At 41.6% G+C, this 271,785-nt stretch overlaps 2 protein-coding genes and 1 non-coding gene across 9 annotated transcripts; 2 read left to right on the forward strand and 1 right to left on the reverse strand.

The window, feature by feature from the left end:
• Nucleotides 1–21,734: 21,734 nt before the first annotated feature.
• Nucleotides 21,735–21,807, forward strand: TRNAG-CCC (transfer RNA glycine (anticodon CCC)). Its single transcript has one exon. It is a non-coding gene; the product is annotated as a tRNA-Gly (tRNA).
• Nucleotides 21,808–39,346: 17,539 nt separating this feature from the next.
• On the reverse strand, nt 39,347–149,675 carry EPSTI1 (epithelial stromal interaction 1). 7 transcript variants are annotated; one of them, XM_055541992.1, is made up of 12 exons: nt 149,569–149,675; nt 144,615–144,665; nt 121,551–121,609; nt 119,666–119,749; nt 115,688–115,761; nt 114,793–114,876; nt 99,291–99,364; nt 82,883–82,976; nt 70,940–71,023; nt 51,698–51,771; nt 45,023–45,122; nt 39,347–39,888 (listed from the first exon to the last, which is right to left on the reverse strand). In XM_055541992.1, exons 1-12 carry the CDS (start codon nt 149,658–149,660, stop codon nt 39,880–39,882), a joined length of 879 nt encoding a protein of 292 aa, XP_055397967.1. In that variant the 5' UTR covers nt 149,661–149,675; the 3' UTR covers nt 39,347–39,879. The 7 variants fall into 7 exon arrangements, with proteins under 7 accessions (XP_055397967.1, XP_055397965.1, XP_055397970.1 ...); XM_055541990.1 differs by lacking the exons at nt 144,615–144,665; nt 149,569–149,675 and adding an exon at nt 141,008–141,350; XM_055541995.1 differs by lacking the exons at nt 144,615–144,665; nt 149,569–149,675 and adding an exon at nt 141,008–141,139 and having other exon boundaries at nt 121,551–121,604.
• Nucleotides 149,676–167,030: 17,355 nt separating this feature from the next.
• On the forward strand, nt 167,031–243,084 carry DNAJC15 (DnaJ heat shock protein family (Hsp40) member C15). Its single transcript, XM_055541997.1, has 6 exons — nt 167,031–167,228; nt 200,566–200,617; nt 203,776–203,849; nt 211,278–211,354; nt 217,609–217,679; nt 242,856–243,084. The coding sequence occupies exons 1-6, from the start codon at nt 167,124–167,126 to the stop codon at nt 242,924–242,926; spliced, it is 450 nt and encodes a 149-aa protein (XP_055397972.1). The 5' UTR covers nt 167,031–167,123; the 3' UTR covers nt 242,927–243,084.
• Nucleotides 243,085–271,785: the final 28,701 nt, after the last annotated feature.

Consider the following 271,785-nt stretch of genomic DNA (forward strand, 5'->3'; position numbering starts at 1 on the left):
TACAAACAACCTGGGCTTCCCTGGTGGCTCAGCAGTAAAGAATCCGCCTGCTGAGGCAAGAGACACGGGTTCAGTCCCTGGGTCAGGAAGATCGTTTGGAGAAGGAAATGGCAATCTACCCCAGTACTCTTGCCTGGAAAATCCCATGGACAGAGGAGCCTGGAGGGCTGCAGTTCATGGGATCGCAAAAAAACAATATAAATAATCCACAGTTAACCACACTCATGGAACAGAGTCAGGTCAGGCCAGGGAGCCTCACAGGTAGAGGAGTCACTGCAGAGGACATCAGAGAGGGTGAGCATGCCTGGGATCACATCCAACCTAGAACAGTATCTACAAAACGTTGGTCACAAAAAAATTAAAGAGAAAGTCTGTTAAAACACAGATTGCAGGGCCCCACTCCCCAGAGGTCCTGGCTCAGTCAACTCAGATATTTCACAAACTTCCCTCCCAAGGTCATCTTGACAGAAGTGGTCTTCAAACCACTCTTGGATAAACGACATGCCAGGAGTGTCTGTCAAGGCCGCACGGTCTGCATTGCAAACTTAGAGGTACCACTGTGAACACGATCACCAAGACTGTACCCAGAAGGGATAGAACTCTGTGTAAGGAAGAGAGTAAAGTGAAGCAGAGAGCACGGAATGCTGTAGCCAGGCACAGAGCCAGAAAACAGGAAGCCAAGAGAAGCAGAGAGAAGACTGGAGTGAGGGGCAAGGCCACAGATGGAGCATTGCAGGTTACAGCTTTTACATGGTGCTCCCAGCTCAACGTCAGACGGCCTCATGTTGGGCTGGATGGTGGCAGATAACTATACACTCCACTGGCAATATGCGTATAAAACTGCACAGAATAAGAATAGAGGTGAGGAGACAGTTAAAAGCCTATTGCAATATCCTTTAACCATTGATACAGCTCATGGACTCTTTCTCCACTAATACAAAGTAGAGGTGATTTTACAAGGGAAGAAAAGGAACATCAAAAATCAGCATCCTGCCGTAGTAACTTAGATGACCACTGAACCAAAGTGAAACTCAGCCTTTGTTTATGCCGAAACTCCATTTATGATCCAGAACTGTACTATACATACTACTGTATAGAAAATGGATAACCGATAAGGACCTTCTGTGTAGCAAGAGGAACTACACTCTATATTTTATAATAACCTATAAGGGAAAATAATTTGGAAAAATAGATACAAATGTATGCAACTGAAATGCTTTGCTATACACCTGAAACTAACACAACACTGTAAATCAGCTAGACTTCAATTAAATAAGTAAATCTTTTTTAAAAAAAGATCTAGAACTGCAGATTCAGATCATTTAGGAGGTATTTCACTTTTAAAATACACATATTTCATTTGAAACAGATTTTTCAGCTTATTTTATCAAAGACGTTAGTCACTAGAACTACAAAACCAGGATTCTGAAGCTAGCTTCAAAGTGATTCTCACCATATGTTCAAGCTCTTATCAAAAGCTTTGCATCACCATAAAGGGGTTATAATTTAGACAAAGGGACATAGCACTGGGTCTACAAAGCTTCTGCTGTAACCTAAAAAATGATTACCTTGAAATTTCATAGAATCCATTAACAAAATCAGATTGTTTACATTTATAGATTCTTCAATTCCCCCAATCCCCCGCCAGGGCTTCCCTGATGGCTCAGATGGTAAAGAATCTGCCTGCAGTGCAGGAGATGTGGGTTTGATCCCTGGGTCAGGAAGATCCCCTGGAGAAGGAAATGGCAACCCATTCCAGTATGCTTGCCTGGAGAATTCCACAGACAGAGGAGCCTGGTGGGCTACAGTCCATGGGGTCATAAAGAGTTGGACACAACTGAGTGACTAACACTTTTAACCCCCCAAAATAGTTGCAGTTGTCTTCCTGGCCCTTAATCACACAGTTTCTATACTTTTAGACAATTAGTGGTCAAATTTTCATTCAATCAAATCATTACTTGCCTTTAAATCCTAAACTTATTACGAAAATTAGCTTCAGTGACCTTGAGAAAAATTCTCAAGAAATCCTTTCCAAGTGAATATTTAACAATAAAACAGAAGACTTTAAACAGAGAGAAATTCTACTTTGATCTCTTTTGTGGATCACTGAAATGGACCTGGGCTCAGGTCTTCTCATTGTCAGGCTCTACTTACCAAGAAAACTGACCAAACTACCATCCATTTCTATTCCAAAGTATAGTCTTATGAAACTTTCATTTCATCATGAGGGAAATACCATGACTAATCAAAAAATGACTCTGTGATGAAATGATGCTTATACTGTAGCAAACTTTTATCACTTTCTGATGAGTAAATTTCATCAAAGACACAAGAACAAAGCAAAAAGTTGTTTACTTTCAAAACTCTAATCAATTCTTTTTTAAAGACAATAAAAGCTCTGACCTCAGCATTCTTTACTGGTTTTTCCTGAAGTCTTTTTCTTCCTTTGATCTTCTTTGTTACTTTCAGCACCACCACAGATGCTAAAAATCTCTCCTGAAAACAAGATCTGTATGTCTGTTAGTTGCTCAGTCATGTCCGACTCTTTATGACCCCATGAACTGTAGACTGACAGGCTTCTCTGTCCATGGAATTCTCCAGGCCAGAATACTGGAGTGGATTGCCATTCCCTTCTCCAGAGGATCTTCCCAACCCAGGGATCGAACCCTGGTCTCCTGCATTGCAGGCAGATTCTTTACCGTTTGAGCTACAGGGAAGCAGGGAAAACAAGATGGAAGTGTGAAAAGATAATGGACTTGGACTCCAGTTCCAAAAGATCTTGGTTCAAATATAATCTTTGCCACACACAGCAAAATTTGAGGGACTGCAGTTAGATTTCTATAACAGCTTTATTCAGAGCTGCCAAAACTTGAAAGTAACCAAGATATTCTTCAGTAGGTAAATTGGTAAATAAACTATGGTATATACAGACAGTAAAACATTCTTCAGCACTAAAGAAAAATGAGCTATCAATTCATTAATAGACAATGAGGAGTCTTACATCAGGATCTTATAGTTTTCAGAGTACAGGTCTTTTGTCTCCTTAAATAGGTTTATTCCTAGGGGTTGTTTTTTTTTTTTGATGGGATGGTAAATGGAATAGCTTCTTGAATTTCTGTTTCTGATCTTTCATTGTTAGTATATAGAAATGCAACTGATTTCTGTGTATTAATTTTGTAACCTGCAACTTTACCAAATTCATTGATGAATTCTGATGATTTCATAGATGCAAAAATACTCAACAAAATATTAGCAATACATATCCAACAATACAGCATAAAGATCATACACCATGATCAAGTACAATTCACCCCAGGGATGCAAGGGTTTTTCATCATCCACAAGTCAATCGATGTGATACACCACATCAATAAAATAAAGATCATCTCAATAGATGCAGAAAAAGCTTCTGACAAAATTCAGCACCGATTTATGATAAAAACGCTCTAGAAAGTGGGCATAAAGGGTAGATATCTCAACATAATGCAGGGCATACATGACAAGCCTACACCTAGCATCATCCTCAATGGTGGAAAGCCGAAAGCATTCCCTCTAAGATGAGGAACAGGACAAGGATGTCCACTCTCACCACTTTTATTCAACATAGTTTTGGAAGTCCTAGCTACATAAGTAAAGGGAATCCAAATTGGAAAAGAAGCTAAACTGTCACTGCCTGCAGATGACACGATACTATACATAGAAGATCCTCGACATGGAGGCATCTAAATGCGTATTACTAAGTGCCCTAGAGGAGAAAACGACAACACACTCCGGTATTCTTGCCTGGAGAATCCCGTGGACAGAGGAACCTGGTAGGTCACAAAGAGTCAGGCATGGCTGAGCACGCAGGCACACAAAACTGGATGCAGCCAATCTGAAAAGGCTCTATAACATGTGATTCCAATCACACGACATTCTGACAAAGGCAAAACGATGGAGACAGTAAAAAGATCAGTCGCTGCCAGGGGCTGCAGAGAGGGCAATGTGAAGAGATGAATAAGAGATTACAAGGATGTTTAGGATGAGTAAGAGATTATACCATAATAATGGACACATATTATTAGACATTTGCCCAAACCTACAGAATGCACAAAACCAAGAGTGAACCCGACTGTAAACTATGGACTCTGAAGGATAATGATGTGTCCATGTAGGTTTATTAATTGTAACAGATACATCAGTCTGGAGGGGGAAGTTGACAATGTGCGAGGGTTGGGAATGTTGACAGTATGTGAGGGCTGGGAGGCAGGTAATCATAACACATAGGAAATCTCTGTATCTTTTTCTCAATTTTTCTGTACACTTAAAAGCAATCTAGAAAAATTAAGTGTTGTTTTTTTTTTAAGTCATAGACACTAATCAGACCATGAGACCAAATTTTTCTTACAGAAGGGAAAGCTGTCTCTCTTATCAAAATGAAGATATGTGGCAAGAAGAGTCAGTTGTACGCACTTGGATAAGCCACTTATTCTCTCTCTAATCTCTGTTTCCTACGATTTAAAATGAGGGTAATAAGTCACAAGAATTAATTATGTTCAAAATCTCTTGTATTTTTTTCTTAGTAGGAACCTAATAAAGTCAGCTGAATCCAATTAAACAAAGGCGAGGTTGGCTCCAGCATATAGAATACCAGAGTCATTCTAGCTGTCTTGTTGCTGTGTTAAGTCACTCAGTCATATCCAACTCTTTGCAATCCCATGGACTGCAGCTCACCACGTTCCTATGTCCATGGGGATTCTCCAGGCAAGAATACTGGAGTGGGTTGTCTCACCCTTCTCTGGGGGATCTTCTCAACCCAGGGGTCAAACCCAGGTCTCCCACACTTCAGGCGGATTCTGTACACTATCTGTGCTACCAGGGAAGCCCAAGAATCCTGGAGTGGCTAGCCTATCCCTTCTCCAGGGGATCGTCCAGACCCAGGAATCAAACCAGGGTCTCCTGCATTGCAGGCAGATTCTTTACCAGCTGAGCTACCAGGGAAGCCCAGCTTTCATGTTAGGTTAGTCCTACAGGTACAGGGTCATAAGGAAAGTCTCCTGTACTCTGGGAATGCTGTACACAGATGCCGCTGGCTAGATTTCCTCTATGTCAAGATCAACCACTGTCAAATGCCTCCAAATGTTCAGAAAAGCAGAATTTTTCACAGCCTTGTAGCCCAGTCAGTGAAATCTGTCCGCCCCCAGTGCAGAGTGCAAATGCTCCCTCTATACCACCACCTCTTTGGGGCCGGCTCACAACTGGAGCACCCAGACCACAGAAGGATCTAGCTTATTGCTGAACATTTCCAAGACAGAGAGTCTTAGTAACCATATACAAACAAAGGACAACAACAACAAAAGGGGAAAAACAGAATCAAAAAGAAAATACATGAGATACTGATTTGCACACACACAGAGAAATTTTTCAAGCCTTTGGGGTTTGATCACCATCTCGGCTACAAAAGCTGTTTCTAAATTGAGCACTTCCTCCAATGTTGATTAGAGGCAGATAGCATGTCTCCTCTTCTGCATATGCCAAGGGCAATGTCAGTACTCAAAACCAAGAACGAAAAATGATGATGAAAACATGAGGCTAAAATCCCATGCAACCCTTGGCCGGCTCCTGCTTTTGAAATTCTAAATTACAGGCTGAACCATATGGTTCCACATACCTGGCTAGTGGCTTCTCTCTTGGGAAATGACTCAATCATGCGTTTGTCTTTCTGGGGATGGCTGAGTTTTCTAAACACCCTCTGTCCTCATAAGCCTACACACTTTTTGTTGATGGGAAATCTTGTGAAAAGCAGAACATTCAAGAGTCATTAATAGTCATACTCAGAAGCTTTCATACTTATCCCACAAAACCCTCCGAGCAGGCCTCCCTGTGGTTACTAAATTTTTCCTCTTGCTGAGATTTCCCAGCATGCTCTGGGATTATCAAGTAAAGCCAAATATTAAGAGGGAAATCTTGAAAGTCCTTCAGTGCCTGGGGTGGAATCAAATCAGACATGCCCTCCACTCTGGCACCAGCCAGCTGAGCTACAAACACCGACCCAGCCCACGCTGAGAAGACTCATCGTGAGTGGAAACCCATAATGTTGCTAGGATACGTTGTCGTTTCTCAAAAGCGGGGGAAATGAAGTATATAAAACAGTGAGAAAGTTTGCAGAAATAACAGTTAATATTTACTTCAGGCATTCATCTGGACATGGCAACGTTGAAATGCTTTTCCTTCAGCATTTCTTTCTGCCCTCAAGGCCTTATATTGGATAAGATTCTGGATTCCTTAATCATAGCAGCTATGCACCATGTCTCAATTTGCAACTAAATGTAGTTTTTGCCAAAGTGAGTACTGGACTCAGAGAACAGTTAACATTAAAAATGGGGGAAAAAAAAAAACCAAAAAGCTGATCTGGAGACAAAAACATGGAAGCTCATATTCCTGGTCAAATGAATTTTATTATGCTGCATTTTAGTGTCTTCCTTCATGTATTCTACTTGGTTGCTCAGATTGTGAAAATTACAAAATAAAAATTAAGTGGCTGTGTAATACCTGACTTGTCAGTTTTTCCACCTAGCATTTCTTTCTCTTGCTGCATTAACTCTGTCTCAAGGAGAGGACACATGAAATATGAAAAGCCACCTGTCTCATTTAGTGAAATGGGAAGGATAGTGGGCTGGAAGCAAGAGGGCCCGATTCCTACCTAATCCACGTCTGCTGCTTTACGCTATGTGTCCTGCAGCAAATCCCTGGAACTCCCTGGGCTCTACCTGTGTTCAAGCTTTTACAGGAAATATCATTCTCCGTCAAGAAAAAAGAATCTCTTAAGATTGTTGTCTTTAAATGAAAATCTCTGGGCATGTCTGCTAAATACTCCAGTCTGAATAATCTGAATAACCAGTCTGTCTTGTCAAATTTTGAAAAACGGTGTTCATGAAAAAAAGCTGCTAGTTCAGCTCAAAAGTCAACCACAAAATGCCTTTGTTTGTTCTTCTCTATGTAATAGGAAGACTTTATTTGTACTCCCCATATCAGCACATAGGCTATAAAGACATGCACATCCAAGGATCGTGATTTAATAAAATTAATAATAGTGCTGCTTCATCAGCGTCATCCCTGAGTGAAAGTCTCTGTTTTGCTTTCTGCCAGTGCAGATGAAGAATACATGTCTACTAGTGCAGCTGGTGCTGCTGTCTTGATTTGTGCTGAGATGTCAACAGTTTATCTACCTTTATTTCTGTACTATCACTGAAAATGTCAACAGAGTGAAAAAAGCAAAACTGGGAACAGATTTGACCTCACAGACTCCCTGGAAGTGTCTCGGGATCATTAAGCAGCCAAAGACAATGCTTGGATAATCGCTGTGTTCACAGTAATATAAAGACATGATGGTAAACACGTGTGGCTACTGGAGAGAGGAGAGACACAGAGAACAAAGGAGGATTCATTTCATAAAATAACTCATCAGACATGAAATAATCAGACATCTCGTTCTATAGTATGGATAGCATGTAATTTTCCTTTGGTATTATCATCAACTCTGTTTAAAATTAGAATATGTGTTAGTTGGCCAGTCGTGTCCAACTCTCTGTAGCCCACCAGGATCCTTTGTCCATGGAATTCTTTAGGCAAGAATACTGGAGTGGTAGCCATTCCCTTCTCCAGGGGATCTTCCCAACCCAGAGATCAAACTCAGGTCTCCTGCTTTGCAGGCAGATTCTTTACCATCTGAGCCACCAGGGAAGCCCCAAAGAGAGTATACTAGCTAATAAAGGGCTTTCTGAGTGATTCAGTGGATAAAGAATCCGCATGCAATGCAGGAGATGAAGGATATGCGGGTTCGATTCCTGGGTGGGGAATATCCCCTGGAGGAGGGCATAGCAACCCATTCCAGTATTCTTGCCTGGAGAATGCCATGAACAGAGGAGTCTGGCAGGCTACAGTCCATGGGCTCGCAAGAGAGTCAGACACAGACTCAGCGACTAAAAGCAAGAGCACTTAAAATACCTAATACAACGTAAATGCCATGTAAATAGTTGTTGCCAAAGCATCACAAATTCGAGTTTTGGTGTTTGGTACTTTCTGGAATTTTTTTCTTTTTCCCAACATTTTTGATCCACTGTTGGTTCAATCTGCTGATACAGAACATACAGATATGGAGGACTGACTGTGTGCCCAGGAAACTATCATCACAATCAAGTAAATATATCCATCACCCCCCAAATTTTCCATGTGCTCCTTTCTAATAAGGCAGAGCATACTGCGATGACCATAAATCCCCCTTCTATGTGTAGAACCAACAGAAATTAACACATATGTTCAGTGAAGGCATGTATTAGAAGGCTGATAGCAACACTGTTTTAATAGCCCTGAGTTGGAAATTATCCAAACACTCTAAAACAGAAGATGGACACATGAATTGTAGGAGAGGCACCCAGCAGAACCTCGTGTGACAATTAGAACGATCTCCAATTACACATATTCATATGGCTGAATCTCATAAAAGATGAGAGAAACAAGCCAGATGCAAAAGAGTATATACTATACTATTTCATTTATACAAGTCCAAAGCCGGGTAAAAGTAATCTGTGCTTTTAAAAGAATCAGGATAATAGCTGTCCTCGGAGGTAGAAGGGGAGCTACTGAAAACAACATAAAAAGGCTTTAGGGGTGCTTATAATGAACTATTTATTTATTGATCCAAACGGTGACTATATGAATGTGTTCAATTTGTAGAAATTTATCAAGCTGTTCCTTATGTGTAATTTTCTGCAATGTACTCCCATAATTTTCTTTTTGTAAAGTTGATAAGCTTTATCAAAAGTTTTAAGAGTGTTACCAAGATCCTTCTCTTTTATGTAGATACTGAGAAGACAGCCAGTTGGCAGCGTCAGTACAGTGTGGTGAATTCACAATAAACTAGAAAGCCAGGGTTATATAGCACGGTGCATCTGGGGAACGTTGTAACCAGCCAGGAATGGTTATTGCTAGTCACAGAGCTGAAAGCTCTCAATAAATTTTGTTTCCTCCATTGCACACTGTCTGATGATTGGCAAAGAAATAAAATATAGAATCAAGAAAGCCAGAATGCCCTCTGCAAGAATAAAATGTACTGCCAGTATGGCACACAGCTGTACCTCCCACCAAAGTTGTATGGAGCTGATGAGAGGTCCAAGCTGCTTCATGACTTGGAGAGCTTGTGTGCATCCCTTTGCCAGAAGCGCAATTAGAAAAAGCAAACAGAAAGTATGTTTCTGCTGAGATCCCTGAGGGAAGGAAGGAAAATTCCTCTCCAACCAAGAGAGGAAAGGAGAAGAGAGTATCAACTTCTTGTCTTTTTAATGATGAGCTCTAGGAAGCAAAGGAGAAATTCTTTATCTACCTGAACAAGTGTTATTTTCCTTTAGTCCTCAAATAATGCCCAAGAACTACTTGGTTATCAGAGTTTATATTAAAAATTTCAACTCTTCTTGTATTGGTTTTCAATTTTACAATTTCTGTTAATGACGCAAGGACCATAGCAAGCTTCTTATACAGTTTTCTTGTATCTTCTATGTGGCTTTGTAATTGAAAGACAAAACCCGACAAAACTGGGGGAAAAGTGAATGCCAAAAATGGACAATGGTTAAACACGTCATGGCATGTCACGGAGTATCACAGAGCCATTAAAAAAGTCAATCAATTTACTTCTAGAACCAAGATGGTGGTCTCTAAATAGCATTTTCCAATAAAAGGGAACATTCTTCCTTGGAGAAATGACTCAATCCTGATTTGGTGTAGAAATATACTAAGTCTAGTATACCTTATTGTGCCAGAAAGCATGGAAAACATCATGAATTACTGGGGTTTTATTAAAAGAAAACAAAAGGAGAAAATCTGAGGGGTTCCCACTGGCCAAGGATCAAACCATTTGGACATCCAACAAAATAATAGCTGCAAGTAAAAGATACAGATACGAAAATCTATGAGTCCAAAGAGTCCAAACTGACCATCACTATGGGTTGTTAAAACACCAACTCAGTTATTTAAAAATTGACAAGCAAAATAAAGCCTTTATTCTGCCTTTCCTAATACCTTGGGGGATTACCAATGATTGACAAAGGAGAGGTCCTCACAGAAGAATCCCAGAAAATAAAAGCAGAAACATACCGATAAATTTAGAAAATCATGCTTCAACTCTGAGTGAAATAATGCATATAATGTTCACCTCTGAATGCTAAAACCATTCAGTTCAGTCACTTCGTCATGTCCGACTCTTGCAACCCCATGGATTGCAGCATTCCAGGCTTCCATGTCCATCACCAACACCCAGAAATTGCTCAACCTCATGTCCATCAAGTTGGTGATGCCATCTAACCATCTCATCCTTTGTCGTCCCCTTCTCCTCCTGCCTTCAATCATTCCCAGCATCAGGCTCTTTTCCAATGAGTCAGTTCTTTGCATCAGGTGGCCAAAGTTTGGAGTTTCAGCTTTAGCTTCAGTATCAGTCCTTCCAATGAATATTCAGGACTGATTTCTTTGAGGATGGACTGGTTAGATCTCCTTGCAGTCCACAGGACTCTCAAGAGTCTTCTCCAACACCACAGTTCAAAAGCATCCATCCTTTGGTGCTCAGCTATCTTTATAGTCCAACTCTCACACTCATACATGACCACTAGAAAAAACGTAGCTTTGACTAGATGGACATTTTTGGCAAAATAATGTCTCTGTTTTTTAATATGCTGTCTAGGTTGGTCATAGCTTTTCTTCCAAGAAGCAAGGGTCTTTTAATTTCATGGCTGCAGTCACAATCTGTTGTGATTTTGGAGCCCAAGAAAATAAAGTCTGTCACTGTTTCCACTATTTCCCCATCTATTTGCCAGGAAGTGATGGGACCAGATGCCATGATCTTAGTTTTTATTCAAACAACTAAGTTGAGTTTTAAGCCAACTTTTTCCCTCTCCTCTTTTACTTTCATCAAGAGGCTCTTTAGTTCTTCTTCACTTTCTGCCATAAGGGTGGTGTCATCTGCATATCTGAGGTTATTGATAGTTCTTTCGGCAATTGTGATTCCAGCTTGTGCTTCATCCAGCCGGCATTTCACATGATGTACTCTGCATATAAGTAAATAAGCAGGGTGACAATATAAAGCCTTGATATACTCCTTTCCCAATTTGGAACCAGTCTGTTGTTCCATGTCCAGTTCTAATTGTTGCTTCCTGACCTGCAAGAGGCAGGTCAGGTGGTCTGGTATTCCCATCTCTTGAAGAATTTTCCATAGTTTGTTGTGATCCACACAAAGGCTTTGGCATATTCAACAAAGCAGAAATAGATGTTTTCTTGGAACTCTCTTGCTTTTTCCATGATCCAACGGATGTTGGCAATTTGATCTCTGGTTCCTCTGCCTTTTCTAAAACCAGCTTGAACATCTAGAAGTTCACAGTTCACATACCGTTGAAGCCTGGCTTGGAGAATTTTGAGCATTACTTTACTAGCATGTGAGATGAGTGCAATTGTGCGGTAGTTTGAGCATTCCTTGGCTTTGCCTTTCTTTGGGATTGGAATGAAAACTGACCTTTTCCAGTCCTGTGGCCACTGCTGAGTTTTCCAAATTTGCTGACATATTAAGTGCAGTACTTTCACAGCATCATCTTTTAGGATTGGAAATAACTCAACTAGAATTCCATTACCTCCACTAGCTTTGTTCATAGTGATGCTTCCTAAGGCCCACTTGACTTCACATTCCAGGATGTCTGGCTTTAGGTGAGTGATCACACCATCATGATTAACTGGGTCATGAAGATCTTTTTTGTAGTTCTTCTGTGTATTCTTGCCACCGCTTCTTAATATCTTCTGCTTCTGTTAGGTCCATACCATTTCTGTCCTTTATTGAGCCCATCTTTGCATGAAATGTTCCCTTGGTATCTCTAATTTTCTTGAATAGATCTCCAGTCTTTCCCATTCTATTGTTTTTCTCTATTTCTTTGCACTGATCACTGAGGAAGGCTTTCTTATCTCTCCTTGCTATTCTTTGGAACTCTGCATTCAGATGGGTATATCTTTCCTTTTCTCCTTTGCCTTTCACTTCTCTTCTATTCACAGCTATTTGTAAGGCCTCCTCAGACAACCATTTTGCCTTTTTGCATTTCCTTTTCTTGGGGATGGTCTTGATCCCTGCCTCCTGTACAATGTCATGAACCTCTGTCCATAGTTCATCAGGCACTCTATCTATCAGATCTAGTCCCTTAAATCTATTTCTCACTTCCACTGTATAATCATAAGGGATTTGATTTAGGTCATACCTGAATGGTCTAGTGGTTTTCCCTACTTTCTTCAATTTAAGTCTGAATTTGGCAATAAGGAGTTCATGATCTGAGCCACAGTGAGCTTCTAGTCTTGCTTTTGCTGACTCTATAGAGCTTCTCCATCTTTGGCTGCAAACAATATAATCAATTTCATTTTGGTATTGACTGTCTGGTGATGTCCATGTGTAGAGTCTTCTCTTGTGTTGTTGGAAGAGGGTGTTTGCTATGACCAGTATGTTCTCTTGGCAAAATACTTAGCCTTTGCCCTGCTTCATTCCATATTCCAAGGCCAAATTTTCCTGTTACTCCAGGTGTTTCTTGACATTCTACTTTTGCATTCCAGTCCCCTGTAATGAAGAGGACATCTTTTTTGGGTGTTAGTTCTGGAAGGTCTTACAGGTCTTCATAGAACCGATCACCTTCAGCTTCTTCAGCATTACTGGTCGGAGCATAGATTTGGATTACTGTGATATTGAATGGTTTGCCTTGGAAACAAACAAAGATCATTCTGTTTTTGAGACTGTACCCAAGCACTGCATTTCAGACACTTTTGTTGACTATGAGGGCTACTCCATTTCTTCTAAGGGATTCTTGCCCACGGTAGTAGATATAATGATCATCTGAGTTAAATTCACCCATTCCAGTCCATTTTAGTTCACTGATTCCTAAAATGTCGATGTTCATCCTTGCCATCTCCTGTTTGACCACTTCCAATTTACCTTGATTCATGAACCTAACATTCCAGGTTCCTATGCAGTATTGTTCTTTATAGCATCGGACTTTACTTCCATCACCAGTCACATCAGCAGCTGGGCGTTATTTTTGCTTTGGCTCCATCTCTTCATTTTTTTCTTGAGTTATTTCTCCACTGATCTCCAGTAGTATACTGGGTACCTACCGACCTGGGGAGTTCATCTTTCAGTGTCCTATCTTTTTGCTTTTTCATACTGTTCATGGGGTTCTCAAGGCAAGAATACTGAAGTGGTTTGCCATTCCTTTCTCCAGTGGGCCACATTTTGTCAGAACTCTCCACCATGACCCATCTGTCCTGGGTGGCCCTACACTGTATGTCTCAGAGTTTCACTGAGTTAGACAAGGCTGTGGTGCATGTGATCAGTTTGATTACTTTTCTGTGATTGTGGTTTTCAGTCTGTCTGCCTTCTGATGCATAGGAATAAGAGGCTTATGGAAGCTTCTTGATGGGAGAGACTGATTGAGGGGGAAACTGGGTCTTGTTCTGATGGGTGGAGCCATGCTCAGTAAATTTTTAATTCAATTTTCTGTTGATGGGCGGGGCTGTGTTCCCTCCCTGTTGTTTGACCTGAGGCCAAACTATGGTGGAGGTAATGAAGCAAAAGGCGACCTCCTTCAAAAGGTTCTGTGTACGCACTGCTGCACTCAGTGGCCCTGACCCTGCAGCAGGCCTCTGCTGGAGACTCTGGTGGAGGGGGGGTGGAGTTTGTGCCAGAGGGACCCTCACCCGGTGAGTCACAGAGAGCAAGGGCCGCCAAAACCATTAGGAAAGGTTAATAAGGAAGTTTATATTGGCAAAAGGAAGCTGACCACACTTGAACCCACTGATCAATTTTGATGTCACTTAAAGAGGGCCAGCCAACATTCTGTTCTTCCTGATGCTGATGAAAGAGGAAGTGCGGTGTCACCAGCTATTAAGTATTCTTGCTAAAGAAACTAAACCTGCATCTCATCAATCCTCTATATTCAATTAAGGAAAGACATGGTAGATGAATGTAAGTGACATCACAGGATAAAATAAGCCCAATCTAGAAAACGGGAAGTTCTATGAGGAAAATAACCTGGTTTCTTCAATAACTGGGACATTAAAGGGGGAGAGAAATGGAAAACTGTCATAAATTTAAAAAATATTCATAAGACATATCAGGAAAATGCAGTGTTTGGCATTTGAATCCTCAAACAAATCAACTATTAAAGAAAGGCTTTTTTGAGGCAATCAAAGGGATTTGAACATGAACTGGATATAAGATGCTTTTAAAGCCTATTATAAATTTTAAGTGAGCATAGTATTATGGTTTTGTTTTTTTTTAAAGCATCTATGTTAGTGAAACATACAGAAGTGTTTACTGGACAAAAATAACCAAGTCTAGGTTTGTGCAAAAAGATTTGAGCAAAAAATAAATTAAAACATTTTAAAGCCAAGCAGAATAGATGAAATAAGATTGTCGAAATGCCAAGAGTTGTTGAAGCCAGCTGATAGGCAATGAGAATTCATCATGTGGTTTTCCCCATCTTTATATGTGTCTTAAATTTTCCATTTTGAATTTTAAAATAATGAAAGAATTTCCAGAGTTCTGACAGTAGTCCTGGAGCATTTTTCATGATCTTCTGTTGAAATAAAGAAGCCAGATGGCCCCACTGGGCCAAATCAAGAAAGGAAAAACTGAAGCCAGAGTTCCCATCAAACCTTGCCCTTAAACTGATCACAGAGAGTAGGAAGGATCCTTGTTCTCTCACAACAAGATTTGAAGAGCAGTTCCAATGATCTCCAGGTCACTGAGTATGGATTTCTTCAGCAAGAAATGATGCAAGTCCAGCTACTCGGTCTCTCAGGCCTGCAAGCTTCCAGTTCCCCAGGGACTCTACACTCAGGCAACATTCTTAGTGAAGATTAGGGGGAAACTCAGACAGCTACTGCAATGCTTCCAATGCAGTGATGCTGTTAGATGTGTATTCATGCTACACAAAGGTCTGAAATACAATTTGTAAACCAGTCACATAAAGGGGGATTTTAATTGTATAACAATGGTGGGAAAGCAATCTGACAATGGATGTTGAAGTCTTTAAAATGATCATACCTTTTACTTAAATAGCTCAACTTTTAGGACTCAAATCTATGTAAATAATCTGAAACAACAGAAATAAGCTTCAATCACAAAGATCTTCATCACAGCCTTATTTATAATAGTAAACACCAACAAAATCCTAAATGTCTGCAAATAGGAAAACAGTAAGGAAGTCAGAGAGAAAAATAGCCATGTAAATAATGTAATATTATGGAGCCATAATCAATTATGTTTCAAATCAGCCCAATTCAACAAACAATTATTGCTGCTTCAAATTTCTAGCACCATTCTAGCGGTTCATAGTCTAGTGGACAGACAAATACAAAAGAATACTTGAAACAGATTGTGGTTAAGTGCCACAGAAGCATGGAGAAGCCTCAACTATCTCAGGAGAGGAGAGTGAGGGCTGAAGAGGCAAAAAGGAAAATCAGGGATGCCTTAACTTGGTCATTTCGTGTGATTTGGCAGTTTATCATGGGGAAGTTTGATATGCATAGAAGAGGCTTCTAATCAACTCCTAGAAGAATGATGAAGATGAAACATAAGTGATGAGTAGGAGTTAGCAACAGAACAGGAGCAAGTAGGGGAAAATGTGTTCTAGGCAGCAGGACTGGCCTGTGCAGAGGCCCAGAGTGGGAAGAGGGAATGAGGTGTCCGGGGCAGCATAGGATTTGTGGGTGGCACAGAAGCAAAGATGACAAGAGAAGCAACCCTTTCAAGAGTTTATCTGGAAGAAGGGTGAGAGCTAAGGCAGCAACTGCAAAGACTGTGCTGTCAGTGGGATGCTTTTATTTTATTTTTACTATACGTAGGAAGAGGCTAGTATTTAATGATTGCATGCTGATTAGAGATTAAAGAGTTAAGGATAAAAATATGAGAAAGATAAAATCAGCAGGGGCTACAGAAGCTTAGACTAGAGAAAGGAGACTTTTTTGTTGGGCATTTATTCCAAAAAGGAAGAGATGGGGTGGATGTAGGACAGTTAGTGGGTTTGAAATTTGGGAGTTGGGGTATGTCTATTTTCAATTAGGGGGAGGGGTGAGGCACCTGCCAAGGGTGGAAAAGAGGTGGTGGGGAAAGAGGTTTAAAAAAAGAAAGAAAAAAGCAAGATAATGCACAAATAAGAAAATAATATGAACCCATTTTTTGTAAAACAATGATGTTTTGTAAAACATATATATATAAATATACATATACACGTATGTATGTTTACATGTGACTTTACAAGCCGAGCACTGAGAATGATTTTGAAGGGCACATGCTAGATTATACACATGGGCTAGCCAGGGGTGGAAGCTGACACAGGTCAGGAAAGGGTAGGTAAGGGCAAATAAAGAAAATATTTAGCTTAAAAAAAGGTATTATGATATGACCCAATGTATAGATTTTATGAAATGATTCAAATGCTTGTATTTCTGCATATATAAAGAAAAATGTTTTTAGTCTTAAAAATCAGCAAAAGCGGCTCACATTTCTGAAACTCGACTGTTTTCCTGCCACTGGAGTCCTGGTAGCTGCAGTAAAGCTCTGCAACGCTGCCTGTACACTGAACAGGAGCAAACAAGGACTCTTAGGAACAACATACGTGAGCTGAGGTGAGGCAAATAGAAATGGGAGTGTGGTAGGGTACTGGAGATGGGGGGCTGGCTGAAAACCAATACATCCGAAATGCACTGAACACCATGGTGTAGTCAAGGATGGCGAAGAAACAGAACAAAATGTCAGCTGAGCATGAGAATAGGTATCTTTTTCAGATCCCAGGTATCAGGCAAACTGTACACAAGCACCAGGCAGTCACGGGGCAGAGAAAAAGCGCTGATCCAGTATCAGAGGTCTGTGTACCAACCTTGGCCACCCACCAACTGTATGCACGACCTTGGAAAAGAAATATGATCTCTTGGCCTCGGTTTCTACACATGTAAAAAGGACAAGAAAAAAAATAACATCTCACTTATGATGATCAGGTGAGTAACACACATCTATTTTACCATGTGCTTTAAAAAGCACTTTATTTTTAAAATGCTGCACATATGAAAATGCCAAAAAAGATCACTGACTGCCCCACACACATACATGCACACCTTACCATTCACATATACATTCATACATGGAAATATATACCATTCACATATAGAAATGTTGTATATATGCAAGTATACAACTCTTCTCCCAAATTATAGATGAGAAAACCAAGCCTTAAAGATCTTAAAAAGCTAATCCACACTGTAATCCATTATAATTATTTTGAGATCCAGCAAAGACAGGTATTTTTAAAGTCTTATACATAGCTGATACATAGTATTTCTGATTTGGAGAGGGATTTGTAATCCCCAACCTGGAAAATTTCTAAATCCAGGTGCTGTGGCTGAATTATGTCCCACTAGAATTCATATGTTGAAGCCCTAACCTCCAATGTCATGTTATCTGGAGATAGAGCCTTTGGGAGGTAATTAGGTTTAGATGAGGTCATGAGGAGGGGGCCTTCATGATGGGATTAGTGCCCTTAAAAGAAGCAGCACTGGAGCGATTGCCCTTTTTCTCCTATGTAAGGACACAAGAAGGCGGCCGTTTACAAGCCAGAGAAGAAAGCTCTCACCAGAAATTGAACTCTGGCAAAGCTTGATCTTAGACTTTCCAGCTTTTCCAGAACTTTGAGAAAATAAATCTCTGTTGTTTAACAACCACCCGCCAACCTATGCTGTTTTGTTATGGGAGCCTAAACAGACTAAGACATCAGGTCAGGAGCTTTTATATCATATCTTCACAATATCCTAAACTCCCTATATCTTGGACTTCCTGGCAGCTCAGTGGTAAAGAATTCACCTGCCAATGCAGGAGATGCAAATTTGATCCCTGGATCAGGAAGATTCCCTGGAGAAGGAAATGGCAACCCACTCCAGTACTCTTGCCTGGGAAATCCCAGGGACAGAGAAGCCTGGCAAGCTAGTCCACAGGGTCGCAAAAGACTCCAACATGACTTAGTGACTAAACAACAACAACAAACCCTGTATCTCATCACTTTGTATTGTTAGTGCCGCTTCTGGCCATGTGACCTTGTGAGGACTTTCCCACATCTTAGTGTAATGATTAAGTGGTTTAATACATGACCTCACCTAGAATAACATCTGGCAAATAATAAACATCTAATAAGTATGACAAGCTGATTTTGTCATTCATTGTATTGTCATGGGACTACCTGGCTAAATTATAAACTCCATAAGGGCCTATGGACTTTGATTATGCCTAAGAATGAACACAGTGACACAGCATGTAAATAAATATTTGCTAAATGAACGGCCAGATGATGAGAAAGGAGAGAGTGATTAGGAGAAAGGAAACATTTTCAGGAAGTATATACCACATCTACAAATAGAAACAAGAGCTATTTTCTCAGAGATTTTAAGCAGAAATTTATAAGTTGCAATTTAGTTGATTCATCACACAGCCAAAAAGATGAGGAAAGAATAGTATAATATTCTCAGAACAACTGTCTTGCATATAATAAAATACACACTGTAGAATTTTTGGGGGTGTGCTCTATCCTAAAACCCATTAAAGTTGCTGGAACACCCATTGTGAAGGTTTTGGTTTTTCATTTAATTTTAATAAAATATTTTACTGGAGGAAAGTTTGGGGTGTGATAGCAATGAAGTGTGTCTACTGCTTTAGGTGACATTTCATTTCTGGACACCTGTGGAGATGAATACAGTAATCCCAATGCCTGGGAATTTTGGTTGCTGGTTATCCAAAAATGAAATGTCATGAATGAAAACTTATTTTTTATTGTTTAATATCCAACTGTCTGCCCAGCAAATCAGGATGACAAAAAATAATAGCTATTTCAGGATGCGGCACTACATGCATTACAGAAAATACATCTCATTTGGAACTTCAGTCCTATTCTTGATGAAGGATCTATGAAACATGAACTTTAAAATATTCCTCATTACCCCCTGAATAAGGGTGATTATGATCCTTTAATTTTGATTTGACTGAAAGTAAAAAGCAAAAGCATGGCTATACTGCACAGTTGCAGCCATACCATATGCATAAACAATCTATATCTCTAGGCAAACCTTTTATAGCCTAAATAAGTCTAGAAGACAATGAGAGCAGTAAGTTAGATTTAAACACAAGATGTTGATCTGTAGCTCAAGGAAGTCAGAACAGACAGAAATTTAGCATTACTCTGCTTCTCTAAAGACCAAATAAGTTGCATAATTGCATAATTTAATGTCCCCAAAACAAGAAGAGAAGAAAATTCTCTTTTGGTCCATTCTCCAGCATTCAAGGATAATGCCAAGATAAAGCTTCCCAGAGATTTCTAACCTGTTTGTGGTGGACAAAACCCATGAGTCCTCTCTGTCACAATACCCCACATCAATTCCTATGGAAAAGAAGGAAAGAATCAATATTCATGAAACCCTTGTGTACATTTGTTTGGGAAGATCACATCATGTTTGGAGAGAGAGTCAAGAAAATCTACTTCTACTCCTTTGGAAATCTACAGAAACCATCACTGTTCACTGTTTCTATGCACCAAACTTCCCACTGACAAGAGCAAGAGGTAAGCTAATTAAATCAAGTTTGGAACATGCTGCTTAATTTCTTCATGAAAAGGTCCTCCCTTGTTTTGTGTATGTTTGTTCAAAGGAATTACCTTGCAGCTCTGACTATATCACATTGGTAATTGCTTCAAAAGATGTATTTCCTTCTCTTATCTAATGACTCTTCACTCTTTCCCTGGGTACTAGCATCTGGTCATATGATTTTCAGTATTATTTGTATGCTGATGATGCCCAAGCTTATATCGTCATCCCTGATTTTCATTTGAGTTTCAGACTTTTATATGCAACTTCCCACTTGATGTATTCATTAGGACGAAGAATAGAAATCTCAAACATAAACCTTTTAATCATAACTCAATTCCCATCCCATACCTATTTCTCTCACAGGCATCTGCTCACTTGCTCAAACCCCAGATCTACAATTCATCCTTGATTATTTCTTTCCTTCTTCATCAGCAACTGTCAGACTGGCCTCCAAAATAAATAATGAACAAGTACAAACTTAAATTAATTAACATAGTGATAAGTGTCATGAAGACTATGAATCAGGATGATATGAGAGGACGGAGTGGGGATGTACTTTTGGTAGGGTCGTCCAGGTAGGCCTTTTTAGGAAGGTGAGAATTCTGTCATCTGGACACCCGGATGGAGACATTTCCAGGCAGAAACAACTACTCTTAAGAAAAAGAAAGAAGGCTGTTTTGAATGAGGGAGGAAGTAATGATCTCCGGCTGCAAAGGGAGATAGGGATCAACTCATATAGGACACTTTAAGCCAAAATAAAAACTTTGAAGTATTTACCCAAGCACAATAGCAAGTCATCAGCAGGTTTTAACCTGGGGATAACAAGATATATTTTATTTTTAGAAGATCACTCAAGATCAAGATCCTCGGGCAACATGAGCTGAATTCAGTTGCATCCTTTCACTACCTTCGCCGCCACACAGAGATACTATTGATCCAACTGAATACAACAGAAATGCTGCATAAAAGCACGCAGCAATAAAATAGAATACATAATCAATTCAGGAGAAGGGAAGGAGGGAGAGGAGGAAAGAAGGGAGAAAGGAAGAGAAAAACCGTAAGAAACCAAGATGAAAAAAGAACACAAACAGTGTGTGGCAATGCTGACAACTGCTGAGAGAGAAGCCCAAGGCGGCCTGGGCGTGCGTACCAGCCCCGGGTGCTACAGCAGGAGGCCGGGTCAGGGTGCGAGTGGGGCGGGAGGTGTATTCTACCTCGCAAGTGGAAAAAGGGGATACGGCCTGGGGGCAGTGTGAGGCAGGAGAAGCATCCTGCAGAGGATGAAGTTCCTGAAAGGACTTCCCTGCCTGGATAAAGAAGATTAGAAAAGCCTCATCCATCAGCTCAAGGAAGAGGAAAGGAAGGTTTGCAAATTGCTGGGAACCTGAGCAGAAGACAAAGCCTTTCATGAAACTGAAACCCTATAACAGAAACGCCATCAGAAGTTACAATGCCCAGGGAATGTAATAAACTCAAGTCAAGAAGATACAAAAGCTTCTCTACCACTAGTGAATCCCTGAAGTCCAAGCAAAAGTAAATGCAAAATTGAGCACCAGGGAGTGTCTGATTTACATGGAGAAAACAACAAGAGTTCACAAGAAAAAAGTTGCAAAACACACAAGAAATGAAACCATTTGAAGGAGAAGAGCAGCTACGACCATAAACAGATGTAATACCAATATTCTACAGTACTTGACAAAATCTGGAAGAGATTATGAAATAAGAATGGAAACTAAAATCAAAGGGCTTATGCTAAGGAAAAAGAAGACACAAGTTGAAAATAAAAACAAACCACATATTGCTTTAAACATTAAAAAACATATTTATTCCAAAACAATTTTAAGAACAAAGCTGGATGCTTCACACTTCCAAACTTCAAAACATGTTACAAACCTACAGTAATTGAAACAGTATGGTCCTGATAGGAAGACAGACATATGAACAGATGGAACAGAACAGCTCAGAAACAAACCCATGCATATATGGTCAAATGATCTTTGACAAGGGTGCCAAGACTACACAATGAGGAAAGGATAAGTCAACAAATGTGCCTGGGGACTTCCCTGGTGGTCCAGTGGCTAAGACTCTGCACTCCCAATGCATGGGGCCTAGGTTCAATCCCTGGTCAGGGAACTAGATCTCACATGCTGTAACTAAAGATCCCGTGTGCCACAACAAAGATCAAAGATCCTATACGCTGCAACTAAAATCCAGCACAACCAAATAAATAAATATTTTTAAAGGACAAAAAAAAAAAAAAAACCACCACAAATGTGCCTGGAAAACTAAACATCCATGTGCAAAAGAATAAAACTGGACCATTATTCTATACCATGCCCCAAAATAAATTCAAAATAGAATAAAGATTTAAATGCATGACCCAAAAGTATAAAACTATTAGAATAAAATATAGGGAAGGCTTCATAACATTGGTATTGGCAATGATTTCTTGGATATGGTAACAAAAGAAAAAATAGACAAGTGGAACTACATAACTAAAAAGCTTTTGTGCAGCAAGGGACTATCAACAGAGTACACAAAATAATCCACAGAATGAGAGAAAATATTTCTAAACTATATATCTGAGGAGTTAATATCCAAAAATACATAAGAAGTCCCACAAGTCAATAACAAGAAAAAAAATTTTTAATGGGCAAAGGACTTAAATACACATGTCTCCAAAGAACACATACATGTACCCATAGGTACATAAAAAGACATTCAACATCACTAATCATCAAGGAAATGCAGATTAAAACCACAATGCAATATCACCTGACACCTGCTTGTGTGGCCATCCTCAAAAAACAAAACAACAAAAAAATTCCAAGCCTTGGTGAGGATGTGGAGAGAAACTGAAATCTTGTGCCCTGTTGGAGGGAATGTAAATTGGTACAGCCACCATGTAAAACAGAATGGAAGTTCCTCAAGAAATTAAAATAGAACAGCACATGATCAAGCAATCCCACTTTAGGATATCTGTCCAAAAAAAAAACAAATGAAATTAGGATCTCAAAGAAGCATCTGCACTCCCAAGTTCACAGCAGTATTATTCACAATAGCAAGAGGGCAGGAGGAGAAGGGGACGACAGAGGATGAGATGGCTGGATGGCATCACCAACTCGATGGACGTGGGTTTGGGTGAACTGCGGTAGTTGGTGATGGACAGGGAGGCCTGGCGTGCTGCGGTTCATGGGGTTGCAAAGAGTCAGACACAACTGAGCAACTGAACTGAACTGAACTGAATAACAACCTAAGTGTCTATGAACAAATGGAGGAATAAATAAAATATGGTATATACATACAATGGAGTATTAGACTTTAAAAAGAAAGAAATCCTATCATGTGCTACAACATGGATGAACTTTGAGGACATAATGCTAAAGCCATTGGCACTTTAACATAATGTTAAAGCCATTTGGGGACATAATGAAAAAGCCAATCGACATGAAGGCAAATACTGCATAATTCCAATCATATGACGTATCTGAAGTAGTCAAACTCACGGAAGCAGAAAGAAGAATGGTGGTTGCCAGTGGTTGGGGGTGGGAAGGGGAGAAATGAGGAATTATTGTTCAGTGAGTATAGAGTTTCAGTCTGTAAGAAAGTTGATGAAAGATGAAAAACTTCTAGAGATCTAGTGTATAACATTGTACATTGTACATAAAACTAAAATACTGTGCTGTACACTTGAAAATTTGCTGAGGACAGATTTCATGCTATGTGTTTTTTAGCACAATAAAATATATGAGGGACACATCTTAATAAACAATTTTATATTCAAGAAATTATTCATTAAATTTTAAAAACTCAATGAATATAGCAGATGAGAACCAGCTCAAGACAAAATTAGTTGACTCCAAATACATTTGAGGAAATTACACAAAATGCAGCATAAATACAAAGGAATATGCAATCTGCAGGAGGGAGTAAGAAATATAAAGACTAGAAGAAAAGTTTCAACATACATCTAGTAGGATAATAATAAGAAAGAATGGTGGAAAAGCAATATTTAGGTCTGAGTCATCACAGGACTCCAATCACCTGGGCATAAAGTTTGGTCCAAGGGTGAACATATGTCCAACATGCCCAAATAGAATACCTCTTTACAACAGATATATGATGTTGGGAGAGTTAATAACTTGTCACTGGGTTGCAAGATATAATGTCAGAAGCAGTGTATTGTGCTTTGGGTGGTGGACTTAGACATGGGATGGGGCAGCATGAGCTGGAAATCTTTTACAATTCCTTAACTTTGTTCCATATCTATTTTATTCTTTCTTTACACCAGCTACATCTGGGGGGACCCTAAAAACAAAGGCACACTTCTGAGCATACACTGTGAACCCCACACTTTCCTAGGCAGTGGGAATGAGCAAGACCCAATCCATGGAGAACCAGAATGCCAGGGGCTGAAAGGGTCAGAAGGCAGCCTCCTTGCGTCACGTCCAGAGTCCCTCTGCTGTGTCTTCCTCCCTCTAGAGCACTGTGCGCCAGGCAAGATAATGACTGAGAGCCAAATAAAGGTACTTTAACCTCCTCTGGACCCTCATTTGAGTTCATAATGAAACGAAATGCACCAGCCTCCCTCACTCTTGCCAAGCGCTCTTCGGGCAGAAACATCTCATTTGAAAAAGCCTGGGCTCCCTGGGCTCTTTGCAAGGATTGGTGGGGATGAGTTTTGATGTTTTACAATTGTTATGAAAAATCCTCTGCTCACAGCCTGAGGGAGAGCAAGGCCATGCGTAGAGTGGGGACCAAATCATCGGGCTCCAGGCACGCTAGAACCTGAAACCAGATGACTCTAGATGGCAGTGGGGTCTGCTGAGTGATCAGGATGGGGAAGCGGGTATAACTAAACAGGGGCTGCTGAAAATGAAGGAAGATATTGTAAACTAAAGAAGCACTGCGGTACTACATTCTAGCCAAAATGGATTAAATAATCAATGTAAATCCTTTTCCATTTGAGCGAAAATCCCAGTGAAAATTCCAGTAAGTCAGCTCAAAAGATTTCTGGATCAGCAGCTTACCTTCAAGGTGGTTAAAGACAGTCTTCATTTGTATCTGTTGTGTCAGGGTTATCTCTTTCAGCATTGGTTCAGGATTTTTTTTTTTAACAAAGTATTATTATTATTGGGCTTACCTCCTGGCTCAGTTGGTAAAGAATCCGTCTGCAATGCGGAAGACTTGGGTTCGATCCCTGGGTTGGGAAGATCCCCTGGAGAAGGGAAACGCCCCAGTATTCTGGCCTGGAGAACTCCAGGGACTGTATAGGCCATGCAGTCGCCAAGAGATTAGTGGTAGTGGTAGTATCACTATAATTATTATTCGCATTAAAGTCAGCCAGGGCTCAGTAGGCTTGCAGTGAGGTGCTCTGATGTGTCCCTCAGAATCCCTGGGTGTGCTAAGTTATTTCAGTCGTGTCTGACTCTGTGCAACCCTATGGACTATGGCCCACCAGGCTCCTCTGTCCATGTGATTCTCCAGGTAAGAATACTGGAGTGAACTGCCATGCCCTCCTTCAGGGGATCTTCCCAACCCAGGGATCAAACCCACGTCTCCTGTGGCTCCTGAATTGCAGGCTGATTCTTTACCGCTGAATCACCAGGGAAGCCCTCTCAGAACCCTCTCAGAACTGAAAGAGTTCCCCAACTGCCAAGAGGGCTTCTGGCAGAAAGCCCCGTGAGGTGTCCTTCCCAGGGCATTTATGCCCAGTGACTGATTTATGTGAAAGTATAAATGTCTGGTCCCCTCCACTAACTTCAGAGCTCCTTATGGGGCTGGCCTCTGCTGAAGCTATCTTCCAAGCCAGCTTCTCCTTCTGCCTAATCCTCTGTCTTTTAGCCAGAGCTATGAATCCCAAGAACACTCCCTCACAAACTGCTGCACACCAATCTCCATCTTAGCAGGCCATGGCCTCTGGCAATCATCATCTGGTGCCTTCACATCCTACCATGGACTTGTCCAGTAGTGTATGAGATACAGATAGTGCATTCTCACTCCGATGAGATCAAAGGATGCCAAAATAACATATCTCAATTTGCCTGATCTTATTCAGACCCAACACCTTGTGGACAAAGTGATGCCTGGATGCCTCTTCAAAGAAGGGCTTGCTGCCCAGCTGTGGGCACTGCAGTGAGCAAGGTGGTCTCGAGCTGTCAGCTTCTTCGGGGTGTGCCTCAACTGCAGAGAGTGGCCCCAGCAAACATCATGCCCCTTCTAGGACCAGACCTGGTGACCAGGTGATCTAGTGACCAGGTGAGTTTTAGTTGCTCAGTCGTGTCTGACTCTTTGTGACCCCATGGACTGTAGCCTGCCAGGCTCCTCTGTCCATGGGATTCTCCAGGCAAGAATACTGGAGTGGGTAGCCATTCCCTTCTCCAAGGGATGTTCCCAACCCACACATCGAACCCAGGTCTCTTGCATTGCAGACGGATTCTTTACCATTGGAGCCGCCAGGGAAGCCCAACCAGGTGAGGTGTGCATATAAAAATCCAGCCCACTCAGACCCAATAGGGGGACATTCTAATGGGCCACATCTGCTCCAGAAACCCCAATCAGGTGATCCAAGGCCTTGTCAAGCCTGCATCCCAGCTGCACAGCTCCCTCTGCCCAGTCCTGCTTTCCCCTCGTCCTCTCACGGGTGCTGTTCCCAAATAAACATCTTGAGCCCCAAACTTCCTCTCAGCAGCAGCTTCTGGATAATACAACCTGCGATACAACTTAACATTTTTCTTTCCAGGACAGCATATGAGGTGTTCACTTAACAACAAAAAAAAAAAGTGTGTTAGGGAACTGGCAGATAGGAACAGCTCCTTCTCATCTGGGAAATGGAGAAATAGCTGATGTTGCTGCCTCCCCTGGCCCCGTGGGATACCAGCCAGTTGTGAGGTGACCTTTGTCTGAATTTGAGAGATGCCGGCAGTCAGCAGGCCACCATTTATGCAGTCAGTGGAAACCAAGACCAGGTGTATGTGAAACACTTATGGAAAATAAAGACTGAGTGGTCCTCTGTCACAGAGAAAACAGAAAGGACTTTATGTGCTCTTGCTATGGTGTTTTTATTAATAACATTAATGATACCCTGCATAAATCTACAACTATTATGTGTTTATTTGGTAATACTTTTAAAATTGGCAACAACTATATTGCTATTAATGGGCTCAAAAAATGAAAAGGATTGCTTAGTCAAAAATCAAATACTTCACTCATGAAAAAGTTGATGACAAACTTATAAATTTCAAAATATTTATTAAAACCGACCACCTACCATGGGGACTATATGATACCATTGATCCCACAAAAATCAGAAGACACAAATATGCTAAGGCACCAATATCAACTCCCAATGATTTTGCCTGAAGACAATGACCCAACATATACAGTTGGGTAATATATGCAGCAAAACAAGACTTTTAGATGAAATAACTGCTCCTCTACATTAACTCTCTAACATTAACTTTCTTCCATTTTTCTTGTGCACATACATAAAGTGAAGGTGGCTATTAACACACTGGCTCCAATGCAGAAAAACGTTTCCAACAATTCAATGATGCCATTTTTACATGAGTATAATCAGATGGCTTCCCAGGTGGCTCAGTGGTAAAGAATCTGCCTGCCAGTGCAGGAGACCAGGGTTCCATCCCTGGGTAGGGAAAATTCCCTGGAGAAGGAAATGGTAACCCAGTCCAGTATTCTTGCCTGGAAAATCCCATGGACAGAGGAGCCCGATAGGCTACAGTGCACGGGGTGGCAAAAGAGCAGGACACAACTTGGCAACTAAACAACAATCAAACACTATATACTGGAAAATGATTGTTTTTTCAATAACGGTTTAATTTTTCAAATGGAATTCATGGTACCAAAGTAAAACATTTGGAATTTCACCCTGTTGAGAGTAAAACATTTGACATTACTAGAGCCAGATGCCATTATAAACTTAGGTAAATGAATCATTGCTACTGTAAATTCAGTGTTTAAAAAGTTCATACTAACATTATCCTCACATGATAATATAAATACAGATTTTGATGGAAAACAATACCACGGCAAAACCATGTTCTTTCTAAAGAAATTTATGGAGTAGAAATGTGCTTGGAATTAGGTGTGGTACAACATAATTTATCCTGCACTCAAGTTGTCAAATGGTAGCAGTAGCTATAGAAATTTATAAATATTATATCATATACATAGTAAGAATAACTGAACCACACTTTTTTGTGAAAAATCTGATTTTTAAAACAAAGCAGTATGTGTTTTTCTCTTTTCTGGTGGCCATAAGTAGGATTTTAGACATATTTAAGCCTTTGAAGAAATATTTTGTAAATCAATCTAAGTGCCCGACAATGGTGTTAAATTCTTTATAAGTGAGCCTTCTAAATTTGGTCCATATTTTTTCAAAATAGTTTTGGAAAATTTATCAACATCATCAATGAATGGAAGATCAAAAAGCTTCAGTTTTTCAGACTTCCAATTATTGATAACAAGGTATAAAGACAGCAAGACACTAAAATTTGTCCCCACAAAAGAACTAAACAAATTAAATGATTTGTTCTGAACAAATCAAATGATGTGCAAGATTTAACTTTGAAATTCTATAACTGCACTTCAGAATATCTCAAATTGTAGAAACTTTTTAAATAAAGCTCCTATTTTTTCTGTTTCAGACTAGGGTAAAGTTGAGAACTGAAATTTGAAAAATACAAACTTGGCAAAATAAAGAAAACTAATTTGACAAGCATTGCCTTGTAAAAATACTCTCTGAAGAAAGGTACTCTAAATGGAAGCCAAAAGTAGCCTTGAAAATACATAAGAATTGAGAATATCATCCACTTAGAATTTGTTTTGATCCTATTAAGTATGCTAGAGACAGTATATTCTGCAACATAATATGGTCTATAGAGAAGCTCAACCGAAGGTTCATTTCAAATTTATTAGCCTTAAAATGCAACTTTAAAGAAAATTTCAAGTAATTTTCTTCAAAAATGTAACACAGCAAGACCACATGGGGGAAAAAAACATATTCTTCAGAAAAATACAATAGCATGTTATTTGAGATACACGTGTTTTAAGAAACTGATTAAAGGGGGTGAGTTAAAGGGTTGGGGGGGGAATCTTTCAGTTCTGATGGGGGTTCTGAGAGGGCTTCCCTAGTGGTTCACCAGCAAAGAATCTGCTGCAGCGCAGGAGCCTCAGGAGACCTGGGTTTGATCCCTGGGTCAGGAAGATCCCCTGGAGGAGGAAGGAATGGCAACCTACTCCAGTGTTCTTGCCTCAAGAATCCCACCGACAGAGGAGCCTGGTGGGCTACAGTCCACACAGTCGCCAAGAGTCAGACACAACTGAAGCAACCAACACACAATTACTCTGATTCTTTTTTATGTTTACTTTTCACTTTATATAAAAAGTATTTTTAAAATTAGCTTTATTATGGGTGCTTTACAATGTTGTGTTGGTTTCTGCGGTACAGAAAAGTGAATCAGCTATATGTTTACATACATCCCCCCTTTTCCTTTTTGGATTACCTTCCCATTTAGGCCACCATAGCTCATCATTGTGCTACACAGTAGGTTCTCATTAGTTATCTATTTTACACATTGCATCAATAGTGTATATATGTCAATCCCAAATCTCTCAGTTCATCTCAGCCCCCACACCCTTTCCACCTTGGTATCCATACTTTTGTTCTCCACATTTGTCTCTCTACTTCTGCTTTGCAAATAAGAGCAGCTACACCATTTTTCTAGATTTCATACATATGTGTTAATACACAGTATTTTTCTCTTTCTGACCTCACTCTGAATGACAGACTCTAGGTCCATCCACATCTCTACAGATGACCCAACTTTCTTCCCATTTATGGCTGCGGAATATTCCACTGTATATATGTACCACATCTTTATCTGTTCATCTCTTGATGGACATGTAGGTGGCTTCCACGCCCTGGCTATTATGAAGAGTGATGCAATGAGCATTGGGGGGTACATGTGTCTTTTTGAATTATGGGGTTTTTTTCTGGGTATATATACTTCCTAACAGGATTGCTGGATTATAGCAATTTTTAACCTTACCTTGAAGTCCACGGATGGATGTCCCGCCAGAACTGGCCTAGGCCACGCCAGAGGACAGAGACAACCCCAAGGCTAACCCGGCCGCTCTTTTTCGGCACGGGGCCCCTCGCCTCTCCTCCCTGCCTGTCCGCGGTGTGTGGAAGGCAAGGATGCTTGCGTGGAGCCAAATCCTCTCGTCTCCCGACCCGATCCTCCCCCGGGTTCCTCGGATACAGCGGACAGCCTCGCGAGGCCTAGTCAGCTTGCGTCTCGCGAGAAGTCCTCTGCCAAGTGGGTTTTGGGGCCAGGAGGTCGCCTTGGTGCGTGAGCACGTCCCGCCTGGCCCTGGGCGGTGACTGGGAGCGCTCTGTGTCGGTCCTGAGGGGCGTGAGGCCGAGTAGGGGCGTCGGCTCCGGTTCCCAGCAAGGAGTCCCTCAGGCCCCCATGGCCATGGTGCTTTCGGTGAGCAAGCTTTCCGAGGGGTTGAGACGGTAAGGGAGGCGCGGCTGTCATCCTGCGCCCTGCCCACGCCCGGCCACCGTGGGGCGGGGAACCGCCTCTCCGCGGTGGTCCTCACTGACGCTACAGAGGGTGGGGGGTGGCCTAAGTATCAGAGCTCCACCTGCCTAGGTGAGGTAGCTGAGGAAACTCTCGTGCACGTTTTCTCCAGAGCCTGGCACTGTCATCCTTCAGAACCAGCGACTTCCGTGCAGTTGCAAGCCTCTGCCAGGCTCCAGAAATCCTAGAAGGATGCAGTCGCTTCCCCCCAAGATCCCCGCCGCTCCCATGCTACCGTGGAAGTGAGGTGCAGGAGACAGGAGGACCAGGCAGTTCTCTGTGACAGTGGTCTCTTTAAAACACACCGAGGGGCCAGGTCAAGTGGATGGCAATAACTTGAAAGTGGGCTATTGCTCCAGACATGGTGGAAGTCCAATTGGTTGTTTTGGCAATGAGTTATGCCTGGGTGGGGGTGGGGGGTGGGGGTGGGGGGAAGACCGGTGAGTCCTGTAAGAGTCCATGGTGTCTGTAAGTCTGTAGAATGGTGATAAAGTAAGGGAGGAAGAAGACTGAAAGACTGAACCTTGAAAGCCTGTTTCTAGTTAATTCTAATTTAGCACTTGCCATTCCCTCACCTTATCCCCTTGTTTACCTTTGAAGAGCATTTAGCCCACCCAGGTTGTACAGAATGTGAGGTAGATATGGAGCTAAGAGAGTTGTCCAACATTAGCAGCTGACTCAGAGAAGGCGATGGCACCCCACTCCAGTGTTCTTGCCTGGCAAATCCCAGGGATGGGGGAGCCTGGTGGGCTGCCATCTATGGGGTCGCACAGAGTCGGACACGACTGAAGCAACTTAGCAGAGCAGCAGCAGCTAGACTGTCCGGTCTCCTGGCAGCCCAGAAGTCCTCCTTTCTTTTTCCAAATGCTTCAGCTCATGGCTAATGATCTGTATGTAGGCATTAAAAGACTGGCAGCACCAGCAACCTTGCTGAATTACAAATAGACAAAGCCAGCACTGGTTTGTGCCAGCAGCTGCCAGTGGCAGGGGCTGAACTGACTAGCTTAGTCTGATAGCCTGGTCCCAAGAATCTTTCCAAACCTTGACTGCCACACCTGGGGTTGGTCAACTTAGCTATGCTGCTGCTGCTGCTGCTAAGTCGCTTCAGTCGTGTCCGACTCTGTGTGACCCCATAGACGGCAGCCCACCAGGCTCCCCCGTCCCTGGGATTCTCCAGGCAAGAACAATGGAGTGGGCTGCCATTTACTTCTCCAGTGCATGAAAGTGAAAAGTGAAAGTGAAGTCATTCAGTCGTGTCCGACTCTTGGCGACCCCATGGACTGCAGCCCACCAGGCTCCTCCGTCCATGGGATTTTGCAGGCAAGAGTACTGGAGTGGGGTACCATTGCCTTCTCCAGTTAGCTCTGAGACATCCCAAAACATCAAAAGAAACTCTTTGAGAAGTTTTCTCCTAAAAAAAAAAAAAAAAGAAGTTTTCTTCTCTCTTCATTCTGATCTTCCCACTTCCTTTCACACTGAGCAACAACTATATGAACCCCCAAGGTAGCTCCCCTACTCTCTCTCCCTGCACCCAATCCTCCACCAACCACCATGATATTTATTTCTCTTAATCTCTGAAAATCCTACTCCTCCATCAAATGCATTCATTTACCAAATATTCTCCCTGCTATATGCTAGGCACCTTTCAAGGCACTGGGAATATAGCTCTAAACAAGACAAAGTCCCTGAGCTCACCAAGTTTAAATCTACAGTCTTTAAAACTCTTTATTGACTACATCAGGGCTCCCCATCTTCTGAAATAACCACACATTTTGTCTCTGTGGTTACATCACTATCAACACATTCACCCAGGCTAGAAATATGTTCTTGGTGGGAGGTGAGCTCCATGTCCTCTTACTCTGCCATCTTCATCTCTCTCTCCTTAACTAGAGACCCAGGCTACAAATAGAAAACTCATCTCTCACTTGTCATTCTCCTTCTACATTTGAGTCACTCACAAAGTGCTGGGTTTTTTTTAAAAAATACAGATGCCTGTCCTGTTCTCCCCAATTCTAGTCAGTGCTCTGGCTTAGGATTTTAATTATGGATCATTTGGACTGTAACTGATTGCTCTGCCTCTGGTCTTGCCTCCCTCAAATCTATCTTCCATGAGATCTCTCATAATTTATTTAAAACAAAGTCAAATCAGGTCCATTCCCTGCTCATAACCCTTCAAAAGCCCAAACTACTTGATATGGTACACAAAGCCCTCTGATATCCATCATGTCTTACACTTCTTGCCTCATTGCTTTACATAGTTGCTAACTCGTTTTTTCTAAGTTCTGTGTGTATGTATGTCTGTATCTTTGTACATTTTCTAGTTTCCATACCCAGCACAGTGCTTGGCATATAGTCGTCCCGTAATCAATTTTGAATTGGACCGGGCTTCTGCTATCATTTTGCATTTATATGTATGTCTTAAGTTTTTATGGGTCTTGCTTCTTCAACCTTACAGTGCATTTTGAGGGGTAGTCATTAGAATTATTTACAACGTTCCTGTTCTTTTCCTCCTTCTGGAATATTGCAGAATTATATTTCCCACTCCCTTAAAAGTTGGGCATAGTCATGTGATTTGTTCTCACCAATAACATATGAGCAATAATAGCATGCACCATTTTCTGAGAAAGCCTTTAATTATCCATGCAAGACACTGCTACTGTCTCTTCCCCTTACATGAGGAAATAGAAGCTTCATCAGCTTGGTTCCTTGAGGGACAAAGGTGAGCAGAGCCTCCTGCTGACCTATGCTTGAAATATAACGTAGTCAAGAAACAGATATTACCAGTCCACTAAGATGTGGGGTTTTACTATGGTCACATAACCTTGTCTGTCCTCACCACTTCATCCCCTCAGGACAGGAACAGTACCATTTATCTTTGGGTCTTCATGGTGCCATATTCAAATCAAACTAGAATATAAATATTGTATTTAAACTCTGATTTCTGATTTTTTCCTAATTCACAGTGTCCCATTTCAAAGATTCCTCTCTCATCTGTTTCTACTGTCTCATGACTAAAGCACACTTTCTGCTCCATTTTAGCACCATTCTGGCTTCTAAAATGCAAAAGTTAAAAATTCTAATCAGTTCATAATTCAGTGTTGATCATCATGCAGCATTTTGTAGAGAATAAGATGGCTGCCCTCTGATGACTGAGTGAACAGTTCTCCAGCCCCGCTGTAGCAGTGCTCTTCGGGGAAGTAACGGAGGCGGGAGCACAGGCATGCAGCTCTGAGGGATTATAGTAATCAGCTTACAAGGGGATGTGAGTGGTACAGCATAGGTCGCCCTGCATCCTCTGCCCAAGCAGATGGCACAATGACATGGTAATACATGTAATAAAATTTTTCCTCCATTTGCCTTTGTATGCCTTTAAAACCCCTCAGCTTTGAGTATATGATTCTGTGAGAAAAAAAAATCCTCTTTCTATGATCCTTTTTAAATGCCACTGTTAAACAATGGCTCTCCAAAAAGAAGAGAGTTCCAACACAGACAGTCTCTACCTGAAAGAAATGCCTAACGTTTACTTATTCTCTCTGTAATCCTTATAGTAACTTAAAAGGCATATTTTTTCTTGCTCATGTAAGTGTATTATACATTACTCCAGTCATTTCCTGGACATCTATGGAGCTGCCTACTATATGCATTAGTTCATAGGGTTAAAAGCAAAAGGCCCACAGCCTTCTTACTATTTTCTTCTATCTATTAACAGTTCTAACATAGTATCTATTACTTCCTCCAGCATCCACAGCTCCAAACATACCCTTTCATAGGAAAAGGTCCAGCTCATCACAGCCCATCTGTTGAATATTCTGGAAGTTAAAATTAAGCCTGTAGGCACTGTCTCTATGATTTATGTTTCCTAAAGTCAATTACAAACTTTCAGCCAGAGTTATCAAAACTTTGAATTTTAACTTGAAGTTTTCATTTTTACTAATGCCAAGTGCTTTATTTTAGAGGGAAATACTTCTATGTTTACTAAAACTATTAATATAATGTAATTTCCTATAAAGACAAATCTTCAGGTTTAAAAAACAGCTTAGACAATTTTATCATGTTTAACAAAATCAATCTGTGGAAGGAATCTAATTTTTTTCAAGCTAACAAAGTGTTTAGGGACCACAGGAAATATATCTTTAGTGTTAAAAATACATAAAACAAATCTGTGAGCTCACGTCTGTGCTATGAATGGAGTAAGATCTTCTGCCCCATATCACTCATAACCATACCCACGAGAAGTCCTGCATTTTCTTATGATGGGTCTTTGGGTGGGTTTCTGCCTTTAATATCTGTCAACATAACACCAAGAAAAAACCACAAAGGAAAAAGATTAATAGCTTCCCATACACAAATGTTTAAATTCCAATATTAATAATGCTAAAAGATTTATAAAAATTTAAGTATTTCCAACATAATATCTCAGCACAGATCAGATCAGTCCCTCAGTCGTGTCCGACTCTTTGTGACCCCATGAATCGCAGCACGCCAGGCCTCCTTGTCCATCACTAACTCCCGGAGTTCACTCAGACTCACGTCCATGGAGTCAGTGATGCCATCCAGCCATCTCATCCTCTGTCGTCCCCTTCTCCTCCTGCCCCCAATCCCTCCCAGCATCAGAGTCTTTTCCAATGAGTCAATTCTTCGCATGAGGTGGCCAAAGTACTGGAGTTTCAGCTTTAGCATCATTCCTTCCAAAGAAATCCCAGGGCTGATCTCCTTCAGAATGGACTGGTTGGATCTCCTTGCAGTCCAAGGGACTCTCAAGAGTCTTCTCCAACACCACAGTTCAAAAGCATCAATTCTTTGGCGCTCAGCCTTCTTCACAGTCCAACTCTCACATCCATACATGACCACAGGAAAAACCATAGCCTTGACTAGACGAACCTTTGTTGGCAAAGTAATGTCTCTGCTTTTGAATATGCTATCTAGGTTGGTCATAACTTTCCTTCCAAGGAGTAAGCGTCTTTTAATTTCATGGCTGCAGTCACCATCTGCAGTGATTTTGGAGCCCCAAAAAACGAAGTCCGACACTGTTTCCACTGTTTCCCCATCTATTTCCCCTGAAGTGGTGGGACCAGAAGCCATGATCTTCGTTTTCTGAATGTTGAGCTTTAAGCCAACTTTTTCACTCTCCATTTTCACTTTCATCAAGAGGCTTTTTAGTTCCTCTTCACTTTCTGCCATAAGGGTGGTATCACATCTGCATATCTGAGGTTATTGATATTTCTCCTGGCAATCTTGATTCCAGCTTGTGTTTCTTCCAGTCCAGCGTTTCTCATGATGTACTCTGCATAGAAGTTAAATAAGCAGGGCGACAATATACAGCCTTGACGTCCTCCTTTTTCTGTTTGGAACCAGTCTGTTGTTCCATGTCCAGTTCTAACTGTTGCTTCCTGACCCGCATACAGAGTTCTCAAGAGGCAGATCAGGTGGTCTGGTATTCCCATCTCTTGAAGAATTTTCCACAGTTTATTGTGATCCACACAGTCAAAGGCTTTGGCATAGTCAATAAAGCAGAAATAGATGTTTTTCTGGAACTCTCTTGCTTTTTCCATGATCCAGCGGATGGTGGCAATTTGATTTCTGGTTCCTCTGCCTTTTCTAAAACCAGCTTGAACATCTGGAAGTTCACGGTTCACATATTGCTGAAGCCTGGCTTGGAGAATTTTGAGCATTACTTTATTGCGTGTGAGATGAGTGCAATTGTGCGGTAGTTTGAGCATTCTTTGGCATTGCCTTTCTTTGGGATTGGAATGAAAACTGACCTTTTCCAGTCCTATGGCCACTGCTGAGTTTTCCAAATTTGCTGGCATATTGAGTGCAGCACTTTCACAGCATCATCTTTCAGGATTTGGAATAGTTCAACTGGAATTCCATCACCTCCACTAGCTTTGTTCATAGTGATACTTTCTAAGGCCCACTTGACTTCACATTCCAGGATGTCTGGCTCTAGGTCAGTGATCACACCATTGTGATTATCTGGGTCGTGAAGATCTTTTTTGTACAGTTCTTCTGTGTATTCTTGCCATCTCTTCTTAATATCTTCTGCTTCTGTTAGGTCCATACCATTTCTGTCCTTTATCGAGCTCATCTTTGCATGAAATGTTCCTTTGGTATCTCTGATTTTCTTGAAGAGATCCGTAGTCTTTCCCATTCTGTTGTTTTCCTCTATTTCTTTGCATTGATCGCTGAAGAAGGCTTTCTTGTCTCTTCTTGCTATTCTTTGGAACTCTGCATTCAGATGCTTATATCTTTCCTTTTCTCCTTTGCTTTTTGCTTCTCTTCTTTTCATAGCTATTTGTAAGGCCTCCCCAGACAGCCATTTTGCTTTTTTGCATTTCTTTTCTATGGGAATGGTCTTGATCCCTGTCCCCTGTAGAATGTCACGAACCTCATTCCATAGTTCATCAGGCACTCTATCTATCAGATCTAGGCCCTTAAATCTGTTTCTCACTTCCACTGTATAATCATAAGGGATTTGATTTAGGTCATACCTGAATGGTCTAGTGGTTTTCCCTACTTTCTTCAATTTAAGTCTGAATTTGGCAATAAGGAGCTCATGGTCTGAGCCACAGTCAGCTCCTGGTCTTGTTTTTGCTGACTGTATAGAGCTTCTCCATCTTTGGCTGCAAAGAATATAATCAATCTGATTTCGGTGTTGACCATCTGGTGATGTCCATGTATAGAGTCTTCTCTTGTGTTGTTGGAAGAGGGTGTTTGTTATGACCAGTGCATTTTCTTGGCAAAACTCTATTAGTCTTTGCCCTGCTTCATTCCGTATTCCAAGGCCAAATTTGCCTGTTACTCCAGGTGTTTCTGGACTTCCTACTGTTGCATTCCAGTCCCCTATAATGAAAAGGACATCTTTTTTGGGTGTTAGTTCTAAAAGGTCTTGTAGGTCTTCATAGAACCGTTCAACTTCAGCTTCTTCAGCATTACTGGTTGGGGCATAGGCTTGGATTACTGTGATATTGAATGGTTTGCCTTGGAAACGAACAGAGATCATTCTGTCATTTTTGAGATTGCATCCAAGTACTGCATTTCGGACTCTTTTGTTGACCATGATGGCCACTCCATTTCTTCTGAGGGATTCCTGCCCACAGTAGTAGATATAATCGTCAGCACAGAGAGATCTTTTATAAATCAACTACACACACATGCACAAAAGAATATAAAAAAAATTACCAGTAGGCCTAAGGAAAGAAAAGAGGGATTAAGCTCCCCAAATGAAATTTTTTACTCAGCTTGTAAGCAAGATTTTTTAAAAAATAGTAATAGGATTAAGGAGAGTATAGAGCATACTTTTGGTGCCAATAAATATTGAAGTCAACTTTTGGGAAATTAATTAAACTACATATATTAAAATACCAGTAAATGTGGATTCCCTTAAACCACCAGTTCTAATTAAAAGTGTTTGTCCTTATCCAGTCATTAGACAAGTATCTGTAAGGATTTTTATTGCAGGGAGTTTGATATACATGTTGATAATATCTTGATGGATGCATACCAAAATACTAAGCTGTGAAGATCAGCCAATTAAACTTGAAAAAGTCACTAATTTTCTTTTTATAATTTACTCATCTGTATGTCTAATGTTTCTGTAACACATACCTATTACTTTTCTAACAGTTTGTCTCATTTTTATTCTCTTTTACAGAAAATGTACTTTAAAAGCATAGAAAGGGTGATTGGAACTTTGGAATTCCTATCCAGGGTTACTCATAAGTCAAACTGTATTCCAATCAAGAGCAGATTAAATGTGAAAAACAAAATAGTAGGGTCCCTTACACAGCAACTCTTGCTTCTTTTCTGGTTACTTCTGCCTGCATAGAGAATTGTTTAAGGAAGATGTGTTTGATCCCATATGTAGTCTAGACAATTTTGGCCATAAAGTCACAATCTTCCATACTTGGACAATAACTTTTTAACAAGACCAGATACCTGAACAAAATCTTTGGGAATGCAGGATATGGCAGGCAATAGAAGAGAAATTGACACCAATTTTCCCGAGAGTCCCCAAAGTGTGAAAGCCTCTCTTTCCCCTATATTGGGTCCTGGTTACACATGGGGAAACAGAAGCAAATGAGAATGCCAAGCCTAGACAGAAAAACCAGAGCATGACCATGGACTGTGAGGTAGCCAGGCTGGCAGGTGTAGGCCTGAAACGGCTGCAGTAAAACGCCTCCAACATTCACACATTTACAATCAGTTTGGCAGTGTTTCCAGGCCAGGCTGAGGGATTTCATTGTCCCCATATTAGGCAATGACAAAGATTTCAAATGGACTGAACATTTTATATTACTGTCAACAGCACTAACGTAGATTTGGCTGGCAGAAGAGAGGGAAACCAAGAGTGTCTGCATCACTTACTCCAGAGAAACACTGAGTACCGTCTGCTCTCAACCACCGTCACCACCACCCAGTGCAGCCCTTTCTGGACCACACCCTCACCCCACTTCTGTGAGCCCTCCCCCACCAGTCTTCGTCCAAGAACCTGAAATCCCAATGTTTCTCCAAATACACGTTTGGAAAGTCACTTTCAATGCAGCAGTTGGTAACACAGGAGAACTCTTAATGTTGCACAGTATTGTCTACTCTTGTCCAGTTCCAAAAATTATCTACTCTTCCAACCTTCATTCTAAGACTAAATGCAATGCTGCGATGCTTCTCTTATATAACATGGGAGGAGAGGGGGTGGCCAGACCATACAGTGTGGAAAACCAGTAATTCCCACACCAAGGTCTACAAACTGGCTCAAGGTCATAAAAGAACAGGAAAGCCCACTGAACTAGTAATAGGAACTAGGTTGCATGAGCAAAGACAAGTTTCTAAAACACCTACAAACCACATGTGGTATCGACATTTGTGTCCAGCTGATTTTTTATGACCTTTCAGGAAATGAACTGTCCCACTCTCAAAAACTAGAGGAACAGTATTAATAAGTCAAAACCAAAGCCAAATCCAGTAGTGATTATAGTACTACATTTGATCTCTATGGACTGTAAAGAAGAATATAAAAACAAGAGAGAAAAACTCAAGAGCTTTTCATTAAAAACAAACACAAACCATTTATACAAAAGCAGTTTAAATTTTATTTATAAATTTGTTTAAAAGCATATAAAGGATTTTTCTTTTGGTCACATTTGTAGCCTGAATTAAGAAAATAGGGATACAAATCTAAAGGTGCCAGAGCTTCCCCAAACCTGATCTGAGAAGCAGAAAAAAATTAGCTGTTTATAGAGACAGGCAGGCAGCAGCCACAGTTCTCACTAACCTGAAAGCATCAAATGACTCCCTGCTATTCTGGCTTACTAACATGGCTGTAATTATACTTCCAATAAGAGGCAAAACCAATTAGAAAAATAATGCAGCATTTCACTAGCAGTAGAGATTAAATATGAGTCCAGTAATCTGCGCCTACAAATATGCATAAATAATGACAGGGAGAAGAAACCAGTTATCCTCAGCCGCTCAGCTGAGTGGGTGGGGAGTTGGAGTCAAGGTAAAAAACAGTGAGGCCGAACAAAGCTGCAAGAAAGAAAAACATCTCGTGTGGTTTTTCAAGGTCAGTTGACAAAGGCCAGGCATAAGCAAATATTTCTCATGTATCCTGGAAGAAAAAGAAAACGAAAATTAGCACCAGCAACAAAACAGAATTCAAAGCCTTTGTAAATCCAAAATGAAGTTCCTCCAAAAAACACTCTGACTACATGACTGTTTTTTTAATGATTTCAAGTCCCAGTGAAGTGATTTAATTTTCAAGTTCCATTTCGACTCACAAGATGGTCTCTGTCAATAGTGCGTTGGCTTATTGAGTGACAGCTCGTCAGCTGTGTTCTGAGAGACAGGCTAACACGGTGACAACTAATAGTGCTGACAAATGTTGTCACGCACCTCCACAGTTAGAGCAAGGACAGGGCAAATACACACGGAGCAGAGCTACTTCAGTGGACATGTGTGGAGTGGAAGTGCACTCTATTATACAGCAGGAAGGTGACGTCTAAGGGGACCTGGAGGAAAGGAGACACACTTAAATGAGTTCCCTCCTCCCGCCATGTGCAAACAGTCATGTCATCTCGATCAAGCCTCCCAGACTACCAGGTCAAGGTCCACCGAGGTTTCAGACTACTGCTGCTCGAACATTCTGGGAAACTAAAATATCAGGTTGCCTCATGGGTCATGGCAAATGCTTAACTGCCCTTGAAGACACAAGATTCAGAGTTTCCACAGCATCTCAAAGGGTCTCACCTACTGGTATCAGAGAAATGATCATTTGAACTGATTCTTTAAATATCCTACCTTAGATACATCTTAGGTGTGATTCAAAGAAAAGCTTTGGATGTGTTTTCATTATAGATTTTTGATCCCTTGTATTAGATAAATGTATTTTCTATACCTAGTTTGCTAAAGATTTTTACCACAAATGAATATTGAAATTTATCAAATGCTTTCTCTGTATCTGTTGAGATGTTTCTCCTATAATCTATAGGTGTTTCTTCTATAATTTATGTGGTATATTATCTTGGCTAGTTTTTGGTTCTGTTTATTTGTGATGAGCCAAACTTAAATTTCTGGGATAAGTATATACTATGCTTTTTAAAAAAAATTTATTGTTAAATCTGTCAAAATTTTGTTGTGATTTTTTTTTAATCTATGTTTATGAGTGAGACTGGCCTATGATTTTTTTTTTTTTTTTTCTATATAGTCTTTGTTTTGATTCTAAGTTACATTCACCTGCTTAATCCTTTGGAAGAATACTCCCTTCTTTTCATTTATCTGGAAAACATTCTGGACATTTGGAATAATCTGTTTCTTGAACATTTAGTAAAACTTTTCTGTAATATGTGTAGGCCTGTTTTTTATTTTATGGGAAAATAGTACCTAGATACAATTTAAATCATTTTGAATCCTACCTACAAAGTGTGAAACTGTCTCCCCTGTCTTGCAAATAGAGCATGTTGTCAATCTCTTGTATTTTGCCAAATAATAGATAAGAAGTGGTATTTTGGTTTAGTTCTTAATTTGTATTCCTTTTGTTATAAATTCATTGGGTGCTTTAATTTCAAAGATTATAATTTTTTATTCCTAGAAGTTCTACTTTGCTCTCTTTGAATCTTCCTTGTTGTCTTTGTCTCTTGTTTTTGCTTATCATTTCAAAGTCAATATTTATTCCAAATGTTTTATACATAGATATCTTAAATTCATTTAAGTGTCTCAAATCATTTGGTTCTAAATTTCGTTTTGGTGACCCTCAGCCACAGCTATCTATTTCCTATCCTTGTGGTAAGTTCCAGTCACTGTGTTATACTTAGGATATACCACTGAACAAAACAGTCAAAGAGCCCTGCTCTGATGGAATATGGAACATAAATTATCACAAGGAGAGAATAATAGTAATTGATCAACAAAACATCTAAGAAAATGATGTTAGAAAATTAGGCCAGAGGTTGCAGAGTGCTATAGAAAAAAGAAATGGAGCCTGGAAAGAGAATTGCAGGAGCCTGGTGGCAGCATTAAATGGATGGCCAAGGAATCCTTGGAACTTAAGAAAATACTTGAAAGAGAACAAATCATTTGGATGTTTTGGAGAAGAGTATAGAGGGAGCAACCAGTTCTTAAGTATTCAAAGAACAGCCAAAGAAAGCTGGTGCGGCTGGGAGGAATGAGGAAGAACGGCAGTCGGAGGAGAATGCCCGAGGAGTAGCGTGGGCTCTAGGTCTTGAAGCACCTGTAAGGATGAGTAATAGACATCCTGTGGCTTTTACTCTAAGGACTTTGGCTTTTACTCTGGAGTCATCAGAGCCACTGGAGGGCTTTGAGCCAAGGAGTGACAGCAGATGAGTTATTTTTCAGTCTCATGTTGAGAACAGACTCTAGGTGGACGTTTGAAAGCAAGGACACCATCTAGGAGATGGTTTCAAGAATTGAGATGAGCAATGATGGTGGTTGGGATCATGATAATAGTGGTGAAGGTGGATGAAGCTGCAAGACTGGATACATTTTGAAGGAAGAGTCAAGGAGACTTGCTGATGCTCAGCTGTAGAGGTGTAAGAGTCAGTCATGCAAACATGAAAAAGTGCAGACAGAGAAGTGGGGTCAAGGGCATCAGAAGTGAAGTTTTAGACATGTTAAGGTTGAAATGTCTATCAGATACACAAGTAGTGATGTTGGGTAGAAAAATGGATCTGCAAGTCTAGAGGAAGAGATCAAGGCTGGAAGTTGAAATTTGGGAGTAAAAAGCATATTGGTATTTAATTTCATGAGAATGAATGAGGCCATGAAGGTATTAAGTGAACGTAAAGAAGGTAGTCCAAGATGTATCCCTGAGGCACTCTAATGTGGAGAGGACACAAAGATAGAGAGGGTTCAGCAAAGGAGATTGGAAAGCAGTGGTCACTGAAATAAAACCCAGGAGAGTACAGAAGCCAAGTAAACAGTTTCAAAGAGGAGGCAGTGATTTACCATGACAAATGAGGCAAATCAGTCAAAAGATGAAGACTGAGAAATAACCACTCGATTTTGCAATGTAGATAATGTTAGTGACCACGAGAAGAACTTTGTGGTTAGACAGAGATGGTCTAAATTCTGATTAGAGGGTGTTTAAGAGAAAAGGGAATAAAGAAATTGGAAACAGGACAAATACCTCAAAGTTTTTTCTCTAAAGGGGAACAAAGAAATAGGACAGTAGCAAGAGGAAAATGGGCATCAATATAATTTAATATTTACATTTTCTGCTGATGAGAATTTTCTAGTCGAGATGACATGTGACAGTTCGGGAGAGAGGGAGGAGCATTGTTAGAACAAAGTCCCCCAGTGGATGGAGAAGACAGAATCTGTGCCATAACGAAAAGCAGACACAGAGGAAGGGATGTCTGTAGTGAAGTGAGGTGGAGATGAGAACCTGGGCAAGTTTTCGCCTCCATGTCACTGCTTCTTTCACGCAAGTGAAAAGCCAGTGACCACATTGGACTTGAGTATGCCTGTCTTAGTAAGGAATCTTCAGTCATCCTCACTCACGTCATATCCTGAGAAAGTGATGTTTCTCTCTTTCTATCTGTAAGGAACCCAAGTGGAGATTCACAGCTCACTTACCTAAGACCTATCAACAGTCAGGGGAAGCCAGACTCCCACATCCCTCTTCCCCTCGTGGCAGCCCATGGAGTATTCATTTCCTCTCTCCTGTCATCTACTCTTCAGCCCCAGGTGTTTTTCTGTGTATGTGTGCTTAGTCTCTCAGTCGTGTCCAGCTCTTTGCTACCCCATGGACTGTGGCCCGCCAGGCTCCCCTGTCCATGGGATTCTCCACGGGATTCGCCTCCAGAATTCTAGAGTGGGTTGCCATGCCCTCCTCCAGGGGATCTTCCCAACCCAGGGATTAAACCCAGGTCTCCTGCACAATAGGTGGATTCTTTACCATCTGAGCCACCAGGGAAGCCCTTTCCATGTATATGCACCTTCAAAATTGGGGTTATTAAGTACAGAAGAAAATGTACAGCAAGGTTCCAAGTCCTGTCCAAAATCTGAGTTTCAATCACATTTCACTACTTATAAATTCTATAAACTTGGATAGTGTCTTAAATTCACAACGCCCTATTTTCCACATGACTCCTACTCACATATTCTTTTAAGTCAATAATTTGTCAATTTCACACACAATACAAAGATACTGTTTTGATTCCTTTCTATTTTTGTACATTGTCTCTACTCTGAATGCCTTAGTGATACACAGGAGCATACATTATAAATAGACACACCCACTATGCATTCTCTACAATTTGCCTACATTTAATTATCTTCAATATATATACGTTTGTGAGATCTATCCATAAATTTTAACCACTAGATGCATTCCAAGGAATCATGCATATCAAATCTCTAACAGATTATTTTCTCAAAAATGATCTTTTGTCCACCAAGTATTTATTAAGGGGTGATCTCCTCTGGAGTTACCAGGTCAGCAAGTACTTGATTATTTTCTCATATTTTACCGGTTTAAAGATTTCTGTCTGTTCCTTTTTTTTTAAAATAAGTACAAATACACTAAGGCTTCAATTAAATTGTAAAACACACTGTGGTTAGTTTTAATTCTGTACACATTGCAAACCCCACAATCCCATACATTCCAAAGCTTTGGTGCTGTTTAAATAATCTACTGTGCACACAAAACACCTTACACACATATTACAACACAGTCGCAGGGCTTTCTTCCCCAAAATCTGTATGAACATTTCATTTTCAAAAAGTGCCTTTTGCCATAGGGTTTTTTAAAAAATCATTTTGTAGTGAAAAATTAAATACTAATTTCTTTGATGTGCTAGTTTCACTGAAAGAATATGTTACAAGAGAATGCTTACTATTTTTAGAACCATATTTCACTGAAAATCTTCCTAGGGAAAAAAAAAAAGGTTCCTTGGTTTTTATTGTATGCCTGGGCAAAGGGTGATTTTTTTTTTTTTTTAAAGACTTGCAGTCCGGGCAGTCCCACAGCAAACAAAGGGCAGGTATCATTTTTTACTGTGATTGGCGTTGGGCTGGAGCTGAAATCACAACTTTCTCCATCTCTCAGAAGCTACTGTGGAATTTACAGTAATCACCCCAGCTGCCTGCCCGCCACACAGCTGAATGGCACACCAAAAAAATATTTATCTAGAGAGAAGGCCACAACATATTTTTTAAATTCTCATTGTTTTTATTCTTCAACTTGGAAATATTTATTTTTTGAGAAAAAAAATAATAAAACTCACCCAGCTGTTACCACTATTCATATTCCAATAACCACCAAAGTGCTGGAGGCCACCTGGTTGACTTTTGCCTTGGAGTCGGTCCAGAAAAGCATTATTTACCCTTTAAAACAATGAAAAATGTGGGTAAGTGGAAAGCTTGCTGCAGGGCTGAGAGATTTCTGAGAACCTAATGTGCTGTCTGAATGGACTGTGGGGAGCTCTGCCCCCATCCAGCTCAGAAGAAATCTACAGAGACTTCTTTTCACATTAACCATATGACACGCTGGGAACAGTCCTCTGGTGGAGGTGGTGGTAGTCTTGACTCAGTCCAAAAGGGGCATAAATTCTTGACTCCAGAGATTCACTCACCCACCTCTACTAGTTCTACAAGAGTCTTGGTCACCCAAACAACCATGAACCCTAGAGGAGGAAGGAAGATGGAAGCTTCACCAAGAGCTAAAACATGAAGAGAAACCAAACACACTTCTATGGTGCCGTTAATAGTATTACAAGATAAATGTCTCTCCCATACACTCTGTACCCCATCGCCAGTCTTTCTAAGGTAAATCCTACTAGTGAAAAGCAGAAGGAAAACAGGAAGAGAGTGTGAGAAAAGGGAAACACCTGAAGAAGGAAGCCCAAGCTTTCAAAAGAAGGGATACATCTTTCCCTGATGTTTGATCATACTGGCAGCCGCCAATTGCAGAAATAAAGTCAAACATATAAGTGATGAGTGGTAGTTGCTCAGTCACGTCTGACTCTTTGCAACCCTATGGACTGTAGCCCGCCAGGCTCCTCTGTTCATGGAATTCTTCAGGCAAGATTACTGGAGCAGGTTAGAAAGGCAAGAAGTGATCACCCTAACAGTCAAGATAGGGTTACCTGTAGGATGATGGTTATATTATGTTACTGGAGCTGGCTACCTGGGTGCCCCATTTTATAGTTAATCATCCTAAATATCCTTTTCATGGACTTTTGTGTGTTACATCCTACAGTTTTTAAATTTAAAAAGGAAAAAGGCCACACCATGCTCTGTGTTGCCCATGTATGGCTAAGCAGAGTCAGAGACATGGCAGCTGGAGAAATAGCATGGTGATAGGTACCCTATGACGGAGAAGGCACTGGCACCCCTCTCCAGTACTCTTGCCTGGAAAATCCCATGGATGGAGGAGCCTGGTGGGCTGCAGTCCATGGGGTCGCTAAGAGTTGGACATGACTGAGCAACTTCACTTTCACTTTTCACTTTCATGCATTGGAGAAGGAAATGGCAACCCACTCCAGTGTTCTTGCCTGGAGAATCCCAAGGACGGCGAAGCCTGATGGCCTGCCGTCTATGGGGTTGAGTCAGACACGACTGAAGCAACTTAGCAGCAGCAGGTACCCTATGATGTGAATGAATTATGGAGGAACAGCATCATGAAGGCCATAAGCTTCTCAACAGAAACACAGTGTCTGGAGCCCAGAAACTATTCAATCCATGCTTGTGGAAGAGGGGTTAGGCAGGACCCAGTGAGGTGAGCCTCCTTTTTAGTCATGAAGTTTAACGAATGTGGTCATGGTGGGTGGCTGTAAGTCAACATCTGTGTAAGATTTGCGAACTTTGAGGATAATGACTGCTGAGTGGCAGAGTCAGAGGCTGGGGGTTTTGCCTCTTGGTCTTGCTCAGTGTGTTTAGCTAAAATGCCAACTGCATGTTGATTCATGTTAGTCTCTGGTTTTTGGTTGCTATTTTCAACTTCAAGCCCCATTTGGCAGTGGTTACATCTTAGTTATTAGAAAGCTTTGTTTTTTTTTTTCAATCTCTCACCATAAAATCTACCAAGGTGTCATATTCTGGTCAGCCTGGTGGTGGTGGTTTGATGCTAAGTCGTGTCTGACTCTTGCGATCCTGTGGACTGTAGCCTAGCAGGCTCCTCTGTCCGTGGGATTATCCAGGCAAGAATACTGCAGTGGGCTGCCATTTCCTTCTCCACTGGTCAGCCTAGTTCACTGCAGAACTGAATGTTTACACCACCTTTTCTAGACCTCTCAGCATGCAGATTGAAATAAGATACCTGAGCTGGAGACTTGAATATTAAGGAAGAAGGAAGTGGCTTTGATTCCCCTAAAACTCTACAACCAACGGTATAGTCCATACACCTGGACTGTTCAACTATGTGTTGGACAGTCCATACACCTGGGGCTGTTTTTATCCAGTCTCTCTGTCAGTAACAAAGACGGACGTTCCCTCAATATTCCTTTTCCCACCTCACATCCAATCCACTAGAATCCTTGTTAGCTCCACCCACTAAACACATCCTGAAGAGACCTGTTTATTTCCATGGCTACCATTCTAGTCCAAATCCCTATCTTCTCTCATTTGCCTCTCTTTCCACTCCTGCCCTCTGCAATCCATCCTCCACACAACCACTTGAATAAATTATAAAAGGGATCAGGCCTTCCTTTTGTTTAAAACCCTCCCACGACTTATTAGTCTTAGAATAAAATAATTTACTTACAAAATCTTCTATTTCCTGCCTATCTTTCTTTCCTCATTTTGTAGTCTTCTCTTTCTCACCGTCTATAATCAAATCATTTGGGCCTCAGAAAGTTCAAGCTTATTCCCGATTTAGGGCCTTTGTGTTTGTTGCTATGCTTGGTAAGAGGGGACATCCCACTGTAATGTTTTGCCCCCTTCCCATCTCTGTGTGACTGACTCTTGTTCTTGGATGTCACCTCTTCATTGAGGAACTATTGCCTGTAATCTCTCCCTTAGCGTCACTTTGTGATGTGGTCCTCATGGTGTGCATCGCTATCTGAAATAATCTTGCTGCTAAATTGTTAACTTCTATGTATCTCCTCTAGCCTGTAAATCCCATGCAGCTGGGGACCTTCTCTGCCTTGTTTACACCTATTCCTAGGGCCTAGAACAAAGCACAGGGTATGCCCTGATTCTTAAGAGGTGAATGAATGAATTGTCCTGGTGCATGGTCCCCACATTAGCCTCTTTCTGTGACTGCAGCTACCTTGTAAAATTAGCCGTGGTAGTGAGAGTAGTTCATTGTCCACTGCCCTCAATTCACTTAAACACTTTGAAGATGGATGACTTTGTCATGTACACAAGGTGATGCAATTCACTTTTGAGCGTGTTACTAAGAGGACAGCAGACTGGGTCAACTAGAGATCACAGGTGGTAAAGAGATTACTTTTTCAATTTCTATCCAGAATTTGTAATAGGGAAGAACCTTTTGTATTCTATTACAAGTTAATCACGAAAGGGATGTTGCCTATAAGCTTAAATTATACATAATGGCCCATGTCTGAGAACCCTGCTTCTCAGATAATGAGCATTAAGCTAAAATGCCTTTGTTTAGCTTGCAGAAAACATCCTGACCAGGTCCTCTATTAATGACTGCGGGGAAGAAGAAACTAATATATAAACTCCAGTGACTGACTGGAACCAGGAAATGTTTGACTTTACTCCCTCCCCTTTTAGTAGAAAAGAAGGCTGAATTCGAATTCAGGCAAGACTGGTTCTTTGAGACACACGTCTACCATCTTTTGGTGGCTGTCCAATAATGTTGCTATTCTTTGTCCCAACAACTCATCTCTCAATTTATTGGCGTATCATGGGATTAAAAGTGCGAGCTTGGACTCAGTAACAAATTGAAATGGGGGGAAAAGTACCAGTTTATATTTTTGTTTACTAGTTTTAGAAGATACATATATTTCATTGCTGTCGAGCTAGTGCTCAGGATTTTCTTCAGAGGCTTAACTTGGATAAAAACTATTGTTCAGAGATGATTCATGTTTCAATAAATCAATTCAGTTCATTCCAATTTCCAGCTGGCAACCCAGTTCAAGTCCTTCACCCCCAGCGCTGTTTTTTCCTCTGAAGTTTTAACTTTTCTTCTCTTCCTCAGAAAGTCACACTGGGTCAGGTTCAGCTCCATCAGATTCAGTCATCACAGGGTTGGTTGTAAAGCTTGTTAGGAATCTGCATGATTTCTATTATGAAACTCAGGGCTGCGTTTCTGCTATGTGAACTTCCAAACAGTAGAAAACACATCGTCTTCTTGTCTCCAATAAAATTATGTCCCTGGAGAAAACCTAACTTAACGACCCCTTCCCCCAAACCACATAGCTTGTATTGCTGCCCTCAGCAGGAATGGACACAGCTATTTTATTCTTTAAGTGACAACTGAATGAGCATTTTCATATGAAAAGATGGAAAAGCTCACTGTAAACACCAAAGGACAAAACAAACATGAGCTTTTATCAAAAACAGATAGTATAAATAAAATATGTGTAAAGACTTGATCAATTGTTTCAAAACTGGTTACTGAGTTTATTATCCAGAGAGATTTCCTATTGGATTAAACTGGGATCTGTCTTTAACTAGAATCAATAGAAAGAATAGAAGGTGAAGGAAAGAAATAGTGCCATCAATATTTAGGTATTCAGCAATAAGGAAATAAAGGTCAAAGTTCCTATAACAAAAAGTAATCTTTTTGACCTCTAATCAAATAATGGATTTTTATTGGGTGCCCATTGAAGATTAATTTCTTAGCCATGGGGCCTACTAATGTGACATATCACTATCTTTAAAATGCCTAAAGCTTTCTAATCCAATTAATCCTCAGAAATCCAGAGAAATGCTGGCTACTAATAACTAGTGTTATAGAAATATCAGGTTTTTTAATAGAAAGACTTTTAAAGAGAAAAAGTAAAAGACTAAACTAATTTATGACCTAATTTATTAAAAAAAAAAAAAAAAAAAGTAGCAGTAAATGTTATGTGGCAGCCTGAATGGCGAGGGGAGTTTGGGGGAGAATCAGTTCAGTTCAGTTCAGTCATTCAGTCATGTCTGACTCTGCGATCCATGGACTGCAGCACACCAGGCCTCCCTGTCCATCACTGGCTCCCAGAGTTTACACAAACTCATGTCCATCGAGTCGGTGATGCCATCCAACCATCTCATCCTCTGTCGTCCCTTTCTCCTCCTGCCTTCAATCTTTCCCAGCATCAGGGTCTTTTCCAATGAGTCAGTTCTTCGCATCAGGAGGCCAAAATATTGAAGTTTCAACTTCAGCATCAGTCCTTCCAATGAATATTCAGGACTGATTTCCTTTAGGATGGACTGGTTGGATCTCCTTGCAGTCCATGGGACTCTCAAGAGTCTTCTCCAACACCATAGTTCAAAAGCATCAATTCTTTGGTGCTTAGCTTTCTTCACAGTTCAACTCTCACATCCATACATGACCAGTGGAAAAACCATAGCCTTGACAGACGGACCTTTGTTGGCAAAGGTCCAACTGTGGGGGAGAGGATACATGTATATGTATGGCTGAGTCCCTTTGATGTTCAACTGACACTATCACAGCATTGTTTGTTAACTGGCTATATTCCAATACAAAATAAAAAGTTTTTAAAATGAAAAATAAAAACAAAACAAAAAATAGGTAGTAGTAATGGTTCCCCTTTATCCAACAAAACAGTCTAACCAGTATATCAGAATTTTGATGTTTCCTTACAACCAGAGAGGGGCTTCCCTGGTGGCTCAGACAGTGAAGAATCTGCCGGTAATGTAGCAGACCCAGGTTCGATCCCTGGGTCAGGAAGATCCCCTGGAAAAAGAAATGGCAACCCACTCCAGTATTCTTTACCAGAGAATCCCATGAACAGAGGAGTCTGGTGGGCTACAATCTATGGGGGCGCAAAGAATCAGACATAATTGAGTGACTAACACTTTCACTTTTTCACTTTATAACCAGAGAAAAACACATAAATTCACATTTAACATTTTAAAACTATTTTGACAGGACCATGGAAGCAGAATAATCCATTCAAAATAATATGAAAACACAGCCACAGTTGGCAGGTACAGCAGAATTAGGAACTTCCATTAACACTTTCTAAAGTCTCATTTACAAAATGAAACCACCACAATTTAAAAGTACACCTTAGTGATAGTGGGAAGGTTAAACACATAAATGAAGCTGGTCAGTTTCGAAAGAATTTGCTCCTTTAAATCATGAAGGCCTTTATATTAAATTCTTCTCCTGAGACACTCAATCACATGGCAATAAACTCAAATAACCCAACTGCTCCCTAGGAAAATCTAGAATAATGATAGATAAGGTAATTATTAGTGCTCACCCAATATCAACATGATATTCTGGGCACTTTTAATGTCTGACATTAGAAATACGATAAAGACTACTTCCACTATTAAAAATTACTTACTGATTGTAAAAAATTTTCCCTAATATATCAGTCAACATAAAATAACCAATGGTAGTTCTTGTCTCAGCTTTTATATTCAGGTATGAGTATCTTACCATCTATACTAGTTCAGTTATTATAAAGTAGTGTACAAATGGTAAGGATTATATAAAAGGATTACTATGGCTTTGTCTTATGGGAGGGAGATTAAGTATAACCTAAACAAACAGAGCTTGAGAGCTGAGTCCACTTTCTAGGGTCAATTAATGCCACCAGTTCAGAAAAATTGGATATTGTTTGTATATGTATGTGTGTGTGCATGTGTATGTACCAGCTGGCATTCTCACACATACCACACCCCAATAATATAATGATTAAAAAACTAATATAGATTCCAAAATCCTGTTCAGTATTACTGTGTTTTCCTAAAACATTGCAAAAACTTTATAGGTAATTGTTTTAAGCAAGGATGCTTATCTTAGTGGTTCATACCTCCTGTGTTCAGCTTGGTGGCTTTTGGTTCTTTCTTCCTCCTGTTGCTGTCGTTTAAATTCCAGTAATTCACCCTAGGAACGTTAAAATATGGTTTTCAGCTAACATGGTTGTACAGAAGACACCCAAATTAATTACATATTTAACCTGAGCCAGTACAATATTTCATTTTTGAAACTTTTACTTAAGTGCCATTTCCATGTGAAATTGTTTTCTTACATAACTAGGTAGCAAAAAATAATTGTGTCTTAGCCAAATAATAACTGTGAGAGTAAAACTGTGAGATTAAAAAGGCAATGTGCATGTTCAAGCTATTAGACCATTAGGTACAACATACACAGGAGAAAACGCAATGTGAGCCAAACTCACCTGTGTTTTACAAAGAAAAACAAATCAAATTAGTTTCCTTAAGGAATGTTACACAATACTATTTCTTGGTAATTTCTTGAGCTTCTTTTTCCCAACAAATTCACAGCTGCTTACAAATATATACTGGACTCAATTCTGTAGAGCAATTCCATTAGAAACACATTTTCCATCCTGGAGAATAATCACTCAGCTCTCATTGACTGCTGCTGCTGCTGCTGCTAAGTCACTTCAGTCGTGTCCGACTCTGTGTGACCCCATAGATGGCAGCCACCAGGCTCCTCCATCCCTGGGATTCTCCAGGCAAGAACACTGGAGTGGGTTGCCATTTCCTTCTCCAATGCAGGAAAGTGAAAAGTGAAAGTGAAGTCGCTCAGTCGTGTTCGACTCTTCGCAACCCCATGGACTGCAGCCTACCAGGCTCCTCCATCCATGGGATTTTCCAGGCAAGAGTACTGGAGTGGGGTGCCATTGCCTTCTCCGTCTCATTGACTAGTTATTTCTAATACTAGCAGAACATGGGAGTGGATGCTTTGCTTCAAATAGGCGGTCATGTTACTCCAACTAAATCTCTAGCTTCTGACATTCTGTCTTCTTGGAAGAGTCAGCAACTTCCACATTCAGTTACTGTGCTCACAGTATCAAACCAAACAACTAGGTTGCCAGAGAATCTCAATACTCAATCGCCTACACCTTGAGGCAGACCAAGTTATAACCTCATGTCACAGGCAGAAAAAGGCAGAGGGAAGTTATCAGGCCCCCCTCATGAGTTAGTGCCTGAGTGAAAGAGGTTTTCCGACTCTGGCACTAACTGAGAGAGAAAATACAGTCACCTCTTGATAAACACACAGCAGCTTGTGTATTTTTTTAACCTCCAAACTTCCATGATGAAAAATATAAAGTAAGTTCAAAATTCAGATTGACATTTTATTCTTTTAGTTTTATTCTAAGGCCTTCCAACATTGTATAGCCTGCAAAATAAAGACTGGTTTCTTATACTGTGGTAATCCAAATAAGCTACACATTAATCCCTAAAGCCAGACATCCTGGAATGTGAAGTCAAGTGGGCCTTAGAAAGCATCACTATGAACAAAGCTAGTGGAGGTGATGGAATTCCAGTTGAGCTATTTCATCCTGAAAGATGATGCTGTGAAAGTGCTGCACTCAATGTGCCAGCAAATTTGGAAAACTCAGCAGTGGCCACAGGACTGGAAAAGGTCAGTTTTCATTCCAATCCCAAAGAAAGGCAATGCCAAAGAATGCTCAAACTACCACACAATTGCACTCATCTCACATGCTAGTAAAGTAATGCTCAAAATTCTCCAAGCCAGGCCTCAGCAATATGTGAACCATGAACTTCCAGATGTTCAAGCTGGTTTTAGAAAAGGCAGAGGAACCAGAGATAAAATTGCCAACACCCACTGGATCATCGAAAAAGCAAGAGAGTTCCAGAAAAACATCTATTTCTGCTTTATTGACTATGCTAAAGCCTTTGACTGTGTGGATCACAAGAAACTGGAAAATTCTGAAAGAGATGGGAATACCAGACCACCTGACCTGCCTCTTGAGAACTCTGTATGCAGGTCAGGAAGCAACAGTTAGGACTGGACATGGAACAACAGACTGGTTCCAAATAGGAAAAGGAGTACTTCAAGGCTGTATATTGTCACCCTGGTTATTTAACTTATATACAGAGTACATCATGAGAAAGCTGCGGTGGAAGAAGCACAAGCTAGAATCAAGATTGCCAGGAGAAATATCAATAACCTCAGATATGCAGATGACACCACCCTTATGGCAGAAAGTAAAGAGGAACTAAAAAGCCTCTTGATGAAAGTGAAAGTGGAGACTGAAAAAGTTGACTTAAAGCTCAACATTCAGAAAAAGAAGATCAGGGCATCTGGTCACATCACTTAATGGCAAATAGATGGGGAAACAGTGGAAACAGTGTCAGACTTTATCTTTTTGGGCTGCAAAATCACTGCAGATGGTGACTGCAGCCATGAAATTAAAAGATGCTTACTCCTTGGAAGGAAAGTTATGACCAACCTAGATAGCATATTGAAAGGCAGAGACATTATTTTGCCAACAAAGTCCGTCTAGTCAAGGCTATGGTTTTTCCTGTGGTCATGTATGGATGTGAGAGTTGGACTGTGAAGAAAGCTGAGCACTGAAGAATTGATGCTTTTGAACTGTGGTGTTGGAGAAGACTCTTGAGAGTCCCTTGGACTGCAAGGAGATCCAACTAGTCCATTCTAAAGGAGATCAGCCCTGGGATTTCTTTGGAAGGAATGATGCTAAAGCTGAAACTCCAGTACTTTGGCCACCTGATGCAAAGAGCTGACTCATTGGAAAAGACTGATGCTGGGTGGGATTGGGGGCAGGAGGAAAAGGGGACGGCAGAGGATGAGATGGCTGGGTGGCATCACCGACTCGATGGATGTGAGTTTGAGTGAACTCCGAGAGATGGTGATGGACAGGGAGGCCTGGCATGCTGCGATTCATGGGGTCGCAAAGAGTCGGACCCGACTGAGTGACTGAACTGAACTGAATCCCTAAAGCACAATATTTAATTCTAATTTCTCCTGAGCACCAATGACAAAGGAAAAAGAGTATTCATTCAGTCACTTCACAAGTATTAAATGCTGAAGCTTGTGCTAGAGACTTACACTTTCACAATGGCATAAAGTCTTTCACTTTAATTTCTGTCACTGTATAAGCATAGTTTAAAAATCTATCAAGCAACAGTACTACTTATACTAGGCCTATATTAAAATAAAGGAAGTCCCAGTCTTCCCCCTCACCCATACAATCATGTTCAGTTTTTGTGTGTGGTTTCATCTGTCAACTGTCTTGTTTAAAGCATGAATATTCTTCTGTTTCTTAATCAAAAAAAAAAAATAGCATTATCATTTGGCCTCCTACCATGGAGATTTACATCTCTATTACTACCTCCATTCCAATGCCCACTTCCCTTCCTGGTACACCACCATCCTCATCCTTCATCCTGATAACTTTAAGTTTCACTGTGGTGAGGGAAGAGTCCTAGGGGTCTTACCACTCCTCAGCTAGATTTCCAAGTCACCCTTTTTTCAACTCTAGCCCTCCGAGGTGCCAGGTGCCTCTAATTCCACATCTGTATCAGGACTGCTTCAATATCAGTATTACATTTCTTGAAAATGAGTTCTGCCTTCTCCTGCTCTTCCTACCAGCTTCCAAAATTGTGCTGATAATGTTTTTTGCTACAGTCTCCTGGTCTGCACTTTTGTTCTACATACTGGCTTATGACTTTTAAAAAAAAACATTCCCTTTATTGTCTTTTTAGGGGATCTAGGGAGCGAGGGACTTGTGTTAAGCAAATGAAATGTTGTGAAAGTGCAGTGTTTAACCAGACCTTAATATTCTGAAGCAAAAATTACACTGGAATTCTGTTACTTGATCCTCACAACAATTCTCAAAGGTAGGCAGATAGTGTTTTTTGATGAATGAATGGATAAACATTATTATACTTGCTTTATAGAAGAGGAAACAAAGGATCAGAGACTCAGTTTAAGTGTTTTGTCAAGGAATAAATGGCTCCTAAGTAACGAAATAAAGACGAGAGCTTGGACGTTTTTGTACCTAATCTATAAAAATGCATCCAGTATAGGCAGTGGAGATAAAGGACAAATTGTCACTAGTTAATCACACTCAAGAATAAACAGCCACATCTAGAACTGTAGAGCCCATTACACTCAAAAGTTCTAGCAGAATCTATCTAACCTAAGTTCAAAGCTAAATCCCTCTTGTCAAAGGATGCTAATTCTTCCCACTTACATTAACCCATTTCTCCAAGGAGCAACTTCTGTATCCAGCCATTCCAAGTTCGATAACACGAACCCTGGACAAGCTAAATTAGGACATCAGTCCTAGATATGAGACAAAAGAGTTTTTAAAACCTTTGAAGCATATATTTTATAGATGCATATTACCACGTATTTCCTTAAAATAATTTTTAAGATAATTTTTTCAGCCTTGGCAAAAATGATCCTGAAATTTATCTGGTAAATGATAAATTAGCAAATAGCAATAAAAAAATTCCTGAAAAAAAGAAATGAGTGAAAACCAGCTTTCCCAAATATTCAAACATATCATGAAACTGCAGGAATTAAAACAATTTGATTGAGTTCAGGAAAAGACTTACTGCATGGAAGCACAGCTTACCATAAGTTGTTTTGCTAAACCCTCACAGGAGAGAGAGTTCAGTGAATGATGATGGACTAGCTGACTACTGTGAGAAAAAATCAGAACAAGATCCTTTATTTTTGTATGAAAATAAATTTTACAGAGCCCCAGGACTTGAACTTAAAAGATGGAACTGTATAAGTTGCCAAAGGAGGCATGGGTAAGGGTATTTATAAACTTGAAATGAGGAGGGTACAGACTCAGGAAATAAAAGGATTAATAAATTTGGCTACATCAAAATTCAAAACTTCAACTGGGATAAAGACTTAAAAAGATGTTTATGGCACACACAGGCTAATTCAGTTATTCTTTCATTCAGTCACTCAACAATATCTGAGTGCATACTGTGAGCCAGGCTTGCATCTATGTGATGGGGATACAATAACAAGACAGATGAGATCCTTGCTCCTTAAGAGTTTATATTCTAAAAAAAGAGAAGACCATGAATAAGTGAGAAAAATATCCACCGATAATCCTATGCAGAGGATTAAACATGCCGTTGTGAGGCTCAGTGACTCAGTTCTTATTTTCGGTGGAGGCTCAGGGAAGGCCTGAGGAGGAAGCTAAAGACCTTATATAAACCAATAAAGAAAACACGGACACCAGACAGAAAAAGGGCCAGGCAAAGGAAGAGGAAGTTGGCAGCTAAACCACAGAATGCCTGTACATTTAAAAATAGTCATCATTTTCACACATAGTCAAAGAATATAAATCAAAACAATGAGATAAAAAGTTTTTCTTCTATCCTGTTGACAAAAACTAGAAAAGTCTGATAGAGAATCAGGTACATTCCAGCATTTTGGTGGAGTGTCTAAGTTAATAAAAAAGTAGTTTTTGGAGAGCAGCAACCATAAATATGTAAAATGTATGCATCCTTTGCAGAATGTTCAAAGATGTGTAGAAGGAGAGGCGCATCTGAATCACTGAAACAGTTAAAGTTTAAAGGAAAGACTTCATGCACATTTACAAGGACCTGGCACAGTAAAGTATGGCATCGTCCACACGATGGAATATCATGCAACAGCTCCAAAGAATTAGATAGATGGCAGGGAGGGGGTGCCTATGATAAGATCTCTAAGATACATTAAATGATAAAAGTAATGTTCAGAGCAGTTTGGAGGGTACTGTTCCATGTAAATAGAAAAGATACACATATATCCATTTTTAACTTTTATATGCTGGTATACATATCTTGGCACCCCACTCCAGTACTTTAGCCTGGAAAATCCAATGGATGGAGGAGCCTGCAGTCCATGAGGTCGCTAAGAGTTAGACACGACTGAGCGACTTCGCTTTCACTTTTCACTTTCATGCATTGAAGAAGGAAATGGCAACCCACTCCAGTGTTCTTGCCTGGAGAATCCCAGGGACGGGGGAGCCTGGTGGCTGCCGTCTATGGGGTCACACAGAGTCGGACAGGACTGAAGTGACTTAGCATAGCATAGCATGTACATATCTTAGACATTTTTATGGTAAAACACATACTAAAATGTTCATTGTAACTATCATTGGAGCTCAAAGCATGGCAGGTAGGTAGGCAGAGGAAGGAAACTTTAATATCATAAGTAGTGTTTGTTGTTTTCATCTTTGACCCATGTGAACATTACTTCCTCAAACTATCAAGAAAGGTTTATATCTGTGTGGGAGACCATTTCTGTTTCTTTCTGCTTTCCTTTATTTAAAAATCCCAATGGATATCTAGTTTTTAATACACAAAAATGTAAAAGAGCAAAACAGTACATCATGAAGCCAAGAACTGTCAGGGAAGGCAAAAAAGAGGCCAGGAAGAGGCTAGCACAGAGCGTGCTGTTACAGAGGCAAGGACAGGGGAGGGGAGAAAACAGCAGGAGGGAGGCAGGAGGGGAGTCGACGAGGCACCGCCACGCAGGACCACGACCCCAGGTGGCAGAAGCGGGTGCTCGCGTTCCGCTGCACTCAGGAGTTTTATTCTACAAGCAGCAAAGCGTGTTTACTAGGGAGAGAGAGGCTGGTTTTCCTTTGGTGCCACAAAGGATAGTTTCAACTAATTAATTTCTTCTGCTGAGCTGACAGCCACTGCAGATGCATCTGCATGCTTTATAAGCATATTCCTGGTTCGTTGATGCGGTTCTAACCCAGAAGTGCAACACCTCCTTGGACAGATACAAAACAAGTCGTTCCTGTTCCAAGGACTGAGCTTTGGACACTAAGAACATAAAAATGCTCTCCAAGTCGGAGGGACATGACACAAAGCATCTGAGACACTGTCAGATCTCGTCTCACTCAACACATATTTGTGAAGCAGCAACCATTCTCCAGACACCTGGATTCAGGCTGAGGTACAGATGCTAAGAAGACCCACCTCCAACCTAAAGGAAACCACAGAATAATGAGGAAGACAGACCCGGGAAACAGCTGTGACCCCAAACAGAAAGAAACGCATCACTGGACACAAGTTCAAGCAACATGACAAGAGAATAAGAAGGGATGCAAACTAGAGACAAGGAGCAAATGTTCCCGAAGGTTCGACATTTTAAGTGTATCCACGAAGGCTCCCAGGGGAGAGAACGTGTGTCTTCTCACTGCTCTGCTTGCCTCCCTGCATTCAGATGGCGCTCCATCGAGAGAAGGTACTTAAGTCCTCTGATAAACAAAGTCTCATTTTGGAGATGCTAAAGCAGAATCTCCTGAAAACACTGGCCAAGTCAGATATGTGTGTTAGTCGCCCAGTTGTGTCCACCTCTTTGTGACCCCATGGACTATACCATCCATGGAATTTCCCAGGCAAGAATACTGGAGTGAGTAGCCATTCCCTTTTTCAGAGGATCTTCCCGACCCAGGGATTGAACCCAGGTCTCCTGCATTGGAGGCAGATTCTTTACTAACTAAGCCACCAAGTAAGTGTTTAGTAAATGAGGACAAGACTGCAAATGGTGCCAGTCTGTGCTGGTCCTGCTGGGACTGCTCCTGCTGGAGGAAGGGCTGTGATGAAGCAGTGCTGGGGACCAAGCTAATGGCAAGAAGTAAAAGGGTCACCATTTCCTGCCAGGGGTTACAGAAATCACTTCTCTGCATTGCATTCTACCAAAGGCTCGACTAAACAACAAACAGGGGTGTACAAGGCTGGCTGCGTGAGAAAGCTGATGAGTTTAAAGGCATGTTCCAAAGCAAGGCTGTGGTAATCGGAGGCTAGGCCAGGGTCATTTTAAAATCATGTGTGAATTCCAGTGGGCGTGTTCTGACATGGTCAGCCTGACTGCATTATATGTAAACATTAAAGTGCCATCACCAGGGCAGACATGCTTCTCCCAGGAGAGAATGTTCTCTCAACTCAACAAGGGGAGAAGGATAATGGACGCGGGAGAGTTGATGCCATGAACTTCAAGAACCCCTACCTTTGGATGTTTAAAAAAACAACAAAAAAACAGGAGAAGAGTTTGGGGCTGGGGATAGCTTACAGGAGCCTTGGTTCTGCAGCTCCCCACAGTAATGCCTTTCCCCAGAATAAAGATGACGTTGGCTATGAGAAAAAGTGGAAATAGAGCTCAAATTATTGAGAGGAAACCAACCAAATCCAAGGAAGTAAATACTCATGGTAAAGTAGGAGAGTGAAAAAATAGCATTAATAATGTGTACTCCTCTCTCGCTGTGCTGTGCTAAATCGCTTCAGTCATGTCCGACTCGACGATCCTATGGAACATAGCCCGCCAGGCTCCCCTGTCCATGGGGTTCTCCAGGCAAGAACACTGGAGTGGGTTGCCATTTCCTTCTCCAATGCATGAAAGTGAAAAGTGAAAGTGAAGTCGCTCAGTCCTGTCCGACCCTCAGCGACCCCATGGACTGCAGCCTTCCAGGCTCCTCCGTCCATGGGATTTTCCAGGCAAGAGTACTGGAGTGGGGTGCCATTGCCTTCTCTGCCCTCTCTTACTGGTTATTGTTAATTCTGTCATTATTTAATATAAAGAAATGGACTTTCAGCTACAATAGTCATTGAGTTCTCTATCTCCCACCCAGAAATACTTCCTATCAAATTTCTTGCAACTTCTAAAAAAATATTTTTTATCATAAAAGTTGCTTTTATATGGTGGAAAATGTAAAAAGTATAGAAATTACGAGGAAAAATATAATCATCACTCATAAAAACGCTCCACCCAGAGATAAGCTCCTTTAACATGTCAGTATATTTTCTTCATTTCTTGGTTTACATACATACAGAGACTGTCACTGCTTCTCGCCACCTCGGGTCACATTTGCAGGCTTACCACATGCCAGGCATTAAGCTAAACTCTCCATGTGCTTGCTTTCAGGTAATCTTCCAGTGTCATGAGGTACACAGCATGACAATCATCCATAACAAATGAGGTTTAGAAAGAGAAAGTAATCCATACAAAGTACAAGAGAAGAGGCAGGCTTCAAAACTCACCCAGACTCTATTTTATAATCACTTTTTTTTTTTCATTTTCACATAGATAAGCACATTCTTACATCACTGAAGCATAGTAGTCCCTGTTGCATGGTATTTCAGACTTCAAAATCCTCAACTTCTCTACTGCTGAAAAACTATTTTAAACCTCCCATTAAGCTGATTTTAAATACAAACAATCCTATCCATACAGCTTGCGTGCATTTCTGATTATTTCCTCAGAATAGATGTATACCTTTTAGATCTAAGACTTTTATTTTAGGAAACTCTTTAGAATTTGATACTGTCTGAGTCCTTTGGTGCCCCTCTTATCAGCAGCAGTACGAGGGAGTCTGTAATGTTTTTTAATAGCTAATAATATAAACCCTCCTCACCCCAGCAAACACACAAATTATTTCTTATTTAATCTTGTGATTATTCTCTCAGTTGAAGTGTAGATATGGTTTTCAAACTACCTCAAATTCCACTGAAATTTTTACTGGAATTGCATTAAGCTCACTAATTAATTTGGACAGAATTATCGTTGTTACAGTATTGAATTTTACCACTCAGGGGCATCAGCCATCCCTACTTTATTCAAATTGACGTTAAAGGATTACAGGAAAGTTCTCAGGTATTCTGGGGCTTTTTTAGGTTTGGGGGTTTTGGATTTTTTTTTTTTTTTTTTTTTTTTTAGGGATTGAGCAATTTTTTATATTGTTGCTTTTTGATGAAATCTTTCTATCTCCTATTTTGTCATTAATTTTTACTAATATTTGAGGGCATTATTGATTCTTACATATATGTTTTATGCTGTGCTTAGTTGCTCAGTCATGTCCAACTCTTTGTGACCCCATGGACTATAGCCCACCAGGCTCCTCTGTCCATGGGGGATTCTCCAGGCAAGAATACTGGAGTGGGTTGACATGCCCACCTCCAGGGAATCCTCCCAACCCAGGGACTGAGCCCAGGTCACCCGCATTGCAGGCAAATTCTTTACCATCTGAGCAATGAGGGAAGCCCAGGAATACTAGAGTAGGTAGCCTATCCCTTTCTGCAGGGGATCTTCCCGACCCAGGAATCAAACCGGGGTCTCCTACGTTGCAGCTGGATTCTTTACCAGCTGAGCTACCAGGGAAGCCCTAAAACATATGGAATGCTTCATGAATTTGAGTGTCATATATATATGAAGTGAAGTGAAGTGAAAGTCACTCAGTCATGTCCAGCTCTTTGCAACCCCATGGACTATACAGTTCCTGGAATTCTCCAGGTCAGTATACTGGAGTGGGTTGGCCTTTCCCTACTCCAGGGGATCTTCCCAACCCAGGGATTGAACCCAGGTCTCCCACATTGCAGGTGGATTCTTTACCAGCTAAGCCACAAAGGAAGCCAACTCATTTAATTCCATTTGTTCTAAGCCATTTTTAGTTGATTCTCTTGGGTTGTACAGATTGCTCTCATCCATAAATAATAACTTTTATTTCCAATAATTAGATAAAACTCCTTTTCTATTTTTGTCCTATCAAGTTGGCTAAAACAATTCTTGAACCTTGTCCCATGCAATACTGAAGCTTTCTTCCCTTTCACTAGAAGAGTTTTTCATCAAATAACACTAAAAAGCATTAGGTTAGAATTTCCAGAACAAATATTAGTTGGTGGTAGGAGTTGCAGATATTTTTATGTTGTTCACTGTTCTAATATTTTTACCACTGAGATTAATGTTGGTTATTTGTTTGAAAGACTATATGAATGTTAAGGGAAAAAAAAATTATCTCTAGCTTACCATGTTTTCTTTTTTTTTTTTTTTTAACTGATAGATTTTAACCTACCAGTGCCCATTTTTGGCAATTACAGAGGTAGTCAAATTCTTTTTCTCTCATGATCTCTTTTTCTCTCATATTTCGGTCTTCCTTTGTGGCTCAGCTGGTAAAGAATCCACGTGCAATGCAGGAGACCTGGGTTTGATCCCTGGGTTGGGAAGATCCCCTGGAGAAGGGAAAGGCTACCCACTCCAGTATTCTGGCCTGGAAAATTCCATAGACTATATAGTCCATGGGGTCGCAAAGAGTCGGACACAACTGAGCAACTTTCACTATCATATTGCAGTGATATAAAAAGTTATAATATATAGGTAGTCATCTTTGCACTCCTAGAATAAACTTAACTATGTAAATGATATGAGAAAAAAATCCCATTAGCTAGAATTTTCTTTCAGATGTTAATCTCTATAAATCCCTTTACCAGGTTGTGACATCATGAGACTCACAATTAAATAATATTAATTCTAAATTATTTCATCTTTTTCCTTGCTCTGAAACAACTTGTAGAACACAGGAAAAAAAATGTGTTACTTGAAAATTCTAATGAACCCGCCAGTAAATTTATCCAAATTTAGCTTGTTAAGGGAAAGTAATTCTCAGAAAACTTTAAAATCACTTGCATTTTTGTCTTTATTTTAATTCTTTGAGTCAGTTTAGAGTTTTACATTTTCTCATAAAACCATTCAATCTTCTCTAAAACTATGGTTCTAGCCCCTCATTTATACTGTTGTGTATTTGCATTTTTACTAATATTTTCTTGATTAGACTTACCAGCGATTTGTTCATTTTGTCGACCTTATCAAAGAAGAAGCTGTTGAATTTTTATAACAGCTGTTTCTTCAAGTTTTTTTTTTTATTAATTTCTGTGCTTAATTACTTCCTTCAGTATTGTTTATTGTTCTTGTTTTAAATTCTTAGGTTGGATACTTTAATTTGTTTCTGTTTGAGTACTGACTGGATTTAAAGTTGTGATTTTTCTTTTTCTGAGTATGGCTTTGCAAGGATTCCCTATAAGCTGCTCTCACCATGATTTCTAATGTAGTCTACAATCATTTTCTCTGTCATTGAATAATTTAAATATGTTTTCATGTTTTGGTTTGTTTTTACTTTCCAAATGACTATATAAAATCAATAACCATGCAAAATCAGTAAGTGTACTCAACCTATCAGAAAAATTTTAAATTCCTTGTAGGCAGAAAAGGGATAAAATAAATTATATGGAGAAACAAGTATGCAGGATCAACTGGGTCTGAGTTAGCTGTGTTTCTAAAGGAGAGCTGAGAGAAGCTAAAGATGACCAGGTGGAGAAGTGCTTTGAGAGGAGCTTGCGGGGGGTTCTTCCTCTCCCACACTGGCATACACAGCAGCCCGCACTGACATCGTCCCCTGGGTAACACAGAATGGAGGAGGGGCTCTGAGCTCAGAGGAACAGGACAGTGTCCCAGTACATGCTGACCACAGGAGAACAAGAGGCTGCCACGTGCAGAAGATTGGCTTCTGTATATTTTAACTTGGCCAGGGGCTTCCTTGGTGGCTCAGATGGTAAAGAATCTGCCCCAAGTACAGGAGATCTGGGTTCAATCCCTGGGTGGGGAAGATCACCTGGAAAAGGGAATGGCAACCCACTCCAGTTTTCTTGCCTGGAGAATCCCATGGAGAGAGGAGCCTGGTGGGCTACAGTCCAGGGGGCGCAGAGAGGCAGACACGGCTGAGCAACTAATACTTTCACTTTCACGTGTCCAAAGAAACATGAGGAGATAACCAAGAATCACCAAACATGTGAGAGACAAAACTACGTGAGATAAAACTTACATCAGAAAGGAAAAAAATACTATTAAAATAGTAAGTAGAAAATGTTAATGATTGTATAACTGCCATTAATGAAGAGATCAGAAAGGATATTGCACTTATAAAGCAGAACACTGCTATGAAAAAGTAAGTCAGCAACACTGGTAAATAAACAAATTCAATGCAGGGGCCAAATAAGCAGAATGATGAAATGATTCCAGGATCAAGATGATCTAGCGAAAGGTTCTCCCAGAATACAATGGAAAAGGCCAGACAGGAAGTATAAGACAAATGGTTAAGAGAGACAGAGGACAGGTCTAGCTAGAATTTCCAAAGCTACTTGATACATATCCAAGAAACAGGGAGTAGGGTTGATAATAGGGAAGAAATGTGAAAAGAAAATAGAAATTTCTCAGAACTACAGTAAGACATATTTTGAGGTTAAACAGGCCAAGAAAAGGTAATACAAAATTAAAATCAAAACCACTAAGAAATTTCTTACGATAGGGAGGAGAGGAGAGGAGAGAAAAGAGGAAAAGTAAATAAACAGGACAGAAAATTCAGAGTCAAGAAAATAAAGAATGGAAAACAAAAATAAAAAGTAAATTATATAGCAGAAAATGGGCAGATGCACTAGTAATCACAATAAATGAGAATATATTAAAAAGAGATTATGAAATTGGCTAAAAGAAAAATCAGCCATTTTTGTTACTAGAAATCTAATTTAAGCCAAGTGACACAGAGGGGTTAAAATTGAGTAATGGAAAAAGAAATTGCCTCATAAGTTCTAACAAGAAGGATGGCAAAATAATTAGGATCAGACAAAATTAAGACCAAGAACCATCAAGGTGAAAATCACTAAGTGAGAAGAGTAGTCCATTTCATATTGATAAAATCCTGTACTGAAAGGCTGGCTTCCCATAAGTCATGTTGGTTGGAACTACTTCCCATATCAATGGCTGAACCAATCACAGTCAATGAGAATAGAATTCCCATGATCAGTTAGACCATTTGCAAATGCATCCCTGGGCTGACTTCTGACTTTTCTGAAACAGGCCATGCTAAGTAGGATGAACACATGAAGGGGGAAAAAAAATGAGGTTTTAGGAGAGAAGTAGGTAATCAACACTATTTGATACATCACTCTGAAGTTATCACAACACACAATTTTTTCTTGGGCAGCATTAATTACTACCAAGTGATTATTCACTATAAAATAAAAGTACAGTGTTTTATTTGTCTTCTTTTAATTGTTCATCTCCTCCACAAAAAAGTAAACTTTAGGAGAGAAGGGGCCTTGTCTATCCTGTTTCTAGTTGGAACTTCAGTATCTTCCAGAAGGCTCAGTACATAATAGGAGCTCAGTCCCTGTTGTTGACAGAATAGATGGATGGATGGGTGGATGGATAGATGGGTCGGTGGATGAATACTGGGATGGATTACTCTGAGTTAGAATAATATCAGAATAATAGAGTAAAAAAAAAGCCATAAAACCTTTAAATGGTATAAATAATGTCAGAGTTACAGGGACACAGGGATTGCAAAAAGACCACTGAACCACTGAATTGAATGTTCAGAAGGGATTTTATCTTTAGAGAGCAGTTTCAGTAAGAGCGTTTATGAATATAAACCAGAACATAAAGCATTAAGGACAAAGTGGGCAATAAAGACGTGATTATAGTAATATTACCTCTGTCTTTTTTTTTTTTTTGGTAGAAGCAGAAAAGGTGATAACCCTGAGGATAGCCGAATCAAGGAAGAAGTAGGTCAGCTTGTTTATTTTGTTACGGCGAGAGTCAGCATGCCTGCTCACAAAAAATATATTAGTTAACAGAAAATATACTGAAGATGTAGGGGGGAAATGATGCTTTTGAACTGTGGTGTTGGAGAAGACTCTTGAGAGTCCCTTGGACTGCAAGGAGGTCCAACCAGTTTATCCTAAAGGAGAATTTGATCCCTGGGTTGGGAAGAATTTGAGTCCTGGGTGTTCACTGGAAGGACTGATGTTGAAGCTGAAGCTCCAATATTTTGGCCACCTGATGCAAAGAGCTGATTCATTAGAAAAGACATTGAATCTGGGAAAGACTGAGGGCAGGAGGAGAAGGGGATGACAGAGGATGAGATGGTTGGATGCCATCACCGACTCGATGGACATGAGTTTGAGTAAACTCCGGGAGTTGGTGATGGGAGGCCTGGCATGCTGTGATTCATGGGGTCACAAAGAGTCGGACACGACTGAGCAACTCAACTGAACTGATAGGGTGAAAAACTGAAAATAGGAGGTTTTAGTCAGTCAGTTGTGTCTGACTCTCTACAATTTCATGAACTGTAGCCCACCAGGTTCCTCAGTCCATGGAATTCTCCAGACAAGGATACTAGAGTGGGTTGCTATTTCCTACTCCAGGGGATCTTCCCAACCCAGGGATCAAATCCAGATCTCCTGCACTGCAGGCAGATTCTTTACCATGTGAGCCACCAGGCAAGCCAAGGGAATTACAAGTCAAGTGTTGGAAGAGGGAATTGAATCAAATGTAAAATACCGGGAATTAAAATTAAGGAAGAACCTACTGTCCCCAAAGACCAGAGTAATGGAAGAATGTGAAAGTCAGGGACAGACAGAGCAGGATCAACATGCGGTTGATCACTTTACCTCGATCACTTTACACCTCATTTTAACCTAGAGAATCTACTCTCCAATTTCTCCACAGTAGGTGTTCATTAAATACTTGTTGAATCAAGGGAACAAGTAAACACATGAATGTGTGCGTTAGTTGCTCAGTTGTGCCTGACTCTTCGCGACCTCATAGACTGTAGCTCGCCAGGCTCCTCTGTCCATGGGATTCTCCAGGCAAGAATACTGGAGTGGGTTGCCATTTCCTTCTCCAGGGGATCTTCCCAACCCAGGGATTGAACCCAGGTCTCCTGCATTACAGGCAGATGCTTTACCATCTGGGCTACTAGGTGAAATCAAACACATGAAAAGATGTGATGATACAAATGTGTTATGGCTCCCTACCATGAACATGATTCTTCTTGTTTTCTTAAGCAAAACCACTGAAGTGATAATGAGTGACAGACTCTACTAGCCAGGGAAGCTTCCAGTGGACTTTTTTTAACAACAGACTGAACAAAAAGGGAGAGAAGCAAAAATAAGGTAAATATCCTTATGTACTCTACCATTATTGAAGTCCCTAGTGATGGAACTATCTATACACTCATTATTCATTTTACTGAAAGCTTCAGTAAATAAAAGGAAATAATTTATGTAAAAAGAAAATATGTTTAATCAATAACCAGAAAAATATGTATGTATCAACATTTGTCTGACTCCAGAAGAAAAACAAGATTAAGAAATAAAAAGCTTAATTTTCACTGTTTAAAATAACTGCTCAACCTGAAAATTATATAGCAGATCTGATTTTCTAATCTGTTGAGCATGCCCTTTGTAAAATGTTCTACATTTACAGGTTTTCACATTCTAAATATACCAAACTTTATAAAACAGTATTTAAGACTCACTAGTAGTTATTTTAAAATACATCATGTCTACACTGATTTGTAACACCCCCCTTAGTATCTAAGAACCTCAGGATGTGGTAATAAGTTGAAAGATCACAGAAAAATATTAATACTTTCATGTCATTTGATGGACATCATTGAAAATATAACTTAAAAATATACTAGATTCAGTTTCTACTTGCTAATTACTAGAATCTTACTATAACACTGCTTATTTAACTGTGGATTTCAATATGAAGCCTTTGTCAAAGGAAAAATAATTTTTTTTAAACACCAAGAGATAAAAATGCTTCGTGACTTCTTCATTGCTTATCATGCTTGTATTCAGTCGCTAAGTCATGTCCAGCTCTTTGCAACCCCATGGACTGTAGCCCATCAGAATCCTATGTCCATGGGATTCTCCAGGCAAGAATTCTGGAGTGGGTTGCCATTTCCTTCTCCAGGGGATCTTTCAGACCCAGGGGTCAAACCCACATTTCCTGCATTGCAGGCAGATTCCTCAGCACTGAGCCACTAGGGAAGCACCTTATTGGCACTTGGCTTAATAATTAAGCCTGCTGCTGCTAAGTCGCTTCAGTCGTGTCCAACTCTGTGCGACCCCATAGACGGCAGCCCACCAGGCTCCCCCCGTCCCTGGGATTCTCCAGGCAAGAACACTGGAGTGAGTTGCCATTTCCTTCTCCAATGCATGAAAGTGAAAAGTGAAAGTGAAGTCACTCAGTCGTGTCCAGCTTTTAGCGACCCCATGGACTGCAGCCCACCAGGCTCCTCCGTCCATGGGACTCTCCAGGCAAGAGTACTGGAGTGGGGTGCCATTGCCTTCTCTGATAATTAAGCCTAGTAAGTGGTTTAATAACTAAACTGACAATTTACATTATTTCTTTCAACAATTTAACAGTTAGAACCGGACATGGAACAATGGACTGGATCCAAATTGGGAAAAGAGTATGTTAAGGCTGTATATTGTTACCTTGCTTATTTAACTTAAATGCAGAGTATATCATGTGAAACGCTGGGTTGGATGAAGCACAAGCTGGAATCAAGATTGCCAGGAAAAATATCAATAACCTCAGATATGCAGATGATACCACCCTTATGGCAGAAAGTGAAGAAGAACTAAAGAGCTTCTTGATGAAAGTGAAAGAAAACAGTGAAAAAGCTGCTTGAAACTCAACATTTAAAAAACTAAGATCATGGCATCTGGTCCCATCACTTCATGGCAAATAGACGGGGAAACAATGGAAACAGAGACTTGAGCTCCAAAATCACTGCAGATGGTGACTGCAGCCATGAAATTAAGACATTCGATCCTTGGAAGAAAAGCTATGACCAACCTAGACAGCATATTAAAAAGCAGAGACGTTACTTTACTGACAAAGGTCTGTCTAGTCAAAGCTATGTTTTTTCCAGTAGTCATGTATGGATGTGAGAGTTGGACAATAAAGAAATCTGAATGCTAAATAATTGATGCTTTTGAACTGTGGTGTTGGAGAAGACTCTTGAGAGTCCCTTGGGCTGCAAGGAGATCAAGCCAGTTCATCCTCAAAGAAATCAGTCCTGAATATTCATTGGAAGGACTGATGCTGAAGCTGAAGCTCTAATACTTTGGCCACCTGATGCGAAGAACTGACTCATTGGAAAAGACCCTGATGCTGGGAAAGATTGAAGGCAGAAGGAGAAGGGGATGACAGAGGATGAGATGGTTGGATGGCATCAGCAACTTGATGGACATGAGTTTGAGCAAGCTCCAGGAGTTGGTGATGGACAGGGAGGCCTGGCATGCTGCAGTGTGTGGGGTCATAATCAGACATGACTGAATGACTGAACTGAACTGAAGCACAAAACAATTCAGTGATAACCACTTATATTGTATGTTGGATGAAACTATGAAAAAGTAAGGGTTTGACCTCTGTTGGGAGGAGGGTAGCGCTCAGAGGGTCAATTCTAACAACAACAATTAGTACACATTTCATAATATGAATATGTTATAATATGATTTCCACACTCAATTGCTATAATAAGTTACCTTGTAGAGCAAAGACATAAGAGGAAAAAACAAACCAAATTAAGGAAATCAGAACGGGCATTAGAATTCAAGGTAATTGAATAATTGAAGAAACAGACTTGAGGGATATCCTGGAAGAAATGTCAGGATATATTAAGTACAAATAAAGCAGGAAAAAAGTTGGAAAATAAATATGGGGAAGATAATGGTCTCCCACTAGCTGAATAATTTTTTTTGCTTTTTTAAAGGACCTGGAACAAAGTGGCCCCTTGGAGCTGACTCCCATCTCTCTCATCACTCCCATCCTTGGTTGAGGAGCCTCGGAACCTATGAATCAAAGCAGGTATGACCATCAAGTCACAATACTGTTTTCAGTTACCCTGTCAGAAATTTCCTATTCGTTAAGTACTTTTCTCAGTGTTCATTTCCCTGATTTCTATTGCTCATTTTATTTGGAATATTGTGTTTTTTTGAAACACCTCACATATTTGTATACATGTAGAGTGCGTTGTTTCATTCCTTGGGTATTTTTAGATGAACATTTAAGCCAGTGTCACGATTTTGTGTGCCTGCTTTTTTACATTATGCATTATAGTGGTCTCTGGACATTATTTGCAACATCATATATCTTTAATTTAAAAAATGGCAGTGGCATTTGTTATATTTTGTAGACCCAAAGTTCCAAGTGTCCTGGAACTCCACTTAATATTCTGCAACAAGCTAACTGGGGAAAGAATTTGAAAAATATAGATACATGTTTATGCGTGTAACTGAATCACTTTGTTATATACCTGAAACTAACACATTTTTAACCAACTATACTCCAATACAAAATAAAAAGTTAAAAAAAAAAAGAAGTTCCCAAGTGTTCTATCATCTTCTCCCTGGACCCTGGCACCAACTACAGCAGACACACTGTAGCCCTCTGAGGCTAAGTAAGTAGCAGGAGCCAGTAAGTAGTTGAACAGAAGCGGCCATCACACCACCATACTCTTAAAACATACTCACATCTCACCATTTTTAACACCTGTGGTGTTTTGTTTTGTTTTCAGGATTTTCATGTATATAAATACTTCTGTTCTCAAGCTCTTCCACATTATCTAGTACCACAACCAAATGCTAATATGGTCTTTGAATACCTTCTGGTGCTGTTCTTCCTTTATCTTTTGTAATTTTTTGTTTTCTTCCTCCTTTAGAGTATCCATATAAGCCTGTCTTCTGGCCTGTAATGGTATGGAAAAAAAAGAATCATGAGAAAAAGCATCACCACAATGTCTGACACCTACCGTGGGTCCAGTTCTGATCTGAGCTATATGCTCAGATCAACCTGAGCATATAGCAAGCTCTCCACGTACACGTGCTTAAAATTGAGTGATTTATGCACGCGTCTGCAGATGCCCCTTGGGATGTACAAGAAGAGACGAGCGCAACCACAACCATCCAGCGCACTTTAAAGGATACTCTAAACATTTGTTCAATTAAGCTTTAAAAAAATATCCCCTCAGAGATAATCAACATAGTTTATTCCTTCTCGTGAGGAGAATTTGAAGCAGAGGAAAGTTAAATGTACTTTTTCAAGAATATTTCAACTAGCTGATGAATATCAGAGGCAGGCGGTGGTGACACCGGCCGCAGCAGCAGCACGCACGTGTCTGCTGCTCATTAATGACGTCCTATTAAACAGCGTGTCGGCTGGTGATTGATGCCGTGCAATTCCAGAGACGAGCTTCTCTCCAGGTCTTTGTGTCCCTAATCGGTACCTGAAGTTCCTTTCTGTGCCCGAGAGGGAAAGCAAAGTCTGTTCAGGAGCACAGAAGCCATCATTTCTGGCTGAATTAGGACCTCAAGGGGGAAGCTCGGAAGAGTCAGCACACGCAGTAAGATGTCCTTCAGTCCCAGTGACCCTCCATGTCAGGGTGCCCCCGCCATGGGCACAGAGACCACATGTGCTGGAATTGATGAGATTTCAAGTATTCTATCTGTTCATCTGTCATACACTTTCTCTCCCTCACACTGATTTGCAGCCCACCCTCAGGAAGGCAGAGAGGCCAGCCTGATAAGCTAACACGTAGGAAAGCCATTGTTCTCATAAACTACTCGCAGCATCATGGCAGCAGCGACATATTTCAGGCCCTAGTTCTTTGGACTAGTAATCCATAAAGCTTCCGTAGCCTGGTCCCCCCTTTTCCCTTACTATAATTTTTCTCAAGTACTTCTTAATTCATTCCTCCATTTCTGTCACTATAAAACCCATCTTCCAGCAAATAAGAAGAAGCACTCGCCGGAAAGAGAGAGATTCTCAGGATGCATCAGCTGTAGCACTAATAAGTGGAACTGCAGCGCTCCAAATGTGTCCAGATGTGTTCAGAAAGCCCACATATATCCAAACCCTGCCACATCAGACAGGCACACACATCCCAGGACTTTATCCATATCCTGAACACAAGGGGACTGTGACAAGATATAAACGGTGGGGAATCATTGTCTGGTGACCCTTTATTTTTACATGAGAAGATCTTAAAGGAGGGGAGAGAGGCTGGTAGCACATTTTCTATTCAAAGGAGTAAAAGGAGGAATAAGAGATTTAGTTAAAGCAGATAAGATGACTTGAGTGAGGAACCTATTTGTATACCTTCCTTTTAAACTCAACCTGTTGAGTTTTTTATCAGAATATGGGTCCTGGGTTTCCCAGGTGGCGCAGTGTTAAAGAATCCGTCTGCCAATGCAGGAGACGCAACAGATGTGGGTTCTATCCCTGGGTCGGGAAGATTCTCTGGAGTAGGAAATGGCAACCCACTCTAGGATTCTTGGATGGAAATTCCATGTCAGAGGAGCCTGACAAGCTACAGTCTACAGGGTTGCGAAGAGTTGGACGTGACTGAGTACACATGGACACAGCGCACGATATTTGACTTAGAAAAAAATGGTTAGACACATTAAGTGTCAATGAAAAGGCCACAGAAACCGGGCAGTTCACAAGGCATCGCAACTACAGAGTTCAAAGCTACCTGCAGTCCCAGTGCTGGCTGACCCAGCTGTGGTCCCCAGGCAGGACAGGAAGTTTCTCTTTAAAAATACGGGCAAAGACTCTCGATTACTGGTTTTCTGTATTTTTATTCTCACGATGAAATTTTAATCTTGAGTGTTGTGTGTGCATGGATGGGTATCACTAGCTTTCTTGAAGTCTCAGAAATTTCTATGTAATTATATTCATATAATTTTCTATCAAAAAGTATTAACATATTAATGATAAATTTGTTACTCAACTACACTTTTGCTCATCCTCCCCCACAAGCTATACTAATAATATATTCATTCAATAAGCAGTATTTCAGCCTCCTGTGCACAATCCCTGAGGTCAGACAGGACCCCAGGCCTCAAGTACTTATAGCCTAGTATGGAAGTCAGACAGAAAGATTAACAAGATTATTGATTACAGTACAGCATGAGAGGTTTTGTGATAAGGGATGCTAAAAAGAAGGACATTTAATTAAAGCAGATCAAGGACACAGTCTCAAAGCAGGAGACATAGGTTGCTTTTTAAAGAGTAGGAATCAGACTAAGCAGGGGCAGGACATTCTGTGAATAAACAAAAAATGGCATTGTATTACACTAGGTTGTTCGGGCTGTCATAACAAAGAACCACAGACCGGGTGGCTTAAACAATAGATGTTTATTGCCTCACATGGAAGCTAAAAGTCTAAAATCAAGGTGTCTACAAAGTTGGCTTCTTTTTTTTTTTATTGGAGTATCGTTGCTTTACAATGTGATGTCCGTTTGTGTGGGTTGCCGTTTCCTTCCCATTGAGGTCACCACGGAACACAGAGCAGTTTCCTGCCCCGGCCAGTAGGTCCTCAGGTATCTGTCACATACGCAGTGTCCATAGGATATATACATGTTTCTTCCGATGGCTGTGAGGGAAGGATCTCTGCCTCTCTCCTGCTTACAGACGGCAGTCTTCTCATGTCTCTTCACATCCTCCTCCTCTACACGTGTCTGCTCCTGTGACCAAATTTCTGTGTTTTTATAAGGGCACCTTTCCTAGTGGATTAGATCTCATTTTAACTTAATGTCCTCTGTAAAGACCCCCATCTCCAAATAGGCTCATGTGCTGAGGTACTGGCAGTTACGACTTCAACGTATAAATGTCCAGGGGACGCAATTCAATGCGTAACAAGCCCTGAGTTCCCATTTGAAGATGGTGAAGTAAATATGTTTCTGCTCCATGCTTTTCTCAGCAATTACCCTAAACAGAGGAGGAACTGAAACAACCACAAGCCCTAGCTTCAAAACCCAAGAGAAACCAGTGTTCTCAGACAAAAAATCTATGACGACAAACTAGATGAAGAGACACTGAGGGGCCAGGAGGGCAAAGAGCAAATCTAAAGCCCTGCTGCGGGGGGCAGGGATGCAGGAGCCACAGGAAGGCAGCTAGCCCCACAGAGCAAGGTGAGGGCCCCCGAGAGGGATGTACCAGCTACCAGGAAGGCGATGGATGAGAGGAAGGCGCCCACATCTGCTTCCACCCCGACAGTTCAGGTGCTAATGCCCCCAGCCTGACAGGAAATCAAAAATGTATCCTCTGGATCAACCAAACCAGACAGGCCTAGGACAGAAGACAGCCGTGTTCAGATCCAGGGTGAGAGTGGAAGGACTGTGTGAACTGCTGCGTACCAGGCTGTGGGCCTCTGGGCCCTTCTTTGAACATTTATATGGCTCCCTGCACTGTTCCCTCTGAGACATAGAGTGTGATATTTTATCCATGAAACAAGAACAGGTTGCTGGTTGTTTTTTTTAAGCAACAAAATAAAAAGGAGCTCTCAGAAATTAAAAATATCTCCTCTTCCCCACAAAAAGACAAACAAGTAAAATATTTAGAAGATAAAACCAACAAAATGTGTGAGATAACAGAAAAAATGATGTATATTTAAAAATTTTCTATACATATTTGTATATAGTATATATGGCAGGTTGTTGTTGTTGTTGTTCAGGCACTAAGTCATGTCTGACTCTTTACGACCCCATGGACTGCAGCATGCCAGGCCTCCCTATCCTTTACTATCTCCCAGAGTTTGCTCAGATTCCTGTCCACTGAGTCAGTGATACTATCTAACCATCTCATCCTCTGCTGCCCTCTTCTCCTTTTGCCTTTGATCTTTCCCAGCATCAGAGTTGTTCCAAAACATAAATATGGCAGATATGTATATATATACATACACATACATACATATATATATATATATATATACCTATCCCAAGTTCCTGGTACAGAGCTCAGAGCTCCTAAAACCTTTGTCATTTCCTAAATGATAAGAGCTTTCAGAGCATCTCTTGTTCCAGTCTTTGGTCTTTGACCCCATCTCTGATTCAGGGCTCCTAAAACCCTGTAATTTCCTAAGTGATCAGACCACAAGGAGGGCCTTTTGTTCTACTGAGGCAACTCCATGTGGGCTCCTGAATGATTCCTGCATGGGGGCTGGTCACCAGAAGAACCAAGTCATGGTTAGACGTTTGGAATTTTCAGTCTCAAACCTCCATCCTCCAGAGAAGAAAAAAGAGCTGGAAATGGAATTAATAACTGATCGTGCCTATAGGAGGAAGCCTCCATAAAAGTCCCAGAAATATAGGGGTTCAAGGAACTGTTGAGTAGCTGCACATATCCATATATAACATATCCACCAAGAGGGTGGCCACACCCCAACCCCACAGGGACAGAAGCTTCAGCATAGAACCCTCCCTGGCCTCTCCCTGTATTTTTCCTCATCCGGCTGTTCATCTATATCCTTTATCATACTCTTTAATAAACTTGTAAACATAAGTAAGTATAGAGTAGAATGAGTTCCGTGAGTGGCTCTAGCAAATTAATTAAATCCCAAGTGCAGGTTGTGGGAACCTTTCTGGCTGTAGCACATGGCATGTGGGATCCTAGTCCCCCAACCATGGATGAACCTGAATCCTCTCAATGGAAATGTGGAGTTTTAACCACTGGACTGACCACCAGGGAAGTCCCTTGCAGATACATTTGATTTGTAGCCAAGTTGGGCAGAAGCTCTGGGTACCCTGGGGACTGACCACTTGTGACTGGCATCTGAAGTGGGGAGCAGTCTTATGGGACTGAGTCCTTAGCCTATTAGATCTGATGCTATCTCCAGGCAGAGAGTGTCAGAACTGAGTTAAATTGTGGGACATTTAGCTGATGTTGCAGAACTGCTTGGTGGGGAAAACCCCACACACATTTTGTATCAGAAGTGCTCTCTGTGTATGTGTGTGTGTGTGTGTGTGTGTGTGTGTATGCACACGCACACAAGGTAGTATAGGAGTTAAGGATACACTTAGGAGGGAAAAGATAGGAGTTTTTTCTAATTCAATATGCCAGGAAGTAAGTGACTAACACACACACACACACACACAGAGTCTCACACACAAGGTGGGGGTAGGGGGAGTAATCAAAGATAAATTAGAGGGGAAAAAATACTTTTTTATGAAAAAGTTAGAAGATAAATCAAGGAAGCCTAAGATTTGAATAATAAGAATCCCATAAAGAGAAAATGAAAGGAAATAAATCAAAGAAAAAACACAAGAAAATCATCTAAAACTAGAGATAAATTTCCAGACTGAAAAATGAATAAAAATGACCCTCACACTAAGATACATCATTATGCAATTACAGAAAATACCAGAAAAAAATAAAAGAGAAGGAGATATAGAAATATTTCCAGGGGAAGAAGGGGAAAGCCCCCATATAAGTACAAAATTCAGATGGCCTTGCATTCCTTAGGAACGAATAACTCAAAGTCAGAAGAGCAATGCCTTCAAAATGGTAAAGGAAAATTATTTGCAATTTGGAATACTTACTAGAAAATTGCAAGTTGAGTATGAGGGCTGAATAAAAATAGTTTCAGACATGCAAGAACTTGAACATACATCTTCTCTTGGGAAGCTACTAAATAATATACCCCACCAACACAAATAAATAAAACAAAAAGAAAAAAAGAAGAAATGCGACCCAGAAATCAGGGAACCCAACACAGGAAAGCAATAAAAGCAATTCCCCAGATGATTTTAAAGACCTGATTCCCATCCTTGGCTGCACACTAGAATCACCTGGGGAGCTTTAAAAGCCTAAAGCCCAGGCCATAATACAGCAGGAGCCCTGGGGGCATGACCCAGGCATCAGGGAGCTTTAAAGTCCACCGCCCAGGTGATTCCAGTGGACAGCTGAGGTTGGGAACTGTTCCCTGAAAGGACAGTCCCAGAACTATAGCGCTGTTGGAGGCTTCAAAATCAACCAGCCCAGATGAAGTGAGGAGGGAGGTTTGCAGAAGGGAAAGAAACCCAGAATTGACAAGTTAATTTGACTGTCACAAAGTGGAAAATTGTATGGAAATTTGCATCAAGAGGCACTTTGTAGAACACTCACAAAAGCTAAAGGAAGGCAGTCAGATGTTCAAAGGAAACTAAGAAAATGAAAAATAAAATGAAAGATTTCCGAAGTTATAAAAGAAAGAAAATGTAAATTATAACTGGCTTGGCAGTGAAAAATATTTGCAGAGTCATAATAAAGGAAAGTCTGAGATACTGAATGATTAGATGGGGAGAATCAGGGGGAAAAATTATAAGATTAAAAATAGATGAATCAACAGATAGCCATATACTTTACTAACATCAGTTCGGTTCAGTTTAATCGCTCAGTCGTGTCCAACTCTTTGCAACCCCATGAATCACAGCATGCCAGGCCTCCCTGTCTACCACCAACTCCCGGAGTTTACTCAAACTCATGTCCATTGAGTTGGTGATGCCATCCAACCATCTCATCCTCTGTCATCCCCTTTTCCTCCCGCCTTCAATCTTTCCCAGCATCAGAGTCTTTTTCAAATGAGTCAGTTCTCAGCATCAGGTGCCCGAAGTATTGGAGTTTCAGCTTCAGCATCAGTCCTTCCAGTGAATATTCAGGACTGATTTCCTTTAGGATGCACTGGTTGGATCTCCTTGCAGCCCAAGGGACTCTCAAGAGTTTTCGAGACCACAGTTTTTGAACCACAGTTCAAAAGCATCAATTCTTCGGCACTCAGCTTTCTTTATATAAAACTTCATTAACATATTCAGAGCCAAATAACAAAAGACACAGCTAAGGGAGTGTGGCTGGATGAATAACAGCCCCCTCAAAGAGCTCCACATCCTAATGCCTGCACAGTCTGTGAAAGTGTTAGTCGCTCAGTCTTGTCCGATTCTTTGCAACCCCATGGACTGTAGTCCAACAGGCTCCTCTGTCCATGGAATTCTCTAGGCAAGAATACTGGAGTGGGTAGCCATTCCTTTCCCCAGGGGATCTTCCCGACCCAGGGGCTAAACCCTGGTCTCCCGCATTGCAGGCAGATTCTTTACCATCTGAGCCACCAGGGATGCCTCGGAAGCTGTCAGTGTTACCTTATATGACAAAAGGGACTTTGTAGAAATCAAGAGTCGGGACACAGAGAGAGGCACCTGTGTGGTACGGGTGGAACCAACAGAATCACAATGGTCCTTACAAGAGGAAGGCAAGAAGGTCAGAGTGGAGAGGAGGTGATATGATGATGAGAGTCGAGATTCGAGTGAGCCACAGGTCAAGGAAGGGGCTTCCCAGGTGGCTCAGTGGTAAAGAATCTGGCTGCCAATGCAGCAGACACAAGAGATGCAGGTACGATCCCTGGGTAGGGAAGATCCCCTGGAAAAGGAAATGGCAACACACTCCAGTATTCTTGCCTGGAGAATTCCATGGACAGAGGAGCCAGGTGGGGTGCAGTCCATGGGGTCACAAAGAGTTGGACACAACTGAGCAACTAACACTCACACACAGACACGCACACACACACACACACACACACACACGGGTTAAAGAACCAAAGAATGGCAGCAGCAGCCAAGAGACACTGGGAGAGCCAAGGAGCAGATTCCTCCTTGAGCCTCCAAAAGAAACCAGCCCTACCGACATCCTGACTTCAGTCCCTTCCTCCTCATATCTGACCTCTGACCTCCAGAACTGCAAGAGACAAACTCCATTTGTGTTTGAAGCCCCTAAAATGGCAAAAATTCACTACAGCAGCAAAGGAAACGTTATACTAAGAATGTAAAGAACTGGAATTGAAGTGGGTTTGAATGGCATGTGAGGGACCTATGCCTCTCAGTGTTGACTTTTTAAAGGACATGTGACACGCGGATAGAAATTAAAGCAACCTGCAGTAAGTGTTCGGAGTGGTGGAAGTGAAAGTAGCAGCAGTAGGGGCCAGAACGGAGAAGGCAATGGCACCCCACTCCAGTACTCTTGCCTGGAAAATCCCATGGACGGAGGAGCCTGGTAGGCCACAGTCCATGGGGTTGCTAGGAGTCCGACACAACTGAGCGACTTCACTTTCACTTTTCACTTTCATGCACTGGAGAAGGAAATGGCAACCCACTCCAGTGTTCTTGCCTGGAGAATCCCAGGGACGGGGGAGCCTGGTGGGCTGCTGTCTGTGGGGTCGCACAGAGTTGGACACGACTGAAGCGACTTAGCAGCAGCAGCAGCAGCAGGGGCCAGAAAGGCATGAATAGAGAGCAGTGCTCCTCACACATAAACGTGTACACACATCAGCTACAGACCATGTTAAACTGTGGGCGCTGATTCAGGTCTGCAGCATCATTCAGGCAACGCATCTACTGCTGGGCCATGGATCACACTTGGAGCGGCAGAGACCTAGACTGCAGGCCCACAGAGAGGGGGCCTGTAGGGGAGGTGGGGGGTGGAGGCACAGAGAGGGCTTTGTGCATAAGTTAGGGCATTGTGACTTGATTCTTGAAGACGGGGAGCCACTGGACCATGGAACAACAGAATGAGGTGGTATTTTTCTCAACGTGTTAATCTCGGTAGAAGAGGCAGGGAGAAGCAAACCAGGGACTGGTCGTACACTGATGGTACAACTGGAAACACTATGATAGCGCCTGGGGAGTGGGGGGATGATGCACAACTGGAGACACGCTACGATAGCGCCTGGGGAGTGAGGGGATGATGCACAACTGGAGACACACTATGATAGCGCCTGGGGAGTGGGGGGATGATGCACAACTGGAGACACGCTACGATAGCGACTGGGGAGTGGGGGGATGATGCACAACCGGAGACACGCTACGATAGCGACTGGGGAGTGGGGGGATGATGCACAACCGGAGACACGCTATGATAGCGACTGGGGAGTGGGGGGATGATGCACAACCGGAGACACGCTATGATAGCGACTGGGGAGTGGGGGGATGATGCACAACTAGAGACACACTATGATAGCACCTGGGGAGTGGGGGGATGATGCTGCCGGCACGTCTGCTTCCACACCCAGCATAGAGAACTACAGCCATCCATGTGTGAGTGAACCCTGTGAACTCCTCCTCTCTGACATTCTGACCCACAGGAATGTTCTTGTTTTTTTACATCGACATCATATATGCTGCTGCTAAGTCGCTTCAGTTGTGTCGGACTCTGTGCGACCCCACAGACCCCTGCAGCCTACCAGGCTCCTCTGTCCATGGGATTTGCCAGGCAAGAGTACTGGAGTGGGTTGCCATTGCCTTCTCTGACATCATATATAGTATTTATCAAATTCCCATCTGCCATGGTAGCCCCACATTTAAAGAAGTGGTAAGAACAACCATTTTCTCAGGAAATTTGCATTCTGTAGTAAAACTGAAATAGCTTAAAAAAAAAAACTTGAAACCTTACAGCTCCTCACACCCCACATATTTGGGTATCACGCAGTGTTCACCTTCTGCGCATTGACCATAATTAAGGCAAACTGCAGGTGTCTGCCTTTAAATTCACAGAGGTGTAATGTACATATTTGATTTTCCTAAAGCATTTTAAAAATGGTTCTGCAGTTCATTCTCTGAGGAATTCTATGCATATGGATTAGACAGTATGAGAAGACTACAATATGGGTAACAAGTAAGGAAATATATTGAACACCCACAAATTATTAATAGTTTGGTGTCAAAATGGGAGCCGCTGTTGAATGCTATTGGTGAGGAGCCATCCTGGGTGCAATCCTGCCCCATATTTTCTATTAATAGCCTGAGGATCTTATGACTAAGGCACTAATCAATCCACAGGAAATGCAGCTCTGGGAGAGATTACTAATGCCTTGGACAACAATCTTGAAATTCCAGGAGGATCTTGTTCAATTGAAGAAACGAGCCAAAATCAATAGGGCAAGCACACAGGTGTTTCAGCCACAGGATTCAAGACCCTTCAAACAGAAATCAAGACCATCCTGCCAGCCAAGCACCCAGGTGGTAAAGCTATCCAACTCCTGTCTTGCCTCCCCTCCTCCATCATGAAAAGGCCATGTAGACATATGTCAAGGAGCATCTCTACACAGGATTAACCCTACTACCTACAGCTCCTCAAACTTCTCCCTCCAGTACCCTGCAATGAGAGGGACGATGGATTTGATACGACTGGTGGAGCCCACATTTAGCAAATCTGGACTTTGGGACACCGTGCCTTCAATGCAAGGAAAAAAGAAGAAGCACTGAGAGGTTTCTGGTAAGAGTAGAATGACCTTTTCCCAAGGAGCGTCATAGTATCTTCCTGACATTTTAAAATGTGGTCACTAAAGAGAAAGAGGGCTGGGGGAAGAGGGCAATCAGATATCTCTAACAGCCTCTCGTTTACCTCCCCAGACGCTGAAAAGCTGTTTTTCTAAAACCTAAAACAACCTCTTCTTTCATTTACAACCCTTTCCCACGGTCATCCTTGCCCCAACTTGGTCAGTCAGTAACCAAGCTCTGCCCTTTTCACCTCCTAAGCGTCCCTCTGACCCACACTCTCATCTCCATCCTCTCACCCACCACTCTGCTCCAGACCTTCATCATTGCTCGCTGAGTCTAATATGGAAGCCTCAGAGACCTCTCTGTTACTTCAGACCCATCCTTCACCTGGTTACCAGTGTGATCCAGCAGCCAAAATGCAAATGCGACCTTGAAGCGTCCCTGTTTAAAACATCTCAGTACCTTCAGGACTCACAGAATGAAGTTCAAGTTCGTTCAGGTCGGCAGTGGTGTTCCACCACGGGCACCAGCAGCTTCCTGTAAGTGGTATCTCTGGAGCCTCAAAGCCCGGGAGATGCTTCTAGCATCTTCTGCCCAGGGTGTCAGGGCTGCTACACATCCTGCAGTACCCAAGACAGCCCACCCAATGAACCACCCCGCCCAGACGGCTACAACTGAGGAACTCTCCTCAGGGCTCCTGACTTCTCCAGGCTCCTAGCTTGCCCTTCTCAACTGCAGCTGCACAAAATTCATCCACGCTTTTCCTTGCCATTATACCTTCCTTCTTTCTTCTAATTCCTGACACCTGGAATGACTCTCTTGTGACTCATCTTTTAAGCTTCAGCTTTCCAACCGTTTCTATCCTCTACACTCACCACTCCGCTCTATACCTAGTTCTCCTCTTCACTGGACTGAGGTCCTTCGAGGCAGAAATCATGTGTGCCTGGTCCTTGTTAGTATAGTGGTGACCATCCCTGCCTGTCACGCAGGAGTCAGGGGTTTGATTCCCCAATGAGGAGGCAACATGCCCTTTTTGGAGCTTTCCCAGGCAGTGCTAGTGGTAAAGAACCTGCCTGCCAATGCAGGAGACACAAGAGATATGGGTCTGATCCCTGAGTCGGGAATAGACGCTCGAGAAGGGCATAGCAACCCATTCCAGTATTCTTGCCTGGAGAATCCCATGGACAGAGGAGCCTGGCGGGCTGCAGTCCATGGGGTCGCAAAGAGTCAGACACTACTAAGCAACTTGGCAGCATGACAGTATTTATATAAACACACACATTTGAGGGATGGCTGACTGGGTGAGAGCAAAGGTTTCAGAGGCTGCTGCTCGTCCCAGTGGCCATGATGTTGGCAACAAGTTGCAAGCATTGGTTTACAGCTGAGACAATAGTTGAGGTCACTTTCAGCTCAGATCATCTCTGCCTTTAGTTCCAAAATTCTGTGCTGTAGAAGTCACTCTCTGGCCCCGATCTTCATCCACTTTAAAAAGTGCCAGACGGCACCCTGCGTGATATTCCACTCACCCAAGCTGAAGGCTGTGGATCATCACCAGCAACTGGACAGGCCCCTCTGTGCGGCAAGTCTGCCTCAAATCTTCTCAAGAACTCGGCAGTTTTGCTAGCAGGAACACAAACAGGTGTTAGTGCCTTTGTAAAAGAAGAACTATCACTCTTCATTGTGCCTTTGGATACTGGCCTGGACCTCTATCGGCGGGTGACTAAAAGTGGCCGCGATGGAACAGAAGGTGAGTTTGTGGGCACGGTAGAGTACAAGGTCAAGCAAATGCTACTGCAAGACTGCACCTCACAGTTGGGAAAATATAACACTAGGCTTGTGGAATGTGAGTCTACCATTTCACTGTTTTCTGCTTTGTGTCCTTTGACATGGAGATAAATGCCCTATCAGACTCCACAGTATGGGCCCTAATTTCCTATCTGAGCACTTGAAGCTTGACACCCAGACTTCAGTGTAGGGCTGTAGAGTGAACGTCCCTCCCCTACGACATCCCTCCCGTGGTATGGTGTCCCTCCCACCACGCTGCTGCCACATCAGGCCCTTCACCCTCCAGGGGTCTCTCTGCTAGTCATCTCATTGCCCCTGTGGCTTGGGGGCAGAGCTGCCAAGCCTGTCATGCTTAACCATTTACGGGTCATGGACCCCTTTGGAATTCCGAAAGCACACATCCCTTTGCATTTCATTTGTACCTTCCATGGAAGAAAGACATGATGCCAGTTCTGATCTGTATCTCTTTTTAGCTATGAAAGATTGCAAAAGGCATACCAAGACATAGCCTCCGTGTTTTTAATATTTTGTTGATTTATTTGATTGCACCAGGTCTCAGTTGCAGCATGCAGGATCTTGTAGTTGCAACACATGGACTCTTTAGTTGCTGCATGCTAGCCTAGCTGGAGCACATGGAATCTAGTTCCCCAACCGGAGATCAAACCCAGATCCCTGTATTGGGAGCACGAAATCTTAGCCACTGGACTACCAGGAAAGTCCCCTCAGCTTTAATAAGTTGCTTTTCCCTTAAAAATCCAAACCGTCACCCCAACTTCTCCCTCACATGTGTCAAGCATAGAATGCTGGAATGGTTTCCTAGCCCTTACTTTAACGACTGCCCCTTTCTGCCTCCCACTGATGAATTTCTATTGCTTTGTCCTTTCCCCATGTAACTGGTGGAACTTTGATCCCCTTGCTTCATAGTCACAATCAAACAGCTCAGCAAGGCCTGGTTTATACTACACGAGACCATGGCAGCCTGCTTCCCTTCTGCCTTTTCCTTCTGTCACCCCTCGGCTCCCCCTCATATTTTAGGCCTGATGCTAAGATCCAATTTATCAAGCACTTAGGGCATGGGCATCAAAGGAGACACAAATGGTCTGGTAAGAATAAATGGTATCCAGTGAGGGTGGAAATCAAAATAAGGAATTAGAAGTTAAACAGAGATGCCAACATCACTTCAAATAATTACTTAGGTAGAACATGGCATCTGAACAAGGTCAGAATCTTCAGCTGGGAAAGGAAGAGCTGAAAGTTAAGCGACAAACATAACCCAGAGAAACACCAGGCTTCAGCAGCTGAGATGAGCAGCCTTTCCATTTGTCTAGGGTTGCTTATCTTGCCCAGAGTAGACAAGGAGACTAATGATGTCGCAGAAGCTGGAAGCTGCCCCATTGTCTGAGGCTTTATGAAGCCATCAGTCACAAGTGTAAAAAGAAGAGTGTTGCCAGAAGTTTGGCTGAGATTTCTGAATATCCTTAGCTGAGAGCAGACTATGTGAGAAAGCAGTGGAAAAGAAGCACCATGATAAGCAAGTAAGGAGCTTCAGACCAGGTACACCAGCAGCCCCGCACTGTGTTCTGAGGGATGCTTCTTACCTGCCAACGCCAAGCACAGAGCTGGCTGTGTAGCTCACCAGCAGCCATGGCCTTTGTGCCCATGATCACCACCCTGTTCATGCCACAAGATCAGAGCACAGTGCCAGGGCCACGGGACTGCCAGAGGCATACCAGTAGAGGCCTGGGAAGAATGTGGGTTACTCCCAAGTGATTAACTTTACAAACAAGACAAGTTCCAAGCTACCAGGCTAACTGGCATTTTTCTGTTATCAATAGATTGGCTGAACTGGATTGGAATCCCTGTAGGTAATTATGGTCAAAATCAATAAAAATAAAATAAACAACCTCCTTGAGGCTCAACAGTACAAACATCTACTGGAGGGGAAGTCCAACAAAACAGAACCCTAGACTCCAGCACTGAGTCACCTTTTTGTTGGGGTTCCTTCTTTGCCACCACCGTGACTCTGTCACCTAATGGGGGGGGGGGTGATCCTCTCCCACATTAGCACTTTGACCCAGGCACAAATACAGGATCTCTTCCTTTACTCTCCAGAGAACACCTGAGAATGGATCACCAATAACAGACTGGTTTTGAAGATTTAGTTAACCTTAACTCATCTCCAACTTAGGATGCTTAAGCATCCTTTCTACTTGTCCTTAGGGTGGTGCCTATGGCTTATCCTAAAAGGCCTCTTCGGGGTAACATCACCTGGACATAATTCTGTTGTAGCCGATACCTCTAAATATCCATCAAAATGAGAGTTTTCCTCTAGTCATATAACCTGACCATATTTCCTAGCTTCCCATGCAGCTAAGGTTGGCCACGTGGTGGTTTTGACCAACAAAATGAGGAAGAAAGTAATGCACACCACTTCCAGGATGAACTGATAATAAGTTTCCCGTGCATGAGCCTCCATACATTCCCCTCCTCCTCCTGGCTGTCTGGAATAGGGACAAGCCCTGGCACAATCCTGGAAGTCATTTGTGTGTTGAAAATGGTAGAAGCACTGTTTTTGGTGTTGGAATATCTGTGTGGAGGGGGCCTCTTCTCATACCTGTTTGCCCACATCTTACATGAAGAAAAAATAGGGGTCAAATAATTATTTTATTTTGAGGTTTGTTGATTACAGCAATTAGCCAACCCTACTAATACAACATAATATACACAAGAGAATCACCTCTCAGTTTAGGTTATCAGTTTCACAGGACATGAGGAGAGGCCAAGAAGGGCTGAGGAACAGTAGAAAAAGTAGAATTCTCAAGGGTTAAGCTCAGCATCTTAGTTATTTCAGAACCTTAGGGGAGGAGAAGGTGAGAAAGAGGAGGAAACCACCTGTCCTTAAGGCTGTCTGGGCGTCAGGTCTAGCAGCTGCTTAGGCCCACGGTATAAAAATGAACAGGCGTTTATCTCAGTACCACTAAGATTTGTCTAGTTTGAGGACAAGTGGGGGTTTGGAAGGAGAAACTGGAGGGCGAGAAAGTCAGGGAAGGAGAGGGATATGGCTGATTATAATGTAAGATGATGGAATATTAATGTTAATGGCAATTCATCAATCAAAAAGTTTTTGACCTTTTTGAAAGGATAAAATATATGGGAAAGATCACAGAGAGTGAAATCTGTATGTGTTGGCTCATTTAAAAAGGCCAGAAAGGCAAAGATAATTCCTATAAGGCTTTAAAAAATAAAATTGTTAGAAAAGACAACCAGCATCTCTAACGTTCAAGGAAGAATCAGTTTATATTAAAAAAAAAAAAAACTTATATAGTGAAAATGAGTATACTACCCAAAGCAATCTATAGATTCAATGCAATCCCTATCAAGCTACCAATGGTATTTTTCACAGAGCTAGAACCAATAATTTCACAATTTGTATGGAAATACAAAAAGCCTCGAATAGCCAAAGTAATCTTGAGAAAGAAGAATGGAACTGGAGGAATCAACCTGCCTAATTTCAGGCTCTACTACAAAGCCACAGTCATCAAGACAGTATGGTACTGGCACAAAGACAGAAATAGAGATCAATGGAATAGAAAGCCCAGAGATAAATCCACACAACTATGGACACCTTATCTTTGACAAAGGAGGCAAGAATATACAATGGATTAAAGACAATCTCTTTAACAAGTGGTGCTGGGAAAACTGGTCAACCACTTGTAAAAGAATGAAACTAGAACACTTTCTAACACCATACACAAAAATAAACTCAAAATGGATTAAAGATCTAAACTTAAGACCAGAAACTATAAAACTCCTAGAGGAGAACATAGGCAAAACACTCTCCGACATAAATCACAGCAGGATCCTCTATGACCCACCTCCCAGAATATTGGAAATAAAAGCAAAAATAAACAAATGGGACCTAATTAAACTTAAAAGCTTCTGCACAACAAAGGAAACTATAAGCAAGGTGAAAAGACAGCCTTCAGAATGGGAGAAAATAATAGCAAATAAAGCAACTGACAAACAACTAATCTCAAAAATATACAAGCAACTCCTGCAGCTCAATTCCAGAAAAATAAACGACCCAATCAAAAAATGGGCCAAAGAACTAAACAGACATTTCTCCAAAGAAGACATACAGATGGCTAACAAACACATGAAAAGATGCTCAACATCACTCATTATCAGAGAAATGCAAATCAAAACCACAATGAGGTACCATTTCACACCAGTCAGAATGGCTGCGATCCAAAAGTCTACAAGCAATAAATGCTGGAGAGGGTGTGGAGAAAAGGGAACCCTCTTACACTGTTGGTGGGAATGCAAACTAGTACAGCCACTATGGAGAACAGTGTCGAGATTCCTTAAAAAACTGTAAATAGAACTGCCTTATGATCCAGCAATCCCACTGCTGGGCATACACACTGAGGAAACCAGATTGAAAGAGACACGTGTACCCCAATGTTCATCGCAGCACTGTTTATAATAGCCAGGACATGGAAGCAACCTGGATGTCCATCAGCAGACAAATGGATAAGAAAGCTGTGGTACATACACACAATAGAGTATTACTCAGCCATTAAAAATAATACATTTATTTTTAATGAGGTGGATGAAACTAGAGCCTATTATACAGAGTGAAGTAAGCCAGAAAGAAAAACACCAATACAGTATACTAACGCATATATATGGAATTTAGAAAGATAGTAATGATAACCCTGTATGCGAGACAGCAAAAGAGACACAGATGTATAGAACAGTCTTTTGGAGTCTGTGGGAGAGGGAAAGGGTAGGATGATTTGGGAGAATAGCATTGAAACATGTATAATATCATATACGAAACGAATCACCTGTCCAGGCTCGATACAGGATACAGGATGCTTGGGGCTGGTGCACTGAGACGAACCAGAGGGATAGTATGGGGAGAGAGTATGGAGGGGGGTTCAGGATTGGGAACACGTGTATACCCGTGGTGGATTCATGTTGATGTATGGCAAAACCAATACAATATTGTAAAGTAATTAGCCTCCAATTAAAATAAATAAATTTATATTAAAAAAAACTTATAATAGTTACCAAAGGGAAGGGGGTGGGGGGATAACTTGGGAGTATGGGATCAACAGATGCACAGTACCATATATAAAAAAAGGTAAACAACAAGGATTTTTTAAAAAACCAATCAGTTTAAAACCATGCACTGTGATCTGTAAGAGCTCATGAGTCAGGCGCCCGCCAGCCATTGCACCACAGGGTTACACGGTGTGCCGCGCACCTTCCTCTGCCTGGTTGCCCACATCCGATGCTGAGCCATGACAGATAAGGAGGTGCTAATAAAAATGTTAGAGGACCCATTTTAACCCTCAAGAGTCATAATTAGGAAGGCACGCTCCCTGGAAAAACAGCAGTGACAAATCTCTTTTTGCCTTGTGGGGTGGATGCAGCAGTTTTTCCTTCTCTCATTACCTAGTCAGTTGACACACAAATTCCAGTAGCTGCAGAGCAGACAGTGAGGTAAACGAGTGAAGGGCGCCTAGACAGAGGGTGGCCAAAGGAGCACCACGCGGTAATACAGTACACATACCACGAACTTGCTAACCTAGTACAGTGCTTGACACGCACCAGGCGCATCAGTGGTAAGTGTGTTAGTCGCTCAGTCGTGTCCAGCTCTTTGTGACCCCATGGACTAGCTCACAAAACTCCCCTGTTCATGGAGTTCTCCAGGCAAGAATCCTGGAGTGGGCGGCCATTCCCTTCTCCAGGGGAGCGTCCCAAGCCAGGGATCGAATCCAGTCTCCTGCACTGCAGACAAATTCTTTACCATCTGAGCCACCAGGGAAGCCCATACATACTGGTACAAACTTCCCCACCAGGGAAGCTCATACATACCAGGTACAGTACAAAGTGTTTAATATATGAAAGCACATTTCCTGTGAGATACTATCGATGCATTAGAATAAAAATTTTATCTGTGTTTCTCAAATATTTTTTAGTTTTTATTTGTTCTCTTTGGACTATTTGTTTCAATCCCTTTGCCAGTTTTTCTGGAGTTGCCTTTTTTCTTATTGATTTGTAAGAGTTCTTTGTGAAACTAAGCCTTTATTATTTTTGAAGCAAATAGTTTCTCCTAGACCATCACTTACTTGTAATGTAGTTCACTATGTTATCTAGCATAAGTGTTTCCTGTAGTCAAATCTGTATTTTTTTTCTTATGGATTCTAAGTTGTACACATAGCATAGGAAGGCATTTCCACCACAAAATTTTAAAAGCATCGTTCATTACATTCTGTGTTGAATTAATACAATTTGTCAAATTATCTGTTCTTTTGATGCTGATTTGAAAAAAAAAAAAAAAAAAACTTGTATCAACAGCTAAAGTACTCTGATGCTGGGAAAGATTGAGGGTAGAAGGAGAAGGGGATGACAGAGGATGAGAAGGTTAGATGGCATCACCAACTCAATGGACATGAGTTTGAGCAAACTTCAGGAAATAATGAAGGATGGGGAACCCTGGGATGCTGCAGTCCATGGGGTCACAAAGAGTCAGACACGACTAAGAGAATGGTAGACTCTCTTCCATTCACTATTAATTGCGATGCCAATAACACTTTTTTATTATTACCATACCTATGTTGTATATGATTCATGTCACCAGCTTCTTCTCCCTTATCCCTTCAATTTTTCAAGTTTGTCTATTTTTTTAAATATTTTTCTCTTTAAAATTGGTTTATCATATTTTATAAAAGGTACTGCTTAATTTATATATGAAGAAGAGTAGATTATCTTTACAATGGTGATTTTTCCTCTTATAGTAAACAGATATTCTATATTTATTTTCATTTTATTTTAGGTATTTTCTTTTATATATAAAAGTCTATTAGACTTACATTCACCTGTTTTACAATGTCAATAGATATTATAAATGAAATTTTTCCTTTAATTATATTTTACAGTGGACTTTTGATGGTGTGTCTGATGATGTGAAGATGGAAGTATTTGCATATTGATTTTAGATTCATTCATGATAGCCAAACTGATTAGTTCTAACAGTTTTTTAGTTAAGTCCCTTGAGAGGTTTTAGATAAACAGTCAGAGTCACTTATCTCCTCCTTTCCAATATTTAAGTTCTTTCTTTGTTAGAAATAAATTCTAATTTCCTATCTAAAAATCCATATCAGTTGTAAATAGCAAATACTCTTGTCATCCTGTTCCTGACTTTACTGAAAAAGTTGCCTTCTTTTTCTGTTTTCAAACCAGCTGGGCCTACTGTCTTTTTTAAGATGAGATCAAACAACATTTTCTCTTCCATTTAGAGTTTTTATTCTATTCAGGTTTCAAGTCTAATGGCATACGCTTTCCTAGGAAATAAATTAGGAAATCTGAGTTAAACAAATTAACAGAAGCAGGACATAGTATTTCTCTTCTAGAATTGTGGTTATACTTCCTTTCTTATCCTTGGAGTTCTTCCTTATTCCTTACTCAGACAAGTCAAAAGTTTATCCATTTTATCAGAGTTTTACAAAAAACTTAGGCTTTGGTTTATCGATGATAAATTTTTCTATTCAACTTCATCACTTTTCTCCCTTTATTTATTCCTTCTTTCTGCTTTTTTTTTTTTTTGCATTTATTTTATGTGCTTTGTTATTTTATTTCCATTTTTCTAAAAGTTTTTAAACCTCTACATTTTCAAAATAATTTTATAGTCACATTCCATAGATTTTTTTTTCATTTTCTTCATGATTTTATTTGCTATGTAGTTAAAACAGATCAGTGTGAATTTAGAATTTAAAAAATCAGATTGCCACTCTCAATCTGCAGTTTAACATTGAAAAATGTTTCAATTCTTCCCCTACCTTTGAATCAAATAAAAGATGCAGAATACTTTAAACTTTATATTTTCTTATCCTAAAGTAATTTGTAATTTCAGTTTTGGTTTCAAAATTTTTTATCCTAATTATCCCATCCTCCCAGGAAACCTGAATCTTTATTTTTTAATTGAATAATAATTAACACATAATATTAGTTTCAGGTATAGTGACTTGATATTTTTATACATTATGAAATGGTCACCATAATAAATCCAATATGGTGACAGATGGTGACCTAACATTTAAAAAGGTAATTAGAAAAAAATTTTAAGTGGATAGACTTTAAAATTTCTTATTGCTTAATTTCTAATTTTATTACATTTTATCCCCTTAGAAATGGTGACTTTATAGATTTTGGGAGTATTTTGGGAATTTACTGAGAGTCTTTAAGTCATTTTGTTGCTTAGTCACTTCAGTTGTGTTTGACTCTTTGTGACTCCACGGACTGTAGCCAGCCAGGCTCCTCTGTCCATGGATTTTTCCAGGCAAGAGTACTGGAGTGGGTTGATATTTTCTATTCCAGGGCTTTGAGTCATGGCTAATGGTAATTAAGTCATATTTGTAAAGAATAGGTATTTTCATAAACTAGGCACAATACTTTGTAACTATGTCTGTATAATCATGCCAAGTCATTGTTATTCATATATCCTCCATACCTTATGAAATTTTTTTGGCTCACATGATGACATATTAATTTCTATGGAGAATTAGTTAAATAAAAGGAAAATTTGACAAATCCATAATCTACATACAGACCTCAGCAGTTTCTGTTTCATATATTTCACATCTCTGTTGGTATTTATAGTTCATATTATCTTTTGGATTACATATTTTATCTGCATAAAATATCCTTTATCCTATTGAATGCTTTCATCTTGAATTCAGTTGTGTCTCAATATTGCTACATTTGCCTTTTTTATCAGCATTTATGGATATATGTTCTGTGCTTTTATTTTTTGTTGTAGTAGGTATCTCTAATAGTAACATACAGCTAGAGTTTTGCTTTTTTTTTTTTTTTTGCAATCTGAAAGGTTTTTTAACAAGGAAATTTAGCCTATATAACCTTTTGCCAAAGAACTGATGCTTTTGAACTGTGGTGTTGAAGAAGACTCTTGAGAGTCCCTTGGACTCCAAGGAGATTCAACCAGTCCATCCTAAAGGAAATCAGTCCTGAATGTTCATTAGAAGGACTGATGCTGAAGCTGAAACTCCAATAGTTTTGCTACCTGATGCGAAGAACTGACTCATTTGAAAAAACTCTAATGCTAGGAAAGATTAAAGGAGGGAGGAGAAGGGAACAACAGAGGATGAGATGGTTGGATGGCATCACCGACTCAATGGATATGAATTTGGGTGATGGACAGGGAGGTCTGGCGTGCTGTAGTCCATGGGGTCGCAAAGAGCTGGACATGACTGAGCAACTGAACTGAACTGAACCTTTTACTGTGACTACTCCCTTGTTGCTTATAAAACTTCCACACCCTTTTCTGCCTTTTGTTGTAATTATCAATTTTTCATTTGATTTTTTAATGTTTTTGTTATATATCCTACTTAAACATATAATACAATTAAATATATAATAAAAACATAATTACTTATTTTTTCCATCAATATCTGGAATTCATTAGCATTCACTCATACAAAAAATAATACTTGTTTTACTTCCTATCCTTCTCTCTTCCATCCATATGCCTCTTCTAGCACTGAAGCCCTCCATGATTTTAATTTGATCACATTGATTCTTACTAATGAAAAAGAAAAAAGTTAATCATGTATTTGACTATAAATGTCATTGTTTTCTTTATTCACAATGGTTCTGATATCTCTTCCTCTCTCTAGGATTCCTTATCTGTTTGACCAGAGTTCATTTTGTGGTGACATTTTAAAGTAAATATCTTAGAATTCACACAGAAGTGATAAATTGGCTAGCTATGCAGGTAGCTTGTGGTGCATATCCCACCAGGCATAGTGTATTTACCAGGAGCTCTTTCAGGCCCTGGGGCCTTCTTAGCGAATCCCTTGTCTAGAAGTTCTTCGGCTCTACCCTTGCAGGTAAAGGTGAGAGTTAGCTGGTCTCTCTCTTACTTCTTCCTCTGCTGTCCTTGTTTGCCGTTCCTGTCTACCCCACCTTCTCCCTCCAAGTACTATGTCTGATTTCTTACGTGATTTATTGATTAATCTTCTTTTGATTTAGCAAATATTAGCCCCACCCCATGCTGTATATGAGGAAACCAAGGCTCAAAGAGGTTAAACAGGAATTTCCTGTTAGTACAGTAGTTAAGACTTGGCGCTTCCACTGAAAGGGGACGGGATTCAATCTCTCATTGGGGAACTAAGATTCCCACATGCCTTGCAGCCAAACAAAAAATAAAGCAGAGAGATTAAAAATGTTAGGAGAGAAGTTAAATTTTGAGACCAGGCAGGCAGTCTGGTCCCTGGTATATCTGCGTCCTGCTATACCCTCCCAAGGGGGGAGCACTGATGGTATGATGTTTCAGTGATGAGATAGTTTAAGTGAAACTATTTTGTAAGTAAGTGGCCAGTCAACTTTTATTTTTACCAATTATTAATCATATCCTAAGAAAGGCAGAAGCTGTTCCTGACATCCAGGAGCTGGCCTGGCACTCATAGCTAAACCTTGGTCTTCTCCTATTGAAAGTAATTTCATACAACATCAGTCTCAGAGGAGGTTACTTTATGGCTTATGAAAAAATAAGACCACTCCATGACATGGCTGAACAAAGAAAAATGTATGAACCTTGTCTAAACTACAAAAATGACTATTAAACTAAACCCCCATTATTTTGGCAAATGATAGAGACTGCTGCTTATTAATCAATTACAGTATTAGTCTCACTCTGATCTTCCCTCCTTTTAAATAACATATCTGATACCTACTTTGCTATACCCCTGAAATTAACATAACATTGTTAATCAACTGTACTCCAATATAAAATAAAAAGTTTTTTAAAAGATACTTGATACCTAATCACTATTACTCCTGCTTGCTGATAACAGCCAACCCAGAACAAAGCCCTGTCTTCTCAAACCCTCTCCCACATCACCTGACACAGGCCCAAATCCTATCAGGCTTTTTGGTATCTGTAAGTTCACTTCATTAGCATAAGACAGAAAGTTATGAATAGGATGACTTTTGGTTCACCTTACTTGGATTATAAAATGTGAGGCTGGATGTAAGCCTACCATATGGATAAGGGATCAATTTGGCCCTTAAGTGTCTTTTGGAAGCTCCCATGAAGGGCATTAGAAGTTTTGTGAGCATATTAGAAGACAAACTTGGAACCTAAGTATGCATATTCAGCAGACCTGCCTGGATCCCTGGCTCTCAGAAACTAAAACAGATGAAGATGTGCCTCCTAGGAGCTAATCACACTATCATTCAAACGGAAGTAAAAGAGATGCATAGCTCCAATGGCGGGAATGAAGAAAACTTCCCAACATTACCATTGGCAGGTGGAGTGAATGCTGATGCTTGGCCATGGGAAAAGAAGGTCCTATTTGGGAATGAGCTTGGTTCCAAACGCTTTTTCAACTAAGGTTTTAAGAACTGAGCCCTGGACTTCCCTGGTGGTCCAGTGGTTAAGAATCCACCTGCCAATGCAGGGAACATGGTTCAATCCCTAGTCTGGGAAGATGCCACATGCTGTGGAGCAACTAAGCCAGTGTGCCGGAGCTACTGGGCCTGTGCTCTAGAGCCCCAGGGCACCGCAGCTACTGAAGCCTGCAGGCCCGAGGGCCCGTGCCCCACAGCAAGAGAAGCTGCCACAAGGAGAAACCTGCTCACGGCAACTGCAGCCCCTGCTTCTGCAGCTACAGAAAGTCAGCACACAGCAGCGAAGACCCAGTGCAGCCAAAAATAAACAAACAAATTAATTTAAAAAAAAAAGGAACCGAGCCCCTTCTCCCCTAGAAATATTAAATATTGAGTCCACCCAGGAGAGTTCACAAAAGCCCATGTACCCTACAGTAAGCTTAACTGTGGAATTAATCCCATGTGAGACCTGGAGGAGGATGTCATTCATGTGTGAGGAAAATCAGAGAAAGCAGACATAATTCCTCGGTTTTTCTTTTGCCTCCCGCAGGCAAAATTTAGATCTTCCGTGGAAGAATCAGAAGTCAATTTTGTCCAAGTCTTAATCTCTGAACTGACCGACAGTCTTCTCCACAGCATCCCCACCCAATGCCATGGAGCCACAGTACTTATGACTTTAGATGACCCTAGCCAGATGTTCCTGACCACACCTCTCAAATGCTCCTTTTCCCTAGCCCCCCAAATTTCAGGACCAAGATTGGACTGCATCGTTCACTGCGTCTGTGACTTTGGGGGCAGACTCAAATTTCACAGTGGAGAGTCAGTTCTAGGATTCTTAAGCATGAAACTGAAGGGTAGAATTTAAATTACACAATCCCTCCACCTGTAAAATAAAGATGATATATCTCTAATAGGATTGATCTAAAAATTAAATGAAAAATGTATATAGTATGCCTAATATGGCTGAAATACCCTAAGTTCTCAATAGTAGAGCAGCTCATTACTTTGAAATAGCATTTTAAAAGAGCCACACACTTTCTATATTTTTAAAACCATACAAATGTATAACCTATTATATTAAATGATTATTAGATAGGAATTAAAATTATAAATGCTTAAAACATACACAATTCTCATTTTTCCAGCAAATCCGTACGAGAGCACTATTTTTCCTAACACCTGCACCCAAAATGCATCTGATTCCCCATTCACACCTTACCCTAGCCCCCATAACTCATTATATAGTCTCCAAATTCAAACCTGTCTTGACATCCGTCCAAAAGCCACATGGTTAGAAAGATGACTGTGACTCAAAATAAATTACCATTTAAATTAAAAATGCTGAAATTTGAAAAATCTAAATCATAGCATCCTTTCTTTGATTATAACAATACACATGCACAGGTTTATTAACTGTTACTTCAGATCCTTAAATCTACCAGTACTATTGACTCTTAAAAAAAAAAAATCCTGAAAAATCACATTTCACCCTTTATAAGCAGTAAAGAATGACAGAGTAAAATAATGAAGAAAACTATGCCAAGGTTAGAAGCCTATTTCTACCCTTCACTTTCATGCTCAAGAATCCCAGAACTAACTCTCCACCATGAAATTTGAGTCTGTCCCCAGCCAGAATAGCAGACTTAATGCACCATTAATCTGGTCTGTTCTCAGCCGCCAATTGAAATAGTCACAGTCGTTCAATTGTTAAGGAAAAGGCAGTACTGCAGAAGTACATTCCAGAGGTCCTTTCATAAAAGCCATCCCGTGTGCTCCATCTGCATGTGCAATCTGCTTGTGTATTTCAGCCAGCTTGCACGGGCAGATTAATGTGTACAATTAGAAAGCAACCTCACAGGCATTCAATAAACTGCCTTCATTATTACACTCAGGAGAGTCCCTTTAGATGTCAATAAAAGCCTAGTTTTCTGCCTGTTAGCTAAATAATTGACAACACTAAAAATAATCAGAAGCAAATGAACAAGCCTGGAACAAGGTGGTAAGAAAGAGCACATTAAGATTCCCATGGTGGTGCCCCAGGATACTATCAGGAGCTTTTTCTCCAGCAACTTGGAGTTACAGTCTGCTCAAGTCCATGGTTGCCCTTTTCTACAGAAAACAAAACAAAGGCCACCACTCCCAGTCTGATATTTGAATCACACATATCATGGCATCGAAAATATTTCTTATTTGTGTTTCTACTTTGTGATCCTTCATTTGAACACCTTCAGAAGAATCTAACTTTGGGGTAAGAAGATGGAATAGGGAACAGCCTGGTTGGTCTAGTGAAAACTTTGTGTTGTTAAAATTCTGACAGCTCAGGGGAGACTTCCCTGGTGGTCCAGTGGCTAAGACTCCATGCTCCCAATGCAGGGGGCCCACGTTTGATCTCTGGTCAGGAAATGAAGATCCCACATGCTGCAACTAAAGATCCTGCGTGCCACCACGGAGGTCAAAAATCCTCTGTGCTGTAACGAAGACCTGGTGTGGCTAAATAAATATTAAAAAAAAAAAAAAATTCTAACAGCTCTCCTATTCAGTCTCTCCACCATAAATTGAGTCTAAGAAAATATGATAAAGGCTTGTTATACAGAGGATCCATCTTTTCCAAGAAGTTTCTTTCATATTTCTAGCTATATAATGGTCATTCGTTTCATTAGCTACTAGTCTTTTAATTTCGAAAGCACTTCAAAACAAAATATACTTAAAACACACACACACATACACTTCTCCTTGTGTTTCTCAATAGGCTTTAAAAATCAATTTGAGATACTTCTCATTTTCAGCCAGCTTCTCTTTTTCCTGGTTAACCGGGACTTTTACGATAAGCAGAAGAAAGCAGGAGTGAAATGTGCATGAAATTGAATTCAGCTCCACTGATAGTGTGTGAGGTGGCTGAGGGTAGAATTCTTTTTTCTTTACAGAAAAAGGATGATCTCTAATATTTAGTAAAACACAAACTCAAGAAGCTGGAGGACTAGGAAAAATAAAAAAGGTTTGATGATACAATCTCCCACATCCTCTAAAACTCTAAGAATCTCTTATCCTTCACCTTATCATGTTAAAACTTTGCAGAGGATGGGCTTGTTTTCCTAGTCCTGTACCTAAGATTCCTCACAGTGAGAAGGTCTTCCCTTTTCCAGTGTAAAAGGAGGATGCCACAGGATAAATACATTTTATTATGTATTACAATACTAAAATACTTTCTTATTGTCTCCAGCCAACATGCACCCATGGAATCCCTGTGTCTCCTTCAACTCCTCTGATTGGCCAAGAAATCAACTCTTATACATTATCTACCAAAGAAGGCAGAGGCAACAATACATTAATCCAAATCTATTGCCTGCCTCCCTCAATCTCTAGGACAGTAACTTCTCCTGGTGTTTAGCTTCACACCAGCTTTCTTACCCCATGCCTGCCTTAAAACAAAAGTGGGGAAAGATAACACCATTCATTAGCACTTCCACCCAACCCCATTCCATCTCCCACTTTTTACCTGGCCTGAGTAGCAGAGGCAAAGTGCCCCATTTGAGAAGAGGCAAAGTGAAATATTGAGAAGCATATTTTGCATTCCGACCTGAGTCTTACAGCAAGGAGTTGTTGCTTACAACAGAGGCAAGAAAATTTCAGTGGAATGAGAAAACCAGAGAGGGCTGTACTTAGAAGAGGAATACACTTTAGGGTGTCACATATGCTCACACCAACATGCGAATAAGCTTAAATTCTGCAAATGAGGTATAACAACGGGAATAGATAAGAGGAAGCAGTCAGAACAATCCATCTGAAAGTGGGAGGCCAATGTCTAGCTCTGGTGCAACCAAAAATCCCTATACAGTCTCTACAAAATGAGTTTTCTGATCCCATGCAATAAGAACCTCTTTCTGTACAAAGTTACTTATCAAGTCCCCATAAAATGAAATCACTTGTATACCATTTATATATTGTATTTAATCCTTACAAATGGCTGATGGGATATTACCAACCCTATTAGGGGGAAAAAAAAAAAAAAACAAAACTACTGAGGTTCCAAGAAGTTTAGTAGTTTGTCCAAGGTCACAGCTGGAGAATGGAGCTAGGATTTTGAACCCAGATCTGCTTGGTTTTAATTCTACAATATTTAGTATTAATCTAGGGACAGAAATACAGTTCTTCAATTTTGTCTATTCTTTTAGGCGGTGTTACTTAGAGCTGGGATACAAACTTATAAAGCATATTGTGGTTGCCCTATACACGTTAGCTGCTGTGATTCCCAAGTCACACTGGAAAAAGTACCTTGATGTATGACCATCAATTGGAGCTTTGCTGATAACTATGAAATTATTTCTCAAATCTCGTTTATAAAAATGTAAGTCCTCAGTCCATTAGCTAATCCCTAGTTAGATTCTGCTGGGGTACTTCTTTTCAAACAGCGTCTTGCTTATATTGGTGTTTCGGAAGTCTTCATAATCAAAACTAACCTGGATTGCCAAAAAATCAAGCCCTCCAAGTTATTTAGAATATGAAATTTCTCAAATTTAGCAGTATTCATTCTAATCTGTTGACTACTAACCACAACTTTGGTGAGTATAGATGTCTCCAAACTTAGAACCTCACTTTTAGAGTTCAATTACATAATTAATAGCCAAGAATTCATTACCAGATATTTTAAATGGTTACCATCACCTGGAATTTAAAAGCAGCACAATGAACAATATCTCTGTAAAAGGTACAAAGTTCTGAAAACAAACTTACTATTGCTGATGCTCTCTAAAAGTTTCTCTTCTGAGGTTTTCTTGAAGTCTTTTTTTCTCTTCTAATTTGTTGCTCTGAAATTGCAAGTAATGAAATATTATCTTTTAAGGAAGCTTTACGTGAAAATGTGGGCTTAAAACTCAATATTCAGAAAACTAAGATCATGGCATCTGGTCCCATCAATTCATGGCAAATAGATGGGAAAACAATAGAAACGGTGAAAGACTTTATGTTTTGGGCTCCAAAATCACTGCAGATGGTGACTGCAGCCATGAAATTAAAAGATGCTTGCTCCTTGGAAGAAAAGTTATGACCAACCTAGACAGCATATTAAAAAGCAGAGACATTGCTATGCCAAAAAAGGTCCAGCTAGTCAAAGCTATGGTTTTTCCAGTAGTCATGTATAGATGTGAGAGTTGGACTATAAAGAAAGTTGAGCACCCAAGAATTGATGCTTTTGAACTGTGGTGTTGGAGAAGGCTCTTGAGAGTCCCTTGAACTGTAAGGAGATCCAACCAGTCCATCCTAAAGGAGATCAGTCCTGAATATTCATTGCAAAGACTGATGCTGAAGCTGAAACTCCAATACTTTGACCACCTGATGTGAAGAACTGACTCATTTGAAAAGACCCTGATGCTGGGAAAGATTGAAGGCAGGAGGAGAAGGGGATGACAGAGGATGAGATGATTGGATGGCATCACCGACTTGATGGACATGAGTTTGAGTAAACTCTGGGAGTTGGTGATGGACAGGGAAGCCTGGTGCTGCAATTCATGGGGTTGCAAAGCGTCAGACATGACTGAACGACTGAACTGAACTGAACTAAGCAGAATCATGATGTTAAAATTACCCAAGGTCCAAAATCTTTAGGTTCAGGTGGCCTCCATACTCCATTATGGTACCTAGCAGGGCAGCAAAGATAATACCCCTCTCACAACTCTTGGGCCCTACACTGAAAGCCAGAAGCCCCGAGTTCTTTCCATGGTCCCCCTCTCCCAGATTGATGGGTATAATCACAAAAATCAGTATTTCATATTTTTAATCTTAGTTCAGATGATAGCAATATTTCTATCTTAAGCAACGTTTTCAGAATGTTCTAGGGAAAACACAAAATTTCCATACCAATCATGTTAAATGAAAATGATGATAAATGGTTTAATAGTTGATATAAATATATATATGTATATGATTTAATCATATATATGTATCTGATTAAATAGTTTATACTACATATATATACATATGTATATATATCACTCTATATCCTGATAAAGCATTCAGGAAACAATTTTCAATAAGCCAATTCAGTTTGCTTCTGACTTAGAATCAGACACTTAAAGCTGTTGAGAGACAGAACAGCAAATGTCCAAAATAAGCTATTGCTTAAATACTCTTCTCCTTTTTTTAAATTAGTTGTTTGGAGAGTCTAAAGAATTTCACATTTGATATTACTGTGATATTACTGTCACCATGGCTCTGACATATTTTAATCCGACTTAATAACCCAGAAAACTTGCTTTTTTTTTTTTTTACTGTGATACAACTGTCAGTTTTTAAATTTGCTTATGAAAAACAAGTAGACTTCCTAGACAGCAAATTTAATGGGGAGTTGAGACAAGTTTCACTACACAGGAGAGATTTGAAGTTTTAATGTCAAGCATCTTTTATTTGATTTAATTAAAAAAAAATGGACTTGTCCACTGGGAAGACCTGTGAAAAAGGAATATGGAAATTATCACTTCCAAACTCTAACATAAGTTTAGTTCCATTTTCCAAAGAGGGAAAAAATTGTTCATTTCCGTGGAAGCCTTCATTCACACAGAACTATTTACTTATCCCATCTTGAAAGGTAAAATGGATGATTTCAGTTTCAGGAAAAAAATAAAAATAATAGGGAAAATTTACTACAATCTGAAAGCATCAATTAGGCAATGGGGTTATTAATGAAACAGTTCTAGGAAGCAAACTGAATAAACATGATCTCAATCTAGAAAAAAAATCCTGACTCACGAGACCAAAAGTGGTCAATTTTGATGAGCTCCCCACATCTCGGTGGGGAAGAGCGGGGGGCCAAGAGTTAAAAGGCAGCAAGCTAGCAGCAGGTAGGTACTGATCAAACCAGAATTAGGAATGCTACCAAGAGAACAGTGAGAAAGCCACACAGGCATCCAGAGGCCAAGGCTGGGTTCCTGCAGCAAGGTCAGAAACTGGAACACGGACTCTCATCTCTCCACCAGATTGTCACTGTACTCAGCTCACGGAAATAGTTACCCAGTAGCTATATTCCATCCAACAAAGGTCTGTGCATCCCTGAAGAGTTCATGGAGAAGTAGTTTTCACAATTCTAGAGTATTTGAGTATTCAGTGCCTTCCACTGTGGTAGTTGTTTTAGTTGCTTTGTGTTGTTCAGTCAGCAAGTCGTGTCCGACTCTTTGTGACCCTGTGGACTGTAGCCCACCAGGCTGCTCTGTCCATGGCATTTCCCAGGCAAGAATACTGGAGTGGGTTGCCATTTCCTTCTCCGGGGGATCTTCCCAACCCATGGATCGAACCCAGGTCTCCTGCTTAGCAGGCAGATTCTTTACCACTAAGCCACCTGGGAAGCCCAGGTATTTTAGTACACTAATCCAAATACTTAGATTTAGTCAGACCATTTCTTTCCTTCCATTTAGCAGTGAGTTAAGGAGTCACCCAACCATACTTACACATGCATATACAAAGGCAGAATGTAAAATATCTAAGAACATGAGGTCCAGAGGAAAAAAATGATGGAGTCGGTTCTAGGTTCACCATCACTGAGTGACCTGAAGCAAATCATTTACTATCACTGAATCCCAGGCACTCAGTAAACACTCATCATATGCCTACTATATGCTCCATACTGTGTTCTGTTATATGCTGGGACTACAGATATAAACTGAGCAGTGCCTACCCTGGAAAATTCGAGAATGTAGCTGGGACCATAGACAAGAAAGTCACGATGGCAAAGTATAAAATATATTAGGGAGTAAAGGTTTGCAAATCTCTAGTATGAATATAAAGAAACAAGCACAGAAGTGGCCTGTTGGAGAAATGCTTTCAACAGTTCCCATAAACATTTGTTCGGCGTCTTCTATGTGGCAGGCCCCATCTTGGGTTAGGGGTAGAGTCAGGGTTAGCCAAAATTTGAATAACATTTGGAACGTGGTTTCTAACCTTGGGTTCATGAATTAGGTGTCTGTTAGGAATATGCTCAGTTTTATGGTGAATGAGTTCATAGCTTTCTTTCTTCAGATTTCCCTAGGGGCTGATGACCAAATAAAAGGATAAGAACCACGAGTCTAGTGAGAGACAGAAATTCTAGATGGAGACCAATATTAAGCAAGAACTTCGCAGGAGGAAACGGGGGTAGTGGGAGCAGGAAACTGCATTCCACCGTATGAGTCTCTCACTGCTCAGGAGCCTAGCAGAGAGGTCCGAAGGGCTAAAATAGAGGCAGCATTCAGCTCCCCAAGCTTTGCATCCCGGCACAGGGGGCTTCAGCATGGCAGAGGTATCTTTCTGTTTCTCACAAAGGTACCATCTGTCTCCTCTGTGGCAGTCTGAGCACCCACAGAACTGCCTGCCTGGACGAAGCATCTGTTTCTAATTTGCACGAAGGCAACGATGGGCTAGTCATGGCCCTGAATAGGAAAAGGGCATATTTATAACATATATTTTCAGTACCGAAAGGCAAAAGAGAATATATCAGTTGAAGAAACCCCAAGAAGCTTATGTATAAATTCAAAGGGGTTTGTACGAGATGGGTGGAAGATAAGATTGAGAAAGCAGGAAGGGGCAATTATAAAGAAATATATATGCCAAGTAAAGGAGTTTGGACTTCATTAAAGGCAATGATGAGCCACTGTATTATTTTAAGCAGGATAGTAAGCAGTTAATCCTGAAAGCAACACGAAGGATAAGCAGCAGAAAGGATCACAAATATAAAAACCAATGGTGTGGTTCTCACAAGCCACATCATAAAATTATGAGTCCCAAATTAAGACAACACAGACATAAAAGAGAGGACAAACTCTGGAAAAATATAGGGGACAGAAACAAGAGGAGAGTAAAAAGGAAATATGGGAGGCAGGCTATATTAACATATATGTGTGTGCACGCACGCACGCACTCAGTCATGTCAGACTCTTTGCAACCTCATGGATTGTAGCCTGCCTGGTTCTTCCATCCATGAAAATTGTCAGGCAAGAATATGGAGTGGGTTGACATTTTCTTCTCCAGGCGATCTTCCCAACCCAGGGATCGAACTCACATCTCTCGCACCTCCTGCATTGGCAGGTAGATTCTTTACCACTGTGCCACCTGGGAAATCCATATTAATAATAGGATGAGTCAAAAAGGGGGGAAGATTACAGGTGACTATGATTTAAGAGCATCAGAATGAATATGAGGTCAGTTTTGAACCTGTTAGGAGTATGCTCATTTGTATTGAGATATACTGTGGCATATCTCGAAAGAAATAGCAAGCATACAGTAAAATAGATGTTCTGCGATTCAGGAATACAAGAGATGTGGCTTTCACAGATCATCAGCACAAGCAAAATCCGGATGTGGAAAGGTGGGGGCTTTCACCTAGCAATATGGCGGCGCAAGGCAATGAGAATATGAATGGAAGGGACCTGATAGAACATCAGTAACAGAAAACAAGCAGGGAACAGGGTCCAGAGGAAGTCCAGAAGGAGAGAATCTGAAGGACAGAGTGCTTAATAGATACAATATTACAAACAGTTTAAATAAATTAGGAGCTGAAGAGTCTCCACTGCAGTTTTTCAACTAAGCTCCATCTTAGCTAGATCCAAACCAATGAATTACTAGAGACAGAAGTCAAATTTGGCCCACCAAGGAGGAAGTAAAGGTGAGGACTCAAAGAAAGTGAGTTCCTAAAAGCCAGCTGAGCTCAGCAAATCACCTGGGGAGCATCACTTAAAACAGATTTTGGAGGGGAGCAGTTCAGATGATTGATAGGAGTTGGTCTACAGACTGGCATGTGGGAATCCAGTGGGGCAGAGAAGACTTTCAAGAAGCTGAGCTGTGATGCTTGGGAGGAAGGAGTTGAAAGCAAGCCAGCATAGAGACAATTTGTTTTTAAGGTGAGAGATTTGAATATGATTATACCCTAAGAGAGAAAAACAAACACGAAAGCTACAGAAGAAATGGAGCCTTAACTGAGGGAGCAACAAGGTTCCTGAGGAGGATGGAGGAAAGATGGGACAGGATGGGAAACACAGGTGGGAGAATCCATCATGGCAACAAGGAAAAGCAGTTTCTTATTCCTCCTGAGATGAGGTGGGTGTAGAAGCAGCAAAGAAAGAGTAAGGAAACAGAAAAATATAGAGACTTTCAGCCTCATGGTCTTTATCTCCGAGACGGTGAGAAATGAGGTCATGTGTTGAAAATGAAAAATGAGGATAAGGGAGAACGATGTTGATAATTAGAGATGAGCCTAGACTGCAAAGGAAAATGTTGTGCCCTGGGGATGATTAAAGACCCAGCTAAGAGGGAAGCCCAACAATTTCTGTGAGAAGAGGAGCCAAATGTGTTTTTTCTCCAGCAACCCAGTTCACGTGAGCTTCAGTTCAGTCGCTCAGTCATGTCTGACTCTCTGCGACCCCATGAATCGCAGCACGCCAGGCCTCCCTGTCCATCACCAACTCCCGGAGTTCACCCAAACGCATGTGCATCGAGTCAGTGATGCCATCCAGCCGTCTCATCCTCTGTCGTCCCCTTCTCCTCCTGCTCCCAATCCCTCCCAGCATCAGGGTCTTTTCCAATGAGTCAACTCTTCACATGAGGTGGCCAAAGTACTGGAGTTTCAGCTTCAGCATCAGTCCTTCCAATGAACATGTGAGCTTAGTGAAAATGAAATAATTAAGCCAATCCAATTCGTGTGTAAAATAAAAATCCTGTCTGCCATCCACACAAGAGGTTGATACAGTAATAGAGGTAGGGACTTACCAGATGGTCCAGGGGTTAAGAATCTGCCTCGCAATACAGCCGATGGTGGGTTCAATCCCTGACTGGAGAACTAAGATCCTACCTGCCTCGGAGCAGCTAAGCGCAGGCGCCAGCGCTGCCAAGCCCACACCACAGCTAGAGCCCCTGCGCCGCAACGGAAGAGCCCACGCGCCACAAGCAAGACCCGGCTCAGCCGAAGAAACACATAGTTTAAAGAACAGTAAGAGAGGCAAATGAGATAGGGTGCTTGTTTACAAATACAGTCAATTAGGTCAGGGCACCTTATTCAGTGCTTCCTTAGCACTATCCATGGTATTCGATACAAAGGGATTTGCATGCACTGTATCCTTTAATCCCACCAGTCCCATTATTATATTATTATACCCATTTTACAGACAGTGGCTTCCCCGATGGCTCAGCGGGGAAAGAATCTACCTGCAATGCAGGAGACGCAGGAGACACAGGAGACCTGAGTTGGATGCCTGGATCAGGAAGATCCCCTGGAGGAGGAAATGGCATCCCACTCCAGTGTTCTTGCCTGGAAAACCCCATGGACAGAGGAGCCTGCTTGGCTACAGTCCATGGGTCGCAAAGAGTCGGTTGGACACGACTGAGTGACTAACACACACACACACTTTATTACAGATAAGGAAAGTTAAGCATAAATAAACGAACGGCTTACACTTTTAGTCCTATACGTGCATTTCAGAGATATCATTAACATCCCAACATTATGTGTTAATTAATGGGGTCAATTAATGGGACCCTACTTCATTTCAACAATCAGAGGCTTAATGCCCACGCTGGGTCATGCACAAAGAAATGTATAATGTAGGAACCATATTTCTGGGAAAAACTTGAAAGTTTTGTTTTGTTCCTTGAAAGTTTTCAGAAATGGAAACTTTTCCCAATTTTTAAAAGCAGTATTGGAATAATTACCTTGATGTTGAGTTTTAACCCTAAAATTGTTCTAAAGTCATTAGCCCTTACTACTGTTTCCTAGAAATAAGCAACACGTGTGATTCCTTAAAAACATGTATGTGAATGCACCTCCACACCTAATATGCAGACCTTATTTTCTACACTAATAGAAAATGAAGTAGGTATGAAGTAGTTCCTACCTTGCTTTTAGCATTAAAACTAATTATGTTTTTCAGTGTCTATAAAAAATACCATGACCTCTAGGGCTCCACATAACTTCATCAGCTTTATGACTTTATAGTTTATTGGAAAGAGCAAAGAAAGGTTTCATTTGCCACTCAGATTTCTGGCTGGTTTCTTGCCCTCTCTGATGTCCTGATGCTCTAAGAAGTTAGGAGAATCGAATGAAAATATTCATAAACTATATAGCACTATATATTATTTCAAACATGTGTTGATCAAAAGCAGACTAAGATAAATCCAAGAGGTAAAGAAGGTCTTTGACATGGACTTGGAGATTTTTATTTTTTAAGTTTGTGGGCATTATGAAAGGCTGGGAAAAAAATCAAATGATGCCTTAATTCATCAATGTGATTATGAGCGTAAAGTGTGGTGGAGGTTTATTTCCATGGTACTGCATTTGGGTGAAAGGCTTGCTATGACGATTCCTGAAAACGTGTCTACCACACTGAGATCCAGCGACAAAGCAAGTACTTGCAGGTGTTATGCTGTTGTTTGTTTTTTCAAGGACTTTATTTTACTGATGCACTAATATTTTGGCAATATTTTCTCTTCCATATAGATTTCCAAGAAGAGAAATTAATACACTGTATAACCCCATGGATTGTATTAACTTTCTGTTGGTGCTGTACCAACTATAAACTTAGTAGCTTAAAACAATATGTTTGTTAATAATCTTACAGCTCTGGAGATCATGAGAGGGTAACAGGCAGGAAGGCCAGGGGTCTCCAAATGGAGGACATAGCCTGCAAGTGTCAGACATTTTTATCTCTCTTAAGCGGCAGGAGGAAACAAACTAACAATATTTTTTTCCTTCTCTATACAAATATAAAAGAGAGGTTTCTCTTAAAATACTGTGTTGCCATAATGACACCTGGTTTCGCCTGAAGTTAGCTATTCTTGAGCCTAGAGATAACCAATGCCTTTTTCTTATGGAAATGTTTGTCTTAAGCTATGCTAATGTACTACGCCTTTACCCCAAACTCGGTCTCCAAGTCGGTTCCGCCTCTTGGCCCAAAACCTACTTGACAAACCAGTATGTTATACTCAGATATTGTTCCCCTAATCTATGTAAATGAAACTATTTGTATGGTGGTCTGTCCTTCTTTAAGATTCAAGTTAATTATTTTATGGCCCAAGATAAACCATTTGGTGCCATTCTAAATTTTAAGACATTCCTTTCTTTCATTAACAGACTGCTAGTGACTATATAACATCCAGCTGAAGACTAGCAGGGGGGTACTCTTTCTGCCCCCTTCTGATGCCTATGTCAGAAGCTTTCTCTATCTCCTTTATACTTTAATAAAACTTTATTACACAAAAGCTCTGAGCGATCAAGCCTCGTCTCTGGCCCCGGATTGAATTCTTCTCCTCCGGGGGCCAAGAATCCCGGTGCATTTGTGTGATTCAACAACAACCTTTCAATCAGAAGTCCAAAATGGGTCTCATGGGGCTCAAATAATATCCTGAGGTTGAGGGAAACTAGCAGATTCCAGTACCAGCTGTCATGCCCACAAGGCTTTCAGGTAGCTAGCAATGAGTGCCCTCCAAAGACTACAGCTGAGTCTTTACTTCTTTCTACCCCTACGATAAGAACTCTGTTTCCAGAAATCACATCTGTTTGTACGTCCTGCTGTGCTAAGTGCCAGTCATCTATTTGGTCAGTGTAGAGTTAGGGGTACCACGTTACGGTTTTGTAGCCCCTACCTACAGGTTTAGTCTCTTATCCAGTGGCCTTCTTCTATCTTCAAGCCAACAATGGCAGGCTAAATCTTTCTCCTGCTCCATATCTTTCGGAGAAGGCAATGGCACCCCACTCCAGTACTCTTGCCTGGAAAATCCCATGGATAGAGGAGCCTGGTGGGCTGCAGTCCATGGGGTCACAAAGAGTCAGACATGACTGAGCAACTTCACTTTCACTTTTCATTTTCATACATTGGGGAAGGAAATGGCAACCCACTCCAGTGTTCTTGCCTGGAAAACCCCATGGACAGAGGAGCCTGCTGGGCTACAGTCCATGGGTCGCAAAGAGTCGGTTGGACACGACTGAGTGACTAACACACACACACACTTTATTACAGATAAGGAAAGTTAAGCATAAATAAACGAACGGCTTACACTTTTAGTCCTATACGTGCATTTCAGAGATATCATTAACATCCCAACATTATGTGTTAATTAATGGGGTCAATTAATGGGACCCTACTGCATTTCAACAATCAGAGGCTTAATGCCCACGCTGGGTCATGCACAAAGAAATGTATAATGTAGGAACCATATTTCTGGGAAAAACTTGAAAGTTTTGTTTTGTTCCTTGAAAGTTTTCAGAAATGGAAACTTTTCCCAATTTTTAAAAGCAGTATTGGAATAATTACCTTGATGTTGAGTTTTAACCCTAAAATTGTTCTAAAGTCATTAGCCCTTACTACTGTTTCCTAGAAATAAGCAACACGTGTGATTCCTTAAAAACATGTATGTGAATGCACCTCCACACCTAATATGCAGACCTTATTTTCTACACTAATAGAAAATGAAGTAGGTATGAAGTAGTTCCTACCTTGCTTTTAGCATTAAAACTAATTATGTTTTTCAGTGTCTATAAAAAATACCATGACCTCTAGGGCTCCACATAACTTCATCAGCTTTATGACTTTATAGTTTATTGGAAAGAGCAAAGAAAGGTTTCATTTGCCACTCAGATTTCTGGCTGGTTTCTTGCCCTCTCTGATGTCCTGATGCTCTAAGAAGTTGAGAGAATCGAATGAAAATATTCATAAACTATATAGCACTATATATTATTTCAAACATGTGTTGATCAAAAGCAGACTAAGATAAATCCAAGAGGTAAAGGAGGTCTTTGACATGGACTTGGAGATTTTTATTTTTTAAGTTTGTGGGCATTATGAAAGGCTGGAAAAAAAATCAAATGATGCCTTAATTCATCAATGTGATTATGAGGGGAAAGTGTGGTGGAGGTTTATTTCCATGGTACTGCATTTGGGTGAAAGGCTTGCTATGACGATTCCTGAAAACGTGTCTACCACACTGAGATCCAGCGACAAAGCAAGTACTTGCAGGTGTTATGCTGTTGTTTGTTTTTTCAAGGACTTTATTTTACTGATGCACTAATATTTTGGCAATATTTTCTCTTCCATATAGATTCCCAAGAAGAGAAATTAATACACTGTATAACCACATGGATTGTATTAGCTTTCTGTTGGTGCTGTACCAACTATAAACTTAGTGGCTTAAAACAATATGTTTGTTAATAATCTTACAGCTCTGGAGATCAGAAGTCCAAAATGGGTCTCATGGGGCTCAAATAATATCCTGAGGTTGAGGGAAACTAGCAGATTCCAGTACCAGCTGTCATGCCCACAAGGCTCTCAGGTAGCTAGCAATGAGGGCCCTCCAAAGACTACAGCTGAGTCTTTACTTCTTTCTACCCCTACGATAAGAACTCTGTTTCCAGAAATCACATTTGTTTGTACGTCCTGCTGTGCTAAGTGCCAGTCATCTATTTGGTCAGTGTAGAGTTAGGGGTACCACGTTACGGTTTTGTAGCCCCTACCTACAGGTTTAGTCTCTTATCCAGTGGCCTTCTTCTATCTTCAAGCCAACAATGGCAGGCTAAATCTTTCTCCTGCTCCATATCTTTCAGAGAAGGCAATGGCACCCCACTCCAGTACTCTTGCCTGGAAAATCCCATGGGTGGAGGAGCCTGGTGGGCTGCAGTCCATGGGGTCACAAAGAGTCAGACATGACTGAGCAACTTCACTTTCACTTTTCACTTTCATGCATTGGAGAAGGAAATGGCAACCCAATCCAGTGTTCTTGCCTGGAGAACCCCAGGGACGGGGGAGCCTGGTGGGCTGCCGTCTGTGGGGTCACACAGAGTCGGACACGACTGAAGCAACTTAGCAGCAGCAGCAACAGCAGCAGCAGCTCCATATCTTTATGCTCTCAATTTTCTGTGTCCCTCTTCCCAATTTAAGGAACCTCATGATTACACTAGACCCACCTGAATAATGTGGGCTATTCTTCCTATTTGAATGTAAGTTGATTAGTAACCTAATTTCACCTGCAAACTGAATTCCTCTTTGCCACGTAACATCACATCTTCCTAAAGTCTAGGGATTAGAATGTGGAAGAGCAGGGGAGGGGGCATTATTCTGCCTGGAATCCACTTTTAAATCAGATACATAACATGCCAGATAATTCACAGAATCTTTGCCCCCCGCCAGCCCTCTGAGGCTTAGTTTTAGAATGGGAGAGAGGGAGGGAGGTCTTATTTCCTTTAGGGTGAAGCAGTGATGTGCTGATAAATTTAACAGGTAGCTCTAGCAAGGAGGGGAGGGGTGGTTGATTTGTAGCATTTACTGATTCCAATGGTCAAAATACCCCCTCGTGGTCCGTTTCAATCTACCAACATGAAGTCATCTAACTCATAAAAACATAACAATCCACTGTCATAAGCCAGTACAAGGAGGTCCCAGCACACCACTGGAGGAGCACGCATCATCAACATCCTCCAGTATAGGGAATACAAGCTTACCTGAAGCACCCCGGTGCCCTCGCCTAAGTGCCCCTGAGCCCACAGGAGTAACTCCTCCCGGACACCAACGACGTGACCAGATGCTAAAGGACTGGCTGCCTTGCATACCTTTGTGCTTGTTAAGGATACAGGGAATGCAGTTTGCTCTCCCCTCACTCACACACAGGTGGTGACCAATCAGAAAGAGACCCGGTGTTCCTGGGTGACCCTCCTGCGTGCATGTGTGCTAAGTCACTTCAGTCGTGTCTGACTCTTTGCAACCCCATGTACTGTAGCCCGCCAGGCTCCTCTGTCCATGTGATTTCCCAGGCAAGAATACTGGAGTGGGTTGCCACGCCCTCCTCCCGGGGATCTTCCCAACCCACGTCTTACGTCTCCTGCGTTGGCAGACAGGTTCTTTACCACTAGTGCCACCTGGGAAGTCCGGTGGCCCTCCCGGGAGAGGACAAAATAAAGGTCAAGGGGGTGTTAAGACCATGGGCCAAGCTGGAAGTCCTCGGGAGGCAACAGGCTGCTTGGATTCTCCTTGGCTTGTCGTTCCTGGACAGCAGCCATGTGCCTGGGGAGGAGGGTGGTGTTTTGTACGCCGGTGTCCATGTGTGTGTCTGCTGTGCATTTCAAAGAAAAAATGCTCCATAAGCGCAGCCATTATCGCTTCCCTTGGCCATTTTCACACTGGCAATGTGAAGCATGCCATTTCGAGATGGCTAATGTCCATTTTTCTTTTATCTGACACAAGCTACTAAATAGGCTCACATTTACTATGAAAGCCACAGATTTATATACAGTAGGAAAAATTAGGTCAGGGTGGCAGTCCGAGCCAATTAGCCAGAGAAATCAAGTCTGTGGAAGGGCCAGAGTGGGCGGCCCTGTCTCTCTCAAGGCAGTTTAGATGAAGGCTCCTCAAACCAGGATGTGCACGAGAATCACCTGGGGAGCTTGTTAAAATGCCAGTTCTGTTTCAGAAGGTCTGGGGTGGGGTTTGAGATTCTGCATTTCTTTTTTTTAAATATTTATTTCTTTGGCTACATCGGGTCTTAGTTGCAGCATCAGGATCTTCATTGCAGTGAACAGCCTCTCCAGTTATGGCACCCGGGCTCAGCTGCTCTGTGGCACATGGGATCTTAGTTATCCTGTGTGCGTGCTCAGTTACTTCAGTGGGCTCCGACTGTTTGCAACCCCCTGGACTGCAGCCCACCAAGGCTCCTCTGTCCATGGTATTCTCCAGGCAACAATACTGGAGTGGGTTCCCATCCCCTCCTCCACAGGATCTTCTCGACCCAGGGACTGAACCCAAGTCTCCTGCATTGCAGGCAGATTCTTTACTGCTGAGCTACCAGGAAAGCCCCTTAATTATCCTAACAGGGATCAAATCTTTGTCCTCTCCATTGCAAGGCAGATTGTTAACCAATGGACCACCAGGGAAGTTCCTGCATTTGTATAAGTGATATGCCAAGGCTGCTGGTTCAAAAACTGAGTTTTGAATGGCTAGGATCTATACATCAACTCTCTCTCACCATCTCTTGCTGCTGCTGCTGCTGCTAAGTCGCTTCAGTCGTGTCCAACTCTGTGCAACCCCAGAGACAGCAGCCCACCAGGCTCCCCCGTCCCTGGGATTCTCCAGGCAAGAACACTGGAGCGGGTTGCCATTGCCTTCTCCAATGCATGAAAGTGAAAAGTGAAAGTGAAGTCACTCAGTCATGTCTGACTCCTAGCGACCCCATGGACTGCAGCCCACCAGGCTCCTCCATCCATGGGATTTTCCAGGCAAGAGTACTGGAGTGGGGTGCCATTGCCTTCTAAGCACCATCTCTTACTCTTAGACAAATTTACACCAATAATCATTATAGCTGTCATTTTAGAAAAGCCGATTCAGTTCAGATTTTTGTAGTTAACGGCTGCTGTACATCCAGTGCCATGGCATAACTTAAGAAGGAGGGAATGCTGCTTTCACTCGGTGTTAATGAAAACTGTTTCGGCCACTAACATTTCTAAACAGTATACAGTACATTATTTGAACCACGAAGAAACAAGCTATAAATGACCCACAAGCCAGCCAATTATGGGCATTAAATGACTAGTAAATTGCTTTTAGGATAAGAATTCACAACACAATTCTTCAGGATCTGCAAGCCTCTTAATTAGTTCCCGGTGATTATTTGATGATTTTCTGAGTTCAACCTGAAATGCAGAAAGACTATGCTATAAAGGGAATACCTCCTTTACAATCCTGAGACTGAAGTGTAAACCTTACTCTGAAGGAGGAAATGGGGTGGCGGTGGGGGGGCCTTGAATGCTAAAGAGTGAAGAATAGAGAGAGAGAGAGGTTTTAAAAAGAATTATTTTGAGAATCTTTTCAATGAAGGCGTAATAGCCAATGACTTGGAAGTGAATTGCTGAATCAAATTTAGTAAACAAAGTGCCTATACTCTTTTTTTAATACCACCAGCGTTTCAATTCCTTGTGTATATGTCCAATCTTATCTCTACCCCAGAGCCTACCTCTCTAGAGATGTAGCATTTCTGTATCTACACATATTCCTGCCCTTAGGAACAGAGGAGGTGGAGCTTACAGACTCATTTTACAGGAATAGTTCAGAGAGGGGTGGGGGCCTGTCCAAGGTCACACAACACAAGAGGACACCTTCCAAGAAATATACCTCTCCAGCCAGGTAAAGAGCTCCGTGGCGAAAGAAGACTCACATTCTTGTGCATTCTATAAGCCATCAGCTTTGGGCTTTGTTAACTCTAACTAGTAAAGATATCTATTGCTTGGTAACCAGGTTTAAGTTTGACCAACACCCAATCTTTAAGAGGAAAAAAACAAGAGAGAGAGAAAGATAAAAAGAGATAGAGACAGCAGGAAAAAGAATTGTGTTTTCATGACTTATACATACAGCAGATATCATACTTGGTCCCTAGTATCATCAGTCAACCTCTTGCCCCCAAACCTCCAACACTTAAAACCTATGACAGCTTAGGCCTTCATGGGGCATGGGAGGAGGAGGAGGCAGACAGAAGAACTGTACATTCTTCTTCTCTGGTGAATGAGCATCTTCAAGACACTTTCCCCCCAAGCCCCAGAATGAAGATCAAAACTAAAAACATCACTTTGAGATTTAAAATAGTTCATATCACTAATACTGAAATGCAAATGCATGCTTTTTCTTTTACCAGTGAGAAAGACATGTTCACCTATTTAACATTTAGCCTGGAAAGTTCAATATTTGTACATAAACATGATGGTGTGCCACTGGCGGCCATCGTTACTAGTTGCTGTGCCTTCTGGCCAAATACACAGCTACTCTTTTGATCACCCACCTGAGAAGGTGAGAGAGTGTGAAGACAATGAACTCCAGATCTGGGTCTTCCCTAGTGGTCCCGTGGTTAAAACTCCATGCTTCTAATGGAGGGGGCATGAGTTTGATTCCTGGTTGGGCAACTAAGATCCCATATGCCATGCGGTACGGCCAATAAAGAAAATAAAATTACTTAAAAAAAAAAATAACACTAGCTCTGAGACCAGTCAGTATGGATTTGAATCCTACTTCTTCTATTTACTGGCTGTGAGTCCTTGGGCGAGTTATCTGATCCTCTGTCCATGGGGTCACAAAGAGTCGGACACGCCTGAGTGACTGAACTGTCAGTTCCATTTGCAAACTTGGACACCAAGAATATTACATACTTCACAGGCTCTTGTGAGGATTAAACACTTTGTATATGAACAGTGTGGGAACCTGGCACATCAGAAGCCCTAGGTAAATGTTAGCTTACCATCTTCTCCAGTTCCTACCTTCTCTCTCTGAGCTGCCCTCATTTTTTGAACTTCAGCTTCTTCAGCTTCCTTCTTGATTCTTACACATTCTTCTCTTTTTAGCTAAATTGTATTGAGAGTACAGAGGACAAAAAGCAGTTACTATTTTTCCGCCTGAACCCCTGGAACACAAAATTATGATGAAAGGCAAATTACAGTATTATTGTTTGTGCTATAGCATACCATGATTATAGGTTGGTTCTGCAGGCTACTTAGATCACAAAAAATGGTCAAGCTATATCTGCTGCCCATGAAATTTCTCTGTGTTTCTACCCTGATATCTGTTTCTCTGTCTTCCCTGGCCCCAAACCACCCCCACCACCAGCCCAGGTTAGGGAGAAGAAAGAGCAGATAATTTTTCCTTAGTATTTAACTCAGACTTCAGGGACTTCCTTGGCAGTCCAGTGGTTAAGAGCCTGCCTTGCAGTGCAAGGGACACAGGTTCAATCCCTGGTTGGAACTGCATGATACAACCAAAAACCAAAAAAAAACACCTGAGTTCCTTGTTAAAAAAAAAAAAAAATCATTGGTTTTTTCGTACTACTTCCATGCTTTCATGACGGGAATGTAGTAAACAAATCTGTGCTCCTGGAATCGAATATTCAAACCATAGTAGAGACTTAAACTGGGGTTGGGGTGGGAGAAATTCCCTTATCAAGGTCCCACTGACTGATACACAGCTTGGGTGAGAATTCACAGTATTTATCCCTTCCCTTCTCACATCTCGATTTTTTGATTTTTGATATTTTCTTTTGCAATTTGTTTCAAGGTTTTATGCTTTTTGGTAAAGTTACTGTGTTATTTCATGGTTATTTTGAAAGTGCTGGTACTCTAATTTCGTGCCAAATTTAAGCTAAAAGAGATGGATTCTGACCTTCTTCTGGTATTTAGATTGTATCAGTTGAAGCTGTTGTCTCTGCCTGACTTCAGCCTCTGATTGGCTTCCCCCTAAGGAAAAAAGTCACAAAGGTGAAACGTGAATGTTAAACTGAAATGTCAGCCATCAAAGACTAATTAAATACATGATAAGTCTACACCACGTGTTTCTTTAACATTTTCATACCACTGGAAATAAAGGCCTAACTGAAATTGAGTCCCCCTCAAACCTAGTTCCTCTGCTGAGTTTATGATTAACCTCTCCATCCAAAACATTATTCCCTTTTTTGTCCAACACCTGTTATCCTCAAGCTTAAGGAATCTCAAAAAAAAAAAAAAGAGGGAAATTGTAACTGGGCAAGACCCCTCAGGAAGACCCCAGGATAGAATCTTCTCTTATATCCTCATATCCTCTACTTTAGCTCCTCTCTGAAGTACCTAGATAATATAGTATCTGATGTACATTTTCCTGAGTTGTTTTATAGATGCTAAAAATGGAAGAAGTTAACTCTGTGATTACAGCATGTAGCCCCCAAGCCCACCGGAGCCTAAGGATTGATAATGTTAACCCCTGTGATACAGTCCTAGGATCTCACCAACCACCAGTCAGAATTGTGCACAATCCGATCATATACTCTGTGACACCCCTCCCTCACCTGGCCTTTAGAAATGCTTTCTTGAAACCCATCGGGGAGTTCAAGTTTTCTAAGCACTATTTGTCTCCAACTCCTTGGCTGATGCCTTACAATAAACACTGCACTTGACCTCACAAAGCAGTGTCAGTAGACCAGCTTTACTGCACAGGGGCAAGCAGACCCAAATTTGATTCGGTAACTTAACCAATTTTTTTAAGTGAGACATTAAACAACAGTAATTGCATAAAAGAAAGATAAGGCCACATTCCCCCAATAAGAGGACAATGCTACAAGGGTTTTTCAATCATGTAGGTATTCAAGTTTTTACATAGACTGAAATCACACATGAAGGTCCATGCTAAATAAGAAATAGTGCTTCAGAAATTCTAGAACATTCTTCCTGCTAGAGTATGACCATTTCTTAACCCAATAAAGATGATAATCAATGATGTTTCCAATGTTTTTCTTCTTTTGATTCTACTGCCCTGTATTCAAGTAGCAAAGCTCAGGAAATCCTGAGAGGTCTTGCCATGAGACAAGTATACAGTCTTTATAACCCAGTTTTTAAGTACAATGGGAATATTCTAGGTAAAATTAATGGTCAATCCATACTATTTATTGTTCTTTCTTTAGGTATTCAAGAGAAAAAATATGGATGTTAGATTATTCGTCTGCTCTCTCTTAAACCTATAACAACCAGGGGCCAGAAATCCTTGCAGCTTGACAATCATCTAAGAATTACTGTTCAGGGAGTTCTCAGTGTTTATGCAAGCTTGGCGTGCATATTTTTAAAATTCCTTTGAAATAATTCTCTGGTGCTTTGGTCACTAAAAGTGTCAGTTCTATGAAAGATTCACCTACACAGAAGATGCATTAAAACAATTTGCATTCATCATAGTTTTTATAATTGAACAGTTAAAGACACCATAGAGACTTCTGAGTCCCAAAAGATCTATAATACCTGTTTGGTACTAGCCCTAAGGAAAGAAACAGTGAGGCCTATTGAAGCTTTTATCTAATGTTACAGCTAATTTTAGCATCTCCTAGAACCATTCCAACATTTTAAGGGAGAAATAGAGGAGTTAAGAATTTTTAAAATGGAGAAAATCAGATGTCTAAGCATTTACAGGTTTTCCTTTAAAACTCATCTCAAAGTTTAATACATCCCAGAACTCTTTTCTACTGTGCCCTCTTTCGTTGACCATTCCTAGATACACCAAATACCAGAACTCCTGATAATTTTTGCTTAAGACCCCAGGACAATAGACACCAACATCTCCAAATACCCAAGGCAAGTGCTTGGCTCCCTAAGCAGGATCTGCAAGGGGGTAACTTAAAACCAGTTTGGGGAACATTAATTGGCAACTACTTTCAGCCTATAAAAGAGGCTAGCTAGGTCAAAGGGAGGTAGAAATCAGAGAAAAGATGTCTTTGTGGATTTCATCTTCTCTGAGTATGTGTTTGGGGAGGGAAGAATCTTCACATCTTCAATGTGAGTAAGAGAGATTTAATGAAAATCATTTGAAGAGCTCAAGCTGTGTCCCCAAAAGACTGAGGGACCCATGCTTAGGAAAGACAGTGCCAGAAGGCACACAGCTGTCCTCAAGTGGTTACTCAGACTGGTCATCAAGAAGAAGTGGCCACAGGGCAAATGGCCTGTATTCCCAGAGTCTATGGGAAGAGTGCACAAGTGTTTCCCATACTCCCAGTCTGGTTGTCATGAAAGAGGATGCCAATCTAAAGCCACTTTAAAAGGGACTTGCCCCTGTGGACAGCTCCATAGGCACAATGGAGCTCTACAAAGGTAGCCTAGCTACCAGGAGCCAACAGCAGAAAAGTATCTTCTATATCAGGGAAAGCCAGGTGAGAGATGGATGGCGAGCAAAAGGGGGACTCTGAAGAACTTCAAGGACCCCAGGGCTGAGATGCACAGCAAACACACCCCAAAACTTGAGGAAACGTGTATCGGTGCAAGAGAGACCATAATCTCTTCTTCTTCCTTTGACCCACAGGAGGAGGAATCAACAGAGAAACCGAGGAGTCAATGGAGAAAAATTCAGCCACACTCATTTCCTTTGCCAACTTTCTCTCCAAAATAGGCCCAGGCTGGGAATTCCCTAGTGGTCTAGTGGTTAGGACTCTATGCTTCCACTGCAGAGGGCAGGGGTTCGATCCCCAGTGGGGAACTAGATCCCACATGCCATGCGGCATGGCAAAAAAAGGAAAGCAGGCCCAGGCTGGAACAGGGAAGAAGCTTTAATCTCTATTAGCAATAGAGTCGTGACCAGTATTTAGGGCTGAACTTACTGAAAAGACACTGTTTTATGCCTAGAATTAGCTGGACAACTTTATTATTTGAGAAAGACCACAAAGATCTAATTTCATCCAAAGAACATAGGGGAAAAAAACAGACCCAGATAGCTAGTGTGAGGGGGCCAGTTAGGAAAGACAGAGCTGTCCTCCAGGTTGTACCCCTCAAATGCAGCTTATTCAGCATAAAGGTGACATGAGATGAACCCCATTCATGAAATAGAGTGGGATGATAACAATAATGCTATTGCTTGTACACAATCACCAAATGAGCTTATTTTTACCGACATCTTGGAAAAAGTACTTCTTGCAAACTACTGTGAGAGTCAGTGGCCCCTGATTCTACCACATTTGTGCGAACTAAACCTGTGGGAACTGCGCGTCCAGCCCTTGAAGCTCCCAGCTGCTGCTGGCAGAGAGAAGATGTGAATGCTTCGCATGAGAGGACTTTCCTGGTGAGTGAGTCAAATGCCGGGCAGAGGCAGCCCATGCAATTTATCACACTGCTGCGTGCTCCAGAGGCCCCAAAGTCTCTATTTGCAAGTGAAAACACAGATGATATTATCTCTATACCTACCCCGTGTCCCCAGCCCACTGACATCTTACTGTCAGAATTGACCCTCCAATTTTTTCTCCCATAACCAGTTAACTGCCATGATTAATATGCGTGTGATAGCACTAATCAGGATGGGAGTAAAAGCTATGACGGGGCATATGCAACGCCCTAGGTAAGATTTCTTCAGAGCTGATCAACTAAGAGGCTGCACATTATTTGGCAATTAAGCCATCTTCTTATTCCCCCATAACTCTGGCATCATCTGTTTGCTACCTGCAGAGAGTCAGAAACAACGGTTTACCTGCATACTTCTGACTTTAAATGTATGTTTTGACTTTAAATGCATTTCATTCCAAGCAGCACAATGACCCAACGACCTATAACGGACATCGAAAGACAGATATGGGCAAGCTGCTAAGCGGATTGTAGGGCGGCCCTGTCCTCCTGCATTCAAGCAACTGGCTTGCTGGCTTACCTAGCATCATGGGCGGTAGGTTAATGGACTTCTCCCTTTGTTGTTTCTTCCACCTTTCCAGCTCCTCCAGCTCTTTCGCAGCCACTAAGTCAGGTGAGAAATATGAAATCATCAATTATTAGAGTGTGAAAAGGAAACTGCTCCCTTGAGATGGACATTTAACTACATGCAGGCATGAGTGGGCGAGATATCCAGGAAAGGAAGCCACCACCCAGTCCTAACCCCTTGGGGTCACCATAAGGCACTTTCTCTCCAAGAGCTGGCACAGAAGTACAAATGTGAAAACAACGTAAACTCCTGCTAAATAAAGAAGTTTAGTTCTTCCTCGCATCCTGGCATTTTTCAAACCCTACATCATTTAATCCTGGAGAAGGAAATGGCAACCCACTCCGGTATTCTTGCCCAGAGAAGTCCATGGACAGAGGAGCCTGGCAGGCCATGGTCCATAGGGTCGCAGAGAGTTGGACACAACTGAAGCGACCAAGGGCACACCATTTAATGTTAAAAGTTTCCTATAGGGTATATGCAAAACATTTCATATGGCAATAAGAACTTTGCACACACAGTAAACATAAGCCCCCGTAGAATTCCGATGCCTGTATCTGCTGCATTTTAAATATTCCCCAAGATTACTGTAACCGTGAGGAATGAGGGCTCTCCAATTCCTACTACCTGGGCCCACTGAGCTGAGCCTACTCCCTGTGGAGCAGTGCCCAACTCCCCACGTATACACTGACTGGCAGCAGGGGGCGCCAGAGATACTAGTTCTGTTTTTCCCAAGGTTTCTCACGGGACGTGATTATTTCAAACATCCATTTATATTTTTTAATTATTAGAGAAAAAAAAAACTTCTGAAACATCTCAAAAATCCAGACCACACTGAAGCTTAAATTCCTGTTAACCATTTAAATAAAAAACGTGTAAGATGCCAGAATCTCTGGGATTCCACGGGTCCACTGCAGGCAGTACCCACAGTCACCATGCCTGCACAACTGTGACGGTCATACTCTGCAGACTCAGATATGCCACCCAGGAGGCTACTCGTCCAGTGGAGACGTTAGACAGCTGCCTTCCTGCTGTGTCCTTATGGTCATCAGTCATTACAAAATCAAATTTCCTAGGAAGATCAGGAATGGAGAGCACAAGATCTCAGTGCTAGCCCCACAGCTGACTGGAACAAGCCTCAGAAACTTCTTTGTGAATGAAATGAACTTTAGTTCTCCTCCTAACTCGAAAATATTAATGCTGTCTCTTTAAACAGCAGCCCTTATTTTACCGTAACATTAACACGACGTTAATCGTGTTGTATGTCCGCTAGGTATAAGGAGCACAAAAACAAGCAAGATGTAGCCCTGCCCTCAAAGGGCTTATAATCTAGAGAAGGAACGTGAAGTCACCAATAAAAACAGCTGAGGTTAGACTCTGTTGGTTACAAAATTACAGGAGCACAGAAACTAAAGGAAAATTCCATTAAGAAGGAATGGGACAGTTCCAGGAAAAAGACAGATTATTTTATAATCTATTTCATGTATCACTTGTCCCTTTCAAAAGTGTTCCTAGTCCTGTAAAGATATCTGAAGTAAGCCCAATTTTGCAGGAACTTGATAGGTCTTTTGGCAATAGGTGTGAAATTGTTTAATTGCAATAGCAACCTCAGATTTATGATTATGCAATGAGTTCTGCTATTAGCATAGAGAAAGAAATTTAGAAGCATTAACAATAAAATAGTTTTAAAAGGTATAATTAAAACTGCCAAAACTTAAAAAGGAAAAAAATGAGCTCCAGTGAGTCTATACAGATCAGAAACTAAAAATTCTTCAGACCAATGCAAGCCAATTCTACTAAGAAAATGAGCAGTATTTTGAGTGTTAAATAATATACATACTCTGTTGTATCTCATTTCTTCGTTTCTCATTTGGTGCTACCAAGGTATATGCACCTGTGCTAGAAAGAAGAGAAAAAAATCAATTACCAGGAGAATTTTTTTTTAAAAATATTTATTTGGCTACATCAGAACTTAGTTGCAGCATGTGGGATCTAGTTCCTTGATCAGGGATCAAACCCAGGCTCCCTGCATTGGGAGCACAGAGTCTTAGACACTGGACCACCAGGGAAGTCCCCATGAGAAATTATTAATGCATATAAGCCACCAGATATTCTTTGTGATAATGTACTGTATTTATGATCATCGCCATCAAATAGGTACTATGTAAAATAATCATCCTCTAAAGACCCGTGTTCTCCAGGAGCTTACAATCTAGTCAAAGTAAAACAAGAACACATGGCCCAATATGGAAATACAGAGCAGTTGGTGAAGCCTGACAAGTGACTACTTCACCATTAGCTCTCGGTAAACCGTAGGACTCCACTGTTCCTCCCCGTGGCCCTCACGGGCACATCCACTTGAGATGACTGCCATTCTCCCATGTCACCCACACTGGGAATACAGGGCATGCTCCTTTTTCATTGCTGCACACTGGGTGTAGGGGCCATTTGCAATGCAGACACCTCTTCTTAACGACCCATTTGAGTGGCCAGATGGCCACAGTCTTGGGTTTTGGGGCTTTGACTTCCAGGCAGGGGTCCACTGGGCCCCTCATTCTCCTGGGGACACAGGTTGAGCATAATCAGGAGCTCAGAGAAGCCAAGAGTCACTTCAGTTCACTGGCCACAGGATGAGCGGGTGGGGAGGGAGTGGGAATTAGGGGAAACTTCATTTAGGCAAAAATATTCAACACTGAGATACAAGGAGTTGTTCAAACATTGTGAGCTTTTGCAGGCAGAAATTCCGCTTGATTGATCTGTATATGCCCAGCCCCTGGCACAAAGTAGCTGCTTGATGAATGTGGACTGAATTGAAATGATACCACAGACCCCAGTCTGTGAGTCTGTGCTGCGGTGGCTGTTCTTTGTCATGATGCATGTAATCCCACAAAAGTATGACTACTTCATACAGCAAAAATATAACACGGCAACCGACTGCAGCACACATATGGGTACAGTGTGAGGGGAAATGTTACGGATAAATACAATCGGCTTATAAATGTCGACCTTTAAAAAAAAATCCCAGATACTCTTAGAAGTCTCCGTCCAACACAGACTGTACTGTTTCAAAGGACAAATTAGCAAAGATTGAACAGTAGAGGCCAAAAGTGCTGATTAACAGAAGCCATTTCTTCCTTATCTCATTATTTTCCTAGCAGTGAGCCTTCAGCTAGCTTCAAACTGCGCTTTAATTTTAGACTTGTACACGGGAGTGTGTGACCCCCTCTGCATGCAAATGTGGCTGCTGGATGCCCAACTACCTAACGGATATCAGCAGACGTTGCCTGTGTAGCCTCACATACGTACAACGTGATGAATACAAAATTAGGAGGCCGCCGCTGGAAATTAATCCCTTGTCCATTGCATATTTTTTGTTCACCCTCAGAAAGATTTTTCACTCCTCAAGTGGCCACCCTTGATAGAAGCTTGAGAGCTGCAGTTCATACCTGCAGACTTGAATATGAGGCAACAGTGAGCCATTCTGCAGGGCCTTAAAGATGAAACATGAGGTGCTGGATTTAAATGCCAAGGAAGAAATGACTTCAGAAGCCTCAGGGTCCCCTCACATGGTGGTATGGAGCTTCTCAACATACCAGGGGTTTGACTACACTGCAAATCAATAGTTCTTTAACATGCATCGGAATCACCTGGAGGGTTTATAAAATGTTGAGTTTCTGATTCAACCGGTATGTGGGGGAGGGAGGAGCCTCTAACTTGCCTTTTTAACAATTCCCAGATGATGATGATGATGATGATGTTCTGGACCTGGGGACCACACTTTGAGAAGCAGGGATGTAGATTAATCAAGCTGTCTTCAAATACTTGGACTAAAAGGGACTTGTGTGTGCATGCTCAGTCGTGTCTCTTTGCGACCCTATGGACTGTGGCCCACCAGGCTCTTCTCTCTCCGTGAAATTTCCCAGGCAGGAACACTGGAGTGGGTTGCCATTTCATCCTCCAGGGGATCTTCCTGGCCCAGGGGTTGAAATCACGTCTCCTGAAGCTCCTGCATTGGCAGGCGGATTCTTTACCAAACTAAGCCACCTGGGAAGCCCCAAAAGGGAATTGAAGGATTCATAAATACTGATAAAGACATAGAGGTTAAATCATATGCCAAAAATCATAAGGTTTTTTTAAGCAATTGTGTTGAGACTCAAACCTAGCACTTTTGACTTAAACCAGGGGGGTGTCTGGAGGTAAATATTCATCTCAAAGTAGAAAACATCAAATATGACTGTCCTTAACTTCGGCCTCTTGATAGATAGACTTCCAAACAAAGGAAGTAAATGTAACTCAGCACCCACTATGGTCTTGTGTGTTAGGGGCTTATGAGGAGAGAGGAGAGATACCAAAAAAACAGACACAACCCCTTTACAGAGCTTACACCTGCCAGTGCAGGAGACTTATAAGAGACTCTGGTTTGACTCCTGGATCAGGAAGATCCCCTGGAGAAGGAAATGGCAGCTCACTCACTCTGGTATTCTTGCCTGGAGAATCCCAAGGACAGAGGAGCCTGGAGGGCTACAGTCCATGGGGTCATAAAGAGTTGGAAACAGTTGAGTGATTGAGCATGCACACTTAGGAACAATTCATGAAACCATCAGAGCAGACCATAAGGATGTTTGCTGAGAAGCTTCATAGAGAATTTTCCAAATTCCATGAATCTCTCTTATGAAATTTTCAGGAAAGGTTTGAAAAGGAAAAAACAGTTTATAAAAGATTTTATTCTATAGTATCTAATCTAATTAAGTTTAAGTATGACAACATTCTTGCCTGGAGAATCCCAGGGACAGGGGAGCCTGGTGGGCTGCCGTCTATGGGGTCGCACAGAGTCGGACACGACTGAAGGGACTTAGCAGCAGCATGACAACATCACATAGAATCTTTAGTCTTAGGATTAAATAAGACTATGGTCAATCTATGGCCAACATAGGTAGCTGACAAGTACCCAAACTCAGAACAGGGCCATGAGAAAAGAATTCTCTAGCCTTGAAATCCGGAGAAGGCAATGGCACCCCACTCCAGTACTCTTGCCTGGAAAATCCTATGGGTGGAGGAGCCTGGTAGGCTGCAGTCCATGGGGTCACGAAGAGTCAGACACAACTGAGTGATTTCACTTTCACTTTTCACTTTCATGCATTGGAAAAGGAAATGGCAACCCACTCCAGTGTTCTTGCCTGGAGAATCCCAGGGATGGGGAAGCCTGGTGGGCCGCCGTCTATGGGGTCGCACAGAGTCAGACACGACTGAAGCGACTTAGCAGCAGCAGCAGCAGCAGCCTTGAAATCAGAAGCTTTTAACTGAAAACATTTAAACATAACCCTGGGCTCAAGGACAGTGGTCCCAGTAATAAATATTTTATGTTAAAGAATTCCTTAGCAACCTTCTTAGCAGTATTTTATTGGCTGAAAATGTCAAAGCTGAAACATAATATTCAGAAGAAAGCATTGGCCAAGTAATGAAGCTTCTATCCCTCTTCCTTCCTGTAGGAAGAGGTGCTTAAGTTTAAGGATTGGCTTTTTATTTTTTAATATCCTGTGGCACAGCCTAATGCCTGGGGAGACACAAATATTCATCCCTGCTCTCTTGGCTTTTCCTTGACATGAATAACAAGTATAACTTATTCATGTTTTCAGCCAATTAGTTTCCACCCACAGCAAGGGCCTCCACTGTTTTAACCTCCATGTCATCCCTTTCAACAGCCTGACTCTCAAAGCTGCTGATGAAGACAAGCCCAACCTAACTATATTTAGTATTCCAGTCATTTCCTGATTAAGCAACATTCAAAAGCCACTGAAATAAATGTATATCTTTGAAAATGAGTTTCCTTAATTACCTCATTGAAATTTAATGAAACATCTCCATTTGTAAGATTATTCTCACTTTCCAACAGCCCACATCCATGAGATATACTAAGGGAGAACGTATAAAGATTAGCATGTGACAAGGGGAAAATGTTTTTCTGTACCATTAAAATATATATATTTAAGAATTCTTTGCCTTGTGAGATCTCTCCTAAGCCATACCACTGTCTCTCTGGTGTACATTCTTGCATGTTTTTAATAAGGTCTCATCAATAAGCACTCTATGAAAAAAATGTTTTGTTGAAGTTATGAAGAATATCTGGGCTGGATAAAAGTATTACATAAATATATCCCCTGGTGTGTATAAACCACAGCAGATGTAATTTAAATTTCTAATTAGGAACAACACCAATTTGACTGAAAAAGGAATGTAATCACAAGCAAAAATTCAGAAAGAGATTACATTACAAACAGATAAAGCAGAACAGTAGACACAAAGTTTACTGTCCTATAAAAAGTTGGCTTGAGGTTTTCATAGTTTAAGAAAATCTTACCTTTGGGGGAAACTGAAACAACAAAAAATTTTTTGGCTAATCAAACGTAGTGGATAGGGGTTTCCCTGGTGGCTCAGTGGTAAGTAATCCACCTGCTAATGCGGAAGACACAGGTTCGATCCCTGGTCCGGGAAGATCCCACATGCCTCGGAGCAACTAAGCCCATGAGCTGCAACTCCCGAAGCCTGTGGATCCAGAGCCCAACGAGAGAAGCCATGACAAGAAGCCCACGCACCGCAACTAGAGAAAAAGCCTGCACGACAACGAAGACCCAGCATGGCCAAAAAGAAATAAATAAAACTATACAAAGGCACTGGATGTTTAATTTCTAGATATGGTTTTCCATGTTGGTTTTTAAAACATGGTTTTCAGCACAGGACTCAAGCATATGTTTTTAACCAATGTAACTCAACTTATAGGGCACTCGGGTTTTCAAGAGTTCTTTTGTAAAGAGACCATATTCCTAAGTTAAAAAAAAAAAAAATGACAAGATCAGGCTGAGTAAATCATCCTTGATCCCTAGCCTGTCACACCAGCCCTGACCCATATTCCACATCCCTGGTGTGGAAGGACTAGTGAATTCTCTTTAGTCTCAGAGTCTGAAGAGCCCAGGACTTTGTCTGCACACCCAAGAGGCTGATGTGAGGCTGGTTAGTTCTCTCATAGCTTCTGATGGAGGGCTGAACCGATGTTCAGAAGGCTGGCTGCATAGGCACCCAGAGAGAAAAGATAAGAGACCATCAGGACACCAGGGCCTTTGTTCATAATACACCTTTATGGAAAGCAGAAAGAGGGACACACACACGTATCTCCACCCAGGATCCTCATGTAGACCCATGGCTTAGTGAGAGGCGGTAAACTGATGCAAATCCGAAGAGTGCCCCTTCTGTCAGGCAGAGGCAATCCCACCTGATTAGGGCACATGACCTGGTATGTACTCCAGCTTCAGATTACTATCTTACCCAGATAATCATATAGCACAGAGCTGAAAGACGCAATGCTTCTTCACTTAAAACACACATAACACTATAGAGACTTGCCATCTTTAAGAGACCAAAAACCAGTGATGGAAGCAGAGATGAGGACCAGTTGGTAAGAATACTTGCAAAATGTTTTAAGTTGCTTCCTCAGTAAAAAACTACAAGAAACTCACATTTTCAGAGCACAGAGATGTCAGGTCTGGGATGTGACTGGAGCCTGCTGCTGCTGCTGCTGCTGCTGCTAAGTAGCTTCAGTCGTGTCCGACTCTGTGCGACCCCATAGATGGCAGCCCACCAGGCTCCCCCGTCCCTGGGATTCTCCAGGCAAGAACACTGGAGTGGGTTGCCATTTCCTTTTCCAATGCATGAAAGTGAAAAGTGAAAGTGAAGTCGCTCAGTCGTGTCTGACTCCTATCGGCCCCATGGACTGCAGCCCACCAGGCTCCTCTGTCCATGGGATCTGCCAGGCAAGAGTACTGGAGTGGGTGCCATTGCTTGAAGCCTACCTGTAAGCAAATCTTTGCCTAACAGGCTATTACTATGTCATGGATGCTGGCAGAAGACAAGACTCCTGAGTCAGAGACAAAGGACTCTATTACTCATGGCACAGCATCAGCATTAGCATATTTATGTCTGGTCTCTGTCTCTCTCTTTTCAGGTTAACATGATGGATGTTGCACACACACAAAGTGTCTGCATTGCAGCTGAGGAACACTGAATTGTGGAATCCACCATTTCTAAAGCAGGTAGTAAGCAAGCCTCGGAGAAGGCAATGGCACCCCACTCCAGTACTCTTGCCTGGAAAATCCCATGGATGGAGGAGCCTGGTAGGCTGCAGTCCATGGGGTCGCTAGAGTCGGACACGACTGAGCGACTTCACTTTCACTTTTCACTTTCATGCATTGGAGAAGGAAATGGCAACCCACTCCAGTGTTCTTGCCTGGAGAATCCCAGAGACGGGGGAGCCTGGTGAGCTGCCGTCTACGGGGATGCACAGAGTTGGACACGACTGAAGTGACTTAGCAGACTTAGCAGTCATATCTTAAGTCCAATTTTATATGCTGCTTTCACTTGTAAGTAGTTTTTCAAATTATGCACATAAGAAGCTTAATATTAAATGGTTACATAATATTTCACATCGATGCATCATTGATATAACCACTCACTTAACCATTTCAGTTATTTCAACTGTTCACTATTATAATCCTGCAGAACATACAAGGCATAAAACAAAGATTGCACAGAACATCATCCAGAAGAAAACCCTTAATAGTTCTCTAAAATCAGTACTCTGAACAGTAATGTGGACTACATTTAAATTTTTCTTCCTTAGATATCCCATTTGCATTTTCAGAAGTTCCTGCAATAGTTTGATCATATGATTGATTTCTGCTCATATGCTTGACTCTCCTCAATGCCTAAACCAGACAATATGCTGGCCTACCTACCCATTCATTCTCACCACCTCCTTCCTAAAAGCACTCCTGTATTATTCAGGTTAATAATGTGCCCAGTAAAGACTATAGTCTCCAACCTTCTTTATAGTCAAACATGACGTGTGATTGTTTAGCAAACTGAGATATAAGGGAAGCCATTGAGAAGGATTTCTAGGAAAGCTCCATTAAGTGAAGACAGATGGACAGGAAAGGTATTTTGTTGCCTTCCCCCCTTCCTGGATGGTTGAAGTGGTAGCTGGTGCTCAGGCAACCATCTTGGTCAGTGAGGCAACTTGGATATAGACGACATGCCTCAGAAATAGCAGAGCAGAAAGAAGTAATCTGGTGCCCTGTAACTGTAAAACCACCACACTAGTGGTAATCCATTGCCAAATTGCCTGGCTTTGAACCCTAATTCTGTTACTTCCTAGCTATAACTTTGGGCAAATTGCCTAGTTTTTCTATTATTTCACCTGTAAAATGGGGATAACAAGTATCCATCACTTAGAGTATAAAGTGTTTAGAATAAAGCTAGGAAATAACAAAAGTTCTTTTAAGGTTGCCTATTATTTGTACTATTATCAGCCCTAGACTACTCACCTTCAGAATTATTCTATAGGAGAGAAACAAAGGCATCAATGCTTCAGACACCTGTTTAGAGATATCTATTTTATTATATGCAATCATAATAATTATATATAAGACATTATTTTTCTCACCTTCAATTGGCAGTAGAAATTGAAGGGCATAATGGCTCTAAGACTTTCTACTTGGCGTAAAAAGTGAAAAAGCACAACCTACATTAAAGAGGTCCTTACCTCAACAGCTTGTTTATTTCTGAGGTTCTGAATGGCAAGGGATTTTTCCTTTCTATATTAGTTTAGTAATGTTCAGTTTTTTATTCTGGGGTTGGTGAGGGATGGTACTTTTTTTCATGGCTATACCACATAGCTTGTGGGATCTGAGTTCCCGGATCAGGAACTGAACCTGGGACACAGCAGTAAAAGTGCTCAGTCCTAACCACTGGACTGTCAGGGAATTCCTGATGTAGTTTAGATTTTTATAACAAGCAGATATAACTTTACTTTTCCAGCCATGAAAAATATATTCCAAGGATTTTTAAATGAGAAAATATTTAAATATTTCTTAAAGCAGGGGTTCAGATTTTCTTAAACTCCTAGGTAGCCCAGGATATCTGCTCTCACTGGTTCCCTAGTAATACAAACACTGGGCAATACTAGCCCGTGAGTTTTAAAGATGACAAATGGCTTCAGTTTTTGTCAGTTCAGTTCAGTCGTTCAGTCGTGTCCAACTCTTCGCGACCCCATGGACAGCAGCATGCCAGGCCTCCCTGTCCATCACCAACTCCTGGAGTTTATTCAAACTCATGTCCATTGAATTGGTGATGCCATCCAACCATCTCATCCTCTATCGTCCCCTTCTCCTCCTGCCTTCAATCTTGCCCAGCATCAGGGTCTTTTCAAATGAGTCAGGTCTTCACATCAGGTGGCCAAAGTATTAAGAGTTTCAGCTTCGGCATCAGTCCTTGCAATGAATATTCAGACTGATTTCCTTTAGAATGGACTGGTTGGATCTCCTTGCTGTCCAAGGGACTCTCAAGAGTCTTCTCCAACACCACAGTTCAAAAGCATCATTTCTTTGGATCTCAGCTTTCTTGATAGTCCAACTCTCACATCCATACATGACCATTGGAAAAACCATAGCCTTGACTACATAGACCTTTGTTGGCAAAGTAATCTCTCTGTTTTTTAATATGCTATCTAGGTCAGTCATAATTTGCCTTCCAAGGAGTAAGTGTCTTTTAATTCCATGGCTACAGTCACCATCTGCAGTGATTTTGGAGCCCCCAAAAATAAGTCTGTCACTGTTTCCACTGTTCCCCATCTATTTGCCATTAAGTGATGGGACCAGATGCCATGATCTTAGTTTTCTGAATGTTGAGCTTTAAGCCAACTTTTTCACTCTCCTCTTTCATCAAGAGGCTCTTTAGTTCTTTTTCACTTTCTGCCATAAGGGTGATCTCATCTGCATATCTTAGGTTATTGATATTGCTTCCAGAAATCTTGATTCCAGCTTGTGCTTCCTCCAGCCCAGCATTTCTCATGATGTACTCTGCATTTAAGTTAAATAAGCAGGGTGACAACATACAGGCTTGACGTACTCCTTTCCCAATTTGGAACCAGTCTGTTGTTCCATGTCCAGTTCTAACTGTTGCTTCCTGACCTGCATACAGATTTCTCAAGAGGCAGGTCAGGTGGTCTGGTATTCCCATCTCTTTCAGAATTTTCCAGTTTGTTGTGGTCCACACAGTCAAAGGCTTTGGCATAGTCAATAAAGCAGAAGTAGATGTTTTTCTGGAATTCTCTTGCTTTTTCGATGATCCAGCAGATGTTGGCAATTTGATCTCTGGTTCCTCTGCCTTTTCTAAATCCAGCTTAAACATCTGGAAGTTCACGGTTCACGTACCGTTGAAGCCTGGCTTGGAGAATTTTAAGCATTCCTTGACTAGCGTGTGAGATGACTGCAATTGTGCGGTAGTTTGAGCATTCTTTGGCATTGCCTTTCTTTGGGATTGGAAAGAAAATTGACCTTTTCCAGTCCTGTGGCCACTCCTGAGTTTTCCAAATTTGCTGGCATATTGCGTGCAGCACTTTCACAGCATCATCTTTTAGGATTGGCAATAGCTCAACTGGAATTCCATCACCTCCACTAGCTTTGTTCATAGTGATGCTTTCTAAGGCCCACCTGACTTTGCATTTCAGGATGTCTGGCTCTAGGTGAGTGATCACACCATCGTGATTATCTGGGTCATGAAGATTTCTTTTTTGTATAGTTCTTCTGTGTATTCTTGCCACTTCTTCTTAATATATTCTGCTTCTGTTAGGTCCATACCATTTCTGTCCTTTATTGAGCCCATCTTTGCATGAAATGTTCCCTTGGCATCTCTAATTTTCTTGAAGAGATCTCTAGTCTTTCCCATTCTGTTGTTTTCCTCTATTTCTTTGCATTGATCGCGGAGGAAGGCTTTATCTCTTCTTGCTAGTCTTTGGAACTCTGCATTCAAATGGGTATATCTTTCCTTTCCTCCTTTGCCTTTCACTTCTCTTCTTTTCACAGCTATTTGTAAGGCATCCTCAGGCAGACATTTTGCCTTTTTGCATTTCTTTTCCTTGGGGATGGTCTTGATCCCTGCCTCCTATACAGTGTCACAAACCTCCATCCATAGTTCTTCAGGCACTCTGTCTATGAGATCTAATCCCTTGAATCTATTTGTCACCTTCACTGGATAATCATAAGGGATTTGATTTAGGTCATACCTGAATGGTCAGTTTTTGTTCCAGACTTTAATAAATTGCCTTTTAAGTGTTTAGGGGAGGGGGGATGGTTACCAACATTACAGAACAAAGGAACCATCATTGGCTGATTCTCTGATATAGAACAGACCCTTCAAATACAGTCTTCTCCCTTTGATGATTTTTTTTTTTCCTGTTAAGCTTTTGTTTCAGATTCAAATGCATTCTGAATAGATGCAATTAACCTTAACAATATGTATAACCTTACAACACTCTGCTGACTTTGAAGTAAGTAACCTTACTGTGTAATTGAACTAAGTTTCTTTCTACCCGCCCCCCCTCATTTCTGCTATGCGTCTACTGATTATTATAGGTATTATGTGTGTGCAGGCTTTCATCATACTGCTGATTTATTGTTTCACTGTTTCAGCTGTCAAAAGACTTTCTGAGACATTCCCACTCACTTTTGATATTATATTTGAACAAAAATGATTGCTCCCCAAGACCTGGCAGAATGCAAATACATATCATACTGAGGAGTGGAGTCTAGTGCAGAGAAGTTGGAAATTCATCCTAAATAGGACCATAATTCCTCCCCTCCTGTATAAACAGGAAGGTAAATTTGACCTAATCAAACCAAAGTGTCTTTTCTTTCCATCCACTCGAATAATCTCTTCTGCCATGCACAGAACAATGCTTTGCTTTTCACTCTGTGGATAATAACCCACTAGTGGGCCATGAAATCAATTTAATGGGTTTATTTTTAATGAATCAGAATAGAAAATGTCAAAGTACATCACATGTAGTAAGTAAGGGTAAGAATTATTTTCTGACTTTTTTTTCAATTATCTACAAACTCACATATCCCATACATGTACTAGGTCATGAATCTCAAATGCATTGCTAACCTTAGGCTATGGTCAGAAGTCTGAAAGATTGCTGGAAGGCAGGATGTAGTTTAGGTTGCTCAGAAACTGTGACAGTGAGAAAACTGTTCTAATGCAAGCCAACCAAGCTGTCATGAGGAACGCAGCAGAGAGCAGAGCATCCCCACAGCAAGTTTGCTCTGACAAACTACTTCTCTATGCACATCATGTCAAAGCTGGAAATAAATGTCACATTGCTGATTCTGTGTAGTACCACTCTCTTTAGCCTATAGAAAATCTATTTTCTTATGTGAATAGAGGACCATTGATAGGAAATTCATGAGCTGCACGGTCATTCCCTCCTTCAGCTCCATCATGTTCAGGATCCAGACTCTGGTAGATAGATTCAGGTTTGACTGCTGGTTCTGTGACTTAAAAAGCCATGAGACCTTAGGAAATCATATACTCTCTCAAGATTGTTTCTTCAATTAAAATGGGGCAAAGTGTTCATTGTGAAGAGAAAAATGAATTATATGATGTGTGTATCACAGCATTACAAGTTTGAGACATCAGAGTTGGAGCTATCGATTGTTCTTTTGGTTTTCAGTCCCTCAGAGTACCCAATTTAACTATTCTAGATCACAACTAATTTCCTTTCCACTACCACAGCGTTGCGATGCTTTGTCACATTTCTCCTGTCTAAAATCAGTCAAATAGCAGAGCTCTACTGATTAGTTTCCTAGTAGAATCCGGTCATCATTGAAACACCTACCCAGCTCATTGAGTTGTATAATTGAGTTAAATACTATCTGTTGTTTCACAAACTTTCTGAATGCTTATGAGCCCAGCCTGGAGATTGAGTTAAATAGTTCCCTAATGAATAGCTACCCTTACTGAGCCATCAAGAAGATTACTCATTAGAATCAATCATAGATTTTCTCTTCCCATGTACCATTATCTCAGAGCACTAAAAGGAACTCTAGCATTACTCGGTTCTCCATCTCCAGGGAGAAGTAACAGCCTGATGCTTTCGTGCCATTTAACATCTATAGGCAAAAGTGTATTTTCTCACAGTCATAAGAGGAGACAGAAGAGAAATCCGGGACATTCACAGGAAGAAATAGTAAAAGCAGTTCCTATAGGTGTCATAAGTTTGTAAAAACTTGCATTTCATTTAAGACTATTTTATGTGGCTAGTTCGGATTCCAAATGAGCTGAATCAAGAATGACTTAAGTTTTTTTCATGGTCTGTTTTAGGTGTAAATTATACATCAGGATTAAGAGTATACTCAACAATGATTAAATAGTGATGTTTATAAAAATGGGACCAATGCTATAACTTAATGACTATATTATCATCTAGCGCATCTTATATTTCACCTTACATTTACAAAATGTTTAATATTAATGTAACACTGTGTTCTTCAAGAGAGAAAAATCAGGAATTGGTCATTAATCAGTGGGCTTACCAAGCCATTCTTTATTCTCCCTTCACTCTCCCTTGAGATTTTGTGGATGAAGAAGAAAAGAAGTATTAATCACCGGGGTTACTTTCATCCCTGGAGCAGAAGAAGCTGGAGAAAGCATTGAGGTTGGAGTAAGAAACTAGAGAATGTCCCCTGAGCCCCAAAGAAGGAAATAAGGAAAAGGAGAGGCTTCCCACAGAACACAGAACACTCCCACAGGCATGGTGTTTCAGCTGCTATGGTTGGGAGTAGGGTGTATCTTAAAGGCTGAGTCGGTTTGGGTCTTCCAAGGAGCAGACATCAAGATGAGGTTAGACAAGCAAGAGATCTGCTGAGAGGAAGACTTGTGAAGGATAAAGGGAGCAAGCAGGAGTAGGCAGGGAAAGCCTTGAGAACGTGAGCAGGTCTGACTCCTGTGAAAGGAGAGAGGGAAGGAGGATTAGTAGGAAGAGCCTCGGACTGGTATACAGTTCTGAGAAAATCTTGGGTAGGTCCGTGGGGAGTGTTCTGGCAAAAGCTGCCCTATAGAGAAGTCCCACACTGGGATGCTCAGCCCCTGGTGGACAGAGGGCAAAATAAATGTGCTCTCAGAACAAAGGGTGCAGTGGAGTCAAAGAATGGCCACTAGAGCTTTCAATTGGCTATGCTCTCCACTTTAAGTTGTCTTGAAGATCTGAGTAGCAGGCTTCCCTGGCTGCCACAGAGGCTATTTAAACAATGCTGGTATAATGACGTTTAAGTATTCGATCACTGTCCCCGGTTCCTGGCTCAGAGCTCCTTAAAATCCTTGGAATTCTAAGTTAGAAGGGTATCAATCATATGTTAAAGTAATGATTCCTGGTGGGGGCCCTAGATAGCTTCAGGATTGGAGATGTTTTCCATTAAAAAAAAAAAACAAAAAAAAAACACCCTGTGATTAGAGTTAGAACCTCAGGTCTACTCCTTCCCCAGCTCTGAGGAGGGGAGAGGGGCTGGAGATTGAGTTCAGTCACCAATGGCCAACAGTTTAATCCGTTATGCTTATATGATAAAGCCTTAATAAACATCCTCAAACAGTGAGTTTAGGGCACTTCCAAATTAGTGAACACACCTAGGTGCTAGGAGGGTGACCCACCCAGAAAGGGTGTGGAAGTGCTGTGCAACGCCCATCCCCATGTCTTCCATTTGGCAGTTCCAGTGCTGTATCCTGTATAATAAACCTGTAATTGTAAGCACAGAGGTATCCATGAGTGCTGGGAGTCATTCTAGTGAACTGTTAAACCTGGGCATAGGGGAGATCATGGGAAACAGCCAAATTTGTAGTCAGAAATGTGGGTAGCCTGCAGTCCCCCTTATTGGCTTACTCCTAAAGTGGGGGCAGATTTGTGGGACTGAGCCCTTAACTTGTGGGGTCTATATCAACTCTGAATACTGTCAGAACTTAATTAGAAATAATCAGTGTTAGAACATATTCGTCAGAAACAAAACAAAAAACACAACTCCTAATTTATCTGGTAGATTACAGCTGAAACATTCTCTCTTTTCCTGGAAGTAATTCTCCTACTCCCAGGGCTAGCTCAGGCGCTGGCTTGGCTTCACGGAGCATATAAAGAGTTACTCATGTAATTCTCTGATAACTGTCTGCCCCGTTAATTAGACCATAAGCTTCATAAGGGCTTGTCTTTTTGTTGAGTAGGTATTTGTTCCTATATTTCTAATTAAACTTCCAGAGCTAGAGACCCTCTCTTACTACAAGGTTGTTGCGAAGAATCTAAGAGTTAATATTTGTAACCCACTTTAACATACATATGTTAAATACACAAGTATTTGCCATTATTTTTGCTAATCTTTGTTTCTACAGTTCTCACTATAAAATTGGCCACAAATAAGGTAAACTGAGTTTGTATACAAATTAGGTTCAAGCTAAGTGTATAGTAAAATTCCACGCAATGAGTTCACTTTCAGAATATCTTTTTAGCATCAAGCTAAAGGACCATTTCTATAGATGGTTATAGACCAGTATCTGAACCTTGCCTGTATTATTGTCATAGGCAAAGAGACTTTTGGGTAAAATGCCCTTCCAGAAAAACCCATGTCTTAGTCTTACATTTATATTTATCTAGAGTTTGGGGGAAGGGTAAAGGATCACTTTGATTACAAGTTTGCGCTATTTACTTGGCTTCACCACACACACAAGACTGGTTGTGGATCTTAGTTCCCCCACCCGTGCCCCTGGCAGTGGAAGCTCAGAGCCGTAACCACAGGACCGCCAGGGAAGTCCCCATTCTTTCCTCTTTAAATCTGTATAAACAGCTTACAATATTTAAGGCCAAGATAAAATCACCAACTGAAAATAATTAGGAAAGCTCATATTTATTAGTAAACACTTGTAATTACTTAAATCCAAATAGAGTCGAGGGCTCAGCTTTGCCTTAGACTCTATTAGAGGACCTCAGGAGTCTAACAACCTGCCTTAAGGTCTCTTCATATGTAAGTCAGTGTTTTAAACCAGTATGCTGTTACAAGGCATAAACACTCCGGGTCTCATTGACCAGGTACCGTACTCTCACCACTCCGGGGTGAGAGCACGGTACCTGGTCAATGAGACATTTCTGAAATGAATTCAAGGGTATCAGCACCCAACACTTATTGGATATTTGCCTTCTACCAGGCATGAAATTGTTTTATGCATACATGCATTCACACATACAGACACACACAGACCCTGAGAGGCTGGTATTATCCCACTTCACGTAATGAAGACACTAAGAGATAAAATAGCTAAAACCTTGTTGGAGTGCAGAGAGTAAGGAATGGCAGAATCAGAACTTGAACCCAAGTTCTTTAATTGGCATCAAAGCTCCTGCTCCTCTGTCCAGATTGGGGTTTCCTTAGTGAATAAGTGGAAGGATGCATACAAAACAAGGTCAAAGTTCAACCCTATATCATATAAATAAACTCACATTGAAAGAGAACACGTGAGGTTTCACTATTAAGCACTCAACTCTATCCTTCCTTTTTCTTAATTTTCCATCAGAAAATGCTTCTAATTTCTCCCCAAGAAAATAAATCTTAATGGCTTTTTGTCAGTTTTATTGAGCTGTTCTTAGTATCTGCTGTTCAACCAGTCTCCTTACTTCCCTACTTCCATTAAAGGAGGCAGGCAAGTATAAACAGCAGATACAAGTGACTAATGGAGATGTAAGAAGAGTTCAGAGTGGTCAAAGCAGGATCTTACATGTTAGATACTTAAGAGGAAATGCATCTTATAATGTCCTGCTTATTGCAGCTGGTTCACATGGAAATGATGAGCTCTGTGAAGTACAACTGAACCCACCCATGTACTCTCTAATGTCTACTGGCAAATTAGAAACTACAAAATAGTCTGTAGTGAGGTCCTCAGATACTGAGGTCTGGAAAATTAATTAGAAAACTATCTCTTTCTGAATAATTCAGATCAGCAAGATTCTGAGGGTAATTTACTGGTACAATTAATTTACAAATAAGAAAACAGATAGATGCCACTGCCAATGTTTATGTGATGTTATGAGCTTGCAATTAAATAATTACATCTAAGTAGATGCTGTATAATAGAAAAAAAGACATAGAGGGTATTTATTATCAACATACATCCATGACCTCTGTTTTATCAAATGCTACAGCTTATAGAGCTGGAAGTTACTCAAAATTAATGGACTTCCATTATGACCAGATAACCCTCCTTTTTTTTTTTCTTTGCCACTATGCTCAGTTTATGGAACCTTATTTACACTCCAGGCCCAGGGAGTGAGCGCACCGAGTCCCCCTACTGGACTGCAGTAGGGGGTGGGGCAGTGCAGGGGGGCGGGGTGGGGGGAACCTGTAAGGAATTCCCCCACCCCCAGCTACTCTGAGTTGGAGACAAATACAGCAATTTCTAATTGCAATCATCCAGATCATCCACCCCATCTAAGGGCAATTCTAAGTTCATGAAGTTCACTTCAGTTGTGCAGTCGTGTCCGACTCTTTGTGACCCCATGGACTGCAGCATTCCAGGCCTCCCTGTCCATAACCAACTCCCAGAGTCCACCCAAACCCATGTCCATTGAGTCGGTGATGCCATCCAACCATCTCATCCTCTGTCATCCCCTTCTCCTCCTGCCCTCAATCTTTCCCAGCATCAGGGTCTTTTCAAATGAGTCACCTCTTCGCATCAGGTGGCCAAACTATTGGAGTTTCAGCTTCAACATCAGTCCTTCCGATGAATATTCAAGACTGATTTCCTTTAGGATGGACTGGTTGGATCTCCTTGCAGTCCAAGGGACTCTCAAGAGTCTTCTCCAGCACCACAGTTCAAAAGCATCAATTCTTCAACGCTCAGCTTTCTTTATAGTCCAACTCTCACATCCATACATGACTACCGGAGAAACCATAGCCTTGACTAGATGGACCTTTGTTGGCAAAGTAATGTCTCTGCTTTTTAATCTGCTGTCTAGGTTGGTCATAACTTTCCTTCCAAGGAGTGTCTTTTAATTTCATGGATGTAATCACCATCTGAAGTGATTTTGGAGCCCAGAAAAATAAAGTCTATCACTGTTTCCCCATCTATTTCCCATGAAGTGATGGGACCAGATGCCATGATCTTCATTTTCTGAATGTTGAGCTTGAAGCCAACTTTTTCACTCTCCTCTTTCACTTTCATCAAGAGGCTCTTTAGTTCCTCTTCACTTTCTGCCATAAGGGTAGTGTCATCTGCATATCTGAGGTTATTGATATTTCTCCCAGAAATCTTGATTCCAGCTTGTGCTTCTTCCAGCCCAGCGTTTCTCATGATGTACTCTGCACATAAGTTAAATAAGCAGGGTGACAACATACAGGCTTGATATACTCCTTTTCCTATTTGGAACCAGTCTGTTGTTCCATGTCCAGTTCTAACTGTTGCTTCCTGACCTGCATACAGATTTCTCAGGAGGCAGGTCAGGTGGTCTGGTACTCCCATCACTTCCAGAATTTTCCACAGTTTGTGGTGATCCACACAGTCAAAGGCTTTGGCATAGTTAATAAAGCAGAAATAGATGTTTTTCTGGAACTCTCTTGCTTTTTTGATGATCCAGTAGATGTTGCCAGTTTGACCTCTGATTCCTCTGCCTTATCTAAAAGCAGTTTGAACATCTGGAAGTTCATGGTTCATGTACTGTTGAAGCCTGGCTTGGAGAATTTTGAGCATTACTTTACTAGCATGTGAGATCAAATATGCAGTAGTTTGAACATTCTTTGGCATTGCCTTTCTTTGGGATTGCAATGAAAATTGACCTTTTCCAGTCCTGTGGCCACTGCTGAGTTTTCCAAATTTGCTGACATTTGTGAAAGTGTGCAGCACCTTCACAGCATCATCTTTTAAGATTGGAAATAGCTCAACTGGAATTCCATCACCTCCTCTAGCTTTGTTCGTAGTGATGCTTCCTAAGGCCCACTTGACTTCATGTTCCACTCTAAACTGAATAATATTAAAAGCCAGGTACTTATGAATTCTTTCAAAAGTTAAGGGATGAAATAAAATCTGTTTATTGGTCATAAGTTTATATATTGTTCCTGAGCAACCAACATTTGCCTTTCATGTAACTAGAAGTTGATGAAAAGGGAGAACTGAAAATAAAACTACCTATCAATAGAAAGTTCCGGTTCACAGAGGCAGCACTTCAAAAGCAGTAACGTCTTTACAAACCCTACTGTCGGCTTAATAAAGTAGCTTATCCATTGGTGGGAAAGAAAGCGTCACTGACACTTTACATAATAAATGTTTCCAGGATAGTAACTGTAGTCCCTAAACCAAAGACCAGGAATAATGCTACCTACCTGTTGATAAATGTAGAGCACTTCTCAACACCAGAGACAAAAAACACTGCAGGGCTTCCCTGGTGGTCCAGTGGTTAATAATCTGCCTTGCAATGCAAGGGACACCAGTTCAATCCCTGGTCCAAGATGATCCCACATGCCACGAGCAATGAAGCTCGTGCCCCACAACTACTGAGCCCACACTGTAGAGCCCATGAGCTGCAACAACTGAAACCCCCCACACCTAGAACCTGTGCTCCACAACAAGAGAAGCCCACCCATGGCAACAAGAGGAAGACCACAACAAAGACCCACCACAGTCCAAAAACTTAATAATAATAAAAGCTCTTAAAAGAAACACTGCAGCCATTCACATCCTCTCTGACTCAGTCCTCTGATGCTAAGAGGCCACTATTTTGTTGTTGGGCTGCAAACTCCGAGAGGCAATATTTGCATCTTCTACTCCATAACATATTCCCTCTTCACCCTTACCCTGGCAGCTGAAGTGAAGATACTATTTAGGGCAACGATTTTTTTTTTTTTAAGAAAGGAAATTTTAAAATATTTTCATATTATTTAAGGGCTTCCCTGATGGCTCCGTTGGTAAAAAATCTGTCTGCCATGCAGGAGACCCTGGTTCGATTCCTGAGTTGGGAAGATACCCTGGAGAAGAGAATGGCAACCCACTCCGGTATTCCAGTCTAGAGAATACCCATGGACAGAGGAATCTGGCAGGCTACATACAGTCCATGGGGTCGCAAAGAATCGGACATGACTGGGCGACTAACACACAAGAGCATGAGTTTTGGAGACATCTGGAAAATTCGCAAGAAGCCTAGGCAGTCACTACACACGCATGTCTTTCAGTCCTGGAGCCCGTCCCAAGAATCAGGAAAGGAACAGGGGCTTGGATGTTCAGGAAAGGGCCCCGACTGGCACTCTGAATTTATACTGTAATTCACGGTTGTGAACCCTGATTGGGCCCGCGTGTTTCAAACTCCAAAGATCAGGGAAGAACCTGCGGGTCTGGTCGGGGAAGACCTGCTGGGCCGCCGCCGCACCGGACAGGTGGTTAAATACTTACAACCTCGGGCCCACGGGCTCCGTGCTCTCCCGCGAAGGCCTCTCGGGAGCCGCCTCCAAATCCTGCTTGGGCGCCTGCGGTGGGCCCAGCTCCCCGCGCAAGGCAGGGGGGTCCCAGGTCGGGCGGGAGGCGGCGGGGGCTCCGAACCCGGAGCCCTGCACCCCGGTGCGGGTATACATGGTTCAGACCCGGCCGAAGCCGCTGCAGGATGGATGCGGGCGACGCTGGGATGCGTGGCGGGTCTCGAGACTGCGACTCCAAGAGCCGCGGCAGCGGTTTTAACAGCTCAGTTTCGATTTCTCGCTCCCAGCAGGGGATAGCACCGCCCCGCAGGATTTCCCCGACCTCGTTCCTCTCTGGCGCGCTCTGACCTGATCGCAGGAGACCGCCACCCCGCCCAGCCAGGGATATGGAGCGAACCTGGCCGGCTCCAGGTGAATCGGTTTGAGGATCTCACAACCACTTTAAATGGTGATTAAAAGCTGTCTATGATCAGCCACGGACACCTCGTGTAAGCACGGAGTAGCCACCAGGGAACTGAAATTCCTGAAAAACGCCTTAGGGACTGTTTAACTCGTCACCCTAATATGAAGTTCCTGCAGAGTATTTGAGACTGTGAACAATGTATTAACCTTTCAATGCCAGAGATTAGGTCAATATTTAAAATCATCTAGACACAATTTGGCCTTTCACCAGTAAAGGCTGCTGTTTGGCTTTTGCCGAGTAAGCTCAAGATACAGGAAATGGAAAGTGAAATCAAAGAAAAAGCACAAGTGGAGAGAAGCAAGCCAGCGAGAAGGCAGCGATGACTCCACGGCTAAGTGACTGATGGGACAGTCAAGAAGTTTTGATGAAATACATGCTCTGCGCAAGACATTGGGCAATAATTCAACCATGGTGTGGAAATACAAATTTGCAAGATTCTGTAGGTCTGGGGACTAGTGCCCCCATCCATATGGTTCTGAAGTGTGCTGGGTTGATCACCATTGTCCTAAAGTTGGCTGTACAACCATGAAAGAAGTCTCTTCCTTCACCTAACCTGTACCCTAAGACAGCGGTCCCCAACAGTTTTGGCACCAGGGCCTGATTTCCTGGAAGAACGACTGTTGGAGAGGGATGGTTTCAGGATAACTCAAGTGCATTACATTTATCATGCCCTTCATTTCTGTCATTACTACATCAGCTCCACCTCAGATCCCAGAGGTTGGGGATTCAACCTCTGTGGATGTTCAGGAAAACTAGGGCTTAACCCCTCTGAATAATTCAAAGGGGCATTTGGGAACAAGCCACAAAAGTCAAGAAGTTCACCAGGAAGAAGGAGGCTTGTGGCTTAAACTGACAAGGTGTGTACCTAACTCCAGGTGGGGCAGGATGGTGGAGCACCCCAGCCTGTAGTCAGGGAGTCACCAAGGAGCTCAATTGTTTTGCTTGTCTTACTGGTACTTGGCTCAGTCTGTAAAGAATGTGCCTGCAAGGCAGGAGACTGCCTGCAATACAGGAAACTAGGGTTGGATCCCTGGTTCGGGAAGATCCCCTGGAGAAGGAAATGGCAACCCTCTCCAGTATTCTTGCCTGCAGAATCCCGTGGACAGAGGAGCCTGGCGGGCTACAGTTGCAAAAGAGGTTGCAAAAGGGTTGAATACAACTTAGCAACTAAACCACACACTGGTACTTAGAAAAGAAAGACAAATACATGTTTGGTAGCTAGTGAAAGAATTGAATGAAGGGCAGGCGGTGGGTGGAGGGGCACACGAGAGGAGAAGGCAGTGGCGAGGTGCTTGTCAGGAAAGGGAGTCAAGGCTTCTGGGCCACCCTGCAACGTTAGAGGTCTGTCGAGTAGACTTGGGTCTCGAACTTCGGAGAGCATCAGAACCACCTGGAGGGTGTGTTGAAACAGACTGCTGGCCCCTAATCCTCTGAGATTCAGGAGGTCTGGGGTGGGACCCTGTCCGGTATTTTGAGGATTTATAAATAATCCACATCAGTGGTTCTCAAATGGAGTTGATTTTGCCTCCCGCAGACATTTGGCAATGCCTAGAGGTCATTATTGTGGAGCCTGGAAGTTGCTGGAGGTGGGACTACTGGCATCTAGTGGAGGCCGAGGAAGCTGCTAAACGCCCCACAGAGCACAGGACAGGCTTCCCCACATAGAACATCATCCTGCCCCAAACACAATGGATCAAGTTAAAAGCTTTTGAACAGCCAAGGAAACCATAAACAAGATGAAATGACAACCTTCAGAATGGGAGAAAATAATTGCAAATGAAGCAACTGGCAATGGATTAATCTCCAAAATATGCAAGCAGCTCAGGCAGCTCAATATCAGAAAAACAAACAGCAATCAAACAAACAAAAAACAATCAAAAATGTACTGAAGACCTAAACAGGCATTTCCCCAAAGAAGACATACAGACGGCCAACAAACACATGAAAAGGTGCTCAACATCACTCATTATTAGAGAAATGCAAAGCAAGACTACAATATGGTATCATCTCACGGCAGTCAGAATGGCCCTCATCAAAAAATGTATAGACAAATACTGAAGAGGATGTGGAGAAAAGACAACCCTCTCGCACTATTGGTGGGAACGTAAATTGATCCAGCCACTTTGGAGAACAGTATGGAGATTTCTTTAAAAACTAGGAATATAACTACCATATGACCTAGAAATCCCACTACTGGGCATATAACCTGAGAAAACCACAATTCTTAAAGACACATACACCCCAGTGTGCATTGCAGCACTGTTTACAATAGCCAGGACATGGAAGCCACCTCCGTGTCTATCGACGGATGAATGGATAAAGAAGCGCTGGTACATATATACAAAGATATATTACTCAGCTATAAAAGTGAACAAATTTGAGTCAGTTCTAGTGAGTTGGATTAACCTAGAGCCTGTTATACAGAATGAGGTAAGTCAGAAAGAGAAAAATATCATATATTAATGCATACACATGGAATCTAGAGAAATGTTACCGATGAACCTATTTGTAGGGCAGCAATAGAGATGCAGACATAAAGAACAGACTTGTGAACATAATGAGGGAAGGAGAGAGTGGGATGAATTGAGAGAGTAGCATTGAAATATATACATGACTATATGTAAAACGATAGCCAGTGGGAATTCGCTGTAAACTCAGGGAGCTCAACCCGGCGCTCTGTGACAACCTAAAGGGGTGGGATGGGGTGGGAGGTGGGAAAGAGATTCAAGAGGGAGAGGACGTATGCATACCTATGGCTGATTCATGTTGACGTATGGTAGAAACCAGCACAACATTGTAAAGCAATTAGCCTCCAATTAAAAATAAATAAATTAGGAAAAGGAAGCAACAACCCACACCTGTATTCTTATCTGGGAAATCCCATGGACAGAGGAGCCTGATGGGCTACAGTTCATGGGGTCACAAGAGTTAGAGACGATTTACTGACTAAGCAACAACAAAGAGCCAGAGTCTAATGGTTGCTGTTTTATGGTGACTTTAAGGTTTTAGCTTTGTAAGTGGGTAAGTGGTACCACCATTCATTATTAATCAGGCGGAAGGTGAGAGAGTTTGATTTGAGACTGGGTGGGCTGGAGGTGCCCGAAAGGTGAGACATGCTTACCATGGATCTGGGTGGTCTTTCTGGAGGTGATGAGCGTCAGAATCTCTACCCCTGGGAAAACACCACAGAAGCTTTTGTTTCAGAAGAGAAAGCAGTTGTTTTTGGTGGTTAGATCACATTCAGATTTTGAGTAAGGGAAAGCCCATTAGGGGAAAACCAGTTCTGTTAGAGGTAATGGTAAAACTGACTTTAGGAATGCACTTAGTTGACCATGTTTATTTTACAACACACCCGTGCAACACACCCATGTTTCAAACATAAGATAGAAATAGAAGATAATGGTCAAAATCTAAATTGCTTATTCTATGAATATTCGCTACTCTTGGATATGTTTTCAAAGTGTTTTTAAAACTGTGAATATGATTTGTGATTACAACAGACATCTACAAGCTTCTTCAGGGTGCTTAAGAGGGAGTTATCCACTGCCTTACCACCCACCGTCTCACCTGAGTGTGTTAGTCACTCAGTCGTGTCGGACTCTGAGACCCACGGCCTGTTGCCAGTCCAAGCTCACTCTGCTCACACACAAGAGGCCAATGAAAGAGACCAGGTGTTGAGGCAAGGAAAACTACTTTATTCTGAAAACCAGCTGACTGAGAAGATGGCAGGCTAGTGCCTCAAAATAACCAATCACTGGCGGTCTGGACGCTCGGCTCTTTCATAGATCAGAGGAGGAGGGGCGGGGGAGGTGAGGAAGCAAAGTAAAAAGGCCATTAATCTTGCCAACATCTCCCAGAACAGGCAAGTGTCAGGCAGGGGATCTATAGGTGGACAGAGTCCTGAGCAAAGGCGCTTAGTTTAACAGTCAGCCAGAGGGGCAGGATTTTCTGATGCAGGCCATTCTGTATAATAACAATAGCAACAAAAAATAAGCCAAAGCAACAGTTCCAACATGGAGTCAGCATTGGCTTCTTCTCTGCAGCAGGACTGCAGCCCTCCAGGCTCCTCTGTCCATGGACTTCTCCAGGCAAGAATACTGGAGTGGGCTGCCACTTCCTCCTCCAGGGGATCTTCCCAACCCAGGGATCATCCCAGGTCTCCTGCATTGCAGGCACCTTCTTTACCGTCAAAGCCACCAGACAAGCCCACTGTATGTGTGTGCATTTGTATGAGAAGATGGGCTGGCCTTTTGCGTGGCTTGTCCTGAGGTGTGTGCCTCTGCGGCATCACGGGTGGAGAGAAGCAGGGTAAGGGGGCAAGATTCTGGATCTCCATCCCTGCTCCCACTGGGGTCTTCCAGCCCTCATCTCTTCTGTACAGTGGACTGCTGCCTGATTTCTGTTTGAAGCAAGAGTTCTATGTTTAAAAGTTTGCAGAACCACTGTACTTAATATGTTTTAAGACAGCAGTGCCCAACCTTTTTGACACCTGGGACCTGTTTCATAGAAGACAATTTTTCCACAGACCTGGGGGCAGGGGAGTGGTTTTGGGGATGATTCAAGCACATTACAGTGAAGTGAAAGTCGCTCAGTTGTGTCCAACTCTTTGAGACCCCATGGGCTATACAGTCCATGGAATTCTCCAGGCTGGAATCCTGGAGTGGGTAGCCTTTCCCTTCTCCGGGGGATCTTCCCAACCCAGGGATTGAACCAGGGTCTCCTACATCACAGGCAGATTCTTTACCAACTGAGCCACAAGGGAAGCCCGACTTGGATGGCATCACCAACTCGATGGACATGAGTGTGAGCAAGCTCCGGGAGTTGGTGATGGACAGGGAAGCCTGGCGTGCCGCAGTCCGTGGGGTCGCAAAGAGCCGGACACGACTGAGCGAGTGAACTGAACTGAAGCACGTTACTTTTACTGTGCGTTTTATTATTATTACATCAACTCTACCTCCGATCATCAGGCGTTAGATCCTGGAGGATGGGGACCCCTGTTTTAGGGGACCGGGGGAATAGCTGAGGCCTAGTGAGACAAATTGCCTGAAATGTGGCCAATTAGTGATTTGTTTAGGAAATAGTTTTCTATTAAAATAGAACTGCCTCTGGGAAATAATCATTATTCATTCCTTTAGGTAAAGGAGTTTAATCTGAGCAAAAGATATTTTGATGGGGGAAGAGGGAAGCTGAGGGAAAGAGGAGGATTCCAAAAAGCTGTGCAAAGGAAAACGCTGTTTAAATGAGACATTGTTGAGAAATGGCAATTCAGGGCTCAATGAGCAGGTTTAGCCAGCACCATAAGCAAAGATTGCAGCAAAAACAACCTTCACCAATTTGGTCTAATGCTAAAATATCCAGGTGTGTCTTTATTTTCTGAGGAAATAAATGGAAATATATAAAAATGTATCTGATTTTTAAATCAGTTGCCTTAGATATTCCTTCATTAGCGTGAATAAATAAATATAAATAGATATACATTGTTGTTGTTTAGTCCCTAAAGTGAAAGTGTTAGTCACTTGGTCGTGTCTGACTCTGACCTCATGAGCTGTCCATGGAATTCTTCAGGCAAGAGTCCTGGAGTGGGTGGGTTTCCGTTTCCTTCTTCAGGAGATCTTCCCAACTCAGGGATGGAACCCGGGTCTCCTACATTGCAGGCGGATTCTTTACAGATTAACCACCAGAGAAGCCCAAATAGAAATACATAGACTCGGCTTTTTCTTGTCATTAAGTGTCCCATGAAGGGCTTCCCTGGTGGCTCAGCTGATAAAGAATCTGCCTGCAATGCGCGAGACCTGGGTTTGATCCCTGGGTTGGGAAGATCCCTTGGAAAGGCTACCCACTCCAGTATTCTGCCCTGGAGAATTCCATGAACTGTATTGTCCATGGGGTCACAAAGAGTCAGACATGACTGAGAACTTTCACTTTCACTTTCAAGTGTCCCATGAAAACAGTCTGAAAATTCTAAAAAGTCCTGCTTCCTTAAATTTGATTCTACAGCGGAAAGTTAGATTAACCCAATAGATTTAGGACAACAGTTACTTTAAAGGTTTTTCTTTTTTTTCTCTTGTAACAAAGGAACCACATGAAACACCCAATACTTGGCATAACCTCATTTTACGCGCGCGCGCGCGTGTGTGTGTGTGTGTGTGAATGTGTGTGAGAAAGAATGAGCATATTTATATCATGACAATTTCATATTCATTAGAAATTCTTCAAATTTGTAGCATAATATCATAGAATGCTGCAGTAATAAGTCACCTTAAACTCTTGGAAGAAATCTTTATTTAATGTTAAGCATGTACCATCGACTCTGTCAACCCCAGATGCTATGGTGGGCAACAGACAGAACCTTGTTATTCCAGCTCCAAGTTTAAAATTATCTAACTACCACCTTATTTTAGGAAACAGAAAGTTACAGAGGTAAAGTGAATGTCAGCATTATGTAACAAATCCATGGCAGAACCAGAACTTGATTTAGGTCTTCTGAGTCCAAGTCTAGCAAACATTTTGAAAGATGATTGTGACAAAATATATTTTTGACAAAGTTCGAAATTTGGAACATTTCTCAATTATTATAATTTTGCCAGAGTGCAGCTATATATTATTTTTCCAAAACAGTTGTGTCAAAGGTTCCAAACCTATCAGAATCAACATTACTAGAAGCCTTGACACTTCAATATGCCTCCCTATAATTACATGATCAATTGATCTATATCATGACAGTACTTTATGCAACATGTCAAATTTGCAGCAAAACATGCTCATTTTAGCTCAAATTCCTTTTCTTTAACAGTGTTAAAATACTTTATAGTGTAGCACAAAGACTTCTACTTAAGAATGGAAAGATGTACATTTTCTCCCTCTATTTTTCTGTTTACAGTGTGTCCTGTCACTTGGGAAAACAGGAAATGTAGAAATGTGCTTTCGATGCTATTTCCTGTCTTCTGGAAGGTGGCTGAATTTGTTTGTACATTTGACTCTGAGGAATACGTAATTGCTCCCATCTCTGGGTTCTAATACTATGTGGTAGCTGTCACAGGACTTCTACTGGAGCTTCTGTTGTGGTCTGGTGGTTGGGAATCTGCCTGCCATTGTAAGTGATGTAGGTTCGATCCCTGGTCTGGGAAGATCCCACATGCCATGGGGAAACTAAGCCCGTGCACCATAAGTATTGAGCCCAAGCGATCTAGAGCCCATGCTCTGCAACAAGAGAAGTCACTGCACCACAGCTAGAGAGTAGCTGCTGCTCACCGCAACTAGAGAAAGACTGAGCACGGCAACAAAGACTCAGCGCAGCCCAAAATAAATAAATCTTAAAAAAAAAAAAAAAGACCTCTACTGGCTGCAGGGAGAAAGGAATCTCCCTTAACTCTGGAAAAACTTTTGAAGATTCTGTCAGTGGCTTGGGAGATTCCTCTGAACCGGTTCTTTAGCTGTGATAGATGAATCAAACAGAAACTCTACAGAGCATGGTCAGTTTTTTACCCAGCCATTGTGCTTTTTCCACAGGTGACCCCTCTTTGGGAACTCCTAATTGTTACGATGTGTTAACTCTCAGCCAACTCTTTGTGAGCATTCACAGTCCTTTGTAAATATGGCCAAGTCAATAAGAGAATGTGTGTTGCTAGAGACCTGGGGGCAAGGAGAGGTTAGGCAAAAGGCTTGACCTTGACACCTGGCAGCGCCATTTAAGAGTTTTTGACCTCAGGCAACCACTAAATCTCTCTGAACTTTGGTCGCTTCATTGTAAGGTGGAAATATGAATCATAATAATACCACCTGTCCAATCTACCTTTAGGGGTTTGCGAGGACCAAATGAGATAACATGTGAAAGTGGATCATGAATTACCTCTTGATGCCATATATAAATGGAAGTTATTTTTTTGAGCTGTCAATGCAAGAGCTTTATATATGTTTTCTAATAATACTTAAATTTGTCCTCATAGAGTTCTTAACTTCAGTTCCCACAGTGCTTGGCTTTCAATTGCTAAAACATTACAGAGCTATATCCTCAGTGTGTTTTATCTTGAACTCCCTTTCAGAATAGAAATAAAGCAGTATATACTTTTACTTACCAACATATAAATGCCTGGCACAGACGTGGAGTCCCCAATGGAGCTGAAACTCTGTTGGCATAACTGGAAGACACTGGGCACTTCATAGACATTTTGTGACACTGTTCTATCCCTAATACCTCTGGAAGCTGACAAGAGTTTCATTTACATGGATAAAACCTAGGGTTCTCCTGTTTGACTTGATTTGAAATTCCCATGGCCTTTCAGTAATTCCAGGAGTGTGACTTGTGGTTGGGTTCCCCATAGGCATACCACACAGGTTGAAGTTGAAGACGCTTCTGAGTGGTCCTCAGCAGCCCAAATAGGTGGCTTCTTTTCTTGAGGTAGCAGTAAGACAATTCCTGAAAATGGTTAAGATAATGAAGTTACATGTAGCCCCAGGAAAGGGAGTGCTTCCTGTATTGTCTACCAAGGTTTGCTGTTCAAACTTTAGACTATGGATCTGTGTTTAGATCTTGGCTCCACCATTTACAACTGAGAGGTTTTGGGTGAATTACTGAATATCAAGAGGCTTCATTTCTTCATCAGTTAAATGGGAATAAAAGTCATGCTGCTGCTGCTAAGTCGCTTCAGTCATGTCCTACTCTGTGCGACCCCACAGACGGCAGCCCACCAGGCTCCTCTGTCCCTGGGATTCTCCAGGCAAGGATACTGGATTATCCAGTATCCAACTGGATAATCCAGTATCCAACTGGAGTTGCCATTTCCTTCTCCAATGCATGCATGCATGTTAAGTCCCTTCAGTCGTGACTGACTCTTGCAACCCCATGGACAGCAGCCCATCAGGGTCCTCTGCACACGGGATTCTCTAGGCAAGAATACTGGAGTGGGTTGCTATTTCCTTCTCTGGAATAAGAGTCATCTGCTGCTGCTGTTGCTAAGTTGCTTCAGTCGTGTCCAACTCTGTGCAACCCCATAGACGGCCACCAGGCTCCCCCGTCCCTGGGATTCTCAAGGCAAGAACACTGGAATGGGTTGCCATTGCCTTCTCCAATGCAAGAAAGTGAAAAGTGAAAGTGAAGTCGCTCAGTCATATCCGACCCTCAGCGACCCCATGGACTGCAGCCTACCAGGCTGCTCCATCCATGGGATTTTCCAGGCAAGAGTACTGGAGTGGGGTGCCATTGCCTTCTTCGGAATAAGAGTCATAAGACCAACTAAATAGTGTTGTTGTATGCATTAGGTGGCTTCCCTGGTGGCTGAGTGGTAAAGAATCTGCCTGCCAATACAGGAGACACAGGTTCAATCCCTGGGTTGGGATAATCCCCTGGAGAAGGACATGGAAACCCACTTCAGTTTTCTTACCAGGGAAATCCCATGGACAGAGGAGCCTGGCGCATTACAGTCCATGGGGTCACAAAAGAGTCAGACATGACTTAGTGACTAAACAACAGTGCTTACTACCATGTATCCAACCTAGTATACTCAATAAATAAATGCAGTGATCATTTTTTTAAACCCAAAAACTAAAACAAACTGGGCAATATACTTGAATAAACACTTTATACAGAAGAAGATATCCAAATAACTAACAAAAAAATGAAAAGGAGCTCTGCTTCATTTGTCTTGGGGAAAATGCAAATTGAAATTACAATGATATACCTCCATGCACACAATAGAAGGGCTAAAATTAAAGAGAAAACTATTGTGAGCAAGGATGTGAAACAACTAGAAGTCTCATGCTCAGCTAATGGGCTTGTAAATTAGTATTACAACCTGTTTGGAAAACTGTTTGGCAGAATCTTCTAAGGCTGAATACTTTCATATCCAGCCATCCCACTGTACGTGTGTTCTCTTAAAGTCATGTGCAAGAATGTTTATATGAGGATCTTTCAGGGGAGTAGAAAACTAGAAACTGCTCACAAGTCTATCAACAATAGATTAATAAATTGTAGTAAATTCCTCCAGGGTACTGCCATATAATAGTGGGTCTATATTTATCAAAATATGAGCTAGTTGGCTTCCCTGGTGGCTCAGCGGTAGAGAATCCGCCTGCAATGCAGGAGATATGGGTTCGATCCCTAGGTCAGGAAGATCCTCTGGAGAAGGAAATGGCAACCCTCTCCAGTATTCTTGCCTGGAAAATCCTAATGGACAGAGGAGGCTAGTGGGTTGCAGTTTATGGGGTTGCAAAGACTCTTACATGACTTAGTGATTAAACAGCTAAATACTAGTTAGCCATTGTAGTACTTCCTCAGGCCATTTGCAATCATCACTGTATTTCTATCAAGCCCCTTCCCCTCCCCCATGTAACTTAGACTGAATAAACTTTAGGTCCAGCTGCAATAGTAGAGACTCAAGTTAACTGTGGTTTAAACAGCTTAGACATTTGCTCTTAGGTACCAGTTCTGGCATACGCAGGCTGCAGCCAGTATAGTAATTCTATGATGCCAAAGGTCTAGGCTCCTATTGTGTTGCTCTGCCTTGTCTAGGGTGTTTCCCTTATGTGCATCTAACGCATAAATAATCCAGCCAGTGACGAGGGAGAAAAGGAAATCAGAGGACAAGTCCATTCCTTTCAAGTGTACAACCCAGAGACTGCTCTCATCACTTTTGCTCACACATCATTGGTCAAATTTAGTTACTAGTCAAGCTCACTTGTAAGAGTGGCCAAGAAATTTAGTCTTAATTCAGTCATTCAAAACTTATTTCTTGAGTATCTAGTGTATACCAGGTATTGGGGTTAGAGCAGTGAATCAATCCATTGAAAAGCCCTGCCATTCTAGAAAAGCCTTTCATTCTAGATGCGTGTGGTCATGAGTGCTCAGTTGCTTCAGTTGTGTCTGACTCTCTGGGACCCTAGGGACTATAGCCCGCCAGGCTCCTCTGTCCATGGGATTCTTCAGGCAAGAATACTGGAGTAGGTTGCCATGCCCTCCTCCAGGGGATCTTCCTGACCCAGGGGTTGAAACCAAGTCTCCAGTGTCTCCTGCACTGCAGGCAGACTCTTTACCACTGAGCCACGGGGGAAGCCTCATTCTAGATGGACAACTAACAAAAATAAGATGTGTACTGTGTTAGATATTGTTAAGAACTATGGTAGTCAGATTTCAAGATGGCCTTCAGTAATTCTTGCTTCCTACCCCAAATTTGGGATAAAATGTAATGTAGCAGTAGGCATTTAATATAGATTTTAATACTTGGAAGTGTGGTGCAGTTTAACAAAAACTGAGAATACGGGCTTGGCTTTGGAACAGAGAGCAGTAGCTTAAAAGACTTTTAGGAAAAAGATAGTAAAGTTTAGGACCATTAAAAAAGGCTGTTATTGGAAGCCTATTACCCTGTAAGGATGCTGCCAATGAAAGACGAGGGAATATGTTATCAGGAACTGAAGAATAAGGGATATTTGGTGTGCAGTGTAGATAGTTTAGCAACATTGTTAGCTATGGTAATGTGGGCAGCAGGAAATATACTCAATAAATTGAGTTATCTAGCTAAGGAAATTTCCGGGCAAAATGTTGAAGATCCTGCCTAATTTATTCTTGCTGCTTATAATAAAATATAAGAAAGTGAAAGTGTTGGTCTCTCAATCATGTCTGACCCTTTGCAACCCCATGGACTATAGCCCACCAGGCTCCTCTGTCCATGGGATTCTCTGTGCAACAATACTGGAGTGGGTTGCCATTACCTTCTCCAGGGAATCTTCCCAACCCAGGGATAGAACCTGGGTCTCCTGCATTGCAGGCAGATTCTTTACCATCTGAGACAAAAATATGAGAGGAGAGAGAGAGAACCTCAATGAAGGATTATTAAACAAAAAGGAGCCAGGACTTACTGGTTTTGGAAGCACCCTCTCAAATAGCAAACTAGGCTAAATTTAAGAAATGAGTTGTTGAAGGGATCAGATCAGAGCACCATCCTGAAAACCTAATGGAAAGAGGAAGCTGAGAGAGCAGCTGTTAATTCTTTTGTTAAGACATCAGAATGACCTAAAGTTATAAATACCTCAGGAAATCATTCAGTCCAAGAATAAAAACTTTCAGAAACCCAAGAGTGTTGACCTTCAAAGTTTGTCCTTCAAGACAAAAAGCCAAGGTGGTGTTTTTTGTCCAATGGAATAAATCCAAATAAGAGTCATTAAAAAAAAAAACAAACCTTCAGACATTTTAAGAGAATTGTATTTGTAGAAACACCACCAGTTTGGACTGAAAGAGATGTACATTAAAAAAATGAAAAAAAGTCATACTGACAGGAATTGGGCTGAGAAAGCTTCACAGCTGTATACCTGGGCTACCTTTCCTGGGGGAAACGTAACTTAAAGGACCGAACTTCAAGCCCCACATGTAATCAAATGCCATAAACAGTTATTCCTGGACTTCCCTGGTGGCCCCATGGCTAAGAATCTGCCTGTTCATGCAGGGCGTGTGGGTTCGATCCCAGATCCAGGAAGATTCCACCTGCCACGGAGCAATGAAGCCCGTGCACCACAGCTACTGAGCCTACATGCCCCCGAGCCCATGTTCCACAGCAGGAAAAGCCACTGCAGGGAGACGCCCATACATTTCAAGGAAGAGTAGCCCCTGCCCGCCCCAACTAGAGGAAACCCACGTGCAGCAACAAAGACCCAGCACAGCCAAAAATAAAAATGAATAAGAAGGTTTGAGTCCTTATCAAGGGAGTATCAATCTGTGTCTCACTGGAGTTCAGAGTTGCTATAGCCCAGGGGTACCAGAGTATCATATTGGATATACTGGGGAAAGATACTTGTCCCTTTACTTCATACACATGTAAGGAACCTCAGCTATATCAGACCTGATTTAGATGACAAATTCTAGATTTGAGCTAGCGCTCTAATGGGATGAGACTTACAGGGGGGTAGGAGAAGGTGGCTGTATTGTGCATGTTGGAGAGATATGAGTCTTTGGGGACCCATGAGCATACTGTGGCAGCTAACCTCCAAGAGGGCTTCCAATGATTATTTAGGATAGACTGAAGGAAATCAAGGATGGAAGCAAGAAGGCGAGTTGAGAAGCTATTGCAATAATCCAGATGAGAAATGATGGTGGCTTGGGCCGGCACAATAGCCATAACGAGGTAATGAGAAATGGCAAGATTCTGGGATACGTCTTAAAAGTATAATGAACATGATTTTGAAAGTAGGATTAATAAGAAAAAAGTGGATGTGAGTGATGCAGAAAGGATTCAAGATGATATAAAGTTTTTTGGCATTATTGGCTGGAAGGATGGAGTTGCCATCAACTAATTTGGGGAAGGCTGTGAGAGAAACATGAGCTCACTTTCAGACTTGTTAAGTTTTAAAAGCCTACTTGATATCCAAGTAGAGAAAGTTATTGAAATCCAAGGGTGAGTTCAAGAGCTTGCTTGTGAAAGTCGCTCAGTCATGTCTGACTCTTTGCGACCCCATGGACTATACAGTCCATGGAATTCTCCAGGCCAGAATACTGGAGTGGGTAGCCTTTCCCTTCTCCAGGGGATCTTCCCAACCCAGGGATCGAACCCAGGCCTCCCACATTGCAGGTGGATTCTTTACCAGCTGAGAGTTCAAGAGAGATATTCCCAAACCAAAGATATAAATTTGGAACTCATCAGCAGGAAGATCCCCTGAGGAAGGCATGGAAATTCACTCCAGTATTCTTGCCTAGAGAATCCCATGGACAGAGGAGTGTGGCAGACTACAGTCCATTGGGTCACAAAGAGTCAGACATGACTCAAGTGATTTAGCATGCACACAGCAGCAGATAGAGAGTATTTAATGTGAAGTGATTGGATGAGATTACCCAGGGAGTGAGTTTAGATAGAAAAGGGAGTTTGGGTGTCCCCTCCCCTTGTTTTAAAATATAAAATCAATTTTATAGTTTTAAAATTTTATGAAACTTTTAAATATAGACGAAGAGGAGAAAAGATATGTAAAGGAGAACTAGAATTCTCTCCCTGCTCGCTCCAGGCCCAGACTGGTCGGTCAGTACAAATGCACTGGGAATCCAGGAATGAACATTCATGAACCAGACTAATGTTCCACATGTGTGGGGTCAGCACTGAAATGTAAGAACAAACAGATACATCTGAACCTCCATATCTCAAGTCCAACCAGGAAATATGGTAATAGACAAACTAGAAAAGCTATTGACTAGCAGTTGGTAAACCAGTTCTTTAGCTTCTAGCTCAGCGGTTCTCAATGTTGGCTATGCTTTGGAATCACTGAGGTTTGGGGTCCACCCAGAAGTACTCCGCTGATTTAACTGGTCAGGGGCACAGCCTGGACGCTGGGAGTTCAATGTATAGCAAGGTTGGGAATCAGCATGTAGATGAAGAACCCTCCAGCGAATATCATCATTCTCAGCACCTTTAGGAATAGCTCTCAATTTGCTTTTTACCCAAAAAGGTTAGAGAGAAGTTGCTATACTGCAATAGAATGCTGGCTTGAAAGGCTGAAAAATAGACAACATACAGGGAGAAGTCCTGAACATTTATTTTAAATTGCTTCTAGGAAATCATTTCTCAGAACATTAGGCTAAGACCACAGGGCTGTGTGCAAGCAGAATGACAATTTGGGCTCTTTTGCAGCTTGTGATAGAGTAGGCGTTGTAGTGTATAGCAGAAGAATCAGCAGCTGGTCTGTGAGGGAAGGATGATGAAATATGTACACAGAATGCACTAAAACAGAGGCTCGGGGGGTGAATTTAATGCCTGGCACTTTTCAGGACAATGTGGGAAGAGTAAAGATATTAAAAAAAAAAAATGTATTGATATAAGAAACACCTAACTGTTGAGACAGTGCTTTTGGAACTCCTTCCAAACACGTATCTGTTGTGTCTGTTTGTCAGGGTATCATTTCTTTGGATCCTGTGTAGGTGACCCCAAAATTTCACATTGTTCTTCAGGTGGAGTATAGGGGCATCACATCAATGGGATGGGTTTTGTAGCACCATGTTGTAAAAAATAAAAATATTTTGAAGACCAAACCCACATTAACCTAAGTCCCTTTTGCTTTCATTGATTTATCTTGGGGACTTCCCAGGTGGTCCAATGGTTAAGAATCAGCCTTCCAATGCAGGGAATGCAAGTTCGATCCTTGGTCGAGGAATTAAGATTCCACTTGACTTGGGCAACTGGAGAAACCCCTGCCTCACAACTAGAGAAGCCGCCTCCTCCCCCATCACCTCAAATAGAGAAAGACTGAGCACTGCAACAAAGGCCCAGTACAGCCAAAATAAATAATTAAAAATAATAATAAATAAATTATCATGGCTATAATCTAGGAAGGACATGTAAAATGCAAGAAAAGTAGTACAGTTTGTTCAATGTCAGTATTCAATATAGGTTTGGGGGCTCAATTTAGGTTAAAACAATGCAATAAACTTCTCAAAACCTCACATACTTATGCAGACTTTGGCCACAAGAACGAAGTCAAGACCCAAGCAAAACATGGTGTTTTTCTGTTTCCACACTGTGTTTGTCAAGAGTGCTTTCTCTAAGGCAAAAGACCTTGGGCTATCATGCTGTTATTCCCTTTCAGGGTGTATTCAATCCAAGAAATATGTGCTTCTGGCTTATGAAACTCTACAATTGAGTTTTAAATCCCTGAGAAAATAAATGAAGCAATTAATGTATCCTGTTATAAATAGTAACAGGCAGATTAGTTCTCAGTTACCATCCACAGTCTGTGCTTCAGACCAGATGTTTAATTCTGGCCTGAATGCTAAGCTGTGTTCTAAGGAGATGACTGATACTGGTAATTCGGGGAATTTTAAACAAGAAAGTTACTATATTGTCTCTTCTTCTTAAAGGGAACATGACCTTGAAATGAATTATTAGAGTCCTGTGAACCAGTTTCATTTTCTGTAAAACCTCTCCTACCCATATACTTCTCGATTTCAGAGCCAGATGTCATTATTCCACACAGGAAATCATAAGGTGTTTTTTTTTTTTTTTTAATAATTGCTATGTAACTAGTGAACAATGACATACTGGATAATCTGGATCTACAAATAGTATTGTAACAGTGAGATGGTAGCATTTTTATAGATAATATAAATGTGCTCTACAGGAGGGTTGAGAATCTAAAAAGAAATTTTCCATTTATTATCTCATTATTTATCCCGACTACTTCTACTATGTGAAGACTGTTAGTTTCTTAGTTTTAAAGATGAAAGCAACTCAGAATGAACACACTCACACACAGACACACACACACAAACACACTGGACTACTGGGGCTTCCCTGGTGGCTCAGATGGTAAAGAATCTCCCTGCAGTGTGGGAGACCCAGGTTCAGTCTTGGGGAAGATCCTCTGGAGAAGGGAATGGCAGCCCACTACTGTATGTCAAACATTGTTAGGCACTATGTTCGTTTCTGTACTACATCAGTTCCAAAATCAGGCTTCAAATCTAATTCCTCTAACTCTCTACTGCTCTCTACACTCTCTGGATAACATTCGGTATTTTAAAGGAAGATACTATCCAGCAAGGAAATAAGGATTAAAGATACTGTCTTAATCCATTCAAGCTGCAATAACAAAATACCACAGACAGGGTGGCTTAGAAATTCATTGCTCACAGTTCCAGAAGTCAGAAAGCCCAAGATTGGGACACCAGCCAAGCTGGGTGAGGACCCTCTTCTGGGTCGTAGACTTTTTGTTGTAGCCTCATGTGGCAGACTAGGCTAAGGTGTTCTGAGGAATCTGTTTTATAAAGGCACTAACCCCATTCATGAGGGCTGCACCCTCATGACCTAATCAGCTCCAAAAGACCCCACCTACTGATACCACCACCTTTACCAAGGTTGCAATCCAAGTGTCAGCCAGGACAGCAATCTAATCTGAGGTTCAGGGTCCTCTTTCAAACCCACTGCTTGTTAGCAGAATTCAGTTCTTTGTGATAAAAGGAAAGAGGCCTTCATCTCTTAGAGGCCACTTACTATTACCTGCCATGTGAGGAAGACAGTAGTTTGCTACTTCAAGGTCAAAAAGAGCTTCCAATCTCTCTTTTCAAAGTTTTCTCAATTTGAATTTTCAAGTGCTAACTGAATGTGATCTGGCCTGACCAAGCTAACATCCATTTTGATTAACCAAAAGTCAACTTACTGAAAGTGCAAGTGAAGTCGCTCAGTCGTGTCCGACTCTTTGCCACCCCATGGACACGAGGCTCCTCCGTCCATGGGATTTTCTAGGCAAGAATACTGGAGTGGGTTGCCATTTCCTTCTCCAGGGAATCTTCCCCACCCAGGGATCAAACCCAGGTCTCCCGCATTGTAGACAGAAGCTTTACCGTCTGAGCCACCAGGGAAAATTCTTTCTCTTCCATCATGTTCACAAGTCCCATCTACACTAAGGGGTGAGGAATATATAACATGGTGTATACCCCAGGGGTCGCAATAAAAGAAAAGATTTAAACATATAAATTTGGGGAGGGTCACAGATATTCAGAAGATGAAGAAGTTGGTGGGTGGGGCTAAAAATTTCAAACTTCTAATCCCTTCGACTATCCTCATCCTAAGGTTACCCAGGGTATATCGGGTGTGTGTGCTCAGTCACTCAGTCGTGTCCAACTCTTTGCAACCCCATGGACTGTAACCCTCCAGGTTCCTCTGTCCATGGGATTCTCCAGGCAAGAATACTAGAATGGGTTGCCATTTCCTTCTCCAGGGGATCTTCCTGACCCAGGGATCGAACCCACTTCTCTTACGTCTCCTGCATTTGCAGGTGCATTCTCTACCACTAGGGCTACCTGGGAAGGCTACTGGGGGCCCCACCCTAAATCACCTTATTAGCTTAAACTCTGAGGGGCTCAGAAGCAACTTCCTAGGAATAACAAAAGGTGCTTCTCACCGGAAATCCCAAGTGTTTTAAGAGCATTGTGCCCCAGACCATGGACAAAGACCAAATACATTTCTTATCATACCACAATTAGGAACCTATCTTCCACACACTTCTCCTCCTTTGGGGACAGAGAGAGACAAGGGAAGGGCTGGATTTGGAAAAATGTAGAACACACTAAATTTTCATTGTAATAGTGAGGTAATAACACAAAACTTGTTTTGCTGTCTTGTAGAAAAAGGCCGCCTCTCTCAACTATAAATTTGGCTGAGAGACAAGGAAAAAAATAATTATATATTCACCTCAGTCTTTCAACAAAGGCAGAAGGAGCTTTCCATTTCAAATTTGTTTTGTTTTGTACCACATGTGGGTTAATTAGATAAAACCATGTCATGTGCCAGATTCAATCAGCCTGAAAATAATCAGAAAACTGGGTTTGGCATTGTTTATGCTGTTTTGGCTCAGCTAAACAAAAGCACAAAATGTAAATTGGATCCAGAAAATAACGTATGGGTGCTGGTGCCAGGTTTTCGTTCATGGGATTATCTCTAGCTGGCACCTGAGCTGCAGATGCTGCTCGGGGGGACCATTAGACAAAACCACATGATGCTGATGCCCATTTTCCATGATTAGACAGTGAACACCCCCACAAAGTGCACTTAGTTTATTGCCTTTGACACAGGCCAAGCCCAGCTTTCCAGCTGTTGGCAGTCAACTTGAAAATACATGTTGGAGTTAAAAAATGAAAGCATGCTTTTGTTTGACTTATCACTAGTGATTTCCTTTAGATTCATTTTTGTTGTTGTTGTTTTCGAAAATCTGTAAGATTAGAAATACAGTCCTGAAATCACTCTTCAGCTGTGTTTCAGATAGTTCAGCGAATATCATTAAGGAAAAGGCAGACCATTTCATTGTCATCCTACTGAAGTTCTAAAGAGTGAATATTTTAGCAAATATGCAAGTGATCACAAGAGTAACAAATAGTCATTTTAAAAACCTAATCATCTGTTTGATGATAATATCCAAATTAGCTAGTTTTTCCCTTCTCTTCCTGCTACATAAACTGTCTGTTATCAATACAGAGAGACATAGGATTGCACACTGCTCTCCTTATACCTTTTGTAAAAAGGATGTTCTGTAGAATATTCTAAAATGTGGTGTGGGTGGTGATGACTATCTCTTTAGTATGGGTGAAATTCTACCAGCAACCACATTCAACTTGCCACATTCAACGGGCACATTTTTTTCATTATCTGGGGGTACGTGGCATTTCTCATTATTTCAGCCCTTTTGAAATTTTCTTGGCTTTCATAACTCCACTCTCCCTGACTTCCAGCTCTTCTCCCACCGGGGAGTTCAGGTTTTTTGAGCATTAGCTGCCCGTGCTCCTTGTCTGATGCCTTCCAATAAGCACCAGCACTTTCTCTCACCACAACCCAGTGTCAGAAGATTGGTGAGGGGATCCCAGTTTGGTTTGGTAACAAACGAACACAGAAACAAAGGGCTTTACTTGTGGTACTAGTGGTAGAGGATCTGCTTGGCAATGCAGGAGATGCAAGAGATTGAATTCTTGCATTCAATCCTTGGGTCAGGAAGATCCCCTTGAGTAGGAAAATGGAAACCCACTCCAGTATTCTTGCCTGGAAAATCCCATGGATGGAGGAGGCTGGTGGGCTACAGTCCATGGGGTCACAAAAAGTCAGACACTATTGAGCGACTGAGCACAAACACAGAAACAAGGGAAAAGTAGAAAAGCAACAATGCAGTGATAAGCCAGAATCCTAGTTCTTCCTCAAGGGATACATATAACAATATCTTTGAGTTCTTCTACAGAAACTAAGGCCCCTATCCAATGATTTCCAGAACACCACCCTGTTACATCACTACCAACCAATCAGAAGAAACTCTCACACTGCAGCCCACCCCCCATTTTGCCTATCAAACCTCTTCCCCCAAGACTATCGGGGAGTTCAGATTTTTCGAGTACAAGCCATCTTTAGTCCTTTCTTGGCCCTTGTCATAAACCTTTCTCTGCTCCAAACCATTTTGCTCTGTTTGGCTTCACTGCACTAGGCACACAAAGTTGACACTCGACGGCAAGTGGTATGAAAAAAATTTGGGGAAAGGGATGTTTGTGATTCAGTTCAGTTCAGTTCGGTCTCTCAGTCATGTCTGTCTCTGTGCAACCCCATGAATCACAGTATGCCAGGCCTCCCTGTCCATCACCAACTCCTGGAGTCCACCCAAACCCATGTCTATTGAGTTGGTGATGCCATCCAACCATCTCATCCTCTGTCATCCCCTTCTCCTCCTGCCCTCAATCTTTCCCAGCATCAGGGTCTTTTCAAATGAGTCAGCTCTTTGCATCAGGTGGCCAAAGTATTAGAGTTTCAGCTTCAACATCAGTCCCTCTAATGAACACCTAGGACTGATCTCCTTTAGGATGGACTGGTTGGATCTCCTTGCAGTCCAAGGGACTCTCAAGAGTCTTCTCCAGCACCACAGTTCAAAAGCATCAATTCTTTGGCACTCAGCTTTCTTTATAGTCCAATTATCACATCCATACATGACCACTGGAAAAACCATAGCCTTGACTAGACGGACATTTGTCAGCAAAGTAATGTCTCTGCTTTTGAATATACTGTCTAGATTGGTCGTAACTTTCCTTCCAAGGAGTAAGCGTCTTTTAATTTCATGGCTGCAGTCACCATCTGCAGTGATTTTGGAGCCCAGAAAAATAAAGTCAGCCACTGTTTCCACTGTTTCCCCATCTATTTCCCATGAAGTGATGGACCAGATGCCATGATCTTCGTTTTCTGAATGTTAAGCTTTAAGTCAACTTTTTCACTCTCCTCTTTCACCTTCATCAAGAAGCTCTTTAGTTCTTCTTCACTTTCTGCCATAAGAGTGGTGTCATCTGCATATCTGAGGTTATTGATATTTCTCCTGGCAATCTTGATTCCAGCTTGTGCTTCTTTCAGCCCAGCGTTTCTTATGATGTACTCTGCATATAAGTTAAATAAGCAGGGTGACAATATATAGCCTTGACGTACTCCTTTTCCTATTTGGAACCAGTCTGTTGTTCCATGTCCAGTTCTAACTGTTGCTTCCTGACCTGCATACAGATTTCTCAAGAGGTAGGTCAGGTGGTCTGGTATTCCCATCTCTTTCAGAATTTTCCAGTTTATTGTGATCCACACAGTCTGTGAAGCTAACATGGCACAAAAATCAACTGCTGTGTGTGGGCTTTGTTTGGATCCAGACATCAATAAATCAGCTATTTAAACAATTTTTGTAACACTGTGAGAAATTTGGATATGAACTAGATGACAAAAAAGTTATTAATTTTTATTGGATGTCACAATGGTGTGATGTGTTAGAAAATGTCTATATTTAGCAGGAACATATACTAAAATATTCAGAGTGAAATGAAATGGTATCTTAATTTGCTTTAAAATACTCCATCCAAAAAAGGAAAATAGAGAAGAGTATTGTGGCAGAATCCTGACAATTGTTTAATCTGGACTTAGGGGATATGAGGTCTCATTATACTGTTCTTTTTACTCTTTAAATGCTTACATTTTAAAGTACAAAATTAAAGAGAATGTAAAATCAAGATAACTCACTTCAAAACTATAAATTTCAGAGATGGAATAAACTTCAAGTGAAGTCTGATTAAGGACTCGGTTTCTTCTTAACCTCCTTGTAACTTTCAATGGCGTCTGCTGCATCCTCAGGCTAGCCTTCTAATGATCAGGGCACCATATGTCCTGGTAGGCCAGGACACTCCCAGTTACATCTATTGTCCTAACACAACTATTTATAGCACTGTCTTTCATTCAGATGTGACCTAGTTTGGGATGATAAATTACATGGTTACCCTAGCTCATGGTTGTCAGCCAACTGTCAACCACAATTAGGGCTTCATACTACTCTGTTTATGTTCACCTGAATAGGAAGAAACTGCTTTCCCTGAAGCAACCAGTAAACCTCTCCAATAATCCCTGTGTCCCAGAAGGGCTGTGTACCCATCCATGAACAAACATCATGGCCAGAGTGGTGGGTCCACTCTTGAGAGCAGGGAACAGTCAGTCCTTGGGTCCTTGTTTGGTGGGGTCAAGACGGATTGAATGCGGGGAGGAAACCACTAAAGGTCACAACACATCTTGCCATGTGTCTGCCAGCACCCTAGTTTAGGTCTCAACATCTCTTACTGTTACTCAGGCCACTGAAATAACTCTTGTTGATCTTCTTCTTTTGACCCCACATGACTACCAGAATCTGATCATATTACTGCCACATTTGACATTTTCTGATGTCTTGCCTTCACCGGTAAAGTAAAATCTAAATGCCTTTGCTCAATAAACAAAGCTGCTCCATATCTGGTCTTTGTCTGGTTATCTGTCTACCCTTATCCAACTTTGTTGTCCTTTTCACACTTTTCAGTTCAGTTCAGTCGCTCAGTTGTGTCCGACTCTGTGACCCCATGAATCGCAGCTCGCCAAGGCCTCCCTGTCCATCACCAACTCCCGGAGTTCACCCAAACTCACGTCCATCGAGTCGGTGATGCCATCTAGCCATCCCATCCTCTGTCATCCCCTTCTCCTCCTGCCCCCAATCCCTCCCAGCATCAGAGTCTTTTCCAATGAGTCAACTCTTCGCATGAGGTGGCCAAAGTACTTTAAGTTTAGTGAAACTGAATGACTTTCAGGACTGTTCATATACAATGCTTTCATTGTCTCATCCCCCTCAAGCTTGCCTCCTTCTTATCTGTCCAGCAAACTTGTAGTCACCCTTCTATGGCCAACTTGAGCACTAACTTCTCCAACTCCTGCCTGGGTCCTTCTAGAACTTACTAGGTATATGGCATTGTTCTAAGAGTTTTACAAAAGTCAGTTTATTTAGTCCTCACACAGGAGGGGCTATTATGTTACTACTACCACAGACATACACTAGATCCACTATGTCTATGTCTATTTACGTACTCTATGTTTATCTGCAGGGTCAAAGTCTTTTTTTCTTCTTTTTCTTTTTTTTTTAGAGCCAAAGTCTTTTATTTGAATGAGAGTCCTCTGATTCAATTCTGCCTTTACTTTCTTCTACATTGGTAATCTATCTGTAACAAAGAAGAGTCAATTTTGACTCTTCCGTGCTAGATCTGTTTCTTCGACTTTAACCCCCGCCCCTTTTTTTTTTTTTTGCCTGTTTTGTTATTATAATCATTCATAATGTCCTGACTCAGGGAATCCTGCCCCTCTGCCTGTGCTGTGCTGTGCTCAGTCTTATTTGACTGTTAGTGACCCCATGGACTCTAGCCCTCCAAGGCCCTCTGTCTATGGGATTCTCCAGGCAAGAACATTGGAGTGGGTTGCCATTTCTTTCTTCAGCCCCTCTGACTGGTAAGCTCAAGTTCAGAACCCTTGAGGCTCCAGGTCTAGTGGAAGTCAGCTGGTTTGCTATCCTGGACCTATTTGGTTATAATCAGTTTATGTCCTATTCTCAGACTGTATCATTCTTTTAAATACTGTGCTTTGCCCCCTTCCTTTCCCATAACAGTTGGGGCTGGGAAGCAAGAAGAAAATATACAAGGAAGCAAACAGATGAAAGAGGTAATATAAGGAAAATAGTAGTTAATACTTATAGAATTTAACTCAGTATCCAGCACTGTTCTAAAAGCTTTACAAAAGTCAATTCATTTAATCCTCATACAGGAGGTGCTATTATTATCCCTCACTTTAGTAGTCCAGCTGGCAAAGAATCCATCTGCAATGCAGGAGACCTTGGTTCAATTCCTGGGTCAGGAAGATCTGCTGGAGAAGGACTAGGCTACCCACTCCAGTATTCTGGCCTGGAGAATTCAGGACTATACAGTCCACGGGGTCATAAGGAATCTGACACTACTGAGTGACTTTTACTTTCATTTACTAATGAGAAACTGAGGCACACAGAGGTCAATTTTTTTTGCCAAAATCTTTTTAAACAAAAAATGTTGAAAACCTTTTTTCACTGAGATATATCTAAGATAAATTGCCTATATCTGCTTTTCTTTAAGAAAGTGTCAACTACAAATTCACTCTTGCCAAGAGGTTCGGCATCTGCCTCTCAAATGAACCCTCTGAGAATGAACTCTGTGCTGCAGCTGTTGACCGTCAACAGGCCCTAAAGGGAGTTAAGGGTGGAGAAAGAGGCACTTTGTGCTCCAGGAGAACTGGTGGGACAGGTCTTTAGATAAATATTTCCAGGAACTAAAGTTCATGATCTCAATCCTTGCATTTCTTCATATCTAGAAAAGCACTAAATTCTTTCATGGTGACATCAGTTCCTCCTGACTAGCAGAAAACCTTTTGAAAGTTAGGTGCTTGACTGCACTGAGCTCCCCCTTCACCAAAATCATATATACTGACCTTCCCCCACTACCTCTTCAGAGCGGTCCTCTCAGAGCTATCTGAGGTAATGTCTCCCAGGCTGCAGTTCTCATTTTGCCCCAGGTGAAACTTAACTGGCAACTTTCACACTGTGTATCTTTTTTTAGTAGACAAAAGTCTACTGAATGTAGTGTTATAACAGGAGCGAAAGGGGCAGGGCACAACTTTTCAAAGAATGACATAGCCCAAGGACGCAACATAAACCAATTAGAATCAAATGGGACCGAGATAGCAGACAAGACTAGACCTTGATCCTCAATCAGCAAGTGAAATGACACACCCAGAGCTGCCATGACAATTGCAAGGCACTGTTACAAGACCAAGGAGTGGGCGGTGACCCAAATCCTGGAGATCTCCACCCCTTCCCAAAAATAGTTGGAATAATCCTCCTACTCATCAACATATGAAATTAACCAGCCTATAAAAACTAACCACACATTTCACAGTCTCATTGGCCCTCTGCTATGGCCCACACTCTCAGTTCAGTTCACTCAATCGTGTCCAACTCTTTGCCACCCCATGGACTGCAGCACACCAGGCCTCCCTGTCCATCACCAACTCCCAGAGTCCACCCAAACTCATGTCCATTGAGTTGGTGATGCCATCCAGCCATCTCATCCTCTGTCCTCCCCTTCTCATGCCTTCAATCTTTCCCAGCATCAGGGTCTTTTCAAATGAGTCAGCTCATCGCATCAGGTGACCAAAGTATTGGAGTTTCAGCTTCAGCATCAGTCCTTCCAATGAACACTCAGGACTGATTTCCTTTAGGATGGACAATAACAAAGTGGGTCTCTCAATTTCCAAGTCAGTGCAAAACCATTTGTGGAGTGGAAGATAAAACAAGTTTCTTTGTAATTTCACCTTAAATATAGCCAGTCCTATGGGGGGGAAGAGGTGGAATACGCAGATGGTCACTTCGATTGCCCTCGTGGATGGGAGAATTGTGGTTTTAAACAGAAGTGTGATCAGTAGTTGGGGTGTGTGTGTAGGGGGGCAGGTATGGTGTGGGTCTTAGGGACTTTCGGGGAACTTCAGTCACTGCATCCGGAGGAGACTCCGGATGTCTCCTCGTGTGGCTCAACACCAGATCTAACATCAGATTGTAAGGATGTGGGGAGGAAGCTCCTCGGGCTTTGCCCCCGGAGTCTCGATGCGGGCTTTAGGTCTGCAAATGGGAAACAAACGACTTGATGGCACAAGCTGGCTGCGAACGAGATGCCCTGGGGCCGCGGCCTCCACTGGCTAGGCGGGCGTGGCGTAGGTGAAACCCGCGAGCGCGTTCCGGCCTCACTAGTTTGTCCCTGCGGCCGCCCCGTAGGCACCGCGGCGCTCCGAGGGTCCCGAGCCGCGCCGCCATGGCTGCCCGGGTCGGCGTCGCGCCCATCGGCGATGGCCTGCGCTATTCCGGGTCCTTGCAGCCCCCCGCCCAGCCGTCGGACGCCGACCTCGACCGCGGGCTGGTGAGTCTTAACCGGAGCTGCCGCCGTTCTGCCGCTCCGAGCTGCCCGGGCACGCCCGCTGGCGCCCCCTGGAGCCCCGCAGGCCCTGCCCGAGCCCCTCTGCGCCCCTTTACCCCCGAACCGGGGTCGTCCCGGGTGTTCATCCACTCTGACCCACCCCTCGTTCATTCAGCGTTCTTGCTGCTCTGTGCCCCGCGTCGACGAGTCGGCGTGTTGGGAGACTCTCTGGTCCCTCAAGGAGCTTCCCCTCTTGTCGGGGAGACGGACCAGCACCAGGCAAGCAGTTGCTGTGTGACAACGAGCTGTGGGATGGATGCTCCCATCCTAGGTGGAGACCCCAGGCCAGTCTGTCGGGGCTCCAGAGTGAGAGGCCAGGGGAGGCTTCTTGGAGAGAGCGGTGTAACCGTCGGTGTGCAGCTAAGATCTGAAGATTGAGTAGCAGCAAAGTCGGTGAGGAGGGAAAAGTGTTTCAGATGCCAGCAGTAGTACCTACAAAGTCGTAGCTCAGGGGACACAGGGCTCATAGCAAGGGGTCTCTTCAGGCTGAATTGTAGAGCTGGGAAAAGAAACTGTCCAGTATCAACATACTGCGAGCCACATGTGTTTTTGTTCCTTTTTGTTTCGGTTGGTCCGGGTCTTAGCTGTGGCACGTTGAGGCACGCAGGGTTTTTAGTTGCAGCATGTGAACTCGTGAGTTGTGGAACGTGGGGTCTAGTCCCCTGACCAGGGATTGGAACCTGTGTCCCCGGCATTGGGAGCTCGGATTCTCAGCCACTGGACCCCCTGGAAGTCCACCACATACGTGTTCTCTGATTTTCTGCAGTAGTTAAGTCGCTAAGTCTTGTCTGACTTTTGGGACCCCATGGACTGTAGCCCGCCAGGCTCCTCTGTCCATGGGATTTTCCAGGCAAGAATACTGAAGTGGGTTGCCATTTCCTTCTCCAGGGGATCTTCCCGACCTAGGAATCGAACCGTGGTCTCCTGCATTGCAGGCAGATTCTTTACCATCTGAGCTATAAGGGAAGCCCATTATATACAGATTTTTCGTAGCCATATTAAAAAGTGAAAAATAAGTAGGTGGATTTAATTTTAACAATGTGTTTTTATTTAATCCTGTATGTCCACAGTGATGTCTTGACGTGAAATCAAATAAACATTATTAATGAGATGTTTTACTTTTTTTTTTTGGTACTAAGTCTTTGAAATCTAGTGAAACTTACACTTTCAGGATCTTTCAGTTTAGACACATTTCATGTACTCAGTTGCCACCTGTAGTTAGTGGCTACCTTATTAATCTGTGCTCTTCTCCTATGGTGGGGACCAGGACATGGAAGCTTCTGGTAAGCAACACATAAACAGGTAGGTGAATGCTGAGAACATTGGTACCATTTTGATGAGCTTTAGGGGAGAGACAGGTTTGGGCTACTGTAAAGTTCTCTCAGGTTTGTGTGAGAAAAATGGATTAATTGGAGAAAAATCTGGAAACTTGGCTCTTTTATCTCTTATTCACATCACATTCCATTCTGATCCCACCCACAGTAATGTGTCTTGCCCTTAGATACACTGCACTTGATGTCCTTACTGTTGGTTGATTAGTCATACACAGTCTTGTGACATCTTTTATGTTGCCCTGTCATTTTCCAGAGTTTTTTTGTTTCTTAAGAGCAGAGCCTGGGCATTTTCTTCTGTGGTGGTGCTTTAGTCGATAAGTTGTGTCCGACTCTTGCAATCCCATGGACTGTAGCCCGCCAGGCTCCTCTGTCCATGGGATTCTCCAGGCAAGAATACTGGAGTGGGTTGCCATTTCCTTCTCCAGAGGATCTTCCCGACCCAGGAATCGAACCCTGGTCTCCTGCATTGCAGGCAGATTCTTTTCTAACTGAAGGATTCTTTACCAACTGAGGGAAGCCCTTTTCTTCTAGTAAACACTCAATTTGTGCGGCTTCCCAGGTGGCGCTAGTGGTAAAGAAACCATCTGCTGATGCGGGGGACGCTAGAGACCAGTTAGATCCTTAGGTTGGGAAGATCCCCTGCAGGAGTGCATGGCAACCCACTCCAGTATTCTTGCCTGGAGAATCCCATGGACAGAGGAGCCTGGCAGGCTACAGTGCATGGGGTCGCAAAGAGTGAAGCAGCTTAGCATGCACGAAGGAACACTCAACTTATTCTTACCTGATTAACTGATAAATTTCTGGAACAGAGTCAGATGGGCTGGAAAGGTTTCAGAAAGCAATATGCTTTCATTCAACAGACATTTCTTGACCACTGCTGGATACCTACCGGGTATCATCCTTGGAATGAGTAAATGAACAAAACAGATAAAGGTTTGAAGTAGCAAACTCTTTGAGTTCTTGCTGTGTCTGACTCATGCCACACTGCAACCCTGTGAGCAAGGTCCTTTTCAGTTGTCACTTAAATGAGGAGGCAGAGACTCAGAAAGTGGTAACTCATCCAGGGTACTTCACCTAATAAGTGGCACACCTAGGTTCTAAATCCTAACGCTCTCTGTTATTTATTTGGTTGTGCTGGGTTTTAGTTGCGACAAACAAACTCTTAGTTGTGGCATGAGGGATCTAGTTCCCTGACCAGGCATTGAACCAGGGCCCCTACATGGGGAGCGTGAACTCTTAGCCACTGGACCATCAGGGAAGTCCCCTAACACTCTTTCTACTGTGACTTGCTGACTCCTTAGAAATAAGGCTTTCTTTCTTTCTTTTTTTTTTCATTATTCAACTTTAAAAAGAAAATTGTAGTTGATTTACAGTGTTGTGCTCATTTCAGGTATATAGCAAAGTGATTCAGATATATATATATTCATACAGATTATATATATATTTAGATTCTTTCCCCTTATAGGTTATTACAAAATATTGATTATAGTTCCCAGAAATAAGCCTTTCAGAATGGAGTGTTCTATCTGTGATATAAAGCAGATAAGATATTAGGTTGGGTAGAGCTCATCTCTTTATGGAGAATTGTAAAAATCTCAGTCCTGGACTGATTTGCAAGGCAATTGGAACCCTGTGGTATTTTGGAGATAGAAATAATAATGGTGATTTTTTTTTTTTTAACATTTGTAGCTACTTTGGAAAAGGCATGTAGAGAATCTAAGCTGTCAGTCAGGAGACATCTTCAGTAGTCCAGGCACGTGGAGGCTAATGTGTAGGCCAGTGATTCTAAACCTTTCTAGCCCAGTGTCTCCTTTTTGTAACGAATATGAAAGTCTCCTGTAATATCCTAAAGATTTATAGTCAATAAAAAATACCCATAAACATAATTTTAAAAAAGCAGTGTACTGCTCTAGTTGAAGCATAAAGGTGCAATAAGTATTTTATTAGAAACTGACATGTCTGCTATTTAAATGTGTAAGCGCTCGAGTGTGATTACATTAGAGGACACAGTGAAGTACCGATCAGTTGCTGGCGTATTGCTCCAGCCACAGAATCACTGTGCGCGTGATGGCAAACGTGCAGGCTGATCTCAGATGTACTGCAGCGGCAGTTCAGACCCACAAGTGCCGTTGCCATCGACGAACCAATTTCTCCCAGGTTGTGAACAAGTTTTGGTTAAAGCGTGGAATCTTTCCTCAATCGACATGGTGGCTGCACTTGTGGAAAATTCAGTCTTCACTAACACAAATGTTATATGTAGTAAAGTCCTAGACTAAGATGGTCGTACGCAGGCTTTTCACCTACTCAGTGTCCAGTGGAGTCTTTTGAAACCGTAAGGGATCCAGTTTGTTGTCCAGTGATGTCTCATACATTTTAGGACTGCTAGGATCAGTAGTCCCCATCCATCAAATACCCTCCCTCCTATCCCACTTATCGTGACAACCAAAAATGTCCTCACAAATTTTCAGAAGGCCCCTAAGGGTCTTTTCTGCTTTTGTAGGGAATCATTGGTGCAGGCAGTGACCCGTGATGAGGTGAAAGATAAGAAAGTTGGTAGTAGTAACCTTGGGGGAACTCAGAGGTCCTGAGAGTGATGGGAAGGTGACAAAAGGTGGTGTAACAAAGAATAGATAACTTAGGTATGGGATGCATTCACTAATCTCATTGAAAATAGTAGAAAATAAAGTGTTTGTCAAGGAATTGAAGACATTTTTCATATCATTTTTTAAAAGGATGCAACTTATTTTAAAGTTTTTGAAATGTATCTGTAGTCATATATAGTTCTGTCTCAGATAAGCTTGGGGATTAAGAATTCATGTTCACTAGCCTGTTTGAGAGATTAAAAAGATTAACATGTAGGCAGAAAGACCTGTGTAATACTTTGAATAAAATATCTTACAATTAAATATTTCATAATCAGAGGTCACAGTCAACTTTGTTTTAGCAAAGCTGCTTCTAATGGACAAGTAGAAAGGAAACTTTAGATTTTAGAGAAGAATATTAACAATTTTTGAAGCAGTTTGAACCATGCTCAGTTTGTATGACATGCTAGCTTTTTAATTTTTAGTACTTTCCCAAAGAGCACGCCTCCTAGTGTTACTGGGTTGGTGTAGCTAGCTTCCCAGGTGGCTCAGTGGTAAAGAGGCCGCCTGCCAATGCAGGAGCCACTAGGAGACATGGGTTCCATCCCTCGGTCCCCTTGGTGCCCTGGATCAGGAAGATCCCCTGGAGGAGGAAATGCCAACCCACTCCAGTATTCTTACCTGGAGAATTCCATGCACAGAGGAGCCTGGCGGGCTATAGTCCATGGGGTCACAAAGAGTCAGATAAGACTGAACACACACACACACACACACACACACACACACACACCCTTTTAAGAAAATTAGCCACATATGTTTCTGTGCAAGCAAAACTAATACATGAAAATCAAAACATATCAAACATGAAAATTATCAGCTGCTTATTCATTACCCAAAAAAGACCACTTTTGTTTTTCAATTGCAATTTGAATTTAAAATATTTACCTTGAAGCTTCACTTTGAAGAAATCATATGGATTGTCTATTATATGCCCATATTTTCAGCCTTGCCCTATTTCCTTGCTGTTCCTTTTACTGTAGAATAGTGTTCCTGTCACTGTAATATAAGAGGAGGCTAAAATGTAAGCTCCATGGACAGGGACTTTGCTGTATTTCCAGCATTTGTAATGGTACCTGATACATGGTAAGCACTTCAAAAATAAACTGTTGAATGAGTAATTGTTATTGTGGAATGGAAGGAGTTTATTTTATCCTACAAATAAAAATACAAGATTCAGCTTATCTAAAGTGTAGTTCATTACATCCCCTCTCCATACATGGCAATTCTTGTCTGTCGCCTACCTTGAATAATGCCATCATCATTCTTTCTCCTTTACATCCATCAAGATATCTTCAGTCCATAAAGATACTTATTCTGTAATTCCTTTTTCTCTCTTCTCACTATTGGTTTTTATCATCTCTATCCTAGCCTGTTGTAATAGCCTTTAAAAACAGGTCTTTTTGCTCTGACCCTTTACAGTTTTAAACGTCACACTGCTATCAGTTATTTTTCTATACTACAGACCTAATTATAGGACTATAAATTTTTTAAATTATTTTACCAAGGTCCTTTTTATTAATTTACCAAGGTCCAAACTTTCCATGGGTTTCCATGGTGGCTCAGTGGTAAGAAGGAACCTGCCTACCAATGCAGGAGACGTGAGCTCTATCCCTGGAGAAGGAAATGACAGCCCACTCCAGTATTCTTGCCTGGAAAATCCCACGGACAGAGGAGCCTGGTGGGCTACGGCTCATGGGGTTGCAAAGAATCGGACATGACGTAGCGAGTAAACAACAACAAACTTTCCGTGGTAACTGTTTAAATTGTATAAATATACCATTGTGATCTACAGGAGTCTTCATGAACTGACCCCTAAATAAGCTGAGTTACCCAGCCCCATTTTCCATTCTCTGTTCTGTACCCTGAGCTGTGACTTTACCTACTGTAGTTTTCTCCTCATCTGAAATTCTTTGCCTGCCAAACTCCTCTTAATTTTTTAAGACTTAGGTTATTGATGTGACACCTTGCCTGACTCTAGTCCCCTAGTAGAATAAAGTTGTTTCATCCTCAGTACTTCCTTAGAAAGTCATACAGTTTTTTATTAAATTATTTCTTATATCAAAATTATTTGTTTATGTATAAGCACCTGCGTGGTGAAGTCTCAAGGGTAAGAACTCACCTGCTTCTGTGACCATGGTAGTCACTTAGTTGTTTATTTAAAGAACAGCTGTTAACTTTTATTACTACTGAGTGGCTTTATAAATAAACAGGGATATTTAGTTCCATATACTTGTTTAAAATTTTAGTTTATTTTTTGGCTGCACTAGATCTTGGTCGCTGCATGCGGGCTTTCTCTAGTCACAGCAAGCGGGCTTTCTCTAGTTGTGGCGAGCAGGTTTCTCTGCTTGCAGCAAGCTGGTTACTCATTGCTGTGGCTTCTGTTGTCACAGAGCATGGGCCCTGGCACATGGGCTCAGTTGCCCCATGACACCTGTGATCGTACCAGGCCCAGGGTCATGTCCCCTGCATTGGCAGCTGGGCTCCTAACCTCTGGGCCACCCAGGAAGTCCTTGGGTTCAACATATTGATGCGTGTGTTCTTTTCTGTTGGATTTCTCCGTTATGTGAACTAAGGGAGAACAAGAGTCTGTGTATGTCTTGCTCACTACTCTTTTCCCGAGAATTTAGCACAAGGCCTGGCATAGATGCTAAATAAGTGTGTATTTATAAATAAATGCTAGGTGAACTTTCAGAGAGTGACTGGTCTCCCATCTTGGCGTTCTCCATCACAACTACTTTTTTGAGGCCGAATACTTTTTTACTTTTATTTCCCTCTGGTACAACTGTTATCTATCTTGAACTTAAATGTTGCAGTCTCAGGATAGAAGTTTTAGCATTGTGTAACACTTTCAGGCAGTTTATATTTATCTAGAAGGTTATTTACTGCTTATGCTGTTTTGGAAGGATAAAATGCCTTAGGGAATTTGTAAACAGTTTTATGCCCCACCACCCCCCTCGCCCACCAGCAGTAGCGGCTTTGCTGAAGTGTGCTGTTTTCCCTGTTCTCAGAAATTCTTTGATTCATGATAGCGGAACATTTAAAGTAATTTTTCTCGGTGTGTGTGTGGTTTGGTGGATATTTGAAACTAGTTGATGATAACAGATACCTGACTTGTCCCAACTGTTGACTTGCTGGCATTATTTAAATAGTGCTTCTTCTCTTGGAAATGTGTCTTTTAAACTAAAATTAGATATTCTTTACAGGCAAAGACAGTTTTAAAAATCTTTACTCTCTCAGTTCTCAACGTGTTACCAGGCATGGTTTCTGCTCTGTACATTTCTACCTAATGATTAACAGAGGAATGAAACAACTAGATGAAAGAAAAATGGAAGATTAGAGGACATAATGAATAAAAAAGACTGTCATAAATGAGATTCTCTGATTATTATTTTTTTTAATGGTAAAGAGACCATGTATTAAATGTTAAGTATAGTCAGAGTACACATATACTCTGACTTCTTCTGATGTTGCTTTTCAACTTTTGGGAATTGTATTGCTTGATGCTTCTGATAACATAGTTAGTCTCCAACTCTGTTTTTAAAGTCTGTTGATGCGCTTCAGTTTAATCGTTCTTCTGTAACACCGAGTACATGGAAGCTGTGTGCTGGGTGTGTGGGGGAGATGAGTGAGCCAGCCCTGCTACCCTCAAGGTTGGAGGGCAGCAAACCTCTTTTGTAAAAGGCTGAGTAATAGTTTCGGTTGGAGAACATAAGGGCCCCTGTCAGAGAATTTTAAGTAGAAGTTTTAGTAAGTGCCATGTTGTTGTTAAGGACTTCCCTGGTGGCACAAACAGGAAAGAATCTGCCACCTGAGTTTGATCCCTGGGTCAGGAAGATCCCCTGGGGAAGGAAATGGCAACCCACTCCAGTATTCTTGCCTGGAGAATCCCACGGACAGAGGAGCCTGGGGGGCTACCGTCCATGGAATTGCAAAGAGTCGGACACGCCTGAGTGACTAACACTGTGTTGTTGTTCAGTCGCTAAGTTGTGTCTGACTTCGCAACCCCATGGACTGTAGCACACCAGGCTTCCCTGTCCTTCACTATCTCCCAGAGTTTACTCAAACTCATGTCCACTGAGTCGATGGTGCCATTCAGTCATCTCATCCTCGTCACCCCCTTCTCCTCCTGCCTGCCCTCAATTTTTCCCAGTGTCAGGGTCTTTTCCGGTGAGTAGGCTCTTTGCATCTGGTGGCCAAGGTATTGGAGTTGATACCAAATTTGTTGATACCTTATTTTATATTCCCACTTGGCATAACGCATTCATTCCTTCCGTTTTAGAAAACTTGTGATATTCTACTGTTTAGAAACAGCTTAGAGTTGTTGACTACTTTACTCTCATTTTTAAGTGTCAGTGTATCTCTTTCCGGCACTGTTTATTGTCTATATTCTATCAGTATGATAAAGTGTTTTTAACTGAGATTTTGTGGAGGGTTTGTCTCAGGTGCTTATAATATAAAATCACTTTTGGCCAGAACAAAAAGTGTGACCATGTGGGATCTTCTAAAGTCTTTTCTTTATTAATACTCTTTCTTATTATCATTAATAAACTTTTTTCTGAGTTTGTTTCTCCTTAAACAATGCTTCCCAATCTTTTCAACCTTTAATAAGGTACAAATTTTCATACCTGTCTCCTGCTCCCATATATTAATAATATTTTTTATTTTTGATCATTGAATATATACAATTGAGATAAAAATTAATGCTGTGTTGATGTTTGGCAAAACTAATACAATTACGTAAAGTTTAAAAATAAAATAAAATAAATTAATAAAAAAATTAATGCTATGAATGTATTAAGTTCATGATATGCAAACAAATAGGGAGGAAATGAACTAACTTTTTAGTGAATGCTATTAATCAAACACTGTTATATTTTTCCACTTCTCATAATAACCAGTGAAGTTAGATACTACTTTTTGTCATTTTACTCATAAGAAAACTAAGGATCAAAGTGGTCAATTAACTCTCTCAAGGTCATAGAGCTACCAAGTGACCAGACTAGGATATGAAACCAACTTTAACTTTAAAAGTCCTTGACTGTTTTACATTACCGTATTTTTTCCTGTTTTTACTTTTTGTTGTACATATTTTTTACTGTTCCATCATTTAGAAATCAGAAATGGATGAAATTCAGTTCCAAAAAATGATGTACAGTCTTGGTTTGGGGGGTAATTTTTAGAGCCTTCAGAAGCTTCAAGATGTGTTTAAAAATTCTTAAATTTCAAAACAGAATTAATTTCATTTCATCTCAACTCAAAAAGGAAGAAAATAATACTGTATAATGAAACTTAAGCTAAAAGCATTGCTACTTTCAGAAATTATGGCCTTAAACTAAAAGACCCTATTGTAATGTAAAGGAGTAAAAGTAGCTTTCAGAAAATGTTGATTTCCCAAGAAAAAAGAATAAGCAAATTGCAAGGTGTTGCAGGTAAACCAAAAGAAAGAGTTTAAGGACTACTGGCCAGGGAATTCAAAGTGGGCATAATAGAAGACTAAGTACATGACGGGGGTGCTGCTAGCAGGACACACAGCCATCACTTTTACAGTCAGGGGAGGGATAAAATTAAGGGATTAATTTCTCAAGGATCACAAGGGAGATACCAAAGATCAGGTGTATTTGTTTTTATTGAAGAATTTGTTTTTAAAGTTTGTTTTAAAGTAGACAGGTCAGAGGGTTTTCTGACTGGAGAAGTTAGTTATTATTAATAAACCCCTTGGCAACCACTCCAGTATTCTTGCCTAGAGAATCCCATGGATGGAGGAGCCTGGTGAGCTCTGGTCCATGGGGTCGCAAAGAGTTGGACACGACTGAAGCAACTTAGCGCACCACTGACTGGTGGGCTCATCCCAAGATTTTTCTTTTTTAATAACCTTTATTTTTTCCCCTGATTTTAAAAGAAACGATTGTATAATATCATATAGTAATTGAAATAGCTACCATTTATTGAATGTTTACTGCATGTAAAAATACGAGGTGACGTATCAGATCAGATCAGTCACTCAGTCGTGTCTGACTCTTTCTGACCCCATGAATCACAGCACACCAGGCCTCCCTGTCCATCACCAACTCCCGGAGTTCACTCAGACTCACGTCCATTGAGTCAGTGATGCCATCCAGCCATCTCATCCTCTGTCGTCCCCTTCTCCTCCTGCCCCCAATCCCTTCCAGCATCAGAGTCTTTTCCAATGAGTCAACTCTTCGCATGAGGTGGCCAAAGTACTGGAGTTTCAGCTTCAGCATCATTCCCTCCAAAGAAATCCCAGGGCTGATCTCCTTCAGAATGGACTGGTTGGATCTCCTTGCAGTCCAAGGGACTCTCAAGAGTCTTCTCCAACACCACAGTTCAAAAGCATCAATTCTTCGGCGCTCAGCCTTCTTCACAGTCCAACTCTCACATTATATGACCACAGGAAAAACCATAGCCTTGACTAGATGAACCTTTGTTGGCAAAGTAACAGTAATGTCTTTGCTTTTGAATATGCTATCTAGGTTGGTCATAACTTTCCTTCCAAGGAGTAAGCGTCTTTTAATTTCATGGCTGCAGTCACCATCTGTTAGTGATTTTGGAACCCAGAAAAATAAAGTCTGACACTGTTTCCACTGTTTCCCCATCTATTTGCCATGAAGTGATGGGACCGGATGCCATGATCTTCGTTTTCTGAATGTTGAGCTTTAAGCCAACTTTTTTACTCTCCACTTTCACTTTCATCAAGAGGCTTTTGAGTTCCTCTTCACTTTCTGCCATAAGGGTGGTGTCATCTGCATATCTGAGGTTATTGATATTTCTCCTGGCAATCTTGACTCCAGCTTGTGCTTCTTTCAGCCCAGCATTTCTCATGATGTACTCTGCATATAAGTTAAATAAACAGGGTGACAATATACAGCCTTGACGTACTCCTTTTCCTATTTGGAACCAGTCTGTTGTTCCATGTCCAGTTCTAACTGTTGCTTCCTGACCTGCATACAGATTTCTCAAGAGGCACGTCAGGTGGCCTGGTATTCCCATCTCTTTCAGAATTTTCCACAGTTCCTTGTGATCCACACAGTCAAAGGCTTTGGCATAGTCAATAAAGCAGAAATAGATGCTTTTTTGGAACTCTATTGCTTTTTCTATGATCCAGCGGATGTTGGCAATTTGATCTCTGGTTCCTCTGCCTTTTCTAAATCCAGCTTGAACATCAGGAAGTTCACAGTTCACATATTGCTGAAGCGTGGCTTGGAGAATTTTGAGCATTACTTTGCTAGCGTGTGAGATGAGTGCAATTGTGTGGTAGTTTGAGCATTCTTTGGCATTGCCTTTCTTTGGGATTGGAATGAAAACCGACCTTTTCCAGTCCTATGGCCACTGCTGAGTTTTCCAAATTTGCTGGCATATTGAGTGCAGCACTTTCACAGCATCATCTTTCAGGATTTGTAATAGCTCAACTGGAATTCCATCACCTCCACTAGCTTTGTTCATAGTAATGCTTTCTAAGGCCCACTTGACTTCACATTCCAGAATGTCTGGCTCTAGGTGAGTGATCACACCACTGTGATTATCTGGGTCGTGAAGCTCTTTTTTGTACAGTTCTTCTGTGTATTCTTGCCATCTCTTCTTAATATCTTCTGCTTCTGTTAGGTCCATACCATTTCTGTCCTTTATCGAGCCCATCTTTGCATGAAATGTTCCTTTGGTATCTCTGATTTTCTTGAAGAGGTGATGTATATGTATGTCCTAATTCATAAAAACTCAGAGCAACCCGAGAGGTAGGTTATTATTAACCTCATTTTACAGATGAAGAAACACTGGTATCCCTGGAGAAGGAAACGGCAACCCACCCCAGTATTCTTACCAGGATAATCCCATGGACAGAGGACCCTGGTGGGCTACAGTACATGGAGTTGCAGAGAGTCCGACATGACAGAGGATTGTGCACAGAGCATGAAACGCTAGTATAGAGGTTAAGTAACTTGTTCAGGGTTACATTGCAGACATGTAGAGAGCAATTCAAACCATATTTCTCTGAATTGCAAAGTCTGTGATCCAAAGTCTTTGTTTCAGTGAAAAAAGGTAGGTAATAAGAATATATAACTACTGTTAAATGTTTTGGTTTATAGGATTCCATTTTTTTTTTTCCTGGTATATATGCTGACCCTTCTGTCTTGTAACTTTTATTCTCTACCATGGTCTGAAAACATTCCTCAATATATTATTTAATTGTGGGTGCACATTTTTGATATGCCTTTGTTTATTTAACTATTCTATTATTGGGTATTCAAATTGTTTCCAGTTTTATATATTACAAATGATGCAGTGATGCATATTCTCATGTAGACGTTTTTATGCACCTGTTTTCTTAGCCTAATGACATGAAAATGTTTAAGGCTATTGATTCCTAGGATGAAATCTAGACTGTCCCAACTTGAATTTGCAGCATCAGTTTGAGAATGTTCATTGAACCACTCCCTTGACAACCTGTAAGGCTTTGAGTTATTAGATAAATGGATGCCTCTCTTTACTAATGGCCTTTATACAGGACTGTGACAGATTTCCACATGGCCCTACCCAGAAGTTGAAGGAGGTACTGGTAATCGTACTTTCATACTTAACAAACTGGTTGGTTTTATTTTAAATGTAGGACTTTTGGACATACAACTTCCTGTTGGAGGATGAGGGAAGGTAACATTTTGTGGGGTGGAGGGGGGAGGAAATTGTAAGCAATGGGGACATCAAGAACCAGTGCTAGGGTCTGGTTTGACATTAGATAATTAAGGGACACTATTTTCTCTAGGTAGTTTATAAAATTACCCAGTAAGTGGTTGTGCAAGACTTTTTAAGGCTTTTGTGAACAGGCACTGAAGTCAGATAGGGATGTTTCTTTGAGTATGAACTCACACTGTAAACATAATTGAATGATTTTTATAATCTATTAAAAGACTGTGGAAGTAGTTTTAAATTGTTGCTTGAAGACCTAGGCTGTGTCTGGGATTAGGGTACCTGTGTTCCAGCCCCAGGGCAGACACTGATGATCATTGCTACATCTCAGACATGGCATGTGACTATTTAGGACCTGCATAAAAGGAAGGAAGTCGAGTGGGTTTTGACTAGTTATTTTCTATTATTTCTTTGAACTCTAGAAATGCCAACAAAACATTGGACAGCTTAAGGAAACTATTAAAAATAAAACAGAAACTTTTTCTGTATAAAAGTATAATGTCTCTGTTCCTAGCATTTCATGTGTACTTCTGTTTGCACCTTTCAAAAGTCAGATAGAAACGGTTTCCAGAAAGAGACAATAAACAGATGAATTGGCAGAAGTGTGTGATTGTGTGAGAGAGAGGAAGAGAGACAGGGAAGGCTCACTTGAAGGTAGGCTAAAATAGTTTAGAACTTCGTTTAGAATTTAGGAATAGTGTAGAACTCAATTCAGGAAGTTACTGGACAAAAGTAATCTAATGGAAGTACAATAATAAAATGATACAGGATATCAATTGGCTAAAAAAGTCCCCTGTCTCCAAATTTTAGAAAGTAGAATTAGGGAAACTCCCTAAACTTGAAAGAGTTAAATTTAGGGCCATTGAATAAAATAGCAGTGATGAACAAGTTAAACTAATTCCTGTATATGTGTGTGTGCATGTGTGTGAAAATCGCTCAGTCATGTCCGACTCTGTGCGACCCCATGGACTATACAGTCCATGGAATTCTCCAGGCCGGAATACTGGAGTAAGTAGCCTTTCCCTTCTCCAGGGGGTCTTCCCAACCCAGCGATTGAACCCAGGCCTTTACCCGCTGAGCCACAAGGGAAGCCCAAGAATACTGGAGTGGGTATCCTACCCCTTCTCCAGCAGATCTTCCCAACCCAGGAATCAAACCGGGGTCTCCTGCATTGCAGGCAGATTCCTTACCAACTGAGCTATCAGGGAAGCCATAGAACTAAATGAACCTTGAATTGCCCGGAAGACCAAGCTCTTGAGAGTGGGTATATCTGAAGCTTCAGGCCAAAGAACTCCTCTCACTGATAGACTTGACACATCTGGTGTCAGGAGGAACAAGCATGGATGCAAAGCCTGCCTGAGTTCTTACTTCCTAACATATCTTCCAAACACTGCAGTTATCTTTCAGTATCATTCTCATTTAATTTTTCTAATTAGAATTTGGTTTGTCCCTTTTTGGCCTGTCTGCTCAGGGTTATTATCTTGAGATGATTCCTGTTGTTAGATAGATGGACGTTGACCTTATATTTTACAAGGTGTCTGCTCTGATGTTTGAAATACTTCACAGGTTACTGGTATAATCTGCATTTAACATATTCTGTAGATGACCTCTGCCCTCCAAGACACATGTATATTCAGTTGCAAAGACCTAAGGTCATGGTGGGGCTTCTCAAGTGGCTCAGTGGTAAGGAATCCACTTACCAAGCAAGAAATGTGGATTCGATGCCTGGGTCAAGATTCCGCTGGAGAAGGAAATGGCAACCCACTCAAGTATTCTTGCTTGGGAAATCCCATGGACAGGGGAGCCTGATAGAGTCCATGGAGTCGCATTAAGTCACACATGACTTAATGACTAAACAGCAGGTGTAGCAGCAGCAAGGTCACAGTGAGTTAGGGCAGAATCTGAATCAAGATTCAGGTTTCCCAGCTTCTAACCTTTGTTCTCGCCTGTATCCTTCCTTTTCCTATCCTCACCTGTATCCTATCCCTCAGTTTTATCTTGACTCTTCTCAGAAGCCGTCTATAATACAGAAGCAGAGTCCTTAGCAACTGGCCATCTGTCTAGGGGCCATCTACCCACACATTCATCCGTTCAGTCAGTTGACACTAACTTTTATTTAACCCATCGTATATTCTAGGAATACAAAAATGAATAATGCTTGCTTCCTGCTCCCTGGAGGCTCACAGTTCAGTAAAGGAGACAAGTTATGAAGTTGTAATCTGTGATCACAGTAGACAAATAAACTGGGATGTAGAGATGTGGGAGTTTGAATAGAGGAGGGGGATTCAACAGCCACTGGCATTGATTTCTTTCATATTTGGAAGTTTACTTGATGCTGCTGCCTATCTAGAGTAGTTCGTTTTTTTTTTTTTTTTTTTTTTGCTATTTAGTAACTGATGTATAAAAATAGATTTAAGGGACTAGATCTGATAGAGTGCCTGATGAACTATCGATGGAGGTTCGTGACATTGTACAGGAGACAGGAATCAAGACCATCCCCAAGAAAAAGAAATGCAAAAATGCAAAATGGCTGTCTGAGGAGGCCTTACAAATAGCTGTGAAAAGAAGGGAAGTGAAACAGCAAAGGAAAAAAGGAAAGATATACCCATTTGAATGCAGAGTTCCAAAGAATAACAAGGAGAGATAAGAAAGCCTTCCTCAGCAATCAATGCAAAGAAATAGAGGAAAACAATAGAATGGGAAAGACTAGAGATCTCTTCAAGAAAATTAGAGATACCAAGGGAACATTTCATGCAAAGATGGAGTCAATAAAGGACAGAAATGGTATGAACCTAACAAAAGCAGAAGATATTAAGAAGAAGTGGCAAGAATACACAGAAGAACTGTACAAAAAAGATCTTCACAACCCAGATCATCATGATGGTGTGATCACTCACCTAGAGCCAGACATCCTGGAATGTGAAGTCAAGTAGGCCTTAGGAATCATCACTACGAACAAAGCTAGTGGAGGTGATGGGATTCCAGTTGAGCTATTTCAAATCCTAAAAGGTAATGCTATGAAAGTGCTGCACTCAATATGCCAGCAAATTTGGAAAACTCAGCAGTGGCCACAGGACTGGAAAAGGTCAGTTTTCATTCCAATCCAAAGAAAGGCAATGCCAAAAAATGCTCAAACTACCGCACAATTGCACTCATCTCACATGCTGCTAAAGTGGTGCTTAAAATTCTCCAAGCCAGGCTTCAGCAATACGTGAACCGTGAACTTGCAGATGTTCAAGCTGGATTTAGAAAAGGCAGAGGAACCAGAGATCAAATTGCCAACATCTGCTGGATCATCAAAAAAGCAAGAGAGTTCCAGAAAAACATCTATTTCTGCTTTATTGACTATGCCAAAGCCCCTGACTGTGTGGACCACAATAAACTGTGGAAAATTCTGAAAGAGATGGGAATACCAGACCACCTGACCTGCCTCTTGAGAAATTTGTATGTAGGTCAGGAAGCAACAGTTAGAACTGGACATGGAACAACAGACTGGTTCCAAATAGGAAAAGGAGTTCGTCAAGGCTGTATATTGTCACCCTGCTTGTTTAATTTCTATGCAGAGTACATCATGAGAAATGCTGGGCTGAAAGAAGCACAAGCTGGAATCAAGATTGCCGGGAGAAATATCAATAACCTTAGATACGCAGATGACACCACCTTTATGGCAGAAAGTGAAGAACTAAAGAGCCTCTTGATAAAAGGGAAAAAGGAGAGTGAAAAAGTTGGCTTAAAATTCAACATTCAGAAAACTAAGATCATGGCATCTGGTCCCATTACTTCATGGGAAATAGACGGGGAAACAGTGGACACAGTAGCTGACTTTATTTTTTTGGGCTCCAAAATCACTGCAGATGGTGATTGCAGCCATGAAATTAAAAGATGCTTATTCCTTGGAAGGAAAGTTATGACCAACCTAGATAGCATATTAAAAAGCAGAGATGTTACTTTGCCAACAAAGATCCGTCTAGTCAAGGCTATGGTTTTTCCAGTGGTTGTGTATGGATGTGAGAGTTGGACTGTAAAGAAAGCTGAGCGCCAAAGAATTGATGCTTTTGAACTGTGGTGTTGGAGAAGACTCTTAGGGTCCCTTGGACTGCAAGGAGATCCAACCAGTCCATCCTAAATGAGATCAGTCCTGGGTGTTCATTGGAAGGACTGATGTTGAAGTGAAACTCCAATAATTTGGCCACCTCATGCGAAGAGCTGACTCATTTGAAAAGACCCTGATGCTGGGAAAGATTGAGGGCAGGAGGAGAAGGGGACAACAGAGGATGAGATGGTTGGATGGCATCACCGACTCAATGGACATGGGTGGGTAGACTCCGAGAGTTGGTGATGGACAGGGAGGCCTGGCATGCTGCGATTCATGGGGTTGCAGAGTCGGACACGACTGAGCGACTGAACTGAACTGATGTGTGTATATATATATATATCTGACATCCTGATGTGTTAGCGACTATGGTCACTAATGCTATCTTTACATGAGCAGTGGTGAAAAAAATCTAATAAGTTCTAAAAGAAATTAGATAAATTTATGAATAAATAAATAGTTTTCGAGAACTCACATGTTTTGTTTTGAGATTGTGAATCAGTTTGTAACCTTTGTGAGATGATCTTATTAATCTCTGTCTCTACCCCTAGTACAGTGCCTGGTTTGTAGTCAGCACCCAGATTAAATGTCTAAATAAATGTTGAATTTGTGACTAATGAATGTGCCTAAAAGCAGTATTTTCTGGTTCTGAAACACAGCAAAAATATGTATCATTCAGGGTTCTCCGAAGAAACTGAGCTAAGGAATCAGCTTACCTAGTTGTGGGAGCTGGCAAGTTTAAAATCTGTAGGGCAGGCCCACAGGGTGGAAACCTTCAGACGTCAGCTCATTCTTGAGTAGAATTTCTACTTCCCCAGGGAAATCTCAGTTTTTCATATTAAGGCCTTTCAACTGACTGGATGAGGCCACTTGCATGATCAAAGAAACCCCTTTCCTTAATAAAGTCAGCTGAATATAGATGTCAGCCTGATGTACAAAATACCAATATGCCAACACCTGGCTTGGGATTTAATGGACTGACCTGACACGTAAAATTGACACATAAAATGAACCATCACAGTATCCTTGGGTTTGAGAACTTGAAGCCAAATGTGCAGCCTGGTTTGGCAAACCTATGATGAGCCCAGGGGCTCCTGATGCTCTGCAAGGCCACCAGGACTAGGTTGGTACTGAGACAGGACTTTCTGACTAGTCACATTTAATGTGAGCAAAGAATACCTGCTTGTGTTACTAGAGACAAGGTTCGTATCATTAGGTCACTGAATGAATGCACAACAGCACTTTCTCATAAGTTATAGCAAGGATTTAAGTTTGGAGAACTTTTTGTCAGTTACATTAGAGAGTGGAGAAGCACTCGCTTGGCATGAGCCTAGGGTTTTGTTTCCTACTGTGTTTGCTTCTGAATGTTGTTTTGATTTGTTTCTGTTTTGCCCTTTTATTTCCTCTCTAGTCATGCTGTAGAAATGAATGCTTGCCTCTGGTTTAAAATAAGTGACTTTAACGTTGAGCAAGTAAGACGTCATTAGCATTGTTTTTTCTCTTTTACTTAGGTTAAGTTTTTCACTTCAGTTAGTTACAGAATTGGTGTTTTGAGTAAAGTGCAGGTGTATTTGTTTGAGGCAATGTAATGGTAAGGGCCAGGTAGATTAATGTGGATTGGTCCAATTTAGATACGAAAATCTGTGAAATTCATGTCAGCTTGAAATTTTAGGGAAGGATAATTGTAAAAAAAATTAAAATTCTCTTCTAAATGTCTTTGTATCATGTCTGCCCCTCTTTCTGGAATATAAATCCTCTCCTTCTTTTGATCTGCATGTGCAATACCTCTTTCTCCAATTCTGCTGATTTGCCAGCAGTCTTTCTTATTTCTTCCCTTTTTTCTCCTTTCCACTTGCTGTTGTTTAAATTCAAAGAGCTTTCTTTGGAGAAATTGAACCAAGTAATGAGGCCACATAAAACACCGAGTTCAGCAGAAAGTGATTTGCTTGTGATTAACCCTTGAGAATTGAACCACTGCCAGATAACGAAGAATGCAGTTTGAGACAACCTGCTCATTCTTCTTTTCCATTAGTAGATGAGACCCTTTCTTCCCCAGGTGTTAGGAATTCATGTACAGCTTTGCTCAGGTTTTATTGATCAAACTCAGGGTGGCATGTTTTTAGAAAAGCAAGACCAAAAGGGAGCTTATGACAGCCCTTCCCTCTGCCCCACTTCCTCCTACAGACTTTCCAGCAAAAGGCAACTCCATTCTTCCAGTTGTTTAAGGCAATAACATTGACGTCTTTCCCGAAGCTTTATTAAAGTATAATTGGCAAATAAAAACTGTGTATATGTATGGTTTACAACATGATGATTTCATAGACATATACATTGTGAAATGATTACCGTGCTGCTGCTGCTAAGTCGCTTCAGTCGTGTCTGACTCTGTGCCACCCCATAGACGGCAGCCCACCAGGCTCCCCTGTCCCTGGGATTCTCCAGGCAAGAACACTGAAGTGGGTTACCATTTCCCTCTCCAATGCATGAAAGTGAAAAGTGAAAGTGAAGTTGCTCAGTCGTGTCCGACTCTTAGCAGCCCCATGGACTGCAGCCTACCAGGCTCCTCCATCCATGGGATTTTCCAGGCAAGAGTACTGGAGTGGCAATGATTACCATAATTCAGGCTAATTAACACATCTGTCAAGTCCATCACATTGTTACTTTCTGTGTGTATATATGTGTGAGAACACTTAAGTTTACTCTTTCAGCAAATTTCAAGTGTAAAACTTATTCATCTAACAGGAATTTTGACCCACATTACCCCATTTCACCCACTAATCACTGTTCTACTCTCTGCTTCTATGAGTTTGACTTTTTTTTAGATTCTACATATATATGTGAGGTCAATCAGTAATTTGTCCTTCTGTGTCTGACTTTATTTCATTTTGTGTTATGGCTTCCCTCGTGGCTCAGACAATAAAGAATCCACCTGCAATGCGGGAGACCTGGGTTTGATCCCTGGGTCAGGAAGATCCCCTGGAGAAGGGAATGGCAACCCACTCCAGTATTCTTGCCTAAGAATTCCATGGACAGAGAAGCCTAGTGAACTACAGTCCATGGGATCACAAAGAGTTGAACACATCCTCCAGGTTCATCCATGTTGTCACAAATGCTAGAATTTCCTTCTCTTTATGGGTGAATAATATTCCATTGTACATGCATACCACATTTTCTTCGTTCATCATCTTCTCTTTCCTTTATACCTCACATCCATTCTCTCAACAAATCTTATTGGCTTTATCTTCAGAATATATCCAGAATCTGACCACTTCCCCCCAACTTCATGGCTAATCACTTCGGTCCAAGCTACCACAATCTCCTTCCTGGATTATTTTAAATGACTCCTAGCTCATCAGTGCCTCTGTCTTTGACATGTCTTTTCTCAGCATGACAACTAATAACCATTTTAGAATTGTACATATGAAGTCTTAGGCCTCTTAAAACAGACATGGCTTATCGCACTCAGAAAAACTTAAGTCCTTATGCTCATGCTAAGGCCTGACACGACCTGTTGTCCATGTTGCTTCTCTGCCCTCATTTTCTGTTCCTTCTTCTCTCCTTTCTTTGTACGTGCTGGCCTCCTGAGTGTTCGTGGGCACAGCAGTTTATACACGCTTGCCTTAGGGCCTTCAGATTTGTTGCCTCTGCCCATAATGGTTTCTCCTTAAATACTGACATGACTACACTTTCTTCCTATTTTTTGCCACCCAAAAGTCACCTTTTCAGTGAAGCTTCCTCTGTTCGCTAATTTGTTGCTTTCATTGTATAAACACACGTAAATTCTCTGGTCGCTTCATTTTCTCCATTGCATGTATCACTTTCTGTGTATATTTTTCTGATTTCTGTTGTTTGTGGTCTGTCTCTTTGAAATACTCAGAGATGGGAGAAAGCCTCCAAATGGCTGAAAAAATGCCTGGCTTTTTTTATTGGGAGTTTTGGTATTTTTCTTTGTTTAGCAGTTCAGTTACTCCTCCTTATTTCTCTACGTGGATATGTGAATTGTATTCATTTAAATTTTTGTAATGAAATTTACCTGGCACAGACCCTTAATTTCATCTTCTTTGTCTTCTGTGAGACTTTTGGATGTATTTACCTGGTCCAGGATATTTTGAAACATGATTATGTGTTAATTTCTTAATTAAATTTAACTATCATTTTGCATTATATTTTCCCATTTCAATCATAATTCCATTCACTAGCAGACACCAATACACAGAACAAATAATACAAGTTCCAGGAGGCATCTGGGTAGTGAGGATGTTGCTTAAGATCATTTTCATCCCTTTATATTTTTGAGAAACTGTGTGTGTGTGTGTGTGTGTGTGTGTATGTATGCTTAGTTGTGTCCACCTCTGTGACCCCATGGACTGTAGCCTGCCAGGCTCCTCTGCCTGTGAAATTTCCCAGGCAAGAATACTGGAGTGGGTTGACATTTCCTACTCTAGGGTGTTCTTCCTGACCCAGGATCAAACCCCTATCTCTTGTGTCTCCTGCATTGGCAAGTGGATTCTTCACCCCTCGCACTACTTGGGAAGCCCCTGCTGCTGCTGCTGCTAAGTCGCTTCAGTTGTGTCTGACTCTGTGCGACCCCATAGATGGCAGCCCACCAGGCTCCGCCGTCCCTGGGATTCTCCAGGCAAGAACACTGGAGTGGGTTGCCCTTTCCTTCTCCAATGCATGAAAGTGAAAAGTAAAAGTGAAGTCGCTCAGTCGTGTCCGACTGGCAGCGACCCCATGGACTGCGGCCCACCAGGCTCCTCCGTCCATGGGATTTTCCGGTCAAGAGTACTGGAGTGGGGTGCCATTGCCTTCTCCTATTACTAACTACTTTGTTAGACTGGAAATCTAGAGATAAGCAGTCCCTACATCCAGAAGCTCACATTTTAGAAGGGGTTTAAAATAGGTAAATCAGGGGAAAGGTTGGGGGAGGGATAGGTTGGGAGTTTGGGATTGGTATGTACAAACTGCTGTATTTAAAACAAAATGCTTTTCCATTAAATAAATAAAACGTATGTCTAATTCTAAAAATAGAGAAAGAAATAGGCAAACTATTATTATTAATAAAGAATGTGCTATGTACTGTAATAGAACTGCTAAGTATTGGGTTGACCAAAAGTTTCGTTTGGGTTTTTCTAACAAACGAACCTTTTGGCCAACCCAATACCTTGGGGTCACTGAAATGTTTTATTTGAGTGAGGAGATGGGTGATGAAATGAGGTGACCTTAAAGCTGTTTGTTGAAAAATAAGCAGGGATTTTCCAGGAGGACTGAGCATAGAAGAACAGGAAGAAAAAAATAAATAAATAAAATAAAAATTAAAAAAAAAAAAAAAAAAAAAGAAGAACAGGAAGGATTAGGAGTGAAAATGTGAGAGTGAAGGAAGGACTCGCAGACATCTGCCATGTGTACATGGTGCATTGGTTGCTCTCCATGATCTTTTCTCATAATCATTTTGAGCTTCCTGTGATGTATATGTTCATATTCCCGTTTTATAGATGAGGAAATGGGCCTAGAGACATCAGCTTAGGGTCCCAGATTTGGTCAAGATTGAGTTGAAATTAGAGCCCACACCTGATTAACTCTGAAGCCCGTGGAGTCTACATTCAAGGCTGAAGGGATGGAAGACTGAGGAAGTTCATTCTTGCTTCACAGATGGAAACTGAAAAAAGTGAAGTAACAGTAGTGGCAAAGAGGAATCCGGAATGCTGTGAATCAAGGATGAGGGAGAGGGCGAAAGGCCAGCCAACAGCAGAAACCGTAGTTTTATAATGGTGCTCTTTAGCATAGACATAAGACTTTTCTCCAGCCAGATTTAGCAGTCTAGGCAAAGGATTCTTTATGGTAACTCTCCAACCATTTTGAAATCAATCAGCAATTTCACTGGGAATGTACTGTTTGTTAATTTCTGCAATGCTGTTATACATACGCTTGGACATTTTAAAATGTAAAATATTCATGTGTTGTTTGTAGTCATAGGAGATGCAGCGAAAACTATGCTGTTTGGCATTTTGAGAAATATCTGAAGTTGTCATGAATTTTTAAAACTTTTAATTCAATACCATTAGCCAGTAACATATACATTTGTTATGTGTATACATATCATCTTTGTTTTCCCTGGTGACCATGATGAGATTGTTAAAAACCAAATTTCCAGATTTGGCATGAATAGAATTTTTCTGTTTTCCTTATATAGACCACTTTCCCAAAACAGTGGCCTAGACCAGTTGTAAAATAATTAGTGGGTAGAATTTTTACCTGACTGTAACTGATCTAAATTTTAGATATACATACCTTTTTTATAAAAAAGATCAAGTTGTTATAAATACGTACTAGCATAATTTTACGTAGAAAAAAAAATGGATCTAAGAATTCATTTAGATCTTTTACCTGGAAAATGTTAGCTACTTTTCCAGCCGTCTGAATCTTCAAAGAAAATGTTACAAAACTAAAACTTGCTGAAGGCAGTCTTGTGGATATTTAAAACCAATGAAAACACCTTGTGTGGCATCCACATTTACCATCTACTGTCAAGATTGCTGGGAGAAATATCAATAACCTCAGATATGCAGATGACACCACCCTTATGGCAGAAAGGGAAGAGGAACTAAAAAGCCTCTTGATGAAAGTGAAAGAGGAAAGTGAAAAAGTTGGCTTAAAGCTCAACATTCAGAAAACGAAGATCATGGCATCTGGTCCATCACTTCATGGGAAATAGATGGGGAAACAGCGGAAACAGTGTCAGACTTTATTTTTCTGGGCTCCAAACTCACTGCAGATGGTGACTGCAGCCATGAACTTAAAAGACGCTTACTCCTTGGAAGGAAAGTTATGACCAACCTAGATAGCATATTCAAAAGCAGAGACATTACTTTGCCAACGAAGGTCCATCTAGTCAAGGCTATGGTTTTTCCAGTAGTCATGTATGGATGTGAGAGTTGGACTGTGAAGAAAGCTGAGCACCGAAGAATTGATGCTTTTGAACTGTGGTGTTGGAGAAGACTCTTGAGAGTCCCTTGGACTGCAAGGAGATCCAACCAGTCCATTCTAAAGGAGATCAGTCCTGGGTGTTCTTTGGAAGGACTGATGCTAAAGCTGAAACTCCAATACTGTGGCCACCTCATGCGAAAAGTTGACTCGTTGGAAAAGACCCTGATGCTGGGAGGGATTGGGGGCAGGAGGAGAAGGGGACGACAGAGGATGAGATGGCTGGATGACATCACCGACTCAATGGATATGAGTTTGAGTGAACTCTGGGAGTTGGTGATGGCCAGGGAGGCCTGGCGTGCTGCGATTCATGGGGTCACAGGGAGTCGGACACGACTGAGCGACTGAACTGAACTGACTGACTGACTGATCTCCTACATATGTACGACACCTATGGCAGTTTTAGCTCAAGCCAGAGTACAGGTGTATACATATCTGTCCTTTTAAATCACACTGCCTGATTTCTTTTCTTTTCAGCACATATTCTAATTTTCCAAAGGCAAAGAAATAGGAACATTTCTCTGGTTTCTGTAAAAACACAGGCGTAGCATGGTGTCAGTCTGGTTGCATGAAAGCAGTCTTGGACATGTAACCTGGCTGTTGCCTGGTCGGTGGGAAATGACAGCACTAGTGTTGCTCACACATGCCTCGTTCTCCATTTTGCTTTTAAATGGTCTTTTCAACGTTGTTTTTGTTCTGTTACTGACAATTTAATTTTGAAGCATCATTGTTTAAAAAACATTCAAAATAGAAATTGAAGCACATCATTGTGCTTGACACTAGATCAAATATGGTGTTGTGTCTAGAAAAGAAATAAAATAGATCCTGTTAGCCTGACGGTACAATACCAACATTTAAATAAATGTGAAATAGCATAGTGATAAAGCAAATGTGAAAGTTTTTCAACAGTGGTAAAGTAGAGAAGATGTTGATGGAATTCTCTATTATTTACACAGTTAAGCTAAATGAACCATAGGCTATTTCCTTTTTTAAACCTCAGTTAGCTTAGATGTAATTTTATACTTTAAAAAATTTAAGGACAGATGTAGGTATGGTTGAGAGTTCTCTGTGAACTACTTGGTTAGATGTCAGATAGACTCTCTTGTGCCTCCTACTTTCTGTATTTCCAGTTAGATAGTTACTTTTTTCTGTTTGGGTCATTCACATATATGAAGGGTTGGGGGAACTTGTTGTTATTATTGTTTAATCACTAAGTTGTGTCTGACTCTTTGTGACCCCGTGGACTGTACCCTGCCAGGCTCCTCTGTCCATGGGATTTCCCAGGCAAGAATAATGGAGTGGCTTGCCCTTTCCATCTTCAAAGGATTTTCCAGACCCAGGGGTCAAACCCCTGTCTCCTGTTTGGCAGGCAGATTCTTTATTACTGAGCCACCTGGGAAGAGCTATCTAAATTCATGTCTGAAAAAAAATTCCATTCACTTTTTAGTGAATGAAAAACTGTTAGGTAGTAAATAAATATTCTTTTCTAGGAAACAAATGATATTCTTATTCTGGACCATTCGAGGTTCAGTTAGTTCAGTCGCTCAGCCGTGTCCAACTCTTTGCAACTCCATGAACTGCAGCACGCCAGGCCTCCCTGTCCATCACCAACTCCTGGAGTTCACTCAAACTCATGTCCATCCAGTTGGTGATGCCATCTAACCATCTCATCCTCTGTCGTCCCCTTCTCCTCCTGCCCTCAATCTTTCCCACCATCAGGGATTTTCAAATGAGTCAGTTCTTCACATCAGGTGGCCAAAGTATTGGAGTTTCAGCTTCAACATCAGTCCTTCCAATGAACACTCAGGACTCATTTCCTTTAGGATGGACTGGTTGTATCTCCTTGTAGTCCAAGGGACTCTCAAGAGTGTTCTCCAACTCCATGGTTCAAAAACATCAATTCTTCGGTGCTCAGCTTTCTTCACAGTCCAATTCTCACATCCATACATGACCACTGGAAAAACCATAGCCTTGACTAGACGGACCTTTGTTGACAAAGCAATGTCTCTGCTTTTGAATATGCTATCTAGGTTGGTCATAACTTTCCTTCCATGGAGTAAGCGTCTTTTAATTTCATGGCTGCAGTTACCATCTGCAGTGATTTTGGAGCCCAGAAAAATAAAGTCTGACACTGTTTCCCCATCTATGTCCCATGAAGTGATGGGACCAGATGCCATGATCTTCGTTTTCTGAATGTTGAGTTTTAAGCCAACATTTTCACTCTCCTCTTTCACTTTCATCAAGAGGCTTTAGTTCCCCTTCACTTTCTGCCATAAGGGTAGTGTCATCTGCATATCTGAGGTTATTGATATTTCTCCTGGCAATCTTGATTCCAGCTTGTGCTTCTTTCAGCCCAGCATTTCTCATGATGTACTCTGCATATAAGTTAAATAAGCAGGGTGACAATATACAGCCTTGACGGACTCCTTTTCCTATCTGGAACCAATCTGTTGTTCCATGTCCAGTTCTAACTGTTGCTTCCTGACCTGCATACAGATGTCTCAAGAGGCAGGTCAGGTGGTCTGGTATTCCCATCTCTTTCAGAATTTTCCACAGTTTATTGCGGTCCACACAGTCAGGGGCTTTGGCATAGTCAATAAAGCAGAAATAGATGTTTTTCTGGAACTCTTTTGCTTTTTTGATGATCCAGCAGATGTTGGCAATTTGATCTCTGGTTCCTCTGCCTTTTCACAATCCAGCTTGAACATCTGGACATTCATGGTTCACATATTGCTGAAGCGTGGCTTGGAGAATTTTGAGCATTACTTTACTAGCATGTGAGATGAGTGCAATTGTGCGGTAGTTTGAGCATTCTTTGGCATTGCCTTTCTTTGGGATTGCAATGAAAACTGACCTTTTCCAGTCCTGTGGCCGCTCCTGAGTTTTCCAAATTTGCTGGCATATTGAGTACAGCACTTTCACAGCATCATCTTTCAGGATTTGAAATAGCTCAACTGGAATTCCATCACCTCCACTAGCTTTGTTCGTAGTGATGCTTCCTAAGGCCAGCTTGACTTCACATTGGATGTCTGGCTCTAGGTCAGTGATCACACTATCGTGATCATCTGGGTTGTGAAGATCTTTTTTTACAGTTCTTCTGTGTATTCTTGCCATCTCTTCTTAATATCTTCTGCTTCTGTTAGGTCCATACCGTTTCTGTCCTTTATTGACTCCATCTTTGCATGAAATGTTCCCTTGGTATCTCTGATTTTCTTGAAGAGATCTCTAGTCTTTCCCATTCTGTTGTTTTCCTCTATTTCTTTGCATTGATTGCTGAGGAAGGCTTTCTTATCTCTTCTTGCTATTCTTTGGAACTCTACATACAGATGCTTATATCTTTCCTTTTCTCCTTTGCTTTTTGCTTCTTTTCTTTTCACAGCTATTTGTAAGGCATCCTCAGACAGCCGTTTTACCTTTTTGCATTTCTTTTCCATGGGGATGGTCTTGATTCCTGTCTCCTGTACAATGTCAGGAACCTCTGTCCATAGTTCATCAGGCACTCTATCAGAACCAGTCCCTTAAATCTATTTCTCACTTCCACTGTATAATCATAAGGGATTTGATTTAGGTCATACCTGAATAGTCTAGTGGTTTTCCCTACTTTCTTCAATTTCAGTCAGAATTTGGCAATAAGGAGTTCATGATCTGAGCCACAGTCAGCTCTCAGTCATGTCTTTGCTGACTGTATAGAGCTTCTCCATCTTTGACTACAAAGAATATAATCAATCTGATTTTGGTGTTGACCATCTGGTGATGTCCATGTGTAGAGTCTTCTTTTGTGTCGTTGGAAGAGGGTGTTTGCTATGACCAGTGCGTACTTTTGGCAAAACTCTTAGCCTTTGCCCTGCTTCATTCTGTACTCCAAGGGCAAATATGCCTGTTACTCCAGGCGTTTCTTGACTTGCTACTTCTGCATTCCAGTCCCCTATAATGAAAAGGATATCTTTTTTGGGTGTTAGTTCTAAAAGGTCTTGTAGGTCTTCATAGAACTGTTCAACTTTAGCATCTTCAGCGTTACCGGTTGGGGCATAGGCTTGGATTACCGTGATATTGAATGGTTTGCTTTGGAAATGAACAGAGATCATTCTGTCATTTTTGAGATTGCATCCAAGTATTGCATTTCAGACTCTTTTGTTGACCATGATGGCTACTCCATATCTTCTAAGGGATTCCTGCCCACAGAAGTAGACATAATGATCATCTGAGTTAAATTCACCCATTCCAGTCCATTTTAGTTCGCTGATTCCTAGAATGTCGACGTTCACTCTTGCCATCTCCTATTTGACCACTTCCAATTTGCCTTGATTCATGGACCTAACATTCCAGGTTCCTATGCAATATTGCTCTTTACAGCATCAGACCTTGCTTCTACCAGCAGTCACATCCCCAACTGGGTATTGTTTTTGCTTTGGCTCCATCCCTTCATTCTTTCTGGAGTTATTTCTCCACTGATCTGCAGTTCCAAATAGCGAAAGAAGTTTGTCAAGGCTATATGTTGTCACCTACTTATTTAACTTACATGTAGAATACACCTTGAGAAACACTGGGCTGGAAGAAGCACAAGCTGGAATCAACATTGCCAGGAGAAATATCAATAACCTCAGATATGCAGATGACACCACCCTTATGGCAGAAAGTGAAGAAGAACTAAAGAGCCTCTTGATGAAAGTGAAAGAAGAGAGTGAAAAAGTTGGCTTAAAACTCAACATTCAGAAAATGAAGATCATGGCATGCGGTCCCATCACTTCATGGGAAATAGATGGGGAAACAGTGGAAATAGTGTCAGACTTTATTTCGGGGGGCTCCAAAACAATGCAGATGGTGACTGCAACCATGAAATTAAAATACGCTTACTCCTTGGAAGACAAGTTATGACCAACCTAGACAGTATATTAAAAAGCAGAGACATTACTTTGCCAACAAAGTCCGTCTAGTCAAAGGTATAGTTTTTCTAGTAGTCATGTATGGATGTGAGAGTTGGACTGTAAAGAACGCTGAACGCCGAAGAATTGATGCTTTTGAACTGTGGTGTTGGAGAAGACTCTTTAGAGTCTCTTGGACTGCAAGCAAATCTAACCAGTCTGTCCTAAAGGAAATGAGTCCTGAGTGTTCATTGGAAGGACTGACGTTGAAACTGAAACGCTTAATACTTTGGCCACCTGATGTGAAGAACTGACTCATTTGCAAAGACGCTGATGCTGGGAAAGATTGAAGGTGTGAGGAGAAAGAGATGATGGAGGATGAGATGGTTGGATAGCATCACCGACACAATGGACAGTCTGAATAAACTCCAGGAGTTGGTGATGGCCAGGGAAGCCTGGCGTGTTGCAGACCATGGGGTTTCAAAGGGTCGGAAACGACTGAGCAACTGCACTGAACTGAAGGTTAAAGATAAAGACCTTTGGGAGGTTAGCATTAGCATTGGAGGCTCACCATGTTCAGCATCCTCTAGAGGACCCATTTGATACAAGCCTTTGCCTTATTATACACTGCATCTCTTACGCATAATATAGTGACTCGTGTATACTCATGCTTGTGTCTGTGAGGATACTGGTAGTAATGGGTGGGTTTTGGGGACAGAGTTCAATGAAGGGACTGTTTGCAGAGCTGTGGGCATAGTTGAAGGTAAACAAGAAAGGATGATGAATGACCCAGGGACTAGTGACAGTTGGAAACAGTACCTACTCAGGCAAAGGGGCAAGGGGTTGGGAACTGTGCTCCAGAACCCAGTGAGAGTTACAGGTGTGGAGGAAGGGCTGCTGAACAGGAGCTGCGGCCGGAGAGGAAGCATAGCAGGGGATAAATGGTACTGATTTTCTGTGTCCTTCTACTGCTGCTTTTCTGCTGATTCTTCCTTTTGAGAAAAGCAGTTTCACATGCACAGGCTTTCAGCCCTGCTCGGCCTCATGAGGAGAGGTCTTGGACTCAGAGCACTTTTTTAGCAAAAGGTGAGGAGCTCACACAGCCTGTGTTTTGTGGGATGATCCTGTTTCAGTCTTGCCCCCAGCTTTCAGTATCTCAGACTCCAGGGGTGGTGTGGGCTAAAGAGGGGAAGGGAGCACCGGGCCAGTCTCCTCTTGTCAGCTGTCATCCCCCAGCCCCGTGAGACTGGTGCACATGGCTGGGCTGGAGCGGATCTTACTCTGCCCCTTCTCTGGGTAAGAAATCTTATTCTATCCAGTGCTTGAGCATTGTGGTTGGCTTCGAAACTTTGGTACCAAGATATACTGGGCAGAGATGTTTAGAGTCCTTTTCTGCGATTGGTAGCTAGTGCTTGGTGTTCTGTGAAACTTCCTCTCATTGGCAAACCCAACCAGTAGCAGGAGGGCAAATGAGGACTGGATAATGTAGTCTTTTGAGCTAAGTGGAGACAGAGGTATAGAGCAAGTCAGGGAAGAGCGGAAAATGAACCTGGGGGGACAAATGGACAATAATCATTGGTGTATTCAATACTTATTTATTGAAAATTAAACTGAATTTTTAGCTGTTAAATACAGTTGAGCCTTACATATTGTTAAAGTGAAAAATGACCAAATGCCTAATGGTTGAATGTTTTTGATATAAATATCTTGACATAAAAATCTCTTTAGTAAGGCAACTATTTTGTCTCATATATATTTGAATAGTCAGAATAGTAAAAATGATATAATAATTAATCTATAAAAAAGAGCCTACCTCAAAAACCACTTCTGTGAGTCTTTTGTTCAAATTTAAAAGTACATGGGCCAAGCCACTGTGCTAAGTCCTTTTAGTACATTATTACTATTATCCTAGAAGTGTATCCTGGAAGAATATCCTAGAAGAATCACCCAAGAAATGTAGATACTACTGCTTGGTGCGTGATTCATTGGTGAACAGAACAAATTCCACAAAGGTCAGAGATCTTTATATTCTGGTATTAATATTTCTACACCATTTTGGTTTGGTAATTGTTATCATTAGTATTCATGTTTATCAGCCATTTAGATTTTTGTTTTCTATGAAGTCCCCGACCTACTCTTTTGTCCATTTCTATTGGATTGTCTGTCTTATTAATGGGGAAGAATTCTCTGTATTTTTGGATATGTGCTTATTATCTTTTATGTGTTGCAGATGAGTTCTCCCATTCTGTGGCTGGTTCAAGCTGAAATACTGAGAATATGTCAAGTCTTGATAGGCACAGATAGATATTTCTAGTGAGATAAAAGAGTAAGTAGAGTTTATAAGGAAGGACAATAAATTCACACATGAAGCAGTTGAGTACTTTGGTTGAACTGAGGATTTTTAAAGTGAACCAATGGAAAATAAGACTGGGAAACTCAAAATATGTAGTCCCCGGGAAGCTTTGGAAAATGGCAAAAATACACCTCAACAGAACTTCCTTTTCTTTCTTCTTTAAACTTTTTATTTTGTGTTTGCGTAAAGCTGGTTAACAGTGTTGTGGCACATTGTGTGCTGTTTCAGGTGAACAGCAAAGGGATTCAGCCAACCCAGAACGTCTTCTTTAAGCCAGTACACATCTCTCTTCAGTTTCAGGAGTAATTAAGTCTAGGCAGCCTGAAGGGAGGGCTTCCCTTGTGGCTCAGCTGGTAAAGAATCTGCCTGCAATGCAGGAGACCTGGGTTCGATCCTGGGTTGGGAAGATCCCCTGGAGAAGGGAAAGGCTACCCACTCCAGTATTCTGGCCTGGAGAATTCCATGGACTGTATAGTCCATGGGGTTGCAAAGACTCAGACAGGACTGAGCGACTTTCACTTTCACTTAACCTAAAGGGAACCTTGAAGACAGTTTGGCCCCTCTGGCTAGCTAGCTCTAGGCTTGCCCTCTACCAGAGAAAGAATCTTCCTTCCCTGAGATTGTCCCAGTGCTCTGCCCAGTGAGGTGTATCTTAAAACTGGAACTGAAGAAACCTAGATGAACTTTCTTCATCTTGTCTATAAAGAGCTCTAGATTTCTCAGAGAGCGTTGCGTGCATGAGTGCTCAGTTGCTTTGGTCGTGTCCGACTCTTTGCGAGCCTATGGATTGTAGCCCACCAGGCCCCTCTGTCCATGGGATTCTTCAGGCAAGAATACTGGAGTGGGTTTGCTGTGCCCTTCTCCAAAGAGAGCCTTACTGGGTGTTAAAGTTAGAGCACCTTCATACGGTTGGCCTTTGTGTCCTGATGTTTATCCTTTTAGAGTCTCTTGTTGAATATTTAGGGGTTTAATTTCCTAAGACTTGCATTCCCTTACAGAACTTGAAAACTAATAGCTGTAGGGCTTTTTGGTTTTACTGTCCTTCCAGTCTCAACCTCCATTTTTTGACTTCTGCACTGATGTGAAATGAATCCATTCATGTCCACTGGTGAGATTGTTGTAGCTATTCTTAGTCTTTCCTGGATGTGATGGATTTGCCTCTCTCACCACTAATCAGACAAAATCATTTCTATAGTGTCTCTCTTTAGTTATGACCCCATCAAAATTTTGATTTGGCTGCAGATACCTGAAAACCGAAAATATGAGTAGTATCTTAGGAAGCCAGAATTTTATTTTTGTCTCTTATAAATAGAGGCTATCCAGGGGCACTGGCAGCTCCATGATCGTCCAGACCAGTGTCCTTCCACCTCATTTTTCCTCCTTCCTTGTCCGACACGGCAGCTTCTGGTATAATGTCTACATCGCAGCCAGTAGGAAGGAGGAATGGAGCAGGGGAGGGACATTCCCCCGCCCCCTGAAAGACTTCGCAGATGCTGCACGCACTGCTCTGCTTATATCCTATAAGCCAACATTTACTAAACAGTGCTGTACCTAAGCCTAAGGGAGGCTTGGAAATATGTGTCTGGCTAAAAATAGGAATTTTTGATCCTGTAGAAGAAAGGGAGAATGGATCTTGGGGGCATCTATTGATCTTTGCTACCTAAAACCTTTTTCTGTTGTGACTTAAATATTTTCCCCAGGTGGTTAAGGAGAAAAGCAGAGAATAATATGGAATGTATACCTAATTCAAAATTTATCTAGATGAGCTCATATTTTTAGACTCTGGATTTTTCGCTCTTATTTTAAAATTTTTACCTTGGTCTAGAAAGGTAGAAATAAGCTAGTTCTTAAGCTTTTCATCACTTTTACTAATTTTCCACAATTTGGCTTCTTGGCTACACTTGGATATCATATTTTATCAAATTTTTAAATAGAGCGGAGTCCATTTGTGCATCACATATGTAAAGGAGGAGGAAATATTTGCCTTTTATATTTATGGAAGATAAATACACTAGACCCACTGTTAAGAATAGTCTATAGAAAACATTTTAGTAACAAGTAACATAAAAGCTCTTGGTCAGAATGAAGTCAAATACATGGAAATTGAATGAAGTCTAAAATTAGTTCACTGAAAATCAGCCAATATAATGTGTAGGAGATAGAATCTCATAGACACTGCAGATATTTAAACCTTCTACAGAGCAGAGCTTGAAGAAAATGTGATATTTAACATAATTGTTCTCATTATTTTAAATGATTTACTTTAAAAACTCATATGTAGCACTGTAAATGATAATCATTTTTTTCCTTTGTAGGCAAGAAGTTTGATAGCTGTGGGGCTGGGTATTGCAGCTCTTGGCTTTGCAGGTAAGATAAATAAAGGATACATATCAATAAATGTTGTAGGAGAAATATTTCCAAATAGCTTTTAGTGAATTTTGAGAAGACTCTCAGTTTTCTGAGGTTTTTGGTTTTAAGACATACATTCCCGTTCTTGACAGCATTCATAGTCTGTGAACATTTGTCAGTATAGATAAACTTTGTAGTGAAGGAAATTAATGCTACCAAAGTTTGGGAAACTAGCCCCTGTAATAATTGATCTTCCTGACATTTTTTTAGTGTGAGCTATAGTATACTGTTAAAAAATAAACTTTAATGTGAAGCAGTATAAGTGATATGGGGCTCTTCTGTACGCCCATATTTATTTTTTTCTTGCAGATAAGTTTATACATTTTCTGTCAGTTCTTTCTGATGAGCTAGTTAGTCTTGGTAGTATGTTTATTACTCAATTTAATGTATTGGTGTAATTTCTTTGGAAACCCAGGAGGATTTCTTTAACTGCCAAAAATCTTTTTAGAAAGAATAGTTATAAAGATTTAAAGTAAAATTGCTATTGCTTCCAGTCATTAGTTTATAATTTTAAATTACATAGCTATTCTCTAATTAAATTTTCATCTGAGAGCATTTCTTTGTTGATAAAGATTTACATTTTTCAGTTAGCTTTTGTGTCTCCTAAGGGCCATGGGTTTGATTGTATTAATTGGATCTTCTTTGTAGGTGGAGCTATTAATACATTCTATTGTGGTTATATACAGTGACATCCAATAGGAAAAGAGACTTAAAAGATTTTATTTTGTTTTACATAATATTTAATTGCACACAACTCTATTTAAAGCACCTTACCAGTGAGAACTTTAAAAACAGGACTATCAGTGGTTCAGTTTTTCTTGGTTCTTATACCATCAAAGTCTTATGTCTCATTATGTAACTATAGTTAACTACTTACGGAGGTTTCATGTGAAGAGTATCATGTCTGAAAAGGAATTTTGACAGACTTGCCCATAAACATAAAATAATTTTAGTATTAATTGCTATGGCAGAATAGGCATCAGTTGAGTTCAGTTGCTCAGTTGGGTCTGACTCTTTGTGACCCCATAGACTGCAGCACGCCAGCCCTCCCTGTCCATCACCAATTCCCGGAGCTTGCTCAAACTCATGTCCATCAAGTCGGTGATGCCCTCCAACCATCTCGTCCTCTGTCATCCCCTTTTCCTTGCACCTTCAATCTTTCTCAGCATCAGGGTCTTTTCCAATGAGTCAGTTCTTCGCAACAGGTGGCCAAAGTATTGGAGTTTCAGCTTCAGCAACAGTCCTGCCAATGAATATTCAGGACTCATTGCCTTTAGGATGGACTGGTTGGATCTCCTTGCAGTCCAAGGGACTTTCAAGAGTCTTCTCCAACACCACAGTTCAAAAGCATCATTTCTTTGGCACTCAGCTTTCTTTATAGTCCAATTCTCGTATCTATACATGACTACTGGAAAAACCATAGTTTTAACTAGACGGACCTTTGTTGGCAAAGTAATGTCTTTGCTTTTTAATATGTCTAGGTTGGTCATAGATTATCTTCCAAGGAGCAAGCATCTTTTAATTTCATGGCTGCAGTCACCATCTGCAGTGATTTTGGAGCCCAAAAGAATAAAGCCTCTCACTGTTTCCATTATTTCCCCTTCTATTTGCCATGAAGTCATAGGACTGGATGCCATGATCTTAGTTTTCTGAAAGCATGCCTTTCTCATTTCAAATAAAAATCTTATATTTGAATTTAAAATAAGAATAGGCATAGTTCAAATTCAAATGTAAGATTTTTATTTGAAATTAGAGAAAGATATGCTTTTGCCAAGGTCTTCTTTCTAAAATGAGAAGAATTGGTATATGTACTGCATACATATTACACTGTTGCCAAATTCATTTTACTAAGTAGAATATTAAATAGCAGGCATTTCTTTTTCATAGTCAACTACAACTAAAGTGTAGAATTTAGAAGAAAAGTATTCCTAGACTGTTAGAACTTTGTCTTCTCTTTTATGGTTAAAGTAAATGTCCAAATGTCAGTTCTTGAAGCCTTTGATTGCTTTTTTACATCAAGATTGCATGACTGTGGTTTTCAAGTAATTTTGAGACACTTTAAAAGCCATGGACATGAGTTTGAGCAAGCTCTGGGAGTTGGTGATGGACAGGGAAGCCTGGTGTGCTGCAGTCCATGGGGTTGCAAAGAGTTGGACACGACTGAGCGACTGAACTGAATTGAAAAGCCATATTTTATACTATTGAAGAATCAAATGAAAGTTGATTTCTATGTGATAAGAGATTTAGACGAGTTAGGGTTTCAGCTTTATTTAATTTTACTTTAACGTTCTCCTTGGTTTCAAGAGCTTTTTGTCTCCTACTTAGGTTGACTATTTCACATCTTCCTAGGTCTAACTAGCATCCTTTATTTTTCACTATAGCATGTTGTCTGAACAGGAATAACAGTATATTTAGACAGATAACTTGTTATAAAAAATCTATGTAGTTGAATTTTCCCAGTAGAAATCTTAATTTGCAAATAACGTGGTTAGAAACTTCAGAGGATCAAAGCTTTTAGAAAAGAGACACTAGTATTTGTAGACACACAGTCCGGTTAGGACACACATTCTGATTGGCCTGATGATATTTTATTCCTGTTCTGTGCCCTCAAAACCGGTTAGGACTTGTTTTGCTATTGATACTTAGTTGTCTAGTCTCAGAGGGGTTTTGATAATTAGGGTGACTAAGAAAGAAAAGTACTAAAATAAAAGAAGCTTTTGGTCATCCTCTGTGAGAAATTGATAGTAAACACATTCTTTGTAAATATTTCCCACGTAATTGCTTTATTAGTTAGCGGTAACTTCATTAAAAGCAGTCCTGTTTTGTATAGATCATAAATATGACTTGTTTTCTCTATATTTCAAAGTGATTATCATTGTGAGAAGCAATAGAATTGTTTTTTTTTTTTAATTGAAGTAATTAAAATGAAATCTGTCCTCCATTTAAGAAATTAGAAGTTTGAAAAAATGACTGTCTTTCTGGTAGGTTTTGAAATAGTTATTAAACTAACATATGTAAAGTAAACTATAAATAACTGCTATGGTGAGCACCTTGTGGGTATTGGCTTTCATTACAGAAAATGTATTTGCCTTTATTCCTGTTACTATTATATTTAGGTCGCTACGCATTTCAGATCTGGAAACCTCTAGGACAAGTAATCACAGAAACTGCGAAGAAGATTTCAACTCCTGTAAGTTAAAAAAAAAAAGAGTTTAGTTAGAAATCTAAACTTACTTTGAAGTTTCCTGGGCATATTATATCTATGTTTGTTCCTGACTTTGCTAATTACTATATTCCTTTTAGTAGTATTATATCAACTCTGAGATAATTTACTTTCCTTGTTTAATTAGTGTTCATTTATTCATTCAGTGATTGTCCTGTGCCAGGGCCTGGGCATAGCTGGTGAACAAAACAGACATGGTCCCTGTCCTGATGGAGTATACTCCCAAATGTATTTCATCTTGAAATTTGAAACTAGCTTCCTTGTACCACCACACCTGGCTGTCTCAGACTGGAAATTACATGATTCCAACTTTGAAACCTATAGGGCTTATACATCCATCTACCAGCATCATGGCTACTCTGCTGAGCGGAATCTAAGTGAAGAATGAATGGTAGTAGGTATCTAAGAAGCTATGGTGTGGTGAGCTGGGGTTTGTGACTGCTGGAGACCATGCCCAGAAAGCTCACATCACTTAGGGCCAAATCGACTATGACAAGGGCTGCAGATTTTAAGTCTAATGGAAGGCCTTTGGAAGGTTATGAGCAGGAGGGCAACAGACTAGAATAAGCCAGAGGAGAAGCTGTGAAATGTGTTGAAAGGGCATTGAGACAGTCCAGGGACTAGGTGATGGTCAGTGGAAATAGAGCAATATGCCTGGAAATAGTGACATAAATGTTCAAGTGTTTTTCCATGTTTGTTGTTGTCCAGTCCCTAAGTGGTATCCAACTTTTTGCAACCCCATGGACTGCAGCACACCAGGCTCCTGTGTCCTCCACTATTTCCCGAAGAGTTCTCAAATTCATGTCCATTGAGTCAGTGATGCTATCTAACCATCTCATCCTTTACTGCTACATGTTTATGTATAGTAAATTGGGAGACTTTCAGAAATCATTTCTCTCCTGTTTGATGATCTTCAGTAGACAGACTTATAAATAGAAGAGTCACGTTTTGTAGAATTACACTATTTAACATTGTAAAGGAAGGGAGAGAAAGAAAATGAGAAACGTTTCACTGCTCTGCGGAGGTTCACAGATAAGGTGGCGTAGTTTAAGAGAGCGTCATGGGTATCCTGAAAGGCGGCCCCAGCATTTCTTAATAAGAGGAAAGGGATGCACACACACACCCGGCCCCCCTTTCCCCTTCCCTCTGTGGGCTTCAAGTTAAGACAAGTGGCTTTCTTCTGGCCTCTTTTCCACAAAGTACTACTCATCCAGTTTGCAGTGAAGCCTCTTGGAGTATCTGTCATCATCGTAATTAAACCTCAGTGAAGATATTAGTTTTTAAAAATAATTCTTTAAACATTAATTGTTCCAGGGAAATTGAAGAATGAAAAATATGCACACTTTCCCTTGACATTGACCTCAAAAAGCCAAGTTCATAAGCTCGGCATTTCCAGTGTTTTGATTTTATAACTCTGTTCATTATTGAACCAGTTACTAACAGATAGGGACTGCAGTCATGCATCAATAAATTCCTGTCACTAATTCCTGTCACTCAAAGGAGAAGGTTCGACTCAGGTTCCTATGGGCTCTCTCTTCATTTTTTCTCAAAGTGTATTTGCTCCTTCTATTCTTTAACATCAGTTTGTTCTTATATCTCATCTTTCTTTTTCTCATGCTTCCCTCTGCCCCATTTTTCTGGAATGTTGCCTAGAATAGTTTCTTTCACATGAAATGTATGGAGAGTTTGTTTCTTTCCCTCTTTACATATACAGCTGTTTGTTCTGTAAGATCCTCTTATATTTTTTCCTTCCAATGTGTCTCTGCTCCTGGAACTCATATTCGTGGCCTCTTCCAGCAGTTTGGTAGATTGGCTTCAACAGTTTACTTGAATGAGAGGATTGGCAGTGTGCTGTGAGCACGGAGGTGGGTTATGTCCACAGTCACGTCTCTTCGGAAGCAAGGAGCCCAGAGGCTGTCTGGGAACCTGCAGAACCCAGGAGTGGTTGAGTATTGTATTTTACTCCTTGGAATAAATGCCCCCTCTCTTCAGCCCTCTGGGTTCTGAAACGTTGTCTGTTGTTAAGCCTCTCTGCTTCCCTTGGGACCTGCTCTGTACACTAACATGTAAAATATCATGTATGAAACGAGTTGCCAGTCCAGGTTTGATGCACGATACTGGATGCTTGGGGGTGGTGCACTGAGATGACCCAGAGGGATGGTATGGGGAGGGAGGAGGGAGGAGGGTTCAGGATGGGGAACACATGTATACCTGTGGCGGATTCATTATGATATTTGGCATAACTAATACAATTTGTAAAGTTTAAAAATAAAATAAAATTAAAAAAAAAAAAAAAAAAGATGCATTCCAGGCATACGATTCTCTTTTTTGGCCCGAGGGCTGAGGTGGCAGGTGGCAGCCCTTATGCCCTGTACTAATGGAGTTAGGAATGGTCTGTCTGCCGTCCTGGTTCAATTAATTACCCTGATGTTATGTTTTGTGTTTGTTGACCCTGGATTTAGTGTTTTCGTCTTTCTTTCCTCTGGTGATTGGGTTGCTGTGATTTTTCTGTATGTGCAGTCTTACCTGTTTTCAACCGTTCAGGATTTCTTGGAACTTTCTGCTTTGGTACTTGTTCCATTTCTTGTTTTCTAGGCCTATTGTGGATTTTTCTTGTTTAAAATATCTCATTTCTCATTTCAAAGAGCCTTTGCAAAGTAAAAGACTAATTATTCAGTCTGCTATTTTGAATCAGAGCCTTTTACTTAATTTTTAAAAGTATTTATGTGTGTTTATTGACTCAGCTATTGTCTAATTACCCCTAATTTTTTTCTGGAGAAAAACCCAAGTCATTCATCTTCTTTTGAGGCTTTTATGTTTCTATTTGTGAATTTGCCTTTTTACTTGAATACAAGTTTTTAAAATTGGACTTAAATTGTTTTTATGGTTAGGTGAAATTCATGAAAATAACACTAATTAAAACTATCCTTCTGTGGATCTATAAATCAAATAGATGATTCTACATAATTAAGGTTTATACTTCATGTGAAACGTAAAAGGTATTTCTTCTCTTAAGACTATGGAATGATATATTTTTCTGGTTGTTTGGAGGGCTGTTATGTTTCAAGTGATTGAGTAAATTAGCTAATGAAGACTTTCATTTAACTTGGTTCATTTCACATCATTTTTGATAATATATAGCGCTACAGTGGAGAAGGCAATGGCACCCCACTCCAGTACTTTTGCCTAGAAAATCCCATGGACGGAGGAGCCTGGTAGGCTGCAGTCCACGGGGTCGCTAGAGTCGGACACGACTGAGGGACTTCACTTTCACTTTTCACTTTCATGCATTGGAGAAGGAGATGGCAACCCACTCCAGTGCTCTTGCCTGGAGAATCCCAGGGACGGGGAAGCCTGGTGGGCTGCCGTCTATGGGGTCGCACAGAGTTGGACACCATTGAAGCGACTTGGCAGCAGCAGCAGCCGCAGCACTATAGCATTCAATGTTAATTTTAGTAAGAAAGTTATTTTGACTTTTGTGTATATATTTATATATTTTATGAGTAAAATAATACAAATAATAATTTGTAAGGATCAGAGTGTCTTTCAAATAGACAACATAATAAATCCCACTCTTTCTGTTCTTGGAAATTCTATTAGAAAAATGTAACTATCTACTCCATCTGTTTGATATAGTTGTTCCTTATTGCAATCACATTTTTTGTGAATCTTACCATTTTGTTGACCCACCAATGTTGTCAGAAAACAGTTCTGCATCACCTGTTTCTATATAAGCTAATAATATAATGCAGTATTGGTATGTTATATTTGTAAGCTTCAAAGGGCTTACAATTTCAATGGAAAATTATGTAATATAAAACCTAAACTCTATATGAGTTTAGAAGGCATGATTTTGTCTTCTGTCTACTTTTCTATATATAGCCCCAAATAGTAAACGTCTGTCCTCAAAAATGATCTAGTTCCTTCAGAAGGATCGTGATGATTGTATGCTTACAGATTGACTTACTTGAAAGCAGGTCAGTATTTACGGTCTGCCTGAGCCTCATCCAGATGCTAGACTTTAACCTTGTCTTAGTCACCTTTTCTACCTGGAAAAAAACAAAGTAAAAAATTTGCTTGGATGTAATAGCTGCTTGTAGGGTTAATGAGCTTTGTGAATATAGTGGAAATGACAGTTTATGAAATATCAATTTATGTTTATTGTATGCTGAACACTTCAAAACTTGGAACTCCCAAAGGTAGATACTCATAGAAATATTAGGGAGTAAGATATGCATCTAGTAAAAATTTTAGCTGCTTGAGAGAAATCTTAAAGCCAGCTGTTCTTCCTCTGTTAAAGCCCTGCTCCTGTATGTATATTCCCTATGCAGCTCTTATTCTTTTATATATTCCTGTGTGTGTGTGTGTGCTTGTGTATATATACATAATTTGTCCATGTTAATATGTGTACTTAAACGATTTGATTCCCTTCCAGTTTGGAGGAGGAGATTGTTTTTTGTTTTCTTACTAGATTGTTAATTACGTGGAGTTTGGAGTGGTACCTTATATTCCTCACAGCACTGGTACACAAACAGAGGAACAACTGTGTGGTGAAGGACAGAATTTCACTTGCCTCATTTGAAAAGTTCCTGGCACATATTAGGTGCTAAAGCATTTGTTGAAGGACTGTCAGGGGATTATTACCAATGGAAATTTATGACAAGCTGGTCAAAAAGAACAAGTTATATAAATGACCAGATCTGGCTCCCTGTGACTCTTTACACTCTAGTAATTTCCTTGGTTTCCTTTATTTAGTCCTTTAAAAAAAAAAAAAATTGTATAAGTAACCATGTTCATTGTTGAAAATTTAGAAAGTATAAATGAACACAAAGAAAATAATATTCATAATTCCACCACCCCAAAATAACACTGAGGGGGTATATACTTTCAGATTTTGTTTTATGCAAGCACATACTTATTTATCATTTCTTAGGAAAGGATTCACATTTTAGAAACATGTGCGCATTCAGTCATGTATGTATGTTTTTCCTTGGTAAAGTTGAGTTCACGCATGCAGTTTTCTCTGAGAGCTCCTGAAAACAGTTGTGTCTCTCTGCTGTCTCCCATTCCTTTCTTCCTGTTCTCTCCTAAACTCACTCTAATCAAACCTTCATGCCCAGTCCCTTCACTTAGCCTTAGGTTTCAGATCAGATCAGATCAGATCAGCCGCTCAGTTGTGTCCAACTCTTTGCGACCCCATGAATCACAGCACGCCAGGCCTCCCTGTCCATCACCAACTCCCGGGGTTCACCCAGGCCCACGTCCATCGAGTCAGTGATGCCATCCAGCAAAGGTTAAATCCAGAGGTCTAGCCTCAGCTCTGCTCCTATTTGGAAGCCCTTGAAACTGTTTTCCACTTGGTCACTTTGGGCGCCTGCTTCTCCTCCCCCGCACTGCTGGGCCTTCCCAGTGTCTGTTACTGACTCCCTCCATTTCTCTGCTGCTGAATGTTGCAGTCTCTAGGGCTCAGTCTTCCCACTTCTTAGCTACACTCCGGCTCCAGGTGATCTCGTTTAGTCTCATGGCTTTAAATACCGCCTGTATACTCATAATTCCCCAATGTTATCCCCAGGTCAGACATTTCCTCCCCTTAACATACATAGTAGACATCTGAAACTTAATATAACCAAAACCAATCTCCTGATATCTATTACCCACAAAAAACAAACAACCATTCCTCCTCTAAGTCAATAATTGGCAGTTTAGGCCAGAAACCTTGCAGTCATTTGCAGTTGAAGTTCTCTGGAAAGCAGAATGAGACACAGATTAGCAAGCTGTTAGTTTATTGGAGAACGCTCTGAGGATCAGCAGCTCCAGAAGGCGAGAGAGGGAAGAAGGATGGAGGGGTAATTTAGGCTGCAGTGCAGTCTTTGCAAGGCTTGAGGCAGCCGGTGGGGGGGGGGCACAGGGTGGGCGCTCTGACTCTCAGGTGACTCATCGTGGTTGTCCCAGGTTGTGGCAAGGGGCCATGAAACTAAATGACATCACCTGGGAAGTAAATATAGAAAAGAAGCTCACAGACTGAGCCCTGGAGAACTCCAGTGTTTGTACCATGAGGTCAGCCAGTCGTCAGCTAGAGGCTGCCCTGGGAAGGGGGCGTGGCCTTCTTCAGCCGAGGCCCTTGCTGGAGTTTGACAGCAGAGTGCTGTCTGCCAGCAGCAGCCCTGGGGTCTGAGGAGCAAGTGCCTTACGGCTGAAGGGGGCCCTGTGCTGAATACGGCAGTGTTTACCGCGTCATCTCTCCCTGCTTTTTCTCATATTCGACATTCAGTCCAAGCAAAGGTCATTTCTGCTCTCCATATCCACCCCAAATCTGACGGCTCTGGCTTCTTCCTCTTCTACCAGTTTGCTCCACACCACCCCTGTCTCTTGCCTAGATTATGGTTGTGCCCTCTTACTGGTCTCCTGCCTCTACTCTGTACCTGTCTCTGCACAGCAGAGTAATCCTTTTAATTAATTTCATTTATGTATTTGTTTTTGGCTGTGCTGGGGCTTCTTTGCTGCATGGGCTTCTCTGTAGATGCAGCAAGTGGGGACTGCTCTCTGGTTGCTGTGTGGGCTTCTCTTGTTGGGGAGCATGAGCTCTAGTGTGCACAGGCTTCACTAGTGGTGGCCCGTGTACTCAGTAGTTGTGGCTCCCGGGCCCTAGAGCACAGCCTCAGTAGTTGTGGCGTGTGGACTTGCTTGCTCCATGGCCTGTGGGATCTTCCCAAATCAGAGATCAAAGCCCTGTCTCCTGCATTGGCAGGCAGATTCTTATTCACTGAGTCTCCAGGGAAGCCCTGGAGTCATCCAAATCAAATCTGGGTGCCCAGTGTTCTGGTCATCCTGCCCCTGAGAGTAAAGTCCCCCATCATTCCCGACCTCCAGGGCCCCCCCCGTGGCCTCAGCCCCTCCCCTGCCACTCCTCTCTTCCCTGCTCGGGCCTCTCCAGCCACACTGACCCTACAATCCAAGAGGGAGTCTTCTGCTCCCTCTTGGCCTTCCTGTCTGCTCTCCTGATGTCCTCTCTATTTTGTCAATTTCTCCTCTTCTTTCTCAGTCAGCCAGTCTTGTAGGTTAAAAAGATATCTGTCATCTCAGCAGTAACTTGGTCAAGATTATCCATTGAGAAAGTCCCTGTAGAGCTTAGAAAAAATTGAAGCCTTTTGTTTCTACCGGTCTCTTTTATTCCTTCAGTGTAGGAACATTGACATATTGGGAAGTGGAAACCATTGCTGACGTGCTTTGAGTGATTCCCAGGTTCCTTCTCCAGTGCTCTCCCGCCCCACCCCCCACAATTCCAGGTTGATTTCTGGAAAATCTGTCACTCCCACTGCAGCTGTGTGGTGGGGTCCAGGTCATGCCCCTTTATACGTGGAACTAATCATTTCTCTCTCTTTGTTCCCTGTTCAGAGCTTTTCATCCTACTATAAAGGAGGATTTGAACAGAAAATGAGTAGGCGAGAAGCAAGTCTCATTTTGGGTGTAAGGTAGGTGTCCTGCGTAAGTGTTATTTTGTTCTGTGGCTGAGTTTGTCTTGAAAAAGGAGAAAATGTGACAGTAAAATTATCCTTATATTTTAAATTATGAATAGGAGGCAGAGGAGAAAATAGGAAAGTTTTACATCTCAAACCTTGAGTCTAAGAGATTATCCTACTACTGATAAAAAAAAAAAATCAGGCATAGTTGTGATGTGCCTTTATTCCTTTACAAGGAGCTGTTGTATTTGAACACTAAAATTTAAAAGCAATTATCAAAATCCCTTATTGTGACATTAAATTCTTTCTGAATTCAGTTTTCTATTTGATTTGTATTGTATTTTCAATTATAACATGGAATCTCTTTTGCAATTCTTCTCTAGTTCCACAATTTGACACCTAGCATGTTTTATTATTTCTGTCCTTTATCGAGCCCATCTTTGCATGAAATGTTCCCTTGGTGTCTCTAATTTTCTTGATGAGATCTCTAGTCTTTCCCATTCTGTTGGCAGAAGATAGTAAGAAGAGGTGGCAAGAATACACAGAAGAACTGTACAAAAAAGATCTTCACGACCCAGATAATCACAATGGTGTGATCACTCACCTAGAGGCAGACCTCTGGAATGTGAAGTCAAGTGGGCCTTAGAAAGCATCACCACGAACAAAGCTAGTGGAGGTGATGGAATTCCAGTTGAGCTATTTCAAATCCTGAAAGATGATGCTGTGAAAGTGCTGCACTCAATATGCCAGCACATTTGGAAAACTCAGCAGTGGCCACAGGACTGGAAAAGGTCAGTGTTCATTCCAATACCAAAGAAAGGCAATGCCAAAGAATGCTCAAACTACCACACAATTGCAGTCATCTCACATGCTAGTAAAATAATGCTCAAAATTCTCCAGGCCAGGCTTCAGCAATACATGAACCGTGAACTTCCAGATGTTCAAGCTGGTTTTAGAAAAGGCAGAGGAACCAGAGACCAAATTGCCAACATCCCTTGCATCATGGAAAAAGCAAGAGAGTTCCAGAAAAACATCTATTTCTGCTTTATTGACTATGCCAAAGCCTTTGACTGTGTGGATCACAAGAAACTGTGGAAAATTCTGAAAGAGATGGGAATACCACTTGACCTGCCTCTTGAGAAATTTGTATGAGGGTCAGGAAGCAACAGTTAGAACTGGACATGGGACAACAGACTGGTTCCAAATAGGAAAAGGAGTACATCAAGGCTGTATATTGTCACCCTGTTTATTTAACTTATATGCAGAGTACATCATGAGAAACGCTGGGCTGGAAGAAGCACAAGCTGGAATCAAGATTTCTGGGAGAAATATCAATAACCTCAGATATGCAGATGACACCACCCTTATGGCAGAAAGTGAAGAGGAACTAAAAAGCCTCTTGATGAAAGTGAAAGAGGAGAATGAAAAAGTTGGCTTAAAGCTCAACATTCAGAAAACGAAGATCATGGCATCTGGTCCCATCACTTCATGGGAAATAGATGGGGAAACAGTGGAAACAGTGTCAGACTTTATTTTTTGAGGGCTCCAAAATCACTGCAGATGGTGACTGCAGCCATGAAATTAAAAGACGCTTACTCCTTGGAAGGAAAGTTATGACCAACCTAGATAGCATATTCAAAAGCAGAGACATTACTTTGCCAACAGAGGTCCATCTAGTCAAGGCTATGGTTTTTCCTGTGGTCATGTATGGATGTGAGAGTTGGACTGTGAAGAAAGCTGAGTGCCGAAGAATTGATGCTTTTGAACTGTGGTGTTGAAGAAGACTTTTGAGAGTCCTTTGGACTGCAAGGAGATCCAACCAATCCATCCTAAAGGAGATCAGTCCTGGGTGTTTGGTGGAAGGACTGATGCTAAAGCTGAAACTCCAATACTTTGGCCACTTCATGCGAAGAGTTGACTCATTGGAAAAAGACCCTGATTCTGGTAGGGATTGGGGGCAGGAGGAGAAGGGGACGACAGAGGATGAGATGGCTGGATGGCATCACCAACTCAATGCACATGAGTTTGGGTGAACTCTGGGAGTTGGTGATGGACAGGGAGGCCTGGCATGCTGTGATTCATGGTGTCGCAAAGAGTTGGACACAACTGAGTGACTGAACTGATGTTTTATTATACTTATTTCACCTTAGTAGCCATTTATTGTCTGACTTTGGACAGTGTAGGAGATAGTTAATGATCCTTTGTGATTACTGTATGATATCATTTAACACTGAGAGTTAAGAATACATCCCCTAGCATAGATTTACCAGTATCTATATTTGTTTATGTTCCCTAGAGCTCACTCAAAATTTTATTTGGGTTGGTTATAGTATGTTACCTACAACAAATCTTACAGTGACTTAGTCAACATAATTAAGCAGAATAGATCATAAAGTCCTATATTGACAGAATTTTTAAATCTCTCTAGGTTAGCAGATATTTAAAGCCAAAACATATTGTTATTTCTTATGACTAATCAAAACAAACAAACAAACAACACAAAAGGTGGGTAGGGGAGAAACAGGTCAGTTTGGCTTGGTGCTTCATTTAAATATAAGAAGAGATGAGCTTTCTCACCAAGAATACAAAAAAAAGAAATGATTTTAAGCAGGGGAGCCACACTGTTAAATTAGCTATGTTGTTAACTATTCTTTGGTTTAATATTATCTGAATGCTTCTGTTATTTGTCTTCGGTCCCCATATCATCCCATTCTGGATATGTGTATACAAAGTACATTACTAATTCAAACAAAAGTTTTTGAGGATATCATTTAATATCATCCAAGGTACTCCTGTTTTTTGGATAGATTATTTGGAGTTGACTTAAAATACATGGTTATTAAGTTCTATTCCATTGAGCAGGAAGGTATACAGAATTTCACAAGGAAAATTGAGTGACTAACAGCATGGACTCTGATAACAGTGAACCTGGGTACAAATATCAGTTTTACCACTTGTTAGCTGCGTGGCCTCAGTCTTTTCATTAGTTTCTACTGCATAGGACTGCTGCAAAAACTAACACATAGGAAGTTTTTTAGCATAAACGTAGCAGTTAGTAACTACTCAGTAGATATCAGCTAAGCAAACAGATTCTGATTGTATCACGGAGGCACTGATTTTTAGCTTTTATGCATTTCAGCTTCATTTTTGATTTGCAATTAATACTACTTTGCCTTGTTGGAATAATGTAAAATGCCGAGTGGTACCTTTTTTATCAAAGAAAGAAAGTGAAGTCGCTCAGTCATGTCCGACTCTTTGTGACCCCATGGCCTATAGCCTACCAGGGTCCTCTGCCCATGGGTTTTTCCAGGCAATTGTACTGGAGTGTGGTGCCATTTCCTTCTCCAGGGGATCTTCCCAACCCAGGGATTGAACCCGGGTCTCCCACATTGTAGAGACGCTTTACTGTCTGAGACACCAGGGAAGTCCTTTTTTTTAAGAGCTTACCAAAGAACAGGTGCTGAATAAAGTTTGGTCCCCTCTCTTCCTGTCTCTCTCATGAGTGCAAAGTCTAAATATTCGCCTTTAACACATTAAATAGAAAGGTAAAATTTATTTGCTTTCCTCTAGCCCTTTCTTTCAGTCAGGCAGTGTTGTTTTGAGGAGATCCTTTTAAGATGTGAATACATTGCTGTGGTTCCATTTTCCTTGGTCTTGGAATCCAAATGATTTAGACTGTATGACAAGTAGGTAAAGACAAAATGGAGCTGACTCTGATAATACCCTGTTTAAAAACAAAGAAATTCTCTTTGTTACTAGATGATTCTATGTTTTCTTACCATATTGAATAAAGCCTAAAATACTTTACTGAGTTGCTTGGGAAAACTTAACTATATCTGCTATTTTCTGAAAGTACACATACATTTGTGATATTCAGCCTTTCTAAAAACTTCTGTGGAACTCTCTTTAAATGTTATTTAATAGACTAGTAGTAGAAAAAGGTGAAACCAAAGCTGCTCTATTTGCTGCAGGATCAGGGAACACTGCTCTGTTCTAGGCACTCTAATCCCCTACTCTCAGTCAAATACGTTGCAGGGAGCAGTTTGAAATCCCTGATCTGGGCAAAACTGTATTTCAAGTTCCATTTTCAGTTCATAGTGAAATTATCTGTGCTAGAGATATATCAGAGCTATATTTCATTTTTAATGCTTTGTTTAAGAACTGAGATTCTCTCACTTAGGTAGGTGCTTTGTTTCAAGGAATGCATCTATTTCTTCCAGGGTTTGCAGTTTCTTATTGTATAGTACAGCCTCTTATCCTCTTAGCTTTGTATTTCTGTTGTATCAGTTGTAATCTCTCCATTTTCATTTCTGATTTTACCTGAATTCTGTTTCCTTGGTGAGTGTAGCTTCTGGTTTGTCTGTTTTCTTTACATTCTCCAAAAAAAAAAGCTCTTGATTTCATTGATTTTTTTTTCTTTTTTTTGGTCTTTTAGTCTCTATTTCATTTATTTTCACTGTGATTTTTATTTTCCTTCTACTAATTTTAGGCTTAGTTTGTTTTTCCTATACTTCCCTGAGGTGTAAAGTTAGGTTGTTTGAGATCTTTTCTTTCCCCTTAATGTAGGATTTTAATACTATAAACTTTCCTCTTAGAATTGCTTTGGCTGCATCCCAGAAGTTTTAGTAGGTTGTTTCTTTGTCTCAAGATACATTTTTATTTTTCTTTTGGCTTCCCCTTTAACTTAAGACTTATGTATTTTCTTTATAGAAGAATACTTTATATGCTTATGTAGCAATTGATAGTGTATTTTTAACATGTCTGATGGTCTGTTATTTAACCCCAGGAGATTAGAAGCTGCAAGTAACTGGCAAGTAACAGCTTGAGACTAGAATCCTGCCAGAATGGAGGATTGGCAACTGACAGCAAGGAATGTGGTGTTCAAAGCAGAATGTAAACATTTTATGACCAATTAGTAGAAGGGCAAGCAAACCTCTGCAGACCTTGAGAGTTTCTTTCCACTTAACTGATATTCATGGTAATCTTTTTTGAGTCATTCAAGAAATGCTAGATTAGATTATTTATACTTCACTTTTTTAATGTACATTTTTACTTATGAGAAAATTATAATTCAGAGAGTTAAGTAAGCAAGACACAGTTTTATAGACAATGAGCAATGGATTTAAACCAGTGTCTGAATATCTCGAATAGTACCTGCTGTTAGTCCCTGTTGTGTGGTTCATCCTTACAGATTATTTTGAGTTTCATAGCAACCACCAGGTGCTTTGAGTTAGCCACTGTTATTTCCGTTTGAGGCCCCGAAAAATATCTTAATAAGCTAATGTAAATGTTAAGTAGAAACACCAGGATTTTGTTACTGTTAGTGTAAATTTTTTTCCTTGACTGGAAGATGTACTAGAAAGAAGGATTTCCAGTATTTGAATATATTAGGTTTTACACGGATAATTTTAGGCTTATTTAACTTTCTCCTTCAAGTTTTGCTTAGAATTTAGGCTCTCACAGCCAAGCTTTTCCCATAGATTTCTCACAAAACTAAATAAATTAATGAGCTATGAAGAGTTTTGAGGTGTTCTGTTGAAAGATAATAATAGTAAAAACTATTATGTAACATTTGCTATACACACCAGACCTTGTTGTAGCACTTAGTTGGCATTAACTAATTTAATCCCTTGTAATTACTTTATGAGGACTACGTTGTTCCTGGCTCTGTTTTACAATGAAGAAACTAAAGCACAGAGAAGGTAAAAAATTTGGCCAAGGGCATCCCATCCTTCTTGGAGTAGGAGAAGGCAACCCACTCCAGTATTCTTGCCCTGAAAATCCCATGGACAGAGGAGCCTGGTGGGCTACAGTCCATGGGGTCGCAAAGAGTCAGGCCTGACTGAGTGTGTGAGCACACACACCCCATCCTTCATGGCAATGCTGGGATTAAAATCCTGCTGTCTGGTAGCTCTAGAGTTCAGATACCTATTTGTTATATCATATGTACTGCCTTCGCCTTACCCCCAAAGAGCTTGAAGCACAAGTTTTCACACTCAAAGTAATAGTCTGTAGACTATGATTTCCCTGTCCTAGTTCTTGTGGATGTGTTTTTTTAATTGAGACAAAGGACTGAAGAAAGGTACATGCAGCATTGAATCTGATTTATTTTGATGGTTGGTAGAATGAAGTGACAAGCTGTAATTTTATATTTATCCACAAGATGGTGAAATTCTCATTAGTTTTTAATTTCTTGAAACTCATATAAACTGTTAATTTATGATCTGTATTTGACGCTATTTGTTATAAGCACTTTCTTTTTACAGCCCATCTGCCAGCAAGGCCAAGATTAGAGCAGCTCACAGGAGAATCATGATTTTGAATCACCCAGATAAAGGTAGGTAAAATTCCTGTTTTTCATAATACGTGAATCAGAATATGCTCTGAATTTCTTTGTTTACTTAAACTCATTATAAATGATAATAGTTGAAATGGAAATTTATGTGTTACATGTGTTGTGATTTTTCTTGTAAATAAATGAGCCTTTAGATTGGAGTTCAGTGACTCACAGAAGTGATAGATACATAGTTATCAGCTTTTGAGAACTTAGTTCCTGATTTCTATATGTAACTTATCTGACCCCTGTTTGAGGCTCCTAGCATTTTGATGGAAAAGAGAAAGGTGAATTATGGACTCTCTGATTGTGTAAACTGATTTGGGCATAATGAATTGTATTTATTTAACGTTACACATAAAAGCACAAGATTTAAGAGGATATTCTCTAAATCTCTGCATGTATGTCACACATGATGCTGAGTTTCTTAATTTTATTTTGGAAGGCTCTAAGGCTGAGCCATTTGTTTTTCACTGGCCAGGTTTTTAATGTAAATTTATCTTACAGAAAGACAATTATTATAACTTTAACTACACTACAGCTGCTTGAGAGAGAAAGCCCATATGTTCATTACTGTTTCTGTTCTACAATAACAGATGGTAGAAAGTTACACTGTATTTTAGGAGTCAAAAGTTGGGGTGGCGGGCTGGGGGGGCAGAGAGTGCAGGGTTTCTTGTATCCTTACAGACTTTTAATTTACAAATTATTTTGAAAAAAGTTAAAAGCAAATTTTGGGTTCCTCTCCATCCTGACTGACTCCAAAATAAGGCATTCTTTTTCAGCTTTCTCACTTAATTACTTACTATAAAAATTCTTTTCACTAAATATCATCTCCTTTGGTTTTTGCACTTGCTATTCTTTCATGTGAATAAACCAGAGACTAAACTTTGAAAAGAGGTTTTGCTTAAAATTTCTAAACAGCTTCAACAGTTACTCAAAGATCCATTCAACTAATTTACTTTGCATTGTGGGCTTTCAGAGTAATTGACTCAGAAACAAATGTGTTTTAAGGGCCTACTTGAAGCTTTCTGTCTCCTAAACATCTTCCATCCCTTCCAGGTCAAGTGTGTGGCCTTCTCTGATTGATTGCAGGGGGATCAAGCACTTATGTCTTTCAGATGATTGACAAGTTATTGATTGTGTCTACTGGCAAAGAATTAAGCTCTAAAATGTTTCTAAAAGAATATATATATTTTAGATACTTTAAGTTAAAAAAAAAAAGAATGTTTATGTTTGTTATGAGCCAGTAGTGGTTAAATAAATATTTTATTTATTCTGAGATTGTATATTTATGAGAAGTGGGGCTGTTGGCTCCCCGTAATGTGCTTACTAATATTCTCCAGTATGGTTGCATTGTGGGAGGGAATGGATGCAGAAGTGTTATTCCCCGACTTTTGCCTTCTAGCTAGCAGCATGGGCTTGAATATCCCTTAATCTCTCTAAATGTCAGTGTTATCATCTACAAAATGAATGGATTTTTCACATGCCTTTTTTGGGTATATGATATAATGTAATGTTTTTATGCTGTTGCTGCTAAGTTGCTTCAGTCGTGTCCGACTCTGTGCGACCCCATAGACGGCAGCCCACCAGGCTCCCCCGTCCCTGGGATTCTCCAGGCAAGAACACTGGAGTGGGTTGCCATTTCCTCTCCAGTGCATGAAAGTGAAGTCACTCAGTCGTGTCCGACTCTTCGCGACCCCATGGACTGCAGCCTACCAGGCTCCTCCATCCACGGGATGGAGTACTGGAGTGGGCTGCCATTGCCTTCTCCTAATGTTTTTATGTACCTGTTCAATTAATGAAGAACCCTATCTCTCTACTTGGATCACATTTTTAACTAAAGAAAGATGCTTTTAATCAACAGTTGTCAATAACAGATGCATTGACAACTGGAGACATCTTGTCCACATAGTTGATCATTCAGCCAACATTTTACAACATTTGGAGTTTCAGAGAGTTCTTAGAGTTCTTAAAACCCATCCATATACTCATAGTTAAGAATTCTTGCTCTAGTAAAAGTATGATGATTTAAGGAATATTGCAGCTACTTGAGGGAAAAGAATTCATGTATGTTGGAGCTGGGAGATAATCATTAATCTGGAAACTGTCCCTTCAAAGGGAAGGTTGTTTTGCTTCATTTTTAAAGGGAAGAAGATAATGGATTTTGTTGTTGTTTATTTTTACAATGGTTTACATATTCCGATTTCTAACTCTAGTAGCTTTTTTTTTTTCAAGGAATATTTATTTATTTATTAGTCTGCACAGAATCTTAGTTGTGGCAAATGGGATCTAATTCCCTGACCAGGGAAGTGTGAGAATGGGCAGGCTTTCCTGGTGGCTCAGACCGTAAAGAATCTGCCTACAGTGCAGGAGACCCTGGTTTGATCTCTGTTTCTGGAAGATCCTCTGGAGGAGGGAATGGCTTCCCACTCCAGTATTCTTGCCTAGAGAATCACATGGACAGAGGAGCCTGATAGGCTGGTCTCAAAGATTTGGATACAACTGAGCAACTAAGCACCTGAGAATCTGCAACTCTCAATTTGCCTCCTCTTTTTATAATTCTTCACCATATTTGCTTTGGCCAGGTCACCCTTGAGTGTTATATAGGTGGTTAAGAAAACTTGACTCATCTACCCAGTGCTTCTGAAATTCATGAATATTCTCCCCCGCTACCACCCTACCCCAGATGACTTTTCTCTTGGTTTTGCCACCAGCTGGTAAAACAAAAGCTAGAACTTCACATGTGTGATCTACGATAATTTGTTACATATTTCATTATCACCTTGGGCAGAGAAAGTGACACCAGAAAAATTAGGTGTGGAAATGACTGGAAGTAAATTTTTTGTAACCAGTTTTAAGTGAGCATTCAGATGTACTTTGGTAAAAAGTGAATTTTGCCTTTTCTTTGAGTGAAAAAATGTTAATGCAGTAAAAATGTCTCAGCTCTTTGATCTAATGCCTTTAGAATGCCTTTTAATTAGATTATAGTTGTAAAAATTACTGGAGAAGAAGGTTCTTTGTTATGAAGTCAGTAGTAGTGGTGTTAGTCACTAAGGTGTGTCCAGCTCTTTGTGACCCCATGGACTGTGGTCCACCAGGCTCCTCTGTCCATGAAATTCTCCAGGCAAGAATACTGGAGTGGGTAGCCGTACCCTCCTCCAGGGGATCTTCCTGACCCAGAGATCAAGCCTGGGTCTCCTCCATTGCAGACAGACTCTTTACCATTTGAGCCACCTAGGAAGCCCATATGAAGTCAGTGAAAGTGAAAGTCACATCTGGCTCTTTTCGACCCCATGGACTGTAGCCTTCCAGGCTCCTCTGTCCATCGAAGTCTGCAGGCAAGAATACTGGAGTTGGTAGCCATTCCATTCTCCAGGGGATCTTCCCAACCAGGGATTGAACCCAGGTCTTCCACATTGCAGGCAGATTCTTTACTGTCTTGAGCCATCAGGGAAGCCCAAGACAACTGGAGTAAGTAGCCTATCCCTTCTCTAGGGGATCTTCCCAAACCAGGGACTCCTGCAATGCAGGCAGATTCTTTACCAGCTGAGCTACCAGGGAAGCCCCAGGTAACTTGAAATCAGTAGTTTGACATTAATGCCTAACAAAAGTGCAAAGGAAAACAGACTAAGTTAACTTTGAAAAACTATGGAACCTCTCATAGACTACCTAATCCGTGCTTCTCAAAGTATAGTTGGCTTGTTCGTTCCAGGCCATTTTGTTAGCTGTGTACAAGAAATCAAAAACTAAAATCAATAGTAAGCCTTCAGACACGACTGAAGTGACTTAGCAGCAGCAGACATCTTTATAGCCATTTGACATTGTTGTGACATCAAGTATGGGATACCTTTGTGTTTTGTAAAATATTGGTCCACCACAGAGTAGAAGACAATTCTTTAAAGTGCTTCACCATGCAACATCACTTTCAGTCTACCTCAACCTTAAAAGAATCACTATCTTGATGCATAATACCATGGGTTAGCTTTGTCTCTTAAATATCTAGTCATGTGCATCTGGCTGCTTTCAATCAACACTGTCCCTATGGGATTCATCCCTATTGTAATGTGGAACAATTGTTTGTTCATTCTCATTAATGTAGCAGCCTTAGCAAGGTGTGTACTGTGGACCCCCAGGATTACTCTTTTAGGAATTTATTCTTCCCCTTTTGGTTTTCAGGCCTTCTTTGGGTATACAATGTAATTATTTTTTGAAATCCATGTGTTGGCTCAGATAATAAAGAATCTGCCTGCAATGCAGGAGACCTGGGTTTGATCCCTGGGTTGGCAGGATCCCCTGGAGAAGGAAATGGCAACCCACTCCAGTATTCTTACCTGGAGAATTCTATGGACAGAGGATCCTGGTAGGCTACAGTCCATGGCATCTCAGAGTCGGACCCGATTGAGTAACTATCACACACATTTTGTATTTTGTAGGAAAGTAACAATTTTCAAACTCTTTGGTCTCAGATCAAAAAGTATATCAATAAAAATGATCAACTAGAGAGATCTATCGGAAAAGGCAATGGCAGCCCACTCCAGTACTCTTGCCTGGAAAACCCCATGGATGGAGGAGCCTGGTGGGCTGCAGTCCATGGGGTCGCTACGAGTCAGACATGACTGAGCGACTTCACTTTCACTTTCCCTTTCATGCACTGGGGAAGGAAATGGCAACCCACTCCAGTGTTCTTGCCTGGAGAATCCCAGGGACGGGGGAGCCTGTTGGGCTGCCGTCTATGGGGTCGCACAGAGTCGGACACAACTGAAGCATCCTAGTAGCAGCAGCAGCAGCAGAGAGATCTATGAATTAGAAGAGATTAATTTTCTTCACCTCCAAAATCACTGCAGACGGTGACTGCAACCATGAAATTAAAAGATGCTTGCTTGCTCCTTGGAAGAAAATCTATGATAAACCTAGACAGCATATTAAAAAGCAGAGACATTACTTTGCCTACAAAGGTCTGTACAGTTAAAGCTATGGTTTTTCCAATAGTCATGTTTGGATGTGAGAGTTGGACCATAAAGAAGGCTGAGCACTGAAGAATTGATGCTTTCAAACTGTGATGTTGGAGATGACGAGAGTCCCTTGGACTTCACTGAGAAAAAAAAAACAGTCATTCCTAAAGGAAATCAACTCTTAGTATTTATTGGAAGGACTGATACTGAAGCTGAAACTCCAGTACTTTGGCCACCTAATGGGAAAAGCCAGCTCATTGGAAAAGACCCCGATGCTGGAAAAGAGAGAAGGCAGGAGGAGAAGGGGACGACAGAGGATGAGATGGTTGGATGACATCACTAACTCAGTGGATACGAGTTTGAGCAAGCTCTGGGAGATGGTGAAGAACAGGGAAGCCTGGTGTGCTGCAGTCCTTGGGGTCACAAAGAGTTGGACAGGACTGAACAATGACAAAATTTAAATTCAAAAAGGATAAATATAATATTCTTTTAGGTCCCCAAAATCAACTGTATAAATATAGGAAAGAGACGTGGCAGTGTTTCACATGAAAGAGAGTCATATGGGTATTTTTTATCTCAAAGGCTATAATATTCAACAGTGTAAAAGCCACTAAAAATAAGTCAGTGCATTCTTAAGCTGCATTAAAGGGCATATAGTATCTGTATTATAAGACTGAATATTTCCACAACCTTCTGTACTTGTCACTCATTTATTCTAGTATTACTAGCCAGTCAGTTTTGGGGGGTAATTAGGCAGTAAAGGTTAGTATGGAAAATGCCACATGATAAGGGCTTTTAATAAAATAAAGCATACTAGGGAGACGGACAGAGATTGGCATTTGGAGAGGAGAGAGTTGCAGTATTACTGATAGTCAGCCTAAAAATTCTAAGGAGATCACTGACTCAGTGGACACGAGTTGGAGCAAACTTCAGGAAATGGTGACGGACAGGGAAGCCTGGTGTGCTGCAGTCCATGGGTCGTACAGAGTCGGACATGCCTGAGCAACTGAACAATAAGTTGGGAGCTGGGCAGTGTTCTAGGCACTGGCACTCAGCAGTGGAAAAAGTGATGTTCAGGCAAAGCAGTAAAGGTCATCTGAGATCAAAAACTGTTGGACTACAGTTTCTTCTCAGAGGTATAATAGGAGGTATTCTTGTATTGTGTAATAGGTAGAACCCTTTAGGACTTCTAACTCTAGGTTTCTGTGATTCTCTAATGATCTGATAAACTGAATCAGACTCAAAGTATTCTTCAGAGCCTTCTGTCTCTGTTTATTTTTTTAAATTATATTGAGATATAATTCAAGTACCATATGATTCATCTACTTAAAGTGTACAGTTCACCCAATCAGTCAGTTCAGTTGCTCAGTTGTGTTCGACTTTTTGCAGCACCCCATGGACTGCAGCATGCCAGGTCTGCCTGTCCTTCACCAACTCCCAGAGTCCACCCAAACCCATGTCCATTGAGTCAGTGATGCCATCCAGCCATCACATCCTCTGTCATCCCCTTCTCCTCCTGCCCCCAATCTTTCCCAGCATCAGGGTCTTCTCAAATGAGTCAGGTCCATCAGGTGGCCAAAGTATTGGAGTTTCAGCTTCAGCAACAGCCCTTCCAATGAATATTCAGGACTGATTTCCTTTAGGATGGACTGGTTGGATGTCCTTGCAGTCCAAGGGACTCTCAAGAGTCTTCTCCAACACCACAGTTCAAAAGCATCAATTCTTCGGCACTCAGCTTTCTTTATAGTCCATCTCTCACATCCGTACATGACTATTGGAAAAACCATAGCCTTGACTAGATGGACCTTTGTTGGCAAAGTAATGTCTCTGCTTTTTAATATGCTGTCTAGGTTGGTCATAGCTTTTCTTCCAAGGAGCAAGCGTCTTTTAATTTCATGGCTGCAGTCAACATCTGCAGTGATTTTGGAGCCCAGAAAAATAAAGTCTCTCACTGTTTCCCCATCTACTTCCCATGAAGTGATGGGACCAGATGCCATGATCTTAGTTTTCTGAATATTGAGCTTTAAGCCAACTTTTTCACTCTCTTCTTTCACTTCCATCAAGAGGCTCTTTAGTTCTTCGCTTTCTGCCATAAGGGTGGTGTCATCTGCATATCCGAGGTTATTGACATTTCTCCCGGCAATCTTGATTCCAGCTTGTGCTTCACAGTTCACTAGTCTTGAGTGTATTTATAGATGTGTGCAGCCGTCAGCATAGTCAGTTTTAGAACATTCTCATCCCCTCAGAAGGAACCCTGTCGCCCTGTCGCCCTTTGGCCGCACCCTCACCCGTCGCCCTCCCCCAGCTCTGTGCACCGACCTGTATGTGTGGCCTTGTGCCGGTGCCACGCAGCCTTGACACCCTTTGCGTTGGAATACGTCTTCATTTTCTGAAGTGTGAGTCCTCTTACTTTATTCTTCTTTTGTAGGATTGTTTTGGGTATTCTGGGTCCCCTGCAGTTGTAGGTGAATTTTAGAATCAGCTTGTCAGTTTTGACAAAGTTGACTGGAATTCTGATAGAGATTTTGTTGAATCTGTGAGTCAGCTTAGGGAGTATTGCCTGAGATCTTAATGTTAAATCTCCTTATCCATGGACATGGGATGATTTTTCATTTACTTAGATCTTTAATTCCTTTCAATAATATTTTGTAGTTCCAAAGTGTTTTATTCTTTTTGATGCTGTTGTGAATAAAATTATGTTCTTAACTTTATTTTTGGATTGTTTAATGTGAATGTATAGGAATATCATTCATTTTTAAATATTTGTTTTATATCCTTCAGTCTTGCTGAACTTGTTTATTCCAGTAGGTTTTTTTTTTTTTTTGGTAGCTTCATTTGGATTTTCTAACTATAAGACTATGTCATCTGTGAATAGTTTTATTTCTCCCTTACCAATATGGATGCAATTCATTTCTTTTTCTTACCCATTTTCCCCTGACTAGAATCTCCAGTACAGTATTGAAAAGAAGTTGTAAGAGGGGGCGTTCTTGTCTTGTTTCTGATCTTAATGGAAAAGCATCCAGTTGTCTAATAATGGGTATTAGACGAAGTGTGCTATTATTAGCTGTGGGCCTTCCATAGATAACCTTTATCAGATTAGGAAGTTCCTTTCCAGTTATTGAGCCTTTTTTTCATGAAATGATGTTGGACTTTGTCAAATGCTTTTTATGCATCTATTAAGGTTATTATGATATTTTTGTTTTTTATTCTGTTGATGTAATGAATTACATTAATTGGTTTTTGGCTGTTAAACCAACCTCTCATCCTTGAGAAAAATACCACTTAGTCATGGTGCACAGATATTTTTAACATGTTGTTGGATTTAGTTTGCTAGTATTCTGTTGTGTCTTTTACATTCACATTTGTAAGAAATACTGATCTATAGTTTTCTTGTGATGTCTTTGTTTGGCTTGGTATCAACATAGTATAGGTCTTATAAAACGAGTTAGAAAATTGTTCCTTCCCCTTCCATAAACTATCTGCACCTGGGTTTTCTTTGCATAAATTTTTGATTACTGATTCAGTTTCTTTACTTGTAATAGGTTTATCAGATTATTTGTTTCTTCTTGAGACAGTTTTAGTAATTTATGTCCTTTGAGGAATTTGTCTAATTTTGTAGTTTAGGTTATTGAGATTTTTTTCTTTTTTAATACAGACATTTACAGCTATAATTGCCTTCTTAGCACTACTTAAATTGTAGCCCATAAGTATTTATTTCCCAAATTTGTCCTTGTTATTGATTTTTAGGGGCTTCCCAGGTGGTGCTAGTGGTAAAGAACTCATCTGCCAATGCAGGAGACCTAAGAGATGTAGGTTTGATCCTTAGGTAGGGAAGATCCCCTGGAGGAGGGCATGGCACCCGACTCCAGTATTCTTGCTTGAAGAATCCCATGGACAGAGGAGCCTGGTGAGCTACAGTCCATAGAATCTCAAAGAGTCAAACACAACTGAAGTGACTTAGCACACATGCACACATTGATTTCTAATTTCATTCCGTTGTAGTTGGAGAAGATGATGTATTGCTTCTATCCTTTTAACTTATAGAGGTTTGTTTCATGGCCTAGCATATGATTTCTCCTGATATTCTGTTGTTAGGTGGGGTGTTCTGTGGATGTCTGTCAGGTCTAGTTGGTTTAAGTGTTGTACAAGTCTTCTGCTTCCTTGTTGACCTTCTGTCTAGTTCTATCCTTTATTGAAAGTGGGACATTCTTACTGTCTGTTTCTCTGTTTGTTTTGGTTTCATGTATTTTGATGCTCTGTTAGGAGTGTGTGTGTGTGTGTGTGTGTGTTTATGTGCACACACGCATACATGTGCACTCAGTCACTCGGTCTTGTCCAACTGTTTGTGGCCCTATGGACTGTAGTGCACCTACAGAGAAGTGACAGGCTTCTCGGTCCATGAGATTTTCCAAGCAAGAATACTGGCGTGGGTGCCATTTCCTTCTCCAGGGGATCTTCCTGACCCCGAGATTGAACCCTGTTCTCTTGAGTCTCCTACATTGTCAGGAGGATGCTTTACCACTGCACCACCTGAGTATAATTGTTCTATCTCTTTGTTGTTCAGTCACTCAGTCATGTCCAACTCTCTGCAACCCATGGACTGCAGCATGAAGTCCATGTTATATCTCTAGTAACATTTTTTGTTATAAAATCTCATATGAGTATAGCCATTCTAGCTTTTCCATAGTTGGTGTTTCATGATACATTTTTTCCCGGTTCTTTTATTTGTGATTTTGAATCTAAGGTCTGTCTCAAGACTTCCCTGGTGGTCCAGTGGTTAAGACATAGTCTTTCCACTGCAAGGGGCACAAATCTGATCCCTGTTCAGGGAGCTAAGATAGTGCATGCTGTACAGCACAGCCAAAATAATCATAATAAAATTATTTTTATTATTTTATTTAATATCTGTCTCCTGTAAAAGGACTATTGTTGGATCATGTTGTTTTAATCCAACCTGACAATGTTATGACTAATTGGATTGTTAATCCATTCACATATGTTATTGATATAGTTTGATGTATGTCTGCATTTGCTTTTTGTTTTTTGTCTTGTGTCTTTTTTGCCCCTCTGTTTTTCTTCCTTTCTGTTTTCTTTTGTACTGAGTGAATATTTTCTAATGTAATATTTTGATTTTATTACTTCATTATTTTTGAGGGTTTTTTAAAGTGATTGCTCTAGGATCTAACCATATACATCTTAAGTTTTCAGAATCAGCTTCAGATTTAGACAGGCTTAATTATTGTACTATATATAGAAATAATACTTCAATACTCCCCCCTTTTATGGTATTACTGTTTTACATATAACATCTGCTAATGTCACAAGCCTAACAGTACATTTTAGAATCATTACTGTCTGCTGTCATCTTCTCAGTCTGTAACACCTTCGCTCTTACATAGCTCCTTTGTGCTATTAATACCACATATGATATGCATGGATTACATTTCTATATGCTATAGGCCCAATAATATGTTTTATGCATATTATTTTATACCATTACTTTTTCCATCAGCCAAGAGAAAAAAGAAAATTAGGCATTTATATTGTCTTTTATAATTACACAGTTATATTACTAGTACTCTTTGTAGATATCAATTTAAATTACCATTTGAGGTCACTTTCTTTTAACCTAAAGAATTTCCTTTATTTATTCTAAAGTGGATCTGTTAACAGTAAATTCTTTGAGTTTTTGCTTATCTAGGATGCTGTTTCACCTTTGTCTCTGAATAACAGCTTTATTGAATAACGGGCTCTTGGTCCACAGCTTTTTCTTTGAGGACTGTGATTATGTTATTCCACGGCCTTCCTGTCCTCCATGGTTTCTGCTAAATTAGCCTTTTATCGTATTGGGCTTCCATTATAAGTGACACATTGTCTTTCTTTTGCTACTATTAAAAGGTAAACCGAGGCATATTAAAAATTTTAAGAGTCTATTTGAGCAAAAATTGACTTGAATTTGGCAGCACCAAACTGGAAGTGGTGAGGAGCCCTCTAGAGGAAAGACTTTCATGGAAGAGGCAGAGCAAACAAGGAGTTACTTGATTGGCTATAGCATAAGAATTTGCTTTACTTGGAAAGTCCTAGTTGGCTCTGTGTGATTAGTTGTGCTTGGGTTTTAATCTCTTAATGTTGAGAGACTTATTGGCTTAGGGTTTAGTTTGATTCTAAGGCACTAAAGCCACCTCAGTCTAATGGCCTCTCTGTTTATTTATTTTAATGATACCTTCCATATTTTCTCCTTGTCTTTGACTTTTAGCATTTTTTTATGGTGTGTGTTTTAGGTCTTATTAGATTAATCCTACTTGGAGTTTGAGATTCTTGGGTATGTAGGTTATTGTTTTTCAATAACCTTGGAAAGTTTTTAGCTACTATTTCTTTAAAGACTTTTTCCCCTCCTTTCCTCTCCTGGTACTCCCATTTCATGTAATTTATGGATTTCACGATGTCCTACATTTCTCTGAGGTTATGGTTTTTTCCCCTTCATTCCTTTTCTCTCTGATGTCAGCTTACATACTATCAATCACTGTATCTTCAAATTCACTAGTTCTGTCTTATGCCAATTCAGATCTTCTCTTGAGCCCTTCTAGTAATTTTTTAAAAACTTTTAGTTCTGTGAATGTATGGTTCTGTGAATGTATAATGTAAAATTTTAGTTCTGTGAATGTATAATGGCTACTTTGGAATCGTTTCCCATAAATCCAACGTTTGGTCACTCTCACAGGTAGTTTCATGGCTTTTTTCATGATGTATACATGGGTCGTACTGCCGTACTTGCCTGCTCCTTCACATGCCTTGAAATACTTTGTTAGAAGCTGAATATATTAGATTATATATTATAGCAGCTCTGGTCCGCCACCCTTTCACTGATGATGAAGGCTTGTTATTTTGTTTGTTTATTTGTTTAGTAACTGGCTGGATTCTTTTAATGAAGTAGCCTAAGGCCTTCTCAGAATGCCTTTCCTGTTTGGAACCACCATGCCTTGAGGACTAGGAAAAGAGTTTTCAAGGTCCCAGTATTTATTCTAAGGGAGCCAGGCCCAGGGTAGAGCTTCTGATCCACTTTCCTGTGCCTGAGCCTCAGCACTGGGGATCTGGGGGCCGGAAGAGCAATATTCAGGTCCACCCAGCCCTTCCCAGAAAGAGTCCTCTGTGCAGGAGCTGGGGAGGGAGGGAGCCCTGTGTTCTGACTGCAGCAGGCCAGTGTGGAGTCTCTGCCTTGCTGAGTGGAGAGGGGGAAAGGAACGAGCCATTTCCCACGGACTCCTGCCTCTCTTACTGAATTTTCATACTTTAATTCTTTTTTATTTGTGTTTTGAAGACCGTTTCTAGAGGCTTCCAGTGGTTGGGAGTTTATGGTATAGTATTGACCAGTTGCATTGGGAAGTCGGTCAGTGGAACTCCTCATTCTGGAAGTCAGTCTCCTATATGCTGCTTCGTGATTTTAACATCTTTCTTTTGAGAAGGGTGGGTGAACTTTAAGAACCCTTCAAATCAGCAGATGGCAATGCTTTTTACTTCAGTCTTACAGACTTGGGATGTAGAAATTCATGTTTTAATCAGAGTTAAGTGTAAGTAAGTAAGTGTTAGTCGCTCAGTCATGCCTGACTCTTTGCGACTCATGGACTGCAGCCCACCAGGCTCCTCTGTCCATGAGATTTTCCAGGCAAGGATACTGGAGGGGGTTGCCATTTCCTTCTCCAGGGGATCTTCCCAACCCAGGGATTGAACCCGGGTTTCCTGCACTGCAGGCAGATTCTTTACCAACTGAGCTACAAGGGAAGCCTAAGGATTATGTAAATCTGTATAAAGAAGACCCAAGGATAAAAGAGAACTTAATCTTCAAATTGGTGTATTTTCTATGAAACTCACATTAGTAATAAATTATACAGCCATACCTCAAAGATACTGGATTCAGTTCCAAACCACCCGAATAAAACAAATACTGCAATAAAGCAAGTCACACAGATATTTTGGTTTCCCAACACATAGAAAAATTATGTTTATGTTTTTACTATACTGTTGTCTGTTAAGTGTGAAATAGCGTTATGCTTAAAAAACAGTGTATACAATGGAATAATTTACTCAGTTATAAAAAAGAACACATTTGAGTCAGCTCTAATGAGGTGGATGAAACTGGAGCCTATTATACTGAGTGAAGTAAGTCAGAAAGAAAAATACCAATACAGTACATTAATGCATATGTATCGTATTTAGAAAGATGATAATGACAACCCTATATGCAAGACAGCAAAAGAGACACAGATATAAAGAACAGACTTTTGGACTCTGTGGGAGAAGGTGAGGGTTGGATGATTTGAGAGAATAGCTTTGAAACATGTATATTACCATATGTGAAACAGATGACCAGTCCAAGGTCGATGCATGAAACAGGGCACTCAAAGCTGGTGCACCGGGACAACCCAGAGGGATGGGATGGGGAGGGAGCTGGGAGGGGGGTTCGGGACGGGGAAACACATGTACACCTGTGGCTGATTGAATATATGGCAAAAACCACCACAATAAAGTAATTAGCCTCCAATTAAATAAGTAAATTGTAAAAAATAGTGTATATATGTACTGTAATTAAAAAATAAACCTGCTATAAAAATGGCACCAATAGACTTACTTGACACAGGGTTGCCACAGACCTTCAATTTGTAAAAACTCAGTATCTGCAAAGTGCAATAAAGCAAAGTCTGATCAATCAAGGCCTACCTGTACCTAACCTGGCAGCAGTTGCTAGTTGTAGACTATTTGCTTATTTTCTCTTGTGCTGGTTAGGATTTTTTTTACCCAGATGTTTTTCAGATGTTTCTTTCTAGAGATGTTTATCCACTCCTAACACATTAGTTTGTTCTATTTTCTGTGTCTCTGGAGTGATTTTACTTTAGTGAAACTGGTCCTTGATGCAAGAAGATAAGGGAATGGTGATTCACCACTTCCTTCTCCCCATCAGGGACACACGTCTCAAGTCCCTGCTGTGTACTCAGCGAGATCTAAGGTGTGATTTCTCTTCAAGATATTTATTATCTAATGAGTAGATAAGCATATATTAATATTTTAAAAGTAAACCACAAGGTGTGATTTTACAATCTTCCCAAGAAGGAAAGGGCTTCTCAGGTGGCACAGTGGTAAAGAACCCATCTGCTGATGCAGGAGATGAGAGATGCGAGTTGGATCCCTGGGTTGGGAGGATCCCCTAGAGGAAGGCATAGCAACTCACTCCAGTATTCTTGCCTGGGGAATCCCATGGACTGAGGAGAATGGTGGGCTATTGTCCATAGGGTCAGTCTCCAAGTGACTTAGCACACTCAACAAGGAAGAGGACCCAGGATGGGGTTACAGGCTTAAAGAAAGTAGAAAGGGTTTACAACAACCAAATGTTTAACATGGTAGAAATTTAATAAACAAATAATTATGTAACCAAAGTGAGAGACAGCATGGTATGGTAACCTTCCTGGGAGTCCTGACCCTACCTCATTTTAACTCTGTGGCTAGGGTTGGGCAGGTAACTAAACTTCTTTGTGATTCAGTCTCTTTAGGTAAGGAAAATAAGAACTGAGCAACTACAAAGGATAGTTGGATGAGCCAAATGAAATAATACATTAGAATAATGCCTAATTACTATCCTCATCACCATGGTCTTCATCACAGGTTTTCTGAGCCCCAGTGATTTTTGGATAGTATTAATTGGTAGTGTCATCAGACTTCACAGAGGTCAACATATCTCTAGTGTTTAATAAAGTTTTAAAAACTTAAATATACCTGCATAAAAGTACACAGCTCATTAAATATACAGCTTGATGCATTATCATGAAGTGAATCCATTTACGTAGTCAGTACCCAGATTATGACAGAAAACAACAAAATTCTGTAAAGCAGTTATCCTTCAATTAAAAGGATTTTAATTTTACGTAGTCAGTACCCAGATTATGACAGAAAACAACAAAATTCTGTAAAGCAGTTATCCTTCAATTAAAAAATACATTAATGAAAAAAAAATAAAATTGCACAAAGCTTTGTCCTCATGTACATTTCCGGTCATTCCCCACTCACCAAAGATGACCACTGTTTTAGTTTTTATTGCCATAGATAAGCTTTGCCTGTTCTTGAACTTTATATATATATATATATCGTCTAAGTGTATAGTCTTCTATGCTTTGCCTTTTCTCATTTTATTATCTTTGTGAAATTCATTCATGCAGCAGTGAATCCTGTAGTAATTCATTGATTCTTTTTGCTGCATAGTATTTCATTACATGAATGCTGCTACTGCTGAGTCGCTTCAGTCATGTCCAACTCTGTGCAACCCCATAGACGGCAGCCCACCAGGCTCCGCCGTCCCTGGGATTCTCCAGGCAAGAACACTGGAGTGGGTTGCCATTTCCTTCTCCAATGCATGAAAGTGAAAAGTGAAAGTGAAGTCGCTTAGTTGTGTCCTACTCTTCGCGACCCCAGCCTACCAGGCTCTTCCGTCTATGGGATTTTCCAGGCAAGAGTACTGGAATGGGGTGCCAGTGCCTTCTCCATCATTACATGATGAATATCCTGCCGTTTATCCATTTTTTCTTTGCAGTTTCTTTTCTCTCTTTTGTTACCTGACTTTTGGGAACATCCTATACTCTTTTGTTCTAGATACGAGTCCACTGTATTACATATATCTTTTCTCTTTGGCTTGTTTTTGCCCACCTTTACTGATGTTCATTCATTAATAGAAATTTTTAATACTGTTACAGATCAGTTATAGTTGAAACTTTACCTTTATAATTATTGCTTTTATTGTTTAGGAAATTTTTGCCTGTCTCAAAGTCATGAAGTCAATTTCTGCAAACGTTATTATCTTACCTAGTTACATCTTAGAATGGGATTTTGTATATGGTGTGAGATAAGGGTAAAGTTTCAGTTGTTTTTATATAGATAACCAAGTGGTCTGGCACTATTTGTTGGAATTATTTCTCTATTTCCTTTCATCTTCCCTTGATTAATTTCTTGTGCCAATCTCCATGATGTTTTAATTATCTAGCTTTATAACAAATCCTCATTTCTGGTATATAAACTCTTTATATATTTTGTTATTTAAGATTTGTGAGGGGTGGGCTATGTTTGGCCCTTTACATTTTAATGTAAGTTAGGAACTGCCTCATCAGTTTGCATATGCACGTTCACAATTCACACACTAACCTCCTAGGATATGATTCAGTTCAGTTCAGTCGCTCAGTCGTGTCCGACTCTTTGCGACCCCATGAATCGCAGCACTCCAGGCTTCCCTGTCCATCACCAACTCCCGGAGTTCACTCACACTCATGTCCATCGAGTCCGTGATGCCATCCAGCCATCTCATCCACTGTCGTTCCCTTCTCCTCCTGCCCCCAATTCCTCCCAGCATCAGAGTCTTTTCCAATGAGTCAACTCTTCACATGAGGTAGCCAAAGTATTAGAGTTTCACCTTAAGCATCAGTCCTTCCAAAGAACACCCAGGACTGATCTCCTTCAGAACGGACTGGTTGAATCTCCTTGCAGTCCAAGGGACTCTCAAGAGTCTTCTCCAATACCACAGTTCAAAAGCATCAATTCTTCGGCGCTCAGCTTTCTTCACAGTCCAACTCTCACATCCATACATGACCACTGGAAAAACCATAGCCTTGACTAGACAGACCTTTGTTGGCAAAGTAATGTCTCTGCTTTTGAATATGCTATCTAGGTTGGTCATAACTTTCCTTCCAAGGAGTAAGCGTCTTTTAATTTCATGGCTGCAGTCACCATCTGCAGTGATTTTGGAGCCCCCCAAAATGAAGTCTGACACTGTTTCCACTATTTCCCCATCTATTTCCCATGAAGTGATGGGACCAGATGCCATGATCTTAGTTTTGAGATCTTAGTTTTAAAGCTTGAATGTTGAGCTTTAGCCAACTTTTTCACTCTCCTCTTTCACTTTCAGCAAGAGGCTTTTTAGTTCTTCTTCACTTTCTGCCATAAGGGTGGTGTCATCTCATATCTGAGGGTATTGATATTTCTCCCAGCAATCTTGATTCCAGCTTATGCTTCTTCCAGCCCAGCGTTTCTCATGATGTACTCTGCATATAAGTTAAATAAGCAGGGTGACAATATATGATTGGGATCACTATAAATCTGTAAGTCGGTATGGAGCAAATTGACATCTTTACAATAGTGATTTTTCAAATCCATGAACAAGACATCCTTTCATTTATTTCAGTTCAGTTCAGTCACTCAGTCGTGTCCAACTCTTTGTGACCCCATTGACTGCAGCACACCAGGCCTCCCTGTCCATCATCAACTCCCAGAGCTTATTGAAACTCATGTCCATCGAATCAGTGATGCCATCTGACCATCTCATCCTCTGTTGTCCCCTTTTCCTCCTGCCTTCAATCTTTCCCAGCATCAGGGCCTTTTCAAATGAGTCAGCTCTTCACATCAGGTGGCCAAAGTATTGGACTCTCAGCTTCAGCATCAGTCCTTCCAATGAATATTCAGGGCTGATTTCCTTTAGGATGGACTGGTTGGATATCCTTGCAGTCCAAGGGACTCTCCAGAGTCTTCTCCAACACCACAGTTCAAAAGCATCAGTTCTTCGGCTTCAGCTTTCTTTATAGTCCAATTATCACATCCATACATGACTACTAGAAAAACCATAGCTTTGACTAGATAGACCTTTGTTAGCAAAGTAATGTCTCTGCTTTTTAGTATGCTGCCTAGGCTCGTCATAACTTTCCTTCCAAGGAGCAAGCGTCTTTTAATTTCATGGCTGCAATCACCATCTGCAGTGATTTTGGAGCCCGAGAAAATAAAATCTCTCACTGTTTCTACTGTTTCCCCATTTATTTGCCTTGAAGTGATGGGACCAGATGCCATGATCTTAGTTTTCTGAATGTTGAGCTTTAAGCCAACTTTTTCACTCTCCTCTTTCACTTTCATCAAGAGGCTCTTTAGGTCTTCTTTGCTTTCTGCCATAAGGGTGGTGTCATCTGCATATCTGAGGTTATTGATATTTTTCCCAGCAATCTTGATTCCAGTTTGTGCTTCATCCAGGCCAGCATTTCTCATGATGTAGTCTTCATATAAGTTAAATAAGCAGGGTGACAATATACAGCCTTGATGAACTCCTTTCCTGATTTGGAACCATTCTGTTGTTTCATGTCCAGTTCTAACTGTTGTTTCCTGACCTGCATACAAATTTATCAAGAGGCAGGTCTCGTGGTCTGGTATTCCCATCTCTTTAAGAATTTTCCAGTTTGTTATGGTCCACACAGTCAGAGGCTTTGGCATAGTCAATAAAGCAGAAGTAGATGTTTTTCTGGAACTCTGTTGCTTTTTCGATGATTCAGTGGATGTTAGCAGTTTGATCTCTGGTTCCTCTGCCTTCGCTAAATACAGCTTTAACATCTGGAAGTTCTTGGTTCACGTACTGTTGAAGCCTCACTTGGAGAATTTTGAGCATTACTTTGCTAGCGTGGGAGATGAGTGCAATTGTGCGGTAGTTTGAACATTCTTTGGCATTGCCTTTCTTTGGGATTGGAATGAACACTGACCTTTTCCAGTCCTGTGGCCACTGCTGAGTTTTCCAAATGTGCTGGCATATTGAGTGCAGCACTTTCACAGCATCATTTTTTAGTATTGGAAATAGCTCAACTATAATTCCATCACCTCCACTATCTTTGTTTGTAGTGATGCTTCCTAAAGCTCACTTGATTTCACATTCCAGGATGTCTGGCTCTAGGTGAGTCATCATACCATCATGATTATTTGGGTCGTGAAGATCTTTTTTGTATAGTTCTTCTGTGTGTTCTTGCCACTTTTTCTTAATATCTTCTGCCTCTGTTGGGTCCATACCATTTCTGTCCTTTATTGTTCTCATCTTTGCATGAATTGTTCCCTTGGTATGTCTAATTTTCTTGAAGGGATCTTTAGTCTTTCCCATTCTGTTGTTTTCCTCTATTTCTTTGCACTGATCGCTGAGGAAGGCTTTCTTATCTATCCTTGCTATTCTTTGGAACTCTGCATTTAGAGGTTATAACTTTCCTTTTCTCCTTTGCCTTTCACTTCTCTTCTTTTCACAGCTATTTGTAAGGTGTCCTCAGACAACCATTTTGCCTTTTTGCATTTCTTTTCCATGGGGATGGTCTTGCTCCCTGTCTCCTGTACAATGTCACGAACCTCCGTCCATAGTTCTTCAAGCACTCTGTCTATCAGATCTAATCCCTTGAGTCTATTTCTCACTTCCACTGTATAATCGTAAGGGATTTGATTTAGGTCATACCTGAACAGTGTGTTCATTCTCTTGGCAAAACTCTATTAGCCTTTGCCCTACTTCATTCTGTACTCCAAGGCCAAATTTGCCTGTTACTCCAGGTGTTTCTTGACTTCCTACTTTTGCCTTCTAGTCCCCTATAATGAAAAGGACATCTTTGTTGGGTGTTATTTAGGTTACTTTATTTCAATGAGATTTTTCAGTTTGTAGTTATGCATCATTTGTTAGATTTGTTCCTAGGTGTGGATTATTCAAATGCTATTATATATTGTGTTGTTTTAAAAGTGTACACTATATACTTATTTCTAGGACATAAAAATTTAATTTTTGTTTATATTGCTGTCATATCCACCATTTTGTTAGATTTAGTTATTAATTCTGTGATTTTGTCTTTAGAGCATTTTGATTTTTTTGCTTACTCAGTCATTCGATTTATGAAGAATGATAGTTTCTTTCTTTTTAGTCCTTTGGGGGAGGGAGTGGAGGGGGACGTTGATTATAACGGCCAGAAACTCCAATAAAGTGTTAAATAGAAATGATAGTAGATATCTTTCCTTGTTGCTTATCTCAGAGCCAAAGGTTTCTGCATTTTACTACTAAGTATGATATTTGCTATATTTCTTTTGATAACTTCCTCTCACATAAAAGAAGTTTCCCTCTATTCTTAGCTTACTTAAAATTTTTATCGCGAGTGTACATTTTCTGCATTTGTTTAAGTGATTATACATGTATTCTTCCTTATGTTGATGTAATGAATTAAATTGATTAATTTTCTAATGTTAAAGCCAGTCTTGGATTTCTGATATAAACCTAACTTGGTTATGAATTTAGTCTGATTTGATAAGCTGATATTTGCTTTTGCATCTGTGTTTATCTTGTGATATATTTTTTATCAGAGTTTGTCTCAAAGAATGCTACTCATAAAAAGAATTAAAATGTTTTCTTTTTCTTCTATTTTTTTCAGAAAAATTTACTGATACACCTATCCTGGCCAGAATTCTTATCTGTGGGAAGGTTTTTAGTTACAGATTCAGTTTCTTAAATAGTTACAATTCTCTTGATTTTTCCATTTCTTCTTGTATCATTTTATCTTGATACATTATTTTTCTTAGAATTTATTTCATTTAAATTTTAAATGCATTGCTAGGAACTTGATTAGTTTTTCTCAGAAATCTAACCTTTGGCTTGGTTAATTATCTTGAATGCTAATTTCTATTGTGATATTTTCCTTGATGCTTAGGTAATTTACAAGTATATTGATTAATTTCCAAACATTGTAATTCCCTATCTGTATTACTGATTTTCAGTTTAATTCTACCATCGTTAATTCATGTATCGGTACTTCTCAAACTGTCTTGATAGAGGACTTGTTTTTTGTTTTCCCAATCTCTGTTGGGCTGGTAACTTTTGTAAAATATAACAAAAATGATTTTATTAGAAAATTGAAATAAAAAGACATACAAGATCTAAGCCCTAATTTTTCATCATTAGATTCTGCAGATGCACGGTATTATGTTTGGCTGTAGTATTTGCTGAACACTTGCTCTCAGTTTCTAAACCTAGTTTAGTTCAGTAACTCACTGTGGTTCAGTAACACCTGTACCCCAGCACTGATCCATGGAACTGAATTCAAGTAGCACTGCTTATTGTGATTTGAGTCTTTGAAGTTTGTTGAAACTTGCTTTAGAGCTCAGCACATGTTGACTTCAGTAAATGTTCTGTGTGCTGTTTAAAAGGAGGTCACTCTGCAGTTGTAGGGTGGAGTGCTTTCTGTATGTCATTTAGATCAAGTGTGTTCAGTATTTCTTTTTATCTAACCCTTCCATGGATTACTGAGAGAGGTATATTAAATCTCTCATTGATTATGGATTCATGTGTTTCCCCTTTTAGTTCTGTCCTTGTTTTTCTTATGTATCTTAAACCTATGTTATCAGTTCAGTTCGGTCACTCAATCATGTCCGACTCTTTGCGACCCCATGAACCGTGGCACGCCAGGCCTCCCTGTCCATCACCAACTCCCGGAGTTCACTCAAACTCACGTCCATCGAGTCGGTGATGCCATCCAACCATCTCATCCTCTGTCGTCCCCTTCTCCTCCTGCCCCCAATCCCTCCTAGCAAGAGGGTCTTTTCAAATGAGTCAGCTCTTCGTCAGGTGGCCAAAATATTGGGGTTTCAGCTTCAACATCAGTCCCTCCAGTGAACACCCAGGACTGATTTCCTTTAGGATGGACTGGTTGGATCTCCTTGCAGTCCAAGGGACTCTCAAGAGTCTTCAACACCACAGTTCAAAATCATCAGTTCTTCGGCGCTCAGCTTTCTTTATAGTCCAACTCTCACATGCATACATGACTACTCGATAAACCATAGCCTAGACTAGATGGACCTTTGTTGACAAAGTAATATCTCTGCTTTTTAATATGCTGTCTAGGTTGGTCATAACTTTCCTTCCAAGGAGTAAGCGTCTTTTAATTTCATGGCTGCAGTCACCATCTGCAGTGATCTTTGGAGCCCCCGAAAATAAAGTCAGCCGCTGTTTCCACTGTTTCCCCATCTATTTGCCACGAAGTGATGGGACCAGATACCATGATCTTAGTTTTCTGAATATTGAGCTTTAAGCCAACTTTTTCAGTCTCCTCTTTCACTTTCATCAAGAGGCTCTTTAGTTCTTCACTTTCTGCCATAAGGATGGTGTCATCTGCATATCATATGTTATCAGATGTATTCAAATTTAAGATTGGCCCTTTTAACACTTTGAAATTTCTCCCTTTTATTGCTAGTGTTGGATTTTGCCTTAAAGTGTACTTCATCTGATAATTAACATACCAGTGCCAACTTTACTTTCATTGGTGTATGCCTTTTTAAATTGCTTTAGAAAGATTGTCTCAAATAAAAAAAAAAAGGTGGTATCTTGTAAACCAACATATAGTTTGCTGGTTAGTTTATTCATCAACCATATTGAGATATAATTTGCATACAATAAAATATATATGTAAATGCATGGTTTGATGAGATTTGACAAATACATACACGCATGTAACACTAGCATAATGAAGACATAGAACATTTCAAAGCTGAAAAGGTTCCTTGGGGTTCTTTCTCATTGCTAGTCTCTGCTCCATCTTGAGCAGTCACCATTCTACTTCTCTCACTGTAGATGTGTTTCATGCAAGTGGGATTGTGTCGTATGTACTATTTTGTGTCTGATTTCTTTGAAGACAAGAAGCAGTGCAGAATGTTGGACTGATCACAGCACATTTCCTTATCTCTAGGATCTTGACACTCAAGTCCTGGCTGACTTGGTAGACCTCCAGTGCCTTCATACTGCTGTGTTTGAATTGTATTGAAGTGTTCTAGTTGGTATCAGTGGGAGCGGTGGTCTAAAACCTAATAGTCCACGAAAGCCCAAAGCTGAAGAGCTCCAGTAGTCATATAGTGAAAGTACAAAGGTTCCGAGATCGAGTTTGAGGGTGAGTTTTCTAATTAAATGGAATCCAAGAAATCTGAACAGGACTGAAAGATTCAAAAGTGTATTTTTTCCATTAAATAAAGGATATGTATCCTATATATTTTCTGTCAGTTGAGATTTAGTGCCAGAAACAAGGTGTTTTAAGCAGAAGAGCATTTAGTGCAGGAAATGAATGGTTATAAATTGTTGGGAGGTCTAAAGGAGTAAATTTTAGGCTTGGCTTGCAAAAATGGCTCTGCTGGTAATTACAGAGCTGCTCCGTCAGAGGAGCTCTCGTTGACTGCCTCAGGGACCACCGCTAGAGCGTACAAAAAGCTTAGTTGCTGCCAGCACACCACCACGATCCCGCTTGCGAGCGGCAGTAAAAAGAGGCCCAGCAAGAAAGCCTTTCTCTTTTCTGCTTTCCAGATCTCACAGGAGTGCCTCCCACTGACAGATGCTAATTTGAACCAAGCACTGTTCAGTGGGAATATGTATGTGTGTGTGCATGCACGTGTGTTGGTTGCTCAGTCATGTCCAACTCTTTGCGACCCTGTGGACTGTAGCTCCTCTGTCCATGGAGTTCTCCAGGCAAGAATAGTGGAGTGGGTTGCCATTCCCCTCTCCAGGGGATCTTCCCGACCCAGGGATCGAACCCAGGTCTCCTGCATTGCAGGTGGACTCTACCACTGAGCCACCAGGGAAGCCCCCAAAGGGAGTATAGCAATTGTAATTTTTGGCTTAGGAACTTTGCCCGGTTTTAGGAAGATAGAATAAGGGTAGAATGAGAACTGAACCCAGAGTTTCAGCGATGCACGTAAGTGAAAAGTCCAGTATCGCACTAAGAGGGTGAGGGGAATTCAGTGTTGTTTTGAGTAAACTGTCAGTCGTTTCCTCTAGCATTGCCATCAGTAAATATAATGTTTAATGAGACTTTCGATCTTCTGTGCTTTTTTTTTTCTTTCTGCTAACTGAGCATATTATGGCCGATGATTGAAATATCCAGAATGCATTTCAGTCAATCAAAGGTTATGTTTGAGTTCAATTAATATTTTAATATTTGTGGAGGGTATACAAGATGCCTGGCATTACCTTGGTAACTCTAAAAATGGAAACAGCTTATCACCAAGAGTGACATTACCTAATTCTGAGATCATTTTCAAAGATAATCCTGATATCAGTTTATTTCATAACCAAGCACATATGGAAACTTGTATCGGTTTCATTTCTGATTCTTACTGTGATTCAAGGACACTCTGATATATTCGTTCAGTAAGTGCTTATAGCAATTCAGATCTTGATGTGAAAATGTCAGTGATCTCCTCAAGGGTGGAAAGCTAACTATAGCTCCTTGAGCGCCACCCTTCCTTTGCTGATTCATTTCCTGCTTCCTTTTTCCTTCTCAAATGGGTGGTGTGATATCAGTAAAAGGCCCGGATAAAGTCAGCACAGTGCACACGCCACTGCTGTCTAGATGTTTTTTGTGTGTGTGGTTTGTTGTGAGCCACTCAGGTCTTAAGATGTTTTCAACAGCTGTGGATCATTTGTACTCAAGGGGGAGAATAAAAAATAAAACACAAACACAGAGAGACTGGTGAGCTGGACTGTTAGCTTGAGTGTTAAGCATGAAAGTGTTCAGGACTAGAAGTTAGAAGGTGTATGATGCTTAAATATTTTTAGTGTGACAGTTTGGGGCCAGTATTTTTATATGTAAGGGAGCTCCTGTTTGTCATTTATAACGATTCTGAATTTGAAATTCACCTCAGTTTTCCTCTTGCTCTTTATATTAGAAATAATTCGTTGTGAAGAATTATGAAAACTGACTTCATTTTATTTAAGGCGCAGTGATGCTGTCTGTGCTCCCTAAGTATTCTAATGGCACTGTGTCAGAGAGCAGGGGGCATACCCTTTAACGTTATTTTTATTATCACTGATTTATTATCATATTATTTACTAATATTGACCAATATTAGTCAAATACTTTTAGAGCTGGGTAGTATATAGTTGCCTTTTTAACTTATTTTTATGAAAATGTATGGTTTGATAAAACTTTGAAGGCACCCTTGGATTGCTTCATCTCCTTCAGAAAGATAACTTCCTTCATAGAAGAATCTTCTTTCCTTAAAAACAAACAGAAAAAAATACATCTTGGAGAAGGACTGTTATTTTATTTACCTAACCATCCACTTCAGAAAATTCTCTGGTCAGATATTTGGCATTTGAAAGGTAATGTCTGACCAGTGAAATGTTTGAGTGTGTTTTAAATTACTCCTGATCATAAGTTTATTTTTCTCAGAGATTATCGTTGACTGTTAGGTATCTGTAGTGCTTCACTGAACGAGTTTAATTTATACTGTTGTGATTTCTAGAGAGCTTATAAAATAATTTGTCAGGGCATGAATGTGTGGGAAAATATCAGAGACGTCTAATTGAGTGTTTTTCTTTATTTGAGACTTTAAAAAATGTCAATAGTGAAGTGTCTTTTAATCCATTTTCTTTTCTTTGTCCTCTCAGGTGGATCTCCTTACTTAGCAACCAAAATTAATGAAGCAAAAGACTTGCTAGAAGCAACCACCAAACACTGATGGATGCTCAAGGACCACTCTGAAGGAGAAGAAGGGGGACCTTATAAAAGTTGTCCTGCAAATTAGTCTAAACCATGGCATTCACAATTTTCATATGTGTACCGACCACAGCCATTTCTTCCATGTCTAAGCTATGTAATAATAAAAGATGAACAGTCTAGCTTTGTATTATCTTTCAAAGGAGCACATGGAAATTCTAGCACTGATCTTTCCCCCTCCTTTTCTTCCTCTCTCTGATAGTCATACATTTGAAGACTTCTATTACTAAGTTCCCCCAACCCCAGCCCCTGCAGCAGTATCATTATCAGTAAGAGTGTAGAATTTTTTGCTGCTTATATTTATGCTCGCATTATCCCTTGTTTCTTCAAAGGAATTTAGCACTCTGCCTACGTGAAGTGCTTTAAATGTTATGAGACGAAACCCTGACTGCCACCCCAGGAAAGTGAACTGAAGCTTGATGGAATTTACTAAAGGGTGTTTTGTAAAGCAGTGGTTAGGAAAGAACGCTGCTCTCCCAGAGATCCCACGGCTGTAGCATGAGAACTTGGAGAGCTGCTAAAATGATTAAAGGTTTACAGAATGAGCCCTGTGAGGAAAGCCTGGAAATTGCTGGGAGAAGTCTGAGGGATTCGTACTTAATTATATAGTCTTCTGGTGCTGTGTATTTATTCAATTATGCATTCTACAAATATTTATTTACCACCTGTAGCGGGTGAGGCACTGTAGGGGTCCTCAAGAGTTCCAGGTGTGAACCAGGCACGGATCCTGACCCAAAGGAACTTGAATTTAGAGGAAAGATAAACCACAGGAGTACTATTAGAGAGGCACAGATGATATGCAAAGAAGTGCAAAATAAAAGACTTTTATACTGGGCGTCAGGCGGGGCGCGTCATAGAATCAGTAGCGTAGAGCTGGGCTTTAAAAACAATGAGATATACCATATGATGGGTGAGTCAGAATTAGCAGAAATAGGGTATATTAGTTCATTGGAGTGCAGGGTTTCTCCAAAGCAACGGATGAACACACAGTCTGGAAGGGCTGGCCCTGTAATGTGCAGTGCATTCAATTACTTCCCCCCCCGCCCCCCCCCAACACAGCCCCTGGTTATCATCACTTTTCTAAAAGGGAGAAAAGAGAGAGTCAGAATACCAGCGTTATTTTCTTGTACTCCTTTACAACGCTGGGTTCATCCCAAGTAAACAGAACTACTGCATTTCATCTATCTTAAAATGCTTTTGTAATCGTCTAGATGCATCTTTCATTTTATGACATCCTGTAGTTGGGAGTTCTCAGCATTGGTGATATTGACTCATTGAGCTGCTGATTCCTCCTTGTGGGGTGCTCTCCTGTGTATGGTAGGATGATTAGCAACATCCCTGCCTGTACCTACAAAAGGCCAGGAGCGCCCCCTCTGTTGTGACCACCGAAAATGTATCTAGATGTTGCCAAACGTTCCTTGGAGGGCAAAATTGCCCCAGGTAGAGAGCCACTGCTCTAAATGTTAACTGTGTTTTCCTTTGGTACATAAAATAATGGATGACCTGACTTAAAATTGATTCTTAGGGTCGCTAAAATACGGTTCTTGCTTTAAAATCCCCATGTGTGTCATGGTTTTTTTTGTGCTTTAAGTATGTTTTCTGGGCCACTGCTACCCCTGTACCTTGAATGCCCTCCTGATACCCAGATCTCCACGTGTTCAAAGCCTGGGGATAGTTGAAGGCCAAGCTGAAAAGTCTGTCCCTCCTTTTCTGGTGCTTCCAGCAAAAGTAATCCCATGAATTGTCAGCTCTCAGCGAACAAGGACGGTATCTGTCTTGCTCACTGCTACATTGACACGCAATAAATATTCGTTAAATGAACGAATACAGTCCCGTAGCACTTGATTCTTCACATTTGGTACCTTGTGAAACAACTCTGTGTGTGACGTGACTTATTTCTTCTACAAAAGTACAGGAACCTTTAGAGCAAGAATCTTGTCATTTGTCTTTGTAACCTCCTTAAGAGTGGAGCACTTAGGACTTTGTAGACATCATAAAGTTGTAAGTACTAAAAAAAATGTTTTTTGAATACTATGCTTCAAAAAATGTTACCACTAGTTTTGAAAGTTATGTTATGCAATATTGGGGTACCCTCAGAACATACCTGTTAGTTGACATCATTTTCTAGTCCACACTGTGTTCATGAAAATTTAAGTCCCCAGCACTAGCTTGAAATGTCCTTCATTCTATTCTCATTTATCTGCTGAGTGTGTGCCCAAAAATCAGACACCTGGTTTTAAGTACTATCCTCCTATCACATAATCTGGGGCAATTAATCTGCAAGGCTTTAATTGCCTCATCTATAAAATAGAGAAAATAATAACCCTATCTAAAAAGGTCCGTCTAGTCAAGGCTATGGTTTTTCTATTGGTCATGTATGGATGTGAGAGTTGGACTGTGAAGAAGGCTGAGCGCCAAAGAATTGATGCTTTTGAATTGTGGTGTTGGAGAAGACTCTTGAGGGTCCCTTGGACTGCAAGGAGATCCAACCAGTCCATCCTAAAGGAGATCAGTCCTGGGTGTTCATTGGAGGGACTGATGCTGAAGCTGAAACTCCAATACTTTGGCCACCTCATGCAAAGAGCTGACTCATTGGAAAAGACCCTGATGCTGGGAGGGATTGGGGGCAGGAGGAGAAGGGGACGACAGAGAATGAGATGGCTGGATGGCATCACCGACTCAATGGACGTGAGTTTGGGTAAGCTCCGGGAGTTGGTGCTGGACAGGGAGGCCTGGCATGCTGTGATTCATGGGGTTGCAAAGAGTCGGACACGACTGAGTGACTGAACTGAACTGAAAAAGGTTGTTATATGGAATAAGATTGTATAAATAAAGCATTTAGTCATATAGTAAATGCTCAAAAAATGCAATTATTGCTTCTTTCAGTATCCCCTCTGTGAGAATACCTTGAAATAAGGTTTGGTGTATGTTCCAGTAATCACTGATTGTACTCTTGAATTTTCCATTTAAGTAGTGCATGGTGGAGACAGTTCATCTCCACTCATGAAGCATCAACTGGAACTTTTGGCTTGGAGGTTAACTGGGGGTGTCGGCCTGGATCCTCCACACCCCTGTACAGAGGTGTTAATCGCATCACAGCAGCTGGGGTCTAAGAGACAGGAAGAGGAAGCTTCAAACTCAGCCTGAGTCTGAAAACTGGCAGTTTTGATGGAAAACTCATGGAGCCCCCCAAGATTCAAAAGGAGAAGACATACAGAGAATGGTGAAAGAATTGGTGACCATCAAGTGGTTATCACTTTTTATATGTAGTAGGTCTAGATTTTCACCGCCCACCCCCCCCCCCCAATCAAATCAGCTAAGGCTTTGCCTTTAAAAAATTCTCCAGGAATATCGAATTTAAGTTCAACCAACTGGTGTAGTTTCAGGTGATACAACTATTATTTTAGGTAGATATTAATTCAGTAGTCAGTCTCAGCATACTTATAAATGCCAGAATACTTACGAAATTAGCTAAGCAGCTTCCCATCATCAACTCCTTATTATCTGTAGAAAGCTTACTTGAATGGTTACCTATCTTCAGTAAGTATTGCCTTTATATATTTGCTGTTACTGCAGATTCTTCTTAAGTTCTTTGTTGATGCAGTTTTTGTTTATTCTTACATCTTAGAAGCAGTCTGAGGGAGCAGGAAAGACCTTTTGAAAACAAAGCAGTTACTTCGCATATTCCAGAGAAAGTGTAAGTCAAGTGGACAGTTATCTAAAGGGGGCACAGAATGCCATGTATAGTCTGGTTGATGGTGCCAGTCTCCAGCTTGAAGTCAAAAGTAGAAGTTTAATAAAGACAAAAGTGTGTTCATTGTGGGAGACATTGTTTTATTTAATTTTCCAATCATTTCCTTTTGGTTTGAAGTACATTTTGGTTATTCAGCAAATAGAATATTTACTTTATCAGGCAATGAAAATACAAAATTGGCTCATTTTTAAAATGTGTTGGATTCTCAAACAGAAGGAAGAACAGGTTCTTGGAGAAATTCCCCCCCTCTCCCTGATGCTTTTGAATTAAGAAATTCTAAGACTTGTATGATTGGGTATGTTTGTGATTACCCAGCAGGGTCATAAGAAATAACATACTTTATCCCAAGTATAGAAATCCTCTGGTTGTCATGGGGGACCTTGAAAGAGCTTGCAGTGATGAATTGCAGTGATGCAACACATTTGGCGATTAGCTTAAGGTAGCTTCTTGACATTGTGGGGGAAGATGAATCAGCCAGGCTGTTAATGTCAAAAATACAGTTTCTATGACTCCACCCCCTTAGGATGAACTCCAGAGGCTGCAGTGAGAAGTGAAGTACCCAAGGAGGCCAGCTCATTTCACACAGTGGGAACCGCGCCATCCACAAGCCTTCTGCACCTCGCCCAGCACCTCCTGAACAAAGGCCTCTGGCTGCCAGGAGGGTTTTCTAGCAGCAGAGTACAGGAGACGTGCCAGCACCAAGCCTCCCTCTTAATGGAAAGGCAGCCCAAAGGGCATGTCCTGTTAGCACCAGGTCAGTATCATCCGCTTGTCAAAAATAGACCATGAAGTATGAGACAGAATCGTACTTATGGTGGAGTTAGACACATTAGGAGATTAGTTAATATACTAGCTGGAAAACTTGAGAAGATTCTCTGGGCTCATTTTTTAGGTGGAATCTTAGTGATCTGGATCACTGCCCACCAGTGAAATTGCTGGACTTGGTAGACAAAGAAAATGTTCCTTCTAATGATTTTTATGAGCTGAGTAGCTATTGTTCCCAGCTGAGTGCTCTTTTCCTTTTTTTATTGTTGCTGAGCAAAGAATTTATAAAAAGCTTTCCCCCCCCTTTTTTTTTTATTAAAAACCCTGCTCAATTGAAATGGAAGTTCATTAAGTACTGTTCATTTCTCTTCCTGTCATAATAGCCCTGCCCTGCTCTGCTCTATTCAGCAGTGCCTGGCAGCACTGGTCAACATTTTAAGTCTGAACAGACTATTATAAAGATACAGATATGCAATATCCAACATCAAGAGGAAGTTTAATTTCACATGGGCAGAATAGGATCACTCAGGCTAGATGTTGACCATAAATTTCAAATCTTCACCTCAATCTAGAGCGTGGGGAATGCCCGTGGAAAATTAAATCAACAGTCGGAAACTGTTGTGCCAAGCAGCCTGCCTACACTGTCTCTCTGTTTTCACAGCACCTGTTAAGAGATAGGTACTTTTATTATCCCCATTTTAGAGATGAAGAAACAAAGGCTCAGAGGCGTTTAAGAGCTTTGCCAAGAATCCATACCTAGTAAATGGTAAGACTGGGATCCAAATCTGGTTTGGCTTGACTCTGAAGCACGTGTGTTGTTCAGTCGCTCAGTCATGTCCTACTCTGCAACCTCATGAACTGCAGCACACCAGGCTTCCCTGTCCTTTACTATCTCCCTGAGTTTGTTCAAACTCATGTCCACTGAGCAGCAATGCCATCCAACCATCTCATCCTCTGTCGCCCCCTTCTCCTCCTGCCCTCAATCTTTCCCAACATCAGGGTCTTTTCTTTTTTCTTTGCATCAGGTGGCCAAAGTATTGGAGCTTCAGCTTCAGCATCAGTCCTTCCAGTGAATATTCAGAGTTGATTTCCTTTAGGATGGACTGGATTGACCTTGCTGTCCAAGGGTTCATTGCACTAATTGTAGGTATATGGGAATCATGGTAGAAGGAAGGGCCTGGAGAAGCTCTTGGCTCATTTTTTGATGGTTGTGATCTTGGGCTATAGTTTGGGAAGCAGGCTTATAGATGGATCCAGCGTCACTTGGCATGAGCAGGGAGTAGTTAATGTCCTTCATTCTGGCCTGGAAGCTTGTGGTGTCCATCCAACCGCTCACAGGAACAGTTCAGTTGTAGAGTTTAGCAGTGTGTACTTCTCTAACTTAAAGTGGGGCTGGAGGAATCTTTGTTGATATTTTATTTGAAACATTCATGGGCAAAAGCTTTCAAGGAGAATGTCTAGAGCAAGGTTCCGAAAACAGCTTACCAAAATGAAGCAGCAGACCTTGGGGAGAGAAGAGAAATGGAGAAATTGCTCAGTATAATACAGGTGAGAATAAGAAGCCTGCATTTATTGAAAGACGTAGCGAGGCAATGAAAAAAGGCTAAAGAGAGGCAACTGAACTAAAAAGAGATAACTTACACCTTGAAAGGGAATTGAGTGCTCAGTAGAACTTTTCAAAATTACTTTCCTGTATTCCCAAGTGTGGACTGGGTTATTGGTTCATGCCATGCTTTTATGCCAAATTCCAAAATTACACTTTGCACAAAGAGTTGAGTTGACCCATAGAACCTGAGTCGTCAATCTGACTGGGTCTTTAAGGTTGTCACTTAACTTTCTGTCCTTTCACCTGCTCTAATCAAATGGTGAAAAAGTTTAATTTCTAGAAGAGATTTCTACCACCTCATTACTATAATACTCATGGCAGCTTTGTGAGTTCCATGAACATGGGTATTCCTACATTCAAAAAATAAGAGCATTCCAAAGCCAACTCATTTTCCTTTCTATTTATCTACTCTTAGATTATCAGTGCCTTTCTTCTTTCCTTCTAGAATGTGGATAACCAACAGTTGACTTTAAAACTGTTTACATTTTGGCTTCCATGCCTCTGGAGTAGGATGAAAATATCTAATATTTTTTTCCTGTGGTGAGCTGTCGGACTCTATTTGCACAGTCTGCCTCTCCCATCTGGCCTGGAATGTTGGATGCCAGTGTTCAGAGAGAGCAGTGTGTACACAGAAATGCAACCTTCTCTCATTGACCCCCTCGGATCTGATTTATGCTTTGTCCCTCAGCTTCTTGGTACTTAGCTATTCAGTTTGCATTCCATTTCACTGCATTTTGTACTCACTGCATTTTTGTTGGCTTTTTTTCCTCTTTGTAAGCAGATTTTTTTAATCTGATATATGAAAGTAAATTAATAATAAATACTACCATGTTTGTTTTGCTTTAAAATTATAAAGAATAAACTGTAAGATACTTTCATCTATTTTGTTTTCTGAATACAATCAAAATTAAATCTGACTTGCTAAAATTGAATTTACACTCAACTTTTCTGTTGTACAACTCTTGAAGAAAAGACACTAACCTATGTGTTATGTAACTTCATCTGCCCTATGAGCCCTCATACAGACCCTACTCTAGTTTCTTTCCAGCCCTCCCTGCTGCAGGAGATGCTGGGCCCATCATCTCTCAGAACACAGTATTGATGGGTTCACTTCTAAAGGCAGCTATCGGAAACCAAAGTCATAGACCTGTGGACTCTCTCAGAAGCCATGAATGAAACTTGGGTTTTCACCTCTCATACCAAAACAGGCAAGGGAAAACACAGAAATCAGCCCAACAGTACTTTAAAACTAATTTTAGTATTTACCTCTTACTTCATAAGGCAAATGGGCTTCCCTTGTGGTTTCTGCTTGCTTGTTTGTTTGTTTTTTTTTTTGGTCTGAGGCTTCCCAGGTGGTGCAGTGGTAAAGAATCCACCTGCCAATGCAGGAGACACGAGATGCAGGTTCTATCCCTGGGTCAGGAAGATCCTCTGGAGAAGGGCATGGCAACCCACTGCAGTATTCTTGCCTGGAGAATCCCATGGACAGAGGAGCCTGGTGGGCTGCTGTCCACGGGGTCACAGAGAGTCGGACGCGACTGAGCGCACGGCAGACACGGCACATCCTCACATCAGTCTTTGGCCTGCAGCACTCTGGACTGCATAAAGAGCTCTAAACACAGGCATTGGTAATAGAAATGCTGACACGGCCTGACTGTCACCCCTGGCATGTGTTACTGAATATGTCTGCACCCATGCTGGGATCCTATACTTGATGTGAGTGGAGGATGAGGCCGTTTCCAGCGTCTAACGGGGAGAGTCCAGACAGGTGTGCCCCCTATTTCTCCTCTCCCAACACACACACACACACACACACACCCAGGGGATGGCGCGCGTGTGCACACACACACACACACACACCCCAGGGGATGGCGCGCGCACACACACACACACACACCCCCCCAGGGGATGGCACACACACACACACACACACCAGGGGATGGCACACACACACACACCCAGGGGATGGCGCACACACACACACACCCAGGGGATGGCGCACACACACACACACACATAAACACACACCCGGGGATGGCCACAGCTTAATTATCTTCTCTTCCAAGGCCAGTTAGACCTTTGGAGCGTGTTGCCATCACTTAACACACAGCCCCGGGAGAGTCTTACGTTGTCGTGAGACACGGTCCTATGACATGTTTTCAAACCAGTGGAGGAAAGAGGACGGACCACGCTGGGCCAACATAACACGAAGAGAGTGCCTGCAGCCAAATGCAACCTTGGATCCTGTCTTGTCAGGGAGGAATATGTTTTCACAGCAGTCTGTGATTTAAGCACAATATGCGGAATCGGTGAGCATGTTATATTTGACTGTGCTGATGGGATTTATGTATGGAACATCAGTTTCCCGTACAGACATAATTGAGTACATAGTACAATGATATGAGAACTGTAAGCATACCAATGGTGTGTGCGATATTCGACGTTAAGAAATTTAATGATGAGGAAAATCAGAGAAAACCTGAAAATATGCAAATAATGAAATTATTAATTTGAATTTTTGTTCAAGATATATGTGAAGCAGCCAGGTCCTCCATATACTCTGTGGAAATACGAACAAATTAGATCTTAACGTGTCACCATCTTCCTTTTTGGATTGATTTCTTTAAACAGAGCTGCTGCTGCTGCTGCTAAGTCATGTCAGTCGTGTCCGACTCTGTGCAACCCCATAGACGGCAGCCCACCAGGCTCCTCCATCCCTGGGATTTTCCAGGCAAGAGTACTGGAGTGGGTTGCCTGCACTTTCTCTGTTTAAACAGAGCAATAATGCCTAAAGGATGGGTCCCCAGGGTCTGGTATGTGGCTGGATAATGTGCTGTCGGTTACAGCTTCTTCTCTTAGGGCTCTGAGTGGTGTCCAGTGTCAGGAGGTCTGATGGCTTTCTTTTTTTTTTTTTTTTTTGAAATTTAAAGTCTTTATTAAATTTTTACAATATTGCTTATGTTTTGCTTTTTTGGCTGTGAGGTATGTGGGTTCTTAGCTTCCCAACCAGGGATCGAATCTGCACCCTGTGCATTGGAAGGCAAAGTCTTAACCACTGGACCACCAGGGATGTCCTCCCTTTTGTATTTCTTAATATCAAGGGAGTAGGGTGTTTTCCTCCCATAGCCTGGCTGACAGTTACTCCTGGGGAAAGAAGAACAGTTGGGCTAAACTGGCTGGAAATATCTGGAGCCGTGAATACCTTGTTAGCAGAGGTCAGCAGGTCAGGTGGTAATTGCTCAGAGCCCCATTCAGGGCCAGCAATGGAATTACCATAGTATAAATTGGCTTCAGGGGACAAATCGATCAACCGAAAGAGGTTTAATGATTTTTAGTGTTCAGTTACAATAAGGGTTCGACTTTCTGGATTCAGTGAGGGGATGTGTGGCAGTTGACTCCGCTTAATTTTAGGCTGTATGTCCCCCATCTGACCCCCAGCAACACCGTTTCTCGTTCCCAAGGCTGCCTCAGCCCAAGACAGCTTTTGGTCTTTGCTGTCTGGGAGTTACACATCCACAGTGGCAGCGAGTGGCCCTCTCTCTCCTAATGAGCCCATCGGCTTTGTCCTCTCCTGGTCTTGGCCTTTTTTCTTTTTCACTCTCGCACCAGTTATGCCTCAGGACCCTCGAGGCCTTGGGGCAGCCGGGTGACATTCTTCCTGGTCCGTCCATGAGCCCAGCCTGGCGGCCCAGCCTGCCTCGCCTGCTTTCTCCTGGAAGACCTCCCGCTCACCTGCCCATGGAGGGAGATGGTGAGACTAATGAAAAAGGGATGAGAACCAAGGAGGAGAAATGCAGTGACTGTTCAGGACTCTTTGGAGAGACGTGTTTGTTCCAGGCATTAGTAATATTTTTGCAGGGAACAGCAACATTGATTTTTCACCCAAGAACCATTCTGCCTTTGCACCGAGTCACCAGAGCATTGAACCTTTCTCGTTTGTAAATGGGCAAGGTGCCTCACCCATGGCCTAATAGCATGGACTTTGAGGCTGGTATTTTTTTATTTCCAGCTCCAGGCATGAATCTTTGCTCCATTTTGCAGGTGGGCTGGGAGCTCTTCTATTCACCGAAATCTGTCTTGGGTAATACTGCATTATTTTTAAGTTTTCTCTCTGGGGCTCGGTGGATGAGTTTGCTGATGTTAAGCTGACTCTGTTGTGCATAGAATGCTCTGCATGTGTTCCAGGCTGCAAATCTACCACGCTGATGAGTTTAAAATTTTCCTTTGCAGCCCAGCCAATCAGGTGTCCAGCTAAACCTTGATGCCAATTAGTGTGTTTCACAGAGCCAGGTGTGGAGCTGCCAGGTAACAGCTGCAAGCCAGCTGCACTGCTCTAATGGGATCTGCAACATGTTGGGCTCTGTGTGAAGATGTCTTGTTTTCACTTGACGGGAAGTTATCAGTGGTCTGCTCCTCCACCCTCTCCGTTAGGCAGACACACCCACACGTGTTATCAATTTGATCCGAGTTCAGAGGATGACCGTACCTGGTGGTGTTCTTCCTGCTGCTGCTATTTGTGGTGCTGCCTCCTGGGAAACTGCATTCACCCATCCAGAGTGCTTTCAGAGGGGCAAGGACAGCAAATCTGTTATTATCAGGGCATTTTCTGATAATACTGCATGCCTAACCTAAATTAGCCCATCAAGATTTATTTGAGAATTTTCTGCTCTCTTCTTTAAAAATATATTTAAAGGTGGCAATTTTTCCTCAAAGAACACACCTGAGTTCCTGTTATCTGGGGGCTGGAGACATGGGTTCTGGTCCTGTAGCTCTGCAGCTAATGAGCTGTGTGCCTGGGCAAGACACAGCCTTTTCTGAGGCCCTTTGGATTTGCTGTTCTCTGAGGAGCAGCACAGAGCTGCTGCTGCTGCTGCTAAGTCGCTTCAGTCATGTCTGACTCTGAGCGATCCCGTAAACGGCAGCCCACCAGGCTTCCCAGTCCCTGGGATTCTCCAGGCAAGAACACTGGAGTGGGTTGCCATTTCTTTCTCCAATGCATGAAAGTGAAAAGTGAAAGTGAAGTCGCTCAGTTGTGCCCGACTCTTAGCGACCCCATGGACTGCAGGCCACCAGGCTCCTCCATCCATGGGATTTTCCAGGCAAGAGTACTGGAGTCAGGTGCCATTGCCTTCTCCGGCAGCACAGAGACCTACGTGTAAATCCCTGATCCACATTCTGTTAGCAGAGTGACCTGGTGGAAGTTTTGTCGCCTCTCTTTTGGTTTTCTGACCCATAAAATGGGTATAATATGTACTTCTAAGAGTTATTTGGGGAGTTTAACAATTTCGTAGATAGTGATATACCAGCCTAGTGTCTACACGGTAGCTTTTCCCAAAAATGTCCATTTTTCTTTGTCCTTTCTCTTTGGCTTTGCTGTTTTTTTATTTCAAGACATTACAACAAAAATAAATGGATTTTCTTTTAATTTGGCTGCGTCAGATCTTAGTTATGGCACTCAGGATCCTTGTTGCATCATGTGGGAGCTTTTGTTGCGTCACAGAGACTCTAGCTGGCGTCATGTGGGCTGCAGTAGTTGAAGTAGGAGAGCTCTCGAGTTGAGGCACACGGGCTCCAGAGTGGGGCTCAGCAGTGTGGCAGTCGTGTGGGCTCAGTTCCTCTGCTATGTGTGGGATCTTAGTTCCCAGACTAGGGATTCAGCCTGTGTCCCCGACATTGCAAGGCAGATTCGTAACCGCTGGACCACCAAGGAAGTCCCTAAATGCATTTTTTTTTTTAAAGAATGATTAACAAATTACCAATGCAGTTGGCCACTGAAAAAATGAGGGCCTTGGGCACCAATCCCCATCCACCACCACACCTCCAGTGGAAAATCCTTGTACAGCTTTATAGTCAGCACTCTGTCAGTGGTTCTGCATTTCTGAATTCAATCAACTGCAGATCACATAGCACTGTACTTACTATTGAAAAAATTCCATGTACGGTCAATCCATGCAGTTCAAACCCGTGTTGTTCAAAGGTCAGCTGTTAATTCCAACATCCTGATATCAACTGTTTTCATTTTTTTCTGAGGCTCCTTCCAGTACATCTTAACATAGAGCCTTAGGAATTTGCCTAAGGAGAAATATGCAGAAATAGTACAGGAGATGCCTATGGAGAAATATATAGATCTCTCAATTGGAAATCAGAAAAATTATATTATTTTATAATGAGATTATAATGATAATTAGAATTGCTTTACTAAAATAACTGATTATCAATACTGAGAAATAGCTGAAAAATCAAGAGAATTTAAAGAAGGAAAAAAACAGTCCTATGACCAGGTTTATGGCAAAGCAAAGTACAATGCTGATATGGGAGACAGATGGGCACCTGGAACATGCAGCTGATGTTTCTCAAGAGGAGCAAAACTGAAGATTTGGTTTTCAGCCAGACAAGAACAATGCCTGTTTCCTTTCCTCCATTGATATGGAGGGAGTAACTAACATGGAGGAATTTGTTGTAGCAAAAACACAAATGAGTGAACAGCCTTTGGCACGTAACAGCCAAAAAGGCCTACAAGAGTTACGCAATCTTGGTTATTCTTTAGCTGTTACTAACAAACACTGGTAGCTGGACTTGTCCTTCACAAAGCTAATTGCTCTCTGACCCATATAGATGACACTCTGCACCAGGCACTCTTTTCCCCCTACACTCTCTTGTGGCATTCTGCATTTCCAAAAGAAGGTCATGGGCTCCTAACTTCAGGGACACAAGATGCAGTGGCTGATTCATCTGATGCCAGCTGTGTCCATTTTGAAACTCTGCAAGAGAAAACAAGTGCTAGACCTTCAGTAGGGTATAAAACCTCTCCCTGTTCCCAAGAAAGTGGGGTGGGGGGCGGTGCACAGCCCTTGAGACACTGGCCCGCCGTGTTTCCCTTTCGCCTGGCAAAAATAATAAAGCCAGTCTTTCTGTTTCCTCCAAATCCTGTCTCCCTATTTCTGTTTGGCACTTGTGGACAGGGAGCCAAGATTTTGGCAACAATACTAATAGCTGTCAGTTACTGGCCTGAGAGTTGTGCCAAACATTTCCTATATTCATTATCTCTTCAGTCCTTACAGCAACCAGGGAGCTAGGTATTTTTATCCCCATTTCATCCAGGAAGAGGGCACTCAAGAGCTGAAGCACTTTTCTCAGCGTTTTAACCTTGAAATTGGATCTCTTTCCCCTTAGCCTGCTGCCTCCCAGGGCACGTTCCCAGTTGAGCCCAAAACTTGCCCTTAAAATTCTTAGCCTGAGTTCCCAAAACCTTAGGTCCTGGCCAGAACTCGGATGCTGGAAATTTTATTACATCTCCTCAGGGTGGTCATTCATTCCAACCTGATCACAGTCCAAGGACCTGCCTCGCCTCTCAGGACATTAGTCGCTTGTCATGTTGCGCTTAGGACGCCAGAGGACGCATCCAGTGCAATGAACAGGAGGCGTGGTGAGAAATTGGCTTCAAAAGCTGCCGCTGGAACCGGAAAAGCCCTGATAGATCTTCAGGCGTTCTGTAGACGTCTTTGATGGATTTCCAGAGCCACAGCATTTTTTTAAGTACGTATCACAGCAAAGAGGATAAACACTGCGTGTTAAAAGGGGACAGCATCAGGTCTGGGGGCAAGAGAGAGTGCTACCATTTGATGGCGCCTCGGTGGGAAACAGCAAGGTTCTAAGAAGTCGGACTTCCTCCGTATTTCACTCCACCCCGACCCTGCCACTTTGCTCTGCTGCAGGAACATCACGTGGGCAGAGTCAAAAGCTCTCCCGAAGCCCCCTGAAGGCCGCATCTGTTATTGTTTCCTTATCTGTGTGCCCTTTCATCCTATCAAACAAGGATATTAAATTGGTTTCTGGCACCACTGGTTCTCCAGAAAGCTCCTTTGGCTGCTCAATCAACCAAAGAGGGCGGATTTATTTGGGTGTTTCCTTTGGGAGTTAGTGGGAAAAAAAGAAAAAAGCCACTCGCAGTTGGTGGAAAGGCATGAGCTGCTGTGCCAGACCTTTGTCAAGAGGATGGCGGCCAAATGGGCAGATGGGATCCACGCAGGACCAGCGGAGAGCCTCTTCATTTAGCCTCGGAGTCCTTTCCCAGCCCGCTCTGGGAAATAGGAAAGCTGTGGAAGACAAGAACATGAGTCAGAGAAACTATCCAGGAGACTGTGTGTGAAAAGCTCACCTACAGATTGCACCAGCGATTGTTGAGAAGAGCTGAAAACCAGAATTCAATACTGGTTTTGCTCATGTGGCCTGAAAGGCTCTCCCTTGCCTTGTCCTTTTTACGAGGAAATGTCTACCTCTCTAGGGCTTTTCCAGTGGCTCAGCAGTAAAGAATCCGCCTGCCAATGCAGGCGACGCATGAGACGGAAGGGACGTGGATTCCATCCCTGGCTCAGGAAGATTCCCTGGAGACGGAAATAGCAATCCACTCCAGTATTCTTGCCTGAGAAATCCCATGGACAGAGGAGCCTGAAAGGCTACAGTTCATGGAGTCAAAGAAGAGCTGGACACAACTGAGCGACTAAATAGCAATAGATGTACCTCTCCGTCCTTCAAAGGGCGCCCCCTTTTGGGGGCTTTCCCAGCTCTGCCTCCCCTCTGGCTTTGCAGGAGAGCCCACTGGCCCTTCTTCGTGCATCCTTAGCACAGTGAGATGACCTCTTGGCGCAACTGTGTGGGTGCATATTATTATATGTATTTGTATTTTGACATGTTCCAAAAAGGAGATACTGTCAATTACAAATGTGTAATTAAAATGTAAAATAAACCATTTACTTTAGGTGACAAAATCAAAGGAAAATAGGGATTAGACAGGTAAGAAAAAACAAAGAATGAAGTTTGTGCATAAATTCCATGCTGTGCGTTCTTCTACTCAGGTGTCAGGTGGGCCATTGCGTCTACCCTAAGCTTTCTGGCAGCCAGCTCAGCTCTGTTAAGGGGTTGCGAACAATGTCCTCCACAACATCTTTAGAAAAGACATCATACACCGCACAGGGCTGTGTCGTACAGCGTCCTTTCCTGTTCAGTCATAGCGTCACACTTGAGTGCCCTTTGGAGAAAGTAGTTCTGCCGGGCGGCCAGTACAGTGTTGGCTTGGTTAGATTCACAGATGGGCTTCATTCATTGAATCAGGGTCGTTGCAGATCTTGATGACTTCAGTGGAGATCTGGATATGTGTTGTAGTGGCACATGGTGTTCGTGAAGGAATATTCATTTCTTTTCATCGCCAAGCATCTCAGTCTCTTCTTAGCTTTGTGGACTTCCCTGAGCTAAGGTGGATCCTGCCTCCCTTTGTAGAAACTGCAAGTGGCAACCCCTTGCTTCGCCAGACTCCTCTGTACCAGCAGATGGGCAAATGACCCAGCCTCCACCAGCCTGCCCCCAATGAGGGCACTGGCAGCGGCTAACTTTCTGAGGGCAGCACTGGCACCCTGGCCTGTGCTAGTTGGTGGCTGATGTCAGAAGCATCAGTAATGGAGGCTGTGACTACCCCCCACCACCCCCCACCCCACCCCCGCCCCTCCAAGTCCATCCAAGCCGCGGTGCTTGCTGCAGGATGCCGAACCTGGCTCTTCTGCCTTCTCTATGATTCTGTGCGCCCGTCAATATCCCTGGAATGAGTTCCTTTTCTGCTTAGATCAGCCTGAGTTGGTTCCAGTTGTTAAAGAAAGAACCTGCCTGACACACAGAGCTCTTCTACTCTGCCTCCCACCACCTACACACAGAGGGAAGGGAAGTCAGACTGCTGCGAAAATCAGGGCTGCATGAGCACGTAAGGACACAGTCCAGGTCTGTCCATGGAGAGTGACCGAGAGGCACAGCCAGGCAAATGGGACAAAGGGAGGCTATTCTAGTGCCGGCCTCCAGGAATCTCAAAGCCTGGAATTGTGCTGTCCAATACGGTAGGCAGTGGCCGTTTAAATAGAAACTTAAGTTATATGCAATTAAATTAAAATTTGTTATTGTCGTTTAGTCGCTAAGTAGTGTCCGACTCTTTGAGACCCCACTGGACTGCAGCACACCAGGCTTCCCTGTCCTCCACCCTATCTCCCGGAGTTTGTTGAAACTCATGTCCATTGAGTCAGTGATGCTCTCTAACCGTCTCATCCTCCCTCACCGCCTTCTCTTCCTGCCCTCAGTCTTTCCGAGCCTCAGGGTCTTTTCTAATGAGTCAGCTCTTTGCATCAGGTGGCCAAAGTATAAGAGCTTCAGCTTCAGCAACAGTGCTTCCAATGAATATTCAGGGCTGATTTCCTTTAGGATGGACTGGTTGGATCTCCTTACAGTCCAAGGGACTCTCAAGAGTCTTCTCCAACACCACAAGTCGAAATCATCAATTCTTTGGTGCTCAGCTTTCTTTATGGTCTAATTCTCACATCCATACATGACTACTGGAAAAACCATAGCTTTGACTATACAGACCTTTGTCAGCAAAGTAATGTCTCTGCTTTTTAATACACTGTGTAGGTTTGTCATAGCATTTCTTCCCAAGGAGCAAGCATCTTTTAATTTCATGCCTGCAGTCACCATCTGCAGTGATTTTGGAGCTCAAGAAAATAAAATCTGTCACTGTTTCCAATTTTTCCCCATCTATTTGCCATGAAGTGATGGGACCAGATGCCATGGTCTTATTTTTCCAATGTTAATTTTCAAGCTAGCTTTTTTCACTCTCCTCTTCACCCTCATCAAGAGGCTCTTTAGTTCCTCTTCACTTTCGGGTGGTGTCATCTGCATATCTGAAGTTGTTGATATTTCTCCTGGCAGTCTTGAGTCCAGCTTGTGCTTCATCCATCCCAGCATTTCACATGATATACTCTGCATATGTTAAATAAGCAGGGTGACAATGTATAGCCTCAATGTACTCCTTTCCCAATTTTAAACCAGTCTGTTGTTCCATGTCCAGTTCCAACTGCTGCTTCACATACAGGTTTCTCAGAAGACAGGTAAGGCGATCTGGTATTTCCATGTCTTTAAGAACTTTCCACAGTTTGTTGTGATCCACACAGGTGCACTACCCACATATCAAATATTCAACAGCTACATTCACCTCGTGGCTACCATTTTTTACAGCAAAGAGAGAGAACATTTTCAACATTAGAGAAAGTTCCATTGAGCCACACTGGCGAAAACCTTGAAATTCCAGGCTCAGTGGCAGGACTACTGCCTTCTTTGGTCACACCCATCCTTTCTGATGGCTGATGGTCAGAGTACGAAGGCAGTGGAGCGACCTCAAATCCACACCAGCTGGCAGGACCTGGAAGCCCTGGGTGTGCCCTGCAAGAAGCCTCGGCGACACGGGGAGCCCCCTTTACTCTCCTGTGTCTTCATTTTGTGCCTCTTTACACTGCTTTTTTAGGTTGACTCAGGGGAAACAAAAGTAAAGGCTTTTGTGTCTAGTGTTTGCATCTAGTCCTCACCATCATCCTTGTCTTCCTGGGACCTGGACCATGCTCTGCAGCCCAGGCCAGGACAGAGTCTGCCTAAGGGATGCAGAGCATGTGTTAGCGGCAGGGGCTATGTGCTCACCCAGGACCTAGCATACTGCTCGGTGTACTGGAAGCACCCAGCAAAATTCACTGGGTTGACATGGATCTAATGCAAACTCCAGGGGACCTGAAGTAGGACAGTCAGATTATTTTCATCCCAGACATCTTTCACCCAAGGGGTGAAGGAGACACTGATGATGATGATATGACGGTGCAGGTGTGTTAAAGATGGGACTAAAGTATATAAGCTCATTATAACGAATTATGCAAAATAGGGTACATATGTTTGGTGCTATGGGAATGTTTTTCTTTTAAAATTCCTTAAATATTGTTATAGATATCAGAGGGGTTAAGAATGTTCAGATAGAGGTGATTCCTTCTGTGAAATGGCAATACCAGGACCTACTCATGGATATAGTAGGGGTTTCCCTGATGGCTCACCTGGTAAGGAATTCACCTGCAATGCAGGAGACCTGGGTTCGATCCCTGAGTTGGGAAGATCCCCCTGGAGAACACAACAGCCGGAGAATTTAGTATTCTGGCCTGGAGAATTCCATGGACTGTATAGGCCATGGGGTCGCAAAGAGGTGGACATTACTGAGCAACTTTCACTATCCACTATCCACCCTGGTGGCTCAGATGGTAAAGAATCTGCCTGCAATGCGGGAGACCCAGGTACAATCCCTGGGTAGGGAAGATCCCCTGGAGGAGGCAATGGCAATCCACTCCTATATTCTTGCCTGGAAGATGCCATGGACTGAGGAGCCTGGCCAGCTATGGTCCATAGGGTTGCAAAGAGTCAGACCCGACTGAGCAACTAACACTTTGACTTTTCACGGACTGTATAAGGACTAAGTGAGATAATGCAAGGAAAACATTTAGGATGGTCTTTGGCACCTAAATATGTGCTTCCCCAGTAGCTCAGCTGGTAAAAAAATCCTCCTGCAATGCAGGAGACCTGGGTTTGATCCCTGGGTTGGGAAGATCCTCTGGAGAAGGGATAGGCTACCCACTCCAGTATGCTGGCCTGGAGAATTCCATGGAATGTATATAGTCCATGGGGTTGCAAAGAGTTGGACACGACTGAGTGACTTATTTCACTTTGGCACCTAAATACTAAGTATGAGGTGGCGATTACTGTTATTTTTTGCCCTGGAAATCTGCAGGATAATAAAAGATCGGGGACCCTGGGCATCCCTTCATGTTGTGGCTTCGGTCTCCCTTCCTGTGGGGCAGGGAAGGGAAGGCTCTGGACCTGGGGACACCTCTGGCACCTGAGAGCCCCCAGCCCTCTACCCACAGGGAGCTGTGCTAAGCCTCCACTGCGCACTCCCTGCCTGAGGATGCTGCCAACCTTCTCAGGCTCTTTTAGGCTTCTTGGCTTTAAGCCATAGGCATTTGGAGAGATTAAAAAAAAAAAAAAAAAAAAAAAAGAATTCCAGGCTTGTCATCTTTGCCCTTTGCAGCAATTTTATCCAAAACAAAGACACCCTCCAGTTGTCTTTCTGTGGCTCCCCCTCCTTCCTTCTGGTGAGTCCTGCAGCTAAGAACCAGGGCCTCTCTCAGTCTCCTGGGAAAACCCGAAAAGCTGCTTTTTCTCCATCCCCTGCTCTCTCTGTAGGTTTCTGTCTTTCTGTGCGTGTGTTTCTGCCCCTCCCTTCTCCCTCGTCTTGGGCTCTCTGTGTCCCTAGAATCCTCTCCACCCCTCCAGGGGCTGTGGTCTGGAGTGCAGCCGCTACTAAGGACCATGCCCCCCAGGCCTCCACCACAGCGTCACCAGACACTGGTTGGTGACGTAGGGCGGGGCCACCCATCAGTAAATGGATTCTTTGTTCCTGGGCCCAAAATAAAACTGCATCTTCCTTCTACCAGCCCTTTTCCATACAAAGCAAATACAGTATACGGGGTCCTGCCTGGAAAAATTGGTGGTGAGAAAGTCACCTGGCAAGTCTTGCAAGACAAATTTTGGAACAGCCAGGGTTATGAAATAAAATCTCAGCAGCTGTCTTACAGACACGGTCTGCTTTTAAGCATGCAAAATAACTAAGAATAAAATGATTATAATGAAAGCGCTGCACTTTATCTGAAGCCACTCATTATCTGTTTTTTGGTATATATTCTTCCCCTCTTTGTTTCTCGGGATAACCTTTTTATAGTAGGGGAGGTTGTACTATTATCTCCATTTTTTAAAAATGTATTTATTTTGGCTATGCTGGGTCTTCATGGCTTTTCTCTAGTTGCAGCAAGCAGAGGCCACTCTCTAATTGTGGTGCACAGGCTCCTGATGGCAGTGGCTTCTCTTGTTCCAGAGCATGGCCTCTGCAGCACGAGGGCTTCAGTGGTTGCTGCTCCTGGGGTCTAGAGCACAGGCTCAGCAGTTGTGGTTCACAGGCTTAGATGCTCCAAGGTATGTGGGATTTTCCTGGATCAGGGATCAAACCTATGTCTCCTGCATTGGCAGGTGGATTGTTTGCCACTGAGCTACCAGGGCAGCCCTATTATCTCCATCTTTAAAGGTGGGAACTGGGGCTCAGAGAGCCATCATGATTGGCACACTGTCACAGACTTGGTTTTACTGCCCCAGGGCCCAGATCCTCATTTACTAGGGATGGGTTTTCAGCCCCTGTCATTCCCTCCACACCCCTGTCAATGCTAGGACTCTACAGTTACCACCAGAAATTCCAAACCACGCAGACCAAGCTTGCCCAAGAGAATCTGTATGGCTTTGACGCACGTGGTGTCCTCTATAAATCACGGTCACCATGAGACGCTCCTGGGGACTCTGGGCTGAAGGGCCATTCGGAGCGCTAATCACATTCTGGGTCTTAGTCCACCGCCGGTGAGTCTTAGAGCAGAGCATCAAGTGCTGAAACAGTAAACCCTGGTGACAGAAGGAGCTCTCTGAGGTTTCGGTGGAATAAATGACTCCACTGGCTGGATTTCTCTAAAAGCAGTGAAGCGCAATTCCTGCTGCGATACTGGGATAAACAAAATGTAATCTACAGCATTGTCCTAGCTCATCCAAATCGTGTCTTCCTTTTTCATGTAAGTAATTGAAAAAAAATTGCAGAGAGCTTCAGGAGCGTTATCTTATTTGGATCCGATTTTAAGCAGAACGCTGAACATTTCCTACTGAAGGCAACTGCCGTGTTGCTGTAAACGCAGGTGAACTTCAAGGTGAAGGAGCTCCCGTGTACAATCACAAATGCAAATGTTTAAAGCTACTTGACAATTTTCCGCTTGCAGCTGCCCATTTTATCTCTTGCAAAACTAGTAATGATACAAGCAGTTGATTATGGTTTACAATAGCAATAAACCTCTCACAATTGGTTGTTTCCAAAATAAATAGCCATTCTGTTAAATGTTAAATAACAAGTCATAAACGGTTGAAAACAACCAATTTCTTGTGGATTATTGCCTGAATAAATTTCAACAAGAATGGCAGATCATTAAGCTGTAAACACCACAGATCAAAATCATTGAAAGTTTTTCAAAAAATCAGTCAATCAAGGAATCCATCAAGAACTCCCATTTTACAAACCAAATCACACCATGCATTCTAGTGTTCTCTTTGGAGCTTCTCCTTTGCTGGTCATGGTTAGCTTGATACTTGTCCAAATTCTTCCATGTATTTTCAGAATTAAAGAATGCTTTTTTTGGTCATGTTGGTGCCTTATGGGATCTTAGTTCCCCCACTAGTGATCGAACCTGTTCCCCTCCCCAAAAATGATACCTAGCCTGGTAGTTAAACTTGCCCATTCTGAGAGCTTGCAGTTTCACTCAGCTGCATTCTACAAGCCCTACGCTTAAAGTCTACAATATTCCAATTAATAAAACACAGACCTGTCCACCAAGTTAAACATTTGAGTCAGAGCTCAGTGGCAAATATATTCAAACTGCAGCTCTAATACAGGGTGTTCTTGTGAGAGGAGCCAACTTCATCCGGGTGATTGACAGAAGATTCCTCACCATAGCAACCAGGGTTCTCTCTCTGGAATAACAACATTAACCTCTTTCATAACCAGTTTTTCACCGGTAAGTTTAAGAGCCAGTTGCATGCATCTTGCATGATCCTTTGTTTCTATTTTTGAATGAACAGTTCAAACTTAGATAAAAATAGAACAAGATGCAGGGAAACCAAATTAATTTCTCATTCCTCCTGAAAAAAGCATTATAATGGGTCTTGTAGGCAGAAGAGGTAAAGGGCAGGAAGGGTCCCTGTGTCTTCTGAGCACAGAGTGATGGCAGAGAGATTTCTGTTCATCTGCTGCCTCTGAAATACCCTACAGCACTGATTTGCTTTGTGCTGTCATGGGACCGGGGTAAAGAATTTTTTTTTTTTTTCAGATTTTATTCCTGCTTCATTATTTGAGGGGCTTCCCTGGTGGCTCAGCTGGTAGAGACTCTACCTGCAATGTGGGAGACTCAGTTAGTCCCTGGGTTGGGAAGATCCCCTGGAGAAGGGAATGTCAACCCACTCCAGTATTCTTGCCTGGAGAATTTCATGGACAGAGGAGCCTGGAAGGCTACAATCCATGGGGTTGCAGAGAGTCAAACACAACACTTTCACTTTAACACTTCATTATTTGAGCTCATAATCCCTAATAACACACACACACACCATACAGACACACCCCTACTTAGGTGTGATCCAATGCAAAGCAATAAATGGTCTGTAGAAAATGGTAGGAAAATATATATTCTCTCCAGAAAAACATGCATATTCCATCATCTTTTTGAAAGGAATTGCTGAATAGATCTGGAACCACCTCCTCTGTCTTGTATCTAATGTTCTGGAGAACCATGGATATCAGTGACTTGCCATGTCACTGAAGTATCTCACCAGCCCTTCACAGGGATGCTGTGATAACGTTCTGGACCGGACTTTTTTTTCTTGAATATTTATTTATTTGGCTGCTCCAGGTCTTAGCTGTGGATTGTGGGCTCTTTAGTTGCAGCATGTGGGATCTAGTTCCTCCACTGGATTGAACCTGTGTCCCCTGCACTGGGAACACAGTCTTAGCCACTGGACCACCAGGGAAATCCCTGGACTGGACTTCTAGTCAGAGACTTTGGTGAAAATCATGGCACTCAAGCCTCAGGGAACATGGAGGCTATGATGAGGAGAGACAGACCACAGCCCTAGATGGGCCACTGCCAAATTCTCCCCATCTCTTGTCCCAGCTGGGATCCATTTCCCACTGGAGCCACCTCGATTGCAATTCCTCCCTTGAGAGGCTGAGTGGTCTTTCTCCACGCTTGTGTATCACTCAGAGCCACAGTGTTGAAACCAGGACTTCACTGGAACCTTGGAGACCTTCGGTCCTCTACTGAGGAGCGAGTAGGAGGGAAGGGAAAAGCTGCTGCTTGGGTCAAAGGAAGAGGGATCTGGAAAAATGGTTTCTTAAAAGAGCTAAATCATGTGGGGCATAAGGGGGCGAGGGTGGCCATCCGGCAGAATCACTCCAGGTGAACCTCAGACCTGATTTGCAGTTAAATGAAGAAACTCATAGCCAGAAGGCATGACAAACGGATCCCAACAAGTATTCTGTATAGCAGTTTTATCCTAAGTTTGGAAGTAGGAAGAACTCTGAGATCCCCACTGTACTGGACACAAACCCTGCAGGCCTCCTAAGACCCTCTTGGTGACCACCTTATTTCCAAAGATGCAGCCAGAGTCAGCCCCTCACTGAGAAACGGTGTGCAGGGCAGCACCCTGGTGTCACGCTGCTTCTTGTCCTCCCTGCCTTGTCCCCCTTTAGCCCTCTCATTCCCACCTCTCCAGGATTTCACTTCCCAAACAAAGTAGCTGCAATGTCATCCTCGCCTCTGGATCTGTATGGGGGGGGGGGTACCAAGAAAACCACCTGGATGAATCAGATTCAGGGTCGGGCAAGGTTCTCTGAACACTTTATAGGCGAAGGAGTGGGTGGTGAAGGGCATGGCCCTTCTCTCTGAGGGAATCTGAAGACTCCCCTTCACTTGCTAAATGATCCCTGACTTTACAGCCACCTGGGGAGGCTGCCAAGGCTGAGGTTTGAAGAAGGTTGCCTTAACCACTTTTTAGAAATAGAGTAATGGGGGGAGGCTTCCCTGGTGGTCCAGTGGTTAAGATGCCCACTTCCACTGCAGGGGGCACGGCTTCCATCCCTGGTCCGGGAACGAAGATCCTAAATGCTGTGATCAGGTCAGATCAGATCAGTCGCTCAGTCGTGTCCGACTCTTTGCGACCCCATGAATTGCAGCACACCAGGCCTCCCTGATCATCACCAACTCCCGGAGTTCACTGAGACTCACGTCCATCGAATCAGTGATGCCATCCAGCCATCTCATCCTCTGTCGTCCCCTTCTCCTCCTGCCCCCAATCCCTCCCAGCATCAGAGTCTTTTCCAATGAGTCAACTCTTCGCATGAGGTGGCCAAAGTACTGGAGTTTCAGCTTTAGCATCATTCCCTCCAAAGAAATCCTAGGGCTGAACTCCTTCAGAATGGACTGGTTGGATTTCCTAGCAGTCCAAGGGACTCTCAAGAGTCTTCTCCAACACCACAGTTCAAAAGCATCAATTCTTTGGCACTCAGCCTTCTTCATAGTCCAACTCTCACATCCATACATGACCACAGGAAAAACCATAGCCTTGACTAGACGAACCTTTGTTGACAAAGTAATGTCTCTGCTTTTGAATATGCTATCTAGGTTGGTCATAACTTTCCTTCCAGGGAGTAAGCGTCTTTTAATTTCATGGCTGCAGTCACCATCTGCAGTGATTTGGGAGCCCAGAAAAATAAAGTCTGACACTGTTTCCCCCTCTATTTCCCATGAAATGATGGGACCGGATGCCATGATCTTCATTTTCTGAATGTTGAGTTTTAAGCCAACTTTTTCACTCTCCTCTTTCACTTTCATCAAGAGACTTTTTAGTTCCTCTTCACTTTCTGCCATAAGGGTGGTGTCATCTGCATATCTGAGGTTATTGATATTTCTCCCGGCAATCTTGACTCCAGCTTGTGTTTCTTCCAGTCCAGCGTTTCTCATGATGTACTCTGCATATAAGTTAAATAAACAGGGTGACTATATACAGCCTTGACGTACTCCTTTTCCTATTTGGAACCAGCCTGTTGTCCCATGTCCAGTTCTAACTGTTGCTTCCTGACCCGCATACAAATTTCTCAAGAGGCAGATCAGGTGGTCTGGTATTCCCATCTCTTTCAGAATTTTCCACAGTTTCTTGTGATCCACACAGTCAAAGGCTTTGGCATAGTCAATAAAGCAGAAATAGATGTTTTTCTGGAACTCTCTTGCTTTTTCCATGATCCATCGGATGCTGGCAATTTGATCTCTGGTTCCTCTGCCTTTTCTAAAACCAGCTTGAACATCAGGAAGTTCACGGTTCACATATTGCTGAAGCCTGGCTTGGAGAATTTTGAGCATTACTTTACTAGCATGTGAGATGAGTGCAATTGTGTGGTAGTTTGAGCATTCTTTGGCATTGCCTTTCTTTGGGATTGGAATGAAAACTGCCCTTTTCCAGTCCTGTGGCCACTGCTGAGTTTTCCAAATTTGCTGGCATATTGAGTGCAGCACTTTCACAGCATCATCTTTCAGGATTTGGAATAGCTCAACTGGAATTCCATCACCTCCACTAGCTTTGTTCGTAGTGATGCTTTCTAAGGCCCACTTGACTTAACATTCCAGGATGTCTGGCTCTAGGTGAGTGATCACACCATCGTGATTATCTGGGTCGTGAAGATGTTTTTTGTACAGTTCTTCTGTGTATTCTTGCCACCTCTTCTTAATATCTTCTGCTTCTGTTAGGTCCATACCATTTCTGTCCTTTATCAAGCCCATCTTTGCATGAAGTGTTCCCTTGGTATCTCTGATTTTCTTTTTTTTTTTTCCTCTGATTTTCTTGAAGAGATCTCTAGTCTTTCCCATTCTGTTGTTTTCCTCTATTTCTTTGCATTGATCACTGAAGAAGGCTTTCTTATCTCTTGCTGTTCTTTGGAACTCTGCATTCAGATGTTTATATCTTTCCTTTTCACTTCTCTTCTTTTCACAGCTATTTGTAAGGCATCCTCAGACAACCATTTTGCCTTTTTGCATTTCTTTTCCATGGGGATGGTCTTGATCCCTGTCTCCTGTACAATGTCACGAACCTCATTCCATAGTTCATCAGGCACTCTATCTATCAGATCTAGGCCCTTAAATCTATTTCTCACTTATAATCATAAATGCTGTGAGGCTTGGCCGAAAAGACCAAAAAGAAATAAAGAGCCTTTGATACATCTGCTAAGGGTCAAACAGGGAGAAAATTAAGTCTCCTAGCATCCAAGGTGTTTGCAAGGTGTTTCTCCTAAAAAAGAACTTTATTTTAATAGTCAACAGAAAAACAGCAACTGCAGCGAAACTGCACAGATTGCTTGGTCCTCAGCCGGGGAGCCCTCAGGCCCGCCTTGAACACGTGCAGAGGCGGGGCCCCCCAGGCGCCAAGGCAGGCAGGCCGGAGCCCCGCCCGCACTCCCTACCCTCCTCTTGCAGTCTCGCTACACCTTGCGTCTCCTGTGAATATTTCAGTGTTTACAGGTGTGCTGGTTGCTTCACGCTCCTGGCCCCGCGTCCTAGGATTTCCTGTGTTGCAGAGTCGCTGTGGGTCTGGTTGCTTGCAGCTGGTGCTAATAAGGCCACCGTCTGGGTTCAATCCCCATCCGGGCCAGTTCACTGTGCTCCGCGGCCTGAGGCTGAAGCTCCGTGTTCACTTCTGGTCAAGGGCACGTGGCAAAGGGGGCGGGCGACCTCTCCGGGAGGAAGTTACTCCCCATGGTGTCTTCACCGCTGCAGAAGTCAGCACGGTTTTCTCCAGGATTCTCTCCTAAGGAGGTATGTGTTTTTAGAATTTGCCTTTTTCACTCCATCAGCGAGTACTCACCAAGCACCTGTTTTGTATTTAGGACGGTGAGGCACTCCCTTTGTCTGTTTGATCATCCATTCTTCATTCACTAGAATATAGTCCCCTAGAGGCGGGGGTGGGCATTCTGTGGATGTCACGAAATAAACTAGGTGGGGTTACAGATTTTTTATAAGTTTTTGTATAGTGTAATACACAGGAATAGACTTACTCAAATATTTATTGACTATTATCTCTTGGACACTAGGAATACAACAGTGAAACAAAACAAATTAAAACATCTCTGTTCTCATGGAGTTTATGTTCCAGTGTGGAGAGTGATAGTAAAGAAAAGCTAGTTAAAAAAAAAAAAAAAAAAAGGTATGTTCCCTGATGATAGGGCTTACCTGGTGGCTCAGAGGGTAAAGCGTCTGCCTGCAATGCAAGAGACCTGGGTTCGATCCCTGGGTCAGGAAGATCCCCTGGAGAAGGAAATGGCAACCCACTCCAGTACTCTTGCCTGGAAAATCCCATGGACAGAGAAGCCTGGTAGACTACAGTCCATGGGATCGCAGAGTCGGACACGACCAAGCGACTTCACTTTCCCTGATAAGTGCCAAGGAGAAAAAAGCCGAGATGGAGGTTTCTGGGGAGGATCCTGCGGTTATAAACAAGGCGGTCAGCGCAGACCTCGCTGAAATGACACTATGTGAGGACCTGAAAGTGGGGAGACTGAGCTGTGTGGGTACCAGAGCGGAGAATGGCTCAGGCAGAGGGAGAGGGAAGGTGGAGACCATGGCGAGGGCGCGTGCATGCTGTGTTGTTGGAAGCATGCACTGGGGCGCCGCCGTGAGTGAAGGTTGGCAATGGAGACATCCCAAGAAAGAGGGGAAGGAAAGGGGACCAGGGAGGGTCCACGATCACTGGGAAGGGCTCTGGTTTCTTTCTGAAGATGGAGGCTCCTCCAAGGTGGTGCTTTGTATCAGAGAGGTAAAAGCTCGATATGAATGTGTTCATCCGCGTTTCTACAGCGGGACTCGGTGACGGCAGGCATTTTCAGACTTGAGGGCTGAGCGTGGCTCCCTGCCCCACCCTGACCCCCACGTGCTGCAAGCCTGGGAGTCACGTGTGGTGGCATCTTGGGAGCCCCCACGGAACCTGGGATTACTTGATCCACCAGCCAGGCGCGTGGGAGCACAGAACAGACGCGGAAGAAGAAAGGCTTGAGTCATGTCTTACCTTGTAGATTACAGCCATCTTTCACATTTGCCGGGAAACGGGAAACTTACCACGTGACCCAAGGCCAAGTGAATGGAGGAGAAAGCACCAAGTTCCGAGAAGGAAGTCGTTGCCTTGGGGTTATGGGGGGCGGGGTGTGTGTGGTTAGAATCCTTAGAGAAGAGGGGAAATCGGAGCGGGTCCTGAAACCTGGGGGGCAATGTGGGTCTGTGAACAGGAGCTAGGAGGGCGTTGCAAGTCTGTGTCCCTGAGTGAGGGATGGTAAGACATTTTGGACCCATTCGGAGGTCAGAAATAGGACGATCTCAGCTGGAATGGAGTGGCCTTGTTGGGAAAGAGTAAGGAAAGGGTGGCAAAGAGTGAGCCAGACCGTGGAACCCTTGGCGTGCCAGCTGGAGAAGTGTGGACTTTTTCCTGAGGGTGCTTCAGACAGAGCCCTGCCGGTTTCCTTCATGCCTGAGTATGTGCAGGTGGAAGCCCTGCCAGATGTGACATAACAGGAGACCCACTTAAATTTGGATTTCAGATAAACAGTGAATAATTTTCAATATAAATATGCCCCACGAAATACTTGAGGCTTAAATACAGGTACATATAAATTTCAGATAGACAATGGACAGTTTTTAGTATAGTGCAGTGTTATGTCTCATGCAATATTGGGGATATACTTACACTTCAGAAAATTCATTTTTTATATGAAATTAAATTTTAACTTGACATCAGGTATCTTTTTATTTAAGTCTGTAAAGCCTAGGATATGAAGCTGAATCAATGCTGCTCTGCGATGCTATGGACACCAGGCCAGAGTTCCCTCCTGTTACACTAATTGGCCTGGGCAGCTCTGCCCCCGGGGAGCTGATTCCTTGTCCTCCCCCGGTGCCGGCTCAGCTAATAGCTCCAGCCTCTGAGTTGCCCCAGAGAACTACCAGCAGGCCCCCGTCTGCCTCTGCCTCTCTAGGCATAGAATAGGAATCCTGATTTTTGCCAGCAAAACAGTGGCAGCCCTGAGAATCAATATGGGTCCTGATGTGCAGAGTGGGGAATACACAGTCTACTATCCTAAATCAGTATCGCTTGTGCAAGCGGGCTGTCATCACCCAATCAGGCATAC

This window comes from Bubalus kerabau, chromosome 12, assembly GCF_029407905.1.
Source record: "Bubalus kerabau isolate K-KA32 ecotype Philippines breed swamp buffalo chromosome 12, PCC_UOA_SB_1v2, whole genome shotgun sequence".
Taxonomy (NCBI): domain Eukaryota; kingdom Metazoa; phylum Chordata; class Mammalia; order Artiodactyla; family Bovidae; genus Bubalus; species Bubalus kerabau.

What these genes read in the sequence shown, in the direction of transcription:
- EPSTI1 (XM_055541990.1), bottom strand. Translation starts at nt 141,186, where the DNA reads ATGTATACCCGCACCGGGGTGCAGGGCTCCGGGTTCGGAGCCCCCGCC. An exon ending in GAGCCCGTGGGCCCGAGGTT is followed by an intron (nt 121,610 to 141,007) that starts GTAAGTATTTAA and finishes TCTTCTTTCTAG; the next exon opens with CACAGGTGCATATACCTTGG. An exon ending in ATCCACAGCCTTCAGCTTGG is followed by an intron (nt 71,024 to 82,882) that starts GTGAGTGGAATA and finishes ATACCATTACAG; the next exon opens with GCCAGAAGACAGGCTTATAT.
- DNAJC15 (XM_055541997.1), top strand. Translation starts at nt 167,124, where the DNA reads ATGGCTGCCCGGGTCGGCGTCGCGCCCATCGGCGATGGCCTGCGCTAT. An exon ending in CCGACCTCGACCGCGGGCTG is followed by an intron (nt 167,229 to 200,565) that starts GTGAGTCTTAAC and finishes TTTCCTTTGTAG; the next exon opens with GCAAGAAGTTTGATAGCTGT. An exon ending in AGTCTCATTTTGGGTGTAAG is followed by an intron (nt 211,355 to 217,608) that starts GTAGGTGTCCTG and finishes TTCTTTTTACAG; the next exon opens with CCCATCTGCCAGCAAGGCCA.